We start from the raw sequence: 225,741 nt of genomic DNA on the forward strand, positions 1-225,741 counted from the left end.
GAGGAGCAATGCTGGGGTGCCGGAGGCGGGGGAATGGTTTAGGGGGTGATACTGGGATTTTTATGGAATGAGACTGGGATGCTGTAGGGAAAGATACTGGGATGGTTTAGGGGGTGATGGTGGGATGCTTTAGTGACGACACCAGGATTCTGCAGGGGATGATACTGGGATGTTTTGGGGAGCGTACTGGGATCTTCAGGGGATGGGACTGGAATGATTTAGGGGATGATGCTGGGATGCTGTAGGGGATGAGATTGGGATGCTTTAAGGAATGATGCTGGGATGCTTTGGGGCAGCGCACTGGGATGCTGTAGGGCATGATGCTGGGATGCTTTAGGGGACAATGGTGGGATGTTTTGGGGAGCGCACTGGGATACTTAGGGGATGGCAACTGGGATGCTGTAAGGAAAGATACTGGGATGCTTTGGAGAGCAACACTGGGATGCTGTAGGGGATGATGGTGGGATGGTTTTGGGGAGTGTACTGGGATGATTTAGGGGATGATAGTGGCATGCTCTAAGGAAAAATGCTGGGGTGTTTTATGGGATGGTGCTGGGATGCTTTAGGGGATGACACCGGGATGCTTCAGGGAAAGACACTGGGATGCCATAGGGGATGGCACTGGGATTCTTTAGGGGATAATGCTGGGATGGTTTGGGGACCATACTGGGATGCTTTGGGGATGGCACTGGAATGCTGTAAGGAATGATACTGGGATACTTTGGGGCAGCGTACCGGGATGCTGTAGGGGATGATGCTGGGATGCTGTAGGGAATGACACTGAGATGCTTTAGGGGACAATGGTGGAATGTTTTTTTAGGGAGTGTACTGGGATACATAGGGAATGGCACTGGGATGCTGTAAGGAAAGATACTGGGATGCTTTGTGGCAGTGTCCTGGGATGGTGCAGGGTACGGTACCAGGATGTTTTAGGGGCTGGCACCGGGATCTTTAGGGAGCGGCGCTGGGATGCTGCAGGCGCCGGTGCCGGGACACTTTTGGGGAGCAGATTGCGTGGCTGCAGCAGGGCGGCGGGGGGGTCACGGGTGGGGGCTCCTTGGCGGGTGGGGGGCCACGGCTGGCAGGCGCCGGCGGGCTGAGGCCTGGGCTGCCTCATTACCTCGAGGCTGGAGCCCATGTGTTCTGGCGGGGGCGGCGCGTGGGGGGGGTCTATTAATATAAATTCCACCCCTTTAATCTGGAGTTTGTGGAGCTCATTTATCAGCCCGACCTCCCCCCAGGGCCGGGGAAACGCGGGCAGCGGCAGGCAGCTGCGGCCCGGCGCGAGGCGAGGGGCCGCTCGGCCCCGAAGGAGCAGCAGCGTCGAGTCCAACAGGTAGCGGCTCATGTGCGAGGGGCCGGCTTGGGCCCGGCGCGGCGCGGGGAAAGGCAGCGGCAAAGCTGGGCCTAATTGGGCGGAAGGCGCGTTTGCGTGACGGTTAATGGGGGATCAGAGGGCCGGGGACCCGGCGCTGACGGCTCGACAAAGGCGAGCAATTATTTGCTTGTCTTCATTATGGATGGACCCACCTGGGGCCGCCATGGCGGCGGCGGAAGGGAGACAAAGGCGAAGGCGTGACAGCGTTTCCCCGCCTGGGCCTCCGCGCTTCTGGGAGGCGAGCGGGGGTCAGCAAAGGGAGGCGGCGTCCGAGAGCACAGTGGGGACTGGGCGCGGCGGCCCCGCGTCCTCCACCACGCGTCTTTGCTGGGCGTGGGTGGCGGGCGACGAGGGGAGCCTTAGCTTTCATTTGGCCAGGGCAGGGGAGCGGCGGGCGGAGGGGTGGGTGGGGGGTTTCATTGCCACCAGTGCAAGCTGCTTCTGCCGCCAGCCATGCGTGCCCAGGGAGCTAAGGACAGCCACAACTCATGGCACGGGTGAACCCTGACTGAGAGCAGCCACAACTCATTGCACAGGGTGATCCTGGCTGAGAACAGCCACAGTTCATTGCACAAGTGAGCCCTGGCTGAGAACAGCCACAGTTCACCGCACAGGGCAATCTTGGCTGAGAGCAATGAGTCCCAGCTGAGAGCAGCCACTGTTTGTTGCATGAAAGAGCCTTGGCTGAGAGTAGCCAGAGCTCATCGCACAAGTGGGGTTTGGCTGAGAACAGCCACAATTCATTTCATGGACAAACCCTGACTGAGAGCAGCCACAACTCACTGCACAGGGCGATCCTGACTGAGAGCAGCCACAGTTCATTGCACGGGTGAGCCCCGGCTGAGAACAGTCGTAACTCATTTCACGCACGAGCCCCGGCTGAGAACAGCCACAGCTCACTGTGCGGGTGAGCCCCACCGAGAACAGCTGCAGCTCGCTGCCTGAAGCCACCCGCCCCCGTGGAGGCTGAGAACGGGCGCAACTCTCCACAGGAATGGCCGGTGTGACACGCGCCCCCGGCCCGCGCCGTGCCGTCACCGGGCGCTCAGCCGGCCCTGCCGGCCACGCCCCTCGCTGCCCGCGCCCACCCCTTGCCCACGCCCCCCCGCCCACGCCCCCTGCCCTCTGTGCCAGCCCCCCGCGCAAGCCACGCCCCTCACATCGCTGACCACGCCCCCTGCCTTGACCACGCCCCCTTCCCGCTGCCGCCGGAAGTCCCTCCCGCCGGGGAGGGGGCGCCTGCCGCGTCACGTCCGCCCGCTCGGTCCGGCATCTCCAATATGGCGGCGTCCTGCGGCTCCTCGCAGCTCCCAGCCGCCGAGCCGCCGCTGAAGATTCCCAAGATGGAGGTGCTGTCGCCGGGCTCGCCGGGAGCGCTGAGCGACGGCAACCCCAGCCTCTCCGACCCCTCCACCCCCAGCGGCGCCTCCCCGCTGGGCCCGGGGCCGGGCCCGGCGGCCGGCGGGGCCGGGCAGGGGGGCGGCGGCGGCGGAGCGGGGGGCCGCGGCGGGGCCTCGCCCTCCGTCTCCTTCTCTCCGGGCGGCGCCGCCGCGGCCGCCGCCGCCGCCGCTTGCCGCGGGATGTCCTGGACGCCGGCGGAGACCAACGCGCTGATCGCCGTCTGGGGCAACGAGCGGCTGGTGGAGGCGCGGTACCAGCAGCTGGAGGGCGCCGGGACCGTTTTCGGCAGCAAAGCCCCCGGCGCCGCCATGTACGAGCGCGTCTCCCGCGCCCTGGCCGAGCTGGGCTACGAGCGCACCCCGTCGCAGTGCCGGGAGCGCATCAAGGTACCCGGGCGGCGGGTCGGCTCCGGGGAGAGGAGGAGGAGGAGCAGGAGCAGGAGGAGGAAGGGGGGTTCAGGTGGCCGCGGGGCTCTGCCGCACGCCTGCCTGCGGCTGGGCGATTGCCCGCGGCGCCTGTTGGCCCTGAGGGTGGGGACAGCCCGCCCGCGGGGTCACGTCCTCTGGCCCTGGCTGTGGGATCGCTGTGTCCCCTGGGATCAGTCCCTCGGGATCTCTCTGCGCTGGCAGTTTTCCGGATTATCCCCTGCCCCTGGCTGTGGGTGTCCCCTGGGCTCAGCGCGTCCTTTGGCCCTGGGTTTGAAGGCTCTGTGTCCCCTGGGCTCAGCTTTTTGTGATCTCCACGTGCTGGTAGTTTTCTAGAGCATCCTTTGCCCTTGGTTGTGAGACACCCCGTCCCCTGGGATCAGTCCTTCAGGATCTCCCCATGAGCATCCTTTGCACCAGCGCATGGGATCACTCTGTCCCCAGGACTCAGCTCAGCCTTTGGCCCAGGATTGAGGAGCACCGTGTCCCCTGGGCTCAGTTTTTCAGCATCTCCTCGTGCTGGCGGTTTTCCGGAGCATCCTTTGTCCCTGGGTGCAGGACACCCTGTCCCCTGGCTCCTTGCGGCACCCAGTGGACATCTACCGACCCGGAGCAGGCCGGGCGCCACGTCCTGCGGGTCCGGCCCTCACACCTGTAGCAGCGTCTTTCCGACCAGGAAACTTCTGTAATAATTGAGTCATGTTACACAGCCTGTCGGGCTGCATTTCCTCTGGCTGCAGGTTCTAAAGGGCGATCTTTCCAACTGCCTCATTCCCTGAGGGAAAAAAAATTTAAAAAATGGGAAAGGCTGAATTTGGTGCTTGGCTTTGGAGCAGCCAGCCGCTCCACGTGCCCCACTTTCACAAAGAGATGGATGGGGTGGGAATCGCTGCGGGATTTCGCTTCAAATGCCGATCGATCAAAAAAAGTAACGTCTTGTTATTGCTAAGGATCAGCAAGGCTGATGTTTCTTGAGTTACTTGAGGTGGTTTGGCTTTGTACGCAGGACTCCAGCGGTTTTGGGTTTTGGTGGGAGTTGGCGCAGCGGCGGGAGAGGGCCACTGCCCTGTGTTTTGGCCGCAGGCTCCAGTGCTGTTAACGTTTTGGGGGATTCAAAACAGGTTGTGAGGAGAAATCTCGCTGTTAAAGCAGCCCGGAGCCAGCTGTTTGGCTTCAGACGACACTTGTGGATGGAGCTGGTCGCGAGTTGTGGTTGCTATGGGGCCAGAGCAAGCGTTTTGGTGACTGCCGGAAGATCGCTGTTCAACGTCAGCGATGTCCTGGTGTCACTGGTGGAGACCCTCGTGGTGGGCTTTTGGCATCTCAGACGTGCTGCACGGCAGGGCTGGTTGCGTTGTCCTACACCCGTCGTGCTGTTGCCTGAGCTTTTCTGTGTCCTGGATCCCCGCTGCGAGGGTTTTCATCTGGAGGCACAAAACCGGGGCTTCTTCCCAGGCCTTTTGGGCTGGCAGTAGGGTTTTTCGCTGGAATGGCTGTGAAACAATCGCTCATCGAAAGCTGGCGTTTCTCGCAAGAGCCGAGAGCTTACCTTGTTATAGGGATTATTGAGACAGGGTTGGCAGCAGCTACTGCAACTGAAGATCCCAATTTTTGTAGAAATCGGCTGCTTGACTCTTTCGCAGTAGCGCTATGGGCTGTGAGCGGAAAGCAGAGCTGGGGAGACGGTGAGGAAGGAGCGCTTAGCTCTGTCTTCCATTTATTATCTGTAACATTCCGTATTTCCTTGACTCTGTAGGATACTTTGACTCGATGCCCATCAAGGGTGAGTAAGCTGAAGACTTGCTGATGTGTTATAAATGGAAATCGGGTTTAAAACCTGTGGGATTCAACTTCTTTTACGCATACGTTTTAGATGAGAGCTTGATGTTGGCTTTCTTCAGGACACCTGCCTTCCCTGGACTCTGCCAGATATTGAAGAGCGAGTTAGAAATGAGCTGGAAAGGAAAAGTCAGCTCCAAAGAAGAGAATTTTCCAGTTGTATCGCGTAGATGCATTCTCTCCTAATTCAAACAGGATGCGAAGGAAGGTCCCGGTTCAGATTTTCATCTGTCTTTCGACATCTGCATGTGCTTTTCTGCACATAAGCAGTGCTGGCCTGCAAGCTGGGAACAAGACCGCTGTTGGGTTTGAGCCGCTCTGGAAGTATCTGTTTCAAATTTAGGGATTCACACGTAACCATTCCAGCAGCTTTTCCTGGTTTCTTCCTTCGGAAAGAGGCCTTGAATCCGACTCCGTGGCTCTGAGGCCAGTGGGCTCAGCCGGGAGCTGCAGGGGTTCCTGCAAAAGCTGTCTTGCCCTCTGTACTTTCCTCATCCTTTTGTATCCTTAATCCTTGCTCGTTTAGTCTTATATTCTGACCTGCTAAAGAGTCGTTTATGAAAGCAAACGTGATTTTCATCCCACCCGGCTCTTGCATGTTCGCAGTCAAGGATTCAGCCTGGTTCGTGTATCCCCACCTCTCTGCAGCAGTGTGTGGAGAGCCTCTAAGTTTTACGTTTTGACCTTAGCGCTGGGGTTTTAAGGCAGGCGACGGAATATTTGGCAAAGCCCTTTCCGAATCTGCGTGCTGATCTTGTGCCCTTTCCCTGGCCTGTTGTTTCGGACAGAGAGTGAGAGGTCAGCCATTAACTCCAGCTGCTTTTAACCACAGGAGAACGAGCCGTCGCCTCACGCTGTGAGTTTCTGGTTCTCTTGCATGTGTCTGTCTTTGTAGACGTGGAATCAAAGACTTGCTCTCCTGACAGCGCTTGGCTTAGCTGAGCTGCGCGAGCGTTCCGGTGCTGGAAGTTCACTGGCTGCAGTCGCAGCTAGAGAGCCTTTCTCCAGCAGAGAGAAGTACCTCCTTAAAAGTTGCCGTTCAGCAGTGGGAGACTGTTAAAATGAACTTGGGGACGTTTTTAACGTGCTATTTCTTCAGCTACTGCAGAAACACAGGTTCTGCTTTTATTTTGCAAGCAAGCCGCTGAAATTTGTTCACCTCTCCCCAGAGCCAGTGCCCAGCCGTTTATTCAGAGGAGCGGATCCGGCATCTGAATTCCTGGCTGCAGGGATTCACGAGTCCCACTGGCACTCCCCTGGCGTTGGATTTTTCTGTAGGTAGCGAGGTCCCTCTCACCCCAGACGGGTCACTGGAGGTTTCTGCTGGGTTGTGGATGTCCGCTGAGCATGTGCTTTATTTTTCAAAGGAAAACTAAACACCTTGAAGACGCTGGTTGACGCTCGTAGAGAACATAGGCACAAAGGGGAGAAGCAAAGCCTGCGAACCCACGTGAAATGGGAAGGAATGAAAAATGACGCCTGAGTGTCAGCCGTTGGGGTTCTCTTGCTTTAAGCCCTGTCTAAAGCGATGACAACAGGGGCTTGTTTGCAGAGGGGCCATGGTTTTAGCTGCTTTACCATGTAAACAATCTATTTGGATATCTCACCGTAAAGTTGTTTTTGAGGAAGGAGAAGCTGCGCTAGCTAGCCTATCTCAGAAGCGATGCTTGCTGTCATCTAGCTTGACCTCCTGCATGATATGGGAGATTGGATTTTGCCCGAAATTTCGCTGTTGGGTCCAATAACGTTAAGTAGAGCGGCTGTCTTTTAATTTGGAGATCTCAAATGACAGCATTGGTGCCTTTTGTAGCAACCAGCCAACTGTCCACCTTCAAAACAGCTTTGCCTTCTGTTTCTTTTGAATGTGTTTTATCTTTGCCTCGCGTTCGTTATCTCAGGCCGAGATCCTTGTCCAGGTAGCTCCACGTGCTGCAGAGCGTGCAGGCAGTGTTCGAGTTCCCTCCGGTCTTTCTTTGGCTGAAGTAGATTCAGATGCGCTGCGTTTCCCATGCTGGGTCATTCCTTGTCATTCCTTGAATCCTCCCCAGCAGCCCAGCTTCTCGCTGGAGGATCTCATGGGCCCCGCTAGGTGTGAGCAACTTTCTGTTGACATTTATAAGCTGGAAAAAATAAACTTTTCAGTGACAGAGAACAGGTTTATTTGTTTTGCTCCTTCTTGGATGTTCTTATGTCGTGCCGGTAGGCATCTGTCTCGCTTTGCATGTGCAGGACAAATATCTTTACTGTCCAGTGGCTTCTGCAGCCGTGTCGTGAGTCTGTAAAAGCGTGCAGCGGCAGTGGTGCTGGAGGTGTTGGATGCTTGAGTGTGAATTTTTATTTATTTTAGAAGCAGCTGGGTGCACCTGAAATACTCAGCCGAATGAAGCTGGTCTGAGAGTATACAGCTTCAAGCACCTGGGCAGGGGTGGATTCACTTTTGTGACTCTTCCTGGCTATGCTCCGTCCTGCTAAGTGCATAAATTTGGGGGCCAAGTAGGTGACACTCTCCAAACTGCTGTGGTCTCACCAGTTACCAACCCTTGACCGCTGCTCCTGGCAAAAATTGGAGTTAAAGCCACCTATGGTATTTCACTTCCAGCTTTTCCCATGGATTGCTCTCCCTTGGTGACATTTCCTCGACACAGCTGAAGGCAAATGACGTGGACCTTCCTCTAGAGACCCTCGGCCCCAGGATCGGCCGCAATGCGCTGCTGGGATGGTGTTGTCTGTAAAGTTTTGCAGCTTTCCGAACTACACGAGGGGTTTCCTCCGTGGTGCTGCCCTCATTTATGCTTTTGGCTGTGTGGCTGAAGCTTTTTTTGGAGAGGAGCGTTTTTCCCTCCCACCTGTGGGAGGGTTTGTGTTGCTCTTCATCTTCTGGAGGGGCTTGTGGCCTCACTCTGCTTGTTCTTTTGAGGGCAAGAACCAGAGGGAGTTGAGTTTCTGCGGTTGCTGCAAGCGGAGCTCTGTCTATAGGATGTACCCATCCTGTCTCAACTCTTCGGAGAGCCAAAAGTCATTGGCTGCGGTGGGTGTGGGCACGGCAGAGGGTTTTGCTGGGCTGCCTTCTCAAGCTCTAACCAGTTACTCTTCTTTTCCTCCAGTGCTCTCTTAAGCCAGGAGCTCAGTGCGTCAGGAGATGGAGGTGCCCAGCCGCCTGCCTTTCCGCAGGCTCTTTGGGAGAGTTTCTTCTCTCTAGATGTCTAGCCCCATTAGTGTCAAATCCCTCAGAAAAATAATTTTATTTTCAGCTCTCGAGCAGCAGCAGCCGACGGAGCATCTTTGCAGGTGGCTGTTTTGACACACGAGGTGTAGCCTGCCAGTGCTGCAGGGAAGTTAGTTGTCTCTCGGCACCACGGCATGACTTCCTCACCTGGCCGGGCCGCAGGACGTTATACCCCGGCTTCGTTCCCCCTTGGTCGCTGGCAAAGCCCTGCCTCATCTAAGTTGACCTCTGCAGTTGGCTGTAGCACTTCTGTAAATGATTCCTGTCTAGGCAAGAGCTTCTTTTTAAAATTCATTTAATTGTGATTTAGAATTTGTCAGTGTTGGAAAATCCACTGCGTCTTTTTGGTTAGGTTCCAGCTCTGGCTAACTAACCCAACTTAAAACCAGGCACCAGACATCCCTTATCTGTGGCTTCTAGGCTGACTTTGCTTCTTCCAGTCGCTATCCAAAGAGATCTCTGGTTCCTGGTTCGATCAGGTGATCACCTTGTCTCCGTTCCCCCTCACTATCACCCTTCTCTCCTCGGGATGTTCCCATTGCTTTCCTTCTTCCAGGCCGGAGCCAAATCTTTCAGGAAGTCCCTGTGTGTTCGGGCACATCAGGATACGATTGAGGCTTCAGTGCAAAGTGTGATTGTGTTTTGATGGCAGGCGCGTCCCGGATGTGCTGTGGGGCTGGGGCCTTTGCAGCGGGTCCATGGCGGATCCTGCGGTGGACACCTGGGAAGCTTTAAGAGTGGGTTTGTGCGAGGCTGCTTGCGTTTTGCAGAGGAGTGTTACAGCTTGGTGCCTTGTGTTGGAGACACGTTGAAGCCATCAGCTACCTTTCTCAGGAGTTTAAGGTGGTTTTTTTTTCCTCCTTTTATTCTAGATAGACTGCAGAAATAGGGCTTCTTGTGACGATATCCCGTGTAAGTCTCATGTTCTCCTGCCTTGCGCGCATCTTTTAACCTAAAAATTCCGGAGCTAGCAAGTTGAGCAGAGCTATCAGACCACTGTAGCCAGTTCCATTTCCTTGTTCTCCCACCAGCCAACTTGGGAATGAAGATTTCAAGAGCTTTCACTGTGCTGGTCATCCCTACGTGCGCTACAACCACTCCAGGCTTCAAAAGCTGTTTCTTTTGTTCCGGTGTAGTTTCATCTCATGTTGTTTGTGAGTATCCTGGCACAACGAGGAATGAAGCTGTTTGATACTGCTGTTCTTAATTCAGGACGTAAAGCCAAGAGCTCCTCTCTCCCGTTAAGTAAAAGAGCATCTTCAGAGCTGAACGCTGTGCTAAGTGGTGCTCTGTGCCGTTGGGACCACTTCTAGGTCGGCTGCTATCATTTAGTCGACTTAAATAGATTAACATGGACGTGCCTGTAGGCCACCTAACCGCTCTGCGGAGCCCGTGGCATCTCACCGAGTAAGAGCATGTCTCAGATCAGGGATCTGGAGTTTCTTGTGTTGGACCTTTTCTGGGGTTATATGTAAAAAGCTTGCTGGGGCTGGGATGTGGTTCTCCCTCCTTTCTTCTTGCTGGGAGGGGGACTGTTGCTTCCTAAGGCTTTCCTGACCAGTGTTTCTGATCGCTGTGCTGCAGCTCCTGCAGAGTGATTGATTCTCCTGTGGCTTCACTTGCGGAGAAGGTGAGGGCTCGTGAGTTAGAAATGGTGGGAAAAGCCACCCTTTGACTGTCTCCTCCTTTGGACTTCATAATTACAAATTAAGTGGGGATAATCTGTCTTCGTATTGCAGGCAGTGTTGCAGAACAGTAAGCAAAAGCTTCGGTCTCTTCCAGTCTGTGCAGTCACTGGGCAGTTACCAGGTCTGTTTTCAGTTAACTTGTCCTAAATTTACTGGTTTCTTGTCTTATCTGTATCAACGTATGTATGTGCACTTTAGGAACCACGGAGCAGGAGTTGAGCTGGACACCAGAAGGAATAGAGGAGGTGCGTAAGAAAAACCTTGATCTTGAATCTTGGTAATCAGAATATCCTGCTGGGAGAAAGGTGTCTGAGTGCTGTAAAATGCTCTCCTGAAGCTCGAGCAATTAGTTAGGTCTTGCCAGGGCCTCTGGAGAAAACCGGGCAGCTGCAGAGGAAGAGCCATGGGTCTGGTCCGCCTCACCCCTGCCACGCCGAAGCCTGTGGGCTGACCCGCGTTGTTCAGAGGCGAACATCACTTAGAAGGGTGGTAGGGACTGCGTGCTGGAGAAACTGGAGGAGAAATGCTAGCGGGAATCTCCATTCTCCAGGAAACAAGACCAAGGAGCTGCCAGCCGCTTGGCTGCAGGCCTTCTGGTACTTTTGAAAGCATTAAATTTTAGATTATCTTGCTCAAATTTTAGATTATCTGTTGCCGGAAGCAGAGGTAAAAGACAAATCGTGCAGGCAGGTCCAGAAGCATCTAGGCAGTAACCTCGAAAGTACTCGACCTGCAAGAGTGATGAGCGATGAGAATATTGCTCATTTCTTTTTGCCCCCTTTTTGCGTTGCTCCCTTTAATTTTTTTTACCAGTCTCCGTTGACTTGAGGCTAAACTGTTTTCATGGTAAAATAAGCCTGTTTGCAGCTTGAATGAAATCATTGATTACTACTGGGCGGCAACCCCATGTGAGATACTCGATAACTGCATCGGTAGGGAGAGGTCTTTGAAGCACACGCTTAACATAAAGCAAGTGGCCATGTGTGTTGAGCGTTCCCAAGAGGACTTGGCCAAGAGTCTTGATGTTTTTTGGTTAACTGCGCTGGAGACGGTTTGTTTAGCGTAAAGACAGCTAATAAAGTCAGCTGGAGACTCAAAATCTGCAGTTAACTTGAATGGATAAGCCGGGGCAGATGTAAGAACTGGGTTTTGGGAAGTATATTTCAAAAAGATCTGACTTGGGTTGATTTTAGAGCCTGGGACTGGAACAAGATTTTGCCCATATCACTCAGTGAGATTTGAGCGGAAAGGAGAGAAATTGGAGTGAAAGAGCCAAATTTCAGCAGCCAAATTTATTTGTCACCCCAGCCCTAGGGAACCCAGTTTGCCTCCAGTGAATATTGATGGGTTTCTTGGCCGGATCTTCGGTTCCAGGTTGACGTAGCGAAGGCAAAATCAGGAAGGGTTCCACCTTGAGCCGCTGAATAATATTGGTGCTTATTGCTGCCTGTGTGTTTGTCTTGTTATTATTTTGTTCTTTTTGTGTGTGGTTGTGGTTTTGGTTTTTTGTTTCTTTTTCAAAACAGCAGGGTAAAACTGACTTGCTGCTTAGCAGTTTTACTCCTGCCCCCAGGGCTCTGAATATCATGAGGAAACTGGTTCGAAATTTATTCCTTTCCTGCTGATGCTGCTAAACGAGTATATGAGGAACATTAGGTAGGTTTGGGCGTTCTGGAGCTTGAGTTGGAGCTAGAAACTGAGCAATCTAATAAATTTAATATGAAAAAAAAAATGTTTTATAGCACTCTACCAGTCCAAAAACCATCAAGATCCAGCAAACGGGGGGTACATCATCATCTTTCAAAAGCAGAGTGGTGGTAGAATAAAAACCACGATGAGGGATGCACAGAAAGATTATTTTTTTTAGACTTTTTTTTTTTTTAACGACCAAATAGTTGTGTGTTTCCCCAAGTTAGCGGGGGGAAACGTGGACGGCAATGGTAGGCTTGTACGGCTTTGCCTCGCTGCCGTGCAGCGAACGTGATGCATCAGCTCGGCTGTCGGTGTGGGATCACCAGGTTTTTCCGTCCGTCTGTACGGGAGGTTCCAGCCCTCAGCACTGTTTCTAAAGGCTTGTTAGACAGAGCCATCTGAGAATTGTTTCGTACTTAATGTTTGATATCAAAGTCTGGGAATTTGGAGTGTTATTGATTTGACCTCTTTTAAATTTCAGCAGCTTCACAAGAGACAGAGTGAGTTAGTAAGGAATGCAGAATATGTAAGTAATATATATTTTCCTAGCTGAATAGCTTAGGCATATACATTTTGTACCTTGTGTCTTCTTACCAGAGTAAGGAAGGTTGGACCGTCTTTGCTTTGGGGGACTCTTCTGTCTCTTTTCCTTTCTCTCTTCTCCCCGCTTCACCTTCTCCAAGCTCTGGGCACAACACCAGCTCTGCTTTCTCCTCCTCGTAGTAGGTGTGCATTTTCTTGGCTGGTTGGTATATCTGACTGGGGATCTCTTGGTATTTTTATTTTATTTTTATTTATGTTACATAGCAGATCTGGGGATTTTTTTTTTGAAGTGGGGAAGAGAATAAATCACCCAAGTTAAATCTGACAAACCTGTTGCTGCTATGCGACTTTGTCCTGTGCCGTAGACGTTAACACTCAATCGCTGCAGCAGCAACGTCGGATACGTATGATGCTTCCTGGCGGGCGCAAATTAATTTGGGGGACAGTGCATTTAGCTCGTGAGTGTGGGACAAATACTGATCAGCAGAAGTAAAAGGAAAAAAAACCCCTAAACTCAGCCTAGCAGCTGTGTAACTGTCTGCAAGTGAATGTGTGCTCTTCCGACACACTGCCGCCGGATTAACGTGCATTTTTCTGTCTCAGACCCTTCGCAGGTGCTACAGCCGCGTAAAGGAGCACGGTGTTGGGAAGAGGAAAAGCAGCTACACATTTGAACAGCTGGAGCAGGTGTTTGGGCAGGGAGGATGGGACTCCCAGCCCTGCCAGCCTGTCCTCATCAACAGCAGCGGCTTGTACCAGGAGCTGGAGTCGGACGGCAGCACGATGGAGGAGTATTCGCAGGAGGACTGGGGAAACCACAGTCAAGATCTTCATTGCTACCAGACTGGCGAGCAGGAATTGGGTAAGAAATCCCCGTCCCCTGATGGTCACCTGTGCTCCATGCTCGTACCTCTCTCACACACGCAGATGTCAGGACCCGCTTTCATATTTTGGACAGTGTGTGCTCAACGTGTCCTTGGGGAGAAAAGGGAAAGTAAGTCCCCAGTTCATCATCAAAAGCAAACCAGGGTTCCTAATGTTATTTTAGGGTCAGGACTTGAGTTGAAGGGGCTCTTGGTGTGATGATATGTGGGCTTTTGGGCGGGGGGGTTCCCCTCATGATTTGTAGGCTGAGCCAGGGAGAAGAGAGGCAGTCACCTATCTGTACACATCTGCGTTCAGGGAACTGGTGAATTGGGATGCTTTGAACGAGGCTTAAATAGCAAATTTTAACATTAAAATTCTCAAGTTGGCTGATAACCACCTTCCGATTCTCTTGGACTCCTTCCGCAGAGGACTTAAAAGTCAGAAATGTATGGGAGAGAAACGGTGGGGCGACGACGAGGTTGCAAAACGTGTGTGAAAAACTGCTAATTCTATCTAGCTTGGCTCATTCCGGGGAGTCAAACTGCAGTCTCCTGGTTTGTCACCGTTTTCCTCCTGTTGCATCGGAGACACATGTCTGCACTTGGGCTGACGATATCCTTAACGTTTGGAGAAGTTGTGAGAAAAGCACTTAGCCCCCAGCATCTGAATGGAATACAGATGTGTTTGTTCTGGTGCTTGGTCTTCCAATGTGCCACTGAAAGCAGAATAGCCTTTTTTTTTGCCTTTTTTTTCTTTGACAATGTAGTTTGCAATTAAATTGATTTGTGATTTTTAGTAGCAGTAATGGTAATTTTGGCCTTGAAACATTTTGCGCTTGCAGAGACAGATTCAGATCTCAACTGACCACGTCGCTTCCAAGGAAAATAATGGTCAGTTACAGAGGATTTAGGAACTGGAGCTGCCTCGTGCAGAGCTCTAGTGGACTGCCTGGCTTAGGAAAGAACTCTGATTTATTTTTTTATTTAATTTCAGCCCTTAAAAAAAAAAAAAGCCTCAGGAACATTATTTAAAATATAATTATGTGTTGGAATTTTACCTTTCAGATGAAATGCCTACCACAAAAAGAACATTAAAGATAAAACAAGAATCTTCAGAAGACACGCAGTAAGTAATTTATGAATGTTTTACACTGGAATGTATTTCCCTGGGGATGTTGTGCAGGAGGGGAGGATATTTGAAACTTCTGATTATAATTATAAATACATTGTGCAAGACTGTTCATACAGTTGAATCTGCTTTATGCGTTATTCCAGTTACTTCAGAACATCTGAAAAGCTTCACAACTCTGTCTCTTCTTGGCTTCGTCATTCAGCAACGGAAACAAGACTTTACTATGTGAACACAAGGACTTAAAACGCGGGTAAAAAACCCGTCGGATTCCTTAGGATGCGCATGGGCAGGCTGCGGGTATTGTGACACGAGGCTAAACTCTTGGATCTATTTGTAATCTAATTGGTTGGGTTTTTTTTCCTGTCGACCCCTTTGGACGTAAGAATAGAGGAGGATTGGAGGAGAGAGCGAGAAGAGGGACGCAGCACCTGAGTAGCAGTGTGCGCGGTTGGCTTGGTGAGAGCAATGCGTGCAAGAAAAGTTCATGTATTTCCCCTCCATGGTGGGAAGGCATGCCAAAGCTTGTGATTTTTTAAAAATTTTTTTATTAGTATTTTTATTACTTTCCTAGAGCTGGCTTGTAACCTTTTGGATCGGTTTAATCTGACGAATACTGGAGCATTTCAAATGCTTTCAGCATGTGAATCTCCCTTGCCTCGCCAACAACAACACAGAGCATTTTGAAAAATGAAAGGAATTGTGCCGTATTTACTCAAACCAAGGCTACTTTCTTCCGACCCGTAGCATTTTAAAACCCACAGGGTGATTGTAGATCTGTCTGCGATGGGAATGAGCCAGCACCAATTGGCTCACGGGCCCTTCTGGGTGGGTTCCACGCGCGAGCGAGCTCCCCCACCGGTAATTTGTCGTGTCATCCGAAGCCAATCTGGTGTTTCCTGTGCTGGAAAACGAGCTTCTGTAGGGTAGGAAGTCATCAGCGCTGTACACGTTTACATAGCATCCCTGGTTGGTAATATAACAGAGGCTTTTTACTGTAACAAAATGAAAAAAAAAAATTCCTCCAAAACCTACAAAAATGAAAATAATAAAAAAAAGAAGCTTCCATTGTAACAACCTAGCTTCGTCAAACTCCTCACTTCTGGATTTTTACAGTACCCAAAGGTGACTTTTTTTCTTAATGGGGAGCAAACTCAGTTTAGCAACTCCAGGATGACCTGGAGAAAAATAACTTTTTTTCAGCATAAAGGTTATTATTGCCTCCTTGAACAGTTTCTTAGGACTGTTCTGGGATAATTTTACCTTTCAAGGCATGCTTTAGGGAATTGCATAGAAGATAATCCTGAATTTTCTAAGATGGGGGCTTGAACTGTCTGAATCTTCTGTTAGAAGTTTTGTTGTGTAGACAGATGGGTGGATTAGATGATTGTTTTTAGAAAAGACTTTTCAGAGTTTTGTGGTCAGTTTCCCCCAGCCCCGGCCCCTAAAATCACAGAAGTCTCAGCTCTCAGGCATTTTATGAAGTGTGGAGGTGATAAGCCACGTGCTTGGTGGAAGCACAAAGCATCTTCCAACACAGATTTGTTGAAAATTACTTTTTTTTTCCTCCCATTATGAGGAAACAAGGAGCTTTTAAACTCTGATTTACTAGATTAAAAGCAGTTAAGAGAAGCGTGGCTGATACAAAGATAAGCTGAGTATTTATTATCTTCAAAAAGTAGAACTGTGTCCATTCTTAAAAGCCACAGATGATAAAGAGATGCCAAACTTTTTCACTTCTTTGGCCAACATTTTAAAATACATATAACTTATTTCAGAGAAGGTAGGACTTAGTTCATCTGTGTTCTTGAGAACGTGCAGATTTTCAGCAGAAATGATGATAAAATCAGAGGGAGTGGCGGCGCGTTCACAGTCTTTGCTGAACCTTGTGCTGCGATTTTTGATGTGGAGAAATTTTGGTGTGACTGTGCCGGACTGCAAGCATGTGCATTGCTAAAAACTTTATCTTTGCTTCCCCCTTTCCCTCCCCTGTGATTTCTTTTTTTTTTCTCATCCCTGGAGGATGAGAAGCTCAACATGAGCCAACAACATGTGCTCACAGTCCAGAAAGCCAACCGCATCCTGGGCTGCACCCCCAGCAGCGTGGGCAGCAGGTCGAGGGAGGGGATTCTCCCCCTCTGCTCTGCTCTGGTGAGACCCCACCTGCAGCACTGCGTCCAGGTCTGGAGCCCCCAACATCAGAAGGACATGGACCAGTTGGAGAAGGTCCAGAGGAGGCCACGCAGATGCTGGGAGGGCTGGAGCAGCTCTGCTGTGAGGCCAGGCTGAGAGAGCTGGGGCTGTTCAGCCTGGAGAAGAGGAGGCTCCGGGGAGAGCTGAGAGCGGCCTCCCGGTGCCTAAAGGGGGCTGCAGGAAAGATGGGGAGAGACTCTTCAGCAGGGCCTGCTGTGACAGGATGAGGGGTGATGGTTTTAAGATAGAGGGAGGCAGATTTAGATTGGGTATTAGGAAGAAATTTTTTACCCTGAGGGTGGTGGAACACTGTCCCAGGTTGCCCAGAGAGGTGGTGGATGCTCCATCCCTGGAAACGTTCCAGGCCAGGTTGGCCGGGGCTCTGAGCAACCTGATGTGGTTGGAGATGTCCCTGCTCCTGGCAGGGGGGTTGGACTGGGTGGGCTTTGGAGGTCCCTTCTCACCCAAACCATTCTGTGATTTTGGGAAGGATTTTTTTGGAGCTAAGCAGCTTGCAGAAAACCACGGGAGCAGACGTGCAGTGTGATGTTATTTTCCTAGCAGGGAGGGTGGGTTGCCTTATTTTCAGCGCTGTAGGAAGCAATAGCACAGGTAAGCTGTGTCCGAGCCCTCATGCCATCAGCTGGACGCTCCTTCCCCGCGTCGGCTGTGCTGTCACATCCCCCTGGCACACTGCTGCCTCCAAATAAACTCTTTTCAAAAGTGAAACCCTGATGAAGACTCTGTTCTCCTATTTTTAATTTATCCAAGGAGCAGTTTTCTCATTGCGGGCTTTGTGAAGATGAACTGAAAAAAACATGGGGAGCCGAGTCCTTCACTGAAACCAGCTGTTTCAGCCTCTGTGAAGTCTGCTTTTGTTTGGAAACAGTGTCTTAGGACAAATTTGCACATCTCTCATCTTTTCTCATTTAAATTGCAAGAGCTTCTGAGGAGAAAGAAATGCAGCCGTTGCGATTTGAGGATAGGGCAAAATCCGGCTCTAGGGCACCTTCTGCAGCTGAAAAATGAGATTGCCCTGTGACACACAGCAGCGACACAGGGTAAACCCTCTGCTAGCTCAGATTTTTCTGTTGAAAAATAAATAATAGTAACAATTTGATTCTTCCTGCTTATACCTCGGTTGTGGAGATGCTGGAGAGAGCCTAGGAAAGCGAAGCTCAGTGGGGCAGCTGCCGAGCCATCCGAGTCCCAGTGATGCTAAAACCCAAAAGCAGAGCTTTTTAGAATTTATTTTTTCCCTATTAGTTTCCTCTGTGCTTGAAGTGGTGAATTCCCTCCTGCAAGGCTGTTCTCCTTTCCTGTACGCGAGGTGCTGCCGGAGAGCAGCTCTGCTGAAATTATTCCTCCTCTCAGCAGGAGCAGTTTGAGTGACTAATTATTTTTTTTTTTTTTTCCCCCCACCAGAGCTTTAGCTCTATTTTGTGCTGAACTAAACTTAGCAAGAATATTTATAGTGTAATTAATAAAGGTGGGGGCTTTATTTCTTTTTTTTTTTTTTTTCAATTCTTAGCTCTGTTCCTCCACTGTTGAATGAAAATCTACCCACGCTGCTTTCTCCTGTCTCGGGTTTGGGTAGATCTGCTGTCTTTCGATTGAGTTCAGCTGCCTGTCTTTAGTCGAACAAGTGTTTAGCAGCGCTGAGACGCAGGCTCTCTGCTGCCAGACAGCCCTGCGCCAAGCCAGTGCCTTGCCATGTCCCCTTGCCTGTCTTGTCCCCAGAAGGTGAATTTCCACTTCCAAAACTCTTTTAAAAAGCGTTTTCGAAGCGTAGAGGTGCTGCGCTGCTTGGCATCTGAAGCAGCTTCGGGGAAGCTGTAGAGAAGCTTTGAAATGGTTCGCTATTGCCGTGGCATCTGTGTGTAAATATAAAGGGATTTGGGGTAAATATCCATTTTTCTTGTACGGTGTGTCTCTCCTTGCCACCTCCTTTGCTGCTAGGCGTGGAGAAGTAGAAATAACTCCTCAGAAGTCACTTAAAAAAAAAAAAGAAACAGGAGTTTGTTGACCATGCAGCAGGCGTTTTTAAAAACCTCCAGCTCAAAAACAACTCCAGAAACTCGGAGTGGTTCTGGTCGCAGTGGAGGCGCACTTGTCAAAATGCCCTTTAAGGTCTTTCCAGGAATCTTCTGGCATGGCAGTAGATGATGAAGGTGGGCCATGTGCGGATGGGGGCAGTCCCTTCCCTTGCCGTGAGGAGTGAGCGATCTGAGCCTTGGCTGCTCAGACCTGGTCTAGGGGACGGGGGCTTGGACGCCCCGCCTGAGGGCCACAGAGCCGGGACACGCCAACCGTCATGTGTCAAACCACCCTGGAGGCACCAGCGCTTGGAGAACCTTCCCAAAATCGTGTGCATTGTATTTAATGCCTATAAAAGCAGGGTTTTTTGAGATGAGAGGCTGTGCAGTTGGACCTCTGCAGCACCACGGAATGGATCTACAACTCCTTTTTTCCTTTTAACCATCGTGTCCCTCACCGGTATCATGCTTCAGTCCGTGGGGGAGCGATTGGGAAGAGCTGATTTTGGGGAATTTGAGCGATCTTTGTAAACACAGCAACGGAGCCCACAGGAGGAGGGAAGTCGTGTGCGCTTCGCAGAAGAAAACCAGCGTCACTTGGTGCAGGGACTGAAGGTGCTGTGTGTTCTCCCGCTGGGACGTGGGAGGAGAAGAGACCTTGGGGGCGCAGTGATCCCCCATGCGATTGCAGTTCAGCTTTCCAGATGCGGCACAACAGATAAAAGGCAGGAGAGTTGTGTGGAGCAAGCTTTTACATCTCGTTTGTTGGACCAAGAGAGATCTCTCTGTTTCCAAATGACTCTCATTATCTTCCTCCAGCTTTGGTTTTTAGGACAATGACTCCTAAAATGAGTAGTTCTCCCTACTACCTAATTACACCCTGAGTGTCTCATTCATCCTGGAGGAAGCTGTTCTGGGCGCACACGAGTGCTCTCTCCCGATCGCTTTAGCGGAGCCTCAGTCCCTCCGTGGAAACGCGTTTCCGTGCCAGTGTCGTTACCAGGAGCGAAAGAAATCTTTGGAAACGTGGGGATTTCTTTATCGGCTATCCAGAGAGATTTCCGCTGTCCATCCCACAGCGGGTTATCCCATCGGTTGTGTCCGGGCGCAGGTCATCTTGCACTCGCTTGGTATTTTTTACAGTTACAGCCCCTTTCGCTCACCTGAATTTTGGGGTGATGATGGAGTGGAAGCGTTTTGAGTGGCGGTTGCAAATCAGGGATGTGACTCAGGAACGCACGGCTGTAAAGAATAACCCGGGAAGTGAGTTTGCCTTTATTTAGTGGCACCAGAGGCAGGTTTTCTCACAATCGCTTCGGAGCGGCTCAGGTAGGAGCAGGACGTTTCCACAACCTGGGTTTTGGAGAGTCGGTAAGAGCAGAAATCTTTCTCGGAAGCTGAACTTGGGGATCTATCAGCATTCATTTTCTTTATTGGGTTATCTCCTGCAGGGCTTTAGGCGTGAAATGTCATGTCCAGCTGTGATTGTAGTTGACTTGAGATACTGGAAGGAGTCTGGGTTAGGTTTTTCTGAGGTTTTGCTGCAATTAATTAAAAATAACCAAACAAACCCAATCAGGGTGGCGTTAAAATCCGCAAGCTCACCTAGGATGTATACAGTAATGAAATACCCACTGCCTAAAATGCAGCCGAGGAAGCTGAAAGGGATTCATATTTTTCCAAAGGTCAGTGCGTTCACCGGGACGGTTTTGCAGCTCCGGTTTACCGATGCCTTTATCCTTCTCTCTGTGTTGTTTTTTTCCCTTTCCAGGAAGCGTGACGTCATGCAGAATATTATGCAGATCTTGGAGTCAGTCCAGTTGAAGTGGGAGCTGTTTCAAAGCTGGACGGACTTCTCCAGGCTCCACCTTTCTAACAAACTGGCCATTTTTGGCATCGGTTACAACACGCGCTGGAAGGAGGATATTCGTTACCACTACGCGGAAATCAGCTCGCAGGTACCCCTTGGCAAGCGGCTCCGGGAATATTTCAACTCGGAAAAACCGGAGGGTCGGGTTATCATGACCAGGGTGCAGAAAATGAACTGGAAGAACGTTTATTACAAATTCCTGGAGATCACCATCAGCGAAGCCAGGTGCCTCGAGCTGCACATGGAGATCGACTGGATACCCATCGCCCACTCCAAGCCCACCGGAGGAAACGTCGTTCAGTATTTGTTACCGGGCGGGATCCCCAAAAGCCCCGGCTTGTATGCCATTGGTTACGAAGAGTGCCACGAGAAACCTCCCTCCCCCCTTGCCGAGCACAGGGGGCCCAATCCCGGCAGTGAGACTCAAGGGGAGCTGGAGGTCCCTTCGCCGCAAGCCTCCCTCCGGGTGGATATGGAATCCGCCCGGATTATCTACTGTTACCTCGGCATCGCCGAGGTCCGGACTCTCCAGCAGTGCCTGTTTTTACACTTCCAGGCGAACACTCAAACCTTCAGCAAAGATTGGGTCGGCATCAATGCCTTTTTATCTCAGAACTGCGTCGTAGAGCCCGGCGTGTCGCCCAAATCCATCTACATCAAGTTTGTGGAAGTGGAGAGGGATTTTCTTTCTGCTGGCTCTTTGGTAGAGTGCCTGGAAAAAGCCATTGGGTACCCCTTAAAATTTAACAACTGAGTCTCGTCCTTCATAAGGATGAGGGCTTGCTGCCCCTCTTTTCCATCTCGCTACCAGACGCTTTCGGATCCTGTCCATTCACAGCCGGACAAGTCGGACTTCTCGGCCTGGAAACGAGTTTTGGGGTGATGAGAGGCTTGCGGGGCGCTTTCCACGAGCTCGTCCCCGGCAAGCGAGCGTATCCTGGCTCTCTTGCCGGACGGACAGGCCGCTTTTCCTACCGGAGCGGCATGGTGAGGAGAAGCCCCCGGCTCGTGCAACGACTGTAGGTACATTCCACATCGGACAAACACAGCATTTTCATACAAAAAGCTGGGTTTTTGTTGTTTTTCTTTGTTCCACGGTGTCTCGTTTTTACACATCGTCTCTCTCTTAAGTGTTATTATGGATCTGAATAAATAAGCAATAGCTAACGGCAAGTTAAACCTTGAATCACGTTGAAGGAGACTGTTTTTCAAAGCCACCCTTAGATACTATTGTATATAATTTAGAACTTCACTTTTTTCACCCGTCAAGTGTTCTCCTCTCTCCAAACAGTGTTGCCTGCAGAAAGACTTTGGGTTCTGTGATGTATTCCACTTTACTAGTAGTGTTGCCATACCTGCTTTTATTTTATTTTATTTTTTTAACATTAAAATAATTCCTGGCCTTTTTATTTTTCTTTTTGTTGTTGTTGTTCCTTTTTTTTTTGGGTTGGTTTTTTGTTTGGTTGGTTTTTTTGGGTTTTTTTTTGTTTTCTAGTTAGCCTCTGTGAGAATAACCTGGCAGCTGGGAAATTTATTTTTTTTAATTTTATTTTTTTTGTCAAACCATGCTTACGGATACAATCAAAGCTGTGAGAACGGGGAAAGGGGGTGTGGGAGGAGGGGAGGGGGACGCGGGGGCGGGGCGGGCGGGACACGGGGGAGGACGCATTTAATGCCTTTTTCAGACGTGTTACTATATAAGCCCCATTATCGCGCTGGCTGCCGCTGGCCGTTTCGGTTTGTTTTTTTTTTATTTTCTAAAGCTCATCGATTGGTGAAGTTGTGACATACGATGAATGTGTCAGTCCTAATAAAATCAAGCAAACACGTACGGGCTGCGGCAAATGTCTTTCTCCTCCTCGAGGGGGGAGTTTTAAGGGGCAGGACGCAGAATTCTTCCCTTGGGATATTTCTGCCGGGGCTTCGTTCCAGAGGTCATTACGGGGAGAGATGTTTTATTTATTTTATCGAGGGGGGACGTTGAGCACCGCCAGAACCGCTTTCCTTCCCGCTATGGGAGATGCCCAAAATCCCGGGAAACAGGAGGATCGCCGCCTGGCTGGAGGTCGGCTCACCTTTGGATGCGCTTTGGGCCCCGAGGTGGCGGAGAGAGGCAGACGAGGAGGTTGCCCCCCTTGATCCCAGCGCTTGGAACAGAGTGAGTTTCCCCCAAAACAGGGTGAGTTTTCCCCAAAACAGGGTGAACTTGCCCCAAAACAGGGTGAAGTTGCCGCAAAGGGCCTCTGCCTGGAGCCGAGAGGGCAGAATCGGATGGCCCAAGAGCTGAGATGCTGGTGAGGGGGAAAAGGTGAGATCCTGGTGGGATCTGGCCGGCTCGATCCCTCTCAGATCCCCGACGCTGGATCCCGCTGTCCCAGCAGCTGGGCTGGATTTATGGGGGAAGGCGAGGGCGAGAAGAGATTAATTCCTCCCCCCTCCTCCTCATCCTGCTCCGCCGGCATCTAATCTCTCCCCTCGCTCTTCGAGGACTGGGATAACCTCGGGGCTCCTGAAAATCAGGGAGCTTCATCCGCAGGGTCGGAAATGTTCCATTTCTGAGGTGTTTGAAAATCTGTTTTTAAGGATTAATGTGTTTATAGGAAGGGGATGCCGGCGGGAGGAGGGCGAAGGACGTGGCTGTGGTTTAGGGTGACGCTGAGGTTCGGCATTGCCGCCAATGTCATAATAATTACACTCCTAATATCATAATTAATTAATAATAACCCCCCGATTAATTAATCATCACCCATTTCTCGGCGCATGGTTGATATTGCTGGTTGGGGGGGGGTCCTGGTTTGGACCCCATGGGGTGGGATGGGGGGGAGGGGGTGTTTCCTAGGGCCACGCCCCCCGGAGGCCACGCCCCCTCCCCGTTTCCCCCCAAGGCCCCCCCGCCCCAGGCGCGGCCCCGGCACCTGCTGCGGCGGCGGCTCCGGCCATGGGCGCGCTCCCGCGGGCGGCACTGGCGCTGGCTGCGCTGCTGGGTGAGGAACCGGGGGGGCACCGGGCAAGGGCCCGCGGGAGCTGTGGGGGGCGGCGGGCAGGGTCCGTGGGTACCGGGGGGGGCACTGACTGGGACCCACGGGAGCTTTGGGGAGCACTGGGGGGGCACCGGACGGGACCTAGGGACCTGGGGGGGCACCGGGCGGGGTCCGTGGGTACCGGGGGGGCACCGAGCAAGGGCGCACGGGAGATCTGGGGGGCACTGGGAAGGACCCAGGGGTCTCGGGGGGTCCTGAGCAGGACCCACTGGAGATTTGGGGAGACACCGGATGGGACACAGGGATCTGAGGGGGCACCGGACAGGGTCCGGTGGTCCTGGGGGGGCAGCGGGCAGGACCCACGGGAGTTTTGGGACTCACCGGCCGGGACACGGGGGTCCTGGGGGGGCACTGGGCGGAGTCTAGGGATCCTGAGTGTTAGCAGGCAGGACCCACGGGAGCTTTGGGGGGCACCGGGCAGGGTCCGGGGGTACCGGAGGGGGTGATCACAGCACCCAGCACCCCCTCTCCGTGTCCCCCCAGCCTCCTGCCCTGAGCTGGGTGCTGGGACGTCCCCAAGCCACCCCCCCCCCCCAATCTCTAGGGTCCCCTGAGAGGGGGAAAGCTGGGTCCTGGTGGGAAAACCCACTCTGAGGGGGTGGGATGGCACCTTGCACCCCCCCCACACCACAAGCCACCCCTTGGTGGGGGACCCCAATGCGGCGGAGCTGATAAATCCGATAATTCGCCTCCATGCACCACGCTGGGCAGAAAAAAATCAAATTATTTTTTTCATTTTGGCCACTCCAGCTGATTTTGGGGTGCCAGATCTCACCCTTTTTCGGGGGTTTAACTCTCTTTCCCCCCATAATTTCCAACCCTCTGGGCATTGTTTTTTTTTGGTTTGGGGTTTAGGTTTTTTTTTTTTGGTGACTCCAAAGGGAAACATCCCTTGGCGTTCCCGGCGAAGGAGAGGCCTTTGGGGAAAGGAAACGGCCCCAAAAAAACAATGGCAGTGGCGTTTCCTCCCTGGCGGGACGCTGGGTGGGGGTCTCCGCTCCCAGAGCCGCTGGATTTTGCTCCTTGAGGATTTCTTTAACTTTTTTTTCCGTGATAAAATTTAATTAAAGCGCATTGGGATGTGGCGTGGGGGTCGTTTCATCCGTAAATCCCACTGGGATGCTCCTTCGCCACATCCAAACAGCGCTAAATTACACGGGGTCGTGATGGATCCCCCCCTAAAAAAGTCAGGCCCGGGTCCTGGGATGTGATGCAGTGGGGACCGAGAGCACAAAAATACAGCAAAAAGATGCTTTTGAGCCCAAAATATATATGGTTTTAATCCTTGTCTTTATCCCTAGACCCCAGTCCCATCCCATCCCAATCCCCAAACCTCGTCCCAAATCCTCATCCCCAATCCCATCTCCATCCCATTCCAATCCCATCTCCAATTCCAATCCCAATACTCATCCCCAATCCCATTCCCAATGCCCAGTTCCATCCCAATCCCATCTCCATCCCGTTCCAATCCTCATCCCAAATCCCATCCCCAATCTCATCCCCATTTCCAATTCCATCCCTATCCCATTCCAATCCCCAATCCCATCCCTAATCCCACCTCCATCCCATTTCCAATCCTCAACCCCAATCCCATCCCCATCCCAATCCCATCCCCTTCCCAAATCCCGTCCCCATCCCATCGCCGCCTCCTTCTCCCACGTCAGGGGTTAAAGCGCGTTTCTATCTATAGCCCGGTCACGTATTATTATTATTATTATTACTTTATTTAATTTTTTTTTTCCCAAATTTGGCCTCTCTGGAGGATACGGCACTTTCTGCCCCCGCCACCCCGGGGTCGTGAGAAAAGCCGCCGTGGATTTTCCCAACGGACGCCGCTCCGCAGCCCAGCATCTCCTATCTGCCCGTTTATAAATAGTCGGAGTTAAGGGAAGGAAAAAAAAGAAATTAAAAAAAAAAAAATTTGAAAAAAATCTGGGTGGCTGCATCGCATCACCAAAATGCTCCTTGCCCTTTTTCCGATGTTTTTGGGGGTTTTTTTATGGGTCCTTTTTCTTTTTTTTTTGAGTCAGATTCCCACTTGGTCTCTCGGGATTTGGTTTGGGACCGGGTTTCGCATGACTCCGGCGCCTTGATCCTATCAAGCGGGGTCATCAAACCCCGGCCGCCTCCGGCTTTTAATTCCTCGGACGATTCCAAGCTTATCGGGTCGGGTGGGGATCTTTGGGGGGAAAATGCTTTTTTTAGGAGGAGTTCCGGCTGCACCTTGAGCCGGGAAGTGGCTTTTTTGGGGGGGGCAAAACGCTGCGATTTTAGGTGCGGACAGGCTGTTAAGTTTAGGCGCAGGGTTGCTATCGAGGTCGCCGTAGGCACATGGGGATTTAAAGGGAGTTTTTTCCACAGGGAAAAAAAAATCCATAAGGTTTTTTAAAGGTAAATTTAAAGGTGTTTTTTCCCTAGGGAAAAAAAAATAAAAGATATTTTTAAAGGTAAATTTAAAGGTGTATATTTCCAAACTGAAAAAAAAAAAAATTTTTTTTAAATAAATTTAAAGATTTTTCTTTTTCCTTAGGGAAAAAATTCCAGCAGATGGGCTAGAGTGGAGGGAAAACACCGGGGCAGGTGCTTAGCTCAAGGCGGCTGGATAAAAATCAAGGTTTTTCAGCCCAAAGAGCAGCCGGGAGGTCCCATGGTTCCGTTGTCCCCCCGCACCCCCCCCCGGTTATGCATATGAGCGCCGGGAGCGGCTTAATTTTTTCGATCTGGTTAAAGCATTAGAGGATTTGAAGCGGCGAGGTGGCTAAAGCTGGAGCTGATGCCAAAGGGCTCGCGTCCCTGCCCGCAGCTCGAAGCCCCGCTCCCAGCCCTTTTTGGGGTCAAATTCATCCCAGATGAGAAATCTGGGGGGAATTCTAAAAAAAAAAAAAATAAAAATAATTTTGAAGAACGAGCATCCTCCAGATCTGGCTTCACCCACGTCTCCCCGATGTGCTGGAAAAGGAGGGGGGATGACGGAGCCAAGCTGCAGCGGCAGAGTGCTGTTGGTGCAACCATCGTTAGGCTTCAGAGTTAACGTGCCCCGGCGAGAGCACGGGGGGTTTGCCAGGGTTGAGGCAGATGGGGCTGTTTTCATACCCAGGGCTGCGCTGGGAAACCCCCGGCTGGTGCCATCTGCGCCATTAATAAACTATTTTATTATTAATATTATTATTATTATCATCATCACTATTATCATTATTATAACTTTTATCATTATTCTTATTAAAATACAATTATATTCCTAATTATTCTATCCTATATATTACATATTCTATTCTGTTAGGGAAATGACAACATAATTATTTTAGATCATAGATGTTCTTCTAGATTATCTAAATTTAAGACGATTCTGTTTAAAATGATGGGGGAGCCAGGCTGAAAAAACAAACAAACAGAAAGTCCTGGATTTTCCCAGCTGTTGGGGGTGCACGGAGGTTTAGGAGCTGTGGTGTCATTTAATTATGCTGTCTGCATCATTAATGGTTACTATATTATTATTATTATTATTATTATTATTATTATTATTATTGCTAGCGTTATTATTACTCCGGTTATCATCACCATCACTCTTATCACTATCACATCCTCACTGTTCTTATGACAATATCCCCATATTTATAATTATTATAGAATTTCTATTATTATCTATTTTATTACAGAAATTACAAAATAATTATTAGAGAGCATAGATTTCCTTATACACTGTCTAAATTTAGTACAATTTTTGTGATAATGGCATAAAATTCCAAGCTAATTACCACTTTTTTCCCACGCGGTGTATGTTATTCTATGCCACGGCTTGCTGTAATTAATCGCGCTAATAATATGAATTATTTCGCCCCGGTGTGCTGGTTGGGCAGGATCCCCGCTGCCGTCTCTGCAGCGGTGGCCCCCCCGCTCCCCGCCGGATTTAAGGGTTTATGTTCTTAGGCCGGGTGAGCTATTTTTACGCATCCTCGCCAAACCAGGGCTGATTTCTCCAGAGAAGGAAAATTCAATTTTTTTTTTTTTTTTTTTTTTTTTTAAATTCCTGGGAAGACTTATCGGCCGGAGCAGAGTTTCCTGCCCGGAGCTGGAAGGCTCCGTCCGGAAGCTGCACCGATGCCTTTGCCGAGAGGGGGGGTGAACGGATACAGGGAGAAGGCTAAAAATCCTCCCCCTCCTTTGTTTTTCTCTTCCTACCCTGGAAAAATCAAGGGAAGAGGATGAGGATGTCAGAGATTCCCTAGATCCTTCAAAACTTGGATTATTTTTTTTTTCTCCCCCCAAATCCCAGTTGGCCGCAAGGATTTGGGATGAGGGAGTGTAGCATCATCCTTCCCCCAGCCCTGCATCCCAGACCCTGGGGCGCTGGTGGGAGCGGGGCCGGCTGGGGACATGGATCGATGGCCAGGATGTGGGTCCTGGGTGGCATTCCCTCAGGAAAAACAAACAAACAAACAAACAAAAAAACCACCGACATAAACCCAACCTCTCCTGAGCCGATTAATTTTTCCGGCTGAGCTTTACGGGTAAAGCCAGGGAATAATCTTCCACTGGAGCCGAGCATCCTTCTCCGGTCTGTGGTACCCACTCATATCCCGTTGTTGCCTCCTGGTGGGATTTTGGGGGGATGCTGGGGTGCAGACGATCTTTGGGATGGAATATTTGGGATGGGGGGGGATCAGGGGAAGCCACCCATAAAGAATCCCGGTGGAAATGGGGATTTTTGATTGGCGCTTTTCCCATCTCAGAGCGGGAAATGGGAACGGGCATCGTCCCGCATCCTCCGGAGTGGCCAGGTAGCCATTCCCACGGCAGGGAACAAGGAGAAAAGTCCTCCTGACCCAGCCGCCTGGGATCGCTGGGTTGTTCCCTGGGGAAGGAGGAAGTTTTCCGACAATGAGGTTTTTTTGACGGAAAAAGCGGCACCTGGAGTTGAGTCACATCCCATTTTCTTCCCTCTCCGGCGGCGAGCAGGGGTCTCCTCGGCCGTGCTGCGGGTGCACGTGGGGACGGACTCGGTCGTCTGCGTGGAGGGGCAGCGGGCGGTGCTGCCCGCCTGGTACACCAGCCCCTCGCACAGGAAACCCTACGTCACCTGGCTGCTCAACAAGGAGGACGCCTACCCCTTCCAGGTGAGGGGGAGGGAGAGGGGTACAGTGGGGAGGTGGCCATGGTGGGGGGTGGTTGTGGTGTCCACCATGGGGAGGTGCCTGTCACGGTGCGAAGCTCCTGGTGGCCATGATGAGGTGGTGCCTGTGATGAGGTGGCGCTCGTGGTGCCCATGATAAGAAGGTGCCCATGACGATGGGAAGATGCCCAAGATGATGGGAAGCTCATGGCGGCCATGATGAAGTGAAGCTCATGGTGCCCACCATGGGGGTAGTGACCATGGTGCCCATGATGGGGAGGTGCCCATGATGGTGTGAAGCTCATGGTGCCCACCATGAGGTGGTGCCCACCATGGGGGTAGTGACCATGGTGCCCACGATGGAGGGAACCTCATGGTGCCCACGATGGGCAGGTGCCATGGTGGGAAGGTGTTTGTGGTGCCCACATTGGGAAGTTCCCCATGGTACCCATGATGGGGTGATGCCTGTGAGGGGGGGGATGCTCGTGGTGCCCACACTGAGGAGATGCTCATCTTGTGGTGCCAACGGTGAGGAGATGCCCGCTCTCGGAGGCTACCGAGCCATCGTTTTCCCCCCTTCCCATGCAGATCCTGACCTACCTGGGCGGGGTGGTGAAGGTGGAGGAGACAGAGCTGAAGCCCCGCGTTGGGTTCCTCTACCCTGACCTCACCCACAACATCTCACTGGTCATCAACGCCACCCAGGAGCGTGACTCGGGCCGGTACATGTGCACCGTCAACGTGGCAGACAATGTCACCAGCACGGGCAAGAACGTCGGCGTCATCAGCCTCACTGTCCTGGGTAAGGACTGCACCGGCCGTTCCCTTTGAGCCCCGCGCCGTGGTGGCCCCTAGGACTGACGCTCGTGTCCCGCAGTGCCTCCGGCCGCCCCCGCCTGCCAGCTGCATGGCGACCCCACCGTGGGTGCCAACGTGACGTTGAGCTGCACCTCCAAGAAGGGGAAGCCCTCGCCCGCGTACCAGTGGCAACGTACAGCCCCCACCCTGCAGGTCTTCTTCCCCCCGGCCCAGGGTAAGGTGGGACCCCCCAGAGAACTGGGGAGACGGGAAAATCCCGGGAAGCTTCAACCGCGGGGGGACGATTCCGGCTTTGTCTCCTTAACTCTGCCTGCTCGCCGCACGAGGAGGTTGGGGGGGGTGGTAGTATCCCGGGGGATGCTACCCCAAATCTCTCGCCCGCAGACCGGGGCAGGGGCACCCTCAAGCTGACCAACCTCTCCCGGGAGATGGCGGGTCTCTACGTCTGCACGGCCGAAAACCGCGTGGGTTTGGCCGAGTGCAGCATCGTCCTGGAGGTGCACTCAAGTGAGTACGTGTCCGCGGGGCAGGGAGGTGGCGGGGGACACGCACGCGGTCCCCACGGGGTCCCCGTGGTAAATAAGAGGGGGAGGCCAACTTCCCCCCGCACCGCCGCTTCTCTGTCTCTCTCCGGCAGCTAGCACCAAAGCCGTCATCGCCGGCGCCGTGCTGGGCTCCCTGGGCGCCCTCATCACCGTTGTCTTCTTCGCCCGGTGGGTCGTTGGCTACCGGAGGAAGAAGCGCGACGGCCAGGAGGAGGCAGCCAACGAGATCAAGTGAGGCGCCCCTCCTTTGGGAGAGGTTCAAACTGTCATCGCTAGGTTTCAGAATGAACGGGAGGAGGGAAGGAGGGTTCCGTCTGTGGCTAGTCATCATTAGGTATCAGAGTTAACAGGGAGAGGAGGTTTTCCTCTCTGGCTGGTCATCGCTAGGTTTCAGAGGTAATGGGGAGGAGGAAATTTCCACCTCTGGCCAGTCGTCATTAGGGTTCAGAGTTAACAAGGGCATTTTTTCCACCTCTGTTTCTCCCCTTTCCCTCTCCCCCCACCCTGTTTTGGGGTACAGGAGCTCTGCGCAACCCTGGGGGGCTCCCGGTGCTTTGGGGGGGCGGACAGCAGGGTTTCCCAGCTCCAACCTCTCCCGCGTTGTCCCGTCTCGGCAGGGAGGACGCCGTAGCCCCCAAAACCCCGACGTGGGCGAGGAGACCGGCTGCGGACACCATCTCCAAAACCAGCACCTTGTCCTCCATCGCCGGCACGCGGGAGAAACCCTTCGGGGCCAAGCTCCCCTCCGACACCGCCTCCGTGCTCACCGCCGCCGGCAGCTGCCGGGGACCCTCGCCCCGTGGAGGGGCGCGCACCCCCAGCCTCTCACCCCCCGCCGCTAACGGGGCCCCCCGGCGCCACCAGCATCCTGTCGCCCCGCCGGGGCCGGTGCCCCCTTCCAGTCTGGCACGGGCGGGCGCCGTCCCCGTCATGGTGCCGGCGCAGAGCCGAGCCGGCTCCTTGGTGTGACCTCCCCCGCCGCAAAAAAAAAGGGGTGTCCATGTCCAGCAACCCCCTCCATCCCCATTTTCTGGGGTTTTTTTTTTTTACCTTTTTGGATTTTTTTTTTTTTTTTCCTTTTTAAAAGACGCCTCAAGCAGCTGGACTCATCGTGGGGCTGTTTAATGGGTGCGTGGGGGGGCTTCCTGGGTTTTTTTGGGGGGCCGAGTCTCCCTCGTAAATATAACACCCCGAAATAGCCCCCGCCCCGCACGGACGGCAGGTCCTTTTTTTTTTTTTTTTTTTTTTTATATATATCTCTATCCGTTGGAATGGGGGATTTTTCATAAAAGAGCATTAAAAGCGGGGGGGTGATGGGGAACGGGGCGGGGGGGGCGCTTTTTTTAGGGGGTTTCTGATTAAAAGCTGGCTGTGCTGCCCGGCGCCGTGGGTTTTGGGGTGCGTGTGTGGGGATGTGGGGGGCTGTGCATCCTGCGTCCCTCTGGGTGATCGCGCGGCGGCTGGGTGATGATGTCACAGTGCGCTGGCGCCAAGACCCATCACCTGCCCATCACCGTGATGTCACGCCCCGCCGCCTCCTGTCACGACGCATGTGTGGCATCACAGCATCTGGCTCGTGCCTCTATGACATCACGCATGTCCATCAGTGATGTCATGTGTACCTGCGTGATGTCATACCCGCCATCACACAGCCAGCAGGGACGTGTCGCATGTCTGTGTGACATCCCACGTGCCCGTATGATGTCACAGCAGCCGTCGCACGTCCAGCAGTGACATCACACCACCCAGCAGTTACGTCACGCCAGCCATCGCACGCCCCGCGGTGATGTCGCGCCCACCCATGTGATGACACACCCGCCATCGCAGACCTGCCAGTGATGTCACACTCGGTGCGCGTGACGTCGCTGCTGGGCATCACCCGACCTGTGACCGCCACACTGCCGTGACCTCACCGCGCCAGTGGCATCGAAAGGCGTCGAGGACAGGCCGGGCCTCTGGGCAGGGTTTATTGGGGTGGGGGGCGGCTGGGGCTGCGGGGGGCGGCTGGGAGTGGGGGCAGGGCCTGGTTGCGGGGGGACCCCGGGGGGCACATGCGGGAGTGGCGGGGCGAAGCGGGGGCTCCTGGGGCTTGGCGGGGGCTCGGTGGCGAGGGGGGGTCCGGTGAGCACCTGGCAGCCCCTGCAAGCAAGGAGAAAGTGGGTCAGCCCGGGGCCCGCGCCCCCGCCCCGCACCCTGCACCCAGATCCTGCACCCCCGCACCACACCCTGCACCCAGATCCTGCACCCTGCACCCAGATCCTGCACCCCCGCACCACACCCTGCACCCTGCACCCAGATCCTGCACCCCCACCCCACACCCTGCACCCAGATCCTGCACCCTGCACCCAGATCCTGCACCCCCGTCCCACACCCTGCACCCAGATCCTGCACCCTGCGCCCTCCACTCTTAACCCAGATCCTGCACCCTGCACCCAGATCCTGCGCCCCTGCCCCGCACCCTGCACCCTGCACTCTGATCCTGTGCCCTGCGCCCTGCACACTTGACCCAGATCCTGCACCCCGCACCCTGCCCACGCCTGCTCCTGCAGCTCGCACCCCCTGTGCCCTACTTGCAGCCCACCCACAGCATGCCTGCACGCTGTGCCCTGCCCCCCGCGCTGCCTGCACCCTGTCCCCACCCGGCCCCGTCACAACAGTGGGGGGACAGGGCAAGGGGACACAGCCCCCCTGCATCTCCAGTTTGTCCCCGCTGACTCCTCGCTGCAGCCCCACTGTATCCTGGCTGAATCCTCACTGCTTTCCCACTGCATTCCCAGTTGATCTCCATTGCATCCCCTCTGAAATCCCACTGCATCCCCAGTTCCATCCCATTGCATCTCCACTATGTCCCCATTGCATCCCTGGTTCACCTCTGTTCCATCCCCACTGAAATCCCATTGCATCCCCAGTTCATCTCCACTGCATCCCCACTCCATCCTCAGTTCCTTCCCACTGCATCCCCAGTTCATCCCCACTGCATCCCAGGTAATCTCCACTGTATCGCCACTGCATCCCTAAGGAAATCCCACGGCATCCTCACTGCATTCCCAGTTCATCCCCACTGAAATCCCACGGCATCCCCAGTTCATCTCCGTCGCATCCCTACTGCGTTCCCATTGCATCCCTACTGCACGCTCACTGCATCCCAGTTCCCTCCCAGTTCCCTCCCCGCTATCCCCGCCACACATGCGTGGCCGCGCCGGCAATGCAACCTCCCCGCCGCCAGCCACAGCCCAACCCTTCCTCGCTCGCCGTGCCACGCCGTGCCGCGCCACGCCGCAACCACCGCTCCGGGGCCCCACTACCACGCGGCCTCAGCACCGTGGGCGCTTCTTTAAATTTACCTTTTCCTGCCAGGAGACTGTGACACAGGCTTTTAAAAATAGCATGTGCTGAGGCGAGGCGTTTCGGGGCGGTGTTGCTAAGGGAGAAATTCGACTCAAATCTAGGGCTTCGCCTTCCTATGCTAACTACTACGGCACGCTCCTGAAAATTAGGGCAAAATGCGCCTGCCTGCGCGCTTCCACCTCCTGGGAAGAAAAACCCTTTCTCCGTCCCAAAGCGACGTGGGGAAATGGAAAAAAAGAAAAAAAAAAATGACCCAATTTTGCGATTTGGGGCGTACCTAGTCGCCGTTGCGGAGGTCGCCGCCGCGGGTGCTGTTGGCGCACTCGGCGTCCTTGGTTTTCCGCTCCAGCTCGCCACCTTTGATCTTCTTGCGGGTCATGTGGCCGCGGAAGCTAGCCTGGATCTTGGCGGCCGCCGCGTTGGCGTCGGGGTCGTCCAGCGGGATGTCCAGGATGTCCTCGTCCAGCTTCGTGCAGGCTCCCTCCTGCTGATGGCAATGGGAGGGTTATGGCCGCCGGTGCCCCAAAAAGGGCAGCCCTCCCCCCAAATTTCATCCTTTACTGAGGTCCTAAATTAGCCCCCGGGCTAAGAATTGGGGTTCTTTGCTAAAAATTAGGGTTCTTTGCTGAAAATGACGGTCATTTCCTGAAAATGAGAGTCCTTCACAAAAAAAAAAAGAGGGTCTTTTTGTAAAAATGAGGGTCTTTTGCGGGTCTTTGGATAAAAATTAGGATCCTTTGCTAAAAATTAGGGTTCTTCGCTAAAAATTAGGGTTCTTTGCTAAAAATTAGAGTTCTTCACTAAAATTTAAGGTCCTTCGCTAAAAATTAGTGGCCTTTGCTAAAAATGAGCGTCTTTTCCTAAAAACGAAGGTCGTTTGCTAAAAATTAGGGTTCTTCATTAAAAAGCAGGGTCTTTCGCTAAAAATGAGGGTCTTTTCCTAAAAATGAGGGTCCTTCACAAAAAATCATGGTACTTCACTAAAAATTAGGGTCTTTTGCTAAAAATTAGAGTTCTTCACTAAAAATTAAGGTCCTTTCATACAAATGAGGGTCTTTTCCCAAAAATTAGCTGTCTTCGCCAAAACCTGGGGTCCTTTGCAGGTGCCTCGGGGGACTCCGGACCAAAAAGGATGAGTTTGGGAGGGGGGTGAGGATTTGGGGCACAGGGGTCACACGGCGCAAGTTGAGCTGGCCGTGCCTCAGTTTCCCCTTCCCTCATTGCCTGCCGCGTCCTCCTGCATCCCTGCTCAGGGTTTTGACGGAAAACCTCAGGAAATTTGGGAAGCGAACGAGGCTGGAGGGGACAGAAAAAGCATATTTTACCCCACGTCAAAGATAAATCACCACAGCCCACTCCTCCAAGCCGGAGGGGCTGGACCTGACGCCACAGTAACGGGCGGAAAAAAACACGGGAAAAAACAAATTACATGGGAGCGAGGTGGCGTTGGATGCTCCGGTGTCAGCAGCGTCACCCTGAGAATGCTTTACAGGAGTTTTTGGGGGGATTTGGGGGTTATTTGGAAGCTGTAGATTTTGGGGGGGAGGGGGGTAGCGGAGGAGGGGGATGCTCATCCCCTCAGAGCGTGCCGTGAAGTTGCTCGGGTTGTTTTTACCGGCGCGAAAGGCGAGGGCAGCGAAAGAGCGGCGACGGCTTAAGTGACGGGTCTGAGGTGGAAACGATACGTCCAGGGGGTGGAAATGTTATCGGCGGGGCTGGAAATCCTATATCTGAGGGAGAAATCCTATATCCAGGGCAGAAATCCTATATCCAGGGGGAGGAAATCCTATATCTGGGAGAGAAATCCTATATCCAGGACAGAAATCCTATATCCGGGGGATAAATCCCGCATCCAGGGGATGAAAACCCCTATATTCCGGGGAGAAATCCAGTATTTAGGGAAGAAATCCTATATGCAGAGGGGTGAAAACCTGTATCCAAGGAAGAAATCCTATATCCAGGGAGGGAAACCTGCATCCAGGGGAGAAATTACATTTTTGAGCAAGAAATTCTATATGTAGGGGGGAAAACATCCTATATTCAGGGAAGAAATCCCATATCCGGGGGGACAAATCCTATATCCAGGGTGGGCTTTGCATCTGGATGTGCGCAGGAGGGGAGACGGGGGCTTCTCTCCATGCTGCTGGCTGAGTAGGAGGGGAAAAAATGATAAGAAAAAAGGAGAAAAAAAGGGGGGAAAGGGAGAAAGAGGGGGGAGAAATGGGGGGAAAAGGGGAGAAAAGGGGAAAAAAACGCGGTGGTTTTCAGCCACATCAGCTCCTCGAGCCGGCCGGCGGCTGGGGGTGTAGCCCCCCGCTTGCCCCAGTTTATCGCTTTATCCACAGAAGCCCCCCGCTGCCGCCCGGAGCTGGTTTTTTTTTTTAACTACCAGGTGGGGGGCAGCCGCGGAGCTGGCTGAGCTCGGGGGTGCAGCACCCACGGCAGCATCACCCCCCCTTCCCCTTCCCCTGCCCCCACCACCCCTCCGCCACCCCCGGACCCCGCTGCAAGAGGCGCCCAGTAATAATAATAATTAATAACAATTAATAATAATAACAAATTAAAAGCAGCAAGCGAAACGCTGGGGGAAGGGGGGACCTACGTTGCAGCAGTCCATGGCGGAGGGCGGGTGGGCGGCGGGCGAGGGGCTCTGGCGAGGGTCTGGCTTCCCCGGCGACTTTCTCCGGGCGCGGGTGGCAAGTTGAGCGGAGCCGCTTGCTACGTAACACGCTCTCCCGCGGGCGAGCCTATCAGCCCTGCACCCCGCCAGCCTTTTGAGGAGGGGGTGTTTCTTACACCGATTTTTTTTTTTTCCCCTTTCTCTCTCTCTCTCTCTTTTTTTTTTTTTTTTTTAATTTTTTCCACCTCCTCCGATTTTCTTTCGCATCCCTCCGAAAGGCTTTAAAGGAGCCGGCAGCTGGCAGCGGACTTGCCGTGGAATTCTCAAAACCAACGTGTGCAGGAGGCAAGCGAACGTTTCGGGTCTTGCCCTCGGCATGGGGGGCTGACAGGGCTGCCACGAAATGGGCAAAAAAAAATTTAGGTTTTTTTTGGGCAGGAGGGAGGCGAAACGAGGCGCCCTCTTCTTTTTTCTTGAGGGAGGGGGTTGCCCCCCAGGTTTGTTGTATGGGGAGCAAAAATCTTCACGACTTACCTGGGACTCGGTCCCAAAGGATGACGATGAGGATGGGAGGAAGGGTGGGTATGGCGGGACCCCACGAAGCCCGGGGGCGACGTGCCCAAACGTGGGCTCCGCTTTTGGGGTTCGGGGGTCCCTTCCCCACTGGCAGGAGCACCTGAGCCCCTAAATTTGAGTTTGTCATGCAGATCCACAAACCCACCCAGTTTTCCAGCCCTGCGGACCCCGCTTTTGCCCTCGGAGGTGGCGGGGCCAGAGGGGCGAGACAGAGGGGGACTCCAGAAAAGACAGGGGACACCCCCAGGGTGACGCGGGGGGCTGCAGCCCCCCACATCGCCCGCCTCGCTCGCCTCTAATCCAGCTTTGGGAGTTGCTAAGCAACTGCAGAAGTCGCCCGTGGGTTCTGCACGCCGACGGTCGGCCCCCGAAATACAGCATGGCCCCCCCCCGAGTCGGACATCAGCCCCCCCCCAACAGCCGGCGTGGCTGGGGCTTGCCGGCCTTCCGCAGCCGGGCTCACTGACAGGGCTGCGTCCCACGCGGGGCTCTGGGGGCACCGACCTTCCTCCTTGCCGTCACTGCCATCATCATCATCACCATCACCCATTGATGGGCATCCCCGGCCCATCGACGTCACCGTCCCCATTCCTGGCACCGCCACCGTCCCCACTGCTGCCACCAGCCCTGTCACTGTCCCCTTCCCCAGCCCCATCCCCAGCCTCAACCCTGTCACCTTTGGTGCCATCGCTGTCCCTGTCCCCATCACCACCCTCGCCCCATCCCCGTCCCAGTCCCTGTCACCGGCCCTGGCCCTGCCACCATCACTGTTCCCAGCCCTGTCCCCATCTCTGTCCCCGAGGCTGCCTGCTCCCTACCCAGCCCCATCCCATTCTACCCCATTCCATCCCATCCCATCCCAGCCCATCCCATCTCCATCCCATCCCATCCCGTCCCATCCCATCCCATCCCATCTCCATCCCATCCCACCCCATCCCGTCCCATCCCATCTCCATCCCACCCCATCCCATCCCACCCCATCCCATCCCGTCCCATCCCATCTCCATCCCACCCCATCCCCACCCCATCCCACCCCATCCCATCCCGTCCCATCCCATCTCCATCCCACCCCATCCCATCCCGTCCCATCCCATCCCATCCCACCCCATCCCACCCCATCCTACCCCATCCCATCCCAATCCCATCCCCATCCCATCCCACCCCATCCCACCCTGTCCCACCCCATCCCGTCCTGTCCCATCCCGTCCCATCCCATCCCAGGGATGCAGCCCACCCACACTTCACCGGCTGACGGGGGTCACCCCTGCCCCACTCCAGCAGCATCCAGGCACCCAAACCCCACATCTGGCCGGACGGGTGCTCCCCGAGCGTCCCTTCATGCCCCCACCACCCATCCGCACCGGCTTTTCCTGTCAGAGCCGCTTTTCCGCTGCCACCTCTTCCCACCAAAACACATAAACCCCTCAAAACCACCCAAAACTGAGGGCTGGGGCCCAATTTAAACACCAGAGCGGCCGGCGCCTTGTTTTTCCCAGCTCCCACAGCCCCTCATCCCCAAAATCCGCTCGGGCCGCGGCGCCCCAGTCCTGGCAGAGCTGCCGAGCGCCGGCGTCTCCCGCAGGCTCCGGCTGCGGAGGAGGGACGTGAAATGCCAGAACATTTCTAATCATTAACGGCGCTTTTTGAGCCCGTTCCAGGCTCTGCTTTTTTTTTTTCTGGGTGTTTTTTTTGGTTTTTTTTTTTTCCCCTCCCCGAGCCCTTCATCGGAGAAAACAGCCCACCCCGGGGCGCAAAACGGAGCGGGGGCGGGAAAGGAATATTGGGGTGATGCTTTTCCGGGTGCTCCAGCACCTCCCAGATCTACATCCCGATAAAATAAACCATATTTTGGAAGAGTGTTTGGGACACCATGGCCGGAGCGACCCCACCGTCGTGGTTTGAGATGGTGGCACCGAGGTGTCAAAAAATCCTTTAAAAAAAAACAAAACCAGAGGGATTTGATGCTGGAAAGGTGCCCCGGGCAGGCAGCGACGCCGGGTGCGGAAGCGAGGAGCCGGCAGCCGGCGAGGCGGTGCCGGGAGGAAGGGGGTCACGGCGTCGCCGGCTGGCATCGGCCCCGGCCTGCAGTCCCCGCCAGCTTTTATTAAATTATTTTTTTATTTTATTATTTCCCCCCTCCATTCCTCCTTCCTGTTTTTTCTTTTCCAGGCCGGGCCCCGTGCCGTGGGCGAACGCTGCATATGGCCAGCGCTCCCCAGAGAAAAACACGAATGGGGGGTCCAACCCCCCCCAAAAAAGAGCAGCAGCCGACGCAAACCCCACCACTTTTTTTTTTTTTCAGCACCGTTTAGGATTTTGAAACCATTCCGGGTGTCAAAACCTAAAATTCACTGGTTGGAATGAGATGGAGGGGGGGATCCCGCCCTGGGCTCCCCAAAATGCCGGTATCTCGGCTCATGGGGGCATTTAGGAGAGCAGCAATGTCACATCCCTCCTTCACGCGGGGACGCTATCAAGTTTCCGAGGACCTCCAGGGATGCAGGGGCCTAAATATAGAGCCTTGAAATCAAAAACGCGGGGTTTTGGGTTTTTTCTTTTTTAGGGGAGAAATCTCAGGTGAGAGGCGCTAATAACGGCGGGGACCTCATTAATGAAAATTCTCATTAAAAAAGCGCCGTGGGGGTGGGATGGGAGATCATCACCCGCAGCAAGGGAATTCAGGTTTGGGTTTTTTGGGTTTTTTTTAAGTTGTGGCTCCTCGTTTTGGGGTCAGATGTTGCCAAATGGGGGGTTTGGGGTCGTGTCCCCAGGGAGGCGTCCCTTTGGAGAAAGGGTTACACGGCCGCCACCCCCTCCACCGCCTCGCGGTGAGGATTTCTAGGGGGAGAAATCATGGCGTGGCGGGTGCTGTCAGCCACCCCCGCTGCTGGTTTTGGGCTCAAATAGCCCTGTTTTGGGTGCGAGCGCCACGTCCCTTACCGTGCCTGTGGATGTACCGCCGCCCGCCCGCTCCTCCTCGTCCTTGTCCTCCTTCTCCTCGCCCTCCTCCAGCTCCTGGAGGAAAAGCAGGAAAATCTAAAAATGTAGGTGATGTGGGAGAAGGGCAGGGGGGTCAGGGTGGGCAGGGATGCCAGCCCGTTGTCCTGGGCACCCTGAAATCTCCGGGGGGTGCGGGGTTGGGTGGGGAGCATGACCCACCTGGCAAGGGGGCTGGGTGAGACGCTGCTCGTCAAGTTGGGCTTCCCACACCGCTCGGCTGCCTGGGGAAAGGAAGGAGACCTGACACCATGGGTGATGGGCACATGGGGCAGGCCTGACGCCATGGGTGATGGGCACAGGACAAGCCTCAAGCCACGGGTGATGGGCACAGGGCAGGCACAACGCCATGGGTGACAGGAACATGGGGCAGGCCTGACACCATGGGCGATGGGCACAGGACAGGCCTGACGCCACAGGCGATGAGCACGAGGACAGGCCCAATGCCGCACAGGCTGGACAGACGAAGCAGCGCGGGGCAGGGGTGCGGGGTGGGGATGGGGGTGCTGCTGGGCCGACCACTCACTCTCTCTCTGCTCCAGCAGCGTTTGGAAGTGGTGAGCAGCGAAGGCCACCAGGTCGGTGGGCTGGGCGCGCAGCACCTCCAGTGCCAGCCCCTCCAGCAGTTTTCGGAAGCCGGAAGGAAGCTGCAGGGTGGTGCTGGAGTAGGGAGTGGACATGGTCGTCGCTCCCGGGCCTCCGCCCCTGAAGCGGCACAACCGGTATCAGCCACCCCGGCCCAACCCCCCCCGGGCAGCGCCGGGACTCGAACCCGGGGCCAAGTGGTAAAGAGGAGGCAGCGCCGCCGCTAGGGGGCGCGACCCTCCCCGCTCGCCGCGCCTGCGCAGGGCTGCCTCTAAGTGCGCGTGCGCGGCGACTGCCCGGGCAGGGCGGGGTGAGCGGCCGGACCCCCGGTTCTACCGGTTCCCCCCGGTTTCTTCCGGTGCTACCGGTTGCCCCCACCCCATCCCTTCGGCCCCACGCTCCCCCACCATCTGCGCCCGTATCCTCGCCCCTCCTTTCCCCTCCCACCCGGCCAGGCCGCGCCGGCGCCTCTGCCTCGGTGGGGCCGACGCTGTCGCTTGGCAACGGCGGCGCGTGCCCGGGGACACGCCCCTCCCCGAGCTGACCACGCCCAGGCGGGGGCGGGGCCCGGCGGGGCAGGGTGCCCGCACCCCGCGGTTGGTGTGTCCCACCCGGGATGGCGGCGTGGGCGCTGCTGGCGGTGGCACCGGTGGCGGCAGGTAAAGGCCTGAGGGGGGGCTGGCTGCACACCCCCCGGCACCCGCTTCAGGGCCCTTGGCACCCCCAGAGCCCCATTTTGGGGCCTTTTGCACCCCCCAGCCCCGCTTCGACGCCCTGGGCCCCCCGCAGCCCCATTTCAACAACCTGGGGCCCCCACAGCCCCTTTTCGACACCCTGGGCCCCCCACAGCTCCGCTTCGACGCCCTGGGCCCCCCGCTGCCCCGCTTCGACGCCCTGGGCCCCCCGCAGCCCCGCTTTGACACCCTGGGCCCCCCACTGCCCCGCTTTGACACCCTGGGCCCCCCGCAGCTCCGCTTCGACGCCCCGGGCATGCCGCTGCCGCCGTGGGACGATGCTTTACATAAGGCGGGAGCCGCACGCGGCTCCTCGGCGGCGTCTCGTGGGCTCTCCTCCCTCCCCTCCTCCCCGCCGCTTTTTATAGCTTCCAGTCTCTTTCCCGGCGTCTCGGGGTGGGTTTTTTTGGTGGTTTTTTTTTTTTTTCCCCCTCCTCCGACTCTTTTCTTTATGTAACTCGTCCTTCCTGGAGCCTCGTCACATGAGATGGCGGGCCCGGCGACGCGGCTGATCTCAGAGAGGCCTAGGACCTCGTTTGTTCCCTTTGTTAAACCCAGCCCGGGGCGCGCCGCGGAGGAGAGCCCCACTTCCATGGCTACAGCAAGGTCCACCACCCAGATCGCCTCTCCACACCCTCCAAACCTTGCCCCGACCCCCTTTCAAGTGTGATTTTATTTTCATACTCCCAAAAACGAAGCTTTTGGGGGCGCCAGGGCCAACACCTCTGCTTCCCTTCCCGCTGAAGGCGCTTTTGCCGGTGCCGTGTGCCCAGCATATCACATCCAACTGCTTGCCAAATTTTTTTTTGCAAGGGAAAAATATGTCAGAGCGTAGTTATTAGCAAAGCTGTGCTGGTGGAGACGCTCCCATAGTGTTATTTTTGCCGAAATCTGTAGCCAAACTCTGTGTAATGCAAGCTGCCGTGCTGTGGGAGGTGACCGGCCTCTCCTGGGGACTTCAACTCCTGCCGCTCCCTCGGCTTCTTGGTGATTTTCACCACCTTAAGGTTGACCAGCGGTAAATTAAAGCGAGATCTCAAATAATCTGCACTTAAAAGGGAGTTGGGGGCCACACTGGGAGTTTTCTCGTTGCTTTTCACCTTTCAGAGATGATATTTGCGCTGTCTTGTTGATCACAGGGGCGCTCCTCGGCTTCGCGTCCTACTACGGCGACCACATGGTGCTGCAGAAGGAGCCAGCGGGGGCCATGGTGTGGGGCTATGGAGAGCCGGGGGCCATGGTGACCGTGGCTCTTGCCAAGGACAGCGGCACCATCATCATGAAGAAGACGGCGCAAGTTAAAGGTTGGTCTTGGCCCCTCGCCGGGCAACCGGGGCCAGTGGCGTTGGTGGCCGAGGAGCACGTCCAAGCCCAAATTGGACCCGCCGATGCCTCGTCACCCCGGCTTTGTCCCACAGCTGCTCTGGGGCTGCAGAGGTGGCAGGTGATGGTGACATCTCCAGCTCGTGCATCCCCATGGGCTGCGCTTTCCCTATCTCCAGGAGATCTGGGAGGTTTCAGCCATCCCCTTCCCTGCCAGGGCCCGGCCTTTGCTCACTTCGGTTTCCTGCTGGCGGGATCCCATAGGCACCGAGCGGGAGCCGAGCTGCTGCTGAAGCGGGTGGCACCACGTAGGCTTGAGCCGAAGGATGAGGCAGAGGGAGGGGAGGATTTTTCTCCTCTCCCTGTCAAAACCATCTCCGGGGAAATCTCTGGAGCACTCCCGGGGCAGGTTTTTTTGATGCATCCCCCCTCAGAGGATCTGGAAGCCTTGAAGGATGTCGCTGCTGCAGGCTGAGCCTTTCTGGAGGCCGGGAGGTCTCGGCGGCATCTCAAATCTCAGCCGGTGGCCTCGTTCCCTGCCTAGTGAGTCACGGGAGGGGGCTGCTCATCACCGTTGAGGGGGTGAAACTGCTGCCTACAGGGGCTGCTCTGCAAGCTGGAGAGCCCAGAGTTGTCTCGCCCTCGAGCGTCCATCCACTGCTACTGGGAAACCTCCTGCAGGATCCGACCCCGGCCCGGACAGAAAATCCACGCTAAGCTCCAGCAGAATATCTTTAACGCCTTGATTCGGCGCCTCTAAAATTAGCTGGAGACATCTCGGTGTCACGCACACCCCAAGCTGCTCCTGTAATCCCGGTTCCTCCCAGCAGCTTCTGCTCTGACACACATTTGCCTTTGAGATTTTCTTTTTAACCCCTGAGCTCCTGCAGGAGGAAAGACCTCTGATGGCAGAGAGCTTCCAAAATTCCTTTCCTAGCCTGGCTCTGCGGCGGGGAAGCTTTCCCTCGTTGCCTGTCCATCCCCACCGGTTGTTAGCTGCTCATCCAACCTCTTTGCGAAGGTCTCGTGGCCTTCGTAGGGGTTGTGAAAAGAAAAGTGCCGTCTTCTTCCTCCAGGACTTTCTGGGATGTGGACGACTGTCCTGGATCCTATGGATCACGGCGGTCCCTACGCACTGACGGCCGGGCAGGGCTCGGAGAACGTGACTCTGCGGGACGTCTACTTTGGGGACGTGTGGCTTTGCAGCGGGCAGAGCAACATGGCAATGACGGTCTTGCAGGTAAGCACCCACAGCATGGCCCGATCCTGTCGGATCAGGTGGGGGAGCGCCTCACGCGTTTCCGGACCCTTCCTTAGATCACCAACGCCAGCCAGGAGCTTGCCGCCGCTGCTCGCTACCCCTACGTTCGCCTCTTCACCGCGGCGCCCGCCCGCTCCGACATGGAGCTGGAGGATCTGGAGCGAGTTGACTTGCCGTGGTCCATCCCGACAGCTGGTGAGTGCAGTGGGCCACCAAAAAAAAAAAAATCCTGGAAATGGCTTTTTTCCGCCCCCCCTCCTCTTTTTTTTTCCTTTGCAGCCACTTTTTTCTTGAACAGAAAAACTGGGCCACGGGAATTTCACCTATTTCTCGGCACTCTGCTGGCTGTTGGGGCGCTACCTCTACGAGGCGCTGCGGTACCCCGTTGGGCTGGTGGAGGCAGCCTGGGGGGGCACCCCCATCGAGGCCTGGTCCTCCCGAAGGGCTCTGCGGGCATGCGGGCTCCCGGAGGACGCGGGGAGGTGAGAGAAGACACAGCAGAAAGACCTCCTGCCCCGCGCCACACTGCTTTTTCGGGGGAAAAGGGACATGGCAGGGCTCCCCTTTTGTGCAGCACTGGCTTTAACCGTATGAACCTGGTGCCTGAAGCCCCCAGTTTCGGGGCTGGCCTTGTGTTTTGCACCCCCCCTTAAGCCCAGCTTTGTTTTCCAGCATCTCCCAGCACTGGCAGCTCTCTGGCCCGCAAACGCCCTCCGTGCTCTGGAATGCCATGATCCACCCGCTCCTCAACATGACGCTGCGGGGCGTCGTGTGGTACCAGGGTAAGCCCCCGCCCATTTCTTATTTTTTTCCCCCACTCCCCAACATGGAGCAGCACGCCCCCCACCATCCCACTGGGCTCTCACTGGCCCCACACTTCTGGTGACAGGCGAGGCCAACGCCTTCCTGCACACGGATCAGTACAACTGCACCTTCCCCGCCCTCATCGCCGACTGGCGCTGGGCTTTCCACGTCGGATCGGCCGGGCAGACGGAACCGCTCCTCCCGTTCGGCTTCGTGCAGGTGAGGAGGGGGAGCCGAGGGCAGGACCCCCACCCTCCCACGGGGATGGCGTGGTGGTGCTCAGGGAGGGGTTTTACCCATCCTTTCGCACCCCCAAGGCTGCTTCCGAGGTGGTGGGAGGGAGAGGATGCAGTAAATACACGGATGGGTCCTGTCACAATGCCGAATTCTGGGCAGGGACCACAGCAGGCGGTTTGGGGAGCGACAGCTGAGCCGTGTCCCTCCCTGACTCTCACCTTGCAGTTGTCCACCTATCGCCGGCAGAGCCCAGACGACAGCTTCGCCCGTCTCCGCTGGCACCAGACAGCCGACCTGGGGATCGTCCCCAACGCCAGGATGCCCGGCACTTTCATGGCCGTGGCGATGGATCTGGGAGATGAGCGCTCTCCCTACGGCAGGCGAGTCCTGGGCAGCAAGCACAGAGGGCTGAAGCTGTGGGATACCAACACCGCTTCCCTCCTCTTCCTCCAGCATCCACCCCCGGGACAAGCAGAACGTGGCCCATCGGCTACACCTGGGTGCCAGGGCTGTGGCGTACGCGGAGAAAAACCTGGTTTTCCAGGGACCGTATCCCACCCGCGCCATCCTGGAGGTGACCAGGGGCCTGCTGAATGTCACCTACAGCCAGGAGCTCATCTGCCGCCGCAGGGATGCATGGGCGTTTGAGGTGAGAGGGAAGAAGCTTCTCCCCGCTCCCCAGGGCTGGAAAAGAGGGAGGTCCGCCCTGACGGAGGTTTCTCCCTCGCCCAAGGTCCGCTGCTCCGGCCAGCCGTCCCCGGGCGGGTGGCTGCCAGCACCCATGGCGGCGGTGGAGTCACGCACGGTGACGCTGGCCCTGGCCGGCTGCCGGCTGCCAGTGCTGGCTCTGCGCTACGCCTGGGCCGAGTGGCCCTGCGACTACGAGTCCTGTGCTCTCTACAACAGCCAGGGGCTGCCCGCGCCCCCGTTCCTCCTGGATGCCCTTCCCGCAGGGGAAACCTCGGGGCGCTCCACAACAGCTGGAGGGAGGGAGCTGCTTTTCCTCCCCGGCTCCTGGTTTTCCTGAGGGATTTAGGTTGAGGGGACAGCAGAGGGAACCCAGACCTCTCGCAAAGCGGTTCAGGGCTGCCGACACCGTGCCTTTCCAATCCGGGGAGGCAGCTGGCTTGATTAGCGTCTTACTAATTAAACGCTTCCCAGTGCCTCTTTCAATCCAGGCTGCAGAAAAGGGGGTTAAAAAAAAAAAGGCAATTTAAAAATAAATTTATGAAAAATGACGTTAAGACAAGGATGCCCTGACGGGAGCTGAACCCCTCGCTGCTGGCGGAGCTGCTCCTGTCCCAGCTCCCAGGAAATCCCGACCTCTGCGGGGCACGGGCCGCTGACCCCACACAGGGCACGCACGGGAGCTGGGGGGGGAAACCAACCCACAGCCAAACGCTGAGCGGGGCAGGGACAGGAGCTGCGCAGGGTGCGTGGCTTTGCAGCAGTAGCGAGTGCCTTCCACTCTTCCGTGTTAAAAAATCGTTAATAAAACGCCTCAATTTACTCTCAGATCCTTTTTTCCTTCAGAGGAGTGTCCCTTAGTGCTCCATTCCCTTCTCCTGCCGTAACAGCAGGGAAATTTGTGCGGATGAGGTGCAACGTAGCACTGGAATAAGGCATCTGAGAGAGTTTCTGCACAAAAAACCTCCGACATTTTAACCTTTTTTTTTTTTTTTGCTGGAGGGACAGATCAACCCCTGCCAAAAATCATAGGTAAGAGGGGAAGAAGGTGAGCTCAGCCCGGCCGCCGCGTTACAGACCTCACCCAGCCAGGCTGTACCAAAACCAGAGTTTAATGCGCTCGCGCAACGCGGAATTGGATCAAACGGGATCCCAGCAGAGCAACTGGGCAGCAGCCACCCCGCCTGCTCTTGGAGTCAGGCAGAGCCGAGCGAATCCCGGGAGGCTTTTCCCATCACTTCCACTCTGGGCTTCATTTCTGGGCAAGGGGAGGAAGAGGAGAAAATTAATTCACTGGGCAATCACAAACTGGGCTCTTGGGCTTTGTCCGCCGGCGTGCGACTAGCCCGAGAGCCAGTTGTGCTAGCCCTGCAGTTGCCATGCCAACGAGGATGCGAAATACATCTCAAGCTGGGTTTGCTTTTTTTTTTTTTTCCCTTTTTCCCCTATAGCAACTCCTGCCCACACGTGGGCTCACGGTAGCATCGTGTCCCGGCTGCCAGAACCCGTCCCTGGCTGTAAATGGAGCCAGTGACCTCCCCAAAAAACCTTCACGTTTTAGGGCTGCGGTGGATGGATCTGGCCTCGCCCCCAGGGTGGGATCTGGCGGCACGGAAGCCAAGAGGAAAAGCGAAGAGAAGTTTTCTCTACAGAAAAAGCCTACCTAGGGTCCCGCCGTTGGAGAGTGGCGCATCGCCGTCGGCCTCGGGGTTACAAATGCGGTGTTTGGGCTTGGCGGTCTCCAGGCCGGCCAGCAGCGTCATGAAGTCGACGACAGTATCTATGTCCTGCTCGCTGGCGGCGGCTTCCCTCAAGGCGTTCACGGCGTTGAGGCGGCCGAAGGAGGTCAGCTCGGAGATGTTGGCCCGGAGGAAGAGGAGGATGACGTTGAGGTCGTTGACGGGGCAGGTGAGCATCTTGCGGCTGAGGAGGTCGAAGGCGGGCAGCATCTCGTAGATGGCGAGCAGCCCCTTGTCCCACTGGCAGAGCTGCAGGGCGTTGTAGATGACGACGGGTACAAGGAGGATGTAGACGCCGCCAACCGAGAGGCTGGTGAGCTGGAAGACAGAGAAGACGACCAGCTTGCAGGGGATGAATAGAGGGACGTGGGGCTCCGCCTGGAGCAGCCCCATTTTGATGGAGCAGCTGAATTCATCCTGGAAGAAGATGTTGAGGTGGAGGAAGACCAAGTAGAGGCAGGTGGCAGCCAAGAACAAGAGCAGGAGCAGGTTCCTCAGGATGTAGATGAAGGCCAGGGAGTGGGTGTGCTGCTTGCAGGTGAGGTAGCGCTCCAGCAAGGGGAACTCAAAGTACCTCTCCCGGCGGGCCCTGGGGACAGAGGGGACACAGCGGGGACTTAGAACCACCCCTCCCCACAAACAGTCGCTTCACCGCAGCCCGGCCTGAACGCAGTTGCAGCCACAACACCACGCCTCGGGTGAGCAGCTGAGTCTGCCCGGCGGCCTCACCTCTCGTATTCCTCCCAGAATTGCTCCGGCTCGGCGCTGGCCTGCTGGACCTTCCTCATGTGCTGCACCAGGCGCACGGAGCGGTTGTAGGATTTGTCCAGCTCGTCGATGATGAAGAGGAGGTCGGAGTGGAGGGCGGGGACGGCCGCGTAACGCCACAGCAGGTAGGGCAGGTACATGAGCACCGCCACCACCAGCAGCGAGTAGGGAAAGACCTGGGTGAAGGAGATGAGCGGGCGCTGAGCAGTTGGGGTGGGACCTGAGGGCACCCAGACGTCAGCCTGACCCCGTACCTTGAGAGCCCAGAGGGACTTGGTGACGGTGTGTCCCTCGGCGTCGAAACCGTGGTGGAGGAGGGAGTCCCAGCAAGCAATGTCGACATAGGCGGACTGCTTCCCCGTGAAGTTGGTGGGAGAGAAGCAGCTGATCTGCGAGCCTGGGGCGAGGAAAAAAGGGCAAAGCTCGGCCACAGATGTCGGGCGAGCACGAGCTCTGCAGCCAGGTGCTGACACGTTACGGGAGGGCGATTACATCCAAGGCATCGCTTTGATTTAAAAAAAGCCTTTTTCACAGTCATTGCGTAGTTGTCCTTCCCCACCGCTGTGTTTTCCGGTGAGGACTTTTCCATGGCTTCCCGAACACAAACCCCTTTGAGCACAGCCACGAGTACACGGCAGGGGAATTACAGACTGCCCAGAAACCGGGGCCAAACCAAATCCCCGGGGGCAGCGGCCAAAGCCAGATTTAGCCCGAGGTCGCAATGCGCTTTCAGTGCAGCCCTCTGTGCTGCCCTCGCAAACCCCGGCGAGACATGTCCCCTGCGCCGCCCTGCCAGCACCCTTCTCCTCCTCGGAAGCAACCCTGCGGCACCCAAAGGTGCTGGGGGCAAAGCAGCTGAGGCAGGGCATCGATTCACCGCTGCTCCTGGCGTTTAGCACGGCTGTAGCCAGGCTTTCCCAGGGACCGATAACCCATCAAAACCAATCAATAAATATCCTCCAGAAAGAAGAGTTCCTGAACCAGCATTTCCAGGCTGCCTCACCTCAGATTGCGACCGCGCCGGTGCAAACACAAGGGTTTTGCAGCGCTAGCCGAACGGCAGTTACCCGCAACCCAAACACCTCTGCTGCAAAAGCCACGACTCACCAGCAGAGAACTCCCGGGCGAAAGCCAGCGAGACGAGGAAAAGGGGCAACCCCACGGTGACAAGCTTCAGCAGGCGATCGCTCGGCAGCTCCAACCGCAGGCCCTTGGCTCGGGAACCACCGGGATCCGGGAGGAGCGCATCAGAGAGCATGTACTCAGCGGCTGTGTGCGAGAGGGACATTTTTCTGTCGAGGAAGAGGAGACGACGGTGACCGCTGCTGCTGCTGCCGCTGCCCGGGGGCTCTGGTGTCGTCTAAGGCATGCCTGGCTCGAGGAGCGACTTTGTAGGGCTGAAAGAATCACTCGCCAAACGCCTCATACCGTGCGGCTGTAAATGACAGCTTAGACGGCACGTTAAATTGACTCATAATTACAAGGGGAAGCCTTTTCCCAAATAGCATGCCCCAAAATAGAAAAAAAACGAAACAAAAAACAACATCGCAGCCGCGGCACTGGGCTGGGAAGGCGGCGTTCCTCCCCAGCCACAGCCGCTCCCCGGCTCCTCGTGGTTTTACGTCCCTCTCTCATCAGCAGATGTATTTCGGGCGGCGCCTTTGAGGGGCGTGGGGCTTCCCAGCTATTTTCACCTTGTGCGAGGAGCTGGGAGGCAAGGGACAGGGACCGAAAAGCCCCCAGCCAGGTACAGGGCGGCCCCGTACAAAGAGCCCTTTCCAGCACCCAAACCAGCCACAAACCCCCCTCCAGGGGCTGGAGAAAGTCCTGGTGCCCAGCCCCAAGCTTTTGGGGACAGGCCAGAACGCTGGCGGCTGCGATTCTGAGGCCGCGGTTCCCCAGTTTTTTCAGTCTCTCCCCTCACCGCCATATCGGGGCACGGGGGAAGGAACCGGGCCTCAAGGCAAGCTCACGAAGGAGAGGGATCAAGAAAGAAACAAGGGGGAAATGGGAAGAGGCGTTGGGATAGAAAAGTTTCTCCCAGCAGCAGCCAGAGCGCAGAAACCCACGCTGACGCTGCTGGCAGCACGGAGAGAGGGAGTCCCGGAGCCACTCGGCCAAGCCAAGTGGAGAAACTCCCCACACAGTCTCTCAGCACAGCGAAAAAAAGAACCAAAACAAACCCCACAGCCATTGCCAAATCACACTTTGCCAAATCACAGCGGCAGGATAGGAGGGAGAGACGGCCAAACACCTCTGGAGGGACAAGCAACGGCCCTCAAAGCGGCAGGGAATGCACCCTGGTGCCCTCAAACCTGCCCAGCGACCAAGATCCCCCCGGCCCGAGCACAGACTGACACGCAACCCTTCGCCTCGGCACGATCCACATCTTTTATTGCTCAGTTCAAAACATGGACTGGGCAAAGCCCGGTTTCCAGCCAGCCAAACAAGAGGCCCTGCAGTGCGTCCAGCCACATTTCTGCACCATATCAGGGCAAGAACCACAGGCAAGTACCTGGTTTGAAGCCAACAACACCAGTACCGATGCAAAAGGTCGCTGGCAAGCGGCTGAGACCGTAGACTTCATCACACCGCTGGTTCCGAGGCAGACACTGCCACAGAGCGGCCAGACCCAGCGCTACCACATGCTGGAGACGTGCAGATAAGACGGTACTGCTCCCGTCCTGCCTTGTTAGTCATCAGCGACATCCAGATCCAGTCTTTTCAGAGTCTTTTCGAAGAAGAGGGGCGGTTTGCAGACGAGGTCTATCCGCTCGCCCAGGGGCAGGGAGAGCCGGCGGGCATGGAGGTGGAGGGGGAGGTGGCGAGCCTTGCTCTGCTCCAGCTTCAGCCTCTTCAAGGTGATTTCAGGAAGCTTCTGTGGCAAGGACAGAAAAGGTCTCCTTCCACAACCCCATCTCTTGAAAATCCCGGCCCAGGGGGAGCTGGGGGCACAAAGGGGCTGCCTGGCCCTGGATCCGGCTCTGGCTGCTCCCCCCTACGCAGGAACTGCCTTACCTGGGGCGCCAGCTTGCTCCAGTGCGAATATTTGTGATCCCCCAGGATGGGGCAGCCCAACCCATAGGCCAGGTGAACCCGGATCTGGTGCTTCACCCCTGAGGAGGGACGGGAAAGGGCAGAAAGGTGACAACCAGCTGTGCCAGGCCACGGCTCCCACCCGCCCCCCTCAGTGCCGGATAATCCCGGCAGCAAACCATCGCCCCGAAGTGGCTTGTTCCCAGAGCCTTGTCCCAGAAAAGGATTTCAGTTGCGTCTGATGATGAATTGCCATTTCCAGTGCCGCTTTTGGCCGCAGAGCTGCGCAGAAAGCGCAGCCAACACGACCCCGGGGTGGCCGGCCGCAGGCCTCACCCGTGATAGGCTGGAGCTCCAGCAGAGAGCAGGCGGAAGAACGAGCCAGAAGGCGGTATCGCGTCACAGCACTTTCGGCGTTGCGATTCTTCCGGATTTTCACCACCTTTCCGTCCTCCGGAGACAGGCGGTAATTGGGGGCCAGCGTCATCTGAACGCAGCAAGAGGGGTGAGGTGAATGGCGGGAAGAGCGGGAGGGGGGTGTTGGGGAGGGCACAAGGCTGGAACGGTGGCCAAGAGGACGCGCGGCTTCACCTTGTAGTGCGACTGGTGGCTCCGCACCTCCTTCTCCACGATGGGGATCTCCACAACACCCTCAACGGGGTCGGGGTCCCCCAGGCTAATGGCCCTGGGGAGAGAAACCAGAGGTCTGTGGGGTGTCGCTCCAGCAGGAAGGGAACCCTCCCCTCACCCCCTCTCCCCGCAACCCAGCCCCGTAAAAAGAGGCTTGAGGGAAGATAAGCAAACACCCACCATTTCCATGAAGCCCCACGTTCCCGCATCCTGTCCCTCTGCCCCTTCTTCAAAGCCCACAGGCTCTTCAAAGCTGCTTCTCCACCCAAACCTTTCCTACCAGTAGATCTTCTCCACCTGACGAGTTTTGAAGAGAAGCCGGATCCTCTCCGCTGCCTCCTTGCTGCGCGCCAGCACCATCACGCCCGTGGTCTCTTTGTCCAGCCGGTGACAGAGGTGGAGCGGTTCGGCTTTCATGTTCTCCAACATCTTGGCCAAAATTGGCAGCACGTCAGTGATACAATTCTTGATCCCGGGGCCGCCTGCATAACCCACAAGGCCAGGCAATCAGGAGAGACGGTCACCTCCCCTGAATGCCTTAAATCGCCCCCAAAACACGAGAGGAAGGCGGTGAGCTAAAGGTGACAAACTCCCTGAGAAGGAAAACCTTGGCGACAGAGGTTTTCCTCCGCGCCACGCAACCATTTCCAATTGGCGCGGCCGGCCTTTCCTCACCGTGCACGGGAAGGCCGTAGGGTTTGTTGATCACCACGATCTCCTCGTTTTGGTAGACGGTCGCTTGCTTGAGCACTTTGGCCAGGACGTTGGGGTGAACCTGCTGCAGCCGCCTGCTGAGCGCGGCCAGCTCCCGGAGCCGCCCCCGCGCCGGGTCTCTGGGGGCCTGGGCAGAGAAGGAAACGCCGCTGGGCGCGGGGCGAGGTTTGCCCACCCGCAAACCCCCGCTCCAGGGTGGAAAAACTCTCGGGCCCCACGGCAAGGCCTGCCCGCTCCCGCCGCCGCCACCGGTTGCCGGCTCCCAGGCCCGGGCAGGACCCCGCTCCCCCGGTGCACGCCGGGAGTTGTAGGCTCGGCCGCGCTCACCTCTCGCTGTTTTTTCTTCTTCTCTTCCTCGCTCCTCCGCAGCCTCTCCGCCAGATCCTGGGCCCGCAGCTCCGCCGCCCGCCTGTTGCCGCCTGCGGCAGCGCGCACCGCCCGGCCCAGCCCCGCGGCGAACCGCCCCGACCCGCCGCTCGCCGCCGCCATCTTCTTTCTTCCTTTCCTTTCCTCCCCCTTCCGGCCAGGCGGGAGGCGGGACTTCAGCCCCGCCCGTCCAATCGGAAAAGGAGGCCAGACGAGCGACACCCTCGCCGCCCAATGGCGCACGGTTCCGCCCCCGCCCTGTTGTTTAAACGCCGGCGACGGTTGGCAGCGGGTAACGGCAGCGGCGGGAGGACGGGAGCAGCCGGGGCCCTCTCAGGTACGGGGGATGTGCGGGCCTCGAGGGGAGGCCGAGCGGGTGGGTGGGCAGGCTGGCCGGCCCTGGCTGCCTCAGCCCAGTGCGGACCAGTATGGGCAAGCACAGACCAGCAACCCGCCACCCCACCGCGAAACGCAGGGCTCTGAGCACCCCCCATCCCATCCCATCCAGGCCAGGACACAGCAGCACTCCACAGGATTTCTTGAAATTTATAAAAATAATGCTAGAAAATTGACTATATATATTTTTTTTCAATAAAAAAGAAAAGCCAAGCGGCGAGCTGGCCACCTCCTGCCACGGGGACCGGTCACTGTCCCTCGGCGTCCACGCAGACCCGCTTGGGGGGCTGCTCCACAGGGCTGCTGCCGCCCAGGCCTTTGCTGTGGTGGCTCCTCTTGGTCTCGGGGGGCTGCTCGGCTCCGTCCTCCCCCAGGCCCCGGGGGGTTTCAATGCGACCCCTTCGCACAAAATGGCGGATGCGAGCCTCCAGCCCTTCGCACTTGGGGCGGGCCAGTAAAGGCTTGTAGCTGCGGGCTTTGACGCCTTCCACGAAGCCACTGACCTGGCTGTGAAGCGGGGGCTTCGTCTCTCCCCAGAGCACTGTCATGCTGTTCCCTGGGCCTGGGATACAATTGAAAAAAACAACACTGGTTTAAATCTATTAAATTACCTCTTTCCTCTTTTTTTCCCCCATTTTTTAAAAACTGGTTAGTCCCCATCCCAAGGTACTGGCACAACAGAATCCCTTACTTTTTACGGGAGCAGCATCTAACCCTCGTAACATGCTTCGTAGCACTTGAGTTTTGACTGCCTGGTTGGCCCAGAGCTGCTGTAGGTGTGTAACGTTGAATTCCTGCACTTCGCGGTCGTAGAGCCACTGAAGGTTTTCGAATTCACAGTCGTACAGGACGAGCGGAAACTCCACTGCCATGCTAGGGAGAAGGAGAGAAGGCGTTACCTGTTGCTGTGACAAAAAAGGCTTGCACAACAGCTCATCGTCCCATCCTTTCTGCCAAAAATAGGCCTGGCTTTTACACAACTCCTTTTTCTGATAAAACCTGAATTGGTTTTAACCAAATACTGAGGTTAAAAGCTTGCCCAAGTGCAAGAAAAACAGGATCCTTACAGGTACCTCCCACAGAGGCCCCTTTGATTGCCAGCAGTGCTTTGCACGCAGCTCAGGAGGTTTTTCCCCTCGAGCTCTCCATACCTGTACTGTGGTTTTCGGGGGTTCTTCTCCACATCCAGCAGCTCATCGATGATCTCCGGCTTCTCCATCTTCTGCCCAATGAGGAAGAGGACAGCCATCATGCAGCGGACTTGGTGATACAGGAACGCCTGTCCTGTCACTTCAAACTGGCACAGGCGGAAGGGATCCTGCAGCCCCGTCTCTCCTCCCTCCACCCATGTCACTCTGGCGCTGAGGATTGTTCTCTGGAAGGTGACCACCCCGTTGGCGACATCCATTTTACACAGGTTACGGAAATCGTGGGTCCCCACGTATCTCTGGGCTGCGGCATCCATGAGGGCCACGTCCAGGTCGGCGCAGGGGAAGAAGTAGCGGTAGGTCCTTCTGAGGCAGCTGAACCTGGCGCTGAAATCGGGCTCCACAGGGGCCCAGGCCAGCACCCGGATGTCAGGTGGGAGCACCCTGTTCAGAATGTGGGTGTAGCGTAGCTCCTCCTCCCCATCGATTTTGCCTCCCAAGTCACCCTCGTGGCCATTTAGCTTCTTCTCCTCTGACAGGCTGGAGCGGAGATCTAGGGAAATCACCTGGGAAAGGAGGAAAGCCAGGATTAGATGGCAGATGGGCGTATTCGGCGCCTCGAGCCAAGTCTTCCTACACTGCTGTGAAATAAATGCAGGATCTCCTACGGATGAAGGTGTCTTAAACCAGGCGATCTTACCCCTCCTTCCCGCGGGTAAAGCTGCAAGCGCCTCTGCTGTGCTTCCCAGCAGATGCTATGGATTCCTTTAATAACACATAGAAAGCTGCAGGCTGCCTACGTAGCATGGTCTCAAAACGGCTTCAACTTTAGTCACTGTTTTTAGGATATAATGTGCTTTTTTTGCTTTTTTTTTGTTTGGTTTTTTTTTTTTTGGAGGTGATGACTTAAACCCAGTAACAGCCCAGCTGCCTGGGAACCCTGCTGTGAGAAAAAGCTAATTAACACTTTAAATGGTGTGAGAAAAGGCTGCCCCTGCCCTTATTTTCATGAGTGGCTCATCTTGTGAAGGAGAGCTGACCACCTCCTCCAAACCGCAACCACCCCAGAGAGGCAAAAACCCAAGCCAGCTCCTGCTTCCCGAGCCGGGAAGGAAGGAGAGACGGGCCCGACAGCGAAGCCGTGGTGGTGCAGGAAGGGCTGCGCGCCCTCCTCGACGGCTCAGCCCGCCCGGTGGCTCCGTGCCCACCGAGCGGGGCCGGCTGGCTCCGCTCCCTCCAGCTCCCACTCCCACGCTCCCTTCCGCTAGCTGCAGCTCTCCTCAGACCCTTCTGTGCAGCAATTCAGCTGCCTGACTCCGCAGGAAGCCAGCCAATTCTTTATTTTTTTTTTTTAGTGGGATTAGCAAGTTAAATCAGCTGAGAGGGCTCTGCCAAACAGGAAGAACAAGTGTGGCTGTAGAGGAAGGGGCAGCTCCCCTTCTTTTTGGCAGCTGCTTTGGGGAAGCTGCAGCCTAAAATGCATTTCATCCTCTCAAAACAGGCTCCTGGGAAAAAAAAAACTAGCACTAATAAGGAAAAATGCTATCACTAATATGGAAAAAAAACCCCAGCACTAACAGGGAAAAGCTAGCACTAATATGGAAAAAAAGAAATTACTAACAAACACTTGCAGGGTCTAAAGTCATCGTTCCACATGCGGGAAGCCATCAGCAGGCTCGCTTTCAGATTCAAAAGATTTTAAAAACACCCAAATCCGACCTGCGCTCTCTCGGCTCATCACTGTGAGACAGTAATCCCACTGGATCTCCATCCCTCACTGGAATCCCGGGGAGGATCCTGACCTGTCCGAAGGCACTGACTCCTTTGTCGGTCCGCCCGCAGCGGTGGTAGTTGGAGGTCTGTCTGTCGTCTACCAGCCGCGTCTTCTTCAGGGCTTCGAAGAGTTTCTCCTCGATGGTGTTGCCGGTGTTCTCCTGGCTGGCAAAGCCCTGGTAGCCCCAGCCCAGGTAGGCGATCCTCAGTGCCACGTGTCTGCGGCCGTGGGCGCCAAAATCGAACGGCCGTTGCTGGCGCTTCTTGCCTTTCCCGGGGGCCAGAGGAGCCTCCCTTCGCCCACCACCTTCCTTCTCCTCTCGGAGCTTCTCCTGCAGCCGCTTCACCTCCTCTTCCAGCTCCTGCACCCTCCTCAGGAGCCGCTCTCCATCGGTAACCGTGCTGCCCTCGGCCATAGCCACTGCCTCGGAGCCTGAGGGTCTGTAGAGAAAGAAGGAAACCGGGAGGTTTGCATTTTTGTGTGGCTTTTATTACACCTCGAGTCTTGCTCTGTAAAATAATTCTTACCCACAGAATAATTCTTTATTTTTTAACTGCTCAGTGTTCCTAGCACAGCACGGGAAGGGGGCTTAGCTTGGACAGCTTCATCATGCTCAAGTCTCTCTTATTATTATTTTTTTTCTTTCCACTTTTTAATCACTCCTCTTCCCCCAGCCGCCGCCGCACAGCGGGATCCGCTCCGTTGTCCCAGGCGCGGCAGCAGCACGTTCCCCGCTAGCCTTTTCCTATCCGCGCGGAGCCGTCACGCAGCCCTTTTCCATTTTCGCACCGCGCTCAGCCAGCATCAACACTTTCAGACAGCCTGCTAATGCCTGCCACTCATCTCGCCGTGCCATCTGCTCCAACATTTTGTAATGGCATGATTAAAACTTGCTGCTTTTTTTTTTGCCTTTTTTTTTTTTTTTTCCCCCCCCCAAAGCTGCTTTGCGGTGTAAAGATTCCCTAAACCTCTGTCCTGAGTGGAAATGGCGCCCGGATCCCTTTTCACAGCAGGTTTTGAGGTTTACTGTAACCAGACTCACACTGGGCTACGACAGCCAACACTTAAACACACCACACCGAGCCTCTTCCTCCTCTCTGGAAGTAAAATACCCTCTTGGCTCTCCCTAGATTAAATCGTCACCGGATACCGTAGTTTTTAAAAGCATAATTCCACGGAGAAAATCATTAATACCTCTGCCTGGCACTTACAAAGCCCTGTGTTTGCCCACCATCCCGTTAGCACTTAAGGTAATTAATTTTTGCCTAGTTTTTCAAGCAGGAGTTTCAGGGTTGCATCAGAGGGGGCTTCGGGGCTTTACAGCCACGCTGCATTTAAATTTGCTGTAGGGAAAGAGTCTGATGGACTGCAGCCTCAGTCGACGCCCAAAGAGCTGGGAGTCAGAGCACCCTTTGTCTTTAGCCAGCTCGAATGTGCTGCAAAAAACAATTAACTGTTTGGTTTTTTTCAGAATCCACGCAGTTTGGAAATCATGGAGGAGACGACGGGACCAGGCAGGTACAGGTGGGCCGCTCCGGACGACGAGGAGCAGCTGGCAGCTGCGCCGGCCCTCAGCCGGCTGAACGCCCCGCAGGGAGGCAGCCAGGAGCGGGCACGGCCCCGTGCCGATCCCTACGCCACGGCATCCCTCGATTTGGGGGTGCGGCCGGCCCTTCCTCCGTTTTCTGAGGAACGGAGGGGCACCAGGAGGTTGGTAATGAAAAGGAAGGTGCTGAGGCGCAGACCTGACGGAGGAGTGGAGGTCTCCGATGAGTCGGTTGGCAGCGAGGCGGAGAGCGACGCTGAGGTTTGGAGCCTGGGGCAGAAAACGCTTCATCTGAGGACCAGCGCAGAAAACAGCATCTCTGAGGGGGAAATAGAGACCAGCAGCAGCTCCCTCGACGAATCCCCTCGCCGGTGGCCCCGTGGGGACAGTCCCTCCTTCCTCCTCGAGGAGTTCGGGAGCCGGAGCTCTCCTGCGTCTCAGTACACCGCTGCGGTGGGACAACCCAAGTCCTTCATTCCTCCGCGGTTCGAGCCGCTGGGCCGTAACCGGGGCAAAACCGACCGGGTGGCCAAATATTTCGAATATAAACGAGAATGGGAAAAATTCTCGATCCCTGGGGAAGATCAGCGACAAGAACTGCGCTGGGCCATCCGGGAGCAGATGCTCTGCAGGCCTGAGCTCCCCAGCAAACCGCAGCGCCTCTATGTCCCCAACTCCTACGCAGTGCCGACCGAAAAAAAGAGAGCTGCCCTGCGCTGGGAGGTGCGCTGGGACCTGGCCAACGGCCTCCTCCCCAGAAAAAACACCTCCTCCTAAAGCCCCGCTCCACACCGAACCACGTCTTAACTGCACACAGGCTGCTCTCCTGACTACCTTTCCTTCTCAAAAGTCCTGGATAATCTGGGAAAATCCCCTTTTTGCACTTCTAGGTGGGTTAATTCTGGGGTAAAACTCTACCCAGCGCCTCGGAAAAACCTTCCCTACCGCTCACGCAAAGCGGCTCTCCGAGTCAAGGCTGGAAAGCCACGCAGCCTGTGAGACTTTTCAAATATCAGGAGAAGACAGACTATAACGAGCTGGGCCGTTTTGGGGACGGAGTCGCCCCTGGGTTGCCGAGTGAGCTATCAAGGCGGTTTTATTTACGGCGTCTCGGCAGTCTGCTCCTTCAATAAAGCGTGCGGAGAGCTTTGTTACAGCCCTGTGCGTTAATGAGAAACGGCTCCGGAACTCAACCAGCGCCTGCTCTCCCAGACCTGTCCCCGCACCACCAAACTCCCGGCGCCCCTCGCCCTTTTTTACCTCATTTTTAAAACAAATGAGCTTTAGGACAAAGTGGTGATGATAATCATTTCCCCCCCAGGTATGGGGACGGGCTGACAAAGTGGCAGCTCTTGCGCGGGAAAAGGCCGTGCAGCCGCGGCGGGGAGAGCGGCTGGGGAGCCCTGCGGAAAAGGTCCCCGAAACCCCACCCTGGAGAAGGGTGCGGGAAGGAGGTGAGCACAGGGGGGACCCTGGAATGAGGGGGGACTCACCCCTGCTGCCACCCCACGTTGTGGGGAGGGGTCTGGCCCCCCAGGGACCTCGCAGGGCTGGGGGGATTCCTGGCTCTCCAGCACCCTGCGGACCCCCCACGCCCCTCAGAGACCCCCCCAAAACCCTCTGGGGGGCAGTACCACCTCCCTACAGGGTCCTTATTCCCCCAGCCCCACGGGGATCAGTGCTGGCACCCTACAGGGTCCCTGTCCTCAGCACCCCAAGGACCCCCTGAAACCCTAAAGGGGGTTGTCTGCTTCCCCCAGCACCCCAGAGACCCCCCCAAAACCCCACGGGGACCAGCGCTGGCACCCTACAGAGTCTCTGTCTGCAGCAGGGGACCCTCCCCTCCCCTCCCCGCAGGATCCCTGCCCCGCAGCACCCCAGAGAGCCCCCGAAACCTGACGGGGGGGTCCCTGCCCCCCAGCACCCCGGGGATCCCCCTAAAACTCTATGAGGGGGTCTCTGCCTCGCCTCGGCTCCCCTCAAGCCCCAGGGGGCACAGCGCCGGCACCCCGCCCCCCCCGCCCGCCGGGACCCCCCGCACCCTTCTACCTGCGGGGCCGGGGCCGCCGTGCTGCCGGTACCGGTGCCCCGGAAGCGCCCGCCCCATCCGGTTCCCCCGCCTCCGGGAGCCGCGGTCCGCCCGCCCGCCAGGGGGCGCCCCCCCCCCCCCATGAATATTGACGGGGCGGGCGCCATGGCGGAGGCGGGGGACAACCGGTACCGGCCCGGCCCTTCCTGGGGATTCACCGCCGTCCCCGCCTCCGTGCCGACCGGTAACAGCCGCCGGGATCCCTGTCGTCAGGAGCCGGGGTAAGGGGGGGCCTCGGCCGCAAAGCGCCCCGCTTCCCCCGGCTCTCCTCCCTCAGGGGGCCGCGGCGATGAGGAGGAGGAGGAGGAGGAAGGCGACAGAGGTGAGTCCCTGCGCCTCGGAGCGCGGCCCTTGGGTCCTCGATCGCTAATTAATCGCTAACTAACCACCAGATACTCCTGAGACCGCTCTTGGCACTGTCTGGGGTCCCTACGAGACGGGGCGGCCGGACACCCCTGCATTTGCAGGAGCGGGGGCAGAGAGGGGAAAAACATCTCATAAAAAGTCATCGTTATTATTATTTTAACCGTTCTCTGCCTTTTTCCAGCAAACTCGGCGGAAATCTCCCTGCTGAACAAGCTGATCCGCACGTCCCTCGTGGAGTCCAGCCACCGCGTGGAGATCCTGCAGCGGGACCCCAGCTCCCCGCTCTTCTCCGTCAAAACCTTCGAGGAGCTGCCCCTGTGAGTCGCCAGCGGCCTCCCCAACACGTCGTCGTTTGTCAAACGGGCCCTTTCTGACCTTTTTCTTCCTTGTTCTGCAGGAAGAAGGAGCTCCTGAAGGGGATTTACATCATGGGTTTCAACAGGCCGTCCAAAATCCAGGAGACAGCCCTGCCCATCATGCTGGCGTATCCGTGAGTAGCGACACCGGGCGGCTGAGCTCCGGCTCCCGGGCGGGACGTCGAGCCGAGGACGCCCGACCCTTTCGCCTCGCTAAGCAGCCTTTGCCTTGCAGGCCCCAAAATCTGATTGCCCAAAGCCAGTCAGGGACAGGGAAAACGGCAGCTTTTGTCTTGGCCATGCTGAGCAGAGTCAGTGCCGCCGAGAAACACCCGCAGGTAACGCAGGAGAGGGAAAGCTGGCGCAGGAGGGGTTTGCCCAAGCTCTCCAGACACTGTGCTGGGGGCAGAGCTCTGGTTTTTGTTCCCGTCTCTGGTTTTTGTCCCTGCCTCGTGATTTTCCGCTGCTGGAAGGGGGACGATAAACCCCCGGGTACCGTCACAGCAGCAGCAGCAGATAGGACAGAAAGGGTGGTGCTGGCTAAATGGAAGTACTTTTTTTTTTTTTTTTTTCCCTTGGTAGCAGCAGATCAAGCCAGGCTTTAGCTATCCTGGAATTTAAATTCGGGAAGGCAGCTGCTGGTTTTCTGGCAGGTTAAACGCCCTAGTCCCCTCTCTGCGTGCAGAATCAGCTTTGCGAGCTGGTTTCCGCCGTTTAAACTCTCTCGTCTCAAGCGTTTAAAACTGTGCGCAGAGACGACCTGCACTGCTCTTCAGGAGAGCAATTTCCCCCCTCAAAAACAGCGACAGCGACTCCTTCCTGCGCGGTGTAGCCTGTCCCAGGAGCGCCGTCAGCTTTTCAGTGTGGCGTTTCTCGTGCGACGGCTCTCTCCTCTCTCCCCCAAGTGCCTCTGTCTGGCTCCCACCTACGAGCTGGCCCTGCAGATCGGCTGCGTCATTGAGACGATCGGGCGGTTTTGCACCGACATCAAGGTTACCTACGCTGTCCGGGGAAACAAGGGTGAGTCCGTGCTGCCGAGTGAGCTAGCGGGAGTGTTAAGTGGGGGCAGGGATCCTCTCCCAGAGCCTTGAGCTACCACAGAGCTCCGTGAAGGTCCGTAAAATAGTGTCTGTGTTCCCTTCTCCTGCTAAGGAGTCTTTTTTTTTTTAATTTTTTTTATGATTGCTGGTTGGTTCCAGGCTCCCTCCTTCCCACCTGGGGCTGCTTTTCTGCAAGCATCAGCCCTGCTTGCAGTTTTAATCTCAAGCCCTGCTTTGCGATGACGCCCTCAAAGGCCAGAATCGTGAGATAACCCAAGGAAAAAGGTGCTGGAGCAGTGGAAACGCATCGTGTTTGGAGGCGGCCGGCTGCCATTTTCCCCCCACCTCCTCTCGCAGTTCTGCAGGGCGCAGCGGTGGAGGAGCAGATTGTCATCGGGACGCCGGGGACGATGCTGGACTGGTGTTTCAAACGCAGAGTCATAGACCTGAAAAAGATCAGCTTGTTTGTGCTGGACGAAGCCGACATCATGATCGACACGCAGGGCCTCTCCTGTCAGAGCATTCGCATTCAGAGGTGAGCATTCCTGATGGCGGCCGTCCCGCTTCTTTGGGGATTTTTCCCCCCTCTCTTTGCTTGGCTTTGAGGGAATCAGTCGCCAACGAGCCGAACTGGCAGCAAGAGCGAGCGTCCCTGTGATGTCGATGGGGCAGCGGGGAAACGCGAGTCCAGGGATCCGGCTTCTGTAAAACCGCGTCTGTGGGAGACGCAGGAAAACTTTATCTCGCTTGCCTTTCCTTGCAGCCATTACAGCCCTCGGGTTGGGGTCCCTTTCTGTTGAAGGCCACACAAAATCACTTTAATTACCTTTTTTTCTTTTTTTTTTTTCTTTTTTATCCTTCTACTGAGTGCATCTGGGCACCAGGCTGCTCTCCTGGACTGACGAGTCCTTTTTCTCCCCTGCAGGGCTTTACCCAAAAGCTGCCAGATGCTGCTCTTCTCCGCCACCTTCAAGGAAACCGTGCGGGCTTTTGCCGTGCAGATCGTCTCCAACCCCATCGTGATAAAGCTGCGCGAGGAAGAGCTCACCCTGAGCAACATCCGGCAGTACTTCTTCGTGTGCAGGAGCCAGGAGGAGAAGTACAGAGCCCTCTGCAACATCTACGGCAGCATCACCATTGGCCAGGCTATGATCTTCTGCAAGGTGATTTGCCATCAGCGACACCAAAAATGGGTTATTCTGCGGCGGGGGGCGGGGGGGGCTCCGCAAAGTGAAGGGGCGGGCGCCAGGCAGGGGTGGGGGACGTGTCTCTGGCAATTGAAAGAACAAAGGCAGCCTTGAAAAGCTCTGGGACCACTCTGCCTGGCTTCCGCAGCCACCAGCGCACGGAAAACACGCTTGGTGTTGCGCTGCCTGTCCTAACATGAGGCTTTTTGCTCATCCGCCTCGGTTTTGCCTGATTTTTGAGGGGTTAACGAGCCCCTCGAAAGGAGCAGGGCACTCGGGGAAGGAGGGGAAAAAGCATCGGTGAAGGCTGGGCTGGGAGCGAGCTGCCGCGAAGCCTCAGGCCGCCTCTTCCCCGCGCGCCCAGACTCGTCGGAGCGCAGACTGGCTGGCAGGGGCGATGAGCCGCGATGGGCACCGCGTGGCCATCCTGACGGCAGAGCTGACGGTCAGCCAGCGAGCCGACGTCATCCAGCGCTTCCGTGACGGGAAGGAGAAGGTCCTCATCGCCACCAACGTCTGCGCCAGAGGTATCCCTGGGAAAACCCGCGCGCCCTTTGCTCTTCCCACGGCGTGAAACGCGCTTCCCGGCCTCTGGTTCTTCTGGTGGCCTCCAGCAGCAGATCCTCTGCGGTCTGCGGGGCGAGCTGATCCACAGGGATCTCTCCCTTTTTTTTTTTTTTTTTTTTTTTTTTTCCTTTTTCCCCAGGGATTGATGTGGAGCAGGTCACCATTGTGGTGAATTTCAACCTCCCCATCAATCAGAAGAGCGAGCCGGATTTCGAAACCTACCTGCACCGCATCGGGCGAGCGGGACGCTTCGGGAAGAGGGGCATCGCCTTCAGCATGGTGGAAAGCCAGGACGTGCGGCTCGTGCAGATGATAGAGGAGCGTTTCCGTGAGTATCCGCGCGTATCCGCCTCTCCAGGAGCCTGGTTTGGGACCGGCGATCCCCTTCCGGCTCATTTCCCATCTCCAAGTGGATTCTGTTGGGCTGCTCTTCTCCCCGAGGCTCTCCCCCCAAGCAACAGGTGCAGCTTTCAGCCCTTTGCCCCTTTAGGGTTGATTACTTTATTTTATTTTATTTTATATTATTATTATTTTTTTCCTAGCAGTCGGATTTTCAGAGAAAACTAGGAGGTTGTGCGGGACTCGGTGTGAATCGATTGTCACTCCTAAACGTCACGAGGATTTTCACAGGATTTCCACGATCCTTTGGCTGCACCGGTGGCTTTTCAGATCCCGGTGCTTTCCCTGTGATTTTTTTAGGGAAAAGAAAGTTCTCGAAACCTTTCCGCAGGCAGAAAAACCACCTCCCTTCCTCAGCTTGGTCCTCAGAGCTGCTGAGCAGCTTGTCCTTTAAACTTAACCAAACGAGCCCGCTCGAACACCCGGCAGAGAAGGCACGAGCCAGATAGTCCGTAGAATTTTTTCTTTTTTAATTTTTTTTTTTTTTCCCAAGCAGCGGAAGCATCAGGACAACTGCACTGAGCAGCTTTAATAACCACCCGGTGCATGTGTCCCATGAAACCAAAGGCGCCCAGCGTGAGATTTCCACGGGATGAAAATCCCAGCGGATGAACCCCCGAGCGACCTGACTTGGGCTTTTTAACGCCGGATAACGAACCTGCCCCGTCCCGCATCCCTTTGGAGGTGGGAGCAGAGAGCGGGAACGTGTCCCACAAACCTTGCTCGACTTGCTGCTTCTCGCTTGGGCCGCCCCTTGGTTCCTTGCCCTTCATCCACCTGATGCCGCGCTTTCTCCCAAATTTATCTGACGATTGCTAAAGGACGCAGAGCGGAGATCCCACCCCGCGTGCGCTGGCTCAGCGGGTTGGCTGGGCTCTGGTTTTTCCCCGCTTGTACCAAACACGGACAATTTTTATTTCTCTTTTTTTTCCTTCCTACAGGGACCAGGATCAAGCAGCTGGACCCAAATGACATGGACGAGCTTGAGAAGCTTGAAAACTGAGTGAGGAGCGGGGACACGCTCCCCCGGATCCGAGTTTTGGTTGAAAACAGAAGGAAAAGTTACAGGGGGGAAAAAATTCTCCCTTTTCTCGTAAACTTCTAAAGCTGTTGCGTTGAGTTGCGATGTTTTAGGAAAAGACGAGGTGGGGGAACCCCCAGCCTCAGTAATTGTCCTGGTTTTGGGACAGCGTTCCTGGTTTTGGGACAGCGTTCCTGGTTTTGGGACAGCGTTCCTTGTTTTCTCTCTGAGGTTTTCATAGCCGTGATTTCATGGGGCTCGAGGAATCCCCTGAGGGTTTAACACGGGGTAACTCTCCTCAAAAATGGGTCTAGGGGCACTCGCAGGGGTCAGAAAACGGGTAAATTCTGGTAACCAGCCCCAAAAATCTGCCTGTCTCCAGGCAAACCTGCTTCCTGCCACCAAACTTAAAAAAAAAAAAAAGTCAGGAGAAAGGAGCCAGTTGTTTAAAAAATAAACGAAACGGCCAGCGCCCTCGTCTCGCTAGATGGCAGCAGGCGTGCAGCGCCGCCGCCCCGATCCCCTTTGGATCCAGAACCCGAGCATTTGGGGTCACGGCGTTGGCGGGGTGAGAGGCTGGACCCCCGGGGGCTGCGTCGGCCCCACAGCGCTCATCGCCGGATCTCTAATAAAATGGAATTATTTATAATTACCAGCGTGGTGTGGCTCCTCCTTGGCCAAGGTCCCTGGGAATTTATCCCTTGCTGTACTTGCGGGGCGGTTGATCGTGTTCTGTTCCGTCAGTGGTGACGGCGCGGCCGTTTGCCGGGGCTCGCCTCGGCTTTTTGAATTTCTTTCCCAAACCCGTCCTGCTTGGGCAGAAACCCGCGCCCACGGCGCCTGGCAGCGACTGGAGGGGGGGAGCGAAGCCTTCCCCTGACGCTACACCCCCAAGACGTCTTTGTTAATGCGTAATCTTTTTATTGAGGACTCGCTGTATTTCCCCCCCCGCTCCCCCCCACCCTGTGTTATCAGCACCCTGAGCTGCTTCCCTGCCCTGAGGAAGCTCCTGCATCCCCACATCCTCCCCAGGAAGGGTGCTGGCCCATGGGGGACGGGGGGGAACCAACCAAAAAAGCCACCCCAAGATTTCGGGATAATTTTGTATAAATGCCCTGTTTTGAGGGGAATTCCAGCTGCTGGGCACCTCCTGAGCTTGATTTTTTTTCTCCGGCTGGACAGCGACATTGAGGTCGGGATGCAATGGGATCCTCTGTGTGTGTCCCCCACCATCTGCACCCCAAAAATCCTCCCGCGGGGCTGCTCCCGCATCGCGTTACAGCGCTGCCGCCCCCCATGAATGTTTGATGGGCTGGGGCGCGGCGCAGAGCGGGAGATGAAATATCAAACCCCGCTCGCCAACCGGCTTCCCCGGTGCCCAGACCCTGCGTTTTCGATCAAGGTGGGGGTTGGCAACTCCTTTTCCCCTCCTTTAGCCAAAAAAAAATTAAAAAAAAAAAAAAAATTGGGGGTGGAGTAACAGGAATAAATTCCCCCGCCCCCCGTGGGGGGAAGGAGGTGATGCTGCCACTCCTGAAATGAGTGTGCCCATCCTCAGCCCTGAGATTGCAGGGGCTGAGACGGGTAGCGGTGTTGGGTTCTCTCCCCGCCTCCACCAGTTTATAAATAATTAACGGTTAATCAGGGCTGGGCTTAATTACCCAGGGGTAACCGGAGAGGAGGTCGGGGCGGAGAGCGCAGCCCTGCTTCGCCGGGGGAGCTCAGCGCTGGACATGGCGCCATGGAGCGCGGCCGGGCACCACCGCATCGGAGCGGAGCGTGGATCCTCTGCCTGCTGCCGGCATTGGTGGGGGGTGAGCAGAGACCTCATCCCCCCCTCCCAAAATTTTCCCCACAGGGCCGAGTGGAGACCTGGCCAACTCGCTGCACCTCCCGGGCAGGGCAGCCGCTGGCGGCCGGCGAGGCGACTTACGAGGAGCGCCGGGTGACGGGCATCCAGGGCCGGGCGGTGGAGCTGAGCTGCGGGCCGGCGGCGGCAGCGGCACCACCTGCGGTGGTCTTCTGGAGCTTCGCGGGGGGCTCGGGGCCGCCGCGGGCCGTGGCGGTGGGCTCGGGCCTGGAGGTGGCGGTGGCCCCCGGCGCGGGGATGCTGGGCAGGGTGACCCTGCGCAACGGGACGCTGGAGCTGCGGGAGCTGCGGGCAGGGGCCCAGGGCCGCTTCCTCTGCCAGGGGCTCTTCCCGGAGCGCGGGCGGCTCCGCGTGGGCTACGCCGCCGTCCTCCTGCGCGTCCTGGGTAAGCTACCGGCCCCTCTCCTCCCTGGGGTAGCCCACTAGCCGCGGAGCAGCTGGCCGCGCTTTGCTCGGGCTTGCGGTGAAGCACCCCCTCGCCCAGTAACCAACAGATTCTTCCACTGGCCAACGTAGCATATTGCTGGCCAGTGAAGCAACCCAGTAGCCAATGATGGGCCTTGCTAGTCAACAAAACATGCCACTAGCCAACGTAGAGCCTTACTAGCCAAGATCGCACCCCACTAGTCAATGAACCATATCACTAACCAGTGCAGAGCCTCACTAGCCAACGCAGTGGCCCACTAGCCAATGTAGCATGGCACTAGCCAGCAAAGCACCCCGCTTGCCAATGTGGTGACTCACTAGCCAACATGGCACCCCACTGGCCAACATAGCTCACTACTAGCCAACACAGCACCCCACTAATGAACAAAGTGCCCTGTAAGCCAAAACAGAGCCCCACTAGCCAGCAAAGCACCCCAGTAGCCAATGAATTCCTCTGCCTCCAGCCGACGTAATGCCCCATTAGCCAACGCAGCATCCCACTAGCCATCCCCATCTCCTTGCCCTGGCCAACCCAGCATCCCACTAGCCCATAACCGCTCTCATTAGCCCACACACGGCCACCCTAGCTAGTCCCCGCGCCCACAGCCAGGACACCCCCTCGCTGGCCCATAGATGTCCTCGCTAGCCATCCCGCTAGCTGCTACAGCCCGTCACTAGCCAATATGTGGTCTGGGCTGGCAAGACGATTCCAGGGTGGGACTGGAGGGATCTGGGGGCTCCTGGCAGCTTTGGGAGGGGCCTCTCACGGCCGGGTGCCCCCAGTGCCCGTCTCCAAGCCCTTCGTGCGGCCAACGGCGGCGGCGGCGGCGGAGGGGACGGCGGTGACCCTGATGTGCGCCGTGCGGGAGGGGACGGAGCCGCTGAGCTTCTCCTGGCAGCACCGGGAACCCCGGGGGGGTCCCCCCATGCCCCCCGCGGGGCTGGGGGGCTCCGGGGCAGAGCTCCGCCTGACGCCCGCCAACCGCAGCCACGCCGGCTGGTATGCCTGCACCGCGCGCAACGAGGTCAACAACCACACCAGCGAGCCCGTCTACCTGGACATCGTCTGTGAGTGCCCCGCGGCGGGACAGGGCGCGGGGGCTGCCCCAGGCTGGGGGCCTCGGGCTGGGGACACCACCGGGGCATGGCCACAGCCACCAGGATGCCTCCATGGCCACCAACAAGCAGGCTGTCAGCATGACGCATCCATAGCCACCATGGCACCTCCATGGCCACCATGACATGGCCAGGGCCACCAAGCACCCTGCCTCCATGGTACGGCCATGGCTACTATGGTACTTCCATGGCCACCATGATGGCCGTGGCCAACAAGCACGCTGCCACCGTGATGCCTCCATGGCCACCATGGCACACCCATGGCAACCATGCGCCATGCCACTAAGATGTGTCTGTGGCCACCATGGCCACTGTGCAGCTTGCCAGTACGATACAGCCACAGTCCACCACGGTACGGCCATGGCCACTGTGTGTCGTGTGACTGAGGTGCATCCATGGCCACCACGCACCTTGCTACCATGGTACCTCCACCACCAGCATGGTCTGTTGGTGGCCACCACACACCATGGCACAGCCATGGCCACCTCCGCAGCCACCACGGTGCCTCCGTGGCCACCACAGTACCTCCAAGGCCACCACGCACCACGGCGCGTTCATGATCCCTTTCTAAGGAGGCTTCACAGCCTGGTTTCCCACCGGTGGGCTGAGGGAGCTGCGTCCCCTTGGCCCTGTGGCTAACGGTCCCCGTGTCACCGCAGATGGTCCCGACGAGCCGGCCATCAGCGTGGAGCCCTTCTCCCCCGAGCAGGGGGGTTTCTCGGCGGGCGAGAGGGAGGCCGTGGTGCTGAGCTGCCTGGCTCCCTCCAACCCCCCCAGCCGCTACGTCTGGCTGCACAACGGCTCCCAGGTCCACGTGGGCCAGACCTACGCCATCGCCGCCATCGCCCGCGCGCAGGCCGGCGCCTACACCTGCCTGGCCGAAAACACCCACCTGCAGGCCCGCACCCAGGCCACCATCGTCCTCACCGTCTACTGTAAGTAACCCCGGGGGGCGACCCGACGGACCGCCGCAGCTCCCGGTGAGGTGCGAGGGGAAATTTGGGGGGGCGGAGGCGGGGGGTCTCCCCCCAGCCCCACCCCAGCCCCCCCGTGGTCTCTGCAGATCCGCCGCCCGGCAGCCCCCGCTGCTCGGCCCTGGCCAGCGGTGACCAGCGGGACGTGGCCCTGCGCTGCCGCTGGCTGGGGGGGTTCCCGCTGGCACGGCTGCGCTGGGTGGGCCCTGGGCCCCCCGAGGAGGAGGAGGAGGAAGAGGGGGCGGCAGGGTCGAGTTTGTCCATGGCCACCAGCATCCAGCCAGGGGCGGCCACCAGGAACGGCAGCTCCTTCTCCTGCCTGGCCTCCCACCCCGCGCTGCCGCAGGGGGCTGCGTGCGGGACCACCCTCTGTGAGTGCGGACGGGTCCTGTCCCCCCCCCCAAATCCCTCCTGACCCCCCGTTTGGCACGGCAGAGCCATGGCGACCCCCGTGCCACAGCCACCCCAAGGCGACGCGGCCTTTGCCGGCGCCACCAGCAAGCCCAGTTTGCTCCAAAATGGGGGTCCTCACGGCACAGCTGGGGTGTCCTTTTTGGAGACGTCACCGTACCCCGCCCCGACGCCTCTCCATCCCGCAGGGGTCCCGGCCGGCGGTCCCTCCTGCGCGGCGGCGGCCACCAAGGGCGACGAGTACGTGATGCTGCGGTGCCGGTGGGAGGGGGGGACGCCGCCGGTCACCTTGCACTGGCGGGACGGCGAGGGCCGGGCGCTGGGCGACCCCTCGCCCTCCGTCGCCGTCCTGGTGCTGAGCGCCGACGGCGGCTTGCGGGGCCGGGATTTCGTCTGCGCGGCCGCTCACCCGCTGCGGGTCGCCGGCGCCGAGTGCCGCCTGCGGTTGGGTAAGCCAAATTCGGCCCCGGGTGCCCCCGCCGCACCGCGGGGGGGGGGTCACACGTCCTCAACTTCTCGCCCCACAGAGGTTCCCGAGCTGGAAGTGGAGAGGAGCGAGGTGGCGGTGCTGGAGGGTGGCGAGGCGCGGTTGGCGTGCCGGCGGCGTGGCGGCGGCGCCGACCTCGGTGCCACGGTGGCTTGGTTCGACCCCAGGCAGCGGGAGGTGACGCCGGGGGTGGCCAAGTTCCAGCTGGAGCGGGGAGAGGTGTGGGCCAACCTCACCGTGCGGGACGCCGAGTGGCCGGCGGACAGCGGGATTTACCGCTGTGCCGCGGCCAACGCCGTGGGCACCGCCAACCTCCCCGTCCGCCTGCGCGTGGACCGTGAGTCCCGGGAGGGGTGGGGGTCTGCAGAGCGCGCCCGAGGGGGGTTCAACCCCTTCCTGCCGGGCGCCGTCTCACCGCAGGGTACCCGGCCCCCCCGAACGTCACCATCAGCAAACTGCGCTACACGCGGGCGCGCACCGAGGTGCGGCTGGAGTGGCGGACGCAAGGCGCCGGCAACCTCACCGGCTTCGTGGTGCAGCGGCGCCAAGCCAAGAAACCCTCCCGGCGGGCGCCCGGTCCCTGGGAAACGGCTGCCGGCGACATCGAGCCCCACTCCCGCGATCGGCGTCTGGGGGGGCTGGACCCGGCGGTGGTCTACGCTTTCCGCGTTCTGGCCGTCAACCACCGGACGGCCGGGCACCCCTCCGAGGTGCAGACACCAGGTGACGTGGGCGGGGGACGCTGCTCCGTGCGGGCAGAGCAGGGTTTGAGTGGAGCAGGGCGACGTTTGCACCCTGGTGGAGCCGAGGAGCTGAGTGTGAGCAGTCATCAGTAGGTTTCAGAGTGAACAGGCACAGGCTGCCACCTTCCTCCGTCTTTCTGGGCTCTGCCGGTCCTCGCGCCGGGGGCGCCTGCCACGCTCCCTCCTCTCCCCCTGCGCGGCTGGCACAAGGGTGCCTCGTTTCCCTAATTACTCCCGGGGGGGGAACACAGGCTGACAGGGGGTACTCTCTTCCAGCCGAGCCCCCCTTCGAGGCCTACCCAGCGGTGATGGGGGCAGCGGTGGCGGGCATGCTGGTGGCCACCACAGCATCGCTCCTGGCTGTGCACTGCGTTGCTCGCCACCGGGACACCCTGCCACGTGAGTGCCGGCGGCTCGGGGAGCTCGGCCGGACCCCGGTCGCCTACCCCTCACGTCCGTCTGTCTGTCCCCAGGGCTGCACGACCTGCTCTTCCGCACGTGAGCGCCCAAACCCCCTCGCCCCATCGCTCCCGCACCCTGGCGCCAGTGACACCCCCATACGGCCCCCTGGCAGGGCCGGCCCCGGCGCCCAGGAGCCCGTCGGCACGCCCGAGGATGCCGAAACGGCTGCGAGCAGGGAGGACGGAGCAGAACCGGCCCCAGGAGACGCGGCTGCCCCCGGCACGGCGGCAGGTAACGGGGCGAGCCGAGGGCTGAGCCCCCCCCTCGGTGGCCTAGCACCCGGTGGCGTCACCGGGGGCTCTCCCACCCCCTCCAGAGCCGCTCTCGGCACCCCCGGACACCACGGACGACCCGCCGGTTAACGTCGCCATCACCGTGACAGCGACGCCGTGACCCCTCCGGCTTTTCCTCCGTTATTTCCCTTCCCTTCCCGTTTCCCGCGCCGCATGCCGCTCGTCCCGCTGCGTGAATAAAACCCAGAGGGGCTGGCGCGTCTCCCACGCCCCAGTTCCTCCTCAGCAGCTGCAAAAACCCCCGCCATACAGACCCGGCATGAAAACCCGCGGCCGGTGGTGCCGGGGTTGTTCCCGCTTTACGACATTTAAAAAGGCGCTGGGGGGAAGCGTGCGATTTTTCCCGGGGTGCGGCTGGCTTGCGGATGGGGAGGGAAAGCCTTTCTCACCCCAAAAAGCAGAGGGCCAGTGAAACTGTGACACAGCCCGGGCAGTAAGAGAGGCGGGAGGGCTCACCAGAAGCCTCGCAGGGGGTTTTACCCATTTTTAGGCACCGGGGAGAGGACAACTGGCTACAAAAAGCAGCAGAGATGAGCCCGCCCGCACCCGCTGAAAGCCCCTCCAGCTCAGCCTCGAGGCTTCAGTTACTTCTAGAGCTAAAATAAATATTTAGGCTAAAATAAATATTTTCTCACCGATGGGAGAAAAAAAAAAACAAAAAAATACCCAAGGGGCGAAGCTCTGCTCTCAGCCCAAGGGCTTGTGTCGACTGCGGTCCTGGCTGCCGTTTGGGGATTTCCGTCGGAAATCGGGGAAAGCCTTGCAGCAGGAAGGGAAAACCCAGCGAGGGTGAAGCGGCGCTCCGAGGAGCGGCCGGAGAAGGCTGGGTTTAGGAGAGGAGAGAGCTCTGCAGCGGCTCCAGGGTAGGTGGCAGTCGAAGCCCGTGGGTTTCGCGGTGCGAGGTCCAGAGAGGCTCAGAGCTGGGCAGCTCTGGCTGGCAGGACGCACAATCCTAAAAACAACGGCAAAAATAAAATTAGTGTATTTGTAAATAATACAATAAAAGGAAAAAAACCCCACCCCAACAGTGAAACCAGCCCACAGAGATGCTGCTACCAAAGCAAGACTGCAAGAGCAATGGAAGAGAAGTTGCTCCCCCAAAACGCTGCCGCTCGCAACGCGGCTCGCTGCACCTGCAGCGCCTCGGCTCCCCGAGGGCTCTGCGGCAGTTCCAGCCACGCCGGCAGCGCCTCCTCCCTTCCCAGCCCCGCGGCTGGTGTTGGCTGAAAAATAAAACTCTCGCTCCGGCTGCACACTCTGATGAAATTTGGAAAGGGAAAACACCACCCCTCCAAATCCTGCAGTTACCGCTGCAACACCGACACCGCACTGTGTCCGAGGGGCGGGTTTCCTGCAGCCGTGCGCGACCCGGCTCGTTCCAGAGGCGGCTCCAGCCAGCAGCGTTCCCCCAGCCCGCGGGGTTTAAAAGCGCAGCTGAACTGGATTTTGTCTCCCGCACGCGGGAAGGTGAGGCAGGCTGGGTTTCCACCCGCGCTTCTGCAAACACAAAGGTTATCGAACGCCGAAGGACACAGACAGCGCCGAACGGAGCTCTGCTTCTCAAGTCGTGCTGCACAGACTCAGACGAGGTTCGTTTTTGACGTTTATTTCCTTTTTTACCCAACCAGTTCCTCCCAGAGAAACCGAAAGCGGATGGGAAGCATCCATGGAAAGGAGGGCTTGAGTGCAGCGGCGCCCAGCTGCCAGGGAGGCGGCGGCAACGGGTCATACGCATCAGACGCACTTCGCTACGGCCCCGCATTGGACTCTTCGTAAGCGCTCCTCATGCCGGCGACGCCACGGCGAGCACGCTCTGCGTTTCCCATCGCTGTTCTTTATATTATGACAATTCTTTTTTATACACAGAACCAGGCTAGTTTCGCGGTGTGGGGGAAGGGGGGGAAAAAAAAAAAAAAGGAATTTCAAGGCATAAATAATATAAAAAGGCAACCATTTTTAAAAACATGATACATTCATATGACACTACTACAAAAAATAAATAGTGACTCTCTCTGTTATAATTAGCATCCCTCCATCACTCCTTTCAGCGACTCGGGTGTGCAGTTACTGGCGCTCAGCGGGGACAACCCTCACTTCCTCAGGTTTCCTGCGGCCGGAGCTGCCGCAGGTCCCCAGAACCGGTTAAGGTGACTCCGGACGAACTCCATCCTGCTTTTTCCTTACAGTCCTTCGAAACAGGCTGCAGAATAAGGGGACTCCAGCTCAACATGCGGTTCGATGTTTCCGAGTGCACACAGTTGTCACCTGCAAAGTAAGAGCAGGGTGTGTTGGTTGGTTGGTGTTGAGTTTTTTTGGTTTTTTGGTTTTTTTTTTGTTTTTTTTTCAAGTAGATCATCTCCTCTTTCAGCTCAAAGGACCCACAAAAGCCCCCGAAAATTCAGATCAACAAAAGTGGGTGAAGCTCGTTGAGCTCAGGCTCACTCCCACCGTACCGGGCACAAAAACATCAGGCCACAGCTCGGCGCGTCGCCTCTCTCGGAGCACGCCGACTGCACCGCTATTAAACAGCTCACGCCGATTAGGTCGCATTTGGGCAGTTTTGGGAGACCATGGGTAGGCTGTAGCTGCAGGCAACCGCGAGCCAGCAGAAATCGGTCACAGCCTCGTTATCTGCAGCGCGCCTGCTCGACGAGCGGCTCTTTGGAGGCATCAGTCAGGACGGGCACGACAGCCACAGGCACCCCAGCATCGCCGCTCCTCTCTTCCACCATGGGAAAGGTGGGGACGCTTCATCTTTCTCAAAAAGCCAGGTCTTTTGTAGGCTTAATTACTAGCTTCTCCACAATAAATTAAGCGCCCTACAGCTGTCCGACAGATTATTGCCGGCCTCAAAGCCGGGTGCGATCCTCTCCGGAATGCCTTACCATCCGTGTAATCCACGGAGAGTCGGTTCACGCCTTCTTGACAGCAGGGATGCTGAGCGGAGGGCTGCTCGCCTTTCTCCTTGCCGTCTTCCTCCGGCCGGGTGCCGCCGCACTCCGGGACGGCGGAGGCCAAGCACATGGCCACCATCACGTGATGGTTCAGAGGTTTCATCTCCAAACCGTCCTGCTGATAAGGTGCTACGAGGGGCACGACGGGGAGCGCGGCGCTGCCGAAAGTGCCGTTGGTTTTGGTGAAACACCTGCAGGGGGGACAGAAATCAACGTGGGGTTACGCAGAGCTGCTTCTTTCCCCCATTTATCTTGAGAAATTGCAATTTTTAATTATTTTACTACATGCATTCACTGTAAAAACAGTCAGAGAGCTTGCCAAGTAACTTTTCGATATATTTTGGGATCAACCCTGACATTAAAAAGAGGATTGAGCATTTTTTAATCCCAGCAGATGCCAAAACCATTCAAAACACGCTCGGTTACTTCCCTCGTCGATTGTGACCCAATAACGTGACTTGCGAGCCCGTTTCTCCACCAAGGCAGCCCCATAAAACAGGTTTTTCACTGCCAAGAAAAAGAGCTCAAGCTTGAAACCCAAACAGCAAACTTAAGTACCTTGGAAAATAAACACTAAGTGTTATCAGAGTGGACACAAATTAGAAAAATATATGCAATATTATAAATATAACCCCCTCCTCTGCTGTGTAACTCAGGTTGTGGCCCTATAAGATGTGTGTAAGGCTGTGAAATTGAAGTTAAACTGCTAAATCAATTGTTACAGTCAAGTTATTTAACCTTTAAAAAGAAAAAGGAGCCAGACCTTGAGACATGCACACCACCGCAGCAAGCAGGGAAAATGCCCGCAGTGTGTGGAGCCCTGTGACCAGCGTGGCCTCACGAACATTTATACAAGCAATTCCTACGTAAGAGAGCCCAAAAATCACACTTCGGTGTGGTTTTACACATAACCACAATCACCGCAAAAGTAAAAGGCTCACTTGTACGGCTGCCGTAAACTTTGGGAAGCCACCCCCCAAAACGCTCCGAGTTCCGCGGTGCAGAACAGAGATGGATCCGCGGATAAAAGCGTCAAAATAAGGATGGGCAGCGTTCAACCCCACCGCGAGCCAGCGACACGCTCTGTAAATCAGAGTAAGGGCCTGCCCAAAGTCCCAAAAAGCACTTTTATTCCATCAAAAAGGTCATGGTGAGGCAAGAAAACATCACTCTTGGGGGACGCGCCCTACAAACTCGCCTGGAGTCCTCAGTCTGTACCTGCACCTGAAAACCGCCGTCGGTATTGCCAGAACTGAAAGAGCAACAAAACATCCCAAAATAACGCAAATAAACTTTCTAGAGGAGGAACTGGAGCAAGCTTCCCCTCTGGCAGATGTTTCGCTCGCCAAAGGCAGGACACGGGACGAGGGAGGATCCTTCCAGCGGCGGCGGTATCGCCCCGGGAGCCTGCTCCCTCCCGCACGCCGCCAAGACGGAGCAGCACCAACCTTCGCTTTCAACCTTCCCTCTTCTATTTTGTCCTTCCGCTCCCACAACTGCCTCCAAAATCATTATTCCAAGTACCAAAATACCACAGAAGCCACTGAAGAATCCACATGAAACACATCTGGTCTTCAAACAAATCCATTTATTAGTTTGCATTTCTTTCCGCAGAGGTTTTGACTGCACTCACTCATTATTTAAAAAAAAAAATAAATTCTTAGAGGAATCCATTTTAAATGTTTGGGTTTGCATGTTTATGGGGCTTTCTTTTTAAAGACACAGAGGTCGGAGTAGTTCTTTGTATCACTGTATGGGCTTGAAGCATGTTTTAAGAGAGCAGTTCAGCTTTTTGTGCTTAAATAACCACATTTGGATGGAAACCAGCCATTGGTATCTCCAGAGCAGCGAGTGCAGGGATGTAAAAATCCCTGCTGCAGAAAACTGTCGACTCTCTGTGCTACAACCCCACCAAACTATAATCTGATTTAAACACCCACACCAGCACAATTCAGATTTAAAGAGCTGGGAAAACAGAGTGATGCGGCTTTATTTGAAATGTGTATTTCAGATCTCAAATTTGCGAAAAAGAGGGATATGCAAAAATGTAAACGCCTCTGCAACCACAAGGTCTCTAGAAAGATTTAGTGCAAAAGCACCAGAGGGGGGAAAAAAAGAAAAAAAAAAAAAGAAAAATCAGCTCTCAATCCTAACGTAACAAGCATAAACCACACTCGTCTTACCGGCTTTGTCCACAATAGCGAAGCGGGTATCCACGTTTCAGCGACTCCTACTTCTGGCAAGCCTCCATGCGCGGTTACGAGAGCATAAAGTGCTAATTTAAACAAAAACCGAGGGATTTCACCACCGTAATAACAAAACCTGCTCTGAGATGGCTATTGCTGAAAACAGCCAGCTATTAAACATGCTAAACCTTTAGGATTCGTTTGCACGTGGTCAAAAAATCAAACGACCGCTAAATTCAACCCAAATCAGCAGCAGCTCCAGGCGTTCAGTGGGAACAGGCTCATCTGGGAACTCGCGGCGCCACGGTGGAACTATGAGCACCTGGAACGCTCAGCGAGCTGGAGACCCTCACCCTTCCAGAGGCGTTTCCGCTTGCGCGTACCCTCCTCTGCTGTCTCCTGAGTGTTCGGCACGAGGCTGAACAAAGATTGGGGGCGGGGGGGAAGTAAAAAACAACAAAAAAAAAAGACTCCAGCCCCAAAATCCCCCTTGCCACAACCTACCAGCTTGACCAGGCTAACCCACCAGGCCTTCCTCCTCCTCGCCCCGACCTTGCACCCAGCTCCCTGGCCCCTGCGTGCCATTCCGGCACGTTCCTGGTCCTCCCTGCTCCCCTCTCCCATGTCCTCCTTCCACTCCCCCAGCACCCCAGGAAGGGAAGGGAGCAGTCCCGGCTGCGCAGCTCTTCTGCCAAACAGAGGTTAATGGTTCCCTCTGGGGTAAGGCAGCTGTAAAGGACAACTTGTTTCTCTATCAAGCAGTCAAATATAGAACGGGGATGTGAAAATTCAAAGTTCAGACCCTGCTGATGACCCATCTGGGAGGAACAGCAGAGTTGCAGAGGATGGAACCCATTCTCCCTGCTTTCTTAAGGAAAAAAACCCAAGAGCAATTAAAAATGTAAATATGCTCAAAACTGGAAAGCAGGCTCTTAATTACGGCGTAACACATACAGCATGTTCCATGTTACGGCCGCTCGTATGCATCTTGACGCCTGCTGCTGCACTTGAAACCAGACAACTGGCTGCTCCAGACAGCGCGCGCCCTGCGCTACCTGCGAGGAGCAGCAGCCCGGCTCCATCACACCATCACGCCTACATTTATGGAAGAAGGAAGAATTTAAAGCCTGTTCTAAGTCATATTTTACAGAGTAAAACCATGAAAATGAAGCGAACAGGTTTTCTGCCTTGAACAACAGCTTAAATTCAACTCAGCTTCTCCAGATGTACACCTAAAGGCAGCTGACAATTTTAATAAGACAGAAAATTCAAAGTATGATTGAAAAAAAATTCCAGAATTTACCAGTCAGAGCAGGCCAGCATGTCTGGCTTTCAGTCCTATTTTCAGACATTAAAATAACCAGAGATTTAGTCAGAAGCCTGGAAGGATATTCTTTAGAACTTTCTAAAGTGAAAAACCGAATAAAAAAGCAGAACTCCCAACTACAACGGAGAAGACAGACCTTCCCTCGTTCTACACAAGAACGCTTTTTCTCACGCAACAAACGCATCCCACGCTGGCAGCGGCTGGCCAGCTGCTCCTGAAGGCCTGAAGAACCTCAGACCCCAAGTTCTACAAGGAAGACCGTTGTGGGAGCAAAGCTGTGTCCCTAGCTTGTTGGTGCTCCTAAGAGAATGGCAGGAAATGTAAAATACAGAGTCCAATTAAATCCTATTTGACAAACTCCATCTGGAATGATTTTGTTATCTCAGAACTGAAGAAAACACAGGAAATACGGTTTAAAAAAAAAAAAAAATGCAGTGCCCAACCTGCCTCGCTTCCTAGAGAGCATCAGAGGATTCTGCTGAGCAAAACGAGCGCTGGGGTTTAATAACTTGTTTTATTCCATCCCGCAGACAATCACCAGCTGCTCTCACAGTCATAACCCGACATCGAGCTGCTCCGTGCCCCCGGCCGGGACTCAAGCTCTCCGCGTCCACCCGCCCCGGCTTTACCACAGCGCAGAGAGCGGGGGGCTCGGGCTCGCGAAGGCCCTGCCGCCGCGCAAGTTTTACATCACCTGTTATTGTTCCGACAGTTTCGGCAAGTGATGCACTCGGAGGGGTCGGCCTGCGGCACCGCTGTGTACATCCCGCCGCCCTGCAGCAGGAAGGATTAAAAACAAGAATAATAAAAATCAATTCTATTTGCACGGACAAGAGACGGTCACCGAGGAGGCAGTTCAGCGCAAGCCCCTTCCCTCCGTTCTCAAACTCTAATCACCTTATCAGTCTTGGTTACGTGCCCCTGACGTGGCACGGCAACACTGAGCTACTCCACGGAGCCGAGTGGCGGGTTTTTGCCAGCGTGTGTGTCACAGAAAAGTAAATAACTGCAGCTCAGGCAAGTATGTGGTAATTTCCCTGGTCTGTTTTCAGCTTAATGCGCTCAGGTTTAATTTAATAAACACACTGTAAATATGTTTATTTTTAACACTGATGACAGACATGAAAGCAAACTGCTGTTCGTTAGCGAGCTGTGCCCGTCTGGGGAGGCAGAACACTAAATTTGCAGGGCTGATGTCACAACATAAACCCATCCCACTTTCCTGTAATTACTCCGATTAGATCAGTTTACTTCGCTACACTGGTTTTTGAAACATTTTAATATTTTTACAGATGGGGTAATTCCTTAGCCAGCAATGACTCTGGCTGAGAGGGATTTTGTGTTGTTGGTTTTGGCTGCAGGGGCCGTTACAAGCCAGTAAAAATGCCCAGATTAACACATACCTCATTGTTAGGGGCTGGGCGGACACCGATGCGGGAGCCGCTTGGAAACGGCGCTGCGGAGCCGGGCTACCACGCCGTGTTTCAGGAGGGGAGCCAGTGTGGGGAAGCTCACCTGACTTTTGGGATTTCAAGTGGTAGGTTGCCTCTAAAAATCCCTATTTCTGCAAAAAACAGGGCCTGCCCTTCGGTTTTTGAGGCCGCCCAGTGCCATAGGGAGCACTGAGGAAATGCCTAATTAGTCTTGATTGCCATCCTGGCCAGTCTCTCTCTTCCTCATTTAGCCCAATCAATGAAACAATAAAGAGAGCCTTAACGAGGATGAGAACATCCTGTTCCTCTGCGCTGCCTCACCCGCCTGCCAGTCCCGGTCCTTCGCGGAAAGAGAGTGCGTGACTCAAAGCTTTCTACAACGTGGAGGGGAGGAAAAGAAAAACTCAACCCAGTCAACTGTTCGCAATGAGACTGTGGCGTTGCGCGTCCGTTTCGTGGCACTGAGACCTGTGTTTCCACATCGTATTGCCTTCCTTCCCCCCTCCCCCCCCCAAAAAAAAAAAAAAATAGGACAGGCAAAACATCAACACAAGCCTCCAAGCTTTCTCACGGACGAGCTTTCGAGCACTACAAAAAATCTTCCCTTCCTGAGGGCTCGTACAGCTGGAGACTTCTGGAGAGTTTCACCCACTGGGAGGCTGGACAGGTCCAAAAAACACGGTTTGGGCCTCGATTGCTCTTGAAAGCAAGCAAAAAAAATGGCCCTTCTTGCTAGAGGAGTAAAGCAGAGGCAGATCAGGTGAAGAACCAGCTAGTCTGGGCTCAAAGCTGGAGCTAACTGAAGTGGTAACTACTGTGCAAGTGCTAATTTGTTGTTCAATAAAATGAAGTGCTTGTGTTCAATTACTAACACAAACAATAGCCCCCCCTTTTTTTTTTTTCCAGAAACAGCATGGGTTATTCAGACTTTTGAACTTTTTCTTTCAGTTTTCCTGGGCAATGTTCACAGTTTTGAGTTAAGTTTAGTAAGTTTGAATGCGAGCCATCTGTTTCCATAGACAATAATGAAATCATTATTCTCTCTTGGAAACGGGACGCATTTCAGCAAATGAAGTATTTTTCCACAGCATACAAGGGCTGGATCGCAGACTTAAATTAGTTTTTAATTTTATTTTAAACTTCGAAAGAAAAAATGAGCCCGTCTCAAACAAGGGACTGAAAAAAAAAGATGTATGGGGCATTTTATTTTATGGAACCTCCTGCTACATTCGTGCTTTGCCATAATTAATAGCATTGCTTAGAGTTACAGATCTGAAACAGGTGGGGGAAAAACGGGTGATCCATAAAGCTGCAGAATAAGCAGCTATAATTAAATCTATTTAACTTGAAGATTGAGAAATACCATATGTACCAGTAAAGGATCTCAGCCCAGTACTGAAGCATTTTCAGAGCTTACACGCTGTTAGGAGGAGGGCAGAGGCAGATTTCCCAGAGTAAGTGGAATTCTTGCTGTCATCCGATATTCTCAAATGAAAACCATGATGTTTGTATCAGAAATATCAGCCCAGTTGCTTCCTCTGGGATAAGTAATTTAGTGGAACTGGCTGTTATCAACGGATGAGTATTTCCCCCACCCAAATTAAGCCTGCTCCTACAGCCTCTGAACAAATCCCAAGCTGCGGGCGGAGAGCTTACGTTCACAAGATGGTGGGGATGCTCGTAGTCCACGTGTGTCCTGGACAGGGAGCTGCTGTGCCCTGCGTACAGCCCGGCTCCTCCATTCATGATCCCGTTGACTCCGTTCGCAACTTTATGATGGACATGTGGACAGCTGTTGCCGAGGCCGCCGTTGCTCATGAAGCTTCCGTGGATGCTGCCGTTGACTCGGCTTGTGCCGGGTAAGGTCGTGTACTCAATCATTTGCCCGTTGATATCCGCCCCTTGACAGAGATAGCCAGGAGGGTCGTATTCTGCAAAAGATATCATCCCCAAAAGTATATTTATTGCCGAATGAGAAGTTAAACGAGCGTCTCTAAGAAACAAATGAAACTTCTTCTCTCTTTCTACAGCTTTTGTAAATTAACTGTAATATTTAAGTGCTTAGTATACAAATGTAGAAATGGAAAAGAGCCTCATCCTGGAGAAGAGACCAGGAACTCTGGTCTGAAAGGACTCAGCTGACATCAGTCACCATGAAGAGCGTCCTAAAAAGGGGCCGTTCCAGAAACTAACGCTGGGCTGCAGTTGAAGACGCCATCTTATCTTGCAAGAAGTTTTGTTTCATTTATCTTTGTCAGAGAGTAAGGACATTTAGAAAAATAACCACAGGCTGTGGAAAGAGCAAGGCTGATCTATGCCTTAGGAACAAAAAAAAAGACTAGTGAAGAGATTCAGCTAGCACAGAATGGTTCGACGGGCGCAGAGCACCTTGCAAAGCGCGCGTAAGCTCTAATGCATCTGCTCAAGGCTCCTACTTGCAAACTGGCAGGTTTTCCTTATGAACACCTCTCCAAAAGACGTGGACGTTGAACTCCATTTTACTGTGAAGGGACTGAGAGGTCCTCCAAGCACTGCAAGCTCTTTTTCTTTCCAGATATACACAAGAGAGGGAGAGATCTGGGGTTCAGGTCTCCACATTTTGACAAGTACTTCTGATCACACGCAAGTTCTGCCGCTGCAATCAGCGGAAAACTGCGCAGGTGCCTGAAGTCAAACATACACTGACAAAACTTTGCCCAGGAATTTCACAAACCGGTCTTCGGGTGAAACTTTGGGTGCTGCAATGCCGCAGGGCAGCAAGCATCAATGCAAAGAAATGGAGACACGGCTGCTCTTAAAAACCCCACACCTTCACCTCAGGCACACCTAGAAAGCACAAACCTCTAAATAAACGCCAGTTGGCTTATAACAGGAAACCACTTCCCATTCACAGAATGTAATCGTTACTAATTCGACTCTGATAATATTTTCGTCATGAAGAGAAACCAAAAATAACTCACTCTGCATGGCGTTCTGTTGACGGTTCTTCCACAGGCACATGGCAATGAACACGATGAGAATAAGGACCATCACCCCCAGGACGCAGCCCACAATCAAGTACAGCATGTCACCGCTCCGAACGGGGCCGTTGGAAGGCCCAGCTCCGCTTCCCCCGAGGCGGTCCGGGGGATTCGGCGGGGTGCTCAGGTCTTTCACGGGATATTCGGACGCTCCTGGCATGCGTTTCACTGGATGAAATAAGAGACAAGCACAGATACATTCACTAAGTGCGTTTTCTAAACGTGTTTTTTCACTATGAAATGAAAATAATTACGGCTGAGTTCGAATCCTAATGCCTCAAAGAGAACGCTTCCAAGTCAATATTAAAACCTGTAATGAGGAGGCCAGCTACTATTGGGTAATAACTGTTTGCCTTGGAAAATGGTTATTATCCCGCTCACTAACCCGCTCATTGAGGTCAGTCGAAACTTTAACGAGCAACCCAACACAGACATGGCTAGAACTGCACTCACTCTCCACTGGAAAGAGCGCAAATCTTTCCACTTCTGAGGTCAGGAGCAACCACAACATGCATTTCTATCGCCTCTCCGCTGCCAGACGACCTGCTTTTATCTGATGTGAACCCTGCTCACCCCGTTTTCAAAGCCATACTATTGAAGATACCAAGAGCTGAGCAGAAAAATCACCGAAAAGGAGATGCTAGTTTGACCCAGGAGTTAAATTTACGTTATTTTTTTCAGCACGCCACAGCTCGGATTCATTTCGTTTGACACCAAAAACCTAAAAGAGGTGTCTGGCTTGGGAGTGAAGCCGGTCAGAGAGACACAAGCAGCCCCACGCAGATACGTTGGATAAGCCGGATCACTCCCAATGCATTTTAAGGAAGAATCAGTACGAATGACAGATTCCATCTTGCCCATTTTACAACTAGGGAAGAAAGTTCTGTTCCTTGCAGGAGGAAGACCCACCGTGCACGCAGCCTTGAAGCGCTGCAGCTCCTAGCCCTTCTTTCAAAGGCTTTGCTGCTAACTTAGCTAAAGTTTGATGCTTCCGCTCCTGGAGGGCTTTTTTTTTTTTCTTTTTAAAAACATTTTTTCATAGCACTGCATTTGAAGTTTACTGTCTGCATTTTCCCTTGACAGCCTTACTTGGGTTTAGAGATTAAAGGAGACAGGAATTCTTCGCAAAATAAATGTGACTGCCATATCTGACACTTCCAGAGAACAGTGCAAACTTTGTGCCAGAGGCATGCAGGATTAGCGGCGGAGGCAGCCAACATCACCAGCAGCTGCCGCGGTCTGCGCTTACACAGCGTGTCACAGAGCCCCAGAAGACACAAAACAGACGTACAAATCAATTCTGTCATCTTCGAGAGTGTGGTTGTCTCCTAAGGAGAAGCTATCAGCACAGCAGGAAAAAAAAAAAAACCAAACCACCCCAGCCCAGAACAACAATGCTATCTCTCAGGCCAGGCAAAGCTGCAGAGCTTTGCTAAGAGCTCTTCTCGGGAGTGCGGCCTATCGGTTTCCATATGTTCAAAACAATCCCAGCTTCGAAAGACAAAACAACCCTCCAAAACATTCCAGAAAAATACAGTCTTCATTGCAGCTGACTTTTGCACAGGGGAGAAAAAAAAAAAAATTCAACGTAGCCGGTATCTCGTGCCACAAACCGCTGCCTTCGCGTGGGCCGGCAGGCGAGCAGATGCGCGATTTCGGCGCTCACCTTTGGTTTCGCAGATCATCACGTTGCTGTACTCGCTTTCACCACCTTCGTTATAGCACTGCATTTTAATGTCGTAAGACGTTTCTGGCTGCAGGTGATTTATCAAGTGCCACTGCTTCGTACCTGTGGTGGAGAAAAAAAAAAAAAAAAAAAAAATCAACTGCATTTCACTGCTCGCATGAGGAAGAATTAGGTACGAGTACGTCGCAGCGCCTTCCTCTATAAAATGCAGGGGTATTGCGGCTTTTCCTGTTAGCATAAAAGTCTTTATTAACAACTTATGGACTTATCTGAAATGATAAGACTCACATTGTCTTGCAAAAGAGATTCTTAGAAGAGCCTTTTAATGCATAAAAGTGGGGGTTTTTCAGTATTTTCTATTGATTTTTTTAAAAAATACCTTTCTCTACAAAACCCAGAAGTTGGTAAACTCAAAAAACAGACGTGCAGGTTTCCAGCATCTGTATATTTAAAATCAACAGCAGCTCTGTGCATCTTAAATATGAAACTGCTCTCTTTTACCCCAAAACTTTCCACAGCATTTCACAAGCTGGTTTTCCATAGGAAAAGCTTTCCTTCGCTAGTGGCACACAGTGAGGGGATGGGTTTAGGATGGGTTACGCTAGCTATTTACAGTACACAGGGCAAATAACAAGGAAAAAATGGCTCAAAAACCAGATTAAACCTGGGACAGGGGAAAATCTTCCCTGTGGTAAGACCCTCTCCCAGTTCGCAATCCCGCAGGATCCCTAGAGCTGGGAGGTACCAACCGGAGCCGCCCGTTTTTTGTAGGGAGGATACATCTGGGTCGCTCAACTCAGCCGAAACCGCAAATAATGGAACGTGTGTTTTATTAAACGTACTAGGAAATAAAATTAAAGTTGGCGAGGCCGCCTCTCGCACTGCCTACCCTGCAGAGCCGGGTCCCAAGCCAAGCAATCTTCTCTAATAGGATGGTTTTGTCATCCCTGGCGCCCGGCCAGCGTTTCATTTAGACACCCTCCTGAAGTACTGAGCACTTCCATATAAATCACTCTCCGTTTTTACTTTCACGGGCTTGTGACAAATTTTAATAAACAGCAACCTTTTTTTTAAAAAAAAAAAAAACTTTTTTTTTTTTTTTAGGGAGTTTAATTAACTGTTTGAGTGCTCTTAATCCCTCCTGGAAAATACCACCTTGAACTGTTTCCACTGTTTCTAAGAAACTGTCATACCACCTACTGATTTAGGCATTAATACAAAAAAATAAAGCCTGCTCGGCCGGCGGGGCTGTCACCACGACTCCCTCCAAACTCCTCCAGGCCCCCAGCCCGGGTGCAGACACCCCTGCCCAGCCCACACAAAGGGCAGGGGGCACCCAGCACCCCATCTCGGTTCAGGGGTTTCAGGAGGGGACGCACCGCACGGTTCGTGCTCCATCCCTCGCACGCCAGGCGTCCCGAGCGAGGGCAGCCAAGCTCTGGCTGAAGCTGGAACCAGTCTCTCCCTAAATCGTTTTCCCAAGATTCACGCTCGGCTTTCCCGTCGCCCCCACCCCCAAGCATTCCTTTCGGTAATTACTACTCCAGGTTTTAGGTTTCCGCTTCAAACCATTAGTGGAACTGGAATCAGTACAGGCACTTTAACTGTCCTCTTCGTGCACCATTAGCAAGGAAAAACATTTAAACAACTGACATCAGACTGCATTTACATCTAAAATTCAATCTCCAGGACCCTGAGAGAGAGAAATTCAGATCAGCAACGCAGGACAGGGCCGATCTGGCTTCGCTTTTCCTTCAAGCTGCTGAAAGATTCCGAGGAGCCATCCGAGTCAAGCTTTTTGCTTGGTTTTTTTCTTTAAATAGAATCTGATTTTGCCTATAGCGGCATTTATAAGGAAAAAAAAAAAGTTTTCTGCAGAGTTTTGAATGTCTCGAAAGACAAGACTTAACAGGAAACGGTAAGGAAAGCCTCCGGCAAGTACTTAGCTAACACAGGCATCACAACACTTTTTCCACAACTCACGCAGTCATTTCAAGATAAAATTCCCTGTCAAAAAAAAGAGACAGACAAATTCAAAGGTAACAGAGGGGGGAAAAAGTGAAGAACAAGTGATTTATGGCAAAAATACCTTAAGTCACATGTTTCTCTGCATACTTCACATCAAATACTTCCAATTACACTTTAATTGAAAATAGTTCTCGTATTTTTTTTTTTCCCCTGAAAAGGTAATTTAGGGGAGTACAGTAAAGAAAAGTTTAAGTTTAAATATTTCCACCAAATGAGTCTCTGTTCCAGGCTTTGGCAGAGCAGAGCAGCTGCTAATGGTTTCAGACTGCCACGAAGAGTTCAATACACACACACACACACATATATATGCACTCTCTCTCTCTCTGAAAAAAAAAAAAAATCAGGAACAAGCTAATTTCACAGCACAGTGGAGCCCACTTAAACAGCTAACTGCTTAGTGTCCAAGATTTATAAACACACGGGTTCTGTCTAGCAAAGGCTGAAATACATTTGCAGATGAAGGTGCAGACCGCGTAAGCTTCTTTACAGCGACCCTCTGAGCCGAAACGCTGGATCTCTAATAGCTTTACGGTGTGCAAAAGCTTATGTCACGCATCAAAGTACTATGTGGAGTATTGTCTAGCAGGGGAAAATTTTCAAAATAAAGGCCCATTCCTCTTGTAACTGAAATAAATGAGGGGAGAAAAAATAATTAACGTCATCGGGACAGAATGAGATCACTACGTTTACTCAGCCCAAGCAATAACGACATTAAGTAAAATATTTTTAAAAGGGTTTTCCACTTCTGGACTAATATAGACATTATCTAATAACTTCTTCCAGGAAAGTGATGATCTAATACGCACAGGGAAAAAATATAACCTGATTAAAAGCTAAAATGAAGCACAAACATACCTACATGTGCAACATACTACATGCACTTGAGGCTAAAAAGTGATTTCCTCACAAGCGATCAAGCAAGGCACAAGGAGAGCAGGGCAATCACACACAGGGCACTGCCCGGCTTTGAAAATCCGTGCTGGGGTAAACCATCTTAAAAGCCAGCTCGTTATTAGTACAGCCTCTAACACAGATGCGCTTACCCGGGGTTAAATCTCATTTACGCTGCTTTCTCTTTACTCAGCGGCTTAAAACTAAACTGGTTTAAACAGATCTGCATCGACGAGCTGCAGCAGTCTAAGACGACAAACTTAAAACCAGTGTTTGGTTCTCAAGTTTCCATGTCGAGAGGCTTCAGAAGGAAGAAACAAGTTCATGTGTGGGCAGAACTTGACGTTAGGTAGTTGGGATAGCTACTGCTGTGAAATATATTGTGAAGACTTAGCTTGTGAAAAGCAGTTTAGATTTCATGTAAACACAGCCAACATGGCTACAAGATGTTCTCCTCCACCGAGCAGTGTTACTAAGCATGCGTATGCTGCGCCGTACCTTCCACGATGTCCCTCTTGTAGTCGCTGTCGTTGTCGCTGTCCGTCGGCCGATAATAGATGTAAAAGCCTTGGATGGGCGTGTTGTTGTTGCTCGACGTGATATACTGAAAGAGAATTTTAAAAGACTGCGTTGGAGAATAAAGATTTTAATTGAGTCCTGCCGAGTTGTCGTCACTGAGTAACTCACCACCCTGAAATGCGTATTTTTTAACGAGGTTGTGCACAGTGTAGGGGGCGGTTTGCACAGAAGCTGCGAGACAGAAGAGGATTCTCAATTGCTGTGGACGTGCAGGCACAGCTGAGAGCAGCACAATGCCAGGGGTTCTCACAGAGCTCTCTGTCACTGAACTCCCGGGACCGGTCGAAAAAAGGAGGGGAGCACGGGGGCAAGGGACTGAGCTGGGGCTGACGCTTTCCTCCCACACCACTTTCCAAACCGGCAATTAGCGTTTGACCATGAACGGCCTGAAAATGTGCGTGATTAACGGAAATGGAAAAGTTAAGACCATTTTTTACTTCAGAAAGAGTTAAGGTCACTCTAAAATTCAGCTCAAGAATATTTTACTCTAAGTTATGCAGCCTCCTGAGGAACAAGGGGTTATTTTAAGTTTATTATCCTTAACATCTCTTCAGGCTGAGCTAGCAGAGCAAACTAACACTGGGAACTCTACACGTTAAATCCTCCAAAGTATACCAGGGGGTTAGATTTCAAAACAAGAGCAAAGAATTTCTGTGGGTTTCAATAAGGACTTTAAAGTACTTGTTTACAAAAGACGAGGTAACAGGGGAAAGGAAAACGTTTCTCTAACATGAAACCCGTACTGGGTGTGAGGGAAGACGGCGGGTTTTAAACGCAGTGCCCGCTTCCAGCCATCACAGCCTGGATTGACAAAAGCAGCAGGAACGGCAGGAAACGAAGCCAACTCGCTCGCAGCTCAGGGCAGGAAGAGCGGTTTGGACAGAGTTAAGCCCACTGGTGCCTCCTGACACGCCTGTGCCAAAGCAGGTGGAGCACGGCGGCTGCAGCCCTTCACTGGAGCTGCCAGTGGGGCTCACATCTGGTGTAACCGGAGGCGGTGGCGCGGGGCGTCCCCAGGCAGCCGGAACGGGAGACTGAGGTGGAAGGACGCCGGGAGACAGCGCAAAAGGGAGCAAACTGCCAAGAGGGCTGGCTTGGAGGAGGAAAAAGGGGTTGGAAATGGGGGGCAAAGGGCTCATTGGGCACATGGCCCGTTAAGTTACCTAACTCCACCATGCAGGCGTGAGGTATTTTAGCTCTCTTGTAGGAAAAAGATCATCTCTGAGTCTCAGGGAGGAAACCACTCCTCGCTACTCTGCAATCAGCTCTTAATCCTTGACCTCTAAGAGCCAAAGCAGTAAAAGTTGGCCTGCAACTGCAAGAAGAACAGGAGACAGTTACACCTACCGTCCATTTTAACATGATCTGCGTGTCGCTGATGGCTTCGGTATAAGCAATGTGAGGTCCCGCGATGGGGCGGTTGGAGAACCGGCTGGTAAACCCGGCCACTTGGTAAGGGCGAGAGGCTGCGCTGCGTGGGCTCTCCCCGTAATTGTTCACCGCAATCACACGGAACCTATACATTTCTCCTTTTAAGGGAAAAAAGTGAAAGGAAGAAGACATTGTAGCAAAACAAGCACCAGAAACAGGATTCAAGGGAAGACTAAACAGATTAGGAAGCACTTTTTGCACAACATCCAATTAGAAAAAAATGCAGGACTCATTGCCACAGACTAACGCAGACATCAGAAACATAAACAGCTTCTAAAAGTGATTGGGGAAACTCACTCAAGAAAAATCCAAGGGCTGTTAACACACAGAGATGGAGACGCCTCCATCAGCTCTGGAAGTCCCTAAACTGCAAACTGGTGGGCACTGAGAAGATGCTTCAAGGGACGCCTGTCATAACCCGTTCCCCCTACTCCTGCACTCTTTCCCTGAGTTCAAGGCTGGACACCGGGAGAAATCAGGACAGATGTTTTTCCACTAAAGCATTTTTCTCTTTTTGCATTCTGGGTGCTTACTAGAAGGACAATTAAGTTAAAAATAGCAGTAATACACAACTCTCCTCTCCGCATGAACAAATATTAAATTATGGTGGGGTTTTTTTCCACTTGGAAAGCCAGAAATCAACTTGAATTGATGTAACGAGCTCCTGTTCCACACAAAAACCCCCCTAACCAACCAGAAACAAGATAATCCAAGCAGAAGTTAAAATGAAACAACCAAAGAGTTGCAGTATTCTCTCAGCAGGAGTGCAGTCATCTAAGCAAAGAGAAGAGCAACAACAGCTGAGGTGAAGGGAAGATGGTGTTTAATACCTGGCTCCAAGTTACGAACTTCCACAGACAGCTTGGAAGGAGAAATGTTGTCGGCTGCAATTAGCCAGTCGCTGTTGCGACCCAGGCGTTTATACTCCACTTTAAAGGCAGTAATGGGGGAGCCACCATTTGCCCGTGGGATCCACGTGACATAGATGGATGATTCCGATGCTGTGGAGATCGTGGGTCGGTCAGGAGCTTCTGGAACTGAGATGAAAAGCTCAGTTACAAGAGGATTAGAGTCAGCTGAAACTTCACTTTCTGTAGAAACCAACTAAACTAGTTGCTGATGATTAAATTAGACTTCATGCATTAACAGGGCGAATCTCAAACCCTCCTGTAATAACTACTCCTCCTACTCTTCTGGAAAAGATGTTTGAAGAGCAGAAAACAGAGGAATCCATTACTTTATCAACATAATAATTCAAAAATACATGGTGTTGCACTACCCCAGCCCATGCCTACGTGGAAACAGAACGGCATACTAAGTGAACAGGAAAAACCTAGGCATTGTTTTCAAAACCCCCAAATTCCCCCAGACCCAAGGAGAGACTCAACCCATCCAGACTCATGAGTGCTGTATTGGCAGAGAATGAAAATTAAGAGCAAACAAAGCATGCAATGAATGGCTGTACTTACTGAACCCACTTGAAGTTAGAGACAGCAGTGGAACGGAAAGAACAGAAAGAGGCGGTGTTAGTAAATCTGGCGGTAACCATTCCGACGACCTGTGACAGCTGTAAGGCTTTACTAAACTAGCTTGTATTCATTAACATGGTGCTGGTCACGAGGAGAGGAGGAACCCAGCAAGAGCAGCAAGCCAGCAGCTTTGGGGACATGAAGCAAGCTGTGCGTTTGCAGCCGGGCACACGTCAAGTGTCTCCTTGCGTGGCTCCTCTGACGTTTCGCACTGTCACAAGCAGGCAATGCTCAGTTCCTCACCTGCATTATTAAACCTCTCCGCTCACCTTTGGTTTTACCCGGAATTTTAGATATCAAGTCACCTCTGAGGTCTTAGCCCCGGAGTAAATTTGCCTGCATCAGGTCAATGAATTCAGAGGCTGGCATGGAGAGAAAAAGGACTAGAAATACGCTGTTTTCACTGGAAACCAGGCTAAAAATCACACCTACTGGGAAGTGGTTGTATCTTCTTGCCATCAGAAATAAGCCTATCCCTGGGAAGCCACAGGAAAACATTCAGAACAGATATAAACCACTCTGAGAACTTGAAACTCTGATGTGGGCATCTCCCATTTCCCCTCTTCCCCAGTAGAAGAGAAAATCAGAATATTTAGCAAAAAGCAACAGCAGGTTTAAGTACGAGCAGGAAGAACACGGGTTACACGTGATAGATTTATTTTTTGAGAGCCAAACATGCAGGTAAGAGCACCCTTGGAACTATTATATGCCCACTAGATGAGCACACGCATTTGCTAAGGTCATAGCTTCAAATACCCCACCGCAGATGCCAAAGTCTGTAAGTCCCCAAGCAGCAGTGCATTTCTTAAAATTGCCGTAGAAACACGAGGTATCACGGCAAGCACTTAAAATGCTAACTCACTGACTGAAATAAGGTCACCTTTCAGCTAGTCCCAAAGCATGAACTGTGATCTTTTACGCTGGAAACACACAACAGAAGATCTGGCAAATATCTGACCTCGCTCACAGAACTCCCACAAGAGAAGAAAAATACCTGTCTCAAAGAAGGCTGGGGAATAAACAAGAAACAGAAGAGGTAACGCAGGCACCCGGAGCAGTAATAAACACAAGCTAACACAGATGCACCTCAGTCTGCAACGCCACTTTCAGCACAGGGATTACAAACCACCCATACACCGACCTCCGCTGTGTCGAGACAGGTCCGGAAGGACGACACCGAAGTTCTTTGTCCCTTCGTGAACGACGGGATGCTTAGGAATGCCTACTGGTGGAGAGGGAGCCTGAGTGTTTTTCGAGGATGATGTTCGTTCTAAGAAATAGAATGATATAGAGTGCATCAGCTTGGATAAGAGAACGCTATTCATTGCCTCTCACAATACTCCCGCTCCACAAGATCACTCGCTGCAGCGCAGGGGACTGAAGCCTCCTCTCCGAATCACAAGCTGAACAGTCAGGAGAGCAATTAGGGAGTTTATTCAGGGGAGCAAGGAAGGAGACTGCCCATCAGCCCAGGGACTCTCTCGCCATGGGTAAGTGATGTTCATCTGCAGTACTAAGGGCTGCAGTACCGCGTCATGAATTCACAGATTTCACAAATAGCTTAAAATGCTATTCAGAATGTAATGTATCTGGTTGTTGTACATTAGTATGAAAAATATCTGATGGTTTGTATGCTGAAGAGTACAGCCACCAGTATCCAAGCTTGAAAGAAAAGCATTGCTTTGATTAGAAATGTTCTTTTGCTTGTCGCTGTCTACATGCAGCTATGGGAACAGCTGGCTTCTGCTCAGCTGAGATTTTCACTGAGGTGCCTGCAAAGCAAACCAGAAGCAGTTGTGTTGATACACGAAAACCTGACGGTGCAGAGAGTTTCTTTTGCGAAAAACTTGAACAAGGACAGGCTGCTCCCTGACTTAGCTCCTTTAAGCAAGAAGAACCCTACAGTATAAATCTTAATAATCATCCCAAAAATAATATTATCAAGCTTTTAATAGCTTCTACTTACCAACAGCCCTGGCAATGCTCAGGGAAGTTTGCCCCACAGCCATTTTAGTTACTACAGGTTGCTCTTAATTGTAGAATATTTCATACATGGTGCAGCAGACAACATACAGCTGATGTCATTTAAATAAATGTCCTCTGGAAAGCCTAGGACACAGGGAACATTGTGCTGCCCCTACCTTTGCTGGTGCGAAACGTCAGCATGGCAGGCTGGCCTTCGCCAGCAGCGCTCCTCGCCACCATTAAAACTTCGTACAAGCTGGAAGGTTCCAGCTCGGTGAGCCGCAGCTCGTTCTCGCTGCCAGGGACACGCACCGTGTGCCAGCTTCCCGCTGCGCTGACGCCGTCGTTCAGCTGCACGGGACAGAGAGAGAAAGCTCAGCATCAGCAGTGAGGTGCAGAGAACCTGGTGTAACACTCAAATCCCTCACGCTGTCACACACAGGCATCAAAAGGAGCTCTGCCACTCGCCAAAACTCTTTACGTTTTCCCGTCTCTCCCTATGGTTTGTCTCCAAGTGCTCCTGCCACAAATCAGCACTTGTGCAGCCACCTTCACAGCGCTCATTTGATAAACTTCACTTATTTTCCCTCTCCATACACAGGGGCACACTTGGTTTTGGGGAAAAAAAAAAAAAAAAGGGCATTTTCACTCATGGCTAAAACTAGCAAGAGACCAAATGTATTAAAGACTTCAGTCGGCCTTTAGCTGGCAGCGTGCGTGACGTTAAGGGGCTGGACCCAGCACCCTAACGAGAAGGGGATGTTCCCTGAACTATCCCAGCTTTTCCTGTACTTCAGCATTTTAAAATGTTTACTAGCTAAAATGGGCAATGAAAAGTATGCCTTAGTTACTTCTCAAGGCTGGAAAAAAGTCAGCAGGGAGACCAAAGATTTAGTTTTTCATTAATGCATGTTTCCTCTTTTTTTCTTTTTTTTTTCCCCCCAAAAAACAATCTCACTTTTTAATTTAAAAGTCACCAGCTCCATTTAAGAAAACAGATTCAGGGTAGTCCCTTAATGCTTGACCTTTGCAGTAAAACATTACCCCCAAATCCCAAGGGAAAAGACAAAGATTCTCCCAAAAATAAACTACTAAACAAGATAAGACTTTAATAAAACATGGAAGGCAGATCCAAACGCTGCGGATTATCAAAGGTTATGCCAGAGGTCTTTGTTCAAATATTTCCCTTCTGAAGCAACCAGTCTTCTAAAAGTTTTATTCCCTCAACTTTTTTTTTGTTCCCTCTTTAAATAAAATAATTTAATGACACAAAGAGTGCACCACCCTAAAAAAACATGGTAAACTCCCTACCGAGAAAGGCGTGAGTGAGCACATTTAATGGGGAAAGGATTACTGTGAGCGAAGGGCAAGCATCAAAAAGGTCACAGCCGTATTCAACGTTTTCAGTGCTTATGCAAACCAACCAACTTTGGACGAGAAATTGTACCAACAGACTTTGGCACTAGGTTTGCAGGAACTGTCAGGTCAAAAATTTAAGCATTACCCCAGGCTCAGACAAGATCAGGATGTAGAGGATTAAAAAAAGCTTATGAAACACAAACCAAACAGCTTTGCCACGCAGAAAACTGTTTGCTCGGAAGAAAGGGCACAGTTCTGATTTCAATCAAAAGAGCTCGCTGCTGACACACCGTTTTTAAGGACGTGATCGGTATCTGCTTAGGAAATTTTAGTTCATATTTGATAACTTCAGTTTAGTTGTGCCTCTCTGGGACAGAGTAGCAAACTCTTTGACGTACTGCGCTGTATTCTCTCTGGCCTGACACCACATTCTTGTCAACGCCAGCGCTGCAAAGATTACTGGTTCCTTGAGAAACCTAAGAGAGTTAAATCCGCCTGCCGCCGTACACCGCTTCGCTACGGAGAAACGTTACCTTGCGGTATTTGACAAAATAGGCATTGATGGGCAAGCCCCCGTCCCTCCCCGAACGCCACACCAGGTTGTACATGTCCGGCTTCAGCGTCTGCGGGGGGCTGAGGATGATGGGGGCTTCGGGGGGAGCGGCGGCATTCAAGGCCTTTTCCGTCGCAGCTGCATCTGAATGCAATTTTGTTGGAGGCGAGCTTGAAAACGCTGTTTCTGCACCAAAATCGTGGTTGCTTTCATTGCTTGGGGTGATCTCCACAGGAGCCATTTCTTCTGCTTCCGTGCCAGTTTCTGAAAGAATTGTAAAGGGAGGATTCTGGTTACTTCTTCAAGATGACGTACTGCCCCACGCAGAGGGGACACGAAATCATTTAACAGAGTCATTTCCAAACCAGCCCTGCTGCAAAAAGCCAGCTCAAGAGATGCCCCTGCAGACCTGAACCCTGGGGTGTTTTTGGTTTGGGTTTCCCCCCGCCCCAGCTCCTCGAGTACCAAAGAGAGAAAAACTGAAACACGATATCCGCAGGCTCGGTTTGACTAGCATCTCCGATAAATTAAGTAGCATGTTAAAAGAACAAAAAAAAACCCCCCACCATAGCTCCACTTGTGACACAAATGCAGTAATTCTACATTAATCTCGGTTGTACAAGGAACTTTTCATGGCCTGAACTGGCGTGCACACAAGAGGACATTCTCCTGCCTCAGTTTCTGAGGTTTTAGCTGTAATTTCAATCAGCTTTGAAAGCTGCACGACTCAACTACTTCATCTGAAAATTTGTGCTGAAAATAAACTCAGTTTACCGGCAGATCACGCAATTTAGTACCAACGCACTTCTAGAAATCCTGCTCCAGCCTCCTCCATCCTATTTACTTTGCCTGGTACGAAAAAAAAGAAAAAAGAGGAAATACATGTATCTATGTAATATCAGTAGTATGAAAGAGGCCACGAGACAAAAAAAAAAAAAAAGGAGAAAAAAGAGAAAAAAAAAAAAGCACTATTTGGCCAATGCAGGGCCTGTCAGCATTCCAGGCAGGAAAGGGACGGCAGGTTGGACATCTGAGATTATCCAGGACAAGTAAACGTCAGCGCTTAAAACGAGAACGTTTGGGAACGAGCACGGCTCCTCCAGGTTGCACGCTGCAGCGCCGGGACTGCCAGATGTTCTTAGCCCTGTCCGTCCTTTCAGATTTCTGTAGGTTTACGTTACGGGCCAGGGTCTGGAAGGGGAAGGGAATGAAGGGAACTTGGTTTACAAAACAAACAGATTCCTTGGTAATGTAAAGCCTAGGCAGCGTTAGCCTGGCCGACTCGGATTCCTCCAAACCTCCATTAAAATACCAGCAGCAAGTGTGGCTGCTATTTTTGGCCACTTTTTAAAAAGCTGGGAAGGAAAGTTCTCTTCTCAAATTGAAGACACACTCTCAGCAAGCATTCCTTGTTTGTTTCCTCCTATTTATTCAGCAATGCCACAAAACTCGGAGACGGGAAGAAGGGAACAAGGCGGGGAGGACGTCCCCCAAGCCAGATGGAGTTTGCTTAAAACGTCAGACGCCCCCAGAACAATCTCCAAGTGAAAAGGTTCTCTACGACCGTCAGCGAAGCAGCGGGAAAGGGACGCACCGCCGCGCGTTAATATTGGAAACAAACGCCGCACACGCTGGAGGAGGCAGAAGGCCCCGCGGCGCTGCGGCGGACCCAGAGGATTAGTGGGTGGGCACGGTACGGTTTCATGCCCGCTAGCATGGGGGAAACGGACTCTTGCGCGCGGAGGACGAGTTGTGGTTTAGGCTGGTGACAGGAGACCTGCAGTCATCGCTGTGTTTACTGCTGTGTAAGGGGAGTCGTCAACAGCTGGCAAGCCGTTTGTCTTTTTTGCTTCGGAAAACAACCCCCCGGGTAACAATTTCCATTAAGCAGTTCGGATCTGAGCTCTTTTTGCTAAGTTTCTAGCATAATTGCTACCCACAGAAACCAGTACATCAGACTTCTCTTTGCTGCTGTGTCATTATGCAACTTTTTTCAGCTGTTCTTTTTAGTGCCATCCCTTTCCCCTTCACCACTGAGACTTACTCTTCTTCCTCGGCTTCCCGCTCCACTGCGAAACGTGAGCAGCACCGAGTTCTGGCAGACCAAAGGCTGTACGTGCCCAAAATCCCACCAGAGAATGACCCAAATCTGGGCATTAAAAGACTGTATTCATAGCTTTCACTCGTGTTCTCCAAAATACTCCGTATTTTACAGCTTGCTGTTGTGTCTCCCCTTCGACTGCCTCACTTTGAAGGCAAAACAGCCCTCACGTCTTTGGCCTCTCCTCCTGCAGAAACTATTCCAGGCCCCTCTGAACCCACCTGCCACGTTTCACAGCGCCTTTTCTAGTTCTTCTACGCCCTTCCTGAAACAAGGGCACAAACACGCAAGCAGATTTCAACCCGCTGCCAGGCCTTGGGTTTGTAAGGCAGCAGAGCAACCTTTGTATTTTGTCTCCGCTGTGCAAACAGATCGCATTCCCAGGCGTTGCTCCCTGGTCCTCAAACAACCGGAGGATCCTCCCTCCTCACGACCTGTCCAAGTACCTTAGCACTGGCTGGGAAAGCACCCGGAAAATCTGAACGCAGCAGATCAGGGAAGTCCCCCACGCCTGGCAAGTCTTTCAAATCACCCAAAGACTTCTCAGAGGTGCCCGGCTTCTATAAAAATCAGCTTCAGCCTGCTCTCCGCTGTATCACCTACCTACCGACCACAAACGCTACTCCTCCTTGTGTTTTATACTAACCTGCCTGCTCCTCAGGCTTCCTGGGGCGTAGTTTTCTCCTTTATTTCCAACAGACAAAGTTATTTTGGAGAATTAATCCAGTGTTTGGTAGGGAAGCTACTGCCATGCGTGCAAACACCACGGCTGTCTAAAAAAGACTTAAAATAAGCGCCATGGGTACAGGATCCTAGGGCTATCGTTTTACATTTTGGTGGTTTCTCACTATGATGGGGGCTTAAGTTGCCCTGCCCGCTTTTAAGACCATGCAATGAATCACCTCGTGGAATAGATCCAGCAGAAAAGGGAAAAAAAAAAAAAAAAAAAAAACCAAGAGAAAGAGAGAGAGATACATGTTTTCAGCCAGACGAGCTTTCTTACTGTGTCCTTGCAGTAGGCAAGTGACAGGAACGAGCTGCTGAGGCTGAGAGCTGCTTAAGGTGATCCTCCTGCCAAAGAAATGCACTGGAATCACAGCTTAGGTCATTCAGGTGCTCCGGAAGCGTTACCTGGCATGAATTCTTCATTAGAACACCTAAATGTCTGAGCACGTCTTTTGGCATGGTTGGGGACTGTTCTAAAACCCTAACAGCTCCCAGAAACTACTTGAAGACTTTTATATCAAAACCAAATGCCTTAACCACCCCCTGCACCATCATCGGCAGCTAGTACAACATATTAGAAGCCGATAAAAGTTCACAAACAAAACATGAGAGCTGAACTTACTGCCATAAAATTCCGAGGCAAAGCAGTGGGATTTTTCTATCTGACACAGACTGAATTCTGGGATGATCTTTAGTTTTGTGTTTCCACTCAGCAAGGTCCAACAGTAACTTATCTGTAAAACTACACAATGGGATTGCTTTCTTGAGGTTTTTTCTTTCTTTCTTCCTCTACGCGAACCTTTAAGCATCTTTTCTTTTTTTTTTTTTACGTAAATTTTAAACTCTAACCAGGGGTAACGAAGAAACTTAAATATGGGGCCACATATTGAATTCCACTGACCTTAAATCCCACTGACGTTCCGCTAAATTTACTAAGGCAAGACGCTGAAAGACCTGAGAAACTTAAATGTAACTAAAATCTGTGTCTTGGTTCTCGTGAAGGGAACTTGGGGGAGCCTAAACCTGTTATTAATATCACACAATATCCCAATGTGAAGAACGGAAATGTCTCTTTCCTATCTTGCCTGTAGTATTAGAACTGTCTTTACCTAGTAGCAACCTCAAGAAATTAAAAAACCTCACCCCTGGGTAGTTTTTAATCATATACGCACAGCCATTTCTCCTCTGCCTCAGGTGGAAGGGAGGAACTGCTCCACAAAGACAGCCGAGACTCCTCTGCTTTGTTTCCCCAGGATGCCTGCGCTACCTACCAGCCCTTAATCTCTTACTTCTCACCCAAGTCAGGGAGCCAACTGTGCAATTCTGCGCTGCAAGCTTACCGACTGCAAGGAAGGCTTTTGACACCATGGAGCCGTGCTCGTTGATGGCTTCACACGTGTACTCCCCGGCACGCCCAGGAGTCACGTTCCTGATGTGCAAGGTGCTTGAGCCCGCTTGAGACACGGAGAAGTAGGTGGGTTCCGCAGCGGCGCCGCCCGGCATTGCTGGAGGAGGTTTCTGCGGTTCTGAATGAAGGACCTGGGAAGGGTGGCTGGTAATAAGTCCTCTGCTGTCGTACCAACGGATCACGGGAATGGGTAGGCCAGTGGCATTGCAAGATAGCATAACATCCCCACCGTCTATCACAGCAATGCTTGCTGGTGGAGAGACTATAACTGGCCTAGAGCCTTTGCCTAGGGGAGGAAGAAAGACAAAATCAAAACCAAAAACGACATAAGCAAAGAATGAATTTGGCTAAGGAACACGACTCTCAATGCCAAAGTGAGTCAAAACAATTAAGAAAGTCACGCATGCTTTAACCATTTTAACAGTTAGGTCTTCTCTAGAAGCCTCTTCAGTCCGAAGAGATCAGCTGAGACTTGTGCTGATAGAAAACGACACTTGAACCACACTTCAAATCTTCTAAATAACGAAGACTGGACTGGCAGCGAGTAACGCAGCACAGGCACGACTGGCTTAGTCCACCCCACAGACAAGCAGGTCACAAATTATCTGCTCAACCTGCCTCTGCAGAGTCCACATCAATCTTAGCGGGGACAGGAAGGTGAAAAGCTTCAACTCTGCGTGACAGGGGGAGGGTAGGAACAGCAAAGGTGCTGCCCATGTCCTTGTGCTAGCAGAAATCAAGTTCTCTAGGTATCAGAAAGTGTCTTAGACTGACAAGCGATCAAAAAGACCTGCTAATCTGATAGAGGGGAAGTGTGCGTTAACGCCAAATCTGATGATCGCTCTGTAAACTTGGGGATACGGAACAGGCATAATTACTCGTTGGCCAATAATTAGAGAATTGGCCAACTGTGCTGAATACCAGTTCATCAAGCACAACGGGACCCCGACTCCATTTAAGAATAAATCCTGTCAAATCCAATCATAAGCTGATTTAATTGTCGCTGGCAATCTAGGTTTTAAGTATTGAGCAACCTTGCTACCCTAGAAACACCAACACCTCTTAAAATTCAACTGAAAGCACCTCCTTTGCAAGATCTGCTACGAGCAGTGGTCAGAAACAAATCAATACATAATGTAGAGGGAAAACAAACAAACAAACAGAATAAAGCTTCAAGTACAAATGCTCCATTCCAGCTCTGGAGTGCTGCAAGTGCTCCTACCCGGCTGGACGCGAAGTCTCCCAGTGGACTGCACAAATCCAACCCCGTTGTTTGCTATGCACTGGTACAAGCCAGAGTCCTCCTGGGTGATGCCGCGGATCCGCAGACGGTTTCCCATCAGCAGATGTCGTGGAGAGAGATGGAGGGGAACGGCATTGTGGAGCCAGGTGAGGGTCGGAGCAGGGGTTCCACGGACATCGCACCAGAAATGCACAGTCGCTCCAGTGGCCGCGGTTTCATCTTGCAGTCCCTTGGAGATCGACGGAGGTTCTATACAGGGAAATAATTTTACATAAACTACCGTATGTTGACCTGAGGCCAAGTCCTGAAAAAAACACCACGAAATGTTACGCTAACTTATCACGTACAAAGGCTAAGCAAGCACCCCACACTTCTAGTTCTACTCCGCCTAAAATATTTTTTCCCACACGCTTGCTTATTTTAATGGTCTCTCCCTTCTACTCCAGTCACACGTTTGCCTTAATACTGTAAATAAAACACCTGTAAATTCAAAATAACTCTTTAGTGCCATCCCCATGACAAAAGGTGCGTTGTGTGTCAACAGCCTGTTTTCTGAGGTACATTTCAAAAACAAAACAAAACCAGTCATGGAGGCAAAAACCTCAAACAGCAGCAAGATCTGCTACAAAGGAAAGGGGAGATTAGGAACAACTCGCAGCCACAAAAAAAAAGAGGCCAAATATACTTATTTTGCTTTTGTTTTTGTTCTCATCCAAACATACCGCCTCTCTTCACCAGCTTTTTGCTTAAAAGCAACCTCAAAAGAGAACCAGCTGATTTCTGGCACATTATTGACACTGTATCCCATATACGCTTGGCACTCTGCAGAAAAATAAATAGATCAGTTCTTCCCTCAGAGTTTGTTATCCTTTACTGTTTAATTATTTCAGGCTGCGAAGGATTTGAAGAGGTAAATAGTTACGGATTTTAACTTGGGAGAGCTGATGAGGTTCAGTCACTACGAACATTTCTTTATTTTAACACACTTAGCTTGAGAAAGAATGTTAGGCTATTCGTAATCAGACGCCAAAACCAGCAAGCATACAAAGAAAACGTTCATTGCCAGGAGATGAAAATTTCTTTCTTTCTTACCAAGTACAGTAAGTGAATAGTTAATGTATTTCACTACTCCAAACTCATTTCCCACCACGCAGGAGTAGTTTCCAGAGTCCGATGCCTCCAGCCTGTCCGTCACCAGATGGGAGTGCAGCAGTTTCCACCTGCCTTTCCTCAGCGCGTCCCGGCCGTCTTTAACCCAGCGGACGGAGGCTGGCGGCAACCCGCTGACCACACATTCCAGCGTCAGAGGACTGTGCCGGGGCACCGCCAGGCTCTGAGGTGCCAGGGGGTGAAGGACGTGGAAGCCACTTGAGGAAGAGCCTGCAGGAAAGGAGACGAGGCTTATCACTCCCCAGTTTATTGAACCGCACTCTCCCACCCCTGCCTTCAGTCCTGAGGTTTGCTGTGTCTTTCAAGCCCGGCTACTTGTAACTGTGACAAAGCACGATGCTGTAACGCTCTCTTCCAAAAATCCTGCTCCAAAATCGGTTGGGTGGCTGGAGTATTAGCAGCATGCCCTTTCCAGTGGATATTTTAAAATATCCGGTATGTAAAATCAGACCAGTGGATATTTAGGCTGCTGTGCCCAGGCTAAAAAAAAGTCTTAGGGATGCTGTTCATTCGATTTGAGATGTATTAATTCTGGAAAGCCAAACCGAATACTCACGTGTGACTATGAGCTTACGTCCAGTGAGTTCTGTTCTGAGATCGTGAGTAACCGGGTTGTACGCTGCACATTTATAGGAGCCTTTGTCTTCTAAAGACACATTCAAAATCTGCAGGTTTCCAGATGGAAGAATTAGGTAGTTGTCTAAACAAGTGAGGAAGGAAAACAAGATATTTAACTTAGTTTCAAAAAAGGCTTCCTTTTTAATTTTTTTTTCTGCAATAACTTCTCAGATACATCAAACTATTCTAAATGCAGGATCACAAAGAAACCATGCTGCCGTGCAAAGGACAGGGATTTACGAAAACAGGTTTAGATAAAGTGATTTGCACAGGAAGTTCTCCCAGTTTCTGGAGGTTTTTGTTTGTTTTTTTTTTTACTTTTACATTCTAAGAAAAAATCCACGCGAGCTTTTGTTGAAAATGTATATTGCTGACCAGTGGCACAAAACGTCTCACCTGTGGATTGTTCCAGCCATTTTCCCCGCACTTGAAAGCGAACCTGTGCTTCAGGGTTACTTTCTGGCACTCTGCATCCAATGAATGCCGTACCTCCTTCCTCTGCTGCAACGGCGGCTTTCTCCGACGTATCAAAACTAGCTAGACCTGGAAGAGAATCAGTAAAAGGTTAAGAGCAGCCACGACTTGGGAAAGGGGAAGGGCAGTAAGCTCAGTATTTATGTTTAAGACGTAGCTGGTTTCATGCTGATTATCTTCCCTGGATATCCACATCAAGAAGCATTGTCTTTTCTGTAGTCCGTAACAGCACAAACCCTCCTGTTACATACGCTTCCGTACTACAGAAAGGGTCAGCTTTTCCGTGGGAATAGTGAGGAAAGAAAAAAAAAAAAATAGTTCCTACGTTCCCTCAGCTGCTCCAGGAAAAGCAAGCAGAGATATGTGAAAGCAAGCAGTGGCTCTGCAGGCACGACAGAAGACAATTCACAGGAACAGCAGGAAGCCTGTCCCTAAGAAACATCAAATTGTCTCTCTGTAATTGCAATTAACACAACATCGAGGACAGCAGCGCCTCCCGCTCACTGGCACGAGCACTGCGGCAAGCAGAAAGCCTCAACAGCTAACAGCACCTTCTAATTTCCTACTAAAATCTCAAAAGGAGGAGAAAAGCCTGAAAGCTGCTCTTCTACTCCCTTCACGTTCAAAGCATCTTCTAGGTTGTGAAGTTTTTCTAGGTTAGCCACCCCTATAGCTCTCTTGAGAGGGTCTTGCTATGGGTCAGTACTTTACCAAAACACTCACTTCTCTCACTTTTAAGAAATTTTCCTCCCAGAGGGATTCTGGACATGCTCCATAGATGAGGTACCCTTACAGAGAAATCACTCAAATCCTGCTTGACAAAGGCCCGATTCAGACAGCACTGCGATCCCAAGCGGACAAATCACGCTCACGGAGGAATATTATATTCCCATTCTCAGCGCCACATCCTTTCCATGGAAAACGTTGCCCTTCCCCTTCTAAAGTCCTTTGAGGTCAAGTAATTTACAGATCAAGCACTAAGGCGAAGACTGATTAGAAGGACCAGTGCCACTGAGAGAAGGGAGATTGTACCTAGAAGGACAGAAGACTGTCCACACCTGGAGAACATCTAGACAGCTTTGACCAAATGAAATAAAGTAAGCGAAAAGGAAAATTCGCAGCTCCCTCTTATTTCCCAGGCAACAATTCTCACTCCTCTCTCCTCAACTCTCCAGCACGCTTTTGCAATGGCATGGCAGCTCAGTTGCTCCTTCAAGATCCTTTCTGAAGAGAAGCTTTTGGGAACCTTGCACTTTCAGGTCAATTCATCAAAGCGAATGTTATTTCACTGAATAATATTTATATTTGCTGGAAAGGACTCTCCAGGTCCTTCAGCCCAAAATCATCAACACTAAATCAGTCAGCTGTGGTTTTGTCTAGTTGAGTTTTTCAAAGCCTCCAAGGATGGAGGTCCACAAGCTCTCTGGGGAATCTGTTCCAGGGCTGCATTACCTGACACGCCTCAGATGACATAGGGGGGAAAAAAAAGAAAAAAAAAAAAAAAAATCGGTGAAAAGTGTGTAATTGATCACATACTGAATACCGGACAAGGTTAAAAACAAACAAACAAACAAAAAAAAAACACCCACACCTTGAAAGCAGGTGTTTCCCCAAAGTGAAAGACAAACAAACCATACAAACCAGTCTATATAATTTGCAAGGAGCAAGGAATATAAAGAAAAATTAACTTACTGCCCATCGATACCGTTGCAGGCCTGCTCACGACGGCGCCCACGCTGCCGTTAGCAATGCACTGATAGCGACCAGAGGTTGACAGGCTGAGGGAGACGATTGTCAAAGATCCTGACTGGATTTCCACTTCTCCCGCCTTGCTGTCCAGAGGTTCCCCATTAAACAGCCAAGAGAGGCGAGCCGTGGAGGGCTCGGCAGCGCAGCGGAGCTGTACGGGCCCACCAGACTTCTGGACAGTGGATAAAGGCTCAGAAATAAAATGGGGAGTTAAATCTAAAAGGAAAAAAAATATATATATTCAGTTAGCTAACGGCATTTAGCATGAGCACATGTGATACGGTTAACGATGCAGTGACTTGTACAAAAGGCTGATCACGCTCAAGCAGGCGTCGCCTTTTCCTCCGCAAGAGGAACTCATGGCAGATTCCCACTATCTCTAACATCAGGGAAAACGTCGAGACAAGATTCAAACCCTACTGAGAGGGTAACAGCGATTAAACGAAGGCAGGTTTGGCGTACGGGAAGGGTGAGGCACATCCCCAAGTGTGCACCAGGCAACAGCATCGCGGCAGCTGGGGCCAGTAAAAACGGCAATCCCACTGGATTTAGGTGGAGTGAAAGAGCAGCCATCACCTGAAGAGACAGAGCACGGGAACAGGCAGCCGTAGCTGATCTGTCCCATGCAAAGCGGGCCCGGACGCGACTTGTAAAATTTCAGAAATGGTAGCAGCCTGCCAGGTATTTGTGCAGAACCGCCTCCGAGTCTGCAGAACTAATTAAAAATAGCAGGATGAAAAAAAAAAGCTGGCCGAACAGCAAAGGCTCTTGTTAATTCCAAATACATGGACTTCATCAGGACGAGAATGATGAATTGGGCATCCATTATCTTTACCGAGGAAAGATGAACAGACACAGGAAAAGCTGCTAATAAATAAAAGGCTCAGTCCCACAAAACTTGGTTATGAGAATCCACTTATTTGCCAGAAGAAAATTCCTGCTTGTTGGAGGAAATTTTTTCCTATCCCGGCCAATGAAACACTGGGAATTATTTCCATTTGTTTTCTATGGAATTCTCCACTAAAGGTTTTCTACAAAGGGAGCAAGCAAAAGGCAATTAACACCACTAACTCCTGTTTGCTTAGAAATACGGGAGAAAAAAAAAAAAAAAAGACAACAGTGGCAGGGGAAAACAATTCTTAGTTTGTAAATGAGCTAAAGAATTCCAGATAGTACGGGTCAAGATGATATCAAATGACATCCAAGTAAGAGACAGTTTTCTTGTAGGTGGGGCCCTCAGCTCATGCTTTTCTTCTAAAATCAGTCCATCCAAGCTCTGTTTATGAGTTTCAGATGAGAAACCACGCATTTTTAACAGAACCATAAACTATCTGCATAAGCATAAAATAAAACTGGAAATTAAAGTGTGGCTTCACTTAACAAAAAAGATGAAATCCATAAAAACGGTATCCAAGCACTTCATGGGACTCCAGATGTCCATTTTTAGCTTTTAATTAGAAAACTGCTTTTCCTCCATTAGTTCAGTTTGAATTTCCAGGGGTAAGAGAAAAGCAGTGACCTTTTTAGTTTGCTAGCCACCAATCGCTAGGAAATTGCACTGCGCCTTCCATCTGCGCCCCTGCCCTTGCTTACCACACCAACACTCGGTGCTCAGTGTAAAAGTCAAAATTGGTAGCAGTGACCCTGCAGCTGGAATTTATCTCCTACGACTGCTTGAAAAATAAAATTTATCCCATTTGCTTATAACGATTGGCTATGAAGTGCTAAAAGTAGTAAAAGCTTCTTTTTTGTGTGGTTACGTTAAGACAAGCTGACTACACAGAGCAGATGTGTCAATTAAAACCATCCCTCTTCTTTTTTTAACGCAAGAGCTGTTCCAACTGCAGCCACGCATCAGCGTTCGCCTTTCAAAGATCCGATTCCCCTTTCCCCCTGCAAATTTCAAACCCCTCCCAGCCCCATGGGAACACAGGATGCACTGTACGCAGCAAAATCTGCGTCCAGCTAAGTCCACGGAGATCCCAAAGAACAAACCCACGTTAACTGAGAGTCTTCCACATTCAAGCACTTGTTTTGAGCCAACTTTTCGAAAGCAAAGTCATATATTTAGTTTAAGACTGCGTTTAAAGGCTCCATGCTTCCTTAAAAGCAGAATATTGATAACATGCATTAAAGTTGGCCACGTCGAGATGCACTCCAAATCGTTGCTCGTTCAAAAGTAAGGGCTCAACCTCCAACATCTCCGAGCGAGTCACCTCGGCTCGGGCGAGAAGGCCTTACCTGAACTCGTGGCAGCGATGAGACCCGCGGCAGTGATGAAGAGCAGTGCCTGTAAGCGCCCGGGATCTGGATGCATAGCGCCAGATTAGAGAAGTTGAAAGGACGAAGCTCCAGACTAAGATGAGGCACCGAAACAGCTACAAAACAAACAAACAGATGTCTACTGTAAGTTTCAGGAGTTAGCCTTTTAACTCTCTTACAACAAAGTGTTTGGGGTTTAGAAAAAAAGAGCGCAGCCAGGAAACAGCCAATATTCTCTGCAATATAGAAACCATCTGTAAAAATGAGTTCGAAGTTGAACTTAACCATGTTTCCAAGTACTATTCTTAATATAAGACTTTTTCCACAGCTGGGGTACGAGGCATCCGCGCCGAACCGTACCGCCTTGATAAATTAGACTGCTTTTCAAGGAGAGGAGCTGATGTCCAAATTAAACAGCTTATCTATTGGAGATAATATTGTTTGCAAACAATAATCACTTGACCATCTATCACCAGGCTACACTTGCTTTACAAGTTTTTATGAATCCACACGCTGCGACGTGGCTACCGCTCCTAATTGCTCCAAACCTGCTCACTGAGACGTCACCTGCTTGCCCCTTCCAGCATGCTTTACAGTCAAACGCCGGCAAACGTCTACCGGAAAAAAATCACCAATATCGATCTCGTTCTCGTTTATATTCCCAAACCAGCACCGAATTCTTTATATCATCCTAGGGCGTCCATTATGTGTGCTTTTACCTCTACAAGAGGACAATCCTTTCACCTGACCATTGCTGGAAGAGATCTCATTTTCAGCACCAAAACCCACAAACTAAACCATGGAACCAGCAAGACGCAAACTAAACCCTGAAACCCAGCTTGCATGAGGAAACAGTTTTTGACTCTCAGTCTCCATCGAACGCTCTCTTCTACAAGAGAAAAAAAAAAAAAACAAACAACTTAACCTGCAGCTGTCGTTCACTGAAATTTTCTATCTGCCTTGTGTAACCTAATGATGAATAAGATTTGAGTTCATTTACTGCAGTTACCTCATTTATCAGCCCGGCCGCGCAGTTTCGCCGCTGATAACACTCAACGTACATTTTAAACATCTCATACATCAGACGTGTATATAAACATGTATCTCACACATGTACAATAACCAGGAGTTTTACTGGCAGCGTGCAGAAACAAGTGCAACAATCCACAGGCTTGACAGAATTAAGTCCCAGTTTATCGAGCGCTCGTGGAGTCGTTTGCTTTCCAAGAAGCCGGATCCAGATATCAACAGCGGAATTATTCCCATGGTTTATTTAAAAATAACAGTATTTTATCATCAGAACATCACTGTAAAATATATCCACGAAATAAGCATCGGGAAAAGACTCCAATAATAATAAAAGAATCACTCTAGATTTTATAGAGCTATTTGCTTACTGCTGCTTCTCCCTGCAAATCGCACTCCAAGCTGATAATGACAGCTTGAGAGGGCTGAAAGAGACGCTGCCGAGTTCCGCTCCAGTTTCTGGAGGGATTTATCTGACCCAGCAAATGTATTTCAGCTGTTGGGAAGACCCGGCAATCCCGCAGCCCAGGCCGGGTCCCCAGCGCGGGCCCGGGCCGTTTCGGTAAGACGCAGATGGCAGAAGAGCCCGGCTGAGCAGAAAGTGGTTTGGTTTATTTGAATTCTCACTCGGTTCGAGGGCAGGAGAGCGGCTCCACCAGCGAGCGCAGAGGACAAAGTAAACACCCGGAGAACTTGTTAACATCAAACACTTCGCTGAAGAGGGGTGGGGGGCAATGTTGCTTTTTGCCAAATCTTCCCTCCGCTATTTATTTATGAAAAGCAATGAAACGTATATTCTGGGTCAACTTTAACCCCAGCACATGGAGCTACTGGGTTATTTTGCAGCTGTCTTTTTAAACAAGGCCAGCTCATTATCTTTAACTAAACTTTATCTTTGCAGATCTGCTTTATCCAGTCTCTGATTTCCCTCTGTTTATCTTTCTCTTTACATGTTCCTAGCTGCCAGTGTCAACAGCTACTCTGCTTGCGACCTACCAGTTTGGCTTTCGCAGGCTTGCGGAGCGGTAAGATCAGCTGTAACGCAGTGAGTACACAAAGCAAGCCACAAATACCAAAATTATTTGACTGGAGGAAAAAAAAAAAAGAAAAATATTCACTTTAATTGGAGTAGCATTGTTCAGCAACAACACTCAGGCATCCGAACAAAGCTTCTCCAACGCCCATTTCTGAAGGAACCGCAGAAACCTCTTCTTCGCTGGTGGAGATGGGAGCACAGGGGGAAGATGAGCTCTGACACGCAACACACAACCCCAAAATATTTGCTTCTTTCTTTTTCTTCTACAGGTGGTGTTACTCCAGAAGCCCCTCGCTAAGTATGGAGAAGAGAGCAAGGCCACAGGTGGTAGTTTTGGGGTCTTTAGTGACCCAGTGGAGAAGCCTTGCCTCTTCAGTATTGTATTAACGCACGTCCGAGAACTGAACGGCCTTAGGGGTGGAAAACATGAATCTGCCCCTTCACCGCCATTTCAGTCACCCCCAACTCCCACTGTGACAGCAAGTCCCAGTCATCGGGGACCTGCTGGGAACAGACAGAGGAGCGCTTTGGCTTGATGTGGCTCCACCGAGGCGACTCGGATTCCAAGACCGGCTCACCCGGTTCACTATTCCTCGCTTGAGAGAGTGGGTCTCCATCACTGGTGGATCAAAGTTATTTAGAAGTAAAAGGTGTCACTGAGAAAAGGGGCTACTTCCAGGTCTTCTACAGTAAAACAGCAGCAACTGGAATTATTCATATCAATAACATTCAAGGTTGAACAGAGATGGACATGATTTCCACAGATCAAGTCCTTTCCAGTTTCACTGGCAATCTCTCCAGACCATCAGTGTCACATACCAGAAAGCCACAGCACGGCAAAGGCCCATCTTTTTCCTACTCCCACCACATCTTCATCTAACGTCATCTTCCAGTTATTTTCACCCAGCACTTCACCTCCTGGTCAGCTCTACAGTAACTTGTCACTTGTGGATCAAAAGAAACGAGGAATATAATGGACCCGTGTCACCAGGAGTCATCATCCTGACCATTCCAACAGACATCCTCTCCTCAGAAGCACACACAGAGGTGTTCAGAAACGTGTACCTGGTACTTTTGGAGCTGATGTGTAAGATTGAGTACTTCTGAAGACCACATAATTCCGGTTGTGCATCTCATTTGTCACAGACCCTTTTTAAAAAGGGTCCCCCTGCCAAACAGCCATGTGGACAGGCCAGGCACGCGTCTGTCCGTCAGCTCACGGTTTCAGCCCCACGACCTTCAGGATGCCGTCTACAGGCAAGCAAAATAAACGATCAGAGCCAACTCCAAGCAGAGGGGGAGGGAACACTTTAATCGGTCCCTTCAGGAGCACCGGAGAGGTTTCCCAGTGCAGGAGCAGGGCTGTCACCTCAGCCCTGGCACACACCAGCTACGTTCTGCAGGGCAGTGTGGACACCATCGCCCAGTTGTTGAGGCCTGAAGATCATCATCAGGATGGTGTCGTAGTTCAGCCCCAACAGACGGGCAAGGGCCAGGGAGCAGCCCTTGGCACACAGATTTACCGAAACGCCCGACTGGGCTCAGATGTGAAAACACCGGCAATCAACTGGCCAGGTGGGCTTCTCGTCTCCAATGTGGCGGGCTCAGCACGGCCCTAGCAGCGACGCTCTCCTCCCTTCCCAAAGCTTCACATTTGTCGCTGTTTCTCCCCAACCCAGCAGCCTAAGGCTCCACGCCTGGTCTGTTCAGCGCAACTAATTTGGAGACGGTAGGTTAAATTAACTCACTCCTACCCGTGCTTGCCCTCCCCCAAAAAGGCTTTTATACTCGAAAAGATGACAAAAAGCTGTTTTCCACCCATTCATATGGTGTCCAGCCCAAGCGGATCCCGTGTCCTTCAAAACACGGCCAAGAACCTGCCCTTCTTATTTACCAAACCATGAACTTCTCATCTCCACCCTCACAGCCGAGGGCAGAGTCACTGCCAACAAGAGCATTATCTCATAGCCTTTTCTGATAGTTTTGTTCCCTCTGGTTTCGCTCCCTGAATCATCTTCCTGCCACCTCAGACCAGCTGGCAGGGCAACGCCAGGACCCCCCTTCCCAGGGGCAAGTAGCCACCAGAGCTACTGAGCCCCCACCCTCCTGCCGCCCCGCTGCTCCCCTCCAAACCCCCCGGACCTTCAGCCAGCCGGTTCGGCCCACTGAAGCTAAAGGAGGAAGGGGTTTCTTCACTAGCCTATAAATGCCGCAGCAAAGCGGGGAAGGAGGAGGAGGAGGAGGAAGGAAACAGCACGCTGGGGAACACAGGGAGTTATTCAGGTTGCCCACTCCACCTCTGCAGCAGCTGACAGCCTTCTCGGAGAAGCCCTAGGAAAAAGTGACAGAGCTACTGCTTCTAGACTGCAGACGTGACAACGGTTTTCACTTGGAGAAAAACAGCTTTGGATACTGAAAACTTACAGCTTTCCTAAACAGCAGCAACTCAAAATCAATTACTCCAGCCTCACTTTATGTGATTTAACACCTAAAGCACGGCAAGTTGGTTTTTTTTTTTCCATAGATCATTTATTAAAGAATTACCAAAAAAGTTTTAACTTGCTCCCCAAGATAGTTTCCATCAGTACAACAAAAACCACCAGTTTTCAAAGCACCTAAATTTAGAGCAAACAAAACCCCCAGAATTAACTAAAACACCATGCCTTTGGTGCGAGCAAGCCGAGTTAGATCATTAAATCTCGCACCGAGACACCTTTAAAAAAAAAAAAAAAAAAAAAAAGGTATTGAAGGCTGTGGCATTCCAAGAGAAAGCAATCAGACATTCCTGCAGCTCTGCTCCTCAGTGATCTCCAAAGCCTTTGATCACGGACTGTCTTCACGCTGTCCTCCTGGGGTCTGGCAAAATGAGCGTAACAGCTGGCATATATACTTCATTAGCTTTTTGTGCTGGGGAGGAGCGGGTCGGCAGCCCGGTAGCAACCAACAGGCCCTCCGTCGGCTTTACGGACCGACTGCCGACTTTATCCCGAGGTCTTTTGGTAACCGGGAAAGGCCGGAAGGTCCCCGGCGCTGACAGCGGCGCGCTGGCCCACACGCCGCATCGCGGGCGCACCTCCTAAAGACTCACTGCCGCACAGCAAGGACGGGGATTTTTAATGGTCTGAGGCGACCAAGCCTCATTTTTATGAATGCTTAACGAGCACTCAATCATTAACATCAACCTTTAGAAAGCAAATGCAGCACCTACAGTGTTCATTACCCTCCCCCTCCCCCCTTTTCAGGGTCTCAATCGAGTCAGCGGAGCGTGCAAACCGATCCTGTCGCCAGCAAAAGCATTTCCTTTCACTGTGGTCAGCCAAAAGCAGGGGAAGAAAATGGAAGTGACTTGGAGTTATGGCACCAAAAAGGCCAGACAAGCAAGGAAATAATCAACTCCACATGAGCCACTTCTAGCCCATCACAATGAAAAGGGCCTACGACTAACCCCAGGAAAGGTCAGCGGGACGAGGGGGGTCAGAAGCTGAAAAAAGGCAATGGCGAGCAGCTGCCAGCTGCAATAAGAATCAATGTGTTCCTAATTACACCGCGAGGAGAGGGCTCGAGCGCCCAGAAGAGTCGTGCTGTAATCACAGCTTGGGTTAAAAAAAAAAAAAAAAAATTCAAGGGCTCCCGTTTTACTCTTCTCCACCTCCAGCACTGGAACGGCAATTTCTGTGTTACTAAATTACAGGAAGCCGAGCGATGCAGATAAGGAGCCAGGCATTTACATAAGGGGGTGGCTGTTTTGGTTTTTTTTTCTTTTTAAATACCATCATTGGGCATTTGTATTAGAATTACAGCATCACGAAAGACAGGATCTTGTGAGTGTTAGTAATAACATGATGTACTTCAGAGGGATTTTGTGGGTGCTCTTAGAAAACAAACTGAACGCTGCCTGCCAGTCCTGCGAGCCTGGTATTTTCCCTAACCAAAAAAATCTGAGTGGGGAAAAAACCCCACAGAAACCAGTTTGCTGACAGTGACCCTATAAACCAAGCGCGAAAGACATAAACAGGTCAGGGAACACAACAAACCATGCTCAGAGGCAGCTACAGAAACAAACCAAATGGAAAGGCATTTAAAAGTTACAAGAAAAAGCATCCTTTGATGTTATTTTCATATTTATTTATTACATTTTAAACAAATGAAAGTCTACGTTCTAGATCCTTATCGTAACAGCTTCAAGGAGGGAAACTACAGTTGCGCAACCTTTGCGATCCTCGCCGTGAATTTCACAGACGTCTCCAACCATCCAACGCGTTTCCTACACACTTCAGTGTAAAAACACCAACTGAACCATTTTTAGGTGACACGCGTTTTTATGAGCGGCCTTGCGGGAGCACGCATGAAGCTTCATGCTTGCTCCACACGATTTAAAACCCAGCGGTGAATCGGCAACTGAAGCCTGAGAGCAACTCCAGGGGCTAAAATATCTCGTCGGTTGTGCGGCGATTGGTAATGGCCAGCTATTTTTGTTCAAAATGAAGACTGAATGTTTGCTCAGGGCAGCAGATGGCAGGGGAAAAAAAAAAACCAAACCAAATAGCACTGAGCAAATGAGTAGTGACCGAGTTCCTACAAGGATAGGAGGCCTGCAGTCCTGATGGTCCTCCCTGATGGTCTTTCCAAAGCTATAAAACAGCCCCAGTAACATCAGTGATTTACTCAAACTGTTACAGGTAAGGTCCAGCGTCACGGGACAAAGGTGATGCAAGACGACATTAACCAACTGAGGAAGAAAAAAAAAAAAGTTTAGAAGTATTAACCTAAAAACTTGACCAAAACATTGGCCTGCCTCAAAGATGGAGAAGCAGACCTTTTGCCGAGTCGTTCGGTGGATTTTTCTGCTTTGCTTTCAGGCCTGGAAAGTCTCCTGGTTGGTATCAGCTGTTGGACTCTGATCAAAGTTTAGCTTTCCATTAATCCTTTGAGTTATATGTGAGGCTGATAGAATTTTTTTTTTTTTCAGAAGACTGTTAAGATTACTTAGATACTTAATTTGCACTCCAATATTTCAAAAACACCTTGACTTTAAAACCTCGGTCTTGGCGTACATATGGTCTTGATAGAAGAACGCATGCTTTGGCATTGACTGAAGAAATGGATTTGTGAGCCGAGGGAAGAAAATTTAACGGTTTGTGTACTGTGCCTCCGCAGCACGCAGCTGAAAACACTCCCAGTCTGCTCTCGACACACGTACGGGCTCCCTTCGGGGAGACCTGGGATTTCTATCCTGCTATATCAGCGCTGGTCACAGCAAGGCAGACATCGGGGAAAAGAATAATAATAAATCATCACAGAAGCCGCACTTTCCTAGCCACAAACAGCCATAACAATTGGGTTACTTTTATTATTAAATTCAGGGGAAAAAAAAAACGCTGAGACAGTGCCCCTGCTGCCACACTAATGAAGTGGGTATGGCTTCTGACTCCTCTAGCCTCGGGGGAAGAAAAAAAACAAAACAAAACAAAAAAACAAACACCAAACCACAGCATTAGCCTAACACAGCGTTCTGGGCTGCAATTATCCTTAAATGCCTAAATAAGGGCTTTTAGACCCCAAGGGATCGGAAGGTATCATTAGCCTAACAGTTCCATCACAGCAACTGCAGGCCAAATACACACAAAATTCTCACCCTTGGCTCTTCAGGGTCCCCCAAGACCTCACCCCCTCTCATCCTCTCCTGGCTTGGTGCTGCTTTGCCTCAAATTCCCATTTTCTTCCCCATACCTAGCTCCACACCTGTGCCGGTTCTGTCACGGCTTTATGATTGCCAACGGCAGCTCTGCTCACCTCAACGGCGTCTCGAAGGGTCCTTCTGCAAACATCCCCCCTCTACTCCTTCCTGCAGTCCTCAGAAGGCTCATTTTACTTTAAGCCAAGTGATTTTTACCAAGATTTCCAAACGGGTTAAAGCCAATTTAAAGACAGGCTGCTGCCGAGGAGGGCAGCAACACCTTCCTTCCTTCAGGACCTGGCTTGCATTCTCCTATCTGCACCAAGGATCGTGCGGCCACCGAGTGAGTCAGATCTGCTGGCAGATCCAGCTGAAAGCTCAGCCAAAGGAGGAAAAAAAAAAAAAAAAAAAAAAAAGAAAAATTAGTTTTCACCTGGATGAGGGAGCAGTTTCAGCTCACCATGCAGGTTTGGAGCACTAGCCCAAAGGAGAGGGGGGAAATGGATGTCCATGAAGAGCAACTCATGAAGCACCACCCCAGTATCTTTCATAAACTGCAAGAATGTGGGCAAAATTAAGGAAAAAAAAAAAATATATATATATACACACACATACGACATCCAACTCCAATCGAGACATGCCCACTTTCTCAAGTGAGCTAGGGGACTCGCTGTCCTAATTATCCGAGCTACACGTGCACACGCCATGGCGTGCTTCAGAACTGCCCCTCCAAAAAGTTTGGATTTTGCACACCAAGGACGATCACGGTGTTTATAATTTCTCTATGGCTCCTATAACCAGGATCAAGCACCAAAAAAAAAAAAAAAAAAAAAAGAAACCAAAACAAAACAAAAAACCTAGTACCACAGGCTTGCTCTGGTCAGCAGAAAAACCTGTCGGACTCTCAGACAAAGGAGCTTGTGTCCACGGATGCTGCCTAAAGCTCTGCTTCCAGCATCGCCCTCACGCCTGGTAGGTTTTGACGCATGAGATGGTTGATGAAGAGAAGAGCAACCGCAGGCGAGCTCTGTTAGGGGACAGCGAGCTCATTTCTGAGGCAATTCCAGATGGACGCCGACACCTCGTCCATCAGTAGCCTCCAGCAAGCAACAGCTCTAAAGAAAAAAAAAAAAAAAAAAAACAACCCACACACCCCAACACGCAGGCAAATGGTTCATTTAGCTGCCTCACCCCTCGAGTCCAACTCAGTCTGTTGCAACTTGCAGGGATCCACGCCATCCGCGATCCCTTCAAGGGAAGAACAACTATTAAATCCACACCTGCAGCCAGAATTTATAGCAACCCCATCTACTGCTGTCTTACATCATAGGCAATTAGGAGCCTGTGAACTCATGGCTGCAGGATATGGGAGGCGCGCTGGAAGCAGAGAGCAGAGCCCGAGCGCTACAGCGCGCTTGTTAGTCACCCTTCAAAATTCACCGTGCCTGCAGACAGCTGAAATCCTGCACTGAATAGAGCAATTCATCCATCTTGACTCCACTTCCCTACACAAAAGTGCCATCCTCCACTTGGAAGTTGCCGCTTCCCTTGCTTTCACGCGCTGCCACGTGCAATGCCGACACACGCTGCCGCCGAACCCGGTCTCCAGGGTAGAGAGGCAGGAGAACAACGCTTCTTAAAAAGCAAACCGGCTAGCCAGGGACAGCTGAGGGAGAAAGCAGGAAAGAGCCCGTCCTTTCTTCCCCTGATTAAAACAAGCCTTCGAACAATTCATCCTTCAGCGGTACAGTAAGCTAACCGGGTAATTCGGTTTTACTGCTCTACTCCCCTCCCTTCCCCCACGCTCAAGAGGTCAAACCTGGTTTCAAAATTGAAGTCCGAACTCTCCGGCAAAAACACGCTTCTGAGCTTCTTAACCTGGAGGGAAGGAATCCTGACACAAGTGACAGCATTCCCTCTAGTAAGGCAGGAAAGCAATCCCATTAGCCTTGGGCACGGATAAAAGCTGCCTCAATGCAACAGCTATGCAGGAGAGAAAAGGGTGAAAAAAAAAAAAAAAAAAAAAAGACGAGAGAGAAAGAGAAAATCATGTTGGTCAGGCCAGGTTTGCTACAACAAACTGACCTGGCTCGCACACGAGGAGAGGGGTAGCAGAACACGGGGGAAGGAGAGCAAGGTTTTGGGTTGGGCTTGCTCAGGGGCGTTGCGCAACCAAGCACCGGCCGCAGCTCGTGCCAGCGGAGCCGAAGGAGAGCGTGGATCCAGGGGAAGGAGGCAGCAACGACCACAAAACCGCAGCCAGAGTTCGGCTTCTCCAGCTCTGCCGCTTCACCCGCTGCGGCCACGCTCCGTCACCTCACCCCTGCTAGAGGCAGGGACCCCGGTCCCAAAGGAGCGGGCAGCAGCCAAGAGCTGCAGTTCGTGAGTCAGTGCCCTAAATCTCCTCCCGTGAAATCAGGGCACCAGCAGAACCGGTTCAAACACGAGCAACTGATAGGAAAGTAGTTGGGTTTCATCTCGGGCACCAGGGAGAATTTTCCACCGGGATAACCTGACTGCGCCCTGTTTTCACTCGCACAGACACATCCTGAGCAGGGTTTCTGTTCGGACGTCCAACAGCAGACCGGAGGTTCCGGGAGGCACCTTCCCAAAGAAGGAAGGGACACCGCAGCTGTGGCAATGCAGCAAGAAGGTTCAAGACTCTTCATAGCACGCCAGCTCCCCGGCAAGACTTTAACGCTGAGCTCAGCAACACGCGGGGGCCCTGCAAAGATAACCGGCTGTCGGGATTGATTCCATCCCACGTTAGCATCCATCAGATAGCAAGAAAAACAAGATTAAGCAGCACCACGGCATTAGTCTTCATTTAAACTTGGCAAAGAAAGCGAGCGTTTCTTTTTTGTTGGCTTCTCTGTGTGTTTTTTAAAGCAGACCCAGCCAGAGAAAGGTGCCTGGACTTTTTAATATCGGAGGATTAGAAGGGACAACACTTGTACGCTTGCCAGAGCCCCGATAAGTAGTGAACGTTTCGGTTAGGCAGGCTAGCATCTGCCTCCTGCAATATATACATTTCCAGAGTGAAAATAAACAGCTTCACACCTTTGGCTCGGAGAAGGACTGCAGCTTCTTTTACGTCCTCAACCTGAGGCCTCTCCACTGGAGGAGGAAGGGTCAGAAGGCTGAGAGTTACTTGCAGTTCCCTTATTCCAAGCTACAAAAATAAGGCTGGAAACCGTTGGTCTCCTGTCGTAGTGGGCAGGCGGATCAGGGTCTTTGCTGCAGCGTGTAGGATCGGGTGCTGCTTCATTGCATTTTACTGGAACCAGTAAGAGTTGTTTCAGATAAACTCAACAGACTTGTGTGCTGGTTACATACGAGCAACGGCACATGCGCCACTTCAGAAAAAAAATTGAAAATTTGACCGTTTTTTAAGTGCTCAGCTCAAAAGCCTGCGATCTAGAAAGCCACCAAATTCACTTGAGATCTGTTTGTAGGACGATTCATGGGGCTGAGGAGGCTCAAGCCACACAGCCGCCTAACTTCAGTACTCTCCATCTACGGTCCGGTCCTGGACTCCTCCCCGGCTGATCCCGACTTGCACAGCGACTTGAAAGTGCAATCTGCACCCAAGAAAATGCCTCAGTCTGAACAGATTAATTTGAAATTATATCATCAAGCCTGAAATTTCAACATATTTGGAGAGTTTTGATAACAACATTTTTGATTACATCCGTTGCCAGCTTCCTTCTACACCCTGACAGATTTAAAGTATACATTCCTACTTCATTCTGCAACAAAGATTAGCGGCAGGAACAGAAAACATCTTCTGTTCCAAAAAACCCTGGGGGTTTTCCTCCTCAGCTTGCATTTTATTAGAGGAGACTCAAATCTCCGTCAAGCCGCAATGCACTGTCACTGCGCAGTATTTAGGCAACACGTAGCCGAGCGCTACACCAAAACACACCTTTTGAAAAGGCTCTTGAGAAACAAAGAGGTTTCCTGAAGCTATGGCAAACGTGAAACAGCTCCTCAGAAGTAACAGCCCTCAGCAAATTTTATGAAAATCCGGGCCTAGGCTTGAGCATACGCACGCACAAGCCGCAATTCGGAAACTGGTGTGAGCTCTTATCGGGTGGAACAAAGGAAAACCACATGCTATTGTTTAGTTTGATTCTGCAAGACACTTAATCTGCATGGAGCTGGAACATTACACAGCAGAACTCTTCAGCTACCAGAAATTACGTAGAGCCAACACCAGCAAAATCCATTCGCCAGGCGGGGCAATGCCGTTTCAAAGATCTTACCTTTGCCCCCACACAGAAATTCTCCAAAATACAGCCGAAAGCTGTCCCTAGCGCTTCCGATCCCACGTTCCCCGAGGGGATTGGATCAACGCGAGCACACCGTCTCCCACAAAACTCAGGAAAGCCAAAGCCAGTGAGTTTCACCAACTTGACTTTGAGCTATCGGAGCTTTTGCCAGCGAGCGAATAAGTCTACAGCAGAGCTGGGGGTCCTGAGCAGAGGAAGGCCCACCCAGACACCCACAACCATCGCATCTCACCGTCTCTTTGAGCCCGTCAACTGTATCTGTCTACCTCTGATGCATCCGAAGACGTTAAAGCGACAAGACACAGCTTATGAGCTGCCAAAGAGTTATTCCAGTATATCCATAGGGATGATAACAGATTTCATTACATGAATTCCATTGCTGAAGTTGTGCAACTCCCTTCCCAGCCTCGTATCCAACGGCGTGTGCGATAACGAGGATGACACGCGTAGCGCCGGGAGAAGATCTCCAGTTCGTGGCTCCAGAACAACCCCCGCCAGCTCAAAAGGCCACAGATCCACCCTGGCACAACTGAAGAACCATCTTTCTGAATGTCATTTTTCTACTTCTAAGCCATACCTCCTCGTCCCCAACAAGTTCATTCCCCCAATCCCAGTCTTCAAGCTCCTGTATATTATTATTTTTTTTTCCCCTGGACACAGAAGATGCTGCCTTGCGTTGGGCACAAGCTCGTCCCCCTTGGCAGGTGCCAGCATCACCATTTCTAACCAGTGTGTGAGGTAGGCGCAGCCAGGTGACATCGCAGTCAGAGTGGCCCACGGGGACCCTCTCTCCAACCTGAGCCTCCCCTCTGGCTTGGCAGAGCTGCGGTTCATCTCCTCCTCCACCCGGGACCTTTGGCACAGCCTCATCCCTCCTTCGGTACGGGGCGGGGGGAGCTGGGGGCTGTAAGATTTCATCAGGCAGGCCGAATGAAACGGTGAAGAAAGAAGCTTTTCAGAGTGGGAGGCGGGGAGGAGAGGCGTACACGTATTAAACAAATCATCTGTTTGGAGCGCTGGCTCCTACTTGTTCTCGGATATATTATTCACTCAAGAGTGGATTAATCCATCACTGCAAAGGAATCTCCTGATCTCGGAGATAAAGGCAACAAGTCATGCACTGACTGTCTGTGGATCCTCCTGAAAATCGCCAGCCTCTCTCATACCCTTATTTGGGCCGATCCATCATCTCTTAACAAACAAGAGGCAAAAAAGAAATTAAAAACTGAAAAATAGCCACCTGATTACAGTAACTTAACTCGGGAAAACCTAGCTTGGATCCATCCGGAAGCAAATAGAGGATTTCACCTCAGAAAAATCATCTTTGGTTTGTTTCAGAAGGGCCACGTTAACTGTCCTCCTTCCTTGCTGCAGTTCCCCAGACGGGACTTGTCCTCACAAGAGGAACGCTCACCTGGGGGTTACCTCCTGAACAACAACAACAACAACCACCAAAAAAACCAAACCAGAAAAAAAACAACAACAAAAAACCCACAAAACAAAAACCACACCAGCCCAAAACCCATACTTTTTTTAAGAAAAGAGGCGAGGCGGAGCGAGCCGGCAGGGTACACAACCCACAGCTACCTTTACAAAGACAAAACACCCCCAAAACGTAAACCAGCGGTGCCCAGCCCCTTTGCCCGTCTCCTTCGCAGAGCCTGCTTGTCAATGAGAGGCTGCTCAGGGCAGCACGAGCGGTTTTTCCCTTCCACCGCAAGGAAAAGCGAGGTCTGAGAGGCAGGCAGACTTTGAGATGAGAAATATTAAACTTGTCGTTGAATTTAACAAATGTAGCTCAACCGCCCGGCTCGTTGTCGGACACATTGGTTGAAGTCTGCAGGGAAAAACTAAACAGCAAAATCCAGGGTGTAAAATCAAAAAGAGCAGGATCAGACAGGTGAGGCCGAGGACGCGTTTCCACCTTCCAGCCAAGCCGAACCAAGAGCTGGACGCGGCCAGAAGGGATGGTCCCCGGCCCCCAGCGCCATCCCTCGCCCCCTCCCGCTGCTTTTGGCACTGCCCCCAGCTGCCAAGCTGGAAGGAAAACCTTCCAACCCAGCTGGCTGATCTTGCGCTGGGTTTCAGGTGATTATATATATTTTTTTTTCCCCCCCTTGCTATTTTAGTGAGGTTTAATCGGGCACGTCTAGTGAGAGGCAGGAGATGGAGCGGGGGGAACGGCAAGACCCTCACCTCTGCAAGGCAACTGGCTCTTGGCTTGGCTGCCGCATCAAGAGCGCGGTTTTATGAGACAGCTAAGCCAATTTAAAAGCCGGCTGCTGCCAAAATGGGCCGTTTCCCCCCTCCCAACACCCCTCCGGCCCCCAGAGGCCTCCCCAGTCATCGAGGTGGAAGATTTAGCAACTCTGTAACTGCAGGGCAAGATCCAGCGAAAGTTTGGGGCTTGGTTGGTTTTGGGTTTGTTTTTTTTTTTTTTTTTGAAGGTTAGCTGGAGTCACTCCCCTGCGGCTGCTCCGCCGCTGGATTCCCACAGCGAGGAAGAGGCAGGAACGTACCTGCCACCTCCTGCTGCAGCGAGTCCTCCGACGGAGCTGAAACGTGAAACTGCACCCAAGAAGCCAGGGAGGGGAAGGGGAAAAAGGAAAAAAAAAAAGTCCCACCTGGCTAGAAGAGCTCTGAGACATCTCATAGGTATGGGAAATGGGAGAACAACCCACCTTGCATGATTATTTTCCCTCCTGTTGAAAGACAGAAGATTTTTTTTTGCATAGAAAGAGCAAGCAAGGGCTTAATGGGAAAGACAGGTGGTCTGGATGCACAAGTCTCAACCCTTAGCAGGGCTGAACAAGCAGTTTGCCCTAACGTGATAACTGTCACTGGAGAACCACCCGCCGCACCGGAAAGGGAGAAGCAAGCTGGGGAAACCAAGTGGAAAACTGACATGCTCAGCCCTGGGAGTTGTGCTGAGCCATCTACCAAGGAAATCACTGGAAGAACGCTCAATTGAAAAAAAAAAAAAAAAATATATATATATATATATACACACACACACACACACACACAGAGAAGAAACTAACAGTTCTTGGGTACATAGAGACCTCTCGTTAGCTAAAGTAATACAACAAAGAGGGTTTTTGCTGAATTTGCCAAGGACAAACACCATCCCAGAGCGAGCGATGTGGGAGAAGGGGCCACACCAAAGCAGGGTCACGCAGAGAGCGCTGAGCTAGTAGGAAAGAGGACGTGCCTGGAGAAGAGACCTAGCACCAGCTCACCTGCTAACAAGCTAGACCAAAATAGCAAAAAAAAAACCAAAAAAAAAAACCACATGGAGAACACAGTTTGGTCCCCACGTGCCAGCTTTAAGAGTCAGGATTGCAGGTCAAGCTGGAAATTCCCATTTAAAGAGGAAATTTGACTGCCTGATACAAGATTAAAAATCCTGAACGAGTTTTTAAGCTCCATAAGCCAGCATTTTTGATCTGTCTCACCCCAGCTGCAGGGCTCAGAAGCTCCCCAGCCCACTGGAACACGGAGGAAAACTAGAAAACTGACAGAAAAAATCATCACAGCAAGTGGGAAGGCGGCGTGACCTGCTACTCAACAGATCGTAAGCAAAGCAGTAGACAAAAAACCCCGACTCTACATATAAAGGTCAAGTTTACAGTATCAATTAATTCATACAAATTAGACGCTGCCTAACAAAAGGCACCAGGCAGGTTTCCGAGCCGCGTGCAGCGCGCCGATTCAAGCGATTCCATATAAAACGTTATCTGAAATACCAGATCTCAACAGCTCTGTGGGTGAAGACTCGCTCAGTCTCAGGGCTTCTGGGAAAGAAACCAAAGCCCCACTGGAACCCAGCTCACCAGTAAATTCACCGCATTTCCCCGGCGTTTTGCATAGGTTTGTGCGCCAAGACAGGTACGCAGGAGCAGAGCGTCGCGTTAGAAACCCCTCGAGGTATTCATAAGCACAGAAACGAGGAAGACGCAGACTGGGACGTTATCCAGCGCGGGCTAAAAGGCCTGGCAAAAGGAGACGCAGGAAAGGAACTCTTAGAGGAAGCACAAAGAGCAGTTCTGGTGGAATTGCTAGGTGAAGTTCAATGCTTTTCCACGTACAGAATTAGAAATAGCTCATGCCATCTACATCAACTGCTTCCCAATTATGCGTTTCTGGCACCACACCTGAAGCTTTGCTGGTCTTACACCTCATGGCAGCGTCTTATCTCGAGCAGCCAGCAAATTTCAGTGGTCTCGGTACCAGCAAGGGCTTTGTTAGGCAAAGCAGGTCTGCTCGGGGATACGCAGCGGAGGATTTACGAGATGACGAACACCGGCACCGCTGCGCGCTCACGCAAGCAAATCAATTGCCTCACTTCACAATTTCCACATCTGCAGAAGCAGTCTTTAAACAAGTCCGTGTATTTTTAAAGCTCTGACAGTTAAAATCCTCCAGTGACATCACCTGAAGCTGGAGCACAGCTGCCCTATTCCTCTGGCACAGGAGTGAGCCAAAGTAAGCACGAGCCTCGGTTTACAGCACACCTTGGGATAATGAGAGTGCTTGCTGGGATTTGTCCCCCCCGTAGCAGTCAGGCCTCTCCTGACACGGTTTTTTTTGCCCCCTCCTCCTCCATCTTGGGGTAAGAAACACAAAGTTTAGTGCCAGGAGAGGGAACACGCAGAGGCCCCACCTGCCAGCATCCAGAAGGAGTGGGAGGCAAAAACCCAAGAGCACTGGGTAGGGCTGGTCTCCCACCAAACCCCTGGGCTTGCAAAAGGATGAAAAATAACCAAGGGATGGCAAACAAACAAACAAACAAACACCACTCCGAGCTGCTCTCGGCCCACCGCCCGCGCTTCACCTTGCACGCACGGGCACGGCTGTTTACAGGCGCTCGGGGCAGCTTAAGGGTGTAAATCGCATTAATCCAAGCGACAAAGCTACCGCGCTCATCCCTGGGCGAATTACTAATCCCTCGCCGCTAGAGCTGCTCCCATCTTACTTCCTGCTCCTCCTCAGAGGTTAAAAAAGAAAAAAAAAAAAACACCTTTTAACATGGAGCTGGCAGGTAATCCCATCTCAGTATTTCCATCTGCGAGTCCAGCTTTAAATAACCAAATAGTTTTGAGCAACATCGTGGCTTTCTAAGGCTGCTTCGCAAAGCTGCGGGGTTTTTCTGGGATGTAGACAGAGCCAGTTGGAGGCTTCCCTCTTGTTGTGGAGAGGGGATTACAGTAAAAAAAAAGTGTTTATTTCTTTCTAACAGAGCAGTGCTCCGTTATCAAGCCCTCCCCACAAGACAGGCTTGGAATTGATTTAAGAAAAAAAAAAAAAAGTAGGGGTTTGGTTTTGAAGCATTTGACTAATACGAGCAGTGCTCGCCGCCTATTTTAGTTTGGTTGAACAAAAGCACGCTGGTTGTAATTAGGGCATATGATATCAAGTTTAACGGAAAAGCATTAAGAAATCATGCTGTGAAACGTCCAGCGCTGCGCCAACCGAGGCTTTTCGGAATATAGCGGCACGAAGGAGTGGGCCATTGCCTTCAGCAACCACAATTCCCCAAAAGCACTCCCCCCCCCCCCCCTTAAAGAAGTTATGGGCAGGCAGTACACCACATAAATCGCAACTGTCAAAACACCAGAGCTGCAGGAGATGAGCAGAAAAGCAAACCGGCTCCGCGCAGCTCGGCTTTAAGCGCCAGCACAACGGGATTACCTGCTTTGTTCAAAGCAAACGCGGGGCCACGCACCACAAAACCCCAGAGAATAAAAAGTTTACACGCTCCCGGTCACCTCAGCGGCCGTGGAGTGACAACCCCGGTGCTGGGGTTAGTAAATTGTATTTCTGGTGCATGTGTGAAAGACACAACTCACTGAGTAAACACCCCTTCAGAGCTGACAGTTTTACAGCCGCAGGCTTGGCTACTCCTTCTCAGAAACCTCCCAGCACACAGACGCAGCAAATCATTTGGGGAAAGCACTAAAAAAAAATAAAATAAAAATAAAATCAGCTACATAAAGCCATCACGTTTACCCATTCGCCAACCCTTTAAAAAGTTACGAGCCAGGGGCAAAATAAACATCGCCTGTTTTCGGCCCAAGAGTTGTGTGTCATGTCTGAAAAACATTTCCCTTTCGGTCTGAAAACAGCAATATTGGAGACACGCAATAGTCGACTGGAAAGTTCTTTCATTAAAAGTCAGCCAGTGTGTAGTTATTAGGGTTTTTTTTTTTTCTCTGGCAAAGAGACAGACAAGGCAAGCTGAAGTATTTTCACGCTCAAGAACTAGTTAGGTTGAAGGACAGAGGCACCTCAGTGCAAAAATAATAATCACAATAATAATCGGAGTTAAGGTGTCAGGATGCTTTACAGCTGGAGTCCTCGGGCACCTCTTCCTTTCGGGGCTCAAATCGCAGAGAAAACGACCTTACGGATTAAAACCCAGCGACAAGATTATCAATTTTAAAGGCGGCTGAGAGGCCAGGCGCGACCCCGCGCCCAGCCCCTTCCAGCAGAGCAGCGTTTTAACGACAAATATCGCAGAGCCAGGGCAACTCTCCTGTGAAGACCGTAAATCAGTAACAGACTGGAGGCAGAGCACTGGAACTGCGCTCTGAGGGTTTTTTTTTTTATTTTTTTTTCCTCCCAACTCAAAGCGCTCTCTACACAGGCTCAGTTTTAGTCTTTTTCTCCCGCTCAGCCTCACAGACCGAGGACGCACACACGCGCGAAAGAAAAAAAAAAAATTAAAAAAAAAAAAAATACAGAGCCAGATGGTTTGAACAAGCCCCTCCGGTCGCGCCTTGCCTTCGGCGCAGGGGACAGAGTGGGGGGCGCACAGGGGAGCCCAACGAGCGGTACCGGTACCGGTACCGGCGCTGACAGCAGGCGCCGCGTTCCCGCCGAGGAGCCGCCGCCACCTGTGGCCGCGTGCCCAACCCTCCGTTCCCGCCGCTCGCTCCCCTCCCCGTTCCCGCCCGCCCGTTCCCGCCGCCCCGCGCGCCCCCTCAGCCGGCGGCGCGGCGGGAAGCGGCCGCGTTACCTCTCGGCGGCGGCCGCTCCCCCTCCCCGGTACCGGTCCCGGCCCCGCTCGGCGGCGGCTCCCCAGGACATTCCAGGCTGGGGCGGGCGACCCGGCGGCCGACAGCCTCCATCCAACGCCGCCCGGCCGCGCCGCTTATCTCCCCTTCCCCGCCTCCCCGCCCCGCTCCCACCGGCGGCCCCGTGTCGGCGGCGGCGGCACCGCCCTCCTCTCCGCCCTGCTCCCCTCGGCGGCCCGCCCCGCCGGAGCGTACCAACCGGCGGCGGAGGGGAGGGAAGGGAAGGGAAGAGAAGGGGGAGCGGGGCCGGGGCCTGGCCGGTACCGGGGGGCGGCAGCCGGCGGCCGGGGGGCGTGCAGCCGTGCACCGAGCAACCGTGCACCCATGCACAAGTGCAGCTGCGCGCCCGTGCACCCGTGCACCCGTGCAGCTGTGTGCCGAGCAACCGTGCACCCACACAGTCGTGCACCCATGTACAAGTGCAACCATACACCCATGCGGCTGGACACCGAGCAACTGTGCAGTTGTGCACCCGTGCACATGTGCAACCATGCACCCGTGCACTGTGTACCCATGCACCTGTGCACCATGCATCCATGCACCTGTGCAACCATGCACCATGCACCCACGGACAGATGCACCCAGCAACCCTGCACCCATGCAGCCACACGTCCATGCAGGCATGCACTGTGCACCCAGGCACCTGTTCAACCGTACAACCATGCAACCATGCACCATGCATCCACGGCCCTGTGTGACCGTGCTCCACACGCTGTCCAGCCATGCACCGTGCAGCCATGCACTCTGCACCCATGCGCCCACACAACCACGCACCACGCACCAGCTGCTTTCTTGGATGATCCCGAGGGCCGCGTGCTCTGCAAGCGTCCCCGCATGCACCCGTGCAAAGGTTGTTGCCGTGCCCTTGCTGCTCGTTTTCACGCCGACGGGCCTGCAGTCCCTGTTATCAATCCTTTCCTCCTGCACCGAGGGGTTCCCGGCCCTCTTGCACCCCGCTGCAGCTCTCCTGCAGCCGCTCGTACAACCCGAGCATCGTGGCAGCAAGGGAGCGGGAGAGCGGCTCCAGGGTTTTTTTCCGGAAGGCTGGAAAGGCTTCCCGCACGCTGCACACGTGCTGCCTGCAGGATCTTCTGCTGAGAAACCCCCTGCTCCGGTGAGACAGGGCTGAAAAGCAGCGAAAAGTGAGTTTATCGAGGCTTGGACGGCGTCCAGCCGCCAACCGCAGCGAGAGCACGGCGAAGCGTCGGGGAAGCTCCCCTCATTTGCAGCGTAATTTAATATTAACAGCTCCTTAAATTGCCCGGCCTTAGACCTAATCTGCGGGATTAAAAACGGCGAACCCGGAGCGTTTCGGCCTCGTCCTGCGCCCAAACCCTCACTGCTTTTCCCAGCCCTTTCCGAAAAGCCCGAAATATGCCCAAACCACGCCCCAAACACCTCTGATTTTGAGACTTTGCTAAATTTAGGCTGCGTCCGTGCGCGGCAAAAAGGGATTTTTCCCCCAGAAGGGTTTCGCATGGAAAGACTTCAGCAGCGCGTGGAGCAAGCCGGAAAGAAACACAGCTCCTATGTTTAAAAATAAAAGAGAAATTGGCTTTTTTTTTTTAAAAACCCACCCTTGGAACAAAGTTCCTTGGTTTTTGGGCAAACCTACGAGACCAACGGGCTGCGCTACCCTGTGTTTACCAGCCCTAATTTTATCCCTCAGGAGGTTTCCTGCAGGATGTCATCATTTCCAGGAGCGTAAAACGGGAAAAAAACAAGGAAAATGAAGGCTGGAAAAGTCCTCGGCGGATTAGAAATTTAACGCCCCAAAAACCCAAACGAGAGCGGGGTTGGCTCAGCCGACGAGTTAAATCACCTGATTTGCGGCGGCCGCCCGACACGCCAAGGGCTCCAGGATCGCTCTCAGCAGACGAGCAAGATGGCCAAGATTGGGTTTTTTTGGTAAAAATTATCAAAATTGTGATCCTTGCGACACTCCTTCACAGAGCAGGGGTGCTGCCAAATCGCCTTTCCTCCCCGTATGATTTTTGGGTTTTTTTTCCCCTCCAAATTCCCTCCTTTGTGCACTATTTGGATGCGAAACCCCTCATGGAGGTGGGAATTGCTGCTTAATTAGAGAACAGCAATCGCTTTAATTAGCGTGTCGCCATGTCCCTGCTATTTTGCATGGATTCAAATGAGACGCTCATTAGGGAGCGGGCGCCCGGACAAGCTACGCCCTTTCACCGCACGCTGACCTGATTAACCTCCACGAAAGCAAAACGGCGCCGGGGTTTTGGCCAATGCCGGGGTTTGGCCAACGCCGTCGTTTTGGCCAACGCCGGGGTTTCAGCCAGCACCGGGGTTTCAACCGATGCCGAGTTTCGTGCCGGGAGGGATCTCGGCTGCTCCCAGCCGGAAGGCGCAGAACCGCTCGCTTCGGCGCGCTCGCCAGCGGGCCTTGTCTTGCCGAGCTCGTGCCGAGCCGCGCTTCTGCCTTCGCCTGGGTTTTGGCTTTGCAATGGCGTGTTTTCCTCCTTGTGAGATTTCCTTCTTTACAAAGTTTTCTTCCCTGTGAGGTTTTCCACCTTGCAAAATTTGCTTCCTTGCAAGTTTTTTCCTCCCTGCAAAGTTTTCCTTCCTTGCACCATTTTTCCTACTTTTAAGGTTTCCTTCCTTGCAAGAGTTTCCTCCCTTGCAAGATTTTCCTATTGCAAGGTTTTTCCTCCTTGCAAGTTTTCCTTCCTTGCAGGGTTTTCTTCCTCGCAAGGTTCCCTTCTCGCTGTTTTTCCTCCTCACAAGGTTTTCCTCCTTTTCCTTTTAACGATGCTGCCGTTAACGGGGCAGGAGTTTGGGGATTTGATGGTCCCCTTGGTTTTCTCCATGCTGGCGTCGTCGCAGCGAGGGCAATTTTGATTTTTTTTTAAATTTCTCCTACCCCGTAATCCCATCGTCTTGTCACGGTTCCCCGGGAAGCGAGGCTGCTCCAAACAAAGCCCCCAGAGCATCCCAGCTTCCCGGAGTGGGTTTTGCAGCTGTGCCTCGGAGCGTGACCGATTGGGAATGAGCCTTCGCAGCGCGTCTAATGCCGCTCGGACAGGGAGCCTTTCATCCCCTCGTGGGAGCGAGGCCCCAGCATTGAGCCGGCAGCTCCCGGCGATCCGGTTCTCTGCGATCCCAACGCCGCGGGAGCCGGCCAGCACTGCCACGACGTCTTTAGGGGTGAGCGCAGTGGGGACCCCGGTCCTCTCCTTGTCCTGCCGCGGGTTTGGGGTGGGGGAAAGGCCATGGGTGTGTAGAACGGGGTTGGTGTGGGACAGGCAAGGGTGGGAGATGCTCCCCATCGCCACGGAATGGTCACCAGCACTCCATGGGTTCCTCTTCCTGGTCCCCATCACCCCACCCACAGAAGGTTCCTCATCATGGTTTCCATCACCGATCCCCAGCAGGTACCACGTCCCAGTTCCCATCACCCCGTCCCAGTCCCTATCAGATCCCTTGTCCCAGTCCCCATCACCTTGTCCCTGTTCCCGCTGGGTACCTCATCCTGGTCCCCACCACCCTGTCCTCTCCTCATCTCCCCATCCCACTCCCGCCGCGGGGCCAGCCCAGCACCCCAGGGTGCCCCCATTGGCCATCAGCGCCCGGGGGTCTCTTGGGGGGGGGGTCCTGCTGGGAAGGGGGCAGCCAGTGCCAGGCAGCTGCCTGGTGCCCCTCTCCCCGCGGTGATGGAGGAGCCGTTGGGTGGCACCACCTGCTGAACGTGCTCTGCGGTGCGGCAGCGCTTGCGTCAGTGGGGAAGCCGAGGCACGGGGCAGGAACGGGTAGGGAGCCGGTGGCAAGTCATACGGGCGCAAAGGCCGGAGGATGCAGGGGCACGCGCATCACCCGGGAAGAGGAGATGGAGGTGAAGAGGAGGTGAAGGGATGAGGAGAGGCAAGGTAAGAAGATGATGAAGATGATAAGATGAAGAGAGAAGAGACAAGATGAGACAACAGAAGGAGAGGAAAAGAGGAAAGGAGGAGGAGGAGGAGGAGGAAGAGGAACAGGATGATGAGGACAAGGAGAGGAGGAGGAGGAGAAGGAGAAGGAAGAGGAGAAGGAGAAGAGGAGGAGGAGAAGGAGAGGAAGAGGATGATGAAGAGGAGGAGAAGAAGGAAGAGGAGAAGAAGGAGAGGAGGAGAAGAAGAGAAGAAGGAGAGGGAGAAGAATGAGGAGGAGGAGGAGGACGAGAGCTGTTGGCTCCAGAGAAGACATCTCCTTGTGAGCTTTGCCAACCCGTCACTTCAGGGGTTGGCCAGGTTTTTTCTCAGTTTATTTTTCCCCCAGTGAAAAGTGCCTTTTTGACCCAAACACACGTTTTCATCGGGAAGGTTTATTTTGGCTGAAAGCCTTTTTTTTTCTTATTAAAAAGAAAAATTGCAAGGCTAGTGGGAAGGGTCACTTCTGTAAAACTTTTTTTCTTAAAAAAAAAAAAAATCTGGCTTTTTTTTCATCAGAAATACCTTTGCGGGAGGCTTTGGGAGGGAATCATTCCCAAAATCCCCTGTCCCATGCCGTGCCTGGTCCTGCCCGACTTTATCATCCCTCCCTGCACCAAACACCCAGCGACAACAACAACAGAAAATGAGACTTCTTAGAAAATACTCGCTTTTTTTTTTTCCCCAGCAGACCAGAGGATGTTTTTGCCCCCTTTTCCTGTATTTTGGTCATTTAACCCCGCAGAGCCACTCCGGTGCCGGGCTCAGAAATTGCCCTGATCTTTAGGAAGGTGCAAGGAATGGCCCCGTGCAGATGCTGGGTTTTTCGGGACCTTGGGGTTCCCTCCAAGAGAAGCCTGGACCTGCTAGGGGTGGGACAGACCTCACTGCACCCCCTTGGTAGGTTCTGGAAGGTGATATGAGGTCTTCATGGTCCTTGGGACCTCCCCAGCACCCTTCTGCCCCACCGCAGGTTATCTCCAGCCCTGTCTCCAGGATGTACCTCAGGATGACGTTGTGCGTAGCTTCTCGCTGGTCGCGTCTCCAGCCCCATGATCTGGATGAACCTTTGCAGGTAGCATGTCTCCAGTCCTATTCCACGCCTTATCTCCTGGGTGGACCTCAAACCGACGTTGGTAGCTTCTCCCTGCTGTTTCCAGCCCCATCAGATCAACACCACAGGTAGCTCATCTCCAGCCTCATCTCCTGGATGAACCTCAAACGTACATTGCAGGAAGCTTCTCTCCAGCCAGCTTCCAGCCTGATCTCCTGGTGGGACCTCAGACTGATGCTGTATTTAGCTTCTGCCCAACCCTATCGCCAGCCCAGTGTCTTGGCTAGACCTCAAACCAATGTTGAGGTTGCTTGGCTCCATCCTTGTCTCCATGAAGGACACAAACCCAGGGTAGGTACCTTCTCTCCATCCCCATCTTCCTGCAGGACCTCAGACCATCTCCTGCAGCCCCTCTCCACCTTCTCCGAGCTCCCCAAACCCAACCCACCGCCTCACCTTGCCCAGCAGTGCCCATCCCCGACCTCGGCTGGACCTGGCTGGTGGTGGACACCCCTGGAGGGACCAAGGCGATGGCGGAAGGAGAACCGGAGATGGGCGGAGGGGACGGAGCACCTTCCAAATTGACACCATATGGCTGTTCCTCGTCCCTGGGCCCAGTAAATAGGCCTTTCACGCTGGGCCGGTTGCCATAGGAGCAAACACGCAGGAAATATCCCAGATAACTCGAATCGTGGTGAAAACATATGTTTTGGATAAAACCCGGCAGAAAATGGCCCCGTTTAACCCCTCCCGGGCACCGGTTTAACCCCTTTCCCCTCTCTCTGCGTGCACGGGGTGGGGAAACCGAGGCACGTCGGCTCCCCGTCCCCGCGTCGCCCAGCGGTGGGAAAGCTGGTGAGCGCCTGGCGACGGAAGCGCGGTCGCTGGCGGGTCCCCAGCCTCGTCTCGCCGCCGCCTCCTCCTCGACGCTCCTTATCAAGACGGATGGCTGGATGCAAGGCCGCGCGCTCGCTCCGCAAGCATTCCGCTTTGATTTGCCAAGGAATTTGCTTTGCTTTTGCTTTTTTTTCCCCCCTCCCCTCTTTTTCCAGCCTCGTCCCAACCTTTCCTTATCGCATCTGGCGCGCAGCGGGCCCCCAGCGCTCCCCCTGGCCGCCCTCCAAGCGCCGAAGGCGAAGCCGCCAGCCAAGCTGCCGCGGCGCGGCCAGGTTTCCCAGCGCCACGGCGTCCCGCGAAGCCGGGCCCCGAGCAAACCGATGGGAAGGGGAAACTGAGGCACAGAAAGCCTGAAAAGCTGCTGCGGTGTCGCCGGCTCCTGCAAAGTGGCTTCGTGCATCCCTGTGTGCTGCAAACATTCCTGTGTGCTGCGAAAGTCCCTGCGTGCTGCTGCAAACGTCCCTGTGTGCTGCAAGAATCCCTGCATGCTGCAAACATCGTCGTGTGCTGCAAGCATCCCCGTGTGCCACACATCTCTCCATGCACCAGAAGGATCCCTGTGCCGCAAACATCCCTGTGTGTTGTGAGCATTGCTGCATCCTGCAAGAATCCCTGCGTGCTGCAGACATCCTCATGTGCTGCAAGCATCCCCATGCGCCATAAATTTCCCCGTGCACTGCAACGCCCTCGTGGGCTGCAAGCATTCCTGTTTGCCACAAATATCTCCATGCACTGCATGTATCCCTGCGTGCTGCAAGCACCCCCATGCGCTGCAAGCATCTCTGCATGCTGCAAACATTCCTGTGTGCTGCTGCAACCTTGAACGCTGCAAACATCCCTACATGTTGCAAACATCGCTGTGTTGCGAGCCTCGCTGCGTGCTGCCAGCACCCCAGCCCGCTGCAAACATCGCTGCGTGCTGCAAACATTGCTGCGTGCTGCAAACATTGCTGCGTGCTGCCAGCACCCCAGCCCGCTGCAAACATCGCTGCGTGCTGCAAACATCGCTGCGTGCTGCCAGCAGCCGTGCACGCCGCACACATCCTGACGCGCTGCAAATGGCCTCGCATCCTGCCAGCATCCCTGCGCCCTGCAACACCTCCTGGCGCCTTTGGCTTCCCTGTCCCACGAGCAGGATTTGGCACGGAAGGGTTGCAGCTCCAGCACGTGGGAAGGACCAAACCGCGGGAATGTGGGAGCAAAACCTGGGATGAAGCAGCGATAACCAGCAGGAGGTAAGCCGGCCGACCTGGGATTTCTCCCGGTGCCGTCGTGTAAATACTGCTGACGGGAGGAATGTGCGAGCGCGGAGGAGAAATCCCCTTCCCCAGCCGCAGCATCGCCTCGCTCCTCCCTCGCAGCAGGGATCAGAACCCCTCCAGAGGGTTTTTTTTTTTCCCCTCCAATGCTCCTGTGCTATTTTTTTCCCCGTCTTTATTTTGGCAGGGCGCACACGCCCGGCAAGGTGCACTATCCCCGCGACCCGGCCCGCGATGCCAAGCGATCCCAAACTCATTTTCCCTCTTCAGCTGCTCAGCCCTCCGAGCAAAGCACGGCAGACGCAATCAGTTTAATTTTTCCCTCTCTTTTTGACGCTTTTTCCAGCCAGTCCCGTCCTCGCACCCAAACCCCTGTGCCCGAGGTGGGTGGTGGTGGGTGCTGAGCCCGCCGAGACGATGCCAAATCAAGGGAGGAATGAAGCAACGAGACAAACCCTCTGGAACGATGAGGAAAAATGCGTTTTCCCTGCCGGATCCCCTTGCTTTCCTCCTCTCCACATCCCCCAAAATCCGGGCAGAGGCCAAATGACGCTCGAACACCACTTAAAGGTTCGGTTCCCTGCGCCCTTCCTGCATTGCTTTGCTCTTTTCTCCCCCGACGCTCGGCTTGCTCCCTGCCTGGGGGGTGCGAAGCAGTGGAGCGGTTAATTTTTTGGGGACACTTTGGGTTTTTTTTTAGGGTGTTTTGGGTTTCTTTAGGGCCTTCGGGGGTCCCTACTCGACAGCGAGAGCAGCCTTTTCTCCCCACCCTGCCCAAGAATGTTTCTGCCGATATTAAACCCGACCTGGAGGCATTTTGAAGGAGCGGACTTCCTCGCCAAAAAAATGACCTCAGCCTCTCTGGTTTGGAGCTTTTTTTTTTTTTTTTTTACCTTTTTAAAGCATTTTTCTCCCTCTCCTGCCTGCCGGGCAAGAGGCACCGATGGGGTCTCTCACCCGTGGCCCCGCTGTCACCGCCGGGCTGCATCTGCAGTGCCAGTCCCCTGATTTTGGGTTAAAACCTACAAATATCCAGTTTTAACCTGCAAATTTCCCACTGCAAAACCCCCTCCCTGCTGCTGACAGGAGGATCCAGGGGCCAAACCTGCAGGAAAAACTCCACTGTGCACCATTGTCCGGGTGCTCAACGACCTGCAAAACTCACGTCCCTGATGAAATAAAAGGGGGAAAAAGCCCAAATAAAAAGCCAGCATCCACGATGTTTTCTGGAAGGGTTTTTTTTTGCAGCAGTTTCCTTAACAGGCTCCTCTGTGTTTTTGCTTTTATTAATGTGGCGGCCTTCCTGAGGCCGCTGCGATGCTTTTGCAAGAGCTAAAACATCTCCCGAGTTAAAAATCCAGCCCCTCCGGCACCTCCACAGTGGGAAACGCTGAGGAGAAAGGAAGGAGACACTGGTTTAGAAAGGGAAATGCTGGATTTGGGCGTTTTGGATGGAATTGCTCCGGCTTTAGGGGATTTTTTTTAATTAATATTTGATGTCTTGGACCCCATAGCTGATGGGGGCAGTTCAGAAAACAGAAATGCTTCTGCACGAAGCAAACCTGTGGCTTGCCAGTCCCTGAAAGGCTGATGTTAGCGGGAAAATTCCAAATTTGTCCCTAAAAAACAGATGGGGAAGTGGTTCCGGCATTTTTCTCGGCTCCAAGTGGTGCGTCGCCGTCCTGGAGCTGCATCCTGCATCCCAAATCCTGCAGCTGCATCCCATGTCCTGCACTCCGTGTCCCGCATCTGCACCTGCACCCTGCACCTGCACCCCCCCATTGCTGAATTGCAATTAAAGTAATTTGCAAAGTGGGATGTGGGAGAGCGGTGTTCCCAAACCAACCCGCGTAGGGATGCGGCGGGAAGGTTTCCCCATCCGCCGGGAGCTCTGTCCCCTCCCCGAATCACCGCCCCGGCACATCTGGTGGGCAGATGTGGCCACGCGGCCGGGCTCTGCCTCCCAGATGGGAGACAAGCGGTGAAATCCCTGTGTGAGATTCGAAAGCCATTCATTTTCCCTTGGAAATCTGCAATTCCCGGCTCGTTGCACGCACTCCCCATCTCCGAGGGTGCGCAGCCAGGCTTGCGCCGCGCCGCTCTGAGGCTGGATCACCCCTTGTCCTGCACCCCCATCCCGTATCCGCACCCTAAATCCCACTTCTGCATCACACCTCCTACGTCCTGCATCCCGCCTCCGCGTCCCAAATCCCGCTTCTGTGCCACATTCCCCGTGCCTGGCGTCCTTCAGCTGCACCTTAAACCCCGTTTCCCACGTTGCCTGTCCTGTATCCCACATCAGCATCCTAAAATTCTGCTTCTGCATCCCAAATCCCATGTCCTGCACCTGCATCCTAAATCCTGCATCTCTCCTGTCGTCTCCCGCCGTGTCCTCCATCCCACATCTGCACCCAAAATCCCACGTCTGCAGCCTGGATGCTGTGTCCTGGATCCGTGTCCTGTGTCTGGAAACCTGCATCAGCATCCTAAATCCATCCTAAATCCTAAATTCCACTTCTGCATCCGTGTCCTGTACCCTCCACCTGGAAACCTGCGTCTGCAGCCCAAATCCTCCATCCCACATCCTGTGTCTGCTTCCTCAGTCCTGTACCTGCTTCCTCAATCCGGTTATTTTTTCCCTAAAGCTCGTATCTGCACCCTAAATCCCGCATCCTGCATTCTCTGTCTACATCCTAAATACTCCGTTCCACATCCTGCATTATGTCCTAAATCGTGTCCCCCCTCTGCATCCCCCATCCCGCATCTAAGTCCCAAATCCTCCATCCCACATCTGCATCCTAAATCCTCTCCTGTATCTGCATCCCCAAATCCTGCATCCCGTACTTGTGGCCTGAGGCCTCCATCCAAATCCTGCATCCCATCTGCATCCCACATCCCAATCCCAAATCCTTGGTCCCATATCTGCATCCTGAATCCTCCATCCCGTGTCTACATCCTAAATCCTGCGCCCCCTATCTGCATCCTCCATCCTGCATCCACATCCCAAATCCTGCGTTCCATGGCTGCATCACGAATCCTCCATCCTGCATCTGCATCCTAACTCCGTTCCATATCCGAATCCTGAATCCTCTGGCCCGCATCCTGCGCCTGCATCCCAACCCTACATCCCGTCCGCATCCAGACCTTAAATCCTCCATCCCGCATCTACATCCTCAAATCCTCCGTCCCACATCTGCACCCTCCGTCCCCATCCCAAATCCTCCATCCCGCATCCCCGAATCCCGGGACGCTGCGGGGCGGCCAAAACCAACCTGCGTCCGTGGCAGCGCCATGAATTGGTGATGAGGCGGAGGGGGGGGGGCCGCGGCCGCCCCGCCCGCCGATAAATGTTGGTTTAAGGAATTCTGCACGCTCCGGTGCCTCTCTGAGAGCGCCTTGTCCCGGCCGGGGCCGCACAATGGGCGCTTTCAGGGGCCCGGCTCCGCGCTGCCCCTTTTTACCCGGCTAAATTTTAAAATAAACCTTTTATCCCCCTAGAATTTCCCCCAAAAGTGGAAAATAACCCCCTCCCCAGAGGGGAAAAAAAAAACCAAACCAACAAAAATCGATCGCAAATTGGGGTTGAAAATCATTCCCGTGGGATAATTGAGCCTGGGTAACGCGCGAGAGCCTAGGAGCGCGAGCGGTGCGTGGAAACATTCCCTACGACTCCCCCAAAATAACCAAAAATAGGTGAAATAACCCAAAATAATAGGTGAAAAAAAAAATTTGTTGCTCAAGGGGAGGCTTTTCCCTCGCAGCCCCACTCATGCAACGAGTTGTGTCCAGCCCCACACTCTCCCAAGAAAACCTTAATTCCCAAAGTGTTCCCAAAGTTTTTACATTTTTTTTTTTTTCTCCTTAAAAATATAAATTCCTGGGGGGAGTGAACCAGAAAACCCTGTATTCAGCCTAATTATCCCCCCCAGCCGCAGTCTGTGATCTGCGGGACAATTAAAAGCGCTTAATCTCGCCTGAAAAGCAAACAAGGTGGGGGGGGGTCGGGGGGGGCGGCGTCTTCCTGCTTCCCCCTCGCCCGCTGCTGCCGGGGTCTCGCTCCCCGGCTGCAATATAAATACGCAATTAAAAAATCGCCGCTAATTGCTTCGCCAAAGGGGGGTTCCCTCCAGGGAAAACAAAAAAAGACGAGGAAAGGGATATTAAAAAAACTTAAAAAAAGGGGAGAAAAAAGAGCATTTTCCACCCCAATAATTAAACCCTGCGGCAGCTTTGGGGAGAAATTGCGGAGACGTCTCAGAATTTGCACCCTGGGTTCAAATGGGGTTTTGGGGGGGGGATGCTCTTTTCTGGCGGGGGAAGGTGTTAATCCCCAGCTCTTCTCTCTCGCTCCAGCGCTAACAGCCCCTGGCAGCTCTCCCCTCCTCAGCCCTTCCGAAAAGCAATTAAGCGGGGTCGGAAAATGAGGGCAGCCGCTGAGGCAGGGGGGGACGGGCGGGGTGTGGGGGTCAGCCCCCAAACCCTGGGCAGGGGTGTAACGAGCTGCTTTGGGGCCGCAGGGCTTGGCGGCGATCCCAGAGCGGTATTTACGCCGGCGGAGCAACGCTGCGCCATCAGTAGGTTTCAGAGTGAACGAGCCCTGCGCTCACTGAGATCCCCACCCTCTGCTGGCCGCGCCAGGATGGGACCCGCGGCAGCCTCCGCCTTGCACCGCGCAGCTCGCTTTGTTCCCCCGCCCAGGGCTTTATTAAATCTTTAAAATCCAAAGCGCGCAGTCGGGCGCCTTCACGGCGTTCGCGTGCTGCCGCCGGAGCCCCAGCAGGAGGAAGAAGAGGAAGAGGAGGAAAAGGAGGAGGAGGAGGAGGCAGGTGGGGTGCAGGGGGCTCAGGTGGCGGGCAGCCAGACTTTCTGGGTGCTGATGATGTCGCTGAGCTTGCCCTTGATTTTCAGGAAATGCCTCTTGAACTCCAGGCCGTCGCCCTGCACGGGGAGAGTTGTGTCGGCTCGCACCCCCTTGCACACGCCGGGCACGCCCTCTGCGTCGCCGTGCACCCGCCTGGCGTGACTCGCATCGCCTTGCACCCACTCAGCGCCACCTTGCACCCACCAGCCGCTGCCTTGCATCACCTTGCACCTACCAGGCACTGCCTGCACCACTGGCACCCCCCAGCACCGCCTTGCACGGTCCTGCATCTCCTCACACCCAGCCTTGCGCGGTCCTGCATCTCCTCACACCCAGCCTTGCGCGGTCCTGCATCTCCTCACACCCAGCCTTGCGCGGTCCTGCATCACCTCACACCCAGCCTTGCGCGGTCCTGCATCTCCTCGCACCCAGCCTTGCGCGGTCCTGCATCTCCTCACACCCAGCCTTGCGCGGTCCTGCATCTCCTCGCACCCAGCCTTGCGCGGTCCTGCATCTCCTCACACCCAGCCTTGCGCGGTCCTGCATCTCCTCACACCCAGCCTTGCGCGGTCCTGCATCTCCTCACACCCAGCCTTGCGCGGTCCTGCATCTCCTCACACCCAGCCTTGCGCGGTCCTGCATCACCTCACACCCAGCCTTGCGCGGTCCTGCATCACCTCACACCCAGCCTTGCGCGGTCCTGCATCTCCTCACACCCAGCCTTGCGCGGTCCTGCATCTCCTCACACCCAGCCTTGCGCGGTCCTGCATCTCCTCACACCCAGCCTTGCGCGGTCCTGCATCTCCTCACACCCAGCCTTGCACGGTCCTGCATCTCCTCGCACCCAGCCTTGCGCGGTCCTGCATCTCCTCGCACACCCAGCCTTGCGCGGTCCTGCATCTCCTCACACCCAGCCTTGCGCGGTCCTGCATCTCCTCACACCCAGCCTTGCGCGGTCCTGCATCTCCTCACACCCAGCCTTGCGCGGTCCTGCATCACCTCACACCCAGCCTTGCGCGGTCCTGCATCACCTCACACCCAGCCTTGCGCGGTCCTGCATCTCCTCACACCCAGCCTTGCGCGGTCCTGCATCTCCTCGCACCCAGCCTTGCGCGGTCCTGCATCTCCTCACACCCAGCCTTGCGCGGTCCTGCATCTCCTCACACCCAGCCTTGCACGGTCCTGCATCTCCTCGCACCCAGCCTTGCGCGGTCCTGCATCTCCTCGCACACCCAGCCTTGCGCGGTCCTGCATCTCCTCACACCCAGCCTTGCGCGGTCCTGCATCACCTCACACCCAGCCTTGCGCGGTCCTGCATCTCCTCGCACACCCAGCCTTGCGCGGTCCTGCATCTCCTCGCACAGCCTTTCACGCATCTCACACCACCCTGCACGCTTTTGCATCTCCTTGCCTCCACCCTGCATGGTCTTGCAAGACCCCGCGCCCACCCTGGCCCGCTCTGCTCACCTTGGAGAGGCGGAAGTCCACCAGAATCTTGCTCTCCATCTCCACCAGGTTCACCTTGAAGATGAGTTTGTTGTTCCTCCTGTCCGTGGTCGAGATGGTGACCTGCGAAACAACGGCAAACGGGGATCCCCCGAATTATTCGCAGATGCAACAGCACGGAGAGGGGGTCCCACCCCAGCGTTTCGCACCCCAGTCCCCACCTGGTTCGTGCAGCTCTTCTTCCAGCCGTACCCCATCTTCTCACACACCTCTTGCAGGGCGCGGTAAGAGCCGTCGGCGTCCAGTTTGGTGAAGAAGCGTGTCATCCTCTTCACCAGCCGCTGCCACGGGCTCTGCCGACCCCCCCCCAAAAAAAACCAAACGTGCAAAAGTTACAAATCGCGCCAAGCTGCAGCCCCGCCTCTGCAAAACCCCGGCTGTCAGAGGATGAGCGCTGCCAAGCTGCACCCCCTGATGGTGAGCGCCGCGAGCTGCAGCTGCCGGGCTGCGACGCTGCGTTAGAAATATTGCAAAGCTGCACCTCAGGTATAACAAACAGTGCAAAGTTGGACCTGATATTCTAAATCGGATGCGAAGCTGCATCCCAAATGCTGCCGAGCTGCACCGATACCCTAAATGCTGCAAAGCTGCAGCCTGATACTAAAAATACTGCAAAGCTGCACCCCAAAAACCTGCAAACCTGCATCCTGCAGTGATAAACACTGCAAAGCCGCAACCCCAGTATTGCAAAGTTGCTCCCTAATCTTAGATGCACTGCAAAGTTGCCCTCCAAATTCTGCAACACTGCGCCCCAAAGGTTGCAAGGTTGCATCCTGAGATGACAAACCTCACAAAGCTGCACCCTGAGAGGAAAACCAATGCACGGTCGCACCTCCAATACTGCAAAAGTTGCATCCTGCTATTATAAACGCTGCAAAGTTGCACCCTGAATGCTGCAACGCTGCGCCCTGCAAGAACCAAACCCGCGGAGCCGCACCTGGGAGGAGCCCGGAGTGCCGAGGAGCTGGCTGTTGAGCAGCATGTGCTCGGGGCAGGCGGGCTGCGAGAAGCTGATCCCTTGCACGAGTTTGTCGATGCTGGCCGCCCCGCTCTCCCAGAGCGCCCCGCCGGTGCCGGGCTCCGGCTGCGACGTGGAGTAGCTGGCTTTCTCCTCGCTGCGACAGAAGGGGAGACGGGAGGTTAGGGGCGGCGGCGCGGAGGGGAGGCTGCGAGGGTGGGGAGCGGGGAGATATCCCAGCGTGGGAGTTGCAGCGCTTTGGGATTTTGCAGGATTTTCTGGTGCATGTGCAAGCAGGGCGAACACGGGCTCATGCACGCACCGAGCTGGTTGCCATCAGACCGCTTCCCAGTGAGAAGACAGGGAAAGAAAGCCCTGCAGCATGCAAAGAACTGCAACGTGCAAAGAACCGCAACGTGCAAAGAACCGCAACGTGCAAAACCCTTCGGTGTGCAAAGCTCTGCAACGAGCGAAGCCCCACAGTGTGCAAAGCCCTGCAACGAACAAACAACTACCACATGCAACGTCTCGCAGCGTGCAAAGCTCTGCAACGAGCAAAGAACTGCAACGTGCAAAACCCCACAGCGTGCAAAGCCTTGCAACATGCAAAGAACTGCAACGTGCAACACCTCGCGGCGCGCAAAGCCCTGCAGTGCACAAAACCCTACAGCGTGCAAAGCTCTGCAACGCGCAAAGTCCCACAACGCGCAAAATCCTGCAAAGTGCAAAACTCTACGGTGTGCAAGGCCTTGCGACGTGCAAAGCCCCGCACCGTGCAAGGCCCCTGCGGCGGGGAGGGACGCAAAGGGAGGCGGGGGCTCACCCCAGCGTGCCCTTCACCGGCGAGAAGTCCGTGTCGGAGCGGACGTGCTTGGAGAAGGTGCCGGGGGAGTCGCTGACGCCGCCCGAGGACCCGCGAGCTCGCTTGACGCCTGGAAAGGGACAAAAGCGCCCAATCGCTCCCCCACCTCCCGCCACCCGATTTGAGGGGGGCGCGCGCCCCCCGCCCAGCCCCTCACCCTTTTTGAGGGGTCTGCAGTACCACCGGTCCTTCTTGATGTCGGGGATGGTGATGCGCGCCGCCGGGCTCTCCGTCAGGATCTTGTGCAGCAGCGCTGAGGGAGACAGAGCGGGACGGGGAGAATGGCGACGGCTGGCGCGGACCGGGGGTCCGGGCGCCGCCGGCTGCGGGGCGCTTACCTAAGGGCGCCGAATCGATCTTCTTCCAAGGCGGGAGGTAGGTTTTCCTCTCCTTCCAGTCGCTGTACTCCTGGCAGCTGTCGCTGGGCTGGTCCCAGGGCAGCTCTGCCGCAGGGAAGAACGCGCTGCGCTATCGCACCGGCGCGCAGGGAACAGCGCGGCGCGGTTTGCACCGGGAGATTTTTTTGCAAAGCAGGGTCACAAAAACAGGTTCTGTGCGGTTTTAAAGGGTGGCAACGGGCAAAAGCGCGCAGCGTGCGAAGGCACTGCAATGTGCAAAAGCCCCGTGGCGTGCAATGCGTGAAGTCCTGTGACGTGCAAACGCCCCGCAACGTGCAAAAGCCCTGCAGCGTGCAAAAGTATTGCAACGTGCAAAAGCCCTGTGACATGCAAACACCCTGTGGCGTGCAAAGACTTCCAGCGTGCAAAAGCTCCCCCGTCGCATTTTATGTACGTCCCTCACGCGCCTTGTCCACCCCCCCCCCCAATTCCACAGGCACCCCTGCGCGTCGCGGGCAGCCCACCTCCGGCCAGCATGGCGGTCAGCACCACGCCGCAAGCCCAGACGTCGACGGGCTCGGCCCTGAACTCGGGGCGTCGCAGCAGCTCGGGGGCCACGTAGGGCAAGGTGCCGCACATCTTGTTGAGCAGCCGCTCCCGGCCGTTGTGCTTGAAGACGGTGGCCAAGCCGAAATCGGAGATTTTCAGGTTATCTGGGCCCAGATCCGAATGAAAAATCCAGGGGCAACGTGCAAAAGTAAGAAGGTGAGATGCAACATTAAAAACGCAACACGCAAAAATAAACACGCAACATGCAATATTAAGAAAGCAACACACAACATTAAAAGAGCAAAATGCAAAAATGCAAAAGTAAAAACACAACATGCAGAATAAAAAATGCAGAATGCAAAATTAAACACGCAAAATGCAAATTAAAAATTAAACAGACGAAACGCAAGAATAAAAATGCAAAATGCAAAAAATTTGCAGAATAAAAATTGCAAAAATGCAGACGCAAAATGCAAAAACGCAAGATGCAGAGTAAAAAATGCAAAATGCAGAACGCAAAATCAAAAATACAGAACGCAAAATCAAAAATGCAGAACGCAAAATCAAAAATGCAGAACGCAAAATCAAAAATGCAGAACGCAAAATCAAAAATGCAGAACGCAAAATCAAAAATGCAAAACGCAAAATCAAAATCAGGCGGGGGACGGAGAGGGACGCCTCGCTGCCCCACCTCGCTCATCCAGCAGCAGGTTCTCCGGCTTCAGGTCGCGGTGGGTGATGCCCATGCTGTGCAGGTAGACCTGGGGGCGGAGCGCAAGGTCAGCGGCGTGCGGGGAAACGCCGGCGCCGGCGTCGCCGCCCTACTCACCACGCCGGCGATCAGCTGCTGGAAAAACCGTTGCGCCTCCGGCTCCGGCATCCCGATATCCGGCTCTGCGCGAGAGGAAGACGAAGGGGAAGAATAATTCCCAGCCGCTTCAGGATTAATTATTCAACGCATCATTTTATATAAAAACCGGGATTCCGAGGCGGGCGCACCGATGCGGTCGAAGAGCTCGCCGCCGCTGCAGTACTCCAGGAACAGGTACTGCGTGGCGCCCTCCCGCCGGTGCCCGTAAAACCTGACGACGTTCTCGTGGTTGAGCATCTTGTTGATGCAGATTTCCTTCTTGATGTTCTCCGGGCAGTCGGCCGCTCGCGTCGTGTCCACGATTTTCACCGCCACGGCCTCCTCGGTGCGGCGGTTGACGGCCAGCTGCACCCTGCAGCCGGCCGGGGCGGTCAGCAGGCGCCCGGCCGGCACAGAACGGCAGGGCGGGGGGACAGGCAGTGGGTGCGGGAGGGGCACGTAACAGCCGCGTGGCGGGCAAGCAGCGGGCAAGTGAAGGGCAAGCAGTGGCCAAACAGTGGGCAAGCAGTAGCCACACACGGGTGCATAATGGCCAAGCAGTGGCCAAACAGCGGGCACAAACAGGGCACACAGCGGGCACACAGCGGGCATGAAAGCAGCACGCAGTGGCCAAACCGTGGGCAAGCAGTGGCCAACAGTGGGCACACAAGGAACATGCAATGGGCAAGCAGTAGCCACGTAGAGGGTGCACAAGGGGCACGCAGTGGGCAAGCAGTGGCCAAACACTGGGCAAGCAGAGGGCGCATGAAGGCCAAGCAGTGGGCATACACAGGGCAAGCAGTGGCCGTGCAGTGGGCAAGCAGCGGCCACACACAGGGCACACAAGAAGCACGCATTGGGCAAGCAGTAGCCACACAGCGGGCATGGAAGGGGCACGCAACAGCAGCGGGCAAGCAGTGGCCACACATGGGCACATAAAGGGCATGCAACAGGCAAGAAGCGGACAAACAGTGGGCGCAGAGGGGGTGTATGGTGGCCAAGCAGTGGGCAAGCAGTAGCCATGCAGTGGGCAAGCAGTAGCCATGCAGTGGGCACAGACAGGGCAACCAAAGGGCAAGCAGGGGGCAAGCAAAGGGCAAGCAGGGGGCAAGCAGGGGGCAAGCAGTAGCCACACACTGGGCTCGGAAGGGGCGTGCAGCAGCACAGAAGCGGGCAAGCAGTAGCCACACAGCGGGCACGTACGGGGCAAGCAGTGGGCACACGATAGCCAAGCAGCGGGCACACGATAGCCAAGCAGCGGGCACACGATAGCCAAGCAGCGGGCACAGAAGGCGCCAAGCAGTAGCCACACAGTGAGCACGGAAGGGCCACGCAACAGCCAAGCCGCGGGCAACCCGCAGCCACACACGGGCACATAAAAGGCACAGAGAGCGCAGGCAAAGGCCACGCAGCGGGCACAGAAGGGGCAAGCGAAGCCCAAGCAGCGGGCAAGTGGTCGCCACGCAGGGGCACAGAACGGGCACGCAGCGGGCAGGCAGCGGGCAGGCAGCAGCCACACCTGGGCACAACACGGCCCGAGCGGGGGCGAGCGGCACCCCGGGCCCAGGCCGGGCGCCCAGGGCGGCGAGCAGCGCCCCCCCCGCGCCCCCCCCACCCCCCCCGCCACTCACTCCCCGTAGGCGCCCTCGCCCAGCGTCTGCACCAGGTCCCAGTCCTCCACGAACGGCACCGCCATCCCCCGCCGCCGCCGGGCCCGGCCCCGGCCCCGGCCCCGTTCCCGTTCCCGTTCCCGTTCCCGCCGCCGCCGCCTCCGGGCCACGCCCCGCCCTGCGCGCGCACAGCTCACAGCGCACAGCGCCCGGGCCCCGCCCCGCCCCCCCGGCGCGCGGGCCCCTCCCCGCCAAAACCCAGCCCCGCTCCGAGGGGGGGGGGGGGGCCGACTTTTCACCCCCAAAATCGATGAAAAGCAGCAACCCGCCCTCCCCGCCTCCAAAAACCCCTTCCCCCGCGCCAGCAAAAGCACCTCTTGTGTGGTTTTTTGTTTTTTTTTTTTTTGTTGGTTTTTTTTTGTTTTTTTTAATTACTTGTAATTCCCCGTTCACCGTTATTTCCGATCGGGCGGCTGCTCCCGTGCGCGTATAAAAAAATCACCCCCCGGCAGGCAGGGACGGCCCACTGCTGCCTGCGCTTACAAACGGTATAAACCAAAAATAAATCAAAAATAAAACACCCCCTCCCCAAAAAAACCCAGATTTCTGCTTCACAGGCAAAGGCGGGGTCAGTGCGGCGGGCGGCGCCCCTCTACGTCCTCGACAAGCCGCGGTTATCCAAATCCTTCACCTGGGTGGTAACAAAACCCGGTTAGGTGAAATTTAATGGTTTTTTTTTTTCCCAAATCCGTGGGTTCAGGCCCGTTTCGGGGCCGTACCTTGTATATCCGGACCAGCCAGTGCTCCGTGGTGTACGCCTCCTCCAGCACGTCCAGCTCAAAGTCCTTGTTGCCGATTTCGGCGTTCCTCACCCGGTCGTAGCCCGGCGGTCGCTCTAGGAGAGGGCAAAGTACGGGCAGCGCTGCCACATGGCGCCCCGAAGACGCGGGGGACGCGGTGGGGCGCCCCAAAAGCGGTGTCACCCCCCACGGGGGGCGGTTTCGGGGACGTACTGGCCTCGGTGTAGACCTGGCCGAAGCGGTAGTAGCACATCTTGTACATGAGGCAGTTGAGGAGCACCGGGGAGCCCTCGCGGTCCACCCGGAACTCCCCCGTGGGGGTGTAGTAGTCGTGCTCCTTGATGTGGCGCCCCGTGTCCGTGCTGCCCCCGATCCGCACCATCCACAGGAACTTGTTGATGTCTGAAAGGTGGAGAGCAAGGAGTTGGGGGCAAAAAGCGAGGACTCGAGTTGAACTGGGGGTCAAGAGCAAGGAGCAAGGAGTTGCGTTGAGTTGGGGGGCAAAGAGCAGAGAGCTGAGTTGAGGTAGAAGAGCAGAGAGCTGAGTTGAGGTAGAAGAGCAAAGTTGAGTTGGAGGAGACCAAAAGAGCCTTTTGGTACCATTCCCACTTTGCAGCCTCAGCAGAACGTGGGACTTTGCTCCTCCAAGAGCTGTTCTGGAGAAGCCCGCGCCACCGGTGCTCCGCGGATGGGTTTGACCAAGCTCAGAGCAAGATCTTACCGTCGGATGAATACCCGGTGAGGCCTCCGAAGATTACCAGCACGTAGCTGACGTCCAGCTCCCTCATGATCTCATAGGCTTTCTCCTCCGTCGATGCCATGGCCTGGAGCGGACACAGCGTCAGCCAGGGCGCCCCCACAAAGTCAGGGCAAGGCAGCGGGCGCGGGAAGGACCCACCTGACCGACGCGGGAGATGTGCGTGTTGTTCCAGGTGTTGTTGTCCACCAGGATGGTCCGGTTGGCCATAGCCGTTATCTGGTACCCGTAGTCCCACCAGGACATCACCTTTGCGTCCTGCACTCAAACACCAGACACGCCGTCGGCGCCTCAGCGGCCAACGGTGGGTCCCCGCCGCCCGGCTTATCCCCATTTACCTCCGGCGTGTTGTGACGCAGCCAGTAATAAGCTTCTCTGAAGTCATCAAAGATGATCCTGCTGCCGTCCCCACCCCGGGCGGACAGGACGATGGAGGGGGAGGAGTAGGCCTCGCTGGTCACCCAGGTGGAGTGGAAGGTGTAGGTGATCAGGAAGAAAGCCATGACCAGGATCATGCCGCTGGCAACCTGGGGGATCAAACCGTGGTCAACGCCGGGGGGAAGAGGCCACCAGCCTCCCGCACTTGTCCCCACCAGGACCGGGTGCCCGCGCTGGCCCACCACTCACTTCGTTTTTGATGGGGTAGGTGGAGTCTTGCTGCTTTTTGCTCTTCTTGTCCGGTCGGCTGATATCCAGGTTCTTCATGTAGGTGGACAACACCTGAGAAACCCCGATGCCGGACAGGATGCACATCACTGGGGCCAGCACCAGCATAAGACGCACCTACGGGCAAGAGCAGAAGAGCTGGAGAAGAAATTTGGGCAGAAATCTGGGAGAAGAGAGAAACTAAACGCCTCGAGATTAACCCAGAGCTGTTTTTTTTAACGGAGGCAGACTGGGAGCTGCCTCCGTCTCGGAAACCCCACGGGAAGTTCTCTCAAGTCCTCACAAGTGGCTGAGGTGCAGAAGTGACCCTTGGCCAACCTGAGATGGAGCGGGTGCCTCCACAATCAGAAATCGACCCGTGGTTAGGGCTCGGGGCGCCAGAGCAGGGTGGAAACGGGCTCACAGCAGCCGTTTGCCCTCGGTCCCTGCGCGAATTTGTGTGGGTTTGCCACTCAGCTACGGGAGACCAGGAACCGAGACCCGGCGGTGGAGAGCCGTGACGTAAGGAAGCCACTAACACCAAAATCAGCGAGCTTTGCCGCGTTGCGTTCCCTCGCTGCACAGAGGGGCGAATAAACCAGTTCCAGGGAAGGGAGAGGGCCTCAAGAATGTTTCAGCTGGCTCGGGGCGGAAGAACCATCACCAAGTTCAGAAAGATAAATTAAACCAGCTTCGTTAAGACCATTTCGCCGTCCCGCCTGTGCCCAGCAGCCCTCACCATCACAGCCGAGAAGTACATGCTGGTCACGCCGTACATGATGATGAAGATGCGGGCGTCCGAGAGGTTGCTGAAGCAGTAGTACAGCCCGACTGCGGAGGGGAAGGGGAACGCGTCAGGCTCGCCCCGGCAACGCGTCGCCCGAAATAAAAAACAGCCGGCAGAGGCGCAGAGCGCTCCGCGGGGAGAGGCCAGGCTTCGGTCGCAGCCGGCGGAATAAAACCCGCGCGGTGCCGTACGGCGATTCAATAAACCGAGGTGTGACCGCGCCTGCGCCGGGCTCACCGGGGAACATGAAAACCAGAAGCTGCAGGTCGAAGTAATAGGAGGACCAAGTGGTGGGCTGGTGCTCGGAGACGGAGGCGATGATGGGGATGTTGTTCTTCGCGTAGGAAGGGTCCAGCAGGGAGTAGAAACGCCCCGTCCACGGGGAGATTTTCCCTAGAAAAGAGGAAAAGAAAAAACAAAACAAACCGTGCTGAGTTCCAGCAGAGAGCAAGCAGCAACGCTGCGAGGTTCTCTCACACGGGAAGCAGGTGCGAGGCTGAACGAGCGGTGCCGGACCTCGTTTAACGTCTCCCACTCCAAACTGCCATTTCAGAAAGGAAGTACAGGCCAGTTTTCCCCTGAACAGCCTTCGCCCCCCACCCGGCTGACATTTTTAGCACCTCTGCGCTGCTACAGATGGACAATCAGGTCCTGGAGCACCGGCTCAGCGTCCCCAGCGCACGCTGAGTCGCAGCGGGTTTCTCTCCGCGCCCCGCACCGCCCGCAGCCCAGACCTCACAGCGGCTTCCACAGCGTTCTCCTGCTAACGCACGAACTGGGGCAGGTCCCGGCCTCCCCCTTGGAGGGGGGCTCGCGGGCACCGAAAGCGCAGCGCGGGCAGAATCCGGATTGACAAATTACGTGCTCTTCAAAGCAAACGAGAGGAGGCAAAGCCGGCGGTGAAGCGCGCTCGTCGTCGCCGTTTCGGGCTACCTGTCAGCATCAGCACGGCCCCGATGGTGAGCAGGACGAAGCCAACCAGGGAAATGACGCTCCTGAAGAGGATTTCGAACTGCTGCGGGTTCAGCTTGCTCCGAAGGTAGTCTACGAAGGCGTGGATCTGACACAAGCCGAAGACGCCGAGGGCAGCCATGTGCTCCGAGGAGAGGACGGGCTGCAGGCAGGGGAGGGAGCAGTCAGATACAGAAGAGAACAAGAGTCGCGCCGTGCCCGGTATCGGCTTTTAAGATTTTTTTACTTCTCAGCAAAATTGCTGCCAGAGTCCCAGGAAACCGTCCCCTCCCCACGGACGGCGCAGCTGCCGTTTGTCGCTTCCTTACATCACCTTCGACTCCCAGCTAGGGATCCGCACAGAAAATTAAACCGATTCTCTTCAAAACGTGCACTAAGCAGGCATTTGTCCTGCTCCACCCAGACGCACGCTGGCGTGAGCGTTTCCTTCACCGAAAACAGAAATACTTCTGTGAAAGTCATGCAGCGCCGCCAAAAGCTAATCTTGCCGAGGTGGCAACAAATCAGCGGTGCGGGAGCTCGGCCTAGGAGCCGGCCAGCCCTGACGTTCTAGCACCAACGGTGAAGGCAAGGAGAGAAACCAGGTGCCAGCTCGCTGCCACACCCCGAGAAGCGACCGTCCTGCAGCCTGCAATTGACTCCGGTCCCCACCTGGAAGCCAACAAAGGAGATCTGCATGGAGAGGATGGTTCCCAAGCAGTAGACGGTGCAATAGGCTACGTAAATCCTGTGGGAGAAGCGTCCGGTCAGCATCAGCACAAGGACGTGCAAGGGGATGAGGTTAATCAGAAAGACGTAACCGCCCCACGAGGAGACCTGCCAGAGAGAGAAAACAGACCAAAAAAATCCCACCAGTTCCGGGACTGAACGGGTTGCGCGGCACAGGTCAAACGCGGCAGCTCGCATCTTCCCGGCATCGCGCGCAGGATTTCCACCCAGCCGAGATCCGCTCTTTCTAACCGCGTCCTCAAACGCGCACCGTGAATCTTTGGTCGCCGCACCCAGAAGGATGAGAAATCCCCCGAGGCGGGAGCAGGAACGCTTACCATGTAGAAATAGGCGAGGGCGCACATCGCTGCCCAGTAGATGGAGCCGGTTTTGACGGCTTTGATCCACAGGTAGTAGGTTAACAGCATGCAGAAAATGGCGATACCTGGGCGGAAGGACGCAGAAAGGTCAAAGCAAGCTCACGCCAGCCCTGAAACGGCAATAGCAGCACGGCACAGCGCTCGATTGCATTTAAAAGAATATAAATGCTTCTGCTGCTGCCTCAGAAGGTGAACAGCAGCTCGTACGGAGAGCCAGGCCTGGGAAAAGGGTTGCATGTCTGGTTTCTGGACTGAGTCGCTGAGGTTTGTGTCTCACTGCAGACCAACAGCTCGCGTGGCCTCTTCTGCACACAGCGACTCCCTGCACGGCCCCCGAAAGGCCGTCTCCAGCTACGGGAGAGGAACCTGGATCCTCTCGCACTCTAGGCATCGACAACGAGATCGCTGCCTGTGCCACTCCCAAAGTCCCGCCAGGACGGAGACAAAGCACGGGGAAAGCACGCAGCAGCTCCGATCCCAAGCGGTTTGGGGAGGTGGTGAAATCCTTTCTGACTTGCAAACAAGGACACGCAGGGAACGGGGCGCGCTCGCTGCCGGGGTCGGGAAATACTTCCAAAGTTCAAGGCTTCCCTGCTCCGAGCGTCGCAAACTCACCTTCGTTATCGTAGGAGCCGGCAACAGATCGGGAGATGTAGCCGGGCACAACCGCAATCATGGCGGCAGCAAGGAGTCCCGCCCCTGCGTCCTGGGGAAGAAAAGTCAGAGGGAGGAAAAAGAGTCAGCAGCTTTTAGGGCTTCTGTTACCACGCCATACTATGCAAAGGGTTAAAACCAAAATTTTAAAACAGATCTTCCATTTCCTAGAAGTTCTGGGTTTTGACCGGCGTGGTTTGACCTCCTGCCCCCCGACACAGTGGCGAGCTGCCTCTCCAAACCGCGCGCAGCCCGTGCTCCTCCGTAAAGCAAAAGCTGGCGAGTGGCGCCCCGAGCTTCCCCCCACCTTGAGCTCTTTGGTGAGGTGGTAAGTCACGATGGTGGTGAACGAGGAGAAGAGCGGAGCCAGGAACACGCAGACATTCCGGATGTCGATGGTGACGTGGAAGAAGTGCAGCACGTGGTAAATGGCGGCCGACGTGATCATCAGGCCTGCGGGATGGAAACGACACCGTTGTCGGGGTGCTCTCGGTCTGCTCGCAGCACCGAGGCTCGTCAGCTTGCAATTAACAGCTCTGCTCCACGCACGCCTCCCAGACCTCCCGATTTTCCCTCGCCCGAGGCGCGTTTCGGCTCGGCGAAAGCCCCGCAGCTTACCCGGGTAAATGGTGCCGCCGATGATCCTGCCCAAGGGGTACCACGCTCGGTCGTCAAACCAGTTGTGGAATTTATAGAAGCCCTCCTCCGCCAGAAAGCGGGTTGTGCGGTAGTTAAAATACCTGCAGCAGCGACGAGCGCAACCACAATCCTTAACGAGCGCTCAGAAAACGAGGCGGCTTTTGAAAGGCAGTTAAGGGACAAATTTTGGACGCCCTTTGCCGATGCCCAGGGGTACAACAGCACCGTAAGGGCTGACCGTGCGTTTTCCACGCAGAGGGAACTAGACCAATTTTCCCTGGAAGAGGAAAACCCAGCTGCGCTAAAAACCGCCCTCCAAATCCCTCTCCTCAGCGGGGATTAACTTCAGCCCGGCACGCACCACCCGAATTCCGCGTGCTCCAGAAGGGAAAAGCCCGGCAGGCCCCCATGGAACGAGATGACGACACTTACGGGTCAAACTCATGGATGACGCTTTCAAATCTCAAGACGGAAAAAAGCCTCGTGGAGAAAGCTGCAAAGGCAGAAAGAGGGCAGAGTGGCTCTACAGCACTCACCGAACCAGAGTTTTATTAGGCTTCTCGTCTACTTTAAAATCATATCTGTCTCAAAGTGGTCGTTGGCAAGCTAGAGAAGTTGTTTTACTCAAGGGAAGGAATAAGAGCGCTCGCTTAAGAAAGAAGAGACCCTCACGACCCAAAAAAGACGAGAAGGAGGAGCGGGGGTGGCTCCATCTGAGGGCACCGGCGGCTGTCCGCAAGGCCGGCGCAGCGGGACGCAGACTTACAGAGCACAGCCGCCATCGACAAGATGAGGAGCTTGAGCAGAGTGTCTTGCTTCTCATAGGAGAGCCGGAGAAACCCTAACTTGGTCATTTTCACACCAAAGGCGGAGTCGGAGGACGCCTGAAAACCTGCAGACAAACAGGGCCGACGGTCAAAGCGCGAGCCAGCCGCCAGCCCCGCGATTTCGCTGCCTGCTTCGCAAACCAGGACCTGAAACTCCCCACCCCGCCCAAGGAGGCCGTCGCCCACCCGCCAGCCCTGCCAGACGCTTTCGCCGACCCCCTCTCTCTTCCCAAATCCCTGCCTCCCATCCTCACCTGATCACTTGCCCCAAGTCTCCGTCGAGGTTTTTCTTTTTTTTTCTTTTTTTCCTTTTTTCTTTCTTTTTTTTTTTTTTCACAGAGACCAGAACTTCTTCGGGGGAGAGGACGCGTCTGTTTCCCTGCGCACAAACCAAAATCCAAGCGTAAGCTTTCAGCAAAACCGCCGTGTTTTCCCTAGCCGGTCTCCGGAGTTTAAGCACCGCTTGTAAGTGATGCAGAAAAAAAAAATAATCCAGGGAGAACACAAGAAATGGGCGCTGTTTTTTCCCATTTTGAATTATCTACGTTAATCGGCTTTGCTCACACCGGCTAAGTGGGCTGTTTAATTCAGCCTCCCCGGGCGGAGGAAGAGCCGGTGAAATCCTGGTATCGGACACCAAGGAAGTGAAACCGCGGCCGAAAAATAATGGAAACGCTCTGATTTCTTTAAAATACTTCTTTAGCCAATCAGTCCTGGAAAAACCCCACTGCTCCCCGCAAATTCAGTCCCAGAAGCGGCAGATCAATCCTCAGCCCGCGTCTCTGAGCTCCAGATTTGGACAGGCGGAGATTTAAAAATAAAACACAAACTGGGCCTGAAAAAAAATATCTGTCCGTGCCCCAGAAGTGATTCCGCCTTGCACGCGCCCGTCGCTAATCGGTACAGAAATTACCCCGAGGTGTAATTATTTCCTCGTTTCCCTGGGGACGACCAGCAGCGGCCCCAACCCCTCGCCCCCCAGCCCCGAGCCCCCCGTGGGTCTGCATCCCCCAGGCTCCAGCCCCTGCCAACCAGCACTGCCTCACCCCACAGGGCACCCCGCAGCATCGCCCATCCCCAACCCCATCACTGGGGCGCCCCGTAACCCCACAGCCCCTCGCTTCGCAGACCTGGGCACCCCACAGGCCTGGGCACCCCACAGCCCCCTCACCCCACAGGCCTGGGCTCCCCACAGCCACTCACCCCAGAGGCCTGGACACCCCGCAACCTCCTCACCCCACAGCCTTGGATACCCCATAACCCCACAGCTGCTCACCCCACAGGCCTAAGCACCCCACAAACCCTCACCCCGCAGGCCTAGCACCCCAGAACCTCCCCACTCCACATGCCTAGGAACCCCATAAATAACCCCACAGCCCCCCACCCCGCAGGCCTGGGCACCCCACAACCCCACAGCCCCCCACCCCGCAGGCCTGGGCACCCCATAACCCCACAGCCCCCCACCCCACAGGCCAGGGCACCCCACAACCCGACAGCCCCCCATCCCGCAGACCTGGGCACCCCATAACCCCACAGCCCCCCACCCCACAGGCCAGGGCACCCCCCCACAGCTCCTTATTCCAGGCCTGGGCACCCCAAAACCTCCTCACCCCAGAGGCCTGGGCACCCCACAACCCCACAGACCCCTCCCCGCAGGCCTGGGCACCCCTCGCGCCCCCCAGGCCGCAGCCCCGGGCACCCCGCAGCTCCCCCGCCCCCCGGCAGCCCCCTCCCCGCCCCTCGGGGCCGCCGCCCTCACCCGGGCGCCGCTCTCGGCCCCGCCGCCCCGGCCATCCGCCCCGCGCAGCCGCGCTCGCACCTCCGCCGCGGCCCGCCCCGCCCGCTCGCCATTGGTCCTCACCGCCGCCGCTCCAGATGCGCCGCCGCTCATTGGCCGCGGGGTCCGGCGCTCAGCCGGGGGCGGGGTGCAGTGAGCCGCTTACGGCGCCTTCCGATTGGCGGAGGGTGAGGAGGGCGGGGCCGGCGGAGGACGAGCCGTGACGTGTCCGTCCGCGCTTGGGGGCGCCCGGAGGGGCGGGGCGAGGCGGGTCACGTGGGCGGAAGAGGGGCCTTCCCGCCACGTGGGCGGCGCCGCGGGGCAGGCGGCGGCGGGGCCGGGGGTACCGGTACCGGGGGACCCCGGCCGCGCCCTGGAGGGACGAACTACCCCCCCCCCCCCCCCCCCCCGCACCCCGGACCGGCTTAAACACAGGGGCAGGCGCAGGTTTCTCCATTTAATGTTTCAGTGTGAAAATACTCGAGAAAAGTTAAACCGGCCCCTCCAAAAAACCAAAATAAACCCAAAAACCCCAAAACCACGAGTTTTTGTTTCGTGTCCGACCCCACAGAAACGGAACATGCACGGGGGGGTGCTCGACTGCAGCTGGAATTCCCCAAAAACGGGGCGGGGGGCGTAGAAAAGAGCCCGCTATAAAACAAGTGCAGGGCACGACCCGGTTGTTAAAAATCCCAGTTTTTCGTTTTTTTCCCCTCTTTTTCCCCTCCCTCCCCAGAAACGTCCGCGGTGGCTCAGTGCCCCGGCGCAGCCGCGTGCTTGGCGGGAGAGGGCTGGGGGGTGAGCAGGCGGTCGGAGGAGGAGGAGGAGGAAGCACCGCTCAGGGCGGACTGAAGGTAAACGGTCTTGTGAAAGAGCCTGTTGCTGAGGAAAACCACCACGGAAAAGAGCCGGAGCTGGAAGTGGCTGCGAGGGAAGAGAGCCCCGTCAGCGCCGGGAGGATCCCGGCCCGTGCCGGGATTTCGGGAGGGCGCCATACTCACTAGGTTTTGCCGGGGGTCCTCGCTTCGTTGGCGCTGATGATGAAGAGAGGGAAAAGGATGGAGAAGAGGCAACCGCTGGAAAAGGGGGGAAAAAAAAAAAAAAAGGGAAATAATTTTTTCGAACGGCATTTGGTTGGGTTTGGCGGGTGTCTTGGCGCAGAGGAGGCCGCACCTGACGATGTAGGAGGACTGCATGGCGGTGAGGAACGCCAGCGGCAAGCCGAAGCCGAAGTAGTAGGGCCAGTTCCTCTCGATGTTGGACAACCGCTGGTGCATCTCCACTCCTGGCGAGAACGAAAACCCCGCGGGCAGCGACCCGCGGGAGGACGGACCCGCGTTACCCTTCACTCCGTCATCGCAACCGAAGATGAAAAATAAATAAATAAATAGATAAATAAATAAATTAACCGGCCTGGGATGCCCCTCGAGCGGAGAAACCCTCAATCCGGAAAAAAAAAAAACCGTGCGGAGCGGGGAGCGGGGGAAGGCCTGACCTTTGTTAAACCAGCGGTACTCGAAGCAGTACAGCGAGTAGAGCAGCGACATGTGCAGCAGGCTGACCAGCTGGCCCACGAGGTCGATGGGGAAGAGGCTCACTATCATCCCCTGCGGATTAAAAAAAGAAAAAATAAAAAAAAGAAAAGTTTAAAAAGAGGTGAGCGAGCGAGACGGAGCGGTTCCGGCTGGCCAACAGTTGTTTTTCGGCGTGCGGGCGACTCTGATCTCACCTGGATGAGGAAAAGCGCCTGCAACAAGAGGTTAAACAACATATCAGCGATGATTTTACTGACGCTGGGGAAGGGATGAGGCTTTCTGCCGGAAACTTCGAACGCTAGATCCGCAATGTCCTAAAAATAATAAAGAAAAAAGAATAAAAAAAAAGAAAAAATGGGCTTGAGGGAAACAAAATTCAGAGAACCAGGGGCTCAGGTTCCGTCACCCACCTGAAACCAGATGGCGTTGACAATCTTACTGAGCACGAAGAGGGGAAGGACCCAGAGGGCGCTGAAGATGGAGGTGAGGATGAACTCCAGCCACGACCAGACGTCGCCGTGCAAGGAAGGGTCACCTTCGGAAGACAGACGGGGGGGAAAAAACCCAGACCAACCCCCCAGACGCGTGAGGAACTGGTGTAGGAGCCTGCTTTCACGTCACCACCGTTTCCCGGCACGGCCGGCTCTGCGCCGCGGGGAACTTCTGCCTGCGGCGCTCGAGGAGAGGAGAAACCTCCAACCCCAACCCCGGCTCTTCAAAAGAACGTTTCCACCCACTTGCTTTTTATTTACTCGCAAAAACACGCTGACAAACGCGTGCTACGAGTGGGAAAAGCCCACTAGATCCGTCACACGCAGGCTGTCGGTGGGGTTAGCTGTCTCTCCGATTTCCCCCTAAGTAATTAGTGACGGCCTTGATCAGCACAGGGAGGAAGAGAAAAAACAACGCCAGGAGACAGCGGTGCGAGGAACAGCTCAACGGGACAAAGCCCCGGGACCCCCCCACTCGTCCCACGGCTCGCTCAGCGCCCCGCAGCGCAAACGGGAGGGGTACTCACCGATGATCTGCGCCGTGACCGAATGAAGGACAGGTATAAACACTCGGTAAAACAAGAAGAGACTAAGCTACGGGGGAAAAAAAAAACCACAACAAGGGCTCTGGGTGAGGCACTGCGTCCCTTAAACACGGAGCAATTCTCTTTAATACAGCCCAAATCCACAACCGAGCGCCTTCCTCCTCGCATTTCCACGCCAACTCCTCGCGTGTGGCCACAGCCTAGCGGGAAACCAAAGCCGGCGATTTATTAGGCTGCACAGCGCCTGCTCCGCGAAGGACCGGCCTCCTGAAACCGGAGGTGAGAGCCAAGGAAATGTCTCAATATTCAACTCGGCAGAGCGACGTCCCAGAGCGCAGCGCAGCAGGAGCGGAACGTTTGGGTGAACGCAGCGTCACAGGCTTGAGGAAAGCAGCTGGGGTCTCGCGCGCCGTTTCCCGAGCGCGTCTACGATCCCGTACCGCGCCCCGTAAAACACAGCGCCGGCTCCCACCGATTCCCCCCGGCTCACCGCGCGCGAGGGCTGGAGCGGGGCGCTGCTTTTCGCGGCGCTTTTACCATAGAAAACGGGAAAAACATCCGCTTACCCAGAAGACACCTCCGTTCCAGGCGCAACACTGAAATATCCGGCTCACGATCCGGGGTTCACTGCAGAGAGACGGGCCAGACGTGTTACGGTCCCGGCGCCCGGAGAAACGCCCCCCAACAAGCGACAACCGCCTCCGTCCCCGCGTTTCGGACGCCTCGGAAACGCTGCGGATAAGCAGCTCAGCGGCAGCGACGCGCCGGGTTTTATCTGGACGGGGGAATCCTGGGGGAAATCCCCACACGGACTCGCGCCGGGTTTCAGCCAGTGCCCCGTCACAAGAATATTCACGTCAGAGAGCCTCTTCCAGCCTTTTTTAATTCTCCGTATGTGCACGGAAACGGAAGAAAAGCAAAGCTTTCTTCCCGATTTTTGAGCATTTGTTAGAGATCTCTGGCTTTGCTCTCCTCAGACTCTCACTGAAATAAAACGAGGGCTTTTTGGGTGCAAAAGAGGCTGTTTCAGCTCAGCTCTTCTCTCTCTTTGCGGCGTTACCTACGGAGAGCAGCTCCACAGCGCTTTTCCAGCGTAATTATCAACCGAGCGTCACCGCGTCCAGCGCCAGCCCGACTCATCAGGGCAGCGGAGAAACACCTCGGCGCGGTTTGGGAGTCAGGCACAAGAACGGGCGCCGGTTCGCTCCCACGCGGGTACAATCCCGGCATCGCCAGCCTGCGGACGGCCGCGGAACGCGGCAAGGCCGGGGTGAAAAAAAAAAGACACTCGATGTGATTTAGGTGTCTGGGGCAGAGCCGAGCGGCTGCTTTCCCTGGGCTTTATTCCTTAAACCCCCGCTTGCCTCGGCTCTCCTTTCAGCCAGACAACTGCGCTACGACGGATATTTAGAAGGAAAAAACAAGCACGAGCACTGCCAAGTCACTGTGACTCGCAGAGGTTCTGCAATTCACGGGGCTTTTCAGAGCTCCGGGCAGACGATCGCTCGCTCCCTGCCCTCAGCAGACGCCGCGGAGAGAGGGAATTACCGGATTTACCGGGGCCCGTACTCACCTCTCTTGCTTCTTCTCCTCCAGGTGAAACCTGCGCTGGGCCAGCGCGCTGTTTGCTCTCCTTCGCCTCTGCTCTTCCCTCTTCTGCTGGATCCGGGCGTCCAGCTTCGAGATGGTGCAGATGCCCCAGATGGAGTCCTTGATTCCCTGCGGGCGCGGGGACAGGCCATCATGCTGCGCCCCTCCGGAGAGAAGGAACGGGATGCAGCCCCCCGGCTACGGACCAAGGACCGGGGAAGCCAGCACCCGGCTCAGCCGCAGCCAAGGTTTGGAGCAGCGACGCCGGCTCATTTTCCACGGCTTGGTGACCTAAATTACCGCACGTCTCAGCATCTTTACAAGCAGCGGTATTTTTTTTCTTTTTTTTTTTCTTAAAAGGTGTGATTTCTCATCCAATCTGTGCTATTTATAACCCCTGGCAAGAGCCAGAGTCAGATCTTTCACAGCCCGTTTCGTCTGCCTGGCAGAACGCCCCTCATCCCCTGCCAGCATTTCTAAGGCCAATAAAGTAGACCGAGACAAAATATTTAGGATTCTGTTAAATGAAAAACTTCCAGGCCACAGGGGCTTCGCACATCCTAACGCCGCCTCGGATGAACGCTGAGCCCTTCGCAACAGACACACGGCACAACAGCCAGCTCGGGAGGAAATTATTCCGGAAAACACGCGGGGAGCAACGCATCCCACACAGCCACGTCAAATCTAACCGTCACCGGCGAGCGGAAAGCTTGCCTACAGGTATCTGTGCCTGACAAAATCCGTGCCTTCGATTCAAACACACCCAGAGCCCCTTTTCCTTCAAATTTTTTAACCCACCCTTGATGACGCAGGAAGGAGGGCGCTCCCCGCAGGAGACCCACCGTCAGCGAAGCAAACGAGGCCGGTCCCCGCGACAGAGGACCCGAAGCGCGGAGACTCACCCTGACGAGGTCGTGAAGGAAGGTTTTCACGCTGTCCGCCATCTCGACTCCAGCATCACCTCTGGTTCCGAAACTATCAACTACAGGGAGAGGGGAAAAGCCGAACCCAAACCCCTCTCATCCTGGAGAGCCGGGAAGCGGATGGAGCCTGCGGAGAGAGAAAACGCTGCACCACGGCAGGCGTCAACGGCATCGGCCTGAGCGGGGTAGTTACAAACTAAATCACACCCTGACATTTCCGACAGGGAGGGAAGCCCTCGCTAATTTAACGCTTCACAGCTCCGCACCTCCTCTTCCTCACGCGCCAGGGAAGAAACTCCAGGCCTACAATTAGGAGCCCGAAAAAATGAGGGCTGCTCCACAGCTGTCCCACAAGCCTCTGCCCAGAGCAGCAGTTATCCCAAGCAGCCCTTTGCCAAAAACGTCGTGCTGAGTCTTCTGCTTCTTCTAAAGCGCCACAGAAATACAGAGAGCGGCTGAATTAAGGGAAAAAAAAATTTAAAAATCACCAGCTAATAAAACTCGTGGAGCTTTCCACCGGGATTCAAGGTGCCCGCTTCTCCTAGGCGGGAGCAAGCCGGTGTCGCAAGCTCCGACGTGCCAGCGTTGCTGTTGCTCTGTGACGCGCAGCGCAGGATACAAACGACTAAAAATAATTTTTAAAAAAAAAGATTTTTCCTTCGGTCATTCCGAGACAGCACCTGCTAGGGTTTGAACCGCGACAGCAAATGCCAGTTCAGAAGCAGACCTGGCCTCCAGTTTTATTAACGCCAAGTTAATCGCACGCACTCGCACCCTGAACTCAAGCTTTTGGAGGCGGACGCGCTCGGCCCCAGGCGGAGGTCTTGTCGCTGTCGCCGGGCGTTGGAGGTCGGGGTCGGCTGGCAGCGCGGCGGCAGAAACAAAAGGCAGAACGGAGCGTTTCCTTTGTTCCAGGCGGCTGCACCTCGCCGCCCTTCGCGCTCGGAAACGTACGCGTTCAACGGGGCGAGACCCGACCGCCGCGCCGGCCCGGCTTTGCCCGATTTATTGTTACGCGTTCGTGGGTCACCGTGCACGGGGCAGGATCCTCACAGCCCCCCAGAGGTGCCCGGGGTGGGGGTCCCACGCCGCCTTGGGGCGGGGATCGTCTCCCCCCGCTGTTAATGGGGGTGAGCCCTGTGGTCAGCCACCGCGGGGGGCAAACGTACCTCAGAGCTGCGACCCGCGCACAAACACGCGGTATTTTACCTCAGGGCTGCCCCCAGCAACCCCCCCGAGGCCCACAGGTACCTCAGGGTAGCCCCAAGGATCCCCTGAGGCAGAAAATTACCTCAGGGTAGCCCCCCGCAGTCCACCTGGGGCCCCAAGTTACCTCAGAGTTACCCCATGGAACCCTTGAGACCCAAAATTGCCTCAGAGTTACGCCACGGATCCCTCGAGGCCCAAAATTGCCTCGGGGATGTCCCACGGATCCCCTGAGGCCCACAGTCACCTCAGGACTGCCCCCACAGCCCATCCGCGACCCAAAACTACCTCAGAGATACCCTACGGATCCCTTGAGACCCAAACTTACCTCAGGGGTGCCCCATGGATCCCCTGAGACCCCGAATTTACCTCAGGGGTGCCCCATGGATCCCCTGAGACCCCGAATTTACCTCAGGGGTGCCCCATGGATCCCCTGAGACCCCGAATTTACCTCGGGGGCGCCCCACGGATCCCCTGAGACCCCGAATTTACCTCGGGGGCACCCCACGGATCCCCTGAGACCCCGAATTTACCTCGGGGGCGCCCCCCGGATCCCTTGAGACCCCGAATTTACCTCGGGGGCGCCCCACGGATCCCCTGAGACCCCGAATTTACCTCAGGGGCGCCGCACGGATCCCCTGAGACCCCGAATTTACCTCGGGGGCGCCCCACGGATCCCTTGAGACCCCGAATTTACCTCGGGGGCGCCCCACGGATCCCCTGAGACCCCGCATTTACCTCGGGGGCGCCCCACGGATCCCTTGAGACCCCGAATTTACCTCAGGGGGGCCCCGTGGATCCCTTGAGACCCCGAATTTACCTCAGGGGCGCCGCACGGACCCCCTGAGACCCCGAATTTACCTCGGGGGCGCCGCACGGACCCCCTGAGACCCCGAATTTACCTCGGGGGCGCCCCACGGATCCCCTGAGACCCCGAATTTACCTCGGGGGCGCCCCACGGATCCCCTGAGACCCCGAATTTACCTCGGGGGCGCCCCACGGATCCCCTGAGACCCCGAATTTACCTCGGGGGCGCCCCACGGATCCCCTGAGACCCCGAATTTACCTCGGGGGCGCCCCCCGGATCCCTTGAGACCCCGAATTTACCTCGGGGGCGCCCCCCGGATCCCCTGAGACCCCGAATTTACCTCAGGGGCGCCGCACGGATCCCCTGAGACCCCGAATTTACCTCGGGGGCGCCCCACGGATCCCTTGAGACCCCGAATTTACCTCGGGGGCGCCCCACGGATCCCCTGAGACCCCGCATTTACCTCGGGGGCGCCCCACGGATCCCTTGAGACCCCGAATTTACCTCGGGGGCGCCCCACGGATCCCCTGAGACCCCGAATTTACCTCGGGGGCGCCCCACGGATCCCCTGAGACCCCGAATTTACCTCAGGGGCGCCCCACGGATCCCCTGAGACCCCGCATTTACCTCGGGGGCGCCCCCCGGATCCCCTGAGACCCCGAATTTACCTCGGGGGCGCCCCCCGGATCCCCTGAGACCCCGAATTTACCTCGGGGGCGCCCCCCGGATCCCTTGAGACCCCGAATTTACCTCAGGGGGGCCCCGTGGATCCCTTGAGACCCCGAATTTACCTCAGGGGCGCCGCACGGACCCCCTGAGACCCCGAATTTACCTCAGGGGCGCCGCACGGACCCCCTGAGACCCCGAATTTACCTCGGGGGCGCCCCACGGATCCCCTGAGACCCCGAATTTACCTCGGGGGCGCCCCACGGATCCCCTGAGACCCCGAATTTACCTCGGGGGCGCCCCACGGATCCCCTGAGACCCCGAATTTACCTCGGGGGCGCCCCACGGATCCCCTGAGACCCCGAATTTACCTCAGGGGCGCCCCACGGATCCCCCGAGGCCCACAGCCACCTCCGGACCGCCCACGGTGTTCCGCGGGGGCCTCACAGTCACCCCGTGTCCCCCCCGCGCCCCCCGAGGCCTCGCCCCCCCCCACTCACCGGCGGCCGGGGGCGCACGGCGCGGCAGGCGGCCCAGCTCCCGGCGGCCCGGCCGCCCCCCCCACCGCGCATGCGCTGCGCGGAAACCACGGCGACCCCGCCGCCCGCCCTCCTCGGGGGCACCGCGCAGGCGCAAAGCTGCCGGCTCGTTGGCGCGCCCCTCCCGCGCATGCGCGGTGCCGGCGTGCCGCGCCGGGTGGGGGGAATGGGGGAAATTGGGGGATGCTGGGGGCAATGGGGTAATTTGGGACACGGGGGGGGGGGAATGGGGGATACTGGGGGGAAATGGAGGGGATGATGGGGGTAACTGGGGACACTGGGGGGCAATGAGGGGATAATTGGAGGGGTAATGGGGGCAATGGGGACACTGGGGGGGCAATGGGGGGTAACTGGGGACACTGGGGGGCAATGAGGGGATAATTGGAGGGGTAATGGGGGCAATGGGGACACTGGGGGGGCAATGGGGGGTAACTGGGGACACTGGGGGGCAATGAGGGGATAATTGGAGGGGTAATGGGGGCAATGGGGACACTGGGGGGGCAATGGGGGGTAACTGGGGACACGGGGGCAATGAGGGGATAATTGGAGGGGTAATGGGGGCAATGGGGACACGGGGGGGACAATGGGGGGTAACTGGGGACACTGGGGGGCAATGGGGGAGATACTGGGGAGCAATGGAGGAGTAATAGGGACACTGGGGGGCAATGGGGGGATAGTGGGGACAGTGAAGGGGTAATGGGGGCAAGGAGGAGCAATTGGGGACACTGGGAGGGCAATGGGGGTAACTGGGGACACTGGGGGGCAATAGGGGATGCTGGGGCAATAGGGGAGATACTGGGGAGCAATGGAGGAGCAATTGGGACACTGGGGGGGCAATGGGGGATAGTGGGGGGTAATGGGGACACTGGGGAGGCAATTGGGAATACTGGAGGGGGCAATGGGGACACTGAGGGGGCAAAGGGAGGCAACTGGGAATACTGGAGGAGGGTAATTTGGGACACTGGGGGGGTAATTGGGAGGGCAATGGAAACACTGGGGGATAACTGGGACATGGGGGGGGCAATGGGGGTAACTGAGGACATCGGGGGGTAATTGGGGACACTGGGACTGGGGCCAGCGGGGCTGGGGGGCACTGGGACGCGCACAACAGGGGAGCCTGAACGGAGACAGTGGGACTGGGGGTGTGGGGCCATAATGGGGATACTGGGGCTGGCGGAGGGGTTGAGGGCAGTGGGGGGGATGCTGGGGGCACTGGGGGAGCACCGGGGGGAGCCTGGCAGCTGCGAGCTGACCAGCGTGGTGGCACAAATGGGGGGGGGGCAGCCCCATTTACCCCCCAGCGCACTCACTGTCCCTTTTCTTAGTTTTTATTTCAGTGGGGGGGGGCAGCGCCAGGCCGGGGAGGGGGCGACCCCCTCCCCTTCCCAAATCAAATCACCCCCCCCTCCTCCAGCGCCTCCCCGTCCAGCAGCCGCTGCCAGCCCAGGCGCCGCAGGTCCAGGCTCTCGTAGCGGCCCCTCACCAGCAGCTCGGCCACCGCCCTGCCCGCCGCCGGCGCGTGCTGCAACCCGTGGCCGCTGAAACCGGCGGCGAAAAAGAGATTTTCCAGTCTGGGGTGAGGTCCCAGCACCCCGTTGCGGTCAAAGGCGTTGTGGTCGTAGTAACCCGCCCACGCCCCCCGCGGGCGCAGGGCGGCGAAAGCCGGGACGCGGCGAGCCAAGAGGGGCCAGATGCGCTCCTGGAAAAAATCGTGATCCACCGAGAGATCGCTCGGGTTCGGCTCATCCTCCTGGGGAAAAAAAAAAAAAAAAAAAAAAAAGAAGTCGAGTATTTTGTATTTTTTATTTAAAAAAAAAAAAAAAAGGGGGGGAATAATTTCGGGGAGCCCTCCCCGGGCGCACCTCGGCGGGGCTCATGCCGCCCAGGTAGTTGCCGGCGATGCCGTCGCGGCGAAAATAAGCGCCGGTGGTGTCAACGAGGAGGGGGCAGGAGAAGCCGGGGCCGTCGGGGCAGTGCCAGCAGAAGACGTACCTGTAGGGATAGGGGGCAGCCCCCCAAAAACCAAACCAAAAATGGGGCTGAGGGGGTCAGGCTGTGACCCCCCCGCCCCAAAAACTAAACTGCCAAGGGGTTCACCCCCTCCGCCTGTGAAGATGGAGGGGTGCTGGGGTGCGCGTCCCAAAAAGCACCGAGGGGGTTCACCCACAACAGAAGGGCGTGTGCCCCGCCTCCGCGGGCCCCCCCCCCAAAAAATATCCGCCCCCCCCAAACCTCTTTCTGGGCTGGATGGGCAGGGGGGGCTGGCGTAGCCCCTTGGGGAGCCCCGCCGCCTCCAGCAGCTTCCCGGCCCAGGCGCCGGCGGCGTTCACCACGATGGCGCAGGCGACCGGCTGGTACTCCAGGCTGTGCGGCGCGTGGATCTGGGGGGGGGGCACGGGCACGCGTGGGGGGGGTCACGGACAGGCGCCGGGACCCCCCACCCAACCCCGGCGCGGGGGGAGGAGGGGGTACGCGCGCTCACGTGGACGTATTTGATGCGGGCGGTCGTCGGCGGCGGTCCCGGCGGCCGCGTGGCGTCGTCAGCCGAGGTGACGAAACCTGGAGGTTTTGGGGGGAAAGGGGTGAGTTTGGGGGGTGTGGGGGGGTCACGCCCCGCTGTCGTCGGCCCGTGTCCCCCCCCCACCCCTCACCTCGCACCTCGCCGGTGCAGCTGAGGACCCCCAGGGACGTGGCTTTGCGTCGGAAAGCGTTGAGGAGGGTCCAGGGGTCGAACCAGCCTTCATCCTCCAGACCTGGGGGGGTAAAAACACGCGGGGGGGGGCACCACAGCATGACCCCCCTTGAAAAAAAAACACCCCAATTTGAGGGGGGCTGGGCCCTCCCTTCCCGAAATAAAGCGAGGGTGAAGGATGCACCCAGGGGGACGGGGGGATAGGGGGTGAGGGGGGTCCCCATACCCCCCCCCCCCGCGCCCCCCCCGTACCGTAGGACCCCACGGCCACGCCCTCCGTGTCCATCCAGGGGAATTTCGCCTTCAGCTGGGTGGGAGACAGCAAGGCCACCTGCGCCCCTTCCTCCCTGGGGACGGCCAGCGTGCGGAGATGGGGGCGGAACAGGATGAGACCCCCCCCTCCTCCCCAAAAAAAGCCCCCCCACCCCCCCGTGGGGGGCGTTGTGCGCGTCCCCCACCTCTGGAGCCGGACCACGGCCTCCAGCGCCGCAGCGCCCTGGGGGGAGGCGAGGAACAGGTACCCCGAGGGCTGGAACTGGATGTCGATGGGGGGCTCGTTCGGCACCCCAAGGTGCTCCTGGAAGGGTGGCGGGGGGGGCACCCTGGTGAGAGAGGCTGGACCTCCCCCCCCCCCCCCCCAAATAACACTCCCACCCCCCCACCCAAAATCACCCCGCTTACATTGATGTTGCGGAGAAAGCTGGCGGAGAAGCGGGACATCCGGATATTTTCCGGGACGGAAAACTGCTGCCGGATCCCCCCCACCGACAGCACCGTGGAGGCCTGGGAATACTGAAGACCCGCCCCCCCCCAAAAAAGGGGGTCGCTAGGGGGTCCCCGAGGCCGCAGCCCGCCCCGGGAGGGGGGTGTCTCACCGTGGGGTCCCGCTCCACCACCAGCACCTTCATGCCGTGGCGCCGGCCCTCCAGCGCCTTCAGCCAGTACGCCACCGACCAGCCCACCACGCCGCCCCCCACCACCACCACGTCGGCTTCGTCGGGGGGGCGCGGGCCCGGGGGCATCCCCGGGGGGGTCCAGCCCCCCAAACTGCCCTCCCTCGCCGGAAGCTGATCCTTCAGGGTCTGACCCAGGCGCCTCAGACCCTGCCCCAGCTCTGCCGGGATATTTGGGGGGGGTGGGGGGGGCACGGCTGGCAGCCCTCTTGGGACCCCCTAATCCCCCCGGCACCCCCCATCCCCTCTGGTACCCCCTACTCCCCTGGGACACCCCCACTGATCCCTCCTGGGACCCCCCCCAATGCCTTCCCCAGTCCCCTGGGACCCCCTAATCCCCCCGGGACACCCCTGAAGCCCCTCAGTTCCCTCGGTGCCCCCCTAGGCCCCTCTGGGATACCCCCCCAATCCCCTGGGACCCCCCAGGACTCTCTGTGGCCCCCCAGGACCTCCCCAGTCCCCTGAGACACCCCCCCCTCAGCCCCCTGGGACCCCCTAATCCCCCTCTGGGACCCCTCCAGCCCCCTCCATACCCCCTGGGACCCCCCTAGGCCCCACTGAGACCCCCCAGGACCCCCCTAGGCTCCCCTGAGACCTCCCCCAGCCCCCTGGGACCCCTCCAAAATCCCTCTGGGACCCCCCAGGCCCCGCCGGGATGTCCCCAGACCCCTCAGCAGCCCCTGGGACCCCCCCTAGGCCCCTCTGGGACCCCCACCAGTCCCTCCTGGGATGCCCCAGTCTGCTCTGGGACCCCCCCAAGACCTTCCCCAGTCCCCTGGGACCCCCAAATTCCCCCCTGCACCCATCCCCCGGTCCCCTCTGCATCCCCTAGGACCCCCCTAGACCCCTCTAGGACCCCCTCCCAGGACCCCCAATCCCCTGGAACCCCCCAGGACACTCTCTACCCACCCAGGACCCCCTCAGTCCCCTGGGACACCCCCCCGCCATTCCCTTAGGACCCCCTAATCCCCCTCTGGGACCCCCCAGCCCCCTCCGTACCCCGTGGGACCTCCCAAGGCCCCACTGAGACCCCCTAGGCTCCCCTGGGACCCCTCCAAAATCCCTCTGGGACCCCCCAGGTCCCCCCCTGGGACGCCCCCAGGCCCCTCAGCATCCCCTGGGACCCCCCTAGGCCCCACTGGGACCCCCCAGGACCCCTCTAGGACCCTTCCCAGCCCCCTGGGACCCCCAAATCCCCCCAGGGACCCCCCAGGTCCCCCCCCGCCCCCTCCCAGGTCTCACCGCTGAGGATGTCGTTGCCGAGCGGGGCCGCGGTGCGGAGGGACCGGCCCGGAGCCCCGACCGGTACCGGGGCCCCCCCCCGCCCCCTCGGCGGGCGCAGCGCGCGCCCCCAGCGCAGCATGCCGCTCGGCCACGCCCCTCTCCGCTTAACCACGCCCCCCTTGTCACGTAGCCACGCCCCATCCGCCTCGCCCCCTTCCTCACCGTTGGCCCCGTCGCCGTCCCGCCCCTTCCGCTCCCCTCCGCCAATGGGAGCGCGGCGGGGCGGCAGCTTCCGGCGGAAGCGGGGGGGACAGTGCGACGTGTGCGCGGAGCCGGGTCCGGCGCCGCCGCCGCCGCCGCCATGCTCGACTTCTTCACCATCTTCAGCAAGGGCGGCCTCGTCCTCTGGTGCTTCCAGGGCGTGCGCGGGCCCGCCGCCGCCGCCACCGCGCCCGTCAACGCCCTCATCCGCTCCGTGCTGCTGCAGGTCCGCGGGGCGGCCGCAACCAACCGCGGGGGGGCGGGGAACGATGGCTGGGCGGAACCATCTGTCGGGGGGGGGGGGCGCCGACAGGGCAGGGACCCCCTGCCTTTGGGGGGGGGGGGGGCAGTTGGGACCCCCAGTCTGGGGGGGACGAGACACTTGGGACCACCCTTTCTCGAAACGCGGGGGGGGCGGGCTTTGGCAGGGAGGAGGTGGAGGGGGTGACATTTGGGACCCCCCCTGCCTGGGGAAGGGGGGGACATTTGGGACCCCCCCTGCCTGGGGAAGGGAGGGTACAATAGGGACGCCCCCCCCCCGCACTTGGGGGGGCGCGGACATAGTGAGACCCCCTGCGTGGGGACGGGGTGACAGTTGGGACCTCCCTGTGGGAGGAGAGGGGAACGTTTGGGACCCCCTGCCTGGGGAGGGAGGGGGGACAGTTGCGACCCCCCCTACCTGGGGAGATGGGGCAGTTGGGACCCCTCTGCCTTGGTATGGTGGGGGGGACAGTGGGGACCCTCAGCCTGGAGGGGGGGGGCAGTTAGGACCCCCCTGCGCGGAGAGGACAGTTGGGACCTCCCTGCCTGGGAAGCGGGACACAATTGGGACCCCCCTGCCTCGGGAATTGGGGGGGGGGGTGGTTGGGACCCCGCTGCCTGGAGAGAGCAGGATAATTGGGAGCACCCCTTGGGGGGACAGCTGGCCTATTTTGGGGAGAAAGGACAGGACCACCTGCCCGTGGGGCTGGATTTGACCTCCTGTAAGGGGGGCTGGGCCACTTTTGGGGGGGGGGATGACCGGGGTTTTGGGGGGGAGGGTCTCCTCCTGACGGCTCCTCTCCCCTAGGAGCGAGGGGGCAACAACTCCTTCACCCATGAAGCCCTCACGCTGAAGTACAAACTGGACAACCAGTTCGAGCTGGTGTTTGTGGTAAGCGCCCGCCCCCGGGGGGCCCCGAAACCCCGAGCTGGGGGGATTGCCCCAGAAAAGGGCTGTGCTTTGGTTTGGGGAAAAAAAAAAACAACCCAAAACGGGGCGGGTCTCGTCGTTCCTGGCTGTGGAAGGGTTCTGGGGAGGCGAGCGCCGATGGCGGCGTAGCCAGGCTGCCCGCTCCTCGCGGGGGAGCTCGCGGATGCGGGCGTCTCTCGGTCGCACACCGCTGCGGCAGCTGCTTATTTTAATCGCTAAAACCAGACTAAAACTCGCTAAACCTCAAACCGGATGTAGCTGCCCGTACAGGTTCTAATAAAACTTTTTATTTTGACTAGATCTACTTAAAAAAAGCCAGGAAAGTGCCATCCCCGTATTTATTTTTTTCACGTCGCTTTTTGAAGCGAAGCTCTGGGCTGTGCCATTTTTTTTTTTTTTTTCCTTTCTGAGAGCTTGGGCAGTCAGACTAGAAAACGTGGACAGAAGTCTGCCAAAATTAAAGAAATCCTTTTCAAACGGAGAGGTTTTGCCTTCCTTGCTGGCAAGATGCCTCCGTTAATTAGCTGAAAGAGTAACGTCTTTGCGCTGTGCTGCTGCGCAGGTGGGCTTTCAGAAGATCCTGACTCTAACCTACGTGGACAAGTTGATAGACGACGTTCATAAGGAGTTCCGAGACAAGTACCGCAACGAGTTCCAGCAGAAGGGCACCCTGGGCCTCCTAAACGGCACCTTTGATTTTAAAGATGACTTCATGCGCCTCCTCCGGTAGCGGAGCCTGGTTTTGCTCTCGAGTTTCTGTTTAGAGCGGCGATAGACGGGGGGTGAGGGGAGGCAGAGCCGAAACTCGGGCTAACGGGCCGCCTCCCCGCAGGGATGCAGAGGAGAGCAGTAAAGTCCGAGCTCCCACGGTGATGAAGACGTTTGAGCAGTCTCTGAAATCCCAGAAGACTGTCAAGTGTATGATAGAAACCCGAGGGGAGAAACCAAAGGAGAAAGTCAAGAACAAGAAGAACAAAGGTTCCAAAAAAGAGGGTGAGGCGATGGGGGAGATATTTGGGGAGGGGAGATAAATATTCCAGAGCTGTGTGTCCCGGCCTGCGCTTTCCGAGTCCTCTCCTCGCACCCAGGTGCTGCTCTGAGCTCGTGTCGCGGCTCTTTCCGCCAGGAACCGAAGCTGTGGCAGCGCCCGGTAAAGCGTCCGCGGCTGACAAGCAGCCCTCGGCAGCCGGGGACAGGGAGGAACTGACCAAGGATGAAATCCTGCAGAAGAACCGGGAGGAATTCTTCAAGAGACACATGAAAGCGGGGGAGAAGTCCAGGTGGGTGACGAGGACACGGTCGGTCCTTCACACCGGCTCTTCCCGGTGTCCCGCGGCCGCGTCTCTCCTTCCATCCGTCGGCGACCCCCAGAAGTCAGTCCTTGCTTTCCTGGGCCTTATTTCCCTGTTCCGTATTCCCCGCTTGCTGGGAGGACAGGGAGGGGGTAACAGAGGCTGCTCCCTTCCCTGGGAGGCCCAGCAGCCCAGCGCGCGCCTGGGAGAGGGGCAGAGCTCTTTTTGGCGAGGCTTGCCCGCCGTGAGCAAAGGGCAGTGGCGCATCGATACCTGGCTCGAGGTAAAATGGTCTGGTACAGGGTTAAAGTTCGGACAAATAAACTCCAGAGACTAAATCAGCCAGGCTTAGCCTCCGTTTCTGCCTTTTTGGGTAATCCAGGCTTCTAATTTTCACACTAAGGGAGCGATTGCTGCCGCTTCCCTGCGCGGAACAAACCGTGATTCCGGCCTTGCTTTCCGCAGATCTCCGAAGCCCGAGGCGCAGAAGGAGAAGGGGAAGAAGCCCCGAGTGTGGGATCTGGGGAACTCTAACGCCAAAGTACTGGATTACAGTAACTCCGCTACCAACGGAAGCGCGGAGGCTTGTCCCGTGGAGGAATTTGACCCCGATGCAGTAAGGAAAAGTGGGGTCGCTCTGCCTTAGTGCGTTGTTGTGGGATCAGCTGGGCGTTGCGAGCCCCGCTGCTCGCCGCGGCTGGCTGAGAAGGTACCGGAGACGGGGATCGCAGCGCCCGGCCCGTAAAGCCGCTGCCTCAAGGATTTTTTCTCCGGCTCCAGCTTGAGGGGATCACCCTGCTGTGGCAGGGATCTCCGCTGCTACCAATAACGGTTGTCGCCCGAAAGCAGGCGGGGGGGGATAGCGGTGAGCGGTTGCCGATTTTCAGGGGGTGTCTTTTTTTCTCCCCACCTCACAGGCCCTGGGGGATCGAAATCGGGAGCCCGGCCGCCTCTACGACCTCGAGTACGAGAGCGATGAGGAAGCTGAAGAGGAGAAGGTTGTTCAGAACCCTTCAAAACCCAGGTAGAGGCTCCTGCAGCCCCCGCTTGCCGCACGCTTTTTGATTTCTCTCCTGTAACCCGTGTTCCAGTCTAACCGGTGACGCAGCTGGGGACAAACTGGTGTGTTTGTCAGCTGCGTGGTGGGCGCTGCTTGCATCTGGCTGTCCTGTGCCCTGCGCGACTCGCTGCTCGTGCCTGAAGGTAACTCCTCTGCTTCTCCACAGCTCAAAGAAGGGCGGCCTGGGGGGCATGTTTGGCATGCTGAAAGGCCTGGTGGGCTCCAAGAGCTTGACGAGAGAGGACATGGACCCCGTACTGGAGAAGATGAAGGATCACTTGATCGGTACGTCTGGATCGGCTGCGAGCGGGTTGGTTTGGGTGGTTCCCTGCGCTCCGTCGGGTGGGGTAGCACCCACGGTTTGGGCCGTTCTTGCCCACAGGAACCGCGGTGGGTTCCTGTGTTGCCCCTGGGGAGCCCAAAAGGGGGGCAATGGTCTCGTCTCGGGGGGATCCTGCACGCCAAGTCCATCCTTCCCTCGACGCTGATGTCCGGCGCCTGTAACCTTCTCGGCAGCGCTAACTCCTCTCTCTCTGTCTCTCTTCTCGAAGCAAAAAACGTGGCAGCTGAGATTGCAGTGCAGCTCTGTGAATCAGTGGCTAAGAAACTGGAAGGGAAGGTGATGGGAACGTTCACCAGTAAGTGGCCGCGTGGCCTCCTGCTTGCGGTTTGGGGCTCAGGAGCGTTCCCCAGGCGTGACGGGCTCTCTTTCCATCGCCTCCTTCCCAGCGGTGACCTCGACGGTGAAGCAGGCCCTGCAGGAGGCTCTTGTGCAGATCCTGCAGCCCCAGCGCCGCGTCGACGTCCTCCGCGATGTGATGGATGCGCAGCGCCATCGCCGACCCTACGTGGTCACTTTCTGCGGCGTCAACGGTGTCGGGAAGTCCACCAACCTGGCCAAGGTAGGACGTGATCCTCCTGGCTCTCTGGGACCAGAGCTGAGGTCGGGCTGTGCCTGCTAACCGGCCTTTTTTTTTTTTTTTTTTTTTTTGGGGGGGATCTGTTGCCGCCTACAGATCTCGTTCTGGCTCATCGAGAACGGTTTCAGCGTCCTCATCGCCGCCTGCGACACCTTCCGCGCGGGAGCAGTGGAGCAGCTCCGCACCCACACCCGTCGCCTCAACGCCCTGCACCCTCCGGAGAGCCACGGCGGGCGGACCATGGTGCAGCTCTACGAGAAGGGCTACGGCAAGGACGCCGCGGGGATTGCCATGGAGGCCATCTCTTATGGTAGGAGGAAAACCGGTGGCGAGGAGACGTCGTTTTGGTGGAATGTCCCTGCTTCACGCTGCCTGCTCGTCTTCCCCAGCTCGGAACCAGGGCTTTGACGTGGTCCTGGTGGACACGGCGGGCCGCATGCAGGACAACGCTCCCTTGATGACGGCGCTGGCCAAACTCATCGCCGTCAACGCTCCCGACCTGGTCCTGTTCGTTGGGGAGGCGCTGGTGGGAAACGAGGCTGTGGATCAGCTGGTGAGCGTCGAGGCTTTGTTTCCTGAAAGATTGAGGAGGGGGAAAAAAAAAAAATCCCCCTTCCGTAGGTTTTATTGGAGATCTGGACAGTGGCAGCACCACAACCGCATTTCTTGGTTCCGTCCTCTCCCTCAGGTCAAGTTCAACAAGGCCCTGGCTGATCACTCCATGGCCCAGACGCCGCGGCTCATCGACGGGATTGTCCTCACCAAGTTCGACACCATCGACGACAAGGTAAGGAGGCCGTCGACCTGGCTCCGAGCGGAGCTCCTCCGCGGCGGGAGAGACGGGAACTGTCAACCACGGGGCACTTCTGTGCCGTTCCCAGCCTTCCTCTTGCATTTAAGCCGTGTAAACAAAATTTAGCCGTCGGATTTCCGCGCACGTGGAAAACGGGGCCGGGAGGTGTGTCGGTTTCTACGCGTTACGGCAGCGGGGCGTGTAGGGACCGTGCGGATCGCAACGCAGGAGGAGGCCGAATATTTGACGAGCGCTGGGGTTGCGGGCTAACGGCGTTCCTTGCCCTCGGCAGGTCGGCGCCGCCATCTCCATGACCTACATCACGAGCAAGCCCATCGTCTTTGTCGGTACCGGACAAACTTACTGTGATCTGCGAAGCCTTAACGCCAAGGCCGTGGTCGCAGCGCTCATGAAGGCCTAAAACCCACCAAACGGCTGTTCGCAGCTGTCCGGGAAGAACACGCTTTACCCCGTTACCGGCTCGTCTTTCCCGTGTAGTGCAGAACAGAATGAAGGCATGCCGGCGCAAAGGGTACTTTTTTTTGGATAAAACCCCGTTTTATCCAGCGAAAGCCCTTCCCCTGCGTTCCTTCATTCCGTTTCCAGTGACGCAGGCTCCCTCGCGGGGAGGCTGAATCCAGAGCTTTGTATTCTTCGTGCTGCACGGGGAGTGGGGAGCAGCGCAAGGACCTGCTGTGCTTTCTGGGGGATTTAAAGGCATTTTTTTTTGAGCTGCTTTCGATTTTTTTTTAGAGCAGCTTTGGGAGGACAAGAGTGACTTTTTGTGAGGGGCGAGCGGGATAGCCGCTGCTCGCGGCACCATTAGAAGGTTTGGCTGTTAACGTCGCTGCTAGGGGCAGCTCCACCCAAGCTGATTAAACCAAAAACGGTGAGGGCGTGCGCTGGGCGGAGGGGAGACGCTGAATTGCCTTAAGGTCCCTGGTTCTGTCGGCACCGGGGCTCCGGAGCAGGGTCCCTGGACAACCGCGGATTTGGGCAGGAGCTGGAGAGGGAAGGTGGCGCGCCCCTGCCTGTCTCCTGCCTGCTGGCCTCAGTGTTATTTGCTCGTAAAAAGGGAAAAAAAAAAAAATTAATGCTGGAAGATGATGGTGGCTGCTTGCTGCTTTCCTGCGCCCCTTCTTCCCCCCGTTGAGTGCCTCTTGACCCCGGTCTGAAGTGCTACACTGAAAAATACAAAACTCTCACCATGTCTTGTAGCTCTGTATTGCAGATGTGCTCTAGTGCAATAAATTGAATGCTGTCTGCTGAGAGACATAATTTATATAAAATAAACTTCATAATTTGTTCTCCGTGTATAAATACCTTCCTGGCAGCCAGGATGTATTTCCTCCTGGGGGTCTGAGGTGTTTGTAAATCGCACAGCAGCCAAAGGTTAGGTGAGCAGGCCTTTAATACAAGCTTCAACGTACAAAACACTGTACAGCGTCGACAGGACTAGAAAACTAGAGCTTCGAGTAAAAAAAAAAACAAAACAAAACAGCGCTCCTGTTTTTAATTGAAAGTACAGAATACAAAAGCACGAAGTCTCAAATGAGAAGAGGCCGCAGCTCCCTCGGGGAGACCACGCTCCCCTGGCGCACGCGACCGCGATAAAAAGACAATTGCTGTGTTAAACCAGGCGGCCGTCGAGGCGGCTCTGCCTCCCGCCTGAAGCGTCCCGCCTTGGCTCGGCGCGCGTGGACGGCAGCGGGCTTCCGCTTCTCCCCTAGACCGGCCTTAAACCGCGCGGGCCTCCCCGGGAGCTGCGGCTCTGGCTTAGGTCCGTCCTAGGGAGTCCCCCGCCGCGGTGCGGGTCCTGGGGCCGGGCTGATGCTCACGTGCCGCAGCCTGTGGGAAAAGCCAAGCCTGAGAGGCCGCTGGGCTCCTGGGAGTCGCAAAGGGGCAAAAAAGGGCGAAGCCTCTCTCTGCTCGCGAGAGTCTTACCTGTTACCTCGGCGTGGGCAGCGGCAGAGCCGTTCAGCTGCTGTCCCTCCTGAGGAACGCCTAGGGGAGAGCGAGGAGTGGGTGGGAAGGCAACGCCGCGGTGACGGCGCCGATGCAGGGAGTCCCCGCGCCGACAGCGAGCGCTGCCTGCCACCCGCGGGCTGTAGTTTCACACGACAGGCTTGCCAGCCAGGCTCCGGTTAGTAAACTCACTTCTTTTTCCCATTTTTATGATTTAGTGGCGAGATGTTAAAGCGTAGGCTCAGCGAGACTGAAATGCCCTTTCCTTTCGCTACAAGGGGAATAAACAACGGCAGCTGCACGGGAAAAGTAACGTGTGCGTGTGTGAGAGGCAGCAGAGCTGTTGTTTAAACTACAAGAGCATACAGTGATTTCGTAACAGTAAACCCCAAATCCAGCTACGCTTGCAGACAATTGTTTTGGGGAAAAAAAAAAAAAAAAAGGAATAATACAGCATGGAGAGCAGGGCTATTAACATGGTCTGCGCTGCAAAGTCCAGGGTGAGCCAACAACCGCACTGCGTATGACAGGACCCCCGAGTTAAGCGCGGAGACAGCAGGTGCATGCAGACAGCAGGCATCCGCGCGGCCCGCAACCCCCGTACCTGCCCGACCCCGCGTGGTGATCTCGCTCGTCAGCCTCTCAAAGTACTCGGGCAGGTCCGCGTATTCGTCTCCGTAGGAAATCACTTTAATCCCCTTGTCCAGCATGTTCTCGCGGAGCTTCTTGAACTCATCCACGTCTCCCCTCCGTACGAGCATGAAGTGCTCCAGGTCTGACTTGTGCTTCACAGCCTCTAAAAACAGGGCCTGAAATGTGGTGTCATCAACAGTCCAACCACAGCCCAAGAACAGGAATGACTTATTTTCATACAGCTCCTGAATCTCTCGCTTTAAAAAAGGGAAAGATGTTCTTGGTCAAGGCGAGCTTTCTCTTGACAAGGCACCTGCCCTATCACTGATGAGACTGCAATCGTTCCAGCATCCGCAACGCAACCAGGAGGTGTTTTTGCAGCTCAGCGGGCTAAAGGATCCATCCCTCCTCTTCTAGTTCACAAAACTAAGGGCTCTCCCACCACCCTGCGTGAAGCCCAGCCTTTCAACTCAGCGGAGCGGACGCCCGGTTAACGTAGGGAGATGTATGTACACAACGCGTGGGACCCCAAAGCACGCCCCGCGGGGAGAAGGCAGCGCCGCCTCACCATGACCTCCGTGTTGCGCAGCACGTTCTGGTAGCCGGCGGGATGGAGCACTATGCCGCTGGGGTTGGTGTAAACGCCGTGGATGTGCAGGACGCTAAGCTTCCTCTTCTCTTGCGCCCACTCCAGCACCTGCGCAAGACAAACCCCTCCAGAAACGTTAGGAAGTGCACCGCGTTAGCTTCCACGGCGCTGCGAACAATACCACGCCGGGAAGCGTTTCAAAGAGGCAGCTTCTTCCTCATCTTGTCCCCTCGAGAGGTCGCGAGCCCATCAGCCTCTACATCGCGGCCCACGGTGCTCGTTTGGGTCAACGCTTCGGCTGAACGGCAAATGCAACGGGAAGAGACCCAACTGATACACCGGACTCAGCAGAAAAAGGGGGAAAACTCTAGAAACATTAGCTCAGAAGGTTTCTCAAGCCCACAAAGTTTACTTCTTGGCCCCTCTAGGCTCTGAGAAGCTCCAAGGGAGCTCAGCAGCTGACCCTCATTTCAGAAAGCCACTTGTGAGGCTCTCAGTTTACTCCTGCGGACCTCAGCTCGTTTAAGCTTGCAATAATTAGAATGCTTATTTGTAACACGGTAAGTACTTCCAGCCACGCAGATTAAGAGGTCACGCTTGAAACATGAAGCACAGAAATGAGTCAGAATGGAAAGGGACCGAGTGCCGCACAGCCCCTACGTGTGGTGTGCGCTTCACAAGCGAACACAAGGACAGGCTGCTCTCCCCCAGAAAAATCCACGAGGGAAAGACGAGGTGGGCAGGTGGCGGAGAGCTCAGGGTTTCACAGGCTGATTTTCCGCCTGGGGCGGAGGGAGGGAAGCTTGTGCAAAGCGATCACGGCAAGAGCACGGCAGGAGAAGCCGGAACACACGGAGCAACCCAGCAGGAGCCATCGGCCATTCCAGGAAGATGATGCGGGGCAAGAGGGAAGCCCCGCCGCGCGTTATAAAAGCAGAAAGGTCAGCTTTGCGCCCCGCACGGAGCTTCCCGTGTCGGTTAGAAAGGTCCGCCCAAGCCTTATGTGGAAGTAAGGCTTGCGGAACTTCAACAAGGCCAAGCCAGACATTTCCAGGACGGAGATCAAAGAAACACCAGGCGTAAGGGCTCCTCCTGAGCAACGCTGTCAGCCAGCAAGCGCAGCATCTCTGAAACGAGCGCTCGTCTTCATTCCTCAGCTCACTGCCCAAAATGGTCAGGGCCTCTGCTTGCACTTTGTCTAACGTCAATTAAATGAGCAGCAGCACAATCCCCTTATACGGGCGTGAAGACGTGGCCCGCAGCCGCCACCGTCCTGCGCTGTCCCAGCTCAGCCCTGACAAAAAAAAAATAATAATGAATCATCATCGTTTACCTTCTTTTCATCAGTCAGGTCAAGAGACTCCAGATGCTTCCCCTGGTGTGCTGCGTACAGTTCCAGCAGGTTATCAAAGTTGGTGGTTAACACCAGCGCCCCGTTTTCCATCAAGTGAAGCACAGACTGCAGCAGCTGCTTCCCAGCGTCTTCCATTTTCGATTCCAAGTCATCAAACACCTCGTATAAACAGTCTTTGAAAAAGGTCGAGCGAACGTTGCTTGTGCGCTGAGAAAGGGAGACAGAATAAGATCAGAGCTGGGCTCCTCTTAACGCTTCACGCCGAGCGACTCCATGAAAATCCACCCACGTATCTCTCCAAGAGCTCCGCAAAGCTGCAGGCCCTCGCACGGCAAACGCAGGGCACGCCCCCCTCAGCGCACTCCGAGTGAAATACACAAAAGCCGGTGTCCACGGCAGAGTTACGTCTCGGGAAGCCGGCACAGGAACGGCCCTTGCGGTTCCGTGTAGAGGAACCGTTGGAGATGGGGGCGTGCTGGAGAAGCAAGTTTGGCTGTTCCCAAAAGCCCAAGCCTGTGCTCAGGGCCGGGTACCGAATATTTACGTACAGGGCTACCAGCAGACTCACCGGAGACAGCTTCTGGATAAGGTCGTGGGCAACGTGCACCAGGTTCTTGTCTTCATGGAGACACTTTTGAAACCGTTTGCTCTCTTCGTCTTCCAGGAGATCAAAGTCAATGGCAGCATCCAGGAGGGCCTGGATTAACCCTTTCCAAGACTTCAGCGCGGGGACCTGGGGAGCAACTGCTGCGCTGATCCCTGTCCCGATCACCAGAACGAGTTCCCGAGGCTTCTTGGTTTTGAGGCTTGGCAACAGCTTCCTGCAAGAGGAGAAAGCAGCGCAGCTTTGCTTACTTCTGAAGCAAAGCTAATCCAATTAAAATGTGGAATAAGGGAGCTCTTGTTAATAATAGTTACCTGGCTGCTAGCAGAAAGGCTGGAGGCACTGGGAAGGCTGTGGTGAGCAATATGGAACGTGTGGTCGTGGCTGCAGAGGCACTCACGTACCTTTACGTACCCGGCCAAAGCACGCAGCGGACCCCCGCGCAGGGACCAGGGACAACCGCCACTGCGCCCGGTCTAAATCAGGCCTGAGGACAGCAGCCCCGCTTCTCCCAGCACAAAAGGCAAGAAGCGAAGGCTTCCTCCCAGCTCTGCCCTGGAGAGGACCTTCCCACCTCTCTGCTGAGAACATCCCTCGGCGGGATGTCGCCGTAGCAGAAATCCCTTCCCTGTTACGCTTGCAACGTAAGCGGGATGCTCAAGGCCAAGCTTTTGGAAGCCCAGCTGATCCAGTGTCTCACGAAGAGCTGCGGGGCTATATTCTCCTTCCTCCTCCTCCCCTCTTCCTTATTTTCCTAGCTTTACACCTGCAGTGCTTTTAAATTTGCGTTTATTATTTATGAAGCAGATGTGCTTCTCCCCATCGTGCCTTGCCGGGTGTCAGGCTGCTTTTCGGAAGCAGGGGACCGGCTGCGGCTTCCCGGAGGACGGGAGGAGGAGCCCAGGGAGGCAGCTCACTTGGAAGGAATGTTTTTTATCTGCGAACACGTGATGTTTAGCGAGAAGGGGAAGGGAAACCGACACCGCACAGACAGAGCTTGGCCTTCCCTCCTGCTACTGCCTACGAAAACAGATGAGTTAACCCTTTTCTTGAGGAGGAATTAGTGTTAGTGGCGATAAATGGGTTTTAATTTGGGGACTGCAAGCCTCACCCACAAAGAATAAATAAAAAAAAGAATAAAACTCATGCTACTGAGCTGGTATAAAAACACAACCAGAAGCCTAGGGACTGAAATCCAACATTATAACAAACACACACGTCTGAAACGTCCTGTGCGACAGCTCTGAAAGAGGCATTCTGCTCCCACTGCCCCTGTTGAATAAATACACTTGTTTCTACCCTGATATCCTCGGCAAGGGAAAAATCAACTCCCAGCCTCTCTTCTGCTCGTGTCACAGTCACTGCACCAGCCTCAGGACCAGGGCTCCCTCACGGGAACGATTCTCCAGCCCTCCACAACTTATTTGTAAGTCAGATTAGCAGAAGACAACTCCCTAGATGAATTAGCTGCTCGTTCACGACGGCGACGCCTTAATTTCTGAGCCGGTGCTACTGCAGCAGCCACAGTACCGACCCCGGACGGAAAGAAGCGTGGGGATGCCCCAGGATAGCGTCCTGCTCAGGTCCCTGCTTGGAGAACCGTAGGACGACCTACTTATTATTAGCACAGGGAGAGCGAACGCCGATCAAAACCACAGAGAGAGTCCAGAAAAAACCAGCTTTCTGCGCAGCCATCCGTCCTGGCGTAGGGGTTAAAAACAACCCAGCAACGGAGCGCGTTCTGTGCGTTGGGGCCTGTGTTCCACACGCCACGGGAAAATACTTGTTCCAGGGCACGGCTAGAGACAGCGCGCTTTTCTTGGGTCAGCGACCGAAGCGACTGCTGGGGCTTGGCGCCCAGTGCCGCGCTCCTTAAAGAGCAATGCAAGGTGACGGAAAAGGCTCTTATTAGAAGAAATTCACTGAGTATAATTAAATTTACCTGGGCTTTTTTGCAGGTGGCATTCCATCTTCCAACAACGTTTCTTTACGCAGGCTCACCGTAGCAGCCATCCAGTTTCTAAAGCAGACAAATCACCACAAGCACAGTCACTACATGTACGCAACACGACGTGGAACAGACCCCGGGGTTTTGCCGAGCCGGCTTTTCACGGGCAGATAAACGCCGGGGTTCGTTATCTTTATGAGATCACCTTCGGGCCGAGAATTGCGCTTTTTAGTTTCTGAACTCTGCCCCGCGGCTCTCATCCACCTCCTTAACTTCTTTTAGCACGAAGCTGGCTAAAACCGTAGGGCAGTTTTGTACGAACCCCCCTCGCAATCGCCACTGGCAGGCCCCGGATTTCACCTCGGCAGCTCGTCTTTCCGCGAGAGCCCGCATCTCAGAGCAGGCGCTCCCCGTTCGACTTGGGAAAACAGCGGGAGGGAAGAAAGACAAAAAGATTTTTGTTGGCTACAGAAAGCCACTGAGAGCATTTCATTCTCCGGTGATGAGAGAAGGATTAGTCACCCGCCATAGGTCTACGGGCGGCGAGATATGACCTTAAAGCCCACGGAAAAGAAGTTTTAAGTCTGAGGACTCTTTCAACAGCTCGTGACACAAAATACAAAAGGTCTGCCAGCACGCGGTCCTCTCCAAAACAAGACCACGAAAAGGGAAAGGACGCAGACAGAACTGTTCAGCCTTATCCTTTTTTTCTTGCCAATTGTAACAGAGTCCAGCTTTTGCCAAGGGGAAACGCCGTGCAAGAGCTGCTGGCCCAAAATCACAGGGTTTTTTTTACAGGTTTCGCAGCCTCGGTCAGATCTGGGCGTTTGTCCTACAGATGAGATGCAGCAAAGCGTTCTGACCACTTCTGAAAACTTTATAATTATCATTACAACAATAATAGATCATAATAATAGGAACATAACATGATAACTCCTCAGAGAGCTCGTCTTCACAACCTGCCTCCCAAAACACCTCTTAGCATAGGCTGCCCGTCAGCTCAAATAATCAGATTTTTATTTTAACGCAGAGCCCAGATTTCAGATAAAAGCTTCAAATGCGTTTAGCAAGCGAGGAAGCAGGCTCCTCCTCCACCGCACCCCCCTTTGAACGCTGTGCCCTGTGTTCTTCCACCCCGCCGCTGAGCCCCACGGCACTTCGACGCTGCTCTGACAACGGAACTCCGCAGCAAACGCCTGCAAGCATCAGGCCACGGGGTGAAGCATTTTGGGGAGTTAAACCGCCGGAAAAACACCTGCTGTGAAGCGCTGACTCTCGGAGAGGCAGGAGGACCTGCTGGACACACAACCTGCTAACACCAAACTCACCCCGAGTGCATACAGCCAAGCACAGTCAGGATGGAAAACATCAAGGGGGGAAAAAAAAAAATAGTTCTTCTTTCTCTTAAGAACAAGTCTTGGAAATCCAGCCACGAAATGTAAGCCTCCAGATTTTAGGCCTGGGCTAAAGAATTTTAAATTTTAGGCTCAGCTCTCCAGGGGGCCGATGATGCCGGCACGGTGGAGGTAACGGAAATGAAATAGCATTACCTCAGAGCGCGGCACCGCTGCCGCAGGGGTGAAAGCGCCAAGAGTACCCTGCAGTATGAGCTGCCGAGCTGCCGAACCCGGCCGCAGCCGCCACGGAGGAGAGGGAGCGACGGGCACTTACACAAGAAGCAGCGTCTCTCCAGTCTTTCTCCTCGAGACGTCGGGAACTTTCCAGCTATTTCAGACTACAGGGAGCCGGAGAGAGTGTAAACATCAAAAGTCTGCGGGTTCTTGGCGCGGCTGCCGCGTTCTCCTGTCACAGCGTGGTTTCTCATCACCTTCATTAATTGCACTACATTAATTTATCCTAAAGCCCTTGGGGTGCAGCTTTCAGCAAGGAATCATTATCTTTAAATCACGCCCCAAGTCGCCAACACCGACTAAAACTAACCACAATTCCATACTTAGTATTGAAAAAAAGACACATCCAGCTGCAAAAACACCTGAAGTACAAAGATGTATCCCAGCTAAAACAACGTCTAAACACAGCACATGCCAGATCAACGCTGAGGCTCACACTCGAGCGTCTGTTCACAAAAACCTTGCCGTAACTCCACAAAACGCGCAGGACGGGGCTACGCCGCTCAGGCACCGCCAGAGCTCAGCCTGCAGAACCACCCTGGGGAAATGACTGAGACATTTCCTCCACCGACGGAGATGGGGAAGTCACTGTGGACGCCCTTTGACCGTCTCCGCGCTCGGCAGCTCATACGCAAGTAAAGCTACACCTGCACGCTAGACCTGAACGTTTGAAGTTTAAGGAAAGTAAAAAATTCAGTGCTCATCAATTATTTTTAGCTTCTTTGAGCGCTGAGAACAACCACCACACCAGTTGGGGCGTAATTCAGGTCTCCTTTTTAAATTAAGTCACTTTACGATGCTGGGATAAGACAAACCTTACGTTATAGTTTAAAACCCACTACGTTGCCGCTGGAAGAATCCAAGAGGACGAGTCGTCCCTGGCCAATTCCCAAGCTCTGTTCCTCCATGCAGGAGTCGCAATTGGAGCAGGCTGGCACGGTTTGTCAAAACCTCCCTAGAAAGGGACAGGCTTAGGGACAACGGGGACCGGCAGCGCCAGGAAAACCAGCCCCGCTTCCGTTTGTGCCGATGTTACGAACGCAAGATTCAGCCTCCTCGAGTGAGAGTTAAAATGCATCAGAGTTTTTTATTTAACGCTGTGACTCTCCACTCGCTTCAGGCTCCTGCCAGCTTCAACAAAAATGACGGGGAGCGACCCGGCAAAGCATGGAAGGGGTCTGTACCCCCAAAAACCTCACAGAGGAGCCTGCACTGCCCGACAGGCGCCAGGCCAACGCGCTCAGGCGCGGGCTCTGCCTGATCCAAGCCTCAGCAGAGGAGGCTGTGGGATGGCCCTCAAGCAGGTGATTCTACACGCGGGGCTGGCTTTCCACGAGCATTTCTGGAAAGTAAACCGGGCTGGATGTGATGGCGGGGGGCGGTGCACACCTTCAGGGATGCCCGGCGCCTCCAGGCCTTACCTCTCCTCTCCGCTGCGCCCCCTCCTCGCCCCCTCTCACGTTAAACCTGAGGGAAAAAGCAAGAAGAGGGAATTTAGGGAATTTCAGCAGGCAGGGAGGAGGCTGAGGCCCCTTCTCGGAGGCAGAAACGTCCAAGAAAAGGGATTTTAAAAAGGGAGGCGGGGGAGGGGTGTCACAGAGCAGGGCCGCTGAGGTGAGGGTGGGCCCCAGCGCCCCCCCAGGGCTCCCTCCCGGCCCCCCCGCCCCCCTGGGCAGCCCCACCGACCCGCTCCGAGGGGACGGCGCGCCCGTCGCTCCCCGCCGCTCCCCAGCTCCCATCATGGCGGCGCGACCCCCGCCCCGCCGTCGCCATGGCAACGCCCCCCTCCGCTTCCCGCCACCCCGCACGCACCCGGCGCCGCGCGGCCGACCCCATGACGAGACCCACCGCGCAGACGCCTGGCGGCCGGCGCAGGGAGACGGGGAGGGATTGGCCCGCCCCTCCTTCCGCCCCGCCCTCTCATTGGATGACAGCGGAAGAGGCGGGACTATCGCGGTGCCGCCGCGGAGGGCGGGGAGCCTGGACCTCAGTTCTCGCGAGACTTCACGGAGGTATAAAAGGTGGCGGGCGCATGCGCGTTGGCAGTCGCCCTCTGTGCGTGGAGGGGGACGTTGTTGTTTGTTCCGTCGCGGTGTGAGGGGCTCGGAGCTGTCTCCCTCGCCCGGTGGCAGCGAGTCAGACCACGGTGGCCGCTGCTTGAGGGGGCTGCGGCAGGCCTGCGAGCGCTGGGGCCTTCCGGGTGCGGCTGTGCCTCGTTCCCCATCAGGGGCCTGCTTTCCTCCAGCGCTGCGTCCCTCTCCGCTCGGGTTTGTGTCCGTGAAACAACCTCTCGACCCATGTGGCAGTGAGCTCAAGCGTCTATGCGCAGGAGTTTGAGTGGGTTTGGAGCTTTTCAGGCGGAGCAGCTGTTCTTTGGCTTTCAAGGTAGCTGTGCATTGCTTTGTATTGGCACCGCAAATAAAGCGTGTTGGTTTGGGGTGTACTAGAAACAAAAGTAGCCGTGTTTTCTCACCTGAGCACATTTCCAGGGCTGGTTTAGCACTTGTTGTATCCTCAGCCCATTTCCTAATCCTCTCTGCAGGCAATCAAGTAAACTGCAGCGACTGGCACGGAGGTACCGTGGCCAAAACGAGCTCGTCCGGCCGGGGGACTTTAACCTGGTGCTGCCGGAGGGTCCGGGCAGGTTGCGAATCAAGCCTTAATTCTTTCTTTACTCTGCTACCTTTAACAGTAGTTATGTTATAGCGAAGGCCAGTCTGTGGGGTGTTGCCGCTCAGGGTTTGCAGGACGGCGTTCGGCTCTGGGGCACGGTCCGGCAGCTCAGGGGTTTCCAAGGAGGGTGACTCACGCAGGCCGGTGACTTGCCCTCCTTTGGGGAGTTGATTTTTGGGGTGGTGGCAGCAGTGAAGTCATCAGTCCCAGGGAGGGAGAGGGGAAGGGATTAACGGGAGGCGGTTGAGCAAAGTGGGTCAAAATGGGGCGAGCGGTGCCCCAGCCTGGCTGGCAGCTGCCTGGGGGTCCCTGTGGGGCTCGGCGCTGCTCGGCTTTGGGATTGTTGCTCTGCGAGTTGGCCACCGTGGGGCTGGTTGGTGGCTCCTGCTTAGAGCCTGGAGGAGGGGAAGGCCGCTGCTGAGCGAGGTGGTGGATCCAGCCCTCGGTGCGCAGCTGGGTCACGATGGTGTCAATGAAGGGGTCTGGCCCTGGCATGGGGTGTTGGGATTAGATGGAACAGGGAGACGCTTTTGGGGGTTTGGAAGACTTGGGGCTTATCCCTGAGGGAAATACGTCCCTCCAGGTGCAGAGGTGCTGGATGTTATCATCCCAGTCGACCTGCAGGCAGACGGGGTTACCGACCATCTGGTCAAAATTGGGGATTCAGGCTCTGGCAGTGTAGAAAGACTCAGCCTGCGCGAGGAGACAGGCGAGTGCCGCTGTCGTCCTGCCGGGATAGAGGTGAGGACCCACCTCAGTGGGGTCCTGGCCGGAGCGAGGCAGCCTGGGGAGCAGCGTGTGGTGGGGGTGACAGCCATCACTCCGCTCCAGGGTGAACAGCAAGGCAGATGCTGATCCACCTTTCTGCTCTCCCCCATGCTCATCCTGTGCTGCCAGCTCGAGACCCCCCCCCCGCCCCTTAAAATCCCTCGGGAACGGCACCCGGGACTCACCTGGAGCCCGTATCCCGCAGGCTCCCATCCAAATCCCGTGCGGCATCGAGGAGGAAGAGGGGACGAAGGCAGCAGCAATCGGCAGCTGGAGACCTTTCCGAAACCAGGGGAGTTGTGCTGCATGGCGGGGAATCCCGGGGCAGATGCAACCTGGGAAAGGAGAGAAGAGGGGGAAAAAGCGCCTAGTTTGGTAAATTTAACTCCGAAAATAAGCGGGAGCGGCAGGGATGGAGCCGTCCATGTCTGGTTATAAAACCAGGGAGGGGAGCGGGTCCGGGCTCGCTGGCGAGGGCTGGGCGCGGTGACGACCGCATCCGACCGGTGACGGATGCGAGAGGGAGGCCCCGGCGAGGGCTGGCTTCCCGCCCCGGCGGGATCGCGGCCGACTTCCCCTGCCTGCGCTTCCGCACGCCCGGGCGCAGCACGAACCTCTTGGCCCTGAGGGGTCACGGGGCCGAAGGGGCTGCGGGGGGACCGGGCGGCTCCTCTGCTCCGCACCCGGGGAGGCTGGTGGGTGCCTCCGTCCTCTCCCCTGTCCCGGGGCTGCTCCGTCGGGAACTGCTCCCAGAGGGGGAAGCTGTAAGGAGCGATCGGTCTCGTCATTTGCGGTGGATCCCATTAGGTTCCCGAGGGAACGTGCCGCATCCTACCTCTCCTTTCCCGCCTAGGTGATCCCGGAAGATCTTCCTCCTCGGGGAACCCAGGAGCTGATGCATCCCCCTTCCCTGCTCCGGTGCCCGGCTCCTGCATCCCAGGTAGGCGTCCCCCAAATTTCCCCCTCGCCTGCCATTCACCGTCCACACTTCTCGCTCGAGCTTTTCTCTATTACTAAGCAGCGGTTCGCCTGGGGGAGTGCGGTTTCCGCGGGTGTGCAGGCATTTGCCGCGGTCCTGCGCAGTTTTCGGAGTGGGGGAAAGGCTTCAGGGCGACTTGGGGTGTTTTATTTCGGAAGGGGTGATGCAAGCAGTGGAAAGTGGCAGCTGCCTTTGCTTCTGGGGGTCGTTTTCCCTCCAACGTTGCTGATCCGGGGGAGGGCTCAGGCACCCCAAATCGTGCCGGGTGCATGATGGCGAGGGGTGGGTGGGCATCACCAAGGGCGCGTGGATCCGGGCATCACCCGAGCCATCCTTTGTTTGCCAGCAGCCAGTCGATTCCCAGCGATTCCCTGCTTCTCCCATCTGCAGGATCCTTTCCCCGCCGCCGGGAATGAAGGTCTCTCCTGCCTGTCGGCTCTCGGCCTCGCTCGCTGCCGGTGCGTATCTCCAGCGGACTGAGCCACTAACAGGCAGTAGAAGTGCAGGAGGGCTGCCTGAGCTGCTGCTTCCAGCCCTGCCTGAGGTCAAAACGCTCCTTCCTGGCAAATTTTGGGGAGGTGGATGTGGAAAACTCTGCTGGGGGTAACTTTGGGGCCACAGGTGAGCACCCCGGAGCTGCGTGTCCCTGGAATAAACCACACCGAGCTCCTGGGGCTGAGGCTCGCCATGGGGCGGTCCCTGCTCTCCTAATTTCTTTTTTTATCCCTTTTTTTTTTTTTTTTTCTGCTGGCAGGAGAGATTTCGCGCAGACGATCAGCGGCTGAGCAGCACGCTGCCCGCTATGGCCGGTGAGTCGGGGCTCGGCTCGTGCCGGGAGGGGATAAACCCTCCGGCTCGGACAGAAACCCGAGGGTGCCCACGGCCGCTCGCCGTGATGCGGCAGCTCCCGGGTGTCGGTAATCGAGATTTTTCGGGGCTGGGGGGGGGCAGTGAGATCCCGGCCGGCTCTTTCCGTCTGGAGGTGTCGTGCTGAGCGCCCCCCAGGCCTCACCGCGGTCTCTCCGACCCCGCAGGCTGGTTTAGGCGCTTCCTGCACAAACCCAAGCCCAGCTCGGCGGAGAGCAGCCTCAACACCGGCCGCTCTGCTTCATCCTCACCGCCTTCCTCCTCCTCCTCCTCTGCCGAGAGCTCAGGCTCCTCTCCCAGCACGAGCCTGGCCAGGTCCCGCCGCCCCTCGCCCGTCTCGGTGCTGGACATCAGCGCCTCGGGCAGCGCCCGGTGGGCCAAGAGTTACGACGTCTGCATCTGTCACAGCGAGGTGGACCTGGAGCTGGTGGAGGAGCTGGTCTCCTACCTGGAGAGCCAACCCGAAAGCTTCCGTTGCTTCCTCCAACTGCGGGACGCGGTGCCGGGAAACGCCGTGGTGACGGAACTGTGCGACGCCGTGCAAAACAGCCACTGCTGGGTGATGCTCATCACCCCCGGCTTCCTCCGGGACCCTTGGTGCAAGTACCAGATGCACCAGGCGCTGGCCGAGGCTCCGCTGGCCAACGGGCGCACCATCCCGGTGCTGAAGGACGTGGATCGGAAGGATTATCCCAGGGAGCTGCGGAACCTCTACTACATCTACATGGCGCTGAAGGAGAACAGCTTCAGGCAGATCAGAGACACCGTCGTGCGCTGTGAGTACGCCGCGGGGTGGAGCCCGTGGGAAGGCGCCGGGTTCCGTAAATTTATTGAAATGGCTGATTTTTGAGGGAAATGGGTTGCTAACAGGGCTTTGTCCGCTGCCTCCGCAGACCTCCAGGAGCTGTGCCGGAGCTCCGCGGGCAGGACTGAGTAGTGCCCGGAGTTTCGGGAGCTGACACACCACCCGATCTGGATGCGGCCGCGTCCCGGCGGACCTCCAGGGCGAAGCTGCGCCGCTCAGACCAGACTCGGTAGCCGAAGTTGGAGAGGTCCCCGCACCCGTGGGGGGGCCTCCTGCTGCGTCCTGGTGATGTTGCCACCATCCCGGTGGCCAGAACCCCCCTCCGGCAGGTCCCTGCTGCTCATCACGCAAACACTAAGCTCCGGTGTTGGGTGGGTTTCGGGAGTCTTCAAAATTATTTTTTGTTCAACAGTGGTGCCCCCACCGCAGGGCGGGGACTGGTCCGGGGTGGCTCAGACCCCCAGTAAGCTGACATGGCAACTGCCCCACAGCCCTGGGAAGGGCAGGCGCTGGTGGTGTCTTTGCACGGGTTTGTTTGGACTACAAAAATGCAGAAGTTTTTAAATTTTGGGGTGTCTTTTTTTCTGTTTTAATCTGCTGGCTGGTGGGTTTGTGTCGTGAGCGGGTCTGGAAGAAGCCCTGGGGATGAGTGACCCCAAATGGCGGGAGCGGGGGTGGGGTTGATCCCTAACCCGTGTGTGGGCTCCGCTGGGGTGGAGCGAGAGGCGGATTTTAGGGGGATGGGCCCGATCCCGCACCCCTCCTGCTGCCCCCCCTCACCGAGAGGCGGTGGGCACCGCCAAGCCGCCAGGGGGCGCTCTCCCCGCGGCGCCCCGCGCCCTGCTCCTCTCTTGGCGGCGCCGCGCAGGCGCAGTGCGGGGCAGGGGCAGCGCCATGGCGGATGGCCCGCAGCCGAAGAGGAAGCGGGAGGAGGCGGCGGCGGTGGTCGAGGCCGCCCCCCCGCCCTTCCCGCTGGCGGAGCTGCGCCTGCGGCGTGTGCTGCGGGAGTCGGCGCGGGACAAGGCCGTGTTCCTGCACGGAGAGGTACCGGGGCTGCGGGGGGGTGCGGCAAGGCCCGGCCGGGCCCACCGCCATTTCCCCCGCTGGAGGGGTAGCCCCGCCCCCTGCCAGCAGGCCCCGCCCCCATGCGAGAAGACCACGCCCTCCATGTCGCGACAGTGTTCCACGTGGCCGGGGGCTCCCCCGGTCCCCCCACCTCCGCGGCCCTGCAGCCAGGCCCAGCCCTTCTCCGTTCAGCAGACCATGGCCCCAGACCCGCTTTTCTAGCCTACAGCTGCCCAAATCCGGCAAAAGCGAGGGGTAGGAGGTGACCGCTCCCGGCAGCGGCGCGCTGGCAGCCGCATTTCCAGCCTTGGGTGGTTTTCTTATTAATATAGCTGTTGCTTTTGGCCCTGAGAGCGTGTTTTTCGTGTTTGGTGGGTAAAGCGGAACTGAATTGCAGCAGAGATGCTAACTCTGGGGCTGTAAATGGGATTGGTGTGTCAGTCGGGTGCCATAAAAGGGAAATTTGTAATAACTCTGCAGTTTTTATGGCCGGAGAGGCCGGCCATGGCGCGGTGCAGCCACCTCGGCTCCTGGAGGCGCGCGTCCAAGCAGGCGATGAGGACAGGGAAGCTTCAGGCTGCTGCTTCGGTCTCAGGGCAGTGGGTTGATGATCCTGGGGAGCTGAGCTGGGCACAGACCTGCCTGCTGTGCCCTGTGAGCGTGGCTGCGCTGGGAGCCCCAGGTGAACACCTTTGCTCTCTCCAGGTGGGGTTTGATGAGGCCTCACCTGGGTCCTGTGCAGACAGGAGCGGTTCAGGGCTGTGCCTCGCAAAACCGGCGTGCTCAGGCCGCGTCTGGCGTGTGGCTCCTCAGAGCAGGGCAGCAGCGCTCCCTGCCCCAAAGCAACCTAAGGTTGTTCCCTGACGGAGATGCAAACGCCTACGCCTGCCCGTGCCCTCTTCCTGACCCTCCAGCCGCCGGGTTCAGCGGCCTCGCGTTGGCTTGAAAAATATCTGAGGTTAAATCAGTGAGGTGGCTCAGCGGGAATGCAGCTGCGCGTGCCGGGAGCATCCGGGGAGGCGCAGATGAGCTGAGATGTTGTCCACATCCTGTGCTCCCCTCAAAAATACACCTTTGTTCCCTGATGGGGAACAGATTCCTGTCTTTATTTTTGGATGGGTGCTGCCCGGTGGCTGGTTGGACGGGGAGGGGGTTTGCGCACGGGGATTGAGGTGCTGCACGGTGTCCCCTGTGGTCCCTGGCTGGAGGCGCTTGGGTCCTGGCCTCAAACTCTCCAGCCAGCGCTGGGTCCGTGTTTGCTGACAGCTTTATCCGTTCGTGTTCCAGGTGAGCAGCCCCTCCGGAGAGGGAACGGATGCTGTAGTGATCCTGGAAAAGACTCCCTTCCAGGAGGAGAAAGTCTTGGAGCTGCTGAAGAAGCACACGAAGCTGGAGCTGCAGATGCGCAATGACATTTACAGCACGTACCACCTTTATCCTCCCCCGGAGCTGAGCGGTGAGCGCCCTTGGCCGTGCACAGCGGCGTTGCGGGAGGGCAGCTGGCTCGGCAGACCGGCGGTCGAGGCTGGGATGCCGCTCGGGGGCGTTCTGGTGACTCTGGAGGGGAGCATGCAGTGAGGTGGGCGAGCGCTGCTGCCAGACCTGACCGGCCAGCCCGGCGGCAGTTTGGCCGATAGCAGTGGAGCCGGCCAAGGCGGGGAGATCGGTGGATCGTTGTGGCTCTGAACGCAACCTCTTCCTCCCAGGACCTTGGACGCTGCCTCGTTTCACCCCGTTTCCCTGCGCTGTTGGACACCTAGCTCGGCTGATGAGTAGCTGGTGTTAAACAGCCCTCGCTTGATCGCTTGCAATCTGCATGTGCCTTGATGGTCAGGAAGGGCTTGGGCAGCTGAAGGCTTTCCTTGTGGTTTTTGTCAGCGGTGACAGTTAATCTGGTAAGGTATTGTCTCCTCCCGTAAGGCTTCTCTTGAAAACAGGCTCTGCAGAGCACATGCGTCAGCTTCTTCTCATGCAGGGTGTCGTCTCCTGTGGTTTATTTTTGTTACCCAACATCACTGGGTAAAGCAGACAGCGAGCGTGTTTGCGGGGGGGATTTAAAAGCTGGTAACCGCGAGTGCCTGGGGCAGATGGGCACCTGGCCTCTCTGCCTTTCAGGCCTCTCACCGCTGGCTTTACACATCCCTGTGTTACGAAACCCGATTAATAACGGAGGATGGTGAAGTTGGAGAGCTTCAGTCAAAGGCCGTCATCCTGCGAGACGGATTCTTGGCGCGGTGGAACGGCGTCCTGCGATTGCAGCACTCTGCAGCTGCTGCCGGAAAGCAGGCCGGCCACTTCAATTTAATGCTGGTATGTGTTTAAATTCTGGAAGTGCGGTGATTAATTACGTGTTGACGCTTCCATAAGCATGCTAATAGCCAAACAGGTTTAACAGAGTCAAAGTTAAGTAGAGTAATAGCCTTACTTCTGGTCCCGAGTTCAATTTTCAGGATGCTTGATGTGCCTTCCTGACAGCACTCCTGTTTTCGCCTGGTGTCCGTGGAGTAGGAAGCAGCGACGTCTGGCTTTGGGAGCTTGTGAGTTGTGCAGAGCTCCTCTTGTCCGCTCAGGGAGGTTACAACGCCGCGTTTCAGCGGCAGGAAAACACTGTGGCTGTTGCAGCTGCCCTGCGTGGGAAGACGTTAGGGCTACGCTTCGCGGGCTGGAAGGATTCCTGCTGGCGTGCCCGCTGCGTTCGGGGCCGGCAGCGACTTGCGGCAATTCCCACGAGGTGGCATTGCAAGACTAAAATCCTCTGGGCCTCTCTCCAGCTGCTGCCCTCCCAGCCGTGCTGGCGTTTGAATGCCTTGTAGCGCTTTGCGGCGCTGTATGTCTCCAGTGTTACTCTAACAGCAAATTTTTAAATTTAATTTAAGATTTATGCCAGGTGCGAAACCCCTTTCTGCGGTGAAGTGCTGTGCTGGGCCTTGCTTTTTTCTGAGAGGCTGGAGCAAAACCAGGTGAATCTAGGTGATCTAGGAGATCAGGAGGGGGCTGCGGACCCTGGCTCCTCGGCTTTGAGCGCTGAGCAAGGAGGCTCCTTCGAAACAATTCAACGCCAAGTAGCCGGTTTTGCGGGCACGTTGCGTGAGCTGCTAGTGGGCAGCTGGGCTGGCACCAGAGGATGCGGTCGTGTGTGTCAGGAGGGGAAGGAAATTGCCGTTTTAAGCAGAGTCATGGCCCAAGGAGGCAGTCGATGTCAGGAATGCAGCTCATAAATCTAAATCCAAAGCAAAATTTCCTGTAAAGCTGCAGACAACGCTGGGGCTTGTGAGAAATCCCGGGACGCTGAGTGATTGCGCGGAGACCCGGCGAGCCCTTGCGTGGGGTCTGTCTCAGCCTCTTGGTTGTGGGGTTCGGTACAGGGTTTATCTCCTGGCGCGTGCCAGGTCAAACTTCGGTGTTAAGCAGTTCCTTTGAAAAGCTGTGGGTTGCGATGTGACGCAGAAGAGGAATTCACCCTGGGGATATCACGGCATCCCGGGCAGCTGAGACCCCCCCAGTGCTCAACTTCTCACTTTCTGAAGGTGAGATAAACCGCCAGACCAAGGAGACGACAGCTGCAGGTGACTCGTGATGTGAGGAGCTGCTTCCGGGTCCCTCCGCTTGTTCGAAGTGTGTTTCTCAGTGCCGCCTTTGTGGTCTGGGGGTCCCCAGAGGGCTTTTCGTTCAGCTGGAGTTTCTTGGTAGCTGAAAGTGGATATTTTCTTCACCCTCTCCCCGCCTCCTCGTTTCAGTGAGTCGGATGCTGTTCCCTCCGCGGAGTCAAGCTAACACAGGCCCCGTGCGATGAAAGCTTGTTTTGTCTTGGTGGGAAGAGAGCCCGCCAGGCTGGGCCAGTTGCTTTGTGTGGTGAAGGCAGGGAAAGGGAGGCCGAAAGATGCACGTTACCTGAGGAAACGTCTCCCCTCTGTCCTGGGAAGAGAAATTTCACTCTGCTGCTGCTTAAGGATGAGATTTTTAGGGCTAAGAGTGTGGGGACACGTGGAGATGGTGCCTGTCAGAAAGACAGTGTCTTGCTCGGCTCGTTGGTTTTACTGGCCACCAGGAGAGATGTGTCAAGGCTGAAATGAGAAATAACACTTGCGAACTGGCTTGGAGTTTGCCTGAAGGGCACCCCAAAACCACCTGAATAAGGAGAAGGAAATGTGTGAACGAGTTTGCAAGGAAGAGCAGTGTCGGACAGCGTGCCCTCTGATCGTGACTGCCCTGCCGTGGCAGGGGCAGGCGCGCGTAGCTCACTTTAAGGCTGGTTGCTGGACGTTGCGTAGATTTAAGAGGCGGCTTGTGCCTCGAGGTGTGTGATGCTGGCGGAGGAAACCCCAGCTCTGGGACTCTGCCGTGTAGGGAGAGCAAGGGCCGCTTTCATAGCAGGGGAATTTTTTTTTTTTCTTCTCCTTTTCCCTGCTGCCAAAGGCTTGATTGCAAAAGCCAGATGGTTCAAGCAACATGTTCCCCGATAGCATCCAGCTCCTGGTGGTGCTCGTGCCTGTTTAGCAAGGATAGCTCGCTGTTCCCAGCAAAAAGCAGCCTCTTCTTGCCTGGCTGCTGAGGGATGTGGTGTTTCACGGCACCAGAGCCATGCCGGTGTAATTCAAGGGCTCGTTGTTTAAGGAGTCTTTACTCACGGGACATGGGTCAGCCCTGCACTGCAGGCTGCAGCTTACTAAAAAAATCTAAAAATGAACACGTCAGGAGATTGGCTCCATCTCTCCGACACGGGGTGGAGAAATGGAGAGCGTGGAAGGAAAGTATTCAGTCATGCAGGACGTGTTACGTATCCCTGCCTTCCCCAGCCCAGAAGGAGTCTGGTTTCAGGCAGCGCGGAGCTGGAGAAACTTGCACGACCTGCATGGGGAAGGCTGGTTTGTCTCCCAGCGTTTCCACATTCTGCCTGCCCATGGGGCTTGCCTAGCGAAGAAAACTCTTTGCATTTGCACTCAGATGAAAAGCTGGAGCCTGCAGCAGCGGGAGCACGTGGGCTAGAGCAGGGTGTTACGTGCAGGAGAAACAGGAGGGCTGGTCTGGGGGTCGGTGGGAGGTATCGCTGTGCTTTGCTGTGGTTTTTTTGGGTTGGTAACCTGCAGATTTTCTCTTCGCCGTGGCTCTTGCAGCTGGAGCCCGCCAAGTCCAGGGTCCGTGGGTGAGCACCGGGGCCCAGACAGCCTTGGCAGAAGTCCCCAGTGGCGCGCTTGGCTTGCCCTGGCGTGTGCCGGCCTCGGAGACGGCGAGCTCTCGCGAGCTTTATCCTTTTCTTTTGTGCTTTTCTTTCGTTCCGTAACGAGAGCTCCAGATGTTCAAGGCAAAGCCATGGTTGTACCTGGCTGGGGCTGGGTTAAAATGAGGTGTTCCCGTGCTGCGCAGCTGTGATCATAAAACTAAACAAAATGTGTTAATACAGCAGGGGAAGAGGGAGGTTGTGCGCCGTTGTATTTAGTTAAGGCTGCATCGAAGGAGATACCTGACGATGGGCAGCGCAGAGCTGCCTGCAGCAGGAAGGAGGCTTGCAGAGTCGAAGAAAACTTGCAAGAGCTCAGATGCGACTTTCTCTGCCGTTCCCTGGGCTTGGTGCTGTCCTGCACCTGATGGTTTTGTTGATTAGGCAGGTAATGCGAAGGGAGGAAGAAGCACCCCTGCTCCAAAGCGAAACAGGTTGTTCCTGTCCTGCACGCTGCTCTTGGCTCCCCAGCGTGTTTGAGTCTATTTAAAAGGAAACTGCAGTGGTCCGTTTTAATGTTCTGAGTGGGGCGGGGGAAGGGAGCGAAAGGCGTCTCGGCGGGTCGCCCTGGCCTCTCCTCACCTGGGAAATGTGACGTCCCGAGCCGGAGGGGGCTTCTGGCAGAGCCTGGGGACAGCGCAGCACAAAGGGGATGAGACGTCGCTAGTGAGCCTGAAGCGCGCTTTCTACGTGCACGAGCGCTCTCTGCCTCCTTCCCATCTGCGACGCGTAGCTGTCCTGTGCCGTAGGGAGCGTGGGATAACGTGTTTTGTCCTCTCCTCCTGGCAACAGCTGCCTTCAGCCCTTTTTCTTCCGGGAGTTCCCCAAGTTGAGCTGGTGTTTTGGTTTTGTTTTGTCTCGGATTGGTTTTTTTCACTTGTTTTAAGCAGGAGAGAGAAGTCATTTTGTTTCTGGCCTGTCTGAGCTTCCTTTTCTCCGGAGCAGGGGAACAGTGGTGTGGTGCATCCCCTCAAACACCCTTCTGAGGGTGAATCGCCCAATCGGTTCTTCTCCACCATCGCAGTACCTCTGCCTCCTGCTCATCTGAGTTCCTTCCATTAAACCTCCTTTTTTGGAACTCCAGGTAGTTGATGGTCAGTCCTGACTTCCAGAATAAACCACAGGCGTTTTGTGGGATCCCTGGGCTGGCGTTCAGGAACACACCAGCTGATGTGACTCAGATGCAAGCGGAGACAATCCCTGACCCTTCAGCAGGCTTAAAAACCCACATGACGTGTCCGGTGGTTCTTTGCCCTCATTTACAGGCCAGGGTAGATTTCGGCTGCCCCACGGCGTACGTGATGCTTTAACGCACGTGGAGTCTGCCAGGAGCAGGGCGGCTTTTGAAATGGAGCATGAACGTGGCCGCTTGCCAGCAGTGGAAAGATTTTGTGGCGAGCCTGGTCTCGCCGTGGATGTTTCCTGCGGCTGAGCCCAGCCTTAGCCGGGACTTTGCATCCTGCGCACGGGCTCCTCACGATAGTTGGGCTCTGAGCTTTTATCAAACAGCGTCTCTGGCCGCAGTGATTTCTGCTGATGGGCATTGCTGTGGCGTTTCAGGGTTGATGAGGCCTCAAGAAGGGAAATAATCATTAGTGAACCACAGCCTCTCCCCCTTCTCACCTTCCAAACTGCTGCTGCTCAGCTGCAGATCTCGTGCTGGCCTTTAAAGTACCCTAAGTGGCTCTCCCCACCATGAGTGGCCACCCCCCAAACTGGGGAGGTGCTGGGGATGCTGTGAAGGGTCCTCTCCTGGCCCAGCCCGGGCACGGATTGCAGTTATCACCACCCCTGGCATGGAGGGGTTTCTGCTGCGGTCCCTGCTCTTGTTTTGGGGTGGAAAATTAAATTGTGGAAGTTTCAGCCTGAGGCTGGATGTCGCATTTTCTTATCGTTTGCCTTTTTGTTTTCTGCCCAGTGCTTTGCTGGTCTCTTTAAGCTGGGAGCAGAGGAGCTGCTGCCTTGTCTTTTCTTTTTCCTTTGCTATTACATCATCCCACTAGAAGTGCTAATCAAGTCCTGGAAAACAACCTTGTTTGAACATGTGTGTGGTGGGCATCGGACCAGACTGCCCTTGTGGTTTGCATTTTCATATTTCATGTTACCAGCATTTTCCTGTGGATTGCATTAAGCTGGGTTTGGCATGGAATGAAAAGGCAGAGTCTCCTGTCTTGTGCAGTGCTAGCCTTAAAAAAAAAGCAGAAACCAGAAAGCTAAAAAAAAAAACCAACAAAAAAAAACCCCCAAAAAACCAACACCCACCCTAAATCCTGGCTTTAGGACCAAATAGATATTTATATGCAGTGTCTGGCTAGCATGTATACGTGTACAGAGCTTGAGGCGTGGCTGCCCAGCCCCCTGGTGAGTACGCAGCCCGTGGTTTTTGTGACTGTGACAGGCTTTGAGCACAAGCTGCGGTGTTTGCAGTGCCCCAGTCACTTGCTTCGGCCCGCTCTCCGCAGGGTTTGTCCAGGCTCAGGGGTGTTTCTTTCCTGCGCTGTTTCGTAGCCGTTCTCCGTTAACTGGGGAGGTGGAGGCACCGCTGGTGCCCCGGCAGTTGCAGCAGGCTCTGTATCGCACACCTAATCTCAGCCAAAGAGGGATATTTTCCGCGTGTTTTATTGCTGTGGATAAGATTTACTGCTGCCACAGTCAAAGCCGCCGGGTTGATGAGGTGTGTGCAGCAAAGAGTTTTAATCTCAAGGTAAACAGAAATGGTTTTTCTTTTGCTAGAGCAAACAGCTAAATGCTTCTTGTTTCTCAGCTGGCACAGGGGAATCACCCAGCTCTCTTTCCCCCACGGCTCGTCCCGTGCCCTGTTAACCCGTCAGCCCCTGTTGTTTGCTCCGAGTCTGTCCCTGTGCCCGTGACCTCTTTGCCTCCTGTGCTCGAGGCTGAGCATCCTGATGGCTGAGAGCTCCGGGAAGGAGCTGCTCCTCGGGCCAGCCTCGCTGCTTGCAGCTCGCACCACGTCTGGTTTTGTGGCTGGAGAAAGCTGCTGAGTGCTCGCTCGATAACATCCTGTGAGCTTTGGATTTAAGGATGAGGAAGATGTCTCTGCCCCCGGGTCCTGTTCCTGCCCTGGCTGTTGACTGCACATGAACTCTTCCCTGGGAGCCCCAGCTCTGCCCTGATGTTGCTGATATGCCTGAAAATGTGAGCGTGGGGGAAAAAAACCTTTCAGACAGCAAACTCCTCCGCCAGGCCCTGGCTGTGTTGTCATGAAGTTAAAGCACTTGTTTGCTTTCTGTGTCTGTTCTCCTCCACCCTGTTCTTTTAGTAGTATCTTTAAAAAATGTTAGCGTGGCATTTATCGGAATGGAAAACAGATCTATCGAGGACTGAAGGAAGTGATGTGGGTTTCGTCTGTGATGGTAACTCAGTAAACATGTTTGTTTCTAGAGATAAAAACCACGGTGGTGTACCCCGCCACGGAGAAACACCTTCAGAAATACCTCCGTCAAGAAGTGCACCTCATCCGCGAAACTTGGGAGGATTACAAGAACATAACGCTGCCCTTCATCCAGGCCCAGAGCTTCAGCATCCAGGTATGGATACTGCTGCTTCCCTCAATTGTCTGGAGCACTGTGCCCCTCTGCAGAGATGGATGTCTTTGGTCTCATCCTTCAACACGCTGGGCTGTCAGGTGTCTCCTCCGAAGCCCAGGCTGGAGGCAGAAGAAGCGGGAGTGCTCCATCGGTTGTTTGGTCAGCATGTTGTCAGCTCTGCGGTACCGTGCTCGCTCGCCTGGCTGGGCAGCCTGCTTCTCAAACGCGACCGGTTGCAGGTTGTTTCTGCTGGTCCCCTCACTTGTCGCACTTTCTTGAGGCTGTTTGATCTTTGGAGTAAGTTCAGTGATGCTAAGCAGGCGTCTCTTCCTCCATCCTCTTGTCCTCTGGTGCATCTTTCTCCGTCTTTGCAGAGAAACATTTGCCTTGGAGATACATCCAAAGTTGCCTTTCCCAATGACTTCCAGCGCTGGGCCGTTCCCCCTCCTTTCTGAGAGTGGCTCCCTGGGCGTTGGTGCAGTTCATTGGGCTTTTTAGGAGTCTCCTGGGGGTTGTGGAAATGGGAAGGCACAGGCTGCTCTTGGATTCCTGCATCGCAACTCACTCCTTGGGCCTTGCCTGCGGCTCCTCTGCCATTCTGCCCTTCAGTCTGTATTCTACGTGGTGAAGCTGTAATTTTAGTGTCCTCCTTGTCCCAGGTAGCAGCAATGGACTTTTTTTTTTGTTTGTTTGTTTTTACATCCTTTTTGACCATTCCTCTCCCTATCTTTCTTCTTTAGAGATCAAAGGAACGCAAGTCTATAGGGACTACTTCATGCTCGCCTGTGCAGAAGGGAGAATAAAACAAATCCTGGGTGTGCTGTGACTGTCCATTAAAAAGAACCCCCCAAAACCAACCAGGACAGGCCTTGGTTATGCCCCCCCACATCTCTTTCCTGCTGCCCGAAACAGCAGCAGAACAGTTAAGAGGGTTCCCTGTTGCGATGTCTGTTCTCTAGTTGCTTGCAGATGAAGGTGAATCCTGCTTTCTGCAGCTCCTATGAGAAGGCACCTTGCGTGTCGCAGTGTGTGCTCAATTACTCCTTGCCCAGCTGCTTTTCTGTGCTCCATCGCTCAGCTTTCTCACTGGCAGCCGAGCTGCAATGCCAGTGACACTCAGGTGGCATTTATTAGCTGGAGAAAGACACAAGTGTCTTTCCAGCAGACAGCGACCAACCTGCACAAATGTTTTCTCTGTGCTTTTGCTCCCAAGGCCGTTAAGTTTCCTGGTGTAGCAGCTGCCGTCAGAAGTTGCTTGAGCTCTCGCTCTCTGCCTGTTCTGCCAAATGCTTGCGAGCTGATTTCTGTACGTGGAAACACTTTCCTGGTGACCATCAGGAGCATCTGCTGAGAAAGCACAGTCAGTCCTCGACCTCTGTGATTTGATAATGCCGTTTCTTGTCTTTAACTGGCTTTGACGAGCGGAAGAGGAAATGTGAAGGGTAACAGAAGTATCAGGGGACTACAGAGGCATCTCTGTTCTGCTGGAGGAGGCAAAGCGTGGATGCTTTCAGTATAATAGTTTTATTGTGGTGCCAGTCTCTGGACATGTGTTGTCCTCGCTGGGCTTGTGCTGGAAACAGCAAGAGCAGTCAGCTGATGACCTGCCCATCACATGAGGCAGCATGGCGTTTAAAATTCAGCTCATCTGATCGGTGAACTTATCTAGGGCACTGATATCTTGGCACCTGTGAAAAGAACAGGCATTTAAAAAAAAAAAAAAACCCCACACAACCAAACCACAAAGAGCAGCTTTCTGCCCTGCCTTTCTTCTGGGGTCCCAGAGCACGGCGATCTCGTGCCTTGCTTTCCCAAATTGCTTTGAGAATCTAATCTTCTCTAAGATGTTGTTGCTAGGAAGAAAAGACCAGAAATTTAAGCAAAAAAAACCCAACCCAACCAGATCAAGGGAGGAGAGGTTGGTTTCTCCCTAAGGATATATTCAGGTCAGTTGGCAATGATCCGAAGTTTTGATTAGATTAGTTAAACTCTTGACAGAGTTCCCCCAAAGGGCTGTCTCTTTAGCTTGAGTGTCTGGTGTGCTCAGCATCCACTGACCCAGCTCGCTCAGCGTGTCTGAGACTGACTGCACCTTCCCTGCCCAGCTGGGGCAGCCAGAGTCTTTCATACCTAAAACTGATGGGGAAAATGGTAGTTCAGAATGGTTTCAGCTTTCAAGCCCTAGCTATTTTCTGCTGCCTTGTCTTATCTTCTAGGGAGCTGGCTGGGGACTCCCTGTGACAGCCCAACACTTAAGCTAGACTTAAGCTAGAGCGTAAAGTGCATTTTAGAGGTGTAAAGATGGATGTTTAAGCTTAGGTTGGTAGGCAGGAAAAGCAAAGATGCTTTCCGCTCATCTTATCTGTCACTTATCCCTGGTCTCTTCCATTTCGTAGCCAACACGCATCTCTGGATGGTGCTTTGCTTTGCAGGAGGAGTGCAGGGGATAACCAGAGCAGGGATTACAGGCAGTCTGCAGGCTGAAGCTTTGTTAGAGGAAGAAGAGCGGCGAGCTGTTTTCTAATCAGCCAGGAAACCAGGAGACGTGCATTGCCCAAGAAAACACAGGCTTTTCGTATTCGCTTGGCAGCTGCCAGCAGCCAGAGCTGCATCCAGCCTCAGGCTTGCAAGCAATCTGCTCCTTCCTTCTAGAAAGGAGTTGGGGAAATCAGCCCAGTTCCTTCCCAGACCCAGTTGTAAAGGTTTCGGTGCCGCCTGGGAGGTAAAAAGGTGCAAACAGCCCTGCGGTGCTGCGAGAGGCGTCTGCTGAGCCCCAGAAAAGCTGGCTCAGCCCGCCTCACCGGGGTCTGGCGCGTTCGGTCGCTTGTGCCGGTGGCTGATCTGCCGGAACGCCTGTACCTGTCCACTGCCAGCCGGTGGGAGCAGGGAGGAGGGATGCCGCTGCCCCTCGGGGGGGTTTAGCGCTTGCAGCAACTCCATCTCCGGCCGCGTAAAGCAACCAGGTCTGGTTTATTGCTAGGGGAGAATTATCTCCAAATCCTCTTAGGGGCAAATGCAACTATTTCTACACTGGGCTAAACCATCTCTGTACAGTACCTCATCTCCAGCTGTGGCCGGTTCTTAATGCTCGAGAGGAAAACAAAAATCCCTGGATAATTTAGCTGGCTGGCAGTGTGGTGCCGCACAGCAGGGTCCGGGAGTATCTTTAACTGAAGTGCTCGTAACAGCCTGGGGTTTGCTGGAGTGTTTTATGGATAATTAGCTACAAATGTTAGCAGCCATGAAATTATTTGGTCGTCTTAAAATCAAGCCATCAGGGTTTGTTTTTTTATATTCTAGTTGCAGGGAATATGCGCTAATCCATGAGCCTGGGCTAAATATGCCTGAGGTGTTGGTTATTTTTCTTCTCTGCTGGTTTATATATCGCATACTTCTCTTTCAGTGGGTGTATAATATCCTGGAGAAGAAAGCCGAGGCTGATCGAATCATCCATGAAAACCCAGATCCTGGCAATGGCTTTGTTCTAGTTCCAGATTTTAAGTGGAATCAAAACCAGGTTTGTTTGCTCCTCTTATCTTTGAAGGGATGCTGCTTGTCTGAAGGAAATCCAGAGGAAATGTCCACTTTTGTACTACTAATAGCACGCTAATGAAACTTTTAGTAGGGGAATATGTCCTTCCTGTTCGCGCTGTCGTTAAGTGATGATACTCCCAGGGCCTTTTATCACGTGCTAATTGTGGACGCTGCAAAACGCAGGCTGTCCTCACTGCTGCTCCATGATTTATTTATTAGCTTTGCTTTCTCTTTCCTGTGTTAACCCAAATGTTGTCGTGATGTGTTTGAACCTAAATCTAGTGTATTTGTTCCTGCTGAACTTGTTTGGGGTTGTTTGGGGGTTTTTGGGGGTTTTTTGTTTTTTTTTTTTTGGCAAGCCTCAACTTTAGGCGCAAACTGGGCAGATGTGTTGCTGCAGCTAACTGTCCTCCACGAAATGTTAAACAGATGGTCGTTAGCTTATGAGCAGCTGCTTAACCCCTCGTGGGAGTGGCCGCTCACTGAAACGCAGAGGGTTTTAAGCCCAGGCTGTAATCCTCAGTTGAGTGGCTCGTTATTTCTTTGGGCTCTGTCTGCCTTTCCGCTGGACTTCTGGGGAGGTGGAAGTGCATCAAAGTCTGTGGAGTCAAAAAAAAGTCCCCTTCATGTTTCTGATCCTCAAAATGTTTCTGTGAGTGGCGAGGTGGGAAAGTTACTGTTTGATTAATACATAGAAATAGGAAGTAAAAACAAAAAAAAAAAAAAAGGGAACATAAGCCTGCTGGTGGGCAGTTCTGAATTTCTGGGCTGGGCGTCGGGAGCACCTGTTTCTCATCTGGTCCTGATTCCGCTGCGGGAATAACTTGGGGAGTGCCGGTGACTGAGTTCCCTGCAGGGTAGTCTCCGGTCACCGTGAATTCCTTGCACATCACCTACTCCAAAAATCCCCTGTCAAGCTGTGATGGGGTAGGCAAGCTCAGATTTCTACTTCCTAACTGGGAAATGCGGCCTTCTTCCTGGAGAGACTTTGCAAAGCAGGCGATAGACGCCAAGCTTGCAATCCCGCTTATGCTGCCGCGCTGCATTCAGTGTTTGTTACTTTCAGGGCGACGATATTTAGGGATCCTAAAAAGTGCAATACACTGCCCCTTCCTCCTGCCGAGCAAAGCCTCGGTGTAAGTCCTCGCTTGCTGCAGCCAAGCTTTGCAGCTCCCATCAGAACTGGAGACGGATGGGCTAAAAATTGTGCTTCAGGTTTCTCTGGAGACCTCTTGCAGCTAGCGTGGTTGGGCAGCGCTTGACTAACAGGATTTCTCTGTAGGGGAGCTTTCCCCATGCTGCTGTTTGCTGAACAGGATCTTCTTGGTTTCTTCCCAGCGGCTGCTGTCCGCAACAAGAGCGCCGTCATCCCGGGGCCGTCTGGGACCTTCGTGTTGCCGGGCTCTTTCCCAGGCAGGCGAGCCAGCCATCCCAGCAAGGGCTGTTGTCTTCTGCCTCTGAGCCAAGGAATTTCTTCTTGGCCATGGGTGACGCTGAGCCAGAGCTGATCCGGGCAGCCCCGGGGCTGCCCATGAGCGCCAGTTCCTTCTGCCGCGTCCCGCCGAACAGGCAAGGCTACTGAATTAAATTAGGGAAGCGAGACAGAGCTCCCAGCAGGACTCTCCGAGCCTCCCCTTAGAAATCTCTTCAGCGGCGTCGCCTGGCACTGGCTTAGCACCTTGCCCGCAGGTGCTGCGACCTCACCCGAATTGTTTCGGGTGGGCTGATGAGAGGAAGATTTCTCATTTGCATCGTGAAGTCTGCATGCTTGCTGTTGGCCTCGGCCTGGCTGCTGTGTCAGCTCCTGCTGCCCAGCCTTGATAGTGGTTTGAATTGGTTTCTTGGTTGTTTTTTTTTTTTTAAATTTAAAACATTTTCTTTGGTGTGGGTTTTTCCCCCACTTCTTGTGAGTTGGTTTCAAACCCACAGGAGCCCCAGGGCGTTGCCTGAAACGATGCCCGGCATGACATCATTCAGGGCCTTTTTAGCAACAGCCTTATTTGTTTCAAACAGCAACATGCAGATGTTGTTCTAAGGAGAAGAGATGTTTGCTTTTCTTCCAGCCAGCGCTGATCTAAAGAGGACAAGTTGATACACCGTCTTTTTCCGGAGTTGTGCACAGGCAGCTTTGGAACCAAACCGAACTGCAAGCATCGCTGAGTGCAAATAGCCGCTTCGCGTTTCGGGAGCCCCGAGACAGGGTCGTGGGAGCATCTTTTGTCACGAGCATCTGTTTCCAAATGGCCAGATGGGTCTCAAGTAAATATGTAAACCCTTTGCTTTGCAGTGTTTATGTTAGCAATCCACTTACTCAGCTGATGGATGGAGATTTTTTTTTTTAAATACAACCTTGTCTTGTTAAACCCTGAATTCTGTAAGTGCGTCCAGTGGTGCCAGAGGTCTGGCTGAGAGCTGCTGAATGACCGTATTTTACTGCACTGGGGTTGTTCGGTGACCGGTTAGGTCTTGAAAATAGTTACTTATGGAACTGGCACAACTGGGAAGTGGCCGACTGTTTGCACAGTAGAAATATAGGAAGCTTTTCACTTGGAAAAATCTACAGTCGCAGCTTTTGCCGCCGCAATTCACTGTAAATCCTCGTCTGAGCACGGAGATAAACCATTCGCTTGCTCTGCAGAAAAGAGCGCTCTCGGCACGGCTTCCGCCCGTGGGGATTGCTGGCAGACCCCGCAGCCTCCTGCGCTCGGCCTGCCGGGTGCCTCACGTTCCCCCGTGCCTCTTCTCCAGCCTCATTCTGCGCTGGGACAACGCTTTTGGGATGCTCAGGGAGATGTGAACGTGCAAGGGCGACAGCAGATGCTGTGCTTGTGGTGGGAAAGGGTTGATCGATCACCAGCCTTTGAAACTGAGAAGATATTTGTGATTGCGCTGTTTATCCATCGGGGTAAAGCTCTCCTCTTCTGGTTTATCCTGAACAAAACCAAATTTGTCCAAAACTGATGCTTTGAGGTGCAGTGGGTGTGTGAGCGCTTCTTTTACTGGGAGATTCGTGCTGAATTCAACCTTTTGTCACCGTCCTCCTTGTCTGTGTCTGCAGCTGGACGACCTCTACCTGATAGCCCTCATTCACCGCCGGGAGGTCAAGTCGCTTCGGGACCTCACCGCTGAGCACCTCCCGCTGCTGAGGAACATCTTGCAGGAAGGCAAGGTGAGCACGAGGCCGGCCCGACGCCGTGCTGGCCGGAGAGAGCGTGGCCTGCCTGCCACAAGGCCTGTTGCATTCTCCGGCAGCTGCCTGACCAGCTCACACACAGCATCTGCATGGGGACCAGGAGATGATGACACAGGAGGTGATGCTCTGTCAGCACCTTCCCCCAGGGCGCTGGAAAGCCATGCTGCATTCGAGGCGTTTCAGGGGTGCTCGATATTTCTCTGTTAGCGGTGAGCTGCAGGAGTCGAGCCCTGTCCTCCCCGTGTTGAAAACTTCCTTCCCAGCCCCTTCACCGTTTGCACCGGCTGACGAGTTTTTTCCAGCCCCATGACGGGATGTGCCTGGTAGATGGATGTGCGATAGCTTCTCTTTCCTTTCCTGTGTTAGAAATTTGGAAAGTAGTTGCGCTGGGGAAAGCGGAGATTAATTAAGAGATTAGTCAGGGAATTGCAGCGCGCTGAGCAGCAAACCGAGCCAGCGTGCCGGAGTTTGCCATTGCTGTTTGTAGCTTTAATGACACCGGCTGGTAACAGGATCCCGGTAACTTGCCGAGCGAGCCGGAGCGATAAGGGTGGAAGGGAAAACGATACGAGCGGAGGGCACGTCCCGTCACGGAGGGAGGAAAGTGGGGCGGCACCGCTCTGTCCTTGCAGAGCATGAAGAAGGATGGGGGAGAGCTCTGTCCTTCCTGACTTCTCCCTCCCTGTGAGGATGGTGGAGGCAGAAATCTCTGCCTTTCGTGCCATCCAGGGATGCTCCTCTCCGTCCGTTGCAAGGTCTGTCCGTGCGCTGCCTGCCCTCTGCCCTCACTCTGCCGTGCGAGTCCTCACCTCTGTATTTTTTTCCTCCTTAGGAGGCCGTAGCGAAGCGCTTCGGCGTGCCCGCGTCCCAGCTGCGGATCTACCTGCATTACCAGCCCTCCTACTACCACCTGCACGTGCACTTCACCGCGCTGGGCTACGACGCGCCGGGCAGCTCCGTGGAGAGAGCCCATCTCCTGGCAGACGTGATTGACAACCTGGAGACGGACTCCGCGTACTACCAGACGCGGGCTCTGACCTTCGCCCTTCGCGCTGACGAACTTCTGTTCAAGAAATTCCAGGAGGCGGGAAGAGTGTGAGCTGGCAGAGGCGCTTTTGTATCTTTTTTATTTTTAATAAATGCCCGTTTTGGGTTTGTTTTTTTTTTTTTAAAAGGTTTTGGTGCTTTTATTTTTTTAACTCTGATTTTGTACAAATTGGGGCTGATGGCCCATTGCTATGGAAACCATTTCTTCTACTCAAGTCAATTAAAACATTGCTGGAGGAACCCCTCTTAGCCTGCTGGTCTTTACCAGGGTGGTAGCACCGGCCTGGGTGCCTCTGGGATGCAGTGAGCAAAGGGGTTTGGGCAGGGAGGGTCTCTGTGCGTCCCTCTCCACCCAAAATCCACCCCTGCCACCAAATGTCAGCCCAAGAGGGGATGAGGCAGCCGGAGAGGTCCAAGAAAACCCATTGTCCTAGGAAAGCTTCGCTTATTTCCTATGAATTTACCCCTGGGAGCGGGATTGCACAGGCTTCTCGAAGTTTTGCAAGGATTCCTCAGCATGCTCAATAAATAAATACCATAAAATGAATAAAATAATATTGCTCCTTCCTCTCCCAGCAGAGGAGCCTCCTGAGACCCTGGATGGCTTTGCGGCTGCTTCGCCACTTTGCCTTGTTTTTTCTTCCTCTTTCAATGAGATACCCATGTCTTCCTCGCTGCTTGCCTGTTTAAGAACTCCTCAGGCTGTGTCCCAGCAAGAGCTGCCCGTTGTGGTGGGGAAAAATGATTTCTGTGTACAGAGGAGCTTGAGCCGCTGACCCAGCCATCGCTTCCCCTGCATCTTCGCTGCCGGACACCGGCCTCTGAAAACTTAATGAGCTTTTGCTGCCAAAAAGGGCTCTGGTTTCCGGGCGGCCGGCAACCAGGCGTGTCATCGCAGGAATCGTCTTGCCAGCTACCCCAGTTACTCCTTTCGACACGCTGGGCTCCTCGGAGGGTTTTTTTTGCTGCTGGGGAGGGAAAATGGGGTGTGATTTGTTGTTTACAGGGCTGCCCTGCCATGGAGCGGCCCGGAGCCGGCTGGATCCCAAGCAGCACCATCAGAGATGCCCGGGGCTTTGTTCAGCTCATCTGATTAATAAACATTCAGGTCGGGCAGTTCCCTGGTACCTTTGAGCGGCAAGGAGAGGAAGAGCATTTGGATGCAGCCACCTTTTCGTATGTCTCTGCTGGGGGAGGCTTTCCCGCCTGTTCAGATCTGCCCGTCTCCCGAGCAGAGCACGTCTTGGGCCAGAGCTGATCCAGGAGCTGCTGTGGGAGCGGATCTGGAGAGGGTCGGCGTGGCTGGCTGTCCCCTGGCTCTCCGCATCCCTAGGTTTTAAGTCGCGAAGGGAAAAGGGTGGATTTCTTCCCGTACCGGGGCGTTTTCTGTGCCGTGAGGGAGCTTGGTCTCCCTGGGTGAGGAAACATCCCACGTTGGATGAACCCGCCTGGGTCAGCCCAGGAGTGGAGGTGGTTAAACAACAGATGGGACCATCCTGGCACCCAGGAAGCTTCCTTGTTCTTCAGGTATTAAAAAAAACAAAACTCTGTCTTGAAAATAGACTTTCCGAGGGCTGCGACAGACGATGGAGCGGCACAGCTTCCGCAGACCATCTGCTCCCGCTGGAGGAATCGTTTCTCCCGGGAGACTGGAAAGCGCTCTGCCTGGCCAGCACCCATCTCCTCCGGAGCAGGGGGAGATGCCTGTCCCTAAAGGAGAGGGCAGGGGGATTCGTTTTGGCGGTTCTGCGGAGGGGTTTGTTGAGGTCCCGGGGCTGGGTTTGCTGAGCCACGCAGCGTTTCTAGGCCATGGGTTGAGGAAGGGTGAGCCCGAGGGGGTCGGCAGGCAGTGGGACAAAGCCGGTTTGTGCTGGGCATGAATCGCCCCATTCTTGTCCCTCTCGAGCCGACGCCGCGAGCCTGGCCGAAGGCATCCCCCCTCCTCCTTTATTACCAGAGCTGTGCGCGCCCGGCTCCTGCTTTGTCCCCTTTGGGGAGCGTTTCGGCTGCGGGGTGACAGCGTGAGGCTGTCATGGGATGGCAAAACCTCTGCCCGTGGACTTGTGGGGCAAGAAAGCGCTCCCCGTCCCTCCCCGCCACAGCTGGGGCATTTTCTAAACCTTTTCATTGATGGGCTTTCCGAATTCAGACCGGGTGATGGCAGTGCTCGTTACAAATTCACTTCTCAAACAGCCAGGATTTCCCCCCCGTCCCCGTTTTCTTCTCCAAATTACTCGGCGCTCATCATGCTGAATTAATCTAACTGGCAATTTATCCTTTGCAAATTAAATATTAGGGCAGGGTGTAGTCGTTAGCCGTGACTAACCACCCGGCGAAGGCTCGTGGCGTTCTGCTAAGGCAGCAAATGTCTTTCCAAAGCGCGGTGTTTTCCGGTGGGTTTTAAAAACACGGTGGCGGCCGCTGGAAGCTCTTTGCTGGTCTTCGGGTCCACCCGAGGTGTGAGTGGGCAAGGCAAGCGCCACGACAGGTCCTGAGCTTCCTGCGGGGTGGACGCAACCGGCGTTGGCCGCTCGGCCTGGGATCACCTTCGTTTTTCCTCAAACCTTGGTGAAGCTCAGGCCACAGCGCCGAGAACTTTCGGCGCGGAGATCCGGGCGAGGCAGCTCGCGTGGGAGACGAGGAGCTGGAGGTGAGGAGAGCCGGAGCAACTCCCCGGTGTTGGATTTGCTTCTTTGCTTTTATTCTGCGCTCGGTCCTGTTGATGCTGCCCTGGGCCACGGCAGGATGCTCGAGGATGGGGTCTGTCGCCCCAAAATGAGCCCGTCGCACCATCACCAGTGGGAGGGAGCGGGGGACCGAGAAGATCCCGGGAAGCGAAGCTTTGCATTCTTTTAAAATTCTGTCTGGGGGCACGGTAAAAACAGACATTTGGGATGCGTCGTTACCGCCGGAGTTTTATTGAACGCCGTTTATTGTTTTCAGATGCAATAAACCTAGCGGGGGAACCCGAGAGGCCGATGGGTCTAAATATCCTTCACGCAAAGCCCAGCCCCCCGCTGAGCTGCGGCCCCAGTAATTACCCCAGGATCACCCACAAGTCGGTGGTAATTAAAGCCTAATTACGGTGGGCTCGCCTGTCACCAGGGGTAAAACTCTGCCCCGTCGCCTCGCTTCTCACCGGCAAGGAAACCCCATCCTGCGGAGGGTGAGGGACGAGGCGAGGATGCTCTTCAAATCTCCATGCGGTTGCTCAGTTAGGCTCGGGAAAACCGGAGCTGTCAGCTCAACAGGTATTTTATCAATTAATATTTTATCAATTAATAGTCAGCACCAACGCGTCCGTCTTCAAACGGGACCGGTGCCCTCCAAGTGCCCCCCGTCTTTCCAGCCCCATAAAGAGGAATAAACTTCGCTGCCTGCTGCCGGAGCCAATATTTCACATCATTTCTTATTTAAAAATCAGCGTTAATGTCGCTGAGTATCTGAGGGGTTGGCCAGAGCCCCGCCCCGGCGCAGGAGGGGTGGATTTTGGACCGTCGAAAGGGGTCGGCTGCTGATTTTGTGTATGGTGAGGATGGGATGGGAATGAAACGCCGTGGGAGACCGAGGCGGCTGGACGTGGGGCATTCCTGTGGTGGGAATTAAAATTTCTCTGCAGGGAAAAATAAAATACCCAAGACTTGAGTTGACGATTTCTAAGCAAAGCTGCTCCACAGGTCCTCCACGCGTCATGTCTCAGCGGATTCGGTGGGGGAACAGCGCGAACCCCCCTTAAAAAAAAAAAAAAAATTGTGTGAATTGCTATTATTTGGGGGCTTGGGGGGAGATTTATGCTAAGAGGGGGGGTTAACCCACCCTAAGGTTTCCTGGGGAGGGGGCTGTGATTTCTGGGGGTCCGCTGGGCATGGGGAGGGGGGTTGTCCTCCCCCACCTCCCCACAGCGGAGGGATGCGGAGCAGGGACCGGTTGCCTCCAGCTCCCGGGATGCTGTTTCCCCTCCCTCCCCGCACCCCCCCCCCCACCCCCGGCTGCGTGCGCAGGCGTGCGCGCTCCCCGCCCGCCCATCGCCGGGCTGCTCCCGCATCCCGCACCGGTCCCCCCCCTCCAAAAAACCCCTTCTCCCGCATCCATGGTGAGTCTGCAGCGTGGGGGGGAGGGGTTGGGGGGGGTCCACGTGGGTTTGCGAGCTGCTGGGGTTGGGCAAAAAGGGGAGGGGGGCAACAAAAACCCTGTGTCTTTTTTTGGGGAGGGGGCTGGAAGGGTTGGGGTGGGGGCATCTGTACTGGGAGGGGGGCAGGAGAGGCAGCGCTGCCCGCTTTGCAGCTCCCGGGCAGGGTTTGCATGAGGGGGGTGTGAACTGGGGATGGGGGGTGCAAATTGGGGATACGGGGGACACACACCCCCTGCTAACCCAAGCTTGGACCCCCACCCGTGCACCCCACGCTGCTGGCATCGATGCCCCGGCAAGCGCGACGCACCAGAAAGCGAGAAAGCAGCTTTATTTCTGTTTTTTTTTCTTTTTTTTTTTTTAATTATTATTTTTCTAATTATTGTAATTAGCGCCTGAGCGTGATTGAGCTTCCAGGTGGCGGCGCGGGCACGGGCAGGGGCGAGAGGAAAGCCCCCGCTCCTGCGATGCCCTTCCGGCTGCTGCCGCTCGACCCCGGCAAAACAAAACCCCTGCGTCTCGCCGGGAAAAACCCGGCCTTCGGTGTCGTTCCTGCCCACGGCCGCCGCTGCAGAAGGCGAACCCACCCCGAGACCCCCGGCGAGAGGTGCTCTGACATCTTCCCGTAGCGTACGGGAGGCTCCTTTCCGTATTAATGCCGGCGTAAGGCGGGGAAAATCCTCCCGGAGGCCCCGGGGAGGGGAGGACGTGCCCCGTGCGCGGCGCTGGACGGTATCGCTCCCGCGGCGGCGCGGGCTGAGGGTGATTTATTTCAGCGGTCTGAGCTTTTTTGTTTCCATCTTCTGACCGGTTGACGGATGCGCTCCAGTAGCCTGGTGATCCCAAAGGTGTAGGAGGGACCCGTCCCGGTGTGTCTGATACCGCGGGTACGGGATCCGGGCATCCCGGTGCAGGATGCTGGCCAATCTCGTCCCACCCCATCGCGTGCGCCTGGAGCCCTCCTCTCCCTCGGGGCGGGCTCGTTCCCGGGGGAAATGAGGGTGCAAACCCCAAGGGAGTGGAGAAAGGACCAGCTGGACTTTTCCCTGTGATCTTTCAACGTCAGGGTGAGCCGATGGGGATTTTGTTGTGCTGAGGAGCAGAGAACAAAGGAAAATTTTCCTCCAGGAGCTTTTTTGTGCTCCTCAGCTTGGACGTTGGGCGTGGGATGCGTCTTTCCCCGTCGGGTGCAGTCCCGATGCCCGGTGGGTTGATGTTGGGCTGCTCGGCCACTTCAGCCCCTGTCTCTTAGTGAGATGAAAGTCTTGTGGAGGAGCTTTTGGGAAAGTCCTGAACTCTTCTGGGCTCTCCCTGTGACCGCTCCAGGGGATGGAGAGGTTGGCGGTGAAGCAGAGGAATTACCCAGGCTTTCCCAGCTGCCTTCGCTGAGGGTTTCCGCGGCCACGCTGGTCACTGCTCTCGGGCTGGAGCTTTGGGCTCAGCGATTAGCCGTGCGGGGGGAGGCGCTGGCACTGGTGGCTGCAGTCAACTTGCATTTGGACTTGCCATGTTGCATCGCAATTGCAAATCCCGTTGTGTTGCGTCGGGCTTCCCGTTGTGTTGCGTTGGGCTTCCCGTTGTGTTGCGTTGGGCTTCCTGTTGTGTTGCGTTGCCCTTCCCGTTGTGTTGTGTTGGGCTTCCCATTGTGTTGCGTCGGGCTTCCCATTGTGTTGCGTCGGGCTTCCCGTTGTGTTGCGTTGGGCTTCCTGTTGTGTTGCGTTGCCCTTCCCGTTGCGTTGCACGGCAGCTCTCTGTAGCACGTGCCGGATCCCAGCCTGGGAAGAGCCGAGATCTTGAGCAGAGGACTCGGAGGTGGATTCATCCCAGGAGATGCTGCCTCCAGCTCTGGTGCTGGCTGTCTTGCAGGCATGAGGTCTCAACTTCCTGCCCCGGCTCCTAATGACACAACCTCTAACGAACTCCTAACATCGTTAGAAGCTAGAGGATGGCATCAATGCACTTCGCTGGACTCTCCCTAACCCCTGTGCTTAATTATCTGCGTCGTTAGAGGGTTACTCGCTCCTCTGGCTCTGGGCAATGATTTAACAGCAGCAGCAGTGCACCGAATCCCACGAGGACATCCACTGGGTGGATGAGGAATTGGCTGGGTGGTCGCACTCAGAGAGTGGTGGTTAACAGCTCAGTGTCCATGTGGAGACCGGTCACAAGTGGCGTCCCTCAGGGGTCCGTGCTGGGCCCGGCCCTGTTCAACATCTTTGTTGGTGACATGGACAGTGGGATAGAGTGCACCCTCAGCAAGTTCGCCGACGACACCAAGTTGTGTGGTGCCGTCGACTCGCTGGAGGGGAGGGATGACATCCCGAGGGACCTGGACAGGCTGGAGAGGTGGGCCCGTGCCAACCTCATGAAGTTCAACCAGGCCAAGTGCAAGGTCCTGCACCTGGGTCAGGGCCATCCCAGGCACAAATCCAGGCTGGGAGGAGAATGGATGGAGAGCAGCCCTGAGGGGAAGGACTTGGCAGTGCTGGTGGATGAGAAGCTCAACATGAGCCGGCAACATGCGCTGGCGGCCCAGAAGGCCAACAGCATCCTGGGCTGCATCCCCAGCAGCGTGGCCAGCAGGTCGAGGGAGGGGATTCTGCCCCTCTGCTCCGCTCTGGTGAGACCCCACCTGGAAACGTTCCAGGCCAAGTTGGCCGGGGCTCTGAGCAACCTGATGTGGTTGGAGATGTCCCTGCTCCTGGCAGGGGGGTTGGACTGGGTGGGCTTTGAAGGTCCCTTCCCACGCAAACCGTTCTGGGATTCTATGATACGGCCGAGGGCTCTGCAAACGTATGCGTACGAGGAGGAACCGAGTGTTGGCACTAATTTTAAGGGATGTCCACCATGGGGCTCTGTGAGTAGGGTGTCACCATGATGGTGGCCAGAGCATCCTCCTGGTCCCTAGCCCAAGGAGTGAGACCCCGTGGAGGACAAACCCACCCGTGGATTGAAAACGCCGGTTTAAGTTAAAACCCTGCGACACCCGTGCGTGCATCTCCAAGCCTGGCTTTTCAGAGCTTGGGTCGTCCCCTTGCTTGCAACCAACATCAGAGGTGGGTGCCGGGCTGCAGGACGCGGGAACGCCAAGCCCAGCCCCGGTGAGACCGGGGCCCTCCGCACGCCCTTTTTCGGGGGGTTTTGGCTGACAAGTTGAATCCCATTAATTAAAACTAATTGTTTGGCGATATCTCTAAATTCCACGTATTCTCTTGCATGAGGGGACGGTCCCGTTGTTTTAGCCCTCGGTATTTCAGAGCTGGTTTGGGCTGGGAGCCCTGTTTGTGAGAGCTTTTCCCGTCCCGCTTTTCTGAAAAAATAATTTATTTTATTTATTTTTTTCCCCCTTTTTGTTTTCTTTCTCTGGGCGTGGCAGGAGCAGGGATGCGGTCCTGCTCCTGCAGAGGTTGGCATCCCGGCTTCGCCCGCATCCCTGCTCCGTTCTCCCGTCCCAGGCTGGGACTGTGACCGTCATATGATGCTAACGGGGACACTCGGACGAGCGGTTTTGGTTTTGCAGCAAGAAGAGGAAATGATTTGACGCTTTCACGCTGCTCTTCGCAACTTCTGATCCTCTTTTTTTTGGCATTTCTTTTCAAGCTCTCCTCTTGCACTTGGACACCGGCGGCTTCTCCCTCCTCCAGCTGTGATCCTCGTGTTCGTTGAGCTTTTTCTAGGAAAATCCTGCGTCTTCTTGGGAGGGAAAAGTGAGGGGGGAAAAAAAAAAAAAAAAAGCCCAGTTCTTGCTAATCCCTTGCGTTTCCAGCTGCTGACCCCTTGCATGTGACCGGGCTCGGGCTGGAAAGTTTCCTCGGAGGAAGGAGAAAGGGATTTGGCCGGTGGGGAATGGCGAAACCGGAGCAGGAGCCTCCCTCCATCCTGGTTTTGCCTTGGACTGGCGGATGCTGGGAGCGGTTTCGGGCTGGCGCGGGCTTCGGCTCCTCTCCAGGATGTGTTTTGCCGTCTGCCGGAGGCCGCCGAGCCGCGGTGCCGGCATCGCCCGCGGACGCTGCTCCCGCTTCCTCCGGCTCCGCTGCGCCGTGGATGCGTGCGGGATGGGGACCGCCGAGCCGCCGGGAAGGTGGGTGGGAGTGACGGGGGCGGGAAGCATGCGGGCGAGCGCTTGCTTCGGGGATGGGGCCGCAGCGGCGATTTTTGGGGGCCGCAGCCCGTGGCGGCCAGGGATGCTCGGAGGTGGGATGCAGCAATCCCCTGGCATGGATGGAGCAGGGCATCGTAACGCAAGCAAGGCTGTTTTAAACAGCGCAGCGCCGGAGGAGGACTCTCCTCCCGACACCACGCCTGCAAAATTATATCAACAAATCTACGGAGACGTCGCTCCTCTTCTCTGGGGTTTGTGATTGCGAATCAGAATCAACCGAAATCGCAAAGCCGCGGCCAGGTAGGACTGGGCGAGCAGCCGGCTTCCTTTCCTTCGGTGTTTGCAGGTTTAAAAATAATACACGCTGAAGCTGGGCTTTACTTTTTTAATCCTGGGTCTGTGAAGGAGGCTTTAACCTGAGCTCACGCCGTTGGAATTCCCCGCTGCGCCTGGGAGAGGCTCCGCGCCTCCGATCGCTTCCAGATGCCGTTCCCGCTTCGCCTCTTCCCCTTGCAAAATGTCTCCCCCGGCTCGCCGGCGGCCTCGCCAAAGCTTTCCCGGACGGATTCGGCATCCCGATATCCGGCAGGGCTGAGTCAGCCGAGCCTCAGTTTTTCTAAGCGGAGCGCGATGCCGGCGGCGAGAGGCTGCAGCTCGCCCCGCGGCCTCGCACGGCCTGGAGCCCCGGGTCGGATCCCGCGTCAGGTTTTGAGCTGCTTGCGATGTTTCTGTCGGGTTTTATTTTTAATTTATTTTTAAAATCTGTATGTGGATGAGCTGGGATGGAGTCTGGTGGAGAGCGCCGGGGCATCGCGAGGGAAAAATGGGGTGGAAAGTGAGAAATACAGGGGAAAAACGCAGCAAGAGGGGATGCGAGTGGGTTGGGGGGATGCAGGACCGAGCAGGGGGTGGGATGAGGGGTTGGTGTCCAAAATTAAGGGGAGCAAAGGGCTCCAGGGGGTGAATGTGATGCTGCGGTCCCCGTGCCGGGTTAAAGCGGAGAACAAGGCGTCAGGAACCGCGCCGAGGGCTGGGAAGTCCTCGAGCCCACCCCCGCGCGATAACCAGCGCGCTTCAAAACCAAAAAATAGAAGGAAAAAAAAAAAATCACAAAGGAGCTTCTGTTCGTGCCCAGATGGGCTCAACAGGTTCCCCGCCCGGGCGGGTCTGGGAGCTCTGGAATTTGGGGTGGGGGAGCCGAGCGTGGCCCAGAGCCCGGCTTTCAAAGCGCGCTATTGATGCGACAGAAAAGACGGGATTTGTCCTCAAAAATCCGACCCTGGGCTCTTTTCCCCCTGCCCATTTTTTTTTAAAGATGGCGGCCCGCGCGGCTTTCGGTGCAGGGCAGCTCCTGATGAAGGAGCTGGGAGCTTTTGGGACAAAACCAGGGGTGAAGGCAAGGGCTTGGTGCCCCGGCGCCGCGTTACGGGGAGGACAAAACCCACCCCGCCGCTGCCGAGCCCCCGCGTCCCCCGGCAAATTCGGCTTTAGCGTCCTTACGGTCGGTTCTTCCGCGGAGCTGGGGCTTCCCAGGCCCCTTTGCTACCTAATTAACAAAGTCGCTGCTTAATTCCAGCTGCATTTACAAGTTAAATTGACAGATCATCTGCATTATGCAAACGCGTATTTAAGTCTTAATTATTTCTCCGCCCGCCTCGCCTGAACGCGTGGAGTGTCTGCAAATCGGCGGCTTTAAGCCCAGGGATGCTCTCCTCGTGGAAGCACAGAGTTTTTCTAAGAAATAAACCCAAAATAGGCTTTTTTTTTTTTGTCTGATGGATGATGGGAAGCACCCCAGCAGTGATTTCTCATGCTTATTACTTACTTTTTCTGTTTTTGAGGGGGAGTTTTTATCACGGGAGGCTCATCCTTAAATAGCGGTCGTTTATTTTTAGGTTGGTCGCCGCTTCGGATAATCCGGCTTGGCTGGACAGCTTTGCTTTTCCTCCTGTTCTCGGGGATTTGGTAGAAATATGTTTATTAAATTATTTTATTTTTAATAAAATTATTAATTTGATTTAGAAAACCCCAGTTGGGGTGGAGGATGGGGGTTCTGCTGGTTCTCCCTCCGTGCTCACCTGGCCAGGGAGCATCCGCCGGGATGCTGGGGTGAGGGCCAGCGGGGAAACCTCCACCAAAAAATCTCATCCCGCGCTGGAATGACACCTTTGGCTCGGCCGAAGGACGGCCGGGAAGCGGCCGGATCACCTCCTGCTGGATACCTGCCGAGCGAGCGAGCTCCTGGTCCCGGGGCGATAGCGACGGGGGTGATGTGGGGGATGTGCCGGCTTGGAGACACCTCGCTCGTGCCAAGCAGAGACGTTGTCTCCGGAGGCGGAAGATGAGCTCACCTGGATTTTATTCCCCTCCCGGCCCGGCTTTTGCTCTCTCCCTGCTCGGGAGGGAATTTCAACGGAGGGATACTGGCGCCGGCGATGGAGCGCCGACGGACGGACGCCTGCCTTGCGTCAGGTCCGGCTGGTGGAAGGAGGAGAAACGCCGTCTCCATCTTCCCCTCGTCTTTAACAGCCGCCCAGGGGGTCCGGTCCTTGGTGAGGATGATGATGGACGAGAGGGATTCCGCCCCAAGCCGGGAGCATCCCGGAGCGGAGGTGTTGAGGAGGGGGGGCAGAGCACAAGGTGCCTTCTACCCCCTCTGGAATTTGGAAATCAGTGTTTAAATGCGGCTTGGCAGGAGGGGAAGCTACGGCAGGCGGTGTAGCTGGGAGCCTGGGGAGGAGAAGGGGTGAAATTCAGCTTGGTTCGGAGTTTTCGAGGACTCTGGGATACGGGACGTTCATTTCCTGCCGGGATCAGCTGCCGGATGGGTTGAGCTGCCCGCGGCGAGCGGTGGAGACGGCAGCTCTCGGGCTGGCAGGAGCCTGAGCCGTGACAGGATTTTTTTTCCGGACCTTGGGCTGGGAATGGCCGATTGCGTCGGCGGGTGGTGGGAGGCTGGAGAACCGTCCTGGGGAGGCCGGCGGCGATCCGGGCTCTTCCAGTCGAGCTGGAAAGACCAGCTTCGGGCGAGACCTCGAATCCTCCCCGTGGTCTAAGGGATGATGGTCTCCTGACAGAGGGCTGCCCTCGCCCACCCCCAGGCAGCTCTGAGCATCCTCCTCCTCCTCATCTCTCTAGGCAGGCTCCCCATCTGCCCTGCCCTTCCTCACACCAAACTGGGCTGTGGTTGTTCCTTGTGTGGTTTGTTGGTGGTTTTGTTTTTTGTTTTTTTTTTTTTGGAGGGGGGGATCTGTGACCCCACCTTGCTGCTCGTTAGCTGGGGTAATTAAGCTGGATGCAGAGCACCTGCCCTTGCAGAGGGTTTCTGTGCATGGCAGTTTCTCGGTGGGGCTTTTCCTTCCCCAAATTGTAAGGAAGTGCTGGGTGAGGATGGATAATTTTGAAAGTTTAGAGGGAAGAGATGCTGGAGGTGTGGGAGGAAGGAGTATCGTCCATGTGGGAAGGCAGGAGAGCTGCGGAGCATCTCAGGGTGAGTGGGGCGGCATTCTCATGGGAACGGGCATCACCCGCTTCCTAAAAATCCAAGTGAGTCACGGGAGGGGATTTTGGTGGGAAAGGCCAAGAGGCGTTGGAGAAACCTACGGCAGGGTCCGGGCTCTGAACTGCGCCTCCTCCTTAAAAGCAGCTGAGAGCCCAGCCCCGGGTGCTGCGGGCGCCGGAGGAGGTGGGTGGCTTTGCGAAGAGCATCCTCTGCAACACATGATGGCCCTTCCACCACGGCGCCGGGGCTGGTTCCCGCCGGCGCTCGCGGCTGGGCATCAGCGGGGATCCGCTGGATCCTCGGAGGTGGATGGCTGCGAAGCGGAGCATCCCTCGCGCACTGCCGGTGCGGGTTGCCGTATCCCTAAGGATGTTTTCCCTTTTCCTTTTGCTAGGGGAAGAGAGGATGGCCTCGTAGGTCCCACCGAGCTCCTGCCTGGACCGAGAGGACGGACCGTAAGTAGCCGTGACCTCTTGCCAGCTTATTGCCGCCCCGTCGGCGGCCGGCTCCAGCCTTTCCTGCTGCTGGGGGTGCTGGAAAACGTCTCCCAGAGACGAGCGTCCTCCTCCCGCGGTGGCTCGTGGGGTCAGCAGAGCGCTGAGGCGATGCTCGGGGCGCGAAGTGATGGAGCAAGTTATTTTCTGGATATTTTCCTCTGCGAGCGTTAACGTGGGAGGAAAGAGCAGGGGAGGCGGCGTTGGGGCAGGGGGGTAAATCCACCCGGTTGCTTCACCCCAGAGGTTTCGGGGCCGGAAGAGAAACCGCAGGCCGGTTGTGGCGGGGAGGGGTTAAGGTGGCGCTTGCAGCCTTGCAAAGGGGACTTTCTGCCGTTTTTTTCGGGGGGCGGTCGGTCTGCAGCCGCGTCGCCAAAGCCGCTCCCGCCGTTGCCGCCTGCGTCCCTGGGCAATCCCCGAGGATGGAGATGCTGGCGAGTAAACACGGCGATGGCGAACGGGAACCGGCCGGGGCGGGTAGGAGGAAGGGGCGGCTGGGTCGCTGCGGTGGGGCTGGGCGGTGAAATCCCACGGGTGTAAAATCGTCGCCCTCGTCTCGTTAGCGTGGGGCTGTGCCCCCATGGGGGGTTCGGCTCTCCGCCGGCGTCTCGGCTGTAACCTTCGGGTTGTAGCGAGCCGCACTCGGCAGGAAAAGGTTTTTATTTTATTTTTTTTTTAAATAGGAAAGGAGTGATTAAACCTACATAACATAAATAGCAATATATAACCTGTAATAATGACTCACCGAGGAGGGGCCCTGTGGCTCCGCTGGTGGCACGGGTGACCCCGGAGGCGTGGGATGCTCGGGTAAACCCGTGCAGCCAGCATTCCGGGGCCGCAGGAAGGGATTTGGGTCCCATCCCTGTGTTTTTTCCCTGCTGCAAGGATTAAAAAAAAAAAAAAAAATAGGGGAAGAGGAGAGGATGGCAGCGGCACCGGGTTTCAGCTCCTGAGCGCGTTAAATTCAGCAAGCGGGAGCAGCCCGGATTTGTTCCGGGACCTGCCGCCATGGGAATACTCGTCCCACCTGTCGTCACCTCCGAGATTGCACCCTGTCACGGGTAAATGTTTTGTTACGGCTTGCATGCCAACGAGGTCATGGTTTGGTTTTTTCCCCCCTTATTGTAGATCTCTGGCCGGGTTACCGTGTGCCAAGGATACCATGGGCTAAGGAAACAGCGCTGCCTCTCCGATTAAGGAGCAATTAAGATTCCTTTAAAGTGACTCGCAGGGCTCTTAAAATGGGATAAACGTGGGCACCGGCGGCAGCGGCTGGCTCTCCGTGCCTGTGGCGGGGCGATGGCTGTCCAACAGCTGATTTTTGCGGCGCTGCGTCCTAACGACCCCCTGCGTCCCCCGGCCTGGGGGATCAGCATCCCCGTCCCACCGCAGCATCCCTTGAGGGGATCGGATCCAGACCCCGATGGTTTGTGATCCCGCAAAGTTTTCCTCCCCGCTCTGGGTCTTGATTTCCTTCCCAGCTTGGAAAAAAAACAAAAGAAAAATCCCTGAGCACCTGGAGCTCACAGCAGCCAGGGCGAGGAAGCTTTGGGATGCCAGGCTGAGGATTTGGGGAGCTTTGATGCTCTGCCAAGCCCGGGAAGCACCTCGAGTTGGCCGGATCCTTTTCCCGGAGGATTGCCCCCGGCCGCCTCCCAGCTCGCGTTCAGGCTCCGGCACGCGGTGGTTTTGCTGAGGCAGGATGCGGCCGAGCCGATGCGGGGGGTAAGCCGGCACCTGCCAGGCTCCTCCGGCGATCCCGGCCCTACCGCGTGGAGAAAACGTACGGGGTGGGGGCTCGGAAGATCCCGGGGCTGTAAACTGCTTCCTTGGGGGTCCGTCCCGGCTGTCGTCCTGAAAATGGAGCGCAGGATCCGTCCCGGTCCCCACGAGGCTCAGGTGCGGCTCAGGTCTGTCCGTCTCCCTTCGGTTCCCGCTGCCATGCGTGAATCCCTTGGGACTGCCGGTGCATCCCTCTCCTCCGGCGGGATCCCTTCCAATCCCTTCTCCCATCGGAGATGCTCGTTCTCCGATGAAAATCCTTTCCCCAGGGAGGCTGGACCAGGCGGCTCCGTGCTGCGTGGCTGTGCGGGATGGGATGGTGGGAGCGTGGGAGAGGTGTCCTCGCCTCGTGTCACCCTTCGTTTTCCCAGTCCCTGGGTTACCATGGAAACACAGAAGTACCAAAAGCTTTTTTGCTGCCGGTCCACGGATGCTTTGCCGGGATGGCAGCGGCTGGGATCGCTGTCCGTCTGTGCCGGGATGGGGTGGGGGGATTTGTAATCACATCACCCCCTCCACGTGTTTGCTCCACGGCTTTAAATGCTTTTTTTTAAAAAAAAAAAGTGGGCTGGGAGCAGCTTGGCCCCGCGCCTGCTGCCGCTTTGCGGATTGACGTGACTTAAACCCGGAGGTGCCGGAGCCGTTGAGGCCGTGGGGGAAGACGGGGATAGATGGAGATACGGGGTTGGGCTCCCTCCTGCGTTGCTGAGACATCAAAGAGGGGGGCTTTTTTTTTGGTCGCCCCTTCCAAGCGTGGGGAGCCGAATCCGCCCGGGACTTTGCTCCCAACTGCGGGGCCGGGGACCGAAGGCGCGGGCGGCCTGCGTCGTGCGAGGGCCGAGCGCTGAATTTCGCCCTGCCAGCCGAGGGATGCTGCGGCGATGGGGGACCGGAGGGACGCCGCGGTGAGAAACTTTGCGACGGGGGACCGGGGGATGCTGCGGTGAGGGCTGAACCGGCCGAAGATGCTGCGGGGACCGACGGGACCCTTCTTTAGCATCCACCAGCTCCGCGTCCCCGGGACGGAGGGAGCCGCTGGCTCGGGGCGCTGGGATTCTGCCGCTCTGCTTTCGGCTGCGGATCTGGTCGTGCAAGGCCCGGGGGGGAGCTTGAATTCGTTCCAAAATCACCTCCGCCTTGGCCCGGGCGCGGGGGCAGCCTGGGTGTGCTCTGTTTTGCTCCGCATTCCCCGAACGCTTCGCTAAACAGTGTTCATTTTCCTCGGGGATTATTAAAGCTGTTTGTCTTAGATAAGTTCTGCATCAGGCCCAGCTTGTGCGTACAAGCCTGGGAAAAGATCATAAAGCCTTAAAAAAAAATATTAAAAAAACCCAAGCTGGTATGTAAAAGCAAACACTGGAGGTGAGAGCGGATTTTCCCAGTGTCTTAAGCTCGGCTGGGTGATCTGGCGCCGGAGGAGAGGGCTGGGGCGTGAATTGGGTGCTAAATTGGGGTCCCGGCGCCCGGCAGCACCCCCGCCCTGGGCGAAGCGGGGCGCTCGGCCCCACGGAGCATCGCCGGCCTCCAGCTGCGGCGGCAGATTTCCCCTCGGGGGGCTTTTGCGGACAATTTTGCTAGGCAAAAAAAAAACCAAACCAACCCCAAGAAAAGACAAGCTGCTTTTTACTTTCCCCTAATTTTATTTTTTTCAATCAAATGTAAATGTACAAAGGGGCGAGACCCCCCCCCCCCAAGCTCCTCGTCCCTGCTTGCTCCCACCCTTGAAGACGTGATCGTGAGTTTGATCTTCCCTTTCTTGCCCAAGGCGGGAGGCAGAAATACCGAAGCGGGATGAGAGCCAGGCTGTAAATCGAGGAGAGGGCTCTTGCTTCCCCTTCCCGGGGTCCCCGGGGGATGGCGGGGCCGGGATTCAGCGGGAAGGGGTTTGGTAGCCGTGTCTTACGGAGGAGAAGTGGTTCAGGAGGCACCGCCTCGATCGTCCCCGTCCCTGCGCTTTGCTGTCAAACGGACGCGGTTTTCTTTCCTTCGCATCCCGCCCCGTTGCTTGTAGCAGGGTTTAATGGTGCTTAATTCCCTTTTAATTGCCCTTCCTGCTCTTTTTAATTAATTGCCCTTCCTGCCCTTTTAATTTCAGGAGCCCGCTGATGAGGAGGGGAGCAGCCTGGCTCTGGTGGGGCCATCTCTGGTCCCGTTTCTCCTCTTTCTTGCTCTATTTTGCCCCAAAAGCCGCTGCTCTTGACTCATTCTTGACTGGGTGAGGACGTGGCCCCGTCCTGAACCCAGCGGCAGGTGTGGGGCTCGTTAACGGCGCTTCATTAGGTGGGGTGGGGTGCTGAGATGGGTGCCCACCCCCCGCCGAACAAGTTGACTAATCTCTCGAGACCAGAATTTCCATCACCCAGCCCTGGGCGTGCACCTTTCCTCTTGGCTGGGCGTTCGGCACCTCCTCGCCCTCTCCTCCTCCGAGACGCGGCCGGTCCGGAGCGGGGAGCAGCTCGGTTGCGAGGTGACAAAGCCAAGCCCAACTCCGAGCCGGGCTTAGAGTAGGATTTATCCTTGGGGAGCCAAGTCTCCCGTGCAGCCCAAAACTTCTCCCGCCCGGTAAGTTCATTTTCCACGCTCGCCGTGTCGCGACGGGATGGGGCTGAGCTGGTCCCGGGGTGGTTCCCACCACGGCTCTTTGCTGCCTCGTTCCAGGAGCAGGAGGTTTCGGAGGAGGAAAAAAGTCACCCCGCTTCCCCGGCCGGCGCTGGCGCGTGCGTTAAGCTTGCGGCACCCCCCTTTCCCCGGGCCGGGATGGTCGAACCGAAGGCCGTGGAGGTTCCCCAAGTACGTGATGCTCTTTGCTTTGGTCCGGCTGGGCGGCTCCTGTCCTTTCTGCTTGGCGCGGCGGCGGCGGCGCGTTTGGCTTCGTACCTGCGGCGGCTGGTGCCGGGCGGGTGCTTGAGCCAGGGCTGGGCTTAAAATGACCCCCGCCACAGGCGTCGATTTGGGCGATTTGGGATTTTGCCGTTGAAACTCCTCTGGTGGCTCGTTTTTCCTCTTTAATTCTTTTTTTCCTTTGGAATTTCGGTGTTTAACCTCTACAGCTGAGGCTGCTTGGGAACCGCGGCCGCCTGCCTGGCTCTTATGAACTCTGCGGGGCAGAGAAATGGGGATTTACATGGAAATAAATCCCCTGGGGAGCCCCCATGCCGGCGCGGATGGGGCTGGCGGGGGGGCGATGCCTCTCGGACGGGGTTTTCGGGGGTGACTCCGATGGGTTTTGACCTCATCCGATGCCTTTCCCTCTTTTCCTGCTGCAGGTAACCGGCGGCAGCCGCGATGAGAGCTCCGGCCCTCGCCTGATGCCTCTCCTGCTGAGAAAAATGATCAACAAGTCCCGTGAGTCCCACGGTGGGGGCCGTCCTGTCTCCGTCTTTCCAAATCTTTCCAAATCCTGGGGGATTTGCTTTGGGAAATTTGGCTTTGGGGGTAGGGTGCTGCTTTGCTGCAGCTCCAGTTGGGTGATGGGGCAATCACGCGGGGAAGGGGGATTTTGGGGTCCTCCGGGCTCGGGCATCTGGTAGCCCTTGGGCATTTTCGGCAGGAAAATGGAATGGAGGCGCCCGGACACAGGGATGTGTGCGGCCTTTGACGCAGGGATGTCAGAGGTGTTTTGGACCTGGGACAAAATCAGCCCGGCTCCTTCTCGGAGCCACTCCTCCCCGGGGAAACCGTGCCTGGGGAGAAGGCTTTGCCGGGGCCGGCTCCGCAATCCTGGATCTACCAGGACGCATCCCGGGGGTGCTGCAGGTCCCCAAACATCCGACGATCCAAACCCCCGGTACTGACTTGACGGTGATTTGTTGTTTGTTTGGTTTTTTTTTTTTTTTTTTTTTTTTTTTTTCCCCTCCCCTGCTCTCCGGGCGCACAGGAGGGAAGATACTCGGGGTGCTGGCGCTGTTTCTGGTGATGGTTTGGTACTCGATCTACCGGGAAGACAGGTACACACAGCTGTGAGTGGCTTTCCTTAACGTTTCCGGGACCTCCTGCCCTCTCCTTCGCTCGCTGGAGCGCAGGGATGCGGGAGCATCGTCTTGCTGGGTCCTGGGGGACCGGGGAGGGGGCAGCGTGCTGGAGGAGGTGCTGGTGGTCGGATTCTGGGAGGTTTTCGGCAAATGCCGGTGTTTTTCTGAGCCCGGGAGGAAGGGAAAAGCCCGCTCTCTTCCCAATCCCGGCGATGCTGATGGAGATGGGGAAAGCAGGGAGCGTGAGGTCTACGAGCAGGGCAAGAGAGACCTCTTCCGATGCAAGGCTGCAAGCCCAGCAAATAAATCTCCAGAGCTGACTTTAAATCTGGCCGGCGATATCGCAGCGCTGCCGGAGCCCACTTTGCCGGGAGGAGGATGCAGAAGAGCAGGCAGAATTCCTCTTTTTTAAAAAAAAATTTATTTATTTTTAATTTTTTCCCTTACAGCTTTTATTTCCCCGTGCAAGAAAACAAGACGACCTGTCCCCTCGGGGAGGTGGAAAAGAAAGCAGCGCAGCTCATTGGGAAGTGAGTACCGGAGCTGGGAGCAAGGAGCGGGGGGGACGCAGAGCCAGGACCCCCGCCCCGTGCCGTCCCCCGTCCCGCTCTCACCGGCCCTTTGCTCCTCGGCAGCTACACGAGGGACCACCCGCTCTTCTTGCAGCTGAAGGACTATTTTTGGGTGAAGACGCCGTCGCTCTACGAGCTGCCCTACGGCACGAAAGGAAGCGGTAAGCCCCGGCAGCGCTCGCCGTGGGTTTTTATGTCTGCTCTTCTCAAAAACGTCTGCAGGGTGACTTTTCTTTTTTTTTTTTCTCTTTTTTTTTCTTTCTTTTTTTTTTTTTTTTTCTTTTGCGGTGTCGTAGTTCAGCCCCAATCGGGACCAGACTATGCAGTCGCTCTCTCGCTCTCCCCACCCTCTGAGAGAACAGGGGGAGATAATATAAGGAAAAAGGCTCGAGGTTTGGGATAAGGACAGGGAGCCTTGAAGTTACTGTTACGGGCAAAACAGACTCAGGGAAAACTATTCATTTATTGCTAAAAATAGCTGGAAAATGAGACAGGGAACAAGATAACCTCCCCCCACCCCTCCCTCTTCCCAGGTTTAAAATTATCTCTACTACCTTCCCCCTGAATGGCACAGGGGGGAAGAGGGAACGGGGGTTGCGGTCAGTTCATCATATGTTGTTTCACGCCGCTGCTTCATCGTCGGGGGAAGAACTCCTCACATTCCTCCCCTGCTCCGTTGTGGGGTCGCTATAAAAGGATTTAGGCTGGGCCAGGCTTTGCCAAGCCGAGGATTATCTGCCCCAGTCTGGGGGGAGCTGGGGTTAATGGCATGAGGAGATTGTAGCAGGCAGGAGGTGCCTTCCTCACCTTCTCCTCGCCCGTGCTTTGCAGAAGACGTCCTCCTGCGCTTGCTATCCATCACCCGCTACGCCCTGCCCGACAGCATCCAGAGGTAACGCCGGGGTGGGCTTGGGGGCTTTTTTTGGTCTCTCTCTCTCTTCATCGTTGCTCTCTCGGGGAGGGGGAAGGTTTGCGCATTGTCGGCTCAGGATTTGGTAAAACGAACCTTTGTGACCTGGGGGTGGTGGACGGAGCGAGGGAAGCTCTGCAGAGTGGATGACGTGGGATTTAAAACCCCTCCTTGGGGGTTAAAACCGCCCTGGTTTAGAGCAGGTCTGGTTGAGACGGGGCTTTTCCTCTCGCAGCCTGAAGTGCCGGAGGTGCGCGGTGGTGGGCAACGGCCACCGGCTCCGCAACAGCTCCATGGGGGAGACCATCAACACGTACGACGTTGTGATCAGGTACGGCCCCGCGTGCATCCCGCTGAGCCCTCCCCGGTGCTGCCCGCACGTGGGCTTGACGCTTGTGACGTCCCCGTGTCCCCCCGCCTCCCCAAGGCTGAACAACGCCCCGGTCCACGGTTACGAGCAGGACGTGGGTTCCAAAACCACCATGCGCCTCTTCTACCCGGAGTCGGCCCACTTTGACCCCAGGACGGAGAACAACCCCGACACGCTGCTGGTGCTGGTGCCCTTCAAACCCATGGACTTCCAGTGGATGGAGGCCATCCTCAACGACAAGAAGAGGGTAAAAGTGTGGTGGGGAAGCGGTTCCAACCCCTCCCCGGCTGCTCCGGGGTCCGACCCTCGTTCCACCCCGCCCTTGGGGACATACCTGTCTTAGCGGGGCGCCGCTGGCCACCTCCGTCCTCTCGTAGGTTCGGAAAGGGTTTTGGAAGCAGCCCCCGTTGATCTGGGACGCCAACCCGGAGCGAGTGCGTGTCCTCAACCCGTATTACATGGAAGTGACCGCTGCGAAACTGCTCAACCTCCCCATGAAGCAACCACGGAAGGTCAAACAGGTAACGGGGGGAGGATGGCCGGCACCCTGCTCCCCCCCGCCGCGGGGTGACATCCCCCTCACGGCTCAAGGCACACCTCCTCCCTCCGCCCTCTCCCCCCAGAAGCCCACCACGGGGTTGCTGGCCATCACCTTGGCGCTGCACTTCTGCGACCTGGTGCACATCGCTGGCTTCGGCTACCCCGACTCGGCCAACAAGAAGCAAACCATCCACTACTATGAGCAGATCACGCTCAAGTCCATGGCCGTAAGTATCTACCGCCGCTTTTCCTCCGTCTTTGCTTTTCCCCCGCGACGGGGCGGATCGCGCCCCGCTCCGTTCGAGGATCCCTTCCACCGTGGGCGCTGAGCCGCGTCCCGTCCCGCAGGCGTCTGAGCACAACGTCTCGCACGAGGCGGCGGCCATCAAGCGGATGCTGGAGCTGGGTCTCGTCAAGAACCTCACCTCCTTCTGAGGGCGCGGGGGCTGCGCAGCCACGGCGTCGCCCCGCTCCGCACGCGGGGCCGCACGCGCCGCGCCCGAGGACAGAGCGGCCTTGTCGCTGCCGTCACCGTGGTCCCAGGGACTCTTGGAGCGAGCGGGGGCTGGAGCGGGGGCCGCGCTGGAGCGTGTGTCCCCCCCTGGGATTTGGGGGGCGCAGGGAGCCCCGCGGGGCCGCGGCGTTGCAGCCGGCGCCTTTTCTACCGACGCACTGAAGATACGGAGGAACTGGAGGGGGTTTTTGGGGTGGGGGGTGTCCACCCTCCCAGCAGGCCTGGGGGGGCCGAGCCGGGGGCAGGAGCCCGTGCCCTGGCCTTTCCCTTTCCCTCGATCCCCTCGTATTCGGACGAGGGCCCCACTGAGGGGCCGACATTGGGGGGCCTGGGACCCCCCCAGGGAGCAGGAGCCTTTGGGGCCCCCATCACCTCCTCCCTGCCCTGGTTCCCCCCCCAGTATTTAATTCTTCCCTCCCCTTCCCCTTTTTTCTTTTTTTTTTTTTTTTTTTTTTTTTTTTTTAATTTTCTCTTTACTCAGTGGCCTCGTCCCGTGCCTTAGCGCTGGCGCAGGGGCTCGTCCCCACAGCCCCCCCCCGCCACACGTGAGGGCACCCTGAGGTGCCCGGCCTTGGGGTCTGCAGGCGCCCTTTTCGGGGCGAGGCGGTTTAATTTAATTAATTTAAAAGCTTATTTATCGTGGAGGCCCCCGCCCTGGGGTGCAACGTGGTGGTGATGGTGGGGAGGTGGAGGTTTGGAGGTGACCCCAAAATGGTGCAGGGTCCCCTCTGCAGCTGGGGGTGTGGGGTGGGAGGGGTCTGTGGGGTGCGGGCTCCTGCCGGCACCCAATAAAGGTTCTGGTGCGGCCGGGCTGGGTGCTCCTGGGGCGGGGGCTGGGGGGGAGCGTGGGGGGAGAGGGTGAGTGAGCACCAGGGTGAGTGTGCGTGAGGGTGAGTGAGCGAGTGCAAGGGTGAGCGGGAGGGTGAGTGAGCGAGTGCAAGGTTGAGAGGGTGTGAGTGGGCGCAAGGGTGAGCGGGAGGGTGAGTGAGCGAGTGCAAGGTTGAGAGGGTGTGAGTGGGCGCAAGGGTGAGTGAGCATGGGGCTGAGAGTGTCCTTGTGTCCCCAAATGCCCCAGCCCCTGTCCCTGCCATGTCCCTGGGCCGTGTCCTTGTGCTCATGCCCAGGACTGTCCCCACGTCCCTGTGTCCCCACAGACAGCCCTTACCTGCTGCGGCCCCGGCGTGACACCCCATCTCCTGGCTCCTGCAGCGGGAGCCGTGTGGCCTCAGTTTTCCTCTGCCACCACTGCGCCCGTGTCCCCAAGGCAGAGACCCTTCCCCCAGCGCCCTCCTCCCCTGCAGCTCCGGGCCGAAGCGTCACCAAAAGCGCCGGCGGCCTCACAGGGCGCCCATCAGCCCAGGCGTGCCACGAGAAACACCTCTTGTATTGACCGCGGCGCTGCGCTCCCGCGATACAGCGCGGAGAGGCCCT

The 225,741-nt window shown here is 55.3% G+C and overlaps 19 protein-coding genes and 1 long non-coding RNA gene across 54 annotated transcripts; 9 read left to right on the forward strand and 11 right to left on the reverse strand.

Annotated features, from left to right (window-relative positions):
* The first annotated feature begins 2,644 nt into the window (after positions 1–2,644).
* MSANTD2 (Myb/SANT DNA binding domain containing 2) lies at positions 2,645–21,698 on the forward strand. 5 transcript variants are annotated; one of them, XM_086766163.1, is made up of 8 exons: positions 8,584–9,427; positions 9,854–9,899; positions 10,009–10,078; positions 10,156–10,202; positions 12,131–12,175; positions 12,796–13,054; positions 14,124–14,184; positions 20,188–21,698. In XM_086766163.1, the coding sequence occupies exons 1-8, from the start codon at positions 9,312–9,314 to the stop codon at positions 21,038–21,040; spliced, it is 1,497 nt and encodes a 498-aa protein (XP_086622289.1). In that variant the 5' UTR covers positions 8,584–9,311; the 3' UTR covers positions 21,041–21,698. The 5 variants fall into 5 exon arrangements, with proteins under 5 accessions (XP_086622291.1, XP_086622287.1, XP_086622288.1 ...); XM_086766164.1 differs by having other exon boundaries at positions 12,134–12,175; XM_086766165.1 differs by lacking the exons at positions 8,584–9,427; positions 9,854–9,899; positions 10,009–10,078 and adding an exon at positions 2,645–3,165.
* A 1,492-nt stretch (positions 21,699–23,190) lies between these two features.
* On the forward strand, positions 23,191–31,293 carry ESAM (endothelial cell adhesion molecule). The gene is made up of 7 exons (XM_086766357.1): positions 23,191–23,270; positions 28,284–28,441; positions 29,026–29,239; positions 29,315–29,470; positions 29,641–29,763; positions 29,894–30,032; positions 30,419–31,293. Exons 1-7 carry the CDS (start codon positions 23,225–23,227, stop codon positions 30,768–30,770), a joined length of 1,188 nt encoding a protein of 395 aa, XP_086622483.1. The 5' UTR covers positions 23,191–23,224; the 3' UTR covers positions 30,771–31,293.
* Positions 31,294–31,667: 374 nt separating this feature from the next.
* Positions 31,668–40,037, reverse strand: LOC104480734 (neurogranin). Of its 3 annotated transcripts, XM_086766202.1 has the most exons (5): positions 39,869–40,037; positions 39,505–39,566; positions 39,286–39,360; positions 33,427–33,636; positions 31,668–31,940 (listed from the first exon to the last, which is right to left on the reverse strand). In XM_086766202.1, the coding sequence occupies exons 1-4, from the start codon at positions 40,020–40,022 to the stop codon at positions 33,427–33,429; spliced, it is 501 nt and encodes a 166-aa protein (XP_086622328.1). In that variant the 5' UTR covers positions 40,023–40,037; the 3' UTR covers positions 31,668–31,940. The 3 variants fall into 3 exon arrangements, with proteins under 3 accessions (XP_086622328.1, XP_086622329.1, XP_086622330.1); XM_086766203.1 differs by lacking the exons at positions 39,286–39,360; positions 39,505–39,566; positions 39,869–40,037 and adding an exon at positions 35,752–35,940; XM_086766204.1 differs by lacking the exons at positions 39,286–39,360; positions 39,505–39,566; positions 39,869–40,037 and adding an exon at positions 35,752–35,929 and having other exon boundaries at positions 33,427–33,633.
* A 428-nt stretch (positions 40,038–40,465) lies between these two features.
* Positions 40,466–45,801, forward strand: SIAE (sialic acid acetylesterase). The gene is made up of 10 exons (XM_086766205.1): positions 40,466–40,586; positions 41,801–41,965; positions 43,061–43,224; positions 43,302–43,440; positions 43,544–43,727; positions 43,918–44,027; positions 44,135–44,268; positions 44,512–44,666; positions 44,740–44,935; positions 45,020–45,801. The coding sequence occupies exons 1-10, from the start codon at positions 40,544–40,546 to the stop codon at positions 45,311–45,313; spliced, it is 1,584 nt and encodes a 527-aa protein (XP_086622331.1). The 5' UTR covers positions 40,466–40,543; the 3' UTR covers positions 45,314–45,801.
* Positions 45,802–46,067: 266 nt separating this feature from the next.
* On the reverse strand, positions 46,068–50,121 carry PANX3 (pannexin 3). 2 transcript variants are annotated; one of them, XM_086766368.1, is made up of 6 exons: positions 49,996–50,046; positions 48,588–48,772; positions 47,735–47,877; positions 47,442–47,656; positions 46,637–47,301; positions 46,068–46,231 (listed from the first exon to the last, which is right to left on the reverse strand). In XM_086766368.1, exons 2-6 carry the CDS (start codon positions 48,766–48,768, stop codon positions 46,170–46,172), a joined length of 1,266 nt encoding a protein of 421 aa, XP_086622494.1. In that variant the 5' UTR covers positions 48,769–48,772; positions 49,996–50,046; the 3' UTR covers positions 46,068–46,169. The 2 variants fall into 2 exon arrangements, with proteins under 2 accessions (XP_086622494.1, XP_086622493.1); XM_086766367.1 differs by having other exon boundaries at positions 47,442–47,877; positions 48,588–48,749; positions 49,996–50,121.
* RPUSD4 (RNA pseudouridine synthase D4) lies at positions 49,853–52,349 on the reverse strand. The gene is made up of 7 exons (XM_086766370.1): positions 52,188–52,349; positions 51,822–51,987; positions 51,427–51,628; positions 51,108–51,201; positions 50,853–51,003; positions 50,499–50,596; positions 49,853–50,358 (listed from the first exon to the last, which is right to left on the reverse strand). The coding sequence occupies exons 1-7, from the start codon at positions 52,347–52,349 to the stop codon at positions 50,173–50,175; spliced, it is 1,059 nt and encodes a 352-aa protein (XP_086622496.1). The 3' UTR covers positions 49,853–50,172.
* PUS3 (pseudouridine synthase 3) lies at positions 51,897–59,228 on the reverse strand. Of its 6 annotated transcripts, XM_086766361.1 has the most exons (7): positions 58,351–58,828; positions 57,290–57,409; positions 55,573–55,984; positions 53,774–54,336; positions 53,314–53,495; positions 52,852–53,184; positions 51,897–51,987 (listed from the first exon to the last, which is right to left on the reverse strand). In XM_086766361.1, exons 1-6 carry the CDS (start codon positions 58,353–58,355, stop codon positions 52,871–52,873), a joined length of 1,596 nt encoding a protein of 531 aa, XP_086622487.1. In that variant the 5' UTR covers positions 58,356–58,828; the 3' UTR covers positions 51,897–51,987; positions 52,852–52,870. The 6 variants fall into 6 exon arrangements, with proteins under 6 accessions (XP_086622487.1, XP_086622491.1, XP_086622488.1 ...); XM_086766365.1 differs by lacking the exons at positions 51,897–51,987; positions 58,351–58,828 and adding an exon at positions 59,140–59,155 and having other exon boundaries at positions 52,753–53,184; XM_086766362.1 differs by lacking the exon at positions 51,897–51,987 and having other exon boundaries at positions 52,753–53,184; positions 57,290–57,381.
* A 78-nt stretch (positions 59,229–59,306) lies between these two features.
* Positions 59,307–64,770, forward strand: DDX25 (DEAD-box helicase 25). 2 transcript variants are annotated; one of them, XR_015261063.1, is made up of 11 exons: positions 59,307–59,501; positions 59,727–59,862; positions 59,943–60,035; positions 60,137–60,239; positions 60,807–60,921; positions 61,299–61,476; positions 61,867–62,104; positions 62,493–62,655; positions 62,835–63,023; positions 63,591–63,778; positions 64,036–64,770. XR_015261063.1 is itself a non-coding variant. In XM_086766369.1 (10 exons), the coding sequence occupies exons 3-10, from the start codon at positions 59,974–59,976 to the stop codon at positions 64,095–64,097; spliced, it is 1,110 nt and encodes a 369-aa protein (XP_086622495.1). In that variant the 5' UTR covers positions 59,307–59,501; positions 59,727–59,862; positions 59,943–59,973; the 3' UTR covers positions 64,098–64,770. The 2 variants fall into 2 exon arrangements, 1 of the variants encoding a protein (XP_086622495.1); XM_086766369.1 differs by lacking the exon at positions 63,591–63,778.
* Positions 64,771–65,772: 1,002 nt separating this feature from the next.
* Positions 65,773–70,997, forward strand: VSIG10L2 (V-set and immunoglobulin domain containing 10 like 2). Its single transcript, XM_086766267.1, has 12 exons — positions 65,773–65,929; positions 66,017–66,370; positions 67,195–67,479; positions 68,187–68,462; positions 68,591–68,872; positions 69,101–69,361; positions 69,440–69,736; positions 69,820–70,122; positions 70,419–70,541; positions 70,616–70,640; positions 70,717–70,891; positions 70,923–70,997. Exons 1-12 carry the CDS (start codon positions 65,857–65,859, stop codon positions 70,995–70,997), a joined length of 2,529 nt encoding a protein of 842 aa, XP_086622393.1. The 5' UTR covers positions 65,773–65,856.
* A 1,494-nt stretch (positions 70,998–72,491) lies between these two features.
* CDON (cell adhesion associated, oncogene regulated) lies at positions 72,492–135,125 on the reverse strand. 4 transcript variants are annotated; one of them, XM_086766247.1, is made up of 20 exons: positions 135,106–135,125; positions 105,570–105,706; positions 103,272–103,544; positions 101,502–101,648; positions 101,044–101,187; positions 100,410–100,697; positions 99,297–99,566; positions 98,007–98,360; positions 93,820–94,103; positions 92,104–92,278; positions 91,104–91,232; positions 89,264–89,470; positions 88,350–88,531; positions 86,922–87,027; positions 83,484–83,606; positions 81,758–81,985; positions 80,454–80,728; positions 78,059–78,138; positions 73,783–74,042; positions 72,492–73,162 (listed from the first exon to the last, which is right to left on the reverse strand). In XM_086766247.1, the coding sequence occupies exons 2-20, from the start codon at positions 105,643–105,645 to the stop codon at positions 72,996–72,998; spliced, it is 3,768 nt and encodes a 1,255-aa protein (XP_086622373.1). In that variant the 5' UTR covers positions 105,646–105,706; positions 135,106–135,125; the 3' UTR covers positions 72,492–72,995. The 4 variants fall into 4 exon arrangements, with proteins under 4 accessions (XP_086622373.1, XP_086622371.1, XP_086622372.1 ...); XM_086766245.1 differs by lacking the exon at positions 135,106–135,125 and adding an exon at positions 124,640–124,767; XM_086766246.1 differs by lacking the exon at positions 135,106–135,125 and adding an exon at positions 123,471–123,565.
* Positions 135,126–136,510: 1,385 nt separating this feature from the next.
* Positions 136,511–143,453, reverse strand: CHEK1 (checkpoint kinase 1). Its single transcript, XM_086766180.1, has 12 exons — positions 143,389–143,453; positions 141,907–142,130; positions 141,737–141,801; positions 141,599–141,668; positions 140,883–141,071; positions 140,359–140,463; positions 140,178–140,273; positions 139,982–140,090; positions 139,138–139,315; positions 138,362–138,493; positions 138,162–138,263; positions 136,511–136,771 (listed from the first exon to the last, which is right to left on the reverse strand). Exons 1-12 carry the CDS (start codon positions 143,451–143,453, stop codon positions 136,676–136,678), a joined length of 1,431 nt encoding a protein of 476 aa, XP_086622306.1. The 3' UTR covers positions 136,511–136,675.
* Positions 143,454–143,758: 305 nt separating this feature from the next.
* On the reverse strand, positions 143,759–152,362 carry STT3A (STT3 oligosaccharyltransferase complex catalytic subunit A). The gene is made up of 19 exons (XM_086766227.1): positions 152,296–152,362; positions 150,791–150,915; positions 150,476–150,601; positions 150,142–150,202; positions 149,689–149,810; positions 149,378–149,523; positions 149,032–149,122; positions 148,375–148,481; positions 147,980–148,144; positions 147,290–147,470; positions 146,594–146,749; positions 146,309–146,400; positions 145,552–145,707; positions 145,263–145,451; positions 145,066–145,182; positions 144,889–144,991; positions 144,381–144,569; positions 144,147–144,262; positions 143,759–144,058 (listed from the first exon to the last, which is right to left on the reverse strand). Exons 3-19 carry the CDS (start codon positions 150,561–150,563, stop codon positions 144,020–144,022), a joined length of 2,118 nt encoding a protein of 705 aa, XP_086622353.1. The 5' UTR covers positions 150,564–150,601; positions 150,791–150,915; positions 152,296–152,362; the 3' UTR covers positions 143,759–144,019.
* Positions 152,363–152,757: 395 nt separating this feature from the next.
* Positions 152,758–160,683, reverse strand: EI24 (EI24 autophagy associated transmembrane protein). 2 transcript variants are annotated; one of them, XM_086766274.1, is made up of 11 exons: positions 160,578–160,683; positions 157,377–157,524; positions 156,458–156,603; positions 155,451–155,511; positions 154,867–154,933; positions 154,259–154,383; positions 154,043–154,162; positions 153,809–153,920; positions 153,487–153,598; positions 153,315–153,389; positions 152,758–153,237 (listed from the first exon to the last, which is right to left on the reverse strand). In XM_086766274.1, exons 2-11 carry the CDS (start codon positions 157,416–157,418, stop codon positions 153,066–153,068), a joined length of 1,032 nt encoding a protein of 343 aa, XP_086622400.1. In that variant the 5' UTR covers positions 157,419–157,524; positions 160,578–160,683; the 3' UTR covers positions 152,758–153,065. The 2 variants fall into 2 exon arrangements, with proteins under 2 accessions (XP_086622400.1, XP_086622399.1); XM_086766273.1 differs by having other exon boundaries at positions 157,377–157,542; positions 160,578–160,667.
* A 1,245-nt stretch (positions 160,684–161,928) lies between these two features.
* On the reverse strand, positions 161,929–165,636 carry FOXRED1 (FAD dependent oxidoreductase domain containing 1). Its single transcript, XM_086766123.1, has 10 exons — positions 165,504–165,636; positions 164,184–164,422; positions 163,990–164,100; positions 163,767–163,885; positions 163,561–163,655; positions 163,268–163,369; positions 163,099–163,175; positions 162,849–162,997; positions 162,479–162,608; positions 161,929–162,366 (listed from the first exon to the last, which is right to left on the reverse strand). Exons 1-10 carry the CDS (start codon positions 165,622–165,624, stop codon positions 162,007–162,009), a joined length of 1,503 nt encoding a protein of 500 aa, XP_086622249.1. The 5' UTR covers positions 165,625–165,636; the 3' UTR covers positions 161,929–162,006.
* Positions 165,637–165,783: 147 nt separating this feature from the next.
* On the forward strand, positions 165,784–172,309 carry SRPRA (SRP receptor subunit alpha). Its single transcript, XM_086766006.1, has 14 exons — positions 165,784–165,972; positions 166,816–166,899; positions 167,501–167,664; positions 167,771–167,931; positions 168,065–168,218; positions 168,696–168,846; positions 169,148–169,254; positions 169,457–169,575; positions 169,842–169,928; positions 170,020–170,192; positions 170,307–170,520; positions 170,600–170,763; positions 170,899–170,997; positions 171,296–172,309. Exons 1-14 carry the CDS (start codon positions 165,847–165,849, stop codon positions 171,422–171,424), a joined length of 1,932 nt encoding a protein of 643 aa, XP_086622132.1. The 5' UTR covers positions 165,784–165,846; the 3' UTR covers positions 171,425–172,309.
* Positions 172,074–182,343, reverse strand: SIRAL1 (SIR2 antiphage like 1). Of its 7 annotated transcripts, none has more exons than XM_086766013.1 (10): positions 181,540–181,561; positions 181,149–181,194; positions 180,567–180,682; positions 178,091–178,168; positions 176,113–176,365; positions 175,524–175,751; positions 174,170–174,298; positions 173,573–173,858; positions 172,948–173,007; positions 172,074–172,851 (listed from the first exon to the last, which is right to left on the reverse strand). In XM_086766013.1, the coding sequence occupies exons 4-10, from the start codon at positions 178,159–178,161 to the stop codon at positions 172,838–172,840; spliced, it is 1,041 nt and encodes a 346-aa protein (XP_086622139.1). In that variant the 5' UTR covers positions 178,162–178,168; positions 180,567–180,682; positions 181,149–181,194; positions 181,540–181,561; the 3' UTR covers positions 172,074–172,837. The 7 variants fall into 7 exon arrangements, with proteins under 7 accessions (XP_086622139.1, XP_086622138.1, XP_086622133.1 ...); XM_086766012.1 differs by having other exon boundaries at positions 180,548–180,682; XM_086766007.1 differs by lacking the exon at positions 180,567–180,682 and having other exon boundaries at positions 181,149–181,182; positions 181,529–182,263.
* Positions 182,344–183,727: 1,384 nt separating this feature from the next.
* On the forward strand, positions 183,728–186,388 carry TIRAP (TIR domain containing adaptor protein). Of its 3 annotated transcripts, none has more exons than XM_086766017.1 (6): positions 183,728–183,863; positions 184,022–184,108; positions 184,494–184,605; positions 184,902–184,956; positions 185,182–185,790; positions 185,908–186,388. In XM_086766017.1, the coding sequence occupies exons 4-6, from the start codon at positions 184,950–184,952 to the stop codon at positions 185,949–185,951; spliced, it is 660 nt and encodes a 219-aa protein (XP_086622143.1). In that variant the 5' UTR covers positions 183,728–183,863; positions 184,022–184,108; positions 184,494–184,605; positions 184,902–184,949; the 3' UTR covers positions 185,952–186,388. The 3 variants fall into 3 exon arrangements, with proteins under 3 accessions (XP_086622143.1, XP_086622142.1, XP_086622141.1); XM_086766016.1 differs by having other exon boundaries at positions 184,497–184,605; XM_086766015.1 differs by having other exon boundaries at positions 184,538–184,605.
* Positions 186,389–186,713: 325 nt separating this feature from the next.
* DCPS (decapping enzyme, scavenger) lies at positions 186,714–203,664 on the forward strand. 2 transcript variants are annotated; one of them, XM_086766119.1, is made up of 8 exons: positions 186,714–186,863; positions 188,172–188,340; positions 189,435–189,449; positions 194,091–194,153; positions 195,505–195,650; positions 199,054–199,167; positions 202,243–202,353; positions 203,210–203,664. In XM_086766119.1, the coding sequence occupies exons 1-8, from the start codon at positions 186,714–186,716 to the stop codon at positions 203,474–203,476; spliced, it is 1,035 nt and encodes a 344-aa protein (XP_086622245.1). In that variant the 3' UTR covers positions 203,477–203,664. The 2 variants fall into 2 exon arrangements, with proteins under 2 accessions (XP_086622245.1, XP_086622244.1); XM_086766118.1 differs by lacking the exons at positions 189,435–189,449; positions 194,091–194,153.
* A 2,014-nt stretch (positions 203,665–205,678) lies between these two features.
* LOC147597864 (uncharacterized) lies at positions 205,679–214,649 on the reverse strand. The gene is made up of 3 exons (XR_015261059.1): positions 213,734–214,649; positions 213,481–213,603; positions 205,679–207,155 (listed from the first exon to the last, which is right to left on the reverse strand). It is a non-coding gene; the product is annotated as an uncharacterized LOC147597864 (long non-coding RNA).
* On the forward strand, positions 207,448–224,380 carry ST3GAL4 (ST3 beta-galactoside alpha-2,3-sialyltransferase 4). 9 transcript variants are annotated; one of them, XM_086766339.1, is made up of 13 exons: positions 207,462–207,517; positions 215,552–215,612; positions 220,092–220,223; positions 220,700–220,778; positions 221,311–221,392; positions 221,854–221,934; positions 222,040–222,137; positions 222,808–222,868; positions 223,122–223,217; positions 223,314–223,503; positions 223,634–223,777; positions 223,880–224,023; positions 224,145–224,380. In XM_086766339.1, exons 3-13 carry the CDS (start codon positions 220,191–220,193, stop codon positions 224,229–224,231), a joined length of 1,095 nt encoding a protein of 364 aa, XP_086622465.1. In that variant the 5' UTR covers positions 207,462–207,517; positions 215,552–215,612; positions 220,092–220,190; the 3' UTR covers positions 224,232–224,380. The 9 variants fall into 9 exon arrangements, with proteins under 9 accessions (XP_086622469.1, XP_086622465.1, XP_086622462.1 ...); XM_086766336.1 differs by lacking the exon at positions 207,462–207,517 and adding an exon at positions 211,369–211,634; XM_086766337.1 differs by lacking the exon at positions 207,462–207,517 and adding an exon at positions 211,372–211,634 and having other exon boundaries at positions 221,311–221,380.
* The last annotated feature ends 1,361 nt before the right edge of the window (positions 224,381–225,741 follow it).

This window comes from Chlamydotis macqueenii, chromosome 24, assembly GCF_036417535.1.
Source record: "Chlamydotis macqueenii isolate bChlMac1 chromosome 24, bChlMac1.mat, whole genome shotgun sequence".
NCBI lineage: Eukaryota > Metazoa > Chordata > Aves > Otidiformes > Otididae > Chlamydotis > Chlamydotis macqueenii.

Coding starts and splice junctions, on each gene's coding strand:
- RPUSD4 (XM_086766370.1), bottom strand. CDS start 52,349: ATGGCGGCGGCGAGCGGCGGGTCGGGGCGGTTCGCCGCGGGGCTGGGC. Junction 51,629..51,821: donor CTACGGCCTTCCCGTGCACG/GTGAGGAAAGGC, acceptor TGGGTTATGCAG/GCGGCCCCGGGATCAAGAAT. Junction 50,359..50,498: donor GGAGCAAGCTGGCGCCCCAG/GTAAGGCAGTTC, acceptor TCCTTGCCACAG/AAGCTTCCTGAAATCACCTT.
- LOC104480734 (XM_086766202.1), bottom strand. CDS start 40,022: ATGTCCACTCCCTACTCCAGCACCACCCTGCAGCTTCCTTCCGGCTTC. Junction 39,361..39,504: donor TCACCCAGCCCCCTTGCCAG/GTGGGTCATGCT, acceptor CTTTTCCTCCAG/GAGCTGGAGGAGGGCGAGGA. Junction 33,637..39,285: donor GCGGTACATCCACAGGCACG/GTAAGGGACGTG, acceptor CATTGCCATCAG/CAGGAGGGAGCCTGCACGAA.
- VSIG10L2 (XM_086766267.1), top strand. CDS start 65,857: ATGGAGCGCGGCCGGGCACCACCGCATCGGAGCGGAGCGTGGATCCTC. Junction 65,930..66,016: donor GCTGCCGGCATTGGTGGGGG/GTGAGCAGAGAC, acceptor CCTCCCGGGCAG/GGCAGCCGCTGGCGGCCGGC. Junction 69,362..69,439: donor CGAGTGCCGCCTGCGGTTGG/GTAAGCCAAATT, acceptor CTCGCCCCACAG/AGGTTCCCGAGCTGGAAGTG.
- SIAE (XM_086766205.1), top strand. CDS start 40,544: ATGGCGGCGTGGGCGCTGCTGGCGGTGGCACCGGTGGCGGCAG. Junction 44,269..44,511: donor TCCCGTTCGGCTTCGTGCAG/GTGAGGAGGGGG, acceptor CTCACCTTGCAG/TTGTCCACCTATCGCCGGCA. Junction 44,667..44,739: donor GAGCGCTCTCCCTACGGCAG/GCGAGTCCTGGG, acceptor CTCTTCCTCCAG/CATCCACCCCCGGGACAAGC.
- SRPRA (XM_086766006.1), top strand. CDS start 165,847: ATGCTCGACTTCTTCACCATCTTCAGCAAGGGCGGCCTCGTCCTCTGG. Junction 166,900..167,500: donor AGTTCGAGCTGGTGTTTGTG/GTAAGCGCCCGC, acceptor GCTGCTGCGCAG/GTGGGCTTTCAGAAGATCCT. Junction 170,521..170,599: donor CATGGAGGCCATCTCTTATG/GTAGGAGGAAAA, acceptor CGTCTTCCCCAG/CTCGGAACCAGGGCTTTGAC.
- PANX3 (XM_086766367.1), bottom strand. CDS start 48,738: ATGCTCTCTGATGCGCTCCTCCCGGATCCCGGTGGTTCCCGAGCCAAG. Junction 47,302..47,441: donor TTCTGGGAGGAATACGAGAG/GTGAGGCCGCCG, acceptor CTCTGTCCCCAG/GGCCCGCCGGGAGAGGTACT. Junction 46,232..46,636: donor CTCCAACGGCGGGACCCTAG/GTAGGCTTTTTC, acceptor CCCCTTGCCCAG/AAATGAAGCCCAGAGTGGAA.
- DCPS (XM_086766119.1), top strand. CDS start 186,714: ATGGCGGATGGCCCGCAGCCGAAGAGGAAGCGGGAGGAGGCGGCGGCG. Junction 194,154..195,504: donor CTTGTTTGAACATGTGTGTG/GTGGGCATCGGA, acceptor GTTTGTTTCTAG/AGATAAAAACCACGGTGGTG. Junction 199,168..202,242: donor TTAAGTGGAATCAAAACCAG/GTTTGTTTGCTC, acceptor CTGTGTCTGCAG/CTGGACGACCTCTACCTGAT.
- CDON (XM_086766247.1), bottom strand. CDS start 105,645: ATGCATCCAGATCCCGGGCGCTTACAGGCACTGCTCTTCATCACTGCC. Junction 80,729..81,757: donor TCAACAGAACGCCATGCAGA/GTGAGTTATTTT, acceptor TATCTTTTGCAG/AATACGACCCTCCTGGCTAT. Junction 78,139..80,453: donor ATCCCCACCATCTTGTGAAC/GTAAGCTCTCCG, acceptor TTCCTGCTGCAG/GGCGGCGGGATGTACACAGC.
- CHEK1 (XM_086766180.1), bottom strand. CDS start 143,453: ATGGCGGTGCCGTTCGTGGAGGACTGGGACCTGGTGCAGACGCTGGGC. Junction 140,091..140,177: donor CTGCAGACCCCTCAAAAAGG/GTGAGGGGCTGG, acceptor GTCCCTTTCCAG/GCGTCAAGCGAGCTCGCGGG. Junction 136,772..138,161: donor TGGACTTCCGCCTCTCCAAG/GTGAGCAGAGCG, acceptor CTCCCCGTGCAG/GGCGACGGCCTGGAGTTCAA.
- TIRAP (XM_086766017.1), top strand. Junction 185,791..185,907: donor CAGAGACACCGTCGTGCGCT/GTGAGTACGCCG, acceptor CTGCCTCCGCAG/ACCTCCAGGAGCTGTGCCGG.
- ST3GAL4 (XM_086766336.1), top strand. CDS start 211,456: ATGCTGGGAGCGGTTTCGGGCTGGCGCGGGCTTCGGCTCCTCTCCAGG. Junction 215,613..220,091: donor CTGGACCGAGAGGACGGACC/GTAAGTAGCCGT, acceptor GCCTCGTTCCAG/GAGCAGGAGGTTTCGGAGGA. Junction 222,869..223,121: donor CTGCCCGACAGCATCCAGAG/GTAACGCCGGGG, acceptor TTCCTCTCGCAG/CCTGAAGTGCCGGAGGTGCG.
- DDX25 (XM_086766369.1), top strand. CDS start 59,974: ATGGGTTTCAACAGGCCGTCCAAAATCCAGGAGACAGCCCTGCCCATC. Junction 60,922..61,298: donor CGCTGTCCGGGGAAACAAGG/GTGAGTCCGTGC, acceptor CTCCTCTCGCAG/TTCTGCAGGGCGCAGCGGTG. Junction 62,656..62,834: donor CACCAACGTCTGCGCCAGAG/GTATCCCTGGGA, acceptor CTTTTTCCCCAG/GGATTGATGTGGAGCAGGTC.
- MSANTD2 (XM_086766161.1), top strand. CDS start 2,659: ATGGCGGCGTCCTGCGGCTCCTCGCAGCTCCCAGCCGCCGAGCCGCCG. Junction 12,176..12,795: donor TAGTAAGGAATGCAGAATAT/GTAAGTAATATA, acceptor TTTCTGTCTCAG/ACCCTTCGCAGGTGCTACAG. Junction 14,185..20,187: donor GAATCTTCAGAAGACACGCA/GTAAGTAATTTA, acceptor TTCCCTTTCCAG/GAAGCGTGACGTCATGCAGA.
- FOXRED1 (XM_086766123.1), bottom strand. CDS start 165,624: ATGCTGCGCTGGGGGCGCGCGCTGCGCCCGCCGAGGGGGCGGGGGGGG. Junction 163,656..163,766: donor GCCGTGGTCCGGCTCCAGAG/GTGGGGGACGCG, acceptor GGCCGTCCCCAG/GGAGGAAGGGGCGCAGGTGG. Junction 162,367..162,478: donor GCGGCATGAGCCCCGCCGAG/GTGCGCCCGGGG, acceptor TTTTTTCCCCAG/GAGGATGAGCCGAACCCGAG.
- SIRAL1 (XM_086766007.1), bottom strand. CDS start 182,210: ATGTGCTCAGGTGAGAAAACACGGCTACTTTTGTTTCTAGTACACCCC. Junction 176,366..178,090: donor CCACCTGCAAAAAAGCCCAG/GTAAATTTAATT, acceptor CTCCTCTTGCAG/GAAGCTGTTGCCAAGCCTCA. Junction 173,008..173,572: donor CACCACGCGGGGTCGGGCAG/GTACGGGGGTTG, acceptor GCTCTCCCCTAG/GCGTTCCTCAGGAGGGACAG.
- ESAM (XM_086766357.1), top strand. CDS start 23,225: ATGGGCGCGCTCCCGCGGGCGGCACTGGCGCTGGCTGCGCTGCTGG. Junction 29,240..29,314: donor CATCAGCCTCACTGTCCTGG/GTAAGGACTGCA, acceptor CGTGTCCCGCAG/TGCCTCCGGCCGCCCCCGCC. Junction 30,033..30,418: donor GAGGCAGCCAACGAGATCAA/GTGAGGCGCCCC, acceptor CCGTCTCGGCAG/GGAGGACGCCGTAGCCCCCA.
- PUS3 (XM_086766361.1), bottom strand. Junction 54,337..55,572: donor GAGTCAGTGCCTTCGGACAG/GTCAGGATCCTC, acceptor CTCCTTTCCCAG/GTGATTTCCCTAGATCTCCG. Junction 53,185..53,313: donor AGATGCTGCTCCCGTAAAAA/GTAAGGGATTCT, acceptor ATTGTATCCCAG/GCCCAGGGAACAGCATGACA.
- EI24 (XM_086766274.1), bottom strand. CDS start 157,418: ATGGCGGACAGCGTGAAAACCTTCCTTCACGACCTCGTCAGG. Junction 154,934..155,450: donor GGAACGGAGGTGTCTTCTGG/GTAAGCGGATGT, acceptor TTTCCCCCGTAG/CTTAGTCTCTTCTTGTTTTA. Junction 153,390..153,486: donor CAGTCCTCCTACATCGTCAG/GTGCGGCCTCCT, acceptor CCCCTTTTCCAG/CGGTTGCCTCTTCTCCATCC.
- STT3A (XM_086766227.1), bottom strand. CDS start 150,563: ATGACCAAGTTAGGGTTTCTCCGGCTCTCCTATGAGAAGCAAGACACT. Junction 150,203..150,475: donor GTCGATGGCGGCTGTGCTCT/GTAAGTCTGCGT, acceptor CTGCCTTTGCAG/CTTTCTCCACGAGGCTTTTT. Junction 145,183..145,262: donor TGCGTCACAACACGCCGGAG/GTAAATGGGGAT, acceptor GTTTGAGTGCAG/GACGCAAAGGTGATGTCCTG.